Below are 288,358 nucleotides of genomic sequence, written 5' to 3'. Positions count from 1 at the left end.
TTTGAAGCCTTTAAACAAAGGTGGTGGCGCACGCCTTTAATCCCAGCACTTGGGAGGCAGAGGCAGGCGGATTTCTGAGTTCCAGCCAGCCTGGTCTACAAAGTGAGTTCCAGGACAGCCAGGGCTATACAGAGAAACCCTGTCTCGAAAAACCAAAAAAAAAAAAAAAAAAGGTTTTGTTTGTTTGTGTTTTGCTTTTGCTGGCCTCTGTGCTGTTAAGGATGGCCTTGAACTCCTGATCACCCCCTGCGCTGAGAGGACTCGAGATTTTATGTGGTACTGAGGCCCATACACAAAGCACAGTGCTTGCTAGGAAGGCAGTCTACCAAATGAACTATGTGCCCAGCCCCTGCTTACTTCTCTACAGGTGACGTTTATATAGTGACGTGTGTGTTCCAGCAATAGAGTCAATAGCACAAACAAGCACCTCCTCTTGTGAAGTTACGTACGAGCTTCTGGGAGCCTTTCAGAAAAAGTGAAACAACTTTGCCCAAGGTCACATATTTGACGAAGGGCAGCCAGTTTGGGACAGCTCACTGTATCTGGAAGGCCGTGTACTTTCCACCCTGCCGCGCTATCTCGGGTTTGTTCCCGATTCCTTCAGAGCCACCTGTTCCCATCCTCATGCCACCCACGAGAAGATAAAACAGAACTGACTCCCCAGGAACTCCAGAGAAAACAAGAACGCGGGGGGGGGGGCTGGGAAAAGCACGGGCTCCCTGGAGTACTGGGTCCCCCCGTGGGGGTGGGAGGGGGGGTGGGGAGAAGCCGTTGCTCCGCTGCACCTTCTTGGCTTCTCTGCACCCGGGCGCCGCCGGAGCCGGTGGCCAGAGCGATGCTAACCGCAGGCAGGTGCGCTCAGCCCCGCAGTGCGCGTGCGCACAGCCCGGCAGGACGCGCCCGCAGCCCCGCCCTTCGCTGCCGGGTGGAATCCCTCCCAGCTGGGCAGGAAAGCAGTTGTTTGCTTCCTGGTGGAGCGTTCCACTTGAAACGCTTCCACGAGGGCTGTTCTCGCCTCCGACTCCGGGAAGAACTGTAATTAACACAGCAACAAACGCCCACGACGCTAACTGGCAAAGGGAGTGTAACACGAGCCCCGCTGCTCCAACCGAATTGGGCCAATTGCTTGCCTTCCCTCCCTGCCTCCCGATTTGGTCTGTTTTGGTTCCGCACTCATCCAACTGGAGCGTTTCTTAAAACATGTCAGGGGCTGGTGTTTGTGTTTGGAGTCGAACAGTTTCGCAGCCGTCGCTGGAGACGGTGCTCGGCAGGCTGCTGGGCTGGGGACTCGCTTTCAGCTAGTAGCGCGAATGTCAGGTAGAAAAGTTCAGAGAGAGGCTAGAAGGATGCGAGGGAGGAGGGAGACAGCGGGGCCTCGCCCGCCTTCAGTTGTCTGTAGTCGGTCTGTTGTCTTCACCTTAGCAAGACAAGTAGAACCGGTCTGTCTGCTCTCCAACCGGAGAGGGTGGGGCATCCCAACGCACCTGGCGGCAGCTGCGTCCCTGAGATCAAGCTTGGGGCGACTGAAGAAGGGACGGGGCGGGCTCCCGGGGGTGGGGTGGGGGGAGTATGTGCACACAGTACTTGGGTCTGCAGGCGTGCCCAGCAGGCGTTGCGGTGGCCAGGGTTCAGGGATTGTTTTGGTTCTTTGATCTGTGTGTAAGTTGTGATGCTTTGGTTATATTTAACCTTGCATCTGCCGTGTACGGTCCACTGCCCAGCAGCTTCTTGAGAACTGGTTTTGGATAGAATCTCCAGGCTTGCTATAGAACTCTTTTCTGCCTTCAAACTCTTAACAAGACTCTTTGATCAGCGACCTCCCCTGTCGGCTCACTTGGTTCAACGGTTGCCCGGAAGGCATCTGGAGGTGGGGCGCAGTTGGTAGTGTGCCTAGCAGGCATGAAGTCCTGAACTGAGGATTCCCCACCACATCATAGACCTGGTGTAATAACCTAGCCACTTCCCTAATCCCAGCACACCAAACTTGGGGGGCTGGAGGACCCTGAATTCAAGGTGTTTGCCGACAAAATGAGTGAAACCAGTCTGGCTTTTGAAAGACCCCATCAAAAACAAAAGAACAAATAACATTGTACAAAGGGAGATTGCTTTGAGAAATACTGCAGCCTTGTTAAATGTCTGCATCTGTGTGATGTTTAGAAGTAGCTCTCTGGTAACAGACAATGGAGAGAGAGAGAGAGAGAGAGAGAGAGAGAGAGAGAGAGAGAGAGAAGCTTGCTATGCAATCTAGTAGTAAGCACTTGGAGGATAGATGTGGAGTCAAAGCCCAAACAAGAAAGATAAGCATGAGGTAATAGGACAAGTTACCCAAGGCCAAAATGAAGATCAGAAGAACAGCTTAAATGGCAGGTGTTACACATTTAGTGATGTGTTTATAAAGAGATAAAGAAAGGAGGGGGTATGTTTTATGGAGGTATTAGGGGAAGGGGGTGCCTGGGCAGGCCCATGATGAGGCATCCCTTCCCCCTGAGGGACCAGCCACAGGTCGGTGGTGTGGGGAGGGGAGTCAAGAGGGTAGTAGAGGCAGAGAAAGTCAGAGAGGGAGAGAGAGAGAGAGAGAGAGAGAGAGAGAGAGAGAGAGAGAGAGAGAGAGAGAAAGAAGAAGAAGAAGAAGAAGAAGAAGAAGAAGAAGAAGAAGAAGAAGAAGAAGGAGAAGGAGGAGGAGGAGGAGGAGGAAGAGGAGGAGGAAGAAGAGGAAGAGAAGTAGAAGCAGGCCTTGAGCACATGGAGAGAGAGGGGAGAAGGGGATGGGGAATGGGAAGAGAGTGAAGGGGAGCAGAAAGGCAGGAACAAGAGCAAGAGGAGAGTGCAAGCAGCCCCTTTTATAGTGAGTCAGGCATACCTGGCTGTTTCCAGGTAACTGTTGGGTGGAGCTTAGACAGACTACTAACATTTAGTATATCACTGTTCTGACTAGCTACTACCAAGTGTTTTTGTGTCTACAAAGTCACATGTACCTATATATACACATATGTATGTGTATGTATATATATATATATATATATATATATATATATAGTGTGTGTATATACACTTTATGTATATACTTTATATACTTTGTTTGAAATATATAGACATACATACTTTGTAGTAATAGTATATAGATAGTGCCTTACAAATAGTAGGTGACTACTATTTATTGAGTCAAAATCAGGGTCCTTTTATATAAGAGAGAAAAACTCTTAGCACTTTAGACCAAGTCACATGTATCTGTTTAAAAAAATAAACATTTTATCAATAACCAAGAGCCCATCTCATTTGTCATTTAAAACATTAATTATGTACATTAGTAATCACAGGTACATGCTCCCATTTGACCATGATGAATATTAGGGGCCCAGAGACCATCACAATACTTAAGGAATTCTGTTGGATCTGCCCAGGCAGAATAACCCCACGTAACTATCACAGGCTCCGAGACTCCTCCCACATCACAGACGGTTACTTTTTTTTTGGTTTTTCGAGACAGGGTTTCTCTGTAGCCCTGGCTGTCCTAGAACTCACTCTGTAGACCAGGCTGGCCTCGAACTCAGAAATCCGCCTGCCTCTGCCTCCTGAGTGCTGGGATTAAAGGCGTGCACCACCATGCCCGGCTTCAGACTGTAACTTTTATAAAGTCATTCTGTTCTTAAGAGTTATTGATCTGTAAGCCAAATATTTTCAGGCTAGGTTTCACTTGGTGGGCTGTAATAGCTTCAGTTTACTCTGTCAAGAGCTCTGAGTTCCTTAGCTAGACATTAATCACGTGAATCGTGTGGACTGAGTTCCAGGGAAAAGCAGGGTGGGGATGCCTCATCACTCGGTGACTAGGAAGATCATTACAATTTTAAAAATTCATTTACTTTCCCATCTGCTCGTTTCCACCTATTCATTTATTTTTTTCCCATTTATTTTGATGGCGAATGTCACTAGAACAGAGAGGTTCTCCCCCCCCCCCCCCCCCCATTGCTCTGTGACTGCTCTGCCCCTAAGGGCTTAGGATAGACCCCGGAAAACAGCAAGTGCTCACTAAGTATTTTTACTAGATCTGAATTGAATTGAGTTGGTGCTTACTTCAAAGATTATTATTATATAACCAGTGTGGACACTGATGCCCGTGCATGCCTGATGCCAAAAGTCTTTAGCAAGCAACCTGCTTGTGCTTTTTCCTCACCACTAAAGTCTTTACTTTCCGGATGATGCAGTGAGAGGCAACCCTTACTGTAAGGATAGGTGTGAAGAGCAGGAAAGACATCCAGTAGCAAATACAGAGGGAGACTAGACTGCAAAAAAGTAGCAAGACCAAACACACCAGAGAACAGCAGCCTAGAATGTCAGTTGCTAGCTATGAATTAAGCGTTTCTAAGTGGCAAGAAACCCCAGTTCTCGGTCCACTATAATAACCGCAGCTAATACTTTCCGGGTGCATACTATGAGCCAGGCACTATCCCAGCTGTTTACAGTGACCTAGTTCTCACACTGAGGTCAAGGGAGGCCTGACTGTTGCCTCCATCACAAAGGTCAAAAACCAAAGCCCACAGAGCTGATAGAGCCCAGGATCCAGAGATTCTGGTGCTAATATGTGGGGACTGAGTGATATCAAATTTCCAACGTGAATCTGAAAGAGAAAAATGTCTAACAGAGGAGCCTGCCAAGCTGTCTTTTGTTCCATTGGACATGCTCTTGGTTCACAGCCAGGGTCCCATTAGCTCGACCTGTGGATCACCAACAGCGTCAGGCTTAGGAAATCCTCCTCAGTAGGCAGCTATGTCAGGCCTCTCTTGAGTGCCTGCACAAGAGGGCCAGGACAGACGTGCTGGGGGGATAATGCTCCAAGCCCCGAGACAATGAAGAATGACAGCCAGTGAATGACGCCTTGCTTCCACCCATGCATCTTTGCGGAGACTCCTGGTTGTACCTGTGGTAACCCTTTTCCTGACCACCCTATTTCTTAGCTTTGCACTCCTCTTTGCCTCATCTGTTTTCTGGAATGTCCTTGTATTGCCCGAGCTTTTGTCCCCGCCGGCAAGAACACACTCAGGACAACCGGAATCTTCTGCGGCAAAGCTTTTAATGCTTACTTATCAGGAGGGAAGACCCCAAACCGGGAAAATGGCGCTCCTTATATAGCCCGCAGCGTGATGTTTCAGCACCTGATGTGGCGTGACAGCTCCTGATTCGTTGCTTGCCCATCACCCCATTACTACGCCACGAGATGGGCAGTGACTAGGCGTGAGTTCACTCTTGCATTTGCACATAAGGCTTGTTTACTAGTTAGGCGCAGTGGAACCCAGCGCCATCTTATAATGGCGATTGCTCGAGGCACGGCTCTCCACATCCTTGACTTAGGGTCTTTGTGGGGGGGTGGGGTGGGGGGGGCGAAGACACGGATCAAATGCTACATAACTGGGATTTAGCAACAAGGCCCCTTAAGCTAATGATGTTAATGATGTTTAAGAAGCACTAAAGACAACCAGAGGTGAGCAAGTTTACAGTGGTTATCGAGGGACAGAAGCATTTCTGCATACACATCACTCTAGTCTTCCTTTATTTCCTTCCCCCCCCCATCCATATTAGCAGACAATAAGCAGGAAGAGGTAGCATAGAAAGAAAGCTGAGTCGATTCCCTGAGTCCATTCTATAGCTTTTCCCTCCCTTCGCATGAGAGTTCTCTCTACTCAGGATGAGTGAAGCTGTGCTAACACAGGACATTCCAGTCATACTGTGTCTACTCTGTGGATCTGAAACACAAATGCATTCTCTCTCCAGACCACAAAGAGAGCCCTCTGGCCTCTGGCCACACAGTGGCTCCCAGCTTCCAACAGAACATCATAGTCATAGGCCCAGATTCCCACATATAATGTCCTTCCCTCTCTCAATCATCATCAGCAGGAGAAGTGGGCAGAGATTGTGCCCTGTGTCGTATTATCTCTTAGGTTAAAAGCATATCTCTGTGTTCTTCTTGAGATACAAGTAGATATAAGAGTGGGAGATTAGACCCAAAGGACAGCAGCTGGAGACAAGAAAATGGTAGCCAGCTAAACAGGAGTTTTCAGTTTTATAAGTTATTCCTGTTTCAAAAAGAGAGTTCAACAGAGCCTATCTGAACATTTTACCTGGCAAATATTACAAGTTGTCAGGTGCTAATAAAGAATAATCAAGAAGAAGCTGCAAGCTCTCTTTGCTGCCCACTTTTAGATAAATGCCAACCTTGCTTCCTTCTCAAATCTTCAAGAGGAGCTGGGCAGCAAATGCCCAAACTGGAGGAGCCAGTTCTTGTTGTATGTCACGTGACTACTTTCTCTGGTACATTTGTTCAGCACCAGGCATCTTCACATTGAAAGGATTCAGAATCTATTTCAAATGAGAGCTCAGTAAACCCAGATCTAATGAAATTCCCCAGTGGAATATTGTTGGTAAAGTTTATGAATAGCATCATTGGTTTGCAAAAGTGGCTGGTGTGTTGTCATGGTTGTGGTAGAGCTATACACTATAGTCAGGGAAAAAAAAGAAAGAAAAAGAAAAAGAAAGAGGAAAGAAGGAAAAAAGAAAGGAAAAGAAAAGAAAAAGCTCTCAGAGGCAGCAATATTGAGAGCCATAAAATTGATAATTAGATTTAGAGCAAACACCAGTGTGAGTTAGAAACCACTGTGATGCAATCAGCTAATCTGGAACTGGTTAAAATCTTGGCATAGTCTCAGCACCAAAGGCTACCTTCTGCTGAGTTCACTAAGGGATAAAAAGACCAGCAGGCTGCAATGGCAATGGGTAATAATAAAGGAATCTCTTGTTCTTCCCCTCTGGCTTCTCTGATAATTTGTTTTCCCAATCATGCAATGAAAAGCATTTAAATGCCATATTACATGGAAGTACACTATAGAAAATGTATATGGAAGATATTAGTACATTCATTAAAAATCATCAGTTGATGATGGACTTTGTTTCAAGCAGGAAAAAAAATAAATATACATTTTTTAAGACTGAACATACTAGATGATTACACCAGGAGACAATGTAGGTTATCTAATCCACAAACTTACAGGCTCTGCTTCTATTAATGTCATTATTGGATTTTCCTTCTGGTCTCCTAGTATCTCAACCTCTTTCCAAGGCTGGAGGAACATGCTCCACTAGCCCCACCACTCATTTTTAATCTGAAAATGCCTAGCCCTAAACTTCTCAGCCTCTGAGTGGGTGGACTCATATTCCAGTCGTCTCCATTACCAGACACATCTTGGAGATGGGTGGTCCTGGTGGTAGCAGTAATGCCGGCTGTGGTGGTAGCCGATGCATCGATGCCAGGCATCTCAGCAGGGCAAACCACAGCATCTGCTGTTCGGAGATAGCATCTCCAAAGCACACTGTGGGCACTGGTCTCAACTTGGAGCTTCCCCACAGATTCGAGAGCTGTCCAATATCTTACAAATAAAATTTCCAGCCTCTAAATTTCTCTAGGTTTCTTTGAATGATGTTACTCAATGATATTACTCAAGACATATTAAGAACTGTAAAATGATTTTTCGGCAATTATATCCATTATAATGAAATGAGAATGAAGTTTCATTTTTATCAAATCCCCTTTGGGATAAGGATGCTTGAAAGGCAGTCCATTTGCCATCAAGAAAATTAAGAGATGACACCAGGAGTCTACAACCTGTATTTTCTGCAAATCTAATTATGGGAAATGGAAGAGACAGCTTCCACTTATAAGCAATTCCTAACACTCCATAACATTTTAAAGGCTTCTTAAGATTTTTGTTTATTTATTTTGTAATTGGTGGGAAATGATCATGGTAGAGATAGAGGACTCTAAATTCTTCTTGAAGGGCAGAGCTTGTCTAAAAAATATGCCTCTCTCTGTCTACCTCTGTCTCTGTCAGTCTGTCTCTCTGTCCCGTGCCCCCCCCGCCCCCCGTGTGTGTGTGTGTGTGTGTGTGTGTGTGTGTGTGTGTGTGTGTGTGTGTGTTACAGAGGAAAGAAGAGGATGTCCGATTTCCTGAAGCTGACTTAGAGGTGATATTGAGCTCCCCAACACGGGTGCTAAGAACCAAACCTGCATCCTCTAGAAGAATAGAAAGCCCTCTTAGCCACTGAACCATCTAAGGATAGTATTTCAAGCATAATATATGAGAGGCCTGAGTGGAAACTTCAGGAAGGTGTGTAGGACAGCATGAAATGAGAGAAGTCCGGCTTTGTCAGATGTCTTTTTACAAAATATATTACACTGTGTAATTTATAAGATCCCTCTAGAGAAAGTTACCAACACTCTACCTGGAAGCGGTTTGGTAACACAATCGCCATCATTGTTACCATCATCACTATCATCACCATCATCATCGAGCAAATGTAGCCCCTAACCAGTGAGTTCCAGCACAAGGAACAGCAGGAGAGAGGCTTTTCATTAGAGGAGGGGGTGGGGGGTGGGGGTGGGGGTGTTCCCAGCACACCTTCCCTCAGTTACCTTGTCAACAGCAGTGGTGAATTATGACTCAGCACTTTGCAGATACCTCTCCGTGGTTTTAGAGTGTTTTGCCAACAGCAACCTTACAGTTCTCATCAACCATGTGAGATAGATCAGTACCATGCCCATGTTAAAGACGAACAAATTAGTGAAAAAATACAGAGTGAAGAGCACTAACCATACCCCTTGTGCAAATCATTTTCTATTTTTTTCTTCTATCATATTGAAAATATAAAATCCTTTTTTTCCTCCAAAACAAAATTTGCCTCATTTTAACATCCCTCAAAAAACAAATGGTGCAGAGTTGCTTCCACCTCACAGACAAAATCCTGAGACTCACACACAGACACAAACACGCTGCACATAACATCAGTGGTTGCCAGTTCTGTTGTCCCGGAAGTCCTACCTCAAGCATAGATTCAGGGTTCAAAAATAAGAGATCACAGCACTGGGAGGTAGTTAGGGGATAAAGGGCTCATCACACAAGCGTGAGGACAGACGGGTAGCGCCCCAGCACCCACACAAAGGTCAGCAGGAGTAGCATTCCTCTTGTAATCTTAGTGTTGAAAAAAAAAAAAAAACCACAGAGGGTCCCTGGGACAAGTTGATTGGTTAGATTAGCTGAGTTGGTAGTCTGTGAACTCACCCAGAGATCCTGCCTCAGTAAATAAGGTGGAAAGCAAAGCACATGCATCCGCATCCCACGCACACACACATGCATACATACACACATGCATACATACATGCACCACCCCCCCCCCCCATACCTGCAAAACTAAAGAAGAATCTGGCCAGACAACAGGCAGCCTCCTAGAGCAATCCCTTTCCAAAGGAAAAAGGTCCCTAGGCGTCGGGGGCCACACATTATGAGGAGCTTTGCAAAATCCATTTTAATCATGAATAGTTCTGAGCTTATTTTATTAGTAGCAGACCCATGGACCACCAATCCACTCACACAATTATGAAGACCATTTCGAGCAGAAAAATAGCATTGGGTACACATAAAAACAAGCAAAACTAAAAGATCCTCTGATGGCTTTAGGAGAACCTGTCTCCTTGAGAATAATATGAACTGATTGGCCTTTGAGAAGAGTAATTCAAAACTAGGCAATCACTTGAAGCAGCTTTGACCAAAACAGAATCAACTTAAACCCATTTACAAAGGTTTCTCTTATACAGGGTATTACTTCACAGAAAATGCAAAAAATTAACTGTACAAGTATGTCCTTTTTATTCTCTGTAATTGTACCAGACTTTATATTTTCTTTTCATGAGAAAAAATGTCAACAACTGTGTATTTTATTTGTAATTTAATTGAATCATTAGGTAAATGTTAGCAATTATAGTAAAATACGAATAATAAAAAAGAAAAAAGTTGTCAGATCATAGTCTGACCTCCTTTTCTTTCTTGCTGCATGAATTTTTGACTATATCAAAGTAAATTAAATTGGAATTAGTTGCATGCTATTTTCCATTCATCTAACTGACAATTAAGCTAAGTGAAGAAAATTTGGCCTTGAAGTATATAGAATTATTCAACACTAAACAAAAAAACAAGAAAAAGAGCTCAAGCTACCCAGTTTATCTTTAGTGACTAATTTGCAAATAATGGTTTACTACCTTGGAAAAGCTGCTTTAGAAATCTTATATTTAAACGGACACAGTTTTTAAAAAACGTGTCTTTCGTTGCAAGCATGTTTTAGCAACTGGTCAAATGTTTGCTTTCTTTAGTTATATCTTATTGACATTTTCATCAGGGGAAAGCACCAGTTGGAGAAGCCAAACATTAGTTATGACAAAATTCTGCAAGCAAAACATAACCTAAAAGCTTACACTGCAGTGATTTCAGCTGCAAGGGCATCCAAAAACCCAGTGCAGTACCATCGTGGAAACCTCCCCTCTGCTTTCTATGAGCGCTTGTCTGACTTCGTTTAAGAATTGAAGCCAGAGCCGGGCAGTGGTGGTGCATGCCTTTAATCCCAGCACTTGGGAGGCAGAGGCAGGCGGGTTTCTTAGTTCGAGGCCAGCCTGGTCTACAGAGTGAGTTCCAGGATAGCTAGAGCTACACAGAGAAACCCTGTCTCAAAATACAAAAAACAAACAAACAAACAAAAAAAACCAGAAAACACAAAACACAAAACAAAACAAAACAACAAAACAAACAAACAAACAAAAAACCCAAAAGATTCGAAGCCAGAGCCTTCCATGATTCCATTCTAAAGCAACCATATTCATCCTTGAACGGCTCCAACTTGGAGCAGAGAGAACTTGAGATCCCTGTCTTTGCAGGAATTCTAGAGCGGTGCTACTCTTGTCACCATGAAATTGTTTTAAGGGGTTAGCCCAGCCTACTGGGCACCATTTGTGGGGACCCCAAAAGAGCTTGTGGCTGGTACAAGCCCCACGAGTGGCAATCAGCAGAAATCACTGACAACTGTGCACTAGGGCTCCGGAGGGTATACAGTGCTGTCTTTCCCCTCGTAGCACCCACGTCAGTGCTCACGCCATTAACCTTGCCTTCCTTCTTATTAGGCTCTGCAAACCACGTTGGCTAGAAGTGGCTGTTAAGTCACAGGTGAAGGCCCGTGTACTTACGCCATGGGCTGATGAAGACTCACTGTGACATAATGCAAGGGAAAATGCTGCTGGAAGTATAGGACCACTGCCAGCATCTTGATATTCAGGGCTATTTACCCTGCACCAGCCTGGCAATAGTAACAGCAACTAACAGTTGATTGGATAGCATACCCCGATCTATTTAAATCTCAATACTTACAACAGCACCTTCAAGTAGACATTATTCCACGGTTCATGGGTTATATAAAACAAAGGCAGGAAGAGGTTAAGTAACTCACTAGGATGAAAACCTCATTTCTCTGACCTCAGAGCCTATTCATTTAACCATATCTTAATTAAATATGCAGTGTCTTAGCATAGGTTCATCAGAAAGCAGAGCCCGAGGCAGAGGTAATAATATTTAATGAGGAAGTGTAGCCCCAGGAAACAGCAGTGATGGGGTGGGACAGGGAAGCAAGGAGATCAGACACACAGACACAGCACCTTAGGAGCCACCGCTGACTGCTATCAAACACTCGATTTACAGCCTTCACCATCAGAAGTCTCTTCAACTGCATCTTCTCTTGGGCGTAAAAGAAGCAGGATTTACCTGATGACTCCTACCCTCTAACTCTCAGGGACTGACCCTGCTAGGCCACACATCTCCAAATTCTCCTTAGGTGGATATTAACCTCCTGGAATCCACTGGTGGAGTTGAGAGGTGTGTACTGGGGCAGAGGATAAACACATCTTATACTTGAAATGAGTGAGGTACAGGGTGGAGAGAGAGGGAGAGAGAGAACAGGAAGGGAAGAGAGGGAGAGAGGAGAGAGAGAGAGGCTCTGTATGAGGGATATCACACAAGTATCTCATGTTTTGTCTTCTAGGTGAAGTGAAAAGACATCTGGGAGGCAAAGGAGGAGAAGAGGGACTGAGTACTAGGGAAGGCTAAGGGGCAACTGGGAGGCATTAGGAGGGGAATGAGAAGGGGCAGGGAGGAGGGAGAGAGGGTGGGAATAGTCAAAATATGACATAAATACATGCATATGAAAATGTCACAAAGAAGTTCACTACTTTGCATAATTAATGCACATTAATACAATGTTTAAAGTCCCAGAGAAGAACACTGCTTGAACCACAGAGCAGCTCGGTTGGATCTCACTGAGCAGACAGCTGAAGCTTCTTTCAAATATATTGACTCTGGTGGGTCACAAGTGGCCTGCAACTTCCTATTCTCCAAGACAAGATGAGTAACTTCAGATCCTGAAGGGTCATGGTTAAGATTAACGTGGTAATCACATGAGTAACCGGATACTTCTATAACACCTGTAAATTCAGCTAACTTCTCAGTAAATACCTGTAGTTTAAGAACAGACATTGGGACTTCAGGGCTGGTAAAATGGTTTTGTGGGTAAAGGCCTTTGCTGCCCTGCTTCATGACCTAAGATATGAACCTACACTGTAGAAGTAGAGAACCTACTCCTACAAGTTATTCTCTGAGTTGCACACACATGTTCACACACACACCATACACACACAATCACGCACACACACTCATACATTCACACACACATTCATACACAATCATATACACACACCATACATTCATACACACACACTCATATACCACACACACCCTCATCCACATACACACATTCACACATAAACACACATTCACACACACATACACACACTCACCTACACACAACACACACACATTCACACACACTGAAAGAACCTAGTGGGGAAACCCACACTCAATTCCCGATTTGACGTGCACCCAAGAATCACGAACAGACTACCAACTTGATGTAAGAACACGAGGTAGTTTAATGGCGGAGCTCCGGGTCGAAGAGTATTCACGCAGGAGACAGTGGTTTTGACCACGAGGCTTGGAAGCTAGGGGTTTTTATAGAAAAGGGGTGGGGCTGGGGGAGGAATTGGCGCAGTTTCACATGATTGGTTCATGTAAACATCAGCAGGGAGGAATTGGTGCGGTTTCACATGATTGGTTCATTTAAACATCAGCAGACTGTCAGAAGGGCGGGAGAAAGGGAGGTACCAGGCCAGTCAGGACAGGTAACGATGGGCCTGCCCGGGCATGTCCCGGCCTGTTCTGCTATTTTCTCAGCCCCAGGTTTCAAAGCTCACAAATAACTCTTTGGGCTATTTGACATACATTACATGAATCACAGATCTCAATTTTTAAATTTTCTTTCAACACATACACACACTCACATACACAAAACACACACACATTCACACATACACACACAGAGTGACATGCACATGTTCCCTCCCCCAAATAAATGTAATTTAATTTTTAAAAAATAAACTAAAAGAGGGTCTCCCATTAACATACTCTGTCATGATGCTGGATTTTCCAAATGGAGCAAAAAAGTCATAAAGCACAGGAAAGCACAGAGCGGTGGATGGGGCTTGGAAAGCACTGATAACCCTGGGAAATCATCCCAAATCTTCCACAGGGGTTGGGGTAACACGGGTGGGTACACTCACACTAAAACGAAACCATCACATGGAGTGATAATGTGTTTATTATGACCTAACGATACTCATCTAGGAGAGCAACTCAGGACTACTCTGAGAATGGCTGGGCAGCGTTTCTCAGCTCTTCCCCTCAGTGTTCTAACAGTGTCCTGAGCACAGACTCACACTTCTTTCATACAGCATACAGTTACCTGTTACGTCAGTCCCCTGACCCCACACGTGAGATCCTGGAGTGGGCAGGACCGGTTCATAGACCTCTGGATCACTAGAACATTGTTTTGTGCACCCTAATGCTCAAGAATTGTGTCAAGAGGAAACGGGAGGTGTGGCGAGCAGAGGTCTGAAAACATCAAAAGTAGAGAGAGTAAGCCGACCAGGAGAGGGGGAGGGGGCACTTTCTGAGCGCCAGCTGAGGTTGTCAGTTGCAAAGCTGTTGGGGAGCTATCTGACCACTCTATGACTTTCTCCACTAGCACCTAGCTTGTGAAGGGGAGGCAGTTTTAAACTAAGTGTCGTAGATATTGATAGGTTCGAAAGATCAGGAATTGGAAATTTAATAGAAAATTAAGTGATCTTTTCTTTCTTCTGAGCCTCATCGACGATCCAAGTTTATTAATAATAGATTAGAAATATTTGCAGACTTTGGCCATGGTGGAGCACACCTTCAATCACAGCACCTGGGAGACGGAGGAAGGAAGATTGATGCTGTGAGAGTCTGTTTCAAAAATTAAAAAGTAAGTTGTCTCAGTTACTTTTCTGTTGCTGTGACAAAACACCACAATCAAGGCAATGTATAAAAGAGTTTAACTTGTGTGATGGTTTCTATATGCTTGGCCCAGGGAGTGGCACTATTAGAAGGTGTGGCCTTGTTGGAATAGGTGTGACACTGTAGGTATGGGCTATAAAACCCTCATCCTAGCTGCTTGGAAGCCAGTATTCTGTTAGCAGCCTTTAGATGAAGATGAAGAACTCTCAGCTCCTCCTGCACCATGCCTGCCTGGACGCTGCCATGCTCCCACCTTGATGATGCTGGACTGAATCTCTAACCTATAAGCCAGCCCCAATTAAATGTTGTTCATTATAAGACTAAATTGGTCATGGTGTCTGTTCACAGCAGTAAAACTCTAAGACAACTTGGCTTAGGGTTTCAAAGGATTAGAGTCTACTCTGTTGGAGCAATGGAACACTGAGAGCTTGCATCTTGATCCACAATGCAAGCCAGAAAGAACATTGGGAATAGCAAGAATCTTTTGAAACCTCAAAGCCAATGATACACCTCCTCCAACAGGGCCACACCTCCTAATCCTTTCCAAACAGTTCCACCAACTGGGGACTAAGTACTCAAATATATGGGCCTATGGGGACCCTATGGGGGCCCTATGTGGTCATTCTCATTTAAACCACCACATAAATAAGTAAATAAACATTTGCAGATTCAAAACAGAGAGTTGAATAGTGCCAGGGAGTAGCACCATTAGAAGGTGTGGCCTTGTTGGAGTAGGTGTGACACTGTAGGTATGAGCTATAAAACTCTCATCCTAGCTGTCTGGAAGCCAGTACTCTGTTAGCAGCCTTCAAATGAAGATCCTCTCTTCTCCTCCTACACCATGCCTGCCTGGACACTGCCATGCTCCCACCTTGATGATACTGGACTTGTCAAAAGATGGGCAAAATCTATTCTGGTAGCCCTTAGCCCACTGTCCATTTCTAGGCCCCAAAAGTAAAGATGCTTCCTTTAAAAAAAAAATTCCTAAAAAAAAAAAAAATGTTCTTCATGTCTTTGGAGATGGGATGGAAACTTCATTTCATAGCACTTTTCTAGGAGAGAAAGGAGATTGATAGTCACTACCTTCAAGCAGAATGGGGAACTTTCATTAGGGCTGTAATTGTCAGAATTCTAAGATGACCCTTCCAGGAACCCATACTCTTTCCTCCAAGACTCCTCTAAGTAGGTGAAACATACAGCTATGATGGCTGAGCCCATGATGACAAGAATATTGACAAGATATGACAAGAAGTATTCTTGCAGGTATGATTCAAGTCTCTGATCAGAGATATATTTAAAAGGGGAGGTAAGTAGATCTCACCCAGTCAAACACTTCAAACTATGTCTAATCTATGGGATCCACTCAAGCAGCCCTGGGAGAAAGCAAGAAGCCATGCTGTGGACTGTCTAAGAGGATCACACAGTAAGGAACTGTGGGTGACCTTTGGAAGTTGAAAATGGTCCCTATCTGAGGGTTAACAAGGAAGTTGGGGCATTAAATGGGAACTTCATACAATTGAAAGGAAATTAATTTTGCCAATGAGGAATAGGCATGAAGGAGGACCCCAAATCTTGGAATCTTAGTCTGAAACCTTTATTGGAGGCTTTCAAGAACTCCACTCAGAACCCTTGACCCACAAAACTGCAAATGAATGTTTGAGCTGCTAAGATTATGGCAGTCAGTTGCCTGGCAATAGATGGAAATGGAGCCTTAGTGAGGTGTGGTGAGAAATCCAGAAGGCATCAGAAGGCATACAATCCTTTCCAATAAGAGTGAAGAGTGACAAAGGTCAGTGCCTGACTCCAGCCCTGAGAAGTCTGATGGCAACTATTGTCTGAAACCATTATCCGCCATGGCATGGGGATGAGAGATGCTGGCAGGGTTTATTTAGGGCCAAGTTGTCCTGCAGAGGTAGCTGGGAATGAGATTTCTTCAATGGACTCCACCCAGAACTGCTTGCTGGGGTAAGGCTTGGCAGTGTCCATCAGAGGGGAGAGGAGGTCAGCAGAAAAGGATTCTGATGAGGGTCTGCTGAGTGGTGGGGGTGTCTCTGAGGACCCCGGAAAGTTCTTTATAGAGAAACAAGCATTGAGAGATGCACGCCTTGGACCGTGGACCCTGATGGCTAGTTGATACATGAACTGACCTTTTAATAATTGCCCATTCCCAGACACATTGGAAACATTCAGGCACTTTTGGACATTAAAAACAAGGTGGGTATGTGGGACTGCCACTGAAAAGTAGTAGGTAAAAGTTAAGGATACTATTAAATATCCTATAATGCACAGGACAGCCCCACAGTCAGAAAAATCTGCATCCCAGCAATTGGATAGTGCTGAGATGTCTTCACTTGAGAGAGAGGCAGAAGAGAGAGCTGGGGAGGAGGGAGAGGATAAGAAAGGACCTCGCTGTTTTCTAAACCATGGTCTATCTTCATCTCAGCGTGAGCAGCCAGCTTTGAACAGAATGGCACATGCAAATAGTCAGCTTTTTAAGACCCTGCAATGAAACATCTCTGCTAACCCCACATGACTAGAAAAGCTATGGGAAGCTATGTTATCAGAGAGCAGAGTAGGGCTTACAATGGAGTGCTTGAGCCTGCTGGAATAGAAAAACAATCAAGAGATGGCCTGATTCCTCTTCCTGCCAGATTCAACTGGTTTCATACCACTCTTGCAACTGCAACCAGCTCAGAAAGAAGATGGAATAGCTGAAAGGTACAGCACTCAGAGGAGTCAGCTGTTACAACCGACAGATGGTTCAGTGTGAAAGCAGGAAAATTTCTTCTGTCTCAGATTATGGTCCTTATGAGCAGAGCCTGAGGCAAGGCTCTTGTATGTGCAAGAGAATCAGTGAGGGAATGGGATGAGGCAAAAAACTTTCAATTCATTTCTCACAGCTGCCATAGAAAGTACCATAAACTGAGTGGCTTGGAACAGGAAAATATTCTCAGTTTCTTCTGCTAAGATGGAAGTCCGAAATCAAAAGTGTCTGTTGGGAGCCGCCCCCACATTCGCCGTCACAAGATGGCGCTGACATCCTGTGTTCTAAGTGGTAAACAAATAATCTGCGCATGTGCCAAGGGTATTTTACGACTACTTGTACTCTGCCTTTCCCGTGAACGTCAGCTCGGCCATGGGCTGCAGCCAATCAGGGAGTGATGCGTCCTAAGCGAAGGATCACTCCTCCTTAAAGGGGACGGGTTTTCCGCCATTCTCTCTCGCTGGCATCTCTCTGGCTCTGCGCGCCCTGCGCTCTCTCGCTGCCTAAAGATGTAAACAATAGAGCGCGCTCTGCGCTTTGGCGCGCCGGAGCTCTGGCTCCTAAAGATGTAAGAAGGGGTGGCTTTCGCTTTTGGGGCTGGGGGTTTGCGCTCCTAGCTCCTGAAGATGTAAGCAATAAAGTTTTGCCGCAGAAGATTCTGGTCTGTTGTGTTCTTCCTGGCCAGGCGTGAGAACGCGATTAAGAATTGGTGCTGAAATCCGGGACGAGAAATTCCGGGACGAGAAAAAATCCGGGAAGAAAAAACCCGGGAGGAAACTCGGGACGGGAGTTTCACCGGCGCAAGGAAGATCCCTCATTCCAGAACCAGAACTGCGGGTCGCGGTAATAAAGGTTCCCGTAAAGCAGACTGTTAAGAAAGATTCAACTGCATGAATTCAGAACTTTTCAGCTGGGGAACGAGAGTACCAGTGAGTATAGCTTTACGAGGTAAGCCTGGCCTTGAACTTTCTAAGGAAATTCAAGACAGTCTATCAGAAGTAAAGTGGAAAATAGCTTTATAAGGTATGTTTGGCCTTGAACTTTCTCTAGTGTTAGAAGCCCTTTTGTTCCTTTTCACATGTTATCAAGTGGTTAAGGCAGGGCGGATTCTGGATGAAGTTCAGGACAATCTATCAGAAGTAAAGCGGGGAGAGAGAATAGGAGCAAAGAGAAAATATGGTTCACAAAATAAGTATACAGGCCTTTCCAAGGGTCTTGAACCCGAGGAAAAGTTTAGGTCAGGTAAGAATACCTGGGGAGAGATTAGAAGGAAGGAAAAGGAAAAAGAAAAGAAAAAAGATCAATTAGAGAAGCCAGTTCTTAATAGTTCTGAATCAGATGAAAAGGCTATTAGGGCCTGGAAGGCGCTCTCCCGAGCAGGTGAAGCCACTGGACAATAATGACAGAGGCAGGCTCTTGCAGCCTACAAGGTCTTATTGTCCACCCTGGAGTTGTAGATCAGGATTGTAAAGGGGAACTTCAGGTTCTCTGTTCTTGTCCTCAAGTTGTCTTTTCTATATCACAAAGAGACAGAATAGCTCAACTAATAATTTTGCCAAGCCTACATGGCTGTTTTTTCTTCCTCTGGTATTCCTAGAGCTGCCAGAGAGATTGGTTCTACTGGAAATGATTCTGATTACTTAATAATGCCTTTAGATTGTTGTCAAATTTTATCTACTCACGTAGGGGTAAACCCTCGTGGCGTCAGGCCATTACAGGTCTGACAAATGGATGTCACGCATATTTCCTCCTTTGAGAGAAATCAATATTTACATGTTTAGATAAGAAGAGATCACCTCCATACCTTAAATGATTTTCAAAAGCTGTTGGGAGATATTAATTGGCTCAGACCTTTTTTAAAGATTCCTTCTGCTGAGTTAAGGCCTTTGTTTGGTATTTTAGAAGGAGATCCTCATATCTCCTCCCCTAGGACTCTTACTCTAGCTGCTAACCAGGCCTTACAAAAGGTGGAAAAAGCCTTACAGAATGCACAATTACAACGTATTGAGGATTCGCAGCCTTTCAGTTTGTGTGTCTTTAAGACAGCACAATTGCCAACCGCAGTTTTGTGGCAAAATGGGCCATTGTTGTGGATCCATCCAAACGTATCCCCAGCTAAAATAATAGATTGGTATCCTGATGCAATTGCACAGCTTGCCCTTAGAGGCCTAAAAGCAGCAATCACCCACTTTGGGCGAAGTCCATATCTTTTAATTGTACCTTATACCGCTGCACAGGTTCAAACCTTGGCAGCCACATCTAATGATTGGGCAGTTTTAGTTACCTCCTTTTCAGGACAAATAGATAACCATTATCCAAAACATCCAATTTTACAGTTTGCCCAAAATCAATCTGTTGTTTTTCCACAAATAACAGTAAGAAACCCACTTAAAAATGGGATTGTGGTATATACTGATGGATCAAAAACTGGCATAGGTGCCTATGTGGCTAATGGTAAAGTGGTATCCAAACAATATAATGAAAATTCACCTCAAGTGGTAGAATGTTTAGTGGTTTTAGAAGTTTTAAAAACCTTTTTAGAACCCCTTAATATTGTGTCAGATTCCTGTTATGTGGTTAATGCAGTAAATCTTTTAGAAGTGGCTGGAGTGATTAAGCCTTCCAGTAGAGTTGCCAATATTTTTCAGCAGATACAATTAGTTTTGTTATCTAGAAGATTTCCTGTTTATATTACTCATGTTAGAGCCCATTCAGGCCTACCTGGCCCCATGGCTCTGGGAAATGATTTGGCAGATAAGGCCACTAAAGTGGTGGCTGCTGCCCTATCATCCCCGGTAGAGGCTGCAAGAAATTTTCATAACAATTTTCATGTGACGGCTGAAACATTACGCAGTCGTTTCTCCTTGACAAGAAAAGAAGCCCGTGACATTGTTACTCAATGTCAAAGCTGCTGTGAGTTCTTGCCAGTTCCTCATGTGGGAATTAACCCACGCGGTATTCGACCTCTACAGGTCTGGCAAATGGATGTTACACATGTTTCTTCCTTTGGAAAACTTCAATATCTCCATGTGTCCATTGACACATGTTCTGGCATCATGTTTGCTTCTCCGTTAACCGGAGAAAAAGCCTCACATGTGATTCAACATTGCCTTGAGGCATGGAGTGCTTGGGGGAAACCCAAACTCCTTAAGACTGATAATGGACCAGCTTATACGTCTCAAAAATTTCAGCAGTTCTGCCGTCAGATGGACGTAACCCACCTGACTGGACTTCCATACAACCCTCAAGGACAGGGTATTGTTGAGCGTGCGCATCGCACCCTCAAAGCCTATCTTATAAAACAGAAGAGGGGAACTTTTGAAGAGATTTTACCCCGAGCACCAAGAGTGTCTGTGTCTATGGCACTCTTTACACTCAATTTTTTAAATATTGATGCTCATGGCCATACTGCGGCTGAACGTCATTGTTCAGAGCCAGATAGGCCCAATGAGATGGTTAAATGGAAAAATGTCCTTGATAATAAATGGTATGGCCCGGATCCTATTTTGATAAGATCCAGGGGAGCGGTCTGTGTTTTCCCACAGAATGAAGACAACCCATTTTGGATACCAGAAAGACTCACCCGAAAAATCCAGACTGACCAAGGGAATACTGATGTCCCTCGTCTTGGTGATGTCCAGGGCGTCAATAATAAAGAGAGAGCAGCGTTGGGGGATAATGTCGACATTTCCACTCCCAATGACGGTGATGTATAATGCTCAAGTATTCTCCTGCTTTTTTACCACTAACTAGGAACTGGGTTTAGCCTTGATTCAGACAGCCTTGGCTCTGTCTGGACAGGTCCAGACGACTGACACCATTAACACTTTGTCAGCCTCAGTGACTACAGTCATAGATAAACAGGCCTCAGCTAATGTCAAGATACAGAGAGGTCTCATGCTGGTTAATCAACTCATAGATCTTGTCCAGAAACAACTAGATGTATTATGGCAAATAGCTCAGCTGGGGTGTAAACAAAAGTTTCCGAGATTGTGTGTTACTTCCATTCAGTATGTTAAATTTACTAGGGCAGCTAATTTGTCAAAAAGTCTTTTTCAGTATATGTTACAGAATTGGACGGCTGAATTTGAACAGATCCTTCGGGAATTGAGACTTCAGGTCAACTCCACGCGCTTGGACCTGTCCCTGACCAAAGGATTACCCAATTGGATCTCCTCAGCATTTTCCTTCTTTAAAGTATGGGTGGGATTGATATTATTTGGAGATACACTTTGCTGTGGATTAGTGTTGCTTCTTTGATTGGTCTGTAAGCTTAAGGCCCAAACTAGGAGAGACAAGGTGGTTATTGCCCAGGCGCTTGCAGGACTAGAACATGGAGCTTCCCCTGATATATCTATGCTTAGGCAATAGGTCGCTGGCCACTCAGCTCTTATATCCCATGAGGCTAGTCTCATTGCACGGGATAGAGTGAGTGTGCTTCAGCAGCCCGAGAGAGTTGCACGGCTAAGCACTGCAGTAGAAAGGCTCTGCGGCATATATGAGCCTATTCTAGGGAGACATGTCATCTTTCAAGAAGGTTGAGTGTCCAAGTGTCCTTCTCTCCAGGCAAAACGACACGGGAGCAGGTCAGGGTTGCTCTGGGTAAAAGCCTGTGAGCCTAAGAGCTAATCCTGTACATGGCTCCTTTACCTACACACTGGGGATTTGACCTCTATCTCCACTCTCATTAATATGGGTGGCCTATTTGCTCTTATTAAAAGAAAAGGGGGAGATGTTGGGAGCCGCCCCCACATTCGCCGTCACAAGATGGCGCTGACATCCTGTGTTCTAAGTGGTAAACAAATAATCTGCGCATGTGCCAAGGGTATTTTACGACTACTTGTACTCTGCCTTTCCCGTGAACGTCAGCTCGGCCATGGGCTGCAGCCAATCAGGGAGTGATGCGTCCTAAGCGAAGGATCACTCCTCCTTAAAGGGGACGGGTTTTCCGCCATTCTCTCTCGCTGGCATCTCTCTGGCTCTGCGCGCCCTGCGCTCTCTCGCTGCCTAAAGATGTAAACAATAGAGCGCGCTCTGCGCTTTGGCGCGCCGGAGCTCTGGCTCCTAAAGATGTAAGAAGGGGTGGCTTTCGCTTTTGGGGCTGGGGGTTTGCGCTCCTAGCTCCTGAAGATGTAAGCAATAAAGTTTTGCCGCAGAAGATTCTGGTCTGTTGTGTTCTTCCTGGCCGGGCGTGAGAACGCTAGTAAGAAGTGTCTACATGTTGCTTCCTCCTGGGGGCACTGATGGGGAACCTGCCCTCTCCTGGCTTCTAGAATTAGCCAACAATCTTTGAGGTTCCGTAATTTGTTGATGTGTCCCTCTAATCTCTACTGCCATCACATGTGGCCCTTTCTTTGTGTCCCTCTATACCATACAAAGACACCTGTCATGCTGGAGTAGAGATCTACTCGACTCCAGTACTAATTATATATGCAAGAATCCTGTTGTTTCCCAATTCCATCACATTCCAGTTTCATAGCAACATATTTGGGGCAAGGGTGTCACTCAACCCATGACATCTCTTAAGCAGGGCAGAAAATTGGCCAAGATAAGAGGTGAATCTAGAACCCAAGCAGCATCACAGACTCATGCTCTACTAAAGGGAAGAGTGAGCAGATTTCCATAGCCATTAAGTGGAATGGCCATCGGACGTACCCTCCCAGGAGTCTAGGTTGGACCTCAGCGGTACAGATGGCTGGACTCTGATCCTAAGTTTCTGTCTCAGAAATCTACAGCAGTGCCCAAGAATTTGCATTTACAGCAGCTTCCTGGGTAGTTTGAATATCAAATGATCTGACAGAACTCACTTGATTGAACTTGGTCCCCAGTTGGTGGAGCCGTGTTGGAAGTTTGTGGACCTAGGAGACAGAGCCTTTCTTAGTCACTGGGGCAGAATTTAAAGTTTGACAGCTTTGCCGGGCAGTGGTGGAACATGCCTTTAATCCCAGCACTTGGATGGCAGAGGTAAGTGGATTTCTGAGTTCGAGGCCAGCCTGATCTACAGAGTGAGTTCCAGGACAGCCAGGAACGCACTACACAGAGAAACTCTGTCTCAAAAAAACAAAACAAAACAAAAGTTTGACAGCTTGTTGCCACCTCCTGTCTTCTCTCTGCTTCTTGTTCTTTCCGCTTGTGTTATGATGAGCCACCTCATGCTCTCTTCCTTTTTGTGGTAATTTGAATGAAAATAGCCCCTTGGGCTCATAGGAACTGGTACTATCAGGAGGTGTGGCCTTGTTGGAGTTGGAGTGGCTTTATTGGAGGAATGCGTCACAAGGGGCGGGGCTTTGAGTTGTTAAGTTTTCAAGCTACATCTAGAGTAACATTTCTCCTGCCTACGAATCCAGGTGTAGAAATCTCAGCTTCTTCCTGCATGCCACCATATCCTGCCATGATGACAATGGACTAAACTTCTTATCTGTAAGCCAGTCCCTAATTAAATGTCCTTTGTAAGAGTTGTCTTGGTTATGGTGTCTCTTCACAGCAACAGAACCCTAAGACATGTACGATGATGAACTGTATTCATAACTACAAGCCAAGATAAACTCATCCTCCCTTAAGTTGCATCGCATCACATGTTTGGTGAGAACGAACAGTAAGAAAAGTGCAGCAGATGCCCTGTAGCTGGCTTAGGGAACAGGATGCAGGGGAAATCTCAGAAGGGCATAGTGGTGTCAGAGACCAACACAGAGCAGTCTGCAGGTGGGGATGTGAGAGGAATCTGGACATGACAGCCCCACACAGTAACTATACTACCCTTCTTTATAAACCCAAGGAACAGAGAGGCAACGAGTTCTTTAGGAGAAAGAGTTGTAAGAGTTCTGTTGAGGCAACGAAGGGAGAAAAACACTAGGGAAAAAGGTTGTGGAAAGAGGAAACAGTAATAACTAGGTTGTCTGGATAAAAATGGGCTTCCTTTTTTTTTTTAATTTTTAACCACCAGTGAGATATGTGGTACATATAGGAATGACGAGGGTGATTTGAAAGCTTTCGAATCATTCTGGGGCCCTTCAGCTTACCTCACAACCAAATTGGATACTAATGTCCACTCACTTGTTTTTTAAAATGAGTCACACTGTGTGATCGTCAACTGCACTGCAGTGGCACTGCCACTCAGGGGTCTGAATAAGGGCACCCAGTATGCTGCAGTCTGGTTCTTAAACGAATGAGAACACAACTTGACAGCATCTTTAGCCATGGCTAGAGCTCAACTCTCTGGCTCTTCCAGTCAGAGAGTTATCTCAGAGTGTATAAAATTGCAGCAATTTTACTAAGCCTAAGAAATGTCCTGTAGTTAGAGAAATTATCTCAGCTGCATTTCACGAAAGACAAATAGGTAGTTGAAGAAAAGGAATAAAAAATAAGGGGAAGGGGGGTGTAGGCGAGGATTAGCCTGCATGTCCACACAGGTTGCTGGAAGCAAAATCCAGAAAGAAAAGTAAGTGTTAATCTAAGAGCATGAGCTTGGTGGTGATCGTCAATGCTTAGAGACTAGAAGCACACCAGCAGGCTAAGAGCAAAGGCAAGATTTACTGGGAGCCAACTGGAAAGTACAGAAGTCTGTGTGCAGCAGAAGAAAGGTTCCGATGAGAAAACATGCCCAGGAGGGGTCCACAGATATGAGACCCACGTTTTTACCTTCATTTTTACCTAAACATGAGATGAGATGCTGATATTGTGAGATATATATATATATATATATATATATATACACACACACATACATAAAACTACACACTAAGGAGAGATGTACATATGTATATGTGTATATGAACATGTATGTGTGTATATGAATATATGTATATGTATATGATGTACACATATATATGATATACATGCATGTGTATATATGTGTATGTGTATACGATATATATGTATATGATGTACACGTATATATATGATGTGCATGCAAATGTATATGATGTACATGTATATGTATATGGTGTATATGTATATGATATATGCGGATATGATGCATATGTATATGTTTATATGCATATGATGTGCATGTATATGCATAAGTATGTGTGCATATCATTTTTTTTTCACCTTAGACAGGATATCACTTAAACAAAGGCTAGCTGAGAACTTGATATGTAGCAGAGCAGGATCTTGAATTTCCAATCTCCTGTCTCCACCTCCAGAATATTAGGATTACTAGTGTGTGTACTGCCTGATTTTACACAGTGTGCGGTTGAACTTTGGGCTTCGTGATATTGTAGGCATGCACTTTACTGACTGAATTACACCCCCAGCCTGCTTTTAAAAATAATAAATAAACTTTAAAATAATTAAAAAAAATAAAATGCATCTCACTGCATAAATGTGAGAAAATTCTGCGTATATTTATTTCTGAAGTATGGACTAGTTGCCCTAAGACTTCTAAAAGTATGAAACAGAGGTGCATCATACTATGACCCACTATGGAAACAGAGCCACGGGATATATAATTTCTCTTCCTCATACTTGATATTATATTTGTTAACACGTGTGTCCCAGTTTCGCACTCAACATTAGATCATAAACTTCTCCTGTGGCAAATGGATCTTTCTGATGTACAAAAGTTAGCTTCGTTTATGAACCCTGGTACCGTATCCTACTATATTTGTGGTTATCGAGAAACTCCGGGGTCTTCACACTGATTTCAACAGCCAGAGACAAAGCAAGCCATTATCATGTGACAGGTGTGCCAGAAGAAACAAGTGTGAGAAACCAACATGCCCATATTGGTCCATGTCTGTTGTTTTACGTTTTATTTTTCTCAGGCAGGGGTTTGTGTATCTCAGGCTATCCTCACACTTGGCTATGTACTGAGGACAGCCTTCCACTCCTGATCATCCCCCCTTAAACTCATCAGTGCTGAGATGTGGCTGACATGACCACATCTACCTTATATGATGCTGGGGATCAAACTCAAGCTTTGTCTAAGCTTGGCAAGCACTCTACCAAAGGGCTACACCCAGGACCTCTGTATATTAGAAGAGCCTATGGATTCCACCCCCATTCTGCATATGGATGTTATCTTAAGTGAAACTTGTGAATGCATCTATGTGTGAATAGATATACCTAGCATAGCTATATCTTTTGAAAAGGACGGCATATTAATGAAAGCAATCTATGCTCTTTGCTGAAGTAACAATAAAGGCTAAAGCGAAATAACAGAATGAAGCAAAGTATTAGAAATGCAAAAGAACTGGTGGGAATCCAGCATCCAACAGCCATCAATGTTAATTTTTCACAAGGTGAAATACTGCCGACTTTTTTAACTACAAGAACGTGATGTGCTATTAAGAGTGGAGATTCTGGTGTCAGTGTACTAGCCTGCTTTCCATTACTACAACAAAAGGCCCGAGGCAGCTATCTACTAAAAGACCCTGCCCTTACCCGAACTGGGTCACCTCCTGTACTGGGTCACATTGGATGACAGGGATGGAATGTGTCTTAGAGCAAGTCACATCTTGAGCCATGAAGCAGAAACAGCTGGATGAGGGCAGGTTGCTCCTTATATAACCACGTCAGAAGTGAAGAACTGCTCTCTAAAGCACGCCCTCCCTCTGCCCCCAGGAGCTAAGAACCTTTCTCTAGACCTCGCCTCTATAGGGTTCTACAGCATATCCGTAGACCACCACCCTGAGAGCATGAGCCTTTGAGGTGACACATACCTACCATAGGAGGGGGCATGGATTTACACCCCAGCTTTGTCACTCTGTGACCACACCTAATGTCCCTGCACTTCATCAGATAGAGTTTAGCAAGTCTGTAAAGCAGGAAAGTGCCTGGGATGTGTTGAGTCTATGGGCCCACCAGCTGTTGTCCATCAGCACGGGTAGGTCCAGCTTTTCTGACTTGGGAAATGTGTTAAAAGGGCAATAGAACTCATACCAGCAATTTTGCATGCCTTTCCATTTCATGAGATGAAAGATACAGCTTTGTAATCCTCTCAATAGGACCAGTGTTCATGGGAATATCTAAAGTGGAAGCTAATGAGTAGAGCTAAGATTTTGCCCTACAAACTGGCCCATAAACACCAACTGACACCATCTTGCCACAAACTCGGTGGCTCGAAACCACAGGACATTTATTTTTTTCCCAGTTCTTGAGACTATAGGCCCCCAAAACAGTTTCACTGGAAGCAAGCAAGGTGGCAGCGAGACCACAGTCTCTTCAGAAACTGTTATGACTCTTCTAGTTTCAGGGAGCTCCGGACACTTCTTGGGGGAAGGGGAGAGAGGGAGGGGAGGGGGAGGGGGACAGGGGGAGGGGGAGGGAGAGGGAAATACATGAGGGCAAACTGGGATTAGCTTTGGATAGATACATCAAGTCATCTGGGCTATGCTCCTAGAAACAGCCTGAGGTCCACAGACAAGCAATTCTTCGCTTCTCCATGAGCTTCTAGAGGCTGCTTTGAGCACACCAGGTGGATCTCCAATTACAATATTTCCCTAGCTTCAGCTTAACAAAGAGAGTTCCAGTTCCCTGTCCCCTCCATGTGCTGTTGTCAGTAAATACACATTTGGTCTTGTGTGAATAAAGACGGATCCTCCAGCCCTGTTTCAGGATCCATCTATCTTGTCCCACTTGTCTGAGACTACTACCCCCACCCCACCCTTGATAGTCTTTCAAACACTTTAGCCAGCTCAGCTTTTGCTAAGAGAAGGAATTTCTGAATTTTCTTATAGGATGAAGTCAGTCCGTCCAAACTGGTTTTCTGGTGCTGCCGAGGAAAGAGGCCACTCTACCTCAGAAGACAAAAACCTGTGTCTCCAGAGATTATCAAATTGTCTCAGAAGGAAAAGGGAAATTTAGAAAACAAAGTCCTGTGCATATAATAATCAGCTCTTTTGTTTTGCTTATTTGCTTCCTTCTAACTGAACAGAACTGGATATTTGAAGGTCAGTAATGGCCGGCAGTGCACTTGGAAGACATTATCCAGGATCCGTGCACAGAAAAGAGCAGAGAGCACTAAAACTATCTAGACGAGCACAGATAGTTCTATATATTGTGAAAAGTGCAAGTCCTAGAATCGTTTGGGTTTTTGTTTTTGTTTTGTTTTGTTTGTTTTTTAAGATTTTTTGTTTATTTTATGTATATGACTACACCGTAGCTGTCTTCAGACACACCAGTAGAGGGCATCAGATCCCTTTACAGATAGTTGTGAGTCACTGTGTGGTTGCTGGGAATTGAACTCAGGACCTCTGGAAGAGCAGTCGGTGCTCTAAACTCCTGAGCCATCTTTCCAGCCTAAATCATTTGTTTTAATCAGCATGAATAATAACGAAAAGGTTTATTATAGACCTTGCAATTTTCCCTTTGAGACAGCGTCTCCTGTAGTATAGGCTACCCTCAACCTGCTGTGTAGCTCACCTTGAACTCCTTATCCTTATCCTACCAAGCCCACCTTTTTTTTTAATCATCATACTCAGACTTTGATATTGAGAAATCTCTGGTCAGTTCTCTTGGACGGTGCGGATGTGTTGCTTTAGATGCAGGCAGATGAAGATCAAGTGCACGTCGATAGAGGATAAAAAGACAGCTGGAGACAGGCAGCCCAAGTCTTACCCGAGAAGCCTAGCGCAACAAAGGCCGGGAAAGAAGTTGGAAAAATCTCAGAGTCCAAGCGGAGTACAAACGAGGCTGAGAAGCAGAAATGATGGGCTGTGGTTTTAGCTCTCCTGCCGGCAAGTCCTGTTGCCTCCGGGTGTAGGTTGCTTCACCTAATGTAGGTCTGCGCCAGGTTCATTGTGGTTCATGGAGGAAAATTCCAGAAGCACCCAACTTCAGATGACTGTGGAGAACTGTTTATTTCAAATCTTCTACCCTCGCCATCTCAGAAATAGAAACTTCCTGGGAAACAATGGTGGTATATTTTAGGTTACATCTCACCTCCCTTTGCAGAGAATGGATGACTTAAATTAGATAGGAATAATTCCTCATTTGACATTATAAGTCTCTCCTTATTGAAAGATGAGGGGAGCATCTGCCCCTCACCATTTAGTTATCGCCTGTTACATAACAAGCCACACGTTGAATCAAAGCAACAACTTTCTTGTTTCCCATGATTCTGTGAACTGAGAAGAAGTCCTTTTACTATATAGCCGGTATCATCCAGAGGACCTGCAGAGCTGGAAGAGTCACATCACTCAGGGGTCGGCAGGTACGGCTGATAGCTGCCCATTAAGATATGGACTACCAGCTAGGGAATTTAGTTCTCCGTGTGGTCGCCATATACAACTGTAGGGTCTCAAACAAAATCAGTACCTGCACACTGCTCTATTTGCCTCATACAATATATTTTGATCATGGTTTCCACTCCCTCAATACTCTCCCAACCTCCCTACCCACCCAATGTTATGACTCTCTTTCCTTTCCTCCCCACTCTCCCAAAAAGTAAGAACAAAAAGAATTCAAGAAACAACCCACCCTAATAAAATCACAAAACCAAAAACCAACACAAACAGGAAAAAAAAAAACACCAAAAACCCAATAAGACAAAAAGAAAAGTTAAAACAAAGCAAAACAGCCAGGCAGTGGTGGTGCACGCCTTTAATCCCAGCACTAGGGAGGCAGAGGCAGGCGGATCTCTGAGTTCGAGGCCAGCCTGGTCTACAGAGTGAGTTCCAGGACAGCCAGGGCTATACAGAGAAACCCTGACTCGGAAAACCAAAAAGAAAAAAACAAAAGACAAACAAACAAACAAACAAAACCAAAGCAAAGCAAAACAAAAATACCGTTGTTTCTTCTTGCTGATCAACTCCTGGGCACAGGCCCTGCCCTGGGTATGGTTGATATAGCCAGTGAGACTCCATTGGAGAACTGACTTCCCCTCTGCCAGACAGTATCAGAAACTGTGCATCTAAGGCCCAGCCCTGTGTTTTCCGTGTGGCCTCCATCATGTTCTTACCCAAACAAGTCTTCGGGAAGCTCAGATTCGGGAGAGCCAGGAAAATCCATGTTCCTTGATGAGAAAATTCCAAGGCTGATGAAGTGCTGACATGGGAAATGTCAAGTTCTTCTCAAGCCTACAGCAGCTATTTTCCCTCCAAACTTTCCAACAGATAAGAATGCCAAACACCTTCACAGCTGAAGATGCTAGTAGTCACATCACTGACAAGATGCTAGTAGTCACATCACTGACAAGATGCTAGTAGTCACATCACTGACAAGCCTATGTAACCTAAACAATAACAGCCAGCACTTGTTCACCAAAGAGAGGCCATGATAAGAGGACTCACTTCAGAGGCTAGAACGTGATGAAGTTTTCATTGTGTTTACTGTAGCATTTATTTGTGTGTGTGTGTGTGTGTGTGTGTGTGCACTCCAGCCGGTACACGGATGCCTGTGTGGGCCAGAGGACAACTACATGTCTTGTTCCTCTGGAGCTGTCCACTTTGTTTTTTGACACAGTCTTTCTCCGGGACCTGGGGCTCAGGGCTGGGCTAGCCAGCAAGCTTCAGGGATCCTCCTGTCTCTGCTCCCCCAGCTTTGGAACTATAGGCATAAGCTACCACGCTCAGCTTTTTAGGTGGATGTCTGGACTCAAACTCACACTTGCATGGAAAGCATTTAATTGGTTGAGCCATCTCCCTGGGTTAGGGGAAGAGGGAAGAGGGAGGGAGAGAGAGGGTGAGAAAGAAAGAGAACATTTTCTGAACAAATACAGGAATCATCAAGGGACTTTCAGATGTTGGCCAAATTCTCCTGTGGATAGCTTACGACATCATCATAATCTACATCCAATACAAACGGGGTTTTTTTCTTACTTTATTTCTTAACTTTTCATACAATATAGTTTGGTCATATTCACCTTCATTCCTCCAACTCCTTCCATATCCAACATAAATAATGTTTTTTTTTTAAGATTTATTTATGATTATAAATAAGTACACTGTAGTTGTCTTCAAACGCACCAGAAGAGGGCGTCAGATCTCATTATGGATGGTTATGAGCCACCATGTGGTTGCTGGGATTTGAACTCAGGACCTTCAGAAGAGCAGTCAGTGCTCTTAACCACTGAGCCATCTCACCAGCTCCATAGATAATGGTTTTAATTGAACTGACAGACAGTGGAAATGCAGAAGGAAAACCCTCATGTCAGGTGCCCCACACAGACTGGTGATAGCTAAGCAAGTTATCTGTCTTACTGTCAATCCACCATGACATAAGGAGACTATACCAGAATCTAAAACAACACACACACACACACACACACACACACTCAGAGAGAGAGAGACAAAGACAGAGACACAGAGAGAGACATAGAGAGAGACAGAGTGAGACAGAGAGAGACAGAGACTAAGAAAGTTAAAAAACTAAGCTGACCTACACTAACCAGTCTGAACAGTGCCATGGTTGATTTGCGTGCAGGAGCGAGTTTCTTATCTACTCTGTGATCACTAAGAACAGTTCACAAATCTGTAGCTAGCCCTCAGGCTACACAGACAAGCAGGATACAGAGGCTAGGCAACAGGCAGACATTAGATGACGTATCAAAGAAAGCCTATGGATTTCTGAATCTCACTGTTGACTCAGGAAGTGCTTCCTTCGCACCTAATTGTGCACGAATTAGACTAAGTTTTGATTCCTTTGAGACAGTCCCTGAACAATACTGATTATTTGTAGGTATGATTGTTTATGCTTTTAAAGGTAAGTATCTGTTTATTTTAACTATTAATTTGAAATCTGCTCCCAAGTGAAAAAGTAGTAACTCTAAGTAAAAGATGATACCAAGTAGAGTCATGTTCTGTCCCTCACCACCTGCAATTGGGTTATTCAAATATACCCAGTAATCCTCAGTCCTTTTTCAAGATATCGAGTAATAATAATTACTAAGTACCTAGGGTATTTTTAAGAAATGCATTCTATTAACAATAGAAACTCGAAGAGAGGAAGAAGGAAAGGAGAGTTTTAGTTTACTATGGCTACTGTAACAAATGATCATAGCCTAGACAGTTTAAACAATGGAAATGTATTTTCTCAGCTATCTAAATGCTAGATCTTGGACAATTCTTTTCCTTAAACATTATAATCTCCCTTGGATAAATTAAAGATAAATCCTTGATATTGTTGGTGATATCTAGCCTTTGGTTTTGGTTAGGTTATACATTGTATTAATTAAATGAACATTTTTTAAAAAAGCTCATTTGTAGTATTATTACCTCTGTCTTTAAAACTTCGAGGAAATGTTGCGTTTGGAGAAAAGTTGGAGAAATGTTTCATTAGGAAAATCTCTTTTCATATTTTACTTCATGGTTTTATGCCATAACTCCAGAGACATATCTACATATTACATCATTCAACCTTATGAAGCTTAAACCCAGCCACTTACAGGATATTGGGAGCTGTACATTCATTAGCATCAGCCAACTCGGGAATATGTACAACCCCTAAAAGAAACCTCATGGCCCTGAGCACAACTCCCTATTCTTGCCACCAACCTTCACAGCCATGAATCTACTTTCTCTCCTCTGGATTTTCTTATTCTGAGCATCTCATATACATAAAGACATATTTGTGTGATACACAGAGACCCTTTCACTTATTACCATTTCAAATTTCATCCATGTTGCCAAAGGCACCAGAGTCACCCCTGATAACTAAAACCATTCTGATACCTAGGTAATGTTTTATTGTATAATTCCTACTTTGATTTTAAGCAACTACTTTTGTTATTATCGAAGTTTATTATTATTATTATTATTATTCTATTTCCTATTAAGACAGAGAAAATCATCTTGAAATTCTGCTTCAAAGCTTTGTGGAGTCTTTATAAGATTTGGTTGTGCTACCTAAAAAATGAAATTTGTTTCCCTATATCCTGTAAGGTCCCAGCTTCTCAGTAGTTGCTATAGTTTGGGTGGTAAATGTCCCCAAAAAGGTTTGGTTGCTAGCCTGGGGTAAGTATTGGGAAATAATGGAACCTTTAAGCAATGGAGCCTGTGTGGAAAGCTAGTTTACAGACTGGCTGTGCTCTCTGTGAGCCATGGTCACTCATGGTTAGCTCACAACCAAAACATCTTTTTGCCTATTCGGCGAGAGCTGTGTTTTACACTAGCACTTTGAAAGGAATATTAGGACTTCAGCCCCCTCTTCTCTCTTACTCCCCAGCATCCTCGAAGTGAACAGGGTGTGCTCCCCCTGTGCTGCTCTGTGCTACCACAGACCCAAGGAACCCGGTCAAGTGGCCATGGACTGAAACTCTGGGATTTATGAGCTGGAATAAATCTTTGCTTCTCATCAATTCTGTCTTAGTTAGGGTTTGACTGCTGTGAACAGACACCATGACCAAGGCAACTCTTATAAAGGACAGCATTTAATTGGGGCTGGCTTACAGGTTCAGAGGTTCAGTCCATTATCATCAAGGCGGGAGGGAGCATGGCAGTGTCCAGGCAAGCCTGGGGCTGAAGGAGCTGAGAGTTCTACATCTTCATCCAGGGAGCTAGGATGAGGGTCTCAAAGCCCCGCCCACAGTGACACACTTACTTCAACAAGGCCACACCTCCAAATAGTGCCATTCCCTGGACCAAGCATATTCAAACCATCACAAATTCTTTCTCCCGGGTGATTTGTCCCAGTGATGGAAAGCTAACAGTCTCTAGTCCCAGGATTATTTCCTTTAATAAAGGATGATGTGCAGACACGTGCTTCAATTTTATCTAAACTGAACATATTTTCTTGCCAAATGTAGAAATTTTGAATGTCTTTTGTTCTTCAATCCTTTTCAAAGGGATCAAAATTCATACACGAACAAGATTGTAAACAATAAGGGTTATCGACAAACAACAAAGCCAGAGTGGCTGTGAAAATATCCAGCTCTTCTAAAAATTACATTTTGAGAGATAAGTACCCACATCACTTCGTCATACTTCGGAAATAAAGAAAGAAGTGTGTTCAGTCCTTGGCTTTTAATGAGGGAGGAACTTATTCATGCAAATGCGCACACAGTTAATGTGCGCCACTTGTATTTGTGAACACATCTGGCTCAAAAACAGAAGAACCCAGTAGGCTGACCCACCTGCAAATTCCCTAATCTCCACACAAGAAAAAGACAAGCCACACCCATTACCCTCAAAAACAAATTCTGTTTTGCATCTGGTATAGCCGAGCTTGGGAAGGCCTGCCAGTTATCAGCCCATTGTGGATTCTCACTCCAGAATGCCTCTTCATTCAATTCACAGAGGACTCTGAGTGTGGGAGTTGAGAATGTAGATGTCAGAGTTATTAATCCATCATTGTATATTTTATAGCTGGGGGTGGGGAGAAGATGAAGAACAGCTGGGTAAGAAGTAAATAAGCATAGCACATCTGTGTGTATATAAATGAAAAAAAAGGGGGGGGGGCTTGATGCATTAGACAACAATGGCCAACCGTAGTAGTAGGATGCCTTTGTGAGACACACATAGACGATAAAATCAGTGAAGTTTCTGGGCATCCTGAACATTGGAATATGCTAGAATATCGTCCCCCAAGGATGTTGCGCTTTTCCCCCTTCCCTAAAAAAATAAGACAAACCATAACATGCTTTTTAAGATTTAGCAGAAATTTTTAAATCATTTGATTCCTGCACATTACCTACATAGCGAGGAGAAGAGGTATTCCCTATCTGTTCTTAGTAGTGTAAGAGTATCAGACTGGCAAAGACTCAAAGGTAATGTCTGACCTGGGAAAATAGATATTCAAAAAATAGTAGATCAAGATCTTAGCATTTCATTTATACTATATTTGCCTCAAAAAATGATTATTTTCCTTCGAGGAAATAGTTCTTGGGTTACTATTGAGTCCTAGTAGAGCTTAACTGCCTAGCTGCTTTGGTTGTTCCTATAAACAAATCCCCATGGCTGTAGTAAGTGGAAGCATGACCACCCAGGAATATCAAGTCCCAAAGAATAAGCTGTAAGTTATAAGGAGAAGTGGCCTTTGCAGACACAATTAAGTTCAAGATCTTAACATGGGTTGGTTTTTCTGCATCCTTAAGTGAGAACTTTATGATAGATGGCAACTAGATAGATAAAGCAGCAAAAGGTGTATAAAACGAACCAGATAAACCTGAAGATCAAGGTAGAGATTGGAGTGACTCTGCCACAAGCTCAGGGAATGGCAGCAGACAGCAGAAGCTGGCAGAGGCAAGAGAGAGACTCTCCCAGTCTTCTCTACAAACGTTGGTTTCTAGCCTGGTCACAGAGCTGCAATTCTCTGGTCGCTAGAACAGTCATGGAGGACATAAATCTGCCTCCCCGAGCCTCTAAATCCCCAGTGACTTGTTATAGCAGCAACAGAAAACTGATACAAGGACTTAACACGATGTGGATTCTATTCCGGAAATCTGAAGTCAGTTTTCCTGGGTTAAAGCCAAAGTGTTGGAAGACCTGACTCTTTTGGGAAGCTCTGAGGTCGGTTGGCCCTTCTCAGGTCTTCAGTGACGATCCCTGGGCTTCTGGGCTCTTTCTTCCCCTTTGAAATGTATCAATTTAGTCTCTGTTCCAGTCTGCACCGATCACCTCCCGAGTTCATCCTCTCCTGTGCTTATCAAGAATGTTGACGTTGCATTTGGCCTGGTGTTTATCAGAGATTCCAAGGTAGCTCTCTGTCTTAAAGTACTTAACTTCATCAACATTTACAGGTTTGGGGATTCGGGATGGGTATATTTGAGAGCCATTATTCAGCCTACCATATACTCTTCAGTCATTAGACTCCAAATGTCTACAAAACTGATAATACCCACAGAGAGATAATGTGCTACCCAAACACCACCCTGAAGTTCTTTGCAGCTGGACTCCATCCTCAGAGAAAGTGACGACATTCAAGTCATGGTGAAGACACTGGGAATTTTCATGCACACGTGATTACAGCTGTCAACTTGACGTACACCTTTAGTCACCTGAGAAGAAGAAACCTTGCCTGAAGAATTGTTTCAATCAGATTAGCCTGTGGCCATGTCTGTGGGACATTTTCTTAATTGATAGCTGATGCAGAAGGGCTCAGCCCACTGTGGGTGTTACAATCCTTAGGCAGATAGGCCTAGGCTTCATAACATAGATAGTTGAATGTGAGTCTGATAGCACCCCATAAGCATCATTGTTCCAGGGCTACTTCTTGTTGTTTCTTTGGTTTTTTGTCTTTCTTTTCCCCTAAAACAGGGTTTCTCTGTATAGCTCTGGCTGTCCTAGAACTTACTCTGTATAGACCAGACTGACCTTGAACTCAGAGATCTACCTGCCTCTGTCTCCTGAGTGATGGAATTAAAGGCATGTGCCACCACACCTGGAGTAGCCAGGGTTTTTGCTTCCAGCTCCGGCCTCCAGGTTCCTGCCTAGAGTTCCTACCCTGGCTTTCCTGGCTGATGAACTGAATGACACCTGTGAGCTGAAATAGACCCTCTCCTCCCCAAGCTGCTTTTGGTCACAGTGTTTGTCACAGCAACAAAGACACTCTTTGTGTTTTATTCCCGAGACATCGCCATATAGTTCTCACTCCCCAAATAGTCGTCTGTCAGTGAAAAGTCTTCAAGTCATCTTTCAAACCCTGTATAGGCAGAGTGATCAACTCTACAGTTTGTATGTGCTATGAAGAACGATGAGGCAGATAAATTCAGTGAACAGAATTCTGAGCAATATATGGCCTTACCGTCTTTGTTTGGAAATAGAAATGCCTAAAAGACCACATGAACTTCAGTGCACAGGCAAGGCTAACAATCTGGCCAGATAGTCAAGGACTTGAAAGAAATAAGAAATGGAAAATTAGTAAAATCGGTTGTACTGCCTATATAATGATCACACAGGTTATATTTTCCAGAGTTAGCCACACCAACATAACCTTCACAATGTGACAATGACAATGGGTCAGATTTTCATTTTTCTCCTTCAGCCTGGGCAAGTCCATAATTATGGCAGGAATAATGTCATATGAATTTTAAGCTATAAAGGGTAATATAATTTTCTTCTGGTACTCATATGACACCCACCTGTGGTGTTCAGTATCCAGGCTACAAGGAAGCCAAGTAATATAAAAAAAGACAAACAGAGATGGTCTAGCCTCAAACTCAGCTGAAGACCTGGTATTTATCAGTATCAATCTCTGGGCATAAGTATACAAGCCTTCAGAAGAATCCAGCCTTCAGCTTTGCTTACCCCGAGCAGCAATGGAAGCGTACGGACCCTGAGTGATCTTCTTATGTAGAAGATTCATGATCAAAATAAATGTAGTCTTAAACCATTGAATTTGCCGGGTAGTGGTGGTGCATGCCTTTAATTCCAACACTTGGGAGGCAGTGGCAGGTGGATTTTTGAGTTCGAGGCCAGCCTGGCCTACAGAGTGAGTTCCAGGACAGCCAGGGCTACACAGAGAAACCCTGTCTCGAAAACCCAAAAAACAAAACAAAACAAAAAACCAATACATTGAATTTGGGGTTGTTATACAGCACTAGAAAAAAAAAAAAAGGATAACAAAAACTCTCAGAATTGTCTCAGAGGGTAAAGTTATTTATTTCCATTATCAGTACTAAGCAGAAGTCAGTAATTACAGACAAGGCTATTAGAAGTCTGCAGGATGAGTAAACTGTTCTAGGCTATCAATCCAACCTTTCTGCAGCCACCTTGTGTTTACTCAGCAGGCCTATGAGCAGACTGTTGTGGACAGAGGGTGGGCGTTCCTCTAGCAAGGCTGCTCTGGCTACTTCTGTGGATGAGTGCTCATCCTTCCAACAGCGTGCTCTGCGGATGATCTCCAGGCTGCAGTGCAGGGAGCAGAAACCCAGGAAGAGCCTCCTGAATAAAGGAGATAGAGCCAAGAGTCCAAAGTGATAACATTCATAAGACAGTGTGTGTGAAAGAAGAGATTCACATAGGAAACCCCCACAGACCTACAGAGGCTCTGTATGGCATCGTGTGTGTGTGTGTGTGTGTGTGTGTGTGTGTGTGTGTGTGTGTATCTGTGAAAGAAGAGATTCACATAGGAAACACCCCCACAGACCTACAGAGGCTCTGTATGGCATCGTGTGTGTGTGTGTGTGTGTGTGTGTGTGTGTGTGTGTCTGTGAAAGAAGAGATTCACATAGGAAACACCCACAGACCTACAGAGGCTCTGTATGGCATCGTGTGTGTGTGTGTGTGTGTGTGTGTGTGTGTGTGTGTGTGAAAGAAGAGATTCACATAGGAAACACCCACAGACCTACAGAGGCTCTGTATGGCATCGTGTGTGTGTGTGTGTGTGTGTGTGTGTGTGTGTGTGTGTGTGTGTGTGTGTGAAAATGCTTAGGTCAAGGATGGTTCTCCACCTGTGGATCTTGACCCCTCTGGCAAACTTCTGGCTCCAAAAGAATTTACATTATGATTTATAGTAGTAGCAAAATTACAGTTATAAAGTAGCAACAAAAAAAAAATTATGGTTACAGCATGAGGAACTGTATCAGAATGTCACAGCATTAGGAAAGCTAAGAACCACTGGTATAAAGGGATGCAACCAGCCTAGAAAGACTTAGAAAACAGACACAGGAGAGAATGCAGGGAATATTCTTCTCTCAACAGTGGGAAGGAACTAGCCTCATGCTAACTTCAATTTAACAAACACCCCAAGCAAGCCCCCAAAGGGTCATACTGTGTCTCACCGTGTTAAAGAAAAAGAGCATTTCTTAGGTTCCCTTCTAAATAAGGTCCTGAAGGCAAATTTCAATTTGCTTTGGTTTGGTTTTCTGCCAACCGAATGTATTTTAATGTGATCTGAAAGGTGGAAACGAAGAAGTGTTCTCCCCCGTGCTTTGCTTGATGCTGAAGAGTAAAGATTTCCTTCTCCGGGTTCTTTAGTGTTCCTAGAGAGGAACCCTGTGGTACAGCGTCAGGATTATAGTGGCAAGAGCTTCCTAATACACCTAACAATGTCTATGGAAATCAGCAGTTGTAGGGCAATCTCATTGTTTTTTCCTTCTGAAGAGCAGAGGTAGCTGCTGCCCTCCAGGCTAAATATGCTAGTATTATGCAAATGTGACCTAAATACCACTGTCCCAGTCCTGACAGCTCTCCAGATCAATTTCCCATGGAAACATTTGATAGCATTATCTCAACTTCTTGAGAATAAATACTGTTAAAGAAATTAGTATTAGTTCTCGCTGTGTAACAAACTATCCTCTCTAAAACTTGGTATTTTAAAATAATACTTATTATCTCCTTGTTTTGTCTAGGCCAGGAAATTGGGAACAGGTTAGCTTGATGATTGCAGACCAGAACTTCTTTTGTGGTTACAATTATCAGCTAGAGACACAATCGTGTAAAAGTCTTACTGGTCCTGGGGCTTCCATTCCTAGGAATGCTCACTGGCAAGGCCATTAGGAGGATGCGGCAGTTCCTTAGTTACTATTGTCAGTAAGCCTTGGTGTCTCATAGGGGTTGCTTGACTGTCCTAGCTGGATTCTCCCAGAACAGGCAATCTGAGGAAGAGATTGGACAAGAAGCTGCCATGCCTTGTACGACCTCCTATTTCATCTCTGCTCCACTGTGTTCATTAGAGGCAAATCACTAAGCCCAGCCAACTCTCAAGGAGAAGTAATTTAGGCTCAGTTTTTTTGATGGGGGTTATGTCAAAGAAGTAGTAGACATGCTTTAAACCACCACACAACTCTCAATGGTATGAAAACATATTACTTTGCATAGTTCCAGTGCATTTAGAGGGTAATATCTGAAGATCTCCCCGTCATTAGGAACAATTTCAAAACCTCAAATTAGGTTATCTCTTCTCTCTTGGAAACTGATTATGTTTCTTTAATCTTCCTTCTGTCAGCTCAATGTTTCTTCTTCAAAGGCAATGCTTCATGAAGGTTAATTTGCCTTTCCTAACACTATCTAGGGTAATGTTGAAATTTGTTTCCATGTTCAACAAATGCCATTATTTTTTTATGCTGAATAAATATCAGAACTACAGACCTGGGACAGGAAAGGATGGTTCAGTGGTTAAGAGTGCTGGTGGCTCTTCCAGAGGATCCAGGTTCAGTTCCCTGCAACCATAGGGCAGCTCTCGTCTGTCTGTCACTCCAGTCCCAGGGGATCTAACACCCTCTTCTGGTCTTGACAGGCACAAGACACACATGTAGTACACAGAGATACATGTAGGCAAAACACATAAACATAAAACATACTTTTTTTTTCTTACAGCCAGATCTGGTGATGCATACCTTTAAATTCCAGCATTCAGGAGGCAGAAGCAAGTGAATCTTGATGAGTTTGAGGCTGGCTTGGTCAACATAGAAAATTGCAGGATGGCTAGGGTTACATTGGGAGCTCTTATCTCAAAAAAACAAAATAATTGAAAATAAAATAAAACTATACACCTTTCTTTTCTATGATCAAAAATTAAAGATTCTATCATTGTTTAAAGGAGCAAAATCCACAAAGCAGTTAAAATGTAGATAGGTTGTTTTAAAGTGTCTCGATAAAGGAACAGAAGAGGCGTAACCTAATTGACAGGCCCTGAGGTGCTGCTGTAGCTGCCGGGCAGAGTGGGCGGGTCAAGGGAGGAGGGCAGCGACGGACCAGCGGCTAGCTGCACTGGATATAGAGCCTTTGCACTTTTCCCTCCCGAGTGTCCCCTCCATCCATCCCCCACACTCCACACATCCTGTTTGCCCATGAGCCTGGGGAACTTGCAGCTTAAAGCCAGCCACCCCCACGGCAGCATGTACCCCAGCAACAAGAAGAAAAAGGTGTGGAGAGCAAAGAAAGAATGTTTGCTGAAGATGACCTTAGAGGAGAGACGCAAAGAATACATAAGGGACTATGTTTCTCTGAGCACCATTCTATCATGGAAGGAAGAGATGAAGAGCAAAGGCCAAAATGGTGGATGCATCCCTAATGGTTGGAGAAATGGTGGAGAATGTCATGGGAGAGAGAACCGGCAGATCGTTGCCTGAGACCGTTATGGAAAGAAAATCTTACAGCTTGGGCAATAGGAAAAGAGGCCCTTTATCTGATCTTGTTTTCCAGTCCATTTTGAACCAAGAAAGACTCATTGAAGACTCCTTGAGAAGAGTCTGCTCTGAAGAAGAAAAACAGACAAAAAGGATGGGAGACACATGCAGTTTTGTTACATGTCCAACTAACACTGACCTTCCTGGAGTCAACATTGAGAACTGAGAAGGTATTAAACTTAAAAATGACTGAATTTTGTGAGTTTTAAATAAAAATGCAGGTCTTCTAGTGTAGACAGGCAACTGGACTTCAGATCTCTGACTGTGTCTCTCTACTGGCTGTAGCCATCAGTCTTGAACATCCAGCAGCAGCACTTTGCCTTTATGAATGGTGGCAGCTGGCTATCTTTTCAGCAGAGCTTCCAAGATGAAAAAAAATAGTGTCTGCCAAAACCTAAAACATACAGTCTGTGTGTTTATCACTAGACCTTTGAAATGTATTTCTCTTGCATTTAAAAAATTTATGGTGCTTAACCTTAATTGTGATTTTTTTGTCAATAACTTTTCAAAAGAAAATAAAAAGGAACAGAAGAATTTGAATTACCTTACTGAATTCATTGAAGAAGAAAATGAGAGCACTTAAAAATAATTTCAATTCATTTTAAATTTTAAGAAGAGCGATGAATTTGTTTTAAGGTGCTCCCGTCTTAAAAATCCATTAGCCACTTCCCTTGTCACTAGGATAAAGTCCAGTTTCTGGAGGATGCAGGTTAGGGGAGGAAGGACTTATTGTGGTTCACAAATTCCAAGACTCTCAGTCTACCATGGCAGAGACATGTGGCAGAAGAAACTTAGCCTATGGCAGCAGGAGCTGGCAACTGCTTGTTTATGGGGGGTGAGGGGAGGTAGAGGGGAGATGGAGACACTTGAGGCTCCAATCAGAACAGCGATAACCATTAAAGGCCTGTCTCTAGTGATCTACTTCAACCATCTAGGCTTCACCCCCTAAAGGCTCCATACCCTTCAGGATAATGTCGGAAGCTGGGACTAAGTGTTCAACACGTGAGCGTGGAGTAGCCGATATCATGGATTTCAGACAGAGCAAAATGAGACCATCCTTGTAAGGCAATAATATTTACCAAGGTATTTCAGATAATTTAAAGATAACAGACATTTCTGTCAATGCAAAAAGAGCGGCTAATGAATCTAGAGATATATTACAAAAATGAAGAGAATTTATTAACCTTAGAGCTATTAGCACGGTTACTGGTATAAAATGAAACTCCCTGTATTAACTAATAGATTAATACAGCTAATGAGATTTTATTGCTTGGACAAGAATGTTATCAACCTAGATGGCAATCACTTCAAAGTTAATCTAAAACTTGGTCATTCTGCTAGACCTAAATGACTGCCTTTTGTGCCCTTAGATATGAGAGCCCATAACAATTTTCTGGACCAATCTTTAAGATATGATAAAATACAACTTAGCCCCAACTTGCTTAATAAAGTGGAAAATGGTGGAACTTGAAAGGTAGAAGAGAAGAAAGTCACGATGCTGGATTTTAGCTATGTGTTCCCAATGCAACATCAACATGCACACTCTCAGTTATTCTCTTTCAAGTTCTCTTTGCTGGTCTCTCTGTGCCCAGGTGACTCCGTACTCAATTATATCAGCTTTTCTTAACTTCAAATATACTCATACATTTTCATTTTACAACCTGTCTGTGGGGCAGGCGGCATAGCCAAGCATGTATAAGTATTGTCTGTCCAAGCCAGGTGGCCTGAGTCTGAGCCCTGAAACCCACCTACACAAAGGAGGAGGAGGAGGAGGAGGAGGAGGAGGAGGAGGAGGAGGAGGAGGAGGAGGAGAAAAAGAAGAAGGATTAAAACTTTTAAACATTGAGACAAGTGATGCCATAATGAAAAATGAATATATTTAGTATATTTGGACTTGGAGGCTAGAAATGATCTCAACAGATCCATGGGGATACCAGGTGATAGTCACTGTGGAAAAATAAGAAAAGGAACAATGTCTGGGAAATGCAGGTGATTTTAGCACCAGACACTTTTCCCAAAGCAACAATGTTGCCTCCTGTGAGAGGAGGTTCATTACAGTACAATATCTGGCCTTACCATGCCTGTTAATTTTGGAGAATGCAATTGCCTTCCACCCACCAAAAACCAAACAAACAAACAAAAACAAAACAAAACAAAACAAAACAAAACAAAACAAAACAAAACAAAACAGGGAACAGCCAAGAGTATGTGAATCACGAGTTTCCCTGACTGATTAGCTGTGATGTCAGTCAAGTATGTGGCTTAGCACGTGTTCTCTATTTTTTAAAAGGAGGTTTGTTTGTTTGTTTTGTCTTTGTTGTTTTAACAGGAAAGAGGCTAATCCAGGGCTGGTGAGAAAGCTAAGGGGGTGCAGGCACTTGCTGTGCATGCAAGCCTGGTAACCTCACTTTGATCTGGGAAACTCGTGTAAAAGTGCAAAGAAAGAACCAATATCAGAGCTGTTTTCTGACTTACACACACACACAACACACAGCACACAAGAGCACAAACACAAGCCATGGCACATGAACCCCAACCCTACATCACGAACAACATACAACAATAATAAATGAATGAATAACAAATAATACAAAAAAACCCCACAGGAACTCTAATAATTGTATTACAAATACTATCACTACCTGGAAAAGAAATATCACCCATATTCACAAATATATCCTCCAAATGGCTCCTAGAAACTAGACTGCCAGAAGGATGCTGCAAAATGATACCTTCAGACCTGATGCTTAGAGAGCTTAGAAACAGTCTAGGTTTTTAAGAACAACTGCAACTATAGTTTCTCTGATGGCGTCAGGCAATGATGAATTCATTTCTGCACATGAGTAAAGGAAATGAAGAGTATTATTATTTTAGATTTGGCCAAATGAGTGTATTGGCAAAGCTCCCGCATTAAATCCCCATGCTGTTTCTTCAACTAGTATTTGCATACTTGAATATCCAGTGACTGCGCATGCGCTAGATGAGAGTCTGGCAAGGAGGGTGAATTACAACTCCTCCCTCCCGAGGAACTGACATCCATTGGGTGAGGGGAAACCAGGGATGGGGAAAGACCTGGGTGGGTGGAGGGGTTGCCGCAAATTATCTTCTCCTGTCTCTTTTAAGAAAAAATTAAGCCGTTCCAAAAACACACATTTGATTCTTTGAACAAGAGACTCTATAAGACTTGCTCTGTCGGTCTACTTTCCATTCAGTAGACACAACAGCGTCATTTTTTCATAAGGGTCAGGGAGGAGGCGGCACAAATGTCTAACTTGAGAGTAGTGTGGAAAAAGATATTCTGTTTATAGAATCTCCTGAATAGGGAGATTTGCATGGGAATCATTGTCCAGTCTAAATTTTACTAATCGAGGAGAGAGAGAAACCCACTAACATACACAGTCCCAAACAAGTTTTTTTCGTTTGCTTGCTTATTTCTTTTGTTTTGTTTTCCAAGTATGCTCTGGAAGACACTTATGATCAAACATTCAAGAAGTCACATGTATTACTTTCAATTTGCCTAAAAAGATCTTAATTTAGGTAATTATAATTTGTAAATCATTGATCTAAACATGATACATGCCTTGAATGTTCCATTTGATCGCATGTCTTTTGTTAGCAATAAAGGTATTTATTGAGCATCTGGTGAGATGGCTAAGCAGGTAAACATGTTTGCCGCCAAGCCTGCCCACCCAAACTTGATCTTCCAGACCCACGTGGTGGAAAGAATCAACTCCTGCAACTCATCCTCTGATCACCACATGGGCACACCCCCACCTCAACACACGCAATAATGAAATAAAGGATCATTTAAGGCTTTAACCTGTGTAAGCACTGAACTAGAAATATAGATGTATCTCTTTTTTTCCTTCTCACTCTGGCCCCACTCGCTCCTATAGATGTATCTTGAATGAGGTTGAAAATTACACTTTTTTTTTTTACTTTGCAGTATATATAAAGATACTTCTTTAGCTGTTCATTTCATTTAAATTAGGTATATTCCATCATTGGCCACCTTTTAGGGTACCCCACAAACATGAACTGTTTTTGAGGCAGGAGTTTGCTATAAAGCCCAGGCTAGCCTCAACCTTGTTATAATTTCTCTCTGCCTCCTAAGTGCTGGGCTTACCGACACACACCAACATGTCTAACAACATTAATCTTCGAGGTAGGTACAGTTAAGTTCGTTTTATTGTTCAAAAACTGAGGTTCACACTTCTGGGAGAAGAGGAGATTAAAATTTCTCCAAATAATTTCCATATCATCTAATAGAATTGTCCATAACATTTACTAGCAGCTGCCAAATGAGAAAAGATGTTGAAACGAATGCTTTGAATACATATTTTTAAAAATATGCCTAAAAAACAAAACAAAACAGTGGAGTCTGGGGTAGAATAAAGAAGCAACTGGGCAGCTCTCAAATGTCACCGTCCTCACCTCCTCATTACATTGGATCCTGAAAATTCTCATCCATTGCCTTACATCTGGAGAAAAGCAACTGACTGATCAACCTTGTCTTTACTTTCTTCGTATCTTTTTTTTCCCACTAAGAAGAAATGGAAGTAAAACATTAGAAGTAAGCAGCATTTGTTCTTCTTTAACAGAGTATAGACTTCAACGTTCTACCCACTATACCCCCTGCCCCGGGATGATGTAAGCTCACTAAACTAGGCAGAGTCAAACATGGAACTTAACTCAAGGACAAGGACATCGGCATACACACATCCAATTGGATAAGCAGGAAACGGAGCCCTCTGCTCCACGTTAGAACCCAGAGGAAGAGTGGTCTCAGATATTGCAGAAAGGAAATCAATTAATCCCTTCAACTGGACCAGGGTTAGTAGAACACATGACAAGACGACCTTGAGCATGAAAAACAATAGCAGAAATTAGGAGACGGAACCCAGAAAAGGAAAAGAATAAACATGAAAAGGAAAAGAGGGAACACGGAGGAAAGCAAGAACAGAGGGGAATTCTTCCAGCCATATCCAAAGGAATAAGAACAGCAGTCAACTAAAGCTAAGTTCAAATAAAAGACAGAAATAAAATAAAACAAAGACTTTGTGGCTGCCTGGAAAGCTGAAGTGAAGTGGATTACATCATAGAGAACAAGTAACTATAGAAGAAGCAAAGCAAGCCACTACTAAAATCTTGAGTTACTAACAGAGGGGGAAAAAATCCTTAGGTAGCAATAATAAACACTGAAGAGAAGACACAATACAGAGAACTTAAGATGGAAAATAAAGACAAATATATTTTGTCCTTAATTAGAAAAAAATAGAGACTATGAAAAGTGAGCCCCATTCAGATCACCAATGAAGAAAGTACCACTTTATTTTTACTCCACTATAAATATAGGCAATGAACTAGTTATTTATCGCCATATATAAGGTAATATTTACTTTACCTGTGAGTACATCACCAAAAGAAACATGACACTTTCATTTGGTGTCATAATTAAAGCAAATATCAAATATCACTTATGTCCCTTAGGACTTCACAAGTAAGCTGGCTCATCACTAAGTCTTATAAAAGCATGCATACATCTCTATGTCACAAATTTAAATTATTTTATAACTGACTTTACTATATAAGTTGTGCTCTCTGTAACTCTGCGTTTACTTAAACCTTTTGTCTTGAAACTATTCCCTAGACTAGTCTATAGATTTAACCAAACTGCCAAACGTTAAAAGAAAAACTCCACAGCCTGCAATCTGATTGCCATAAAGCCTGCAGCCTACTCAGGTGTACAACATGTATAAGGATGTAGAACTGAAGCCGTATTCCTTTTATAGTACATTGATCACCAGGAGCAGCTGTTTCATCCAAGGGGTAGAATATGAGTGTCATAGCATCAGAGCCACAGGATGGGGCTCCTGGCATCATTGAGAAGCATCCTTTTACCAGTACTAATCAATTATAGTAACCGAGAGTTTAGCCTACTCCTCAGGCTCATGTTGAGTAACAGAACTGCACAGGGTTACACATCCCCTGGTGGTATCTGTCCTTCATAGTATCTAGCCTATACACAGACATCCAATGGGAACTATTTTCATTTTAATAATGAAGAGAATGAAAAGTGCCCTTAAGTTGTTTTAAACATTTCCATTCAAAGGAAATTGAAGAGTCGCCAATCTACCTTTAGCCTGTAGCAAAAGTAATCTAAATGTGCCCTACTCATAACTCCTTAAAAATCTTCATATCAGGGCAAAAAAAAATGCATTAAGAGATGTTTTTCTTAATACTTTAATGATGTGTTTTCCTTCCTTTCCCTTTAGATGAAGGGTCAGACATGAACTTACACCTTGCCCAAACTTGCATGATAATTGCTTTTGAAATCCAAATGCTGGCCGTGTTCCCCCCACCACACACACACACACACACACACACACACACACACACACACACACACCCTTTGCTCAAAAAGCAGCGCACATGCCTACTAATTTTGTGTTTGTGCTTTGAGCCTCACTAACGTTTCCTGTGGGTAAGATTTCAAATTATGTAGCTCATCCACTGAAGTGCTAATTCATGAGAAATAAATGTCACTTTTGGAAGTTACCCATAAGCAATGTGTGCCAGCTGTTTCTTATGTCAACTTGACACAGGCTAGAGTCATTGGAGAGAACGGAGCCTCGACTAAGGAAATGTCTCCATAAGAGCAGGCTGCACGTAAACCTGTTGGGCATTTTAAAAATTAATGACGGGGAGGCCATTGTGGGAGGGGCCACCCCGTCTGGTGGTCCTGGGTTCTGTAAGAAAGCAGTCTAAGCAAGCCAGGAAGCAGCACCTCTCTATGGCCTCCTGCCTCCAGGTTCCTGCCCTGTTTGAGTTTCTGTCCTGACTTCCTTCACTGATGATCGGTGATGAAGTCTAAGACAAATCAGTCCTTCCTTTCCAAGCTGTTTTGGTCATGGTGTTTCATCACAGCAATGATAACCCTAGCCATGACACATCAAACATGACTTTAGCTTTTTTGGTTTTGTCGTGGGTTTTTGTTGTTGTTGTTATATGAGTTTTGTTTTGCCTCACTATATAGCTCTGGCCTTTCTAGAACTCACCATGTAGACAAGGCTGGCCTCAAACTCACAGAGATCCACCTGCCTTTGAGTTCCTCTTGAGTGCTGGGATTAAAGATGAGGATCACCGTATCTGGCTAACTTTGCTTTACTTGTTAAATCTTTAAAATCCATAATACTAACTTCCCTTTCCTCAATATCTGCCAAAGAAGTCAACTCCCGTCTTTTCACGTCTGGAAGCAGCCTAATAAGATTGACTTGCCTAAGAAGGAAGACAAGCAGAAGCCCAGCATGAGTGGACACAGCCCTTCCGTCTGAGATATTTCTCACTGCACCTCCTTGCTTGTACATCTGCTCATTTGTCAGGATGTTTTTGCTCTTCCATCTGCCGTGCTCCCTCCCAGAAAGAACCAGGTGCTCTGTCTGACTCCACAATGCTTGAGTTATTGTATGATGATTATGACTCCATTTGGATTCTCTATATTGATTGTGAGCACTTGGCTAGACTTGGGGATACAGGACTAACGGCTGCAGAAGCAAAGACAGGGAGACATTGTCATGGTAACTCCTCAAAACCAACTCTGGTGGGGGGACTTTTTTTCTCCCAATATAGAAATATGAGAAAAGAAATGTGGGCCTCGGGGCCAAAACATATCTTGTTGTTGTTATTGCTAAGTGAGAAGACTCATCTTTTCTCCTCCTCCTCTTCCTCTTTTTCTCCTTCCTCCTCCTCCTCTTCCTCTTTTTCTTCTTCCTCCTCCTCCTCTTCCTCCTCTTTTTCTTCTTCCTCATCCTCCTCTTCCTCTTCTTCTTCTTCCTCCTCCTCCTCTTCCTCTTTTTCTTCTTCCTCCTCCTCCTCTTCCTCTTCTTCTTCTTCCTCCTCCTCTTCCTCTTTTTCTTCTTCCTCCTCCTCTTCCTCTTTTTCTCCTTCCTCCTCCTCCTCTTCCTCCTCTTTTTCTCCTTCCTCCTCCTCCTCCTCTTCCTCTTTTTCTTCTTCCTCCTCCTCCTCTTCCTCCTCTTTTTCTTCTTCCTCCTCCTCCTCTTCCTCCTCTTTTTTCTTCTTTGATTTTTTTGAGACATGGTTTCTCTGTGAAGCCCTGGCTGTCCTGAACTCACTCTGCAGACCAAGCTGGCTTTGAACTAAAGAGATCCACCTGCCTCTCCCACTTGAGTACCGGGATTAAAGACACGCACCCAAAACACTGGGCTAAAAGAATCTTACCGACTACAGTGACAGAATTTTCTGATAAGGCAATCAAGGTAAAACTTCATTTTTTTTTTTGAGGTTAGCATACATAAGAATGGGTTTCATTATGACACTTACATTTAATTTTCTGTGGGGCTATGTGTATGCGGAGGCAGGTGCCTAAAGAGGCCAGAGGCCTCAGGTTCCCTGAAGCTGGAGTTCTAGGCAGCTGTGAGCCATCTGACTTGAGTGCTGAAAACCAAATTTGGGTCCTCTGCAAGAGCAGTATATGCTCAACTTCTGAGCCATGTACCCTCATCATGACATCATTATACACACATGCTACTGTGCTTTGCTCTGACTTATAAGTTAAGGCTCATCTCAAATGCTCCTTTGGCTTAGACTCGCCCATTGCACATAGAGAATCAGCACAAACACTCAACAAAAGGGAAAGCTTGGTCCCATTCTTCCTTGAGCAAGTCTCTTCAGCTCTTCTGCCTTGCTTTGTGCCACACTTGTTCTTTGCCTTCTTCCTCTATCCCGCACCCATTGCACTTTATCCATTAGGACAATGGAGGGTTGTTTTGTTTTTTTTCAGTTACAGAGAGAACATCTATGTCCATTTTTTGTCTTCAGAATGCAGCTCAGAAATTTCAGACCCTAGAAATTTGAAGGGAAGCTGAGAGATGTCCTTTGTGTGTATGTGATTATGGAGCTGACCAAACAAGCCCAAAGAGTGGTGAGAACACTACAGTCAGGAGGCCTTTCCTCCGATTAATGGCTTACACTGTCCCCCTGGCACACAGGAGACTGAGACTGGAAGCTCACAAGTTCTAGGATAACCTGGACCCTGTCCCAAAAGAAGGAGGGGGAGGAGGAAGAGGAAGAAGAGGAGGAAGAAGAGGAAGTGGAAGAGAGAGGGAAGAAAAGGAAAAGAGGAAGATGAAGAGGAAGAAGAAAGAGGAGGAAGAAAAAGACCTGTCTCTGTTCTGGTATAACTGAGAAGACATTGGAGCATTTGACTGTCACACTATGCCTGTGCTGTCACAGTGTGCCTGTGCTGTCACAGTGTGCCTGTACTGTCACAGTGTGCCTGTGCTGTCACAGTGTGCCTGTGCTGTCAGAGTGTGCCTGTGCTGTCACAGTGTGCCTGTGCTGTCACAGTGTGCCTGTGCTGTCAGAGTGTGCCTGTACTGTCACAGTGTGCCTGTGCTGTCAGAGTGTGCCTGTACTGTCATAGTGTGCCTGTGCTGTCACAGTGTGCCTGTGCTGTCACAGTGTGCCTGTGCTGTCAGAGTGTGCCTGTGCTGTCACAGTGTGCCTGTGCTGTCAGAGTGTGCCTGTGCTGTCACAGTGTGCCTGTACTGTCAGAGTGTGCCTGTGCTGTCACAGTGTGCCTGTGCTGTCAGAGTGTGCCTGTGCTGTCACAGTGTGCCTGTGCTGTCAGAGTGTGCCTGTGCTGTCAGAGTGTGCCTGTACTGTCAGAGTGTGCCTGTGCTGTCACAGTGTGCCTGTACTGTCAGAGTGTGCCTGTGCTGTCAGAGTGTGCCTGTGCTGTCAGAGTGTGCCTGTGCTGTCACAGTGTGCCTGTGCTGTCAGAGTGTGCCTGTGCTGTCACAGTGTGCCTGTGCTGTCAGAGTGTGCCTGTGCTGTCAGAGTGTGCCTGTACTGTCACAGTGTGCCTGTGCTGTCAGAGTGTGCCTGTACTGTCAGAGTGTGCCTGTGCTGTCACAGTGTGCCTGTACTGTCACAGTGTGCCTGTGCTGTCAGAGTGTGCCTGTGCTGTCAGAGTGTGCCTGTGCTGTCACAGTGTGCCTGTGCTGTCAGAGTGTGCCTGTACTGTCACAGTGTGCCTGTGCTGTCAGAGTGTGCCTGTACTGTCAGAGTGTGCCTGTGCTGTCACAGTGTGCCTGTACTGTCAGAGTGTGCCTGTACTGTCACAGTGTGCCTGTGCTGTCACAGTGTGCCTGTGCTGTCACAGTGTTCCTGTGCTGTCACAGTGTGCCTGTGCTGTCACAGTGTGCCTGTACTGTCACAGTGTGCCTGTGCTGTCAGAGTGTGCCTGTACTGTCACAGTGTGCCTGTGCTGTCACAGTATGCCTGTGCTGTCAGAGTGTGCCTGTACTGTCACAGTGTGCCTGTGCTGTCACAGTGTGCCTGTACTGTCACAGTGTGCCTGTACTGTCAGAGTGTGCCTGTGCTGTCACAGTGTGCCTGTACTGTCAGAGTGTGCCTGTACTGTCAGAGTTTGCCTGTGCTGTCACAGTGTGCCTGTACTGTCACAGTGTGCCTGTGCTGTCACAGTGTGCCTGTACTGTCATAGTGTGCCTGTGCTGTCACAGTGTGCCTGTGCTGTCGCAGTGTGCCTGTGCTGTCACAGTGTGCCTGTGCTGTCGCAGTGTGCCTGTGCTGTCACAGTGTGCCTGTACTGTCACAGTGTGCCTGTGCTGTCACAGTGTGCCTGTGCTGTCAGAGTGTGCCTGTACTGTCACAGTGTGCCTGTACTGTCACAGTGTGCCTGTGCTGTCACAGTGTGCCTGTGCTGTCAGAGTGTGCCTGTACTGTCACAGTGTGCCTGTACTGTCACAGTGTGCCTGTGCTGTCGCAGTGTGCCTGTGCTGTCACAGTGTGCCTGTGCTGTCACAGTGTGCCTGTACTGTCACAGTGTGCCTGTGCTGTCAGAGTGTGCCTGTGCTGTCACAGTGTGCCTGTGCTGTCACAGTGTGCCTGTACTGTCAGAGTGTGCCTGTGCTGTCACAGTGTGCCTGTACTGTCACAGTGTGCCTGTACTGTCACAGTGTGCCTGTGCTGTCGCAGTGTGCCTGTACTGTCGCAGTGTGCCTGTACTGTCACAGTGTGCCTGTACTGTCACAGTGTGCCTGTACTGTCACAGTATGCCTGTGCCTGTACTCAGTCCCAAATACCCTCCCTAATAACTGGAAACTGCAACATTCCTGCAGACAAAAATCTATAACTATATTTGACAGTATAACATAGCCAAAAAGCAGTGTGAAGTAATCTTCACTGTGTATCTCTATTTCAGACCCACGCAAATGCATGCCATGAATATCCCTTACTGAATATGGAGAACCCTAGTTGTGAATGAGAATATGAGTTTTTTTGTCTTTTGTTTTTTAAAGATTTATTTATTTATTTTATGAATATGAGTACAGTGTTGCTGTCTTCAGACACACCAGAAGAGGGCATCAGATCTCATTACAGATGGTTGTGAGCCACCATATGGTTGCTGGGAATTGAACTCAGGACCTCTGGAAGAGCAGTCAGTGCTCTTAACTGCTGAGCCATCTCTCCAGCCCCGAGAATATGAGTTTTTTAACTTTACAGCATCTATTGTGCCAGATATACCACATTAGGAAGAAGAGAAGCAGATCAAGTACTAATTAACCACACCCAACATACCCAGTTAGACATTCCCAACATTGTCTCTGTGACAACACTGAATTGGGCAGTGGTGGGACGCAGCTTTAGTCCCAGCACTCAGGAAGCAGAGACAGATCTCAGAGTTCAAGGCCAGGCTGGGCTACAGAGTAAGTTCCAGAACAACCAGGGTTACACAGAGAAACCCTATCTTGAAAAACAACAATAATGACATTGAATTTTAAAATATGTAAAACATCTGTTCACTTACAAAATATCTTGTATTAACTTTTAATGTGTTACCCAAACATCAATAGAAAGCTAAACTAGTTTGTCAGATTCTATAAAGCTTACGTCTATAAAATGATCTCTTCTCTAAAGTATGATTCTGTTTTAAAGACAGTGAAACAAATCTGGTTTCCCTCTAGTAATCATTATCGTTCTGGCATCATACAGGGATTCAGGCAATAATATTCTATACCTCAACTTGAATACTCAACCATTTCATAATAGCAACCAAGACTGTGAAACGTATTAATGATTACATGCCATTAATATCATTTAATAGGTAGAAAAAGGAGAAATTCTTGTGCTTTCACATATGGGCTGTACTTAAGATTAATACCAGCTTAGATTATATAGCAAAAGTTAAAATTATGTAGAGGAATTAAAAATGCAACTAATAACAAAAAACCTAGGATGGCAAAAACTATTCTCAACAATAAAAGAACCTCTGGTGGAATCACCATGCCTGACCTCAAGCTGTACTACAGAGCAATTGTGATACAAAACAAAACAAAACAAAACAAAACAAAACAAAACAAAACAAAACAAAACAAAACAAAACAAAACCAACAACAAACAGCGTGGTACTGGTACAGCAACAGACAGGTAAATGAATGGAATAGAATTGAAGACCCAGAAATGAATCCACACACCTATGGTCATTTGATCTTTGACAAGGAGGCTAAAATCATCCAGTGGAAAAAAGACAGCATTTTCAACGAATGGTGCCGGCACAACTGGCGGTTATCATGTAGAAGAATGCAAATTGATCCATTCTTACCTCCTTGTACAAAGTTCAAGTCTAAGTGGATCAAGGAATTCCACATAAAACTAGAAACACTGAAACTTATAGAGGAGAAAGTGGGGAAAAGCCTCGAAGATATGGGCACAGGGGAAAAATTCCTGAACAGAACAGCAATAGCTTGTGCTGTAAGATCGAGAATCGACAAATGGGACCTCATAAAATTGCAAAGCTTCTGTAAGGCAAAAGACACCGTCAATAAGACAAAAAGGCCACCAACAGATTAGGAAAGGATCTTTACCAATCCTAAATCTGATAGGGAACTAATATCCAATATATACAAAGAACTCAAGAAGATGGACTCCAGAAAATCAAATAAACCTATTAAAAAATGGGGTTCAGAGCTAAACAAAGAATTCTCAACTAAGAAATACCGAATAGCTGAGAAGCACTTGAAAAAAATGTTCAACATCCTTAATCATCAGGGAAATGCAAATCAAAACAACCCTGAGATTCCACCTCACACCAGTCAGAATGTCTAAGATCAAAAATTCAGGTGACAGCAGATGCTGGCGAGGATGTGGAGAAAAAGGAACACTCCTCCACTGCTGGTGGGATTGCAAATTGGTACAAACACTCTGGAAATCAGTGTGGCTGTTCCTCAGAAAATTGGACATAGTACTACCTGAGGATCCCGCAATACCTCTCCTGGGCATATATCCAGAAGATGTTCCAACTTGTAATAAGGACACACGTTCCACTATGTTCATAGCAGCCTTATTTATAATAGCCGGAAGCTGGAAAGAACCCAAATGTCCCTCAACAGAAGAATGAATACAGAAAATGTGGTAAATTTACAAATGGAATACTACTTAGCTATTAGAAACAATGAATTGATGAATTTATTTATCTGGAGGATATCATCCTGAGTGGGGTAACCCAATCACAAAATAACACACATGATATACACTCACTGATAAGGGGATATTAGCCCAGAAACTTAGAATACCCAAGATACAATTTGCAAACGTTGAACTGGAACCCCATAGGAGGAACATCAATATGAACTAACCAGTACTCCCAGAGCTCCTTGGAACTATACCAACAATCAAAGAAAACACATGGTGGAACTTGTGGCTCTAGCTATATATGTAGCAGAGGATGGCCTAGTCGGTCATCAATTGGAGGAGAGGCCCTTGGTCCTGTGAAGGTTCTATGCCCCAGTATAGGGGAATGCCAGGACCAGGAATGGGAGTGGGTGGATTGGGGAGCAGGGGTTGGGGTAGGAGATACGGGATTTTTGGAGGGGAATCTAGGAAAGGGGCTAACATTTGAAATGTAATTTAAGAAAATATCTAATAAAAATTTTAAATAAAAAACCCTCAAATCCTACTAAAAGAACAGCTTTAATAATCTGATAGTTTTAAAAAAATTAACCAACTTCTTATGTTTGTTTTTCAGAAGATGGTTAATTTTTTAAAACTATCAATGTAAAATTTAAAATGTTTGTGCTAACAACTGTATGAATTTTATTTCCTATAGTTTAATGCTCCCCTCTGTGTGTGTGTATGTGTGCATGTGTATGTGTGTATGCACATACACGCACATTAGGGGTAGTTGGCGCATGTGTGTTTTCAGATGGAAGTATGTTAAAATCTTAATAAAAAATAAAATTTTTTTCCTCTGGAATAAAAAAAAATGCAAGTTTGTAAAGATACATGCTGCCTGGCAACAAATGGGTGTGTGTAATCAGCCAAAAGTCCATATCATCCACAAATATTGTGTACAGATTTTTTCTTCCTAAAAAAAGAGCTTCCGGCTGGGCATAGTGGCGCACGCCTTTAATCCCAGCACTCTGGAGGCAGAGGCAGGCGGATTTCTGAGTTTGAGGCCAGCCTGGTCTACAGAGTGAGTTCCAGGACAGCCAGAGCTATACAGAGAAACCTTGTCTCGGAAAAACAAACAAACAATCAAACAAACAAACAAACAAACAGCTTCCGGGCCAGTGAGATGGCTCAGTGAGTAAAGGCACTGGCCACCAACCCTGACGACCTGTTTGATCCCCAGTACCCAATAGGTAGAAGAAAGCCGACTTCCAGATGCTGTCATCTGATCTCCACATGTGGGAGGTGGCACACGGGCTCCCCCCTCCCCAATCAAGCAATAAATATAATTTTAAAAAATTTAAAGAAACAACTTCAGAAAAATTGCAGGTATATAGGTGAGGGTGACCATCTTTTCAAACCTTGAAGCCAAACTTGTCTCTGTCAGCTCATTTCACACTTCAATCCAAGCCATTATGGCACATGAAAACTACAAAAAAGAATCCAGCTACTCCCAAATGTGGCTAGTTCATCAGCTCAGGAGTGGTGTTTTCTCAATGCTGAGAGTCTTCTGGGCAGAAAGCAAACGGCTGCAAACTAGCCAATTACAGGACAAACCAAAATGCATGCACATGCGCACACGCGCACACACACACACACACACACACACACCAGTCCTGTGGATGACAATCTGTTAGGTTCTATGAGTGAATTTTAAAAGCTCATCTTTAGAAAATTGCAAAGTTGGTTTTCAGAGAAGAGCCTTGTTTACTTTTTTTCCTGACGTGATTTTTAAACAACCCCAGGAGATGACCTTCCTTGAAGCCGAAGACATGCATTCGTTGTAGATCTGTTTTAAATGTATCTTAGTGTTATGGTCACCACTCTTCTGTTTTGAATATTATAATTAGGTTATTTTTAGAATGGGCTTCAGGTAACACCCACATTATTAGCCAACTACAGAAAGCAAAGGCTGTAATATTCCAGCTACGTTTAATTTTAAAAGAACTTTTGCCTGAGTATTTAATGGTTCTTCATACACTTTGGGTTGTTAAAACAAGCAAGGAGGCAGAGATATTCTAGAATATCATCTCTTGTCCATTAACTTTTGTTCTTGTTGTTCTTCCTGGATGTGATTCAACATAGCCCTCATTGCCAAGTCATAGGCTAAACGTTGTTAAGGGCAGCTCAAAGTCAGAGAGAGGGGAGGAGGGAGAGGGGAGAAAGAAAGAGAGAGACAGAGAGACAGACAGAGACAGACAGAGAGAGGGATACATACATGTGGTATTCTAATCAGGATTTAACAATACAGGTGCCCATCTAGTTAGCTTCAGTGAGGGGGCGTTTATGGATACCATGCAAAGAATTCCATGAGATCTGACGGGAGGAGTAGCAAGCTTTGTTCAAAACTAAAACTGAGAAGTAGATTAACTATCTGTAACCATGGCTACCTTTCCTACAAGCCACAGCCTGGTCCTTGAGCATCTCTCCGTCTCTCTGTCTCTCTCTCATCAGGATTCTTCTGCTCAGTAGCATTGCTTCCTACCCTGGTCTCTCAGTTCCATTGACCATCTCAGCTGAAATGATCCTTTGTGAGCCTCAGCGCACACTCTGAAGGCAGGGGCTGGGGGTGGGTGTTGCTGTGAGTGGGTCAGCGACATGACTGTGATGGATCCCTTTGAGTTCTCTGGCATGATCAATTAGACCGGAGTAGACAGACCACCAGCGTGTGCCCTTCTTGAACAAGAGAGGCAAAGACAGACATTTGCAGGCTGACATCTGTGAATGATTAGCCTGCTGCCACTACTTGAACGGCACATTATAGCATAGCTTCATGGTATATTATTTTAAGGGCCACTTCATTTTCTCACATTTTTGTTCAGTGTATGTACATGTGCCTCAATGAGTTTATATGTGTCACATGTATGCAGGTGTCCAAGGAGCACAAAGGTTATCAGATCTCCTGAAACTGAAGTTACAGGCCAGCTGCCCAACATAGGTGCTGGGAATATGGATTGGGGGACCGGCATCCTTTGCAAGAACAGTAAATGCTCTTGACTGCTGAGCCATCTCTCCAGCCTCTGCTTTCACCGTTTCTCAAAATGTACTCTAATCTCAGTCGAATTTCAAACAGGAAGCATCTGTTTATATCAAAGGGACTTTAATACGAAAGGATTGGTAACATAGGAGATGGAGATAAACAGCATCCAGTACCAGCAATGGCTATTGGTTCCCTGGGCTGCAAGGACAAGAAGATACTTACCTGTAGATACTAGAATCCCAGAGCCACACCTGCTACTGGAGGTGCTGCTGAGGCAGCCAGAAGGGAAGAACTACCCCTGCAATTCTATTCTTTTCCTGTCCCAGTGTCCTTGTGGCCACTATTGCCCACACAGGAACCCAGCACCTGTGTATGTTTAGGTTGCTGTAACAGAATAATGACCTGGCCAGTTTAAACAGCAGACATCTTCTACTTACAGTTTCAGGGGCTGTGAAGTTGAAGGTCAGTGTGCCGGCTCTTTCTAGCTTGGAGACAGCTGTCTTCTTGCTGTATCTTTGTGTGTTCAAAAGAGACCTATACACGTCTTTTTTTTTCTTTTTATAAAACCATGGCCCCGTCAGATTAGGGATCCATCAAAGTTTTAGTGTGAAAAGGCTCGAGCGTTTCATCCTTTGATTCTCAGCTGCTGTCACTATTTTAGGAGACTGTGGGATCTTTGGGAAGTGGAGACTAGAGAGAGGAAGTGGGTCACTGGGCGAGAGAGTCTAAGATTTTATAGAGTGGCCTCGTTTCCTGTTGCCTCAATTTCATGGCGATAAGCCCGGAAGTGAGTAAGCCGCCTCCTGCTCCTGAAGCCGCAGCTTGAAGCTGCTCCACAGCTTCCACAGCCTCCCACACCCCAACCCCACAAACCATGGTCCAAACAAACCCTTCCTCCTTTGAGTTGCTTCTGGTCAAGTATTTGTTCACAGCAATAACAAAAGTTGCTGAAACAGCCCCTACTTTTCTGACCTCATTAATCTTCCAAAAGACGCTGTTTCCAAATATTGTCACCAACAGGGGTTAGAATTTCAGCATATGAGTTGGGTGGAGAGCGAACAAATCAACAGAATCACAAAGAAATGAGACTTCTCCCCTAACTCCACCTCCACACTACCAACATACGCATTCTACTGTGAAACAGAGAGGGCAATAAATAGATCTGAGGGCAAACAGTGAGAGGTCTTTTCAGAATAAATGTGTTCAGGGCCAGAGCCATACCAGGTCCTAACCCAGGTCTTCTAATTCCAGATCCAGCTGACAGTGAGTTCCGTTGAGCCCTCAATATAAAGGGCAGCTCTCCTGGGCTCATCCTTTTCTGAATTTCCATGCTATTTTCTTTCTTTATCTTGTGATTCATCAATGGTTACTCTCTTACTTTCTTGTGAGCAATATTCTATCATTGATACATCCAAATGTATCAATATTATAAGATCAAGAATCGTGAAGATTTCAAGTGGCAGCCTTCTGATTGATTTCACATCCTGTACCTGCTAGATAACCACTTTTATTGAATAATTTCTTCCGCCAATTTAGCAAATGTTGTTAAGAATAGTTCTACCGGAACAAGGATTATACCAATAGATATGCTAATGTGTGTATAGGAGAAAGACTGAAGGGTGTGAACATCACATAAAGAAATACAGGCGGGGCTGGTGAGATGGCTCAGTGGGTAAGAGCACCCGACTGCTCTTCCAAAGGTCCAGAGTTCAAATCCCAGCAACCACATGGTGGCTCACAACCATCCGTAACGAGATCTGACTCCCTCTTCTGGAGTGTCTGAAGACAGCTACAATGTATTTCCATATAATAAATAAATAAATCTTTAAAAAAAAAAAAAGAAATACAGGCTACTAAGGAATACGGAGAACAGAAGAAATAGTCTTCCCCAGGGAAGAGCACACCAACAGGCTATCCAATACTGAGTGGTCAGCCCTGAATTATAGACACACAAGTAACATTATATAGACTGTGATGGCTCTATTTATGTGTTTAGGAATATATATTCATTTTTATATATAAATATATAAACAAAATAAAAAAGAGGTCAGGGCACGCCTTTAATCCCAGCACTTGGGAGGCAGAGGCAGGTGAATTTCTGAGTTCAAGGCCAGCCTGGTCTACAGAGTGAGTTCCAGGACAGCCAGGGCTACACAGAGAAACCCTGTCTCGGGAAAAAAAAAAAAAAAAAAAAAAAGAAAGAAAGAAAAAAAAGAGTCTAGAATGTGAGAGAGAACAAGGGGGTGTGTACATGGCGTGGCTGGGGGAGTAAGGAAGGGGGAAATAATGTAATTATATATCTTAATTTTAAAAACTATTTAAAAATAATAGTTCCATTATTTCTTTTTAAAAACTGCATTATTTTCTAAAATGCCATATTTCTCTAGCCATCAAGAAAGTTTTTTTTGATTCTAGGAAATTATCTGTGTAAATATTGTTTATTATTTTGGATGTAATCTCAATGAGGGATCTATTCGTATGAACCGGGAGCACTAGGTACTTTAAAGTTCTTAGCGTTGCCTTTATCGTGACCGTTATCTGTCCTTATTGAGAAACTGCAGTCCTCTTTTCTTATGAGTGCCCTGTGAGTATCTGGTATAGCTGCTATTGTTAATAATTTATCACACCATCCTTACTTACAATAAAAAATGTAGAAAAATCAGCAATTCTTGGCAAAAATCTTCTGGAAGTGAAATGATAAATATTTCTTCCTTCCTTCCTTTCTTCCTTCCTTTCCTTCTTTCTCTCTCTCTCTTTTTTTTTTTGTTCCCACTAATGTTCTGAAATACAGCCTGTATTTTACAATAACTTGAAACATTTTATTTATATATATATATACACACATACATATACATATATACACACACACACTTATACTGTAGCTGTCTTCAGACACACCATAAGAGGGCATCAGATCTCATTACAGATGGTTCTGAGCTACTATATGGTTGCTTGGAATTGAACTCAGGACCTCTGGAAGAGCAGTCAGTGCTCTTAACCACTGAGCCGTCTCTCCAGCCCCACTCAGAACATTTACCCCCAACTTGGCTGCCATCTGGGCCATGTTATGACTAGCAATTTCCATCTTCCAGTATCCCATAGGGTCACAAATAGTCTCCTGTATTCTATTATCTATGACTGCAAAGCTCTATACACACACACACACACACACACACACACACACACAATCAGTGAAATGATCCATTCACTCACTATCCAAGCTGCAGCCCTCCTGGCTTTGCTGTCTCCCTGCCCCAGTTTCTCTTTCTGCATCTTTTCTCAAGCTAAAGAACACCTCTGGAGGAAATAATGTTATCAGGCTCAAGACTTTCTGGGGCTTTGCCTTCTTATGGTGGGGAGGAGCTCTTTTATCAACTGTTTATTAAGATTTTCTAGTTTTTTCTTTTGTTTTTTGTGTGGTATCTGTGTGAGTGTGTATGTGTGTGTATATGTGAGTGTGTGTATGAGTTTGTGTGTATATGTGTGCATGTGTGTGTGTTTGTGTGTGTGAGTGTGTGAGTTTGTCTATATGTGAGTGTGTATGTGTGTGAGTGTGTATGTGTGTGAGTGTGTGTGTGAGTGTGTATGAGTTTGTGTGTGTGTGTGTGTTTGTGTGTGTGAGTATGTGAGTGTGTGAGTGTGTATGAGTTTGTGTGTGTGTGTGTGTGTGTGTGTGTCTGCCCCCTAGAGATCAGAGGAAGGCGCTGGATCCTCTGTAGCTGGAGTTACCTCCAAGGTTATGAGTGCTGTATTTTTCTCTAAGTTTTAGGAGAAACTAATAGTTCCTGTCAGACCCATACTGCTTTTAATTGTTTTTAAATTTTTACCCACTTACAGTTGAAACCGTCAAGTAACCCGAAAGAGACTAGAGAACAAACCAGGTCCCCCTATCTCTGCTCCTCAGCCCTTGTTTTCTCTTCCCAAGCACAATCCTGGTGTCTTACTTCTGCTGCTGCTGTTTTGTTTCTTTGGGGTTTTTGTTTTAAATTTATTTAATTTGCTTATTTTACGTATATGAGTGTTTTTGCCCGCCTGTATGTATGTGCACCACATAGGTGCCTTGTGCCCACAGAATTCAGAAGCTTGGTCATCAGATCCCCAGGGACTGGAGTTACAGACAAAATGTGGGCACAGGGAACTGAACCTGGGTCCTTTGCATGAACAACCACTGCTTTTAACAGCTGGGCCATCTCTCCAGCCCACTTGTTATTTATTTAAATTTATTTTTCTCTCACATCTTACATTCTAATGCTGTTTCCCCTCCCTCCTTCCTTACCAGTCCCTCCCTCCCCACCCTCACCCCCCACCCCCAATTCACTCCCCCTCCTTTTTAATTCAGAAAAGGGCAGGCCTCTCACCAAATATGTCAACCAAATATGGCATACAAATTGCAGTAAAACTAGGCACGTCCCCTCAGTATTAAGGCTGGACATAGAGACCAAGTAGGAAGAAAAGGGTCCCAAAAGCAGGCAAAAGAGTCAGACAGTCCCTGCTCCTGCTATTAGGAGACCCACATATAGAGCAAACTGCACAACCATAACATACATGCAGAGGGCCTAGTCAGACCCATGCAGGCTCCCTGGTTGTCAGTCCAGTTTCTCTGAGCCCCTGTGACTCCAGGTTAGTTGATTCTGTGGTTTTTCTTGTGGTCCTTGACCCCTCTAGTTTCTACAATCCTTCCTTCCCCCTCTTCTGCAAAATCCACCAAGCTCCACATAATGTTTGGCTGTGCGTCTCAGCATCTGTTTCCATCAGTTGCTGGATGAAGCCTTTCTAATGATGATCATGCTAAACTCCTCTCTCTCTGAGCATAGCAGAATATCATTAATAATCATTTCATTGATTTTTTTTTAAATTGACAGTTGTGTGTTCTATCTTGGATCTCTGGGTTATCCTGCCTCTGGTTCCTAGCCCTCCAGGGAGCTTCAGGGGTGGGGTCCCTCCTGTGACATGGGTCTCAAGCTGGACCAGTCATTGGTTGGCCACTCCCACAATTTCTGTACCTACTTTATCCTAGCACATCTTTCAGGCAGGACACATTGTAGGTCAAATTGTGGCTGTGTGAGTGTTCAGTTCCTCAACAGAAAGTCTGGCCTAGGTACAGAAAATGGCCAGTTCAGATACCATATCCCCCATTACTAGGGGGCTTAGCTAGGGTCACCCTTGTGTGCTTCTGGGAGTTTCCATTCTACTAGGTTTCTAGGTCACCCCAAGTTGTCCCCCAATTCCAGTTGTCTTTTTCACTACTCCCTCCATTCTCCCCCAACCTGATCCCTCTTGTTTTTATTTTTAATCTCTTCTCTAAAGCAGATTAGCCAAAATAGATTGGGTTATGATGCAGCAAATTTAATTCAAAATACCAGTAGCTGAATACATTAAAGATTGCTTCTGCATCAAAATACATCTCAATAAACCTGCTTTGATTTGTGAAGCAAGGCTTCCAGAGAGAGAGAGAGAGACAGAGAGAGACAGAGAGAGACAGAGAGAGACAGAGAGAGACAGAGAGAGAGACAGAGATAAGATGGACATATACCTCTCTTACCCAGATGGGATCACACTGAGTTGGAGTCAGTCACAGCTCTACTTGATAAAGTAGAGTGAGTCCAGGAGGAGAAACAGGAGAGTCACATACCATGAACCAGAGATCTCCATCACCCTTGCATTACATGTGCCCTTTACATAAATGGTATATACCAACACGGTTTCATTTTATACATTGTCTATTATGTTCCTTTATATAGCCATGTGTATAATTTACTCATTTAGAACGGATTGTTGGATATTTGGATTGTTTCTAGCTTTTAAAAAATGGTTAATTATGAACAATAGCTGTCATAAACATCCTTGTAAGACTAATACACATCATTGCCATGTATTCCCGATGGATTCAGACCTTACTCTATGCAAAATGCCTTTCAAATCATAGCACATGTTTGGACTCACCTAATACTCTTAGCAAGTGACATAACTTCCAAGTTTCTTATTTACAGTGGCCCTAAACCTAGACAGTGTCTCCAGGGCCAATCTTTGCATAGTATTATGCATGCATTCTAACGCGTACATTCCTCAACTTGGAATCACAGTTCTATTTGAAATCGGCCACCTCTGTGTTCACTGACTTCTAGAAAGGACCACACATACGATTCTCAATATCTTCGAAATCCATCTGAGTTCTGTGTGTCTCACTTCCCTTCTCCCCCAAGTCTGCAGATGCTCTAACCACTCATTCAAGCAGGAGTCCCAGCTGAAAATTCAAGTGTCACTCTTGCTAGTGTCCTTGTCCCCTACCTCATGCTCCCGTCTCAGCCCTATCTAAAATTCACATCCCAGCCAAGCCGTGTGTGCTTGGTGTACTCTTCACTACACCAAAACTCTAGACAGAAGCACCGTAAGGGGGAAGGGATGGGTTTCGCTCATAGTTTTGTTCCCTCGCGGCAATGAAGGTATAATAAGGTAGAACGTTATATTCTGGTGGCCAGAAAGCACACAGGGAGAATGCCTGAATGTTGGGGGTTCTCCTTCCCCTTTCCTAGTCCTCCTGTGCCCCCAGCCTATGGGATGATGCTAACCACAGTCAGAGCACCTTAGTTATTCCTCTCTGGAAAAAGACCTCACAGAGACACAAGTTTCTCTAATCTCCTCGGGCAGCCGTTCTCAACCTGTGGGTTGTGACCCCTTTAAGGAGGGGGTTGCATAGCGGCTATTCTGCATATCAAATATTTACATTTTGACTCATAACTGTAGAAAATTACAGTTATTAAGTAGCGATGAAGTAATTTTGTGATTGGGGATTACCACAACATGAGGAACAGTGTTAGTGGGTCGCAGTGTTAGGAAGGTTAAGAGCGACTGTACTGGGGACTTTTCAGCCCAACCCCCTGACACTGAGCTCAAGCCACTGCACCCCTTCCTAGTTCAAGCTTGCTCTTAAATCCATCCACTCTTTTCCGTTCCCACTTCTACCTTCTGACTGAAGCTTTTCATTGTCTCTGAGCTGAATTATTAAAATTATCTTCACAAGATGCTCTATGATTCAAAGCTTTTTTCTTGGTTGAGATGCTTAAAACAGAGATCATAATCATGTTCTTTCTGCCTGTGCCTCAAGCCTTCCCTTTGCTTTGAAAATCAAATTAGAATTTCTGAGAGGTCTTGCTCAGGTCTGTAAGACATGGCTCCAAATTGCCTTACCAAATGTGCACACTTCGTGCTATCCTCTGCCTCTATTTGGCTGTGGATTCATGAAGCTTGTCCGATTTGAAGGTTTGTTCTGCTGGCCCTCCTCCTCCCACTTTGGGTCCTCATTCTCTCAAGTCATTTCCTAAATCAGCCATTCATTGTCATCTTATCTAGAGTAGGTCTTGTCACTTCTTTGCTGCTATGTTTCCTTCAAAGCAAGGATCACAAAATCTGTCATTTTTACAGTTATTTGCTTGCTGATTTTTCTCTCCTCACAAAATGTAAGCTGCAGAAATTTCGGTGTCACTGGGAAAACTATTCCCAGTGCCTACAGTAGCACAGAATGCATATTGGTCTCAGAAATTTGCATATTGTGCTCAGAAATTTGCATATTGGTCTCAGAAATTTGCATATTGGTCTCAGACATTTAAATAATAAGAGAGATTTAGGAATGACTTAAAAAAAAAGATAGAAAAACTAGAATATGAAGCTACACCTGTCTGGCTCCAAAGCTCATGTCATACGAACCTCTCATACACTTGCCACCTATAATTCCCAGCTAATTCTTCTTTTAGAAAGTATCTTATTAGCACATATAAATTAAACAAAATAATGACACTCATTGGGACATTTTCATGTATGCAGATAATGTACTTTGATGCTATCCACCCCCCTCTTAGCCTTCTTATACCCTGCCCTCATGAGATGCGATGAAAATCCTGTTTTTCATCTCTAACAGCCCCCCTTTTAACTTTTACGCCCTTCTCTTTGAGTCCGTGTATTGAAGAAAATGCAGTAGTTACCTCTCTCAATCTGGTTTACTTTTCTCATTTCTATCTACCTTCCTGTAAATTAAAGGCTGTGGTGGTTTGAATATCCTTGGCCCAAGGAGTGGCACTATCAGGAGGTGTGGCCTTGTTGGAGTAAAAGTAGCCTTGTTGGAGGAAGTGTGTCACTGTGGGGTGGGCTTTGAGACCACCTCCTATCTGCCTGTGAGTTAGTTATTTTCTGTTTGCCTTCAGAACAAGATGTAGAGCTCTCAGCTCCTCCAATGACATGCCTGCCTGGATGCTGCCATGCTTTCTACCACAATGATAATGGACAGAACCTTTGAACCTGTAAGCCAGCACCAATTAAATATTGTCCTTATAAGAGTTGCCTTGGTCATGGTGTCTCTTCTCAGTAATGGAAACCCTAACTAAGACAATGACCAAGTAGTACTCCATTATGTAATACAATTTAGTGCTTGGTTGTTGTGTACTTGGATTTGATTTGTTTGTTTCCTTTACTATGAACAACGGCTTCCACGGGTCTCCTAGTAATAGAATTTGGTGTTAAACCCCCATTTGGATTTAACACAAAACTGGAAGTGCCACTATGAAAGTACTGGTAAAAATCCATCTCTGTGTTGAATTAATTCACTGCAGCACTTTTTCCCATCTGGAACTTTGGTTTCAGATGTATGCTTTCCTGTGAATACAGTGATATAAACATACGTTAGACTCTGAGTTACCAGATTTCACACTAGGATTGAGAAATTATCACTGAGCTACTTTGCTATTCCAAAACCATCCAAGTTATGGGTTGGTTGCCAGAAGACACCAAGCAGGAAGCTTAGCTAGAAGAATGTGGCTTCTGAGGACAGCACTTCTGTACAAGCCTAGAGGCTTCCAACAAAACACAAAACTCAAAAAAAAAGAAAAGAAAAGAAAAGAAAATCTGTCCTGTTATGTAACAATTTGAGATGTTCAGGGTAGATATATAGTTTATCTCTGTTTTGATTAAGTAGTGATTTGCTGGAGCACTGATTTTATTAAGAGTACTGGATGCTCTGGGCATTGGTAGCACTCACTTTTAATTCTAGCACTCTGGAGAAAGAGGCAGACAGATCTCAGTGAGTTCAAGGCCAGCTTGGTCTATAAAATGAATGCCAGGATATCTAGGCTACAAAACCTGTCTTGAAACCCATCTCGAAAAACTACAAAAACAAACAAAAAAAGGAACAAAAAACACTGGATGCATTCCAATGGACCAATGTTTGATTCCCAGCACCAAAGCCATCTTTAACTCCCGTTTCAGGAGCTCCATTGCCCTCTGCTGGCCTCCAAAGAACCAGAAAAACACAGACATATATACAGGCCAAACATGCACACACAATAATTAATTCCATCCTCCCTTCCCTTCCCCCCTTGCTCTGGCCATCTCGCTCTGGGGCCCACAGGTTTTTTTGTTTGTTTTGTTTTTTGGGTTTTTTTGGGGGGGGTTGTTGTTGTTGTTGTTATTGGTTTTTTGTTTGTTTGTTTCTCATTATGGATGGTTGTGAGCTACCTTATGGTTGCTGGGATTTGAACTCGTGACCTCTGGAAGAGCAGTAAGTGCTCTTAACCACTGAGCCATCTCTCCAGCCGAATAGCTAACTTTTAAAGTAGTGTTTTGAGAGCTGGAGAAATGATTCATGGAGAAAGTACTTGCAAGGTGAGCATGAAGAACTGGTTCAGATCCACAGAATCCATATAAACGATAGACATGACAGCCTGCCCCAGTGTTGGAGAATGGAGACAGACAGGTCCCTGGAGCTCAGTAGCCAGCCAGTCTAGCCAAATTAAGTTCCAGGTTCAGGGAGTGACCCTGTATCAGAAAAAATAAGGTAGAGAGAGCAACAGAGGAAGACACTCAAGAATGTCAACCTTTGGCTTCTACATATGCATGCAAGGAAATTGTACTCATACACACGTGTGTGTGTGCACACACACAATGATCTCACACTTTCATAGAATAAATAGAACAAGACATTTTATCTCCCGATTTACATAACTGACTTCATGTATTGTCATTTATGTTTACCATGTTATTGAAAACTGTTTCTTCTCATTAACTGAATGGTATAATGTTATACCGTCTTGATACAATGTATGGAAGGTTTCTGGGTAAACTAAAGGACCCAGCAGAATTTCTTACACTGTGTTCCATGGGCCATTGAATTCAGAGTCACAAAGAATTCTTGTCACAAAATCAAATGCTTGGCAGCTTCCCAGACATTCCACTCCATCTCTGAAGACTGAGGCATGGAACCTTCTTGTTAGCTCTCTGGGCACTTGACTCTTACACACACTAAAATTATATACCCAACACATAATGTGTTCCCGCCTATGCCTTGCTTGGTTCTGAGGTTTTCTTCTAGACTTTGAAACACCTAAAGCAAGACTCACATGGTTGATAGCTAAGCAGAGGTCTGTCAAGATAAATACTCTGTCAACACTGGAACTCCAAAGACTGCCAGATCTGCATTCCATTATCATTATTACCCCACTGCCTTTCTACACTGCTTGTTAGTTGGAAAAGGGAAAACAGCTATACAAAAGACAATTATGCACATATTATGTCCTCCTTTACCTGCATACATCACCCTCTGAGAACAGACTATATTCTCACAAATCATGTTAACTCTTTCAGTTCCATATCTATCATCATCTTCATGACTTCTTCAGTGTATCAGTGCTCCTTGTCCAGAAGAGTTACTTGTATGATTTCTAAAATTATATATATTTTAATCTTATGGGGACATTCTACAAGGATATTTTCACACGTGGAATAATTTATCACATACTTGATGTTAGTTTTTGGTTCACTCTTCATGATACTAAGACATCTGGGCCAAAAGTAGTATATATGGGTACTGTGAAAAATGCAAAGACAATTCTCAGAATAGGAGAAAATACCTGGAATCCATACCATATGAAGGGATTGGTGCTTAGACTGTATAAAGACCTGTAACTTAGCAACAACAAAGAACAACCCAACTGAAAAATGAACAAACGACTTAAATATTCCACCAAAGAATAGATGTAAATGTAGACAGTGTGCAAACACATTAAAATACTCACAGTTGTTAGCTACTGAGGAATTCCAAGTAAGTCAGTGCCACAGTGAAATACCACTTTACACTCATTAGGATGGCTAGCATTCACAAAATGGAAACTACTAAGATTGGCAAGGACATGGAGAAACAGAGAAGCCTGTGGTTTGCTAGTTGGAATGTAAAATGGTGTTGGTACGTGTGTGTGTGTGTGTGTGTGTGTGTGTGTGTGTGTGTGTGTGTGTGTGTAATGTTTCTGCAAAACATTAAACACAAAATTTACCATAGGTTCCAAAATTCGATTCCTCCGAGGAACTAAAAAGAGATATTTGCCCACTGAAGTTCATTGTTGCAATATTTATAATAGCTGAGAGCCAAAAACAACCTACTAGGTGAATGGATAAACAGAATGTGGCTCAGACACATACAAGGGAATCTGCCTTTAAATGCAGGCTGTCTGCTATTATAACATGGGTGAACCTAGAAGGCATGTTGCTAAAGGAAATGAGCCGGGCACAAAAAGAAAAATATCCTATGATTCTACTTATATGAAATACAAAAAAAACCATATGATTCTATTTATATGAAATATCTACAGCAGGCAAATCGATAGAGATAGAAAATAATATAGAGGTTTCCAGGTGTCAGTAACACGAGGAAATGGGAAGTTTTTGTTTTCATAGAGTTTCTGTTTAGAGTGATAAAAAGTTGTGGAAATTGATAATTGTGCGACATTCACAGTGACTGTAGCAGGAAACCTAGCCTTTGAGTATATGCCAACGAATGGTATCACTGTGCTTTTAGCATTGTAAGAATGGTCCACACTGATTTCCATAGAGGCTGCGACAATTCGCACCCTGACCAACCGTCCCTGAGGCTTCCACTTTCCGCACATCACTGCTAAGGGTGGTTGCCAGTTGTTTCCTTGATCTCAGCCACTCTGACCAGAGTAATATGAAATCTCAAAATAGCTTTAATTGACATTTCCCTAATTGCTAGGGATGTCAAACACTTTGAGATATTCTTCATCTCATTTCTTCTTTCAAGAACTCCATGTTCAGATCAGTAGCCACATTTTTGGTTGGTTCCTTTGTTTTTCTTGACTCTTTGTTTTTTAAGTTGGTTTTTTTCTGGATATCTATCTTCAATTGGATAAATAGATGGCAAAAATTCTCTCTCCTTTTCTGTAAGCCATCCCTTCACTACATTGCTTCTTTGCTATACGAATACAAAGGCCATTTGTTTGCCTTAATTACTGAGAAAGTGGAAGCCTATTCAGAAAGCACCTTCCCGAACCCCTATCTTGTAGGGCACTGCCTATGTTTTCAGAGTTTCGGGTTTCACACTGAGGTCTTTGAGCCAATGTAATTGATTTCCTTTCTTTCTTCCTTCCTTTCCTTTCTTTTCTTTTCTTTCTTTCTTTCTTTCTTTCTTTCTTTCTTTCTTTCTTTACGTCTTTCTCTCTCTTTCTTTTTGTTGTACAGGGTCATAGATCTTGATCTAATTTCACTCTTTTACATGTGGACATTCAGTTTTCCCAAAAGCATTTGTTGGAGATTTGTTGGAGATGCTGCCTTTCCTGGAGTGCATGTTTTTTCTGCCTTTGTTGAATTTCAGGTGGCTGTAATTATGTGCACTTAAGACAGGCTCTTTTGTTTTGTTCCACTGATCTACAAGTCCATTTTTGTTGTTGTTCCAGAACCATGCTTTAAAAAAAAATTCTATGGTTCTGTAATATAACTTGAAATCTGGTATGATAATCCAGCCAACATTTTCTTTTTGCTCAGAATTGCTTTGATTATTCAGGGTCTTTTGTGGTTCCACATGAATTTTGGGGTTTTAAATTTACTACTGTAAAGAATGTTGTGAGGATTTTAACTGAGATTGCACTGACTCTGTAGATTGCTTTTCATATGATGGTCATTTTCACAACATCAATTCTACTATTCCATGGGCATGGAAGTTCTTCACATCTTCTAATGACTTCCACAATCTTCCTTTTTCTAAGATTTAAAGTTTTTATTGTAGCTGTTCGCTGTTGCTCTGTTCATAATACCTAGGAGATGGAAATAGCCAAGATGTACATTAACTAATGAACAGATCATGGGAATATGATATGTTTATACACAGCAGAATTCTATTCAAATGCAAAGAAAAATGAAATTGTGAAATACACAGGTAAGTGGTTAGAAGTTGAAAATATTACACTGGGTGAAGTAACCCAGTCCCATATAGATAATATGCCACGTGATCTCTCTAATTTGTGAATCTTATATAGAAAGGATCTCTTATAAGCATCACCTGTCAAAAAAAAAAAAAAAAAAGCTGATGGCCAATGAACCGAGGCAGGAAATAGAAGGTGGAACACTGACAGGAAGAGAGAGGATTCTGGGAATAGTAAGAGATAAAAGAGAGATGTGGGAGCGACCTAGAGATGAACAGAGGAAACCGACATAAACCAGCAGGTAGATGAACTCAAGGAGAGGCAGAGAAGATGAGAAGGAAGAAGCGGGCTGTGACTGAAAGAGACATAACGGACCGCATAGTAGACATAGAATAATTTAAATGGGTTAAATAAGTTATGAGCTAGCCAGGGATTGAGCCAAAACATATGGCCTTGGCATTTAATAATAAAAAATTAGTCTCAGAGTTGTCATCCTGGGAACTGGGTCTGGGAAAGGAAAAATGGATTGTTATAATATAGTTACAACCCTAGATTCTAATCTTTAGGTTTAAGGTATCAACTGGAGTGGCTAGAAAAGCCAGGAAGTTAGAATGGGTCTGGAGAGGCCAGGGAGGAGCGCCACAAAGGAGATGGGCAGGGCAGTGTTCTGAAGGGAAGGCAGAAAATGAAGAAAATCTAATTGAAGAGGAGGGATAATGCAGAGGAAAAAGAATGTTTAGAAAGAGCTAGAGGAAGTTTGTAATTTTATGAGCTTATTTAAACACACACACTAGCACTTGTAAACATGCAAGCAGGTGCGTGCAAATGCACAAACATACACACACACAGAGTTTTAATGATGTCAACCCATATGATGGGAAACTGTGCTCCCATCCCACCAGGAACCATAGACAAATTAAAAAAACAAAAAACAAAAAAACATAATACTAGGCAGTGGTACTTCTGTTTGAGACTTTGATCAGGAGTATCAAAACAATCCTAAACCAATATATTGCCATTGCTCTTGATTACTGCCTGATGAAAAATCACCCCTAGATGAAGATCAAGGTAAGATCCTGTTGCTAAAGACACCACACATGTGAGACACAAGATGGAGAAATGAAGCTGGCATTGACCTGGTAGCCTCCTCTATAAGGACTAGCTCTCGTGCTGTCAGAAGATTTATGTAAACCTCCAAGGAAGAAAAGTTACCACAGACATAGCCAGCTGTATATCCTGAGAGCCAAATTAAAATGGAGCAATAAGACAGCCCCCAGTGTTGCAATCATGGCACCTGTATCTGGGGGACAATCAGAAGCTGTCTAACAGAACCTAAAACCTGGTCAATTAGATGAAATCCATGCCTCATACTGGAATCCTAGCACAGAATCCGTGGCTGAAGAGGCCATAGATTCTAGAGGAGCATCTAAATATAACTACTAAATATAGCTTCCAACTGCCCTCTAAATACTAGTCCTTATACTGTAGATAGGTGAAGCTCTCACATTCCTCAAAGAAGCTTCTTTTTGCAGCCAATGGAGTCTAGTAGAGATACATTACTCATCAAAATGCAGAGAATAATGACTGTGGAGCCCCAGGCCACAGTTGGGACATCTACCACACAGCCCCTATACCTACATCATGGAAACAGGGAGGTGTAGAGGGATGCTAAGAGCCTGAGGACCGGGATGACTTCTGTGGGACAGTGTCTTCTGCATGGAACAATGGAACAGGGATGTTGCTCCATACCCCCCCTCCCCCAGCAATATGGCTGCCTGCACAAGACGAACAAAGAGCACATCAGTCACCAGGTCAACAAAGATGACAGATGTCCCCACCACTAGATGAAGAGATACAGCTAATGGTTGCTGAGGGAAGGAGGAGTTGCTGTTTTGATTTTGGTTGGTTTTGTTTTTGTTTTTGCTTTTGTTTTTTCAGGGACAAGACCCCCAATCCAAAATTGGTCAGCATACCACATAAAACAAGGGCAATACTAATGGGTCTCAGTAGATTATGTACAGCCCACACACACATACACACACTCACAAAGGATAAATATAGGAGGTCATGAGTTTAAACTCTCAGGGATGCAGGAGTTGCAGGAAAGAGAGGGTGGCAAGGATGCAAATATAGTTATTCACATTTTTTCAAACTAAAATAAAGAGGAAAAATACTCTATTACTTATAGCATCCACTAGTCACATTTGGAATGTGGCTAGTCAAATCTGAGATATGCTTATAAAGTTTAGAAACACATGGACCTGGAGAAATGGCTCAGCAGTTAAGAGCACTGGCTGCTCTTCCAGAGGACTTGGACTCAATTCCCAGCACCTACATGGTGGCTCACACCCATCTGCCACTCCAGTTTGGGGAAGCCAACACCCTCCCACAGACATAGACACATGTCTGCAGGCAAAACACCAATACACATAAAAATTTAATCAAAAATAAAATACAACTCAGTTTCCAAGAAGAAAGGCATCTTAATAATTTCTTATATTGAGCACACTCTGAATTAGTTACACTGTGAATATATGATTAAATAAGAACCCATCAATATTAAGTTAGTTTATTTTCTCAAAAGTTTAAACATGACTATACAATTTTAAATTAATATGCAGGTGTGAAGGTGCCATAGTGACACCCATTACTTTGTGCATTCAATTAAAATAGGTTTAAAAATCACTCAAGCCGGGCGGTGGTGGCACACGCCTTTAATTCCAGCACTTGGGAGGCAGAGGCAGGTGAATTTCTGAGTTCGAGGCCAGCCTGGTCTACAGAGTGAGTTCTAGGACAGCCAGAGCTACACAGAAAAACCCTGTCTCAAAAAAACAAAAAACAAAACAAAACAAAAAATCTCTTAAAAATATAAAAAACATTTTAAAGTAAGCATCTTCTTTATTTTTTATTATAGTTTATTTCTGTTTGTTTAATTTAATTTAGCTTTGTTTTTGAGGCAGGATCTCAAACTGTAGCCCAGGCTGGCCTCAAACTCACAGCAGTGTCCTTGCTACAGCCTCCCAAGTGCTGAGAACACAGGCTCAGGATAGGATGTCTGAGGAAGTCATGCTTGCAGAGTGCGAAATTCTACTCTGCCAGTAGTGTTTTATCCAGTTGCCAAAGGAGCACAATTAGAAAGTTAAATAAAACAAAAAGAAATTTCACAAGTTTTCCACTTTCCTTAGAATTCTAAGCAGCATAGCCTTTTGAAACATCAGTTAGATTACTAAATGAATTAATTTACCTTGTTTTATAAGCTCTTGTAAACACATTTCATGCTATTGAAATATGAAGTTGTAGAACTGAGTTGTAGAAAGAAAACAATGTTATTCACAGAGACAATGTACATTTTATTACTTATAAACTCATTTGTGGAAATTATATACCAAGTAAACACATATTTTATCAGTGTTTTACCTCTTAGGAGACAATTTACCAAGAAATTTCTGAGTTTGGTCCCATCTCTGTTCCTATGCAATATAATATCTGTTAGTATAAATGTATCTTTATGTTTCCTGGAAATCCCTTCAGACATTGATGAAAATGATAAATTACCTATTGTTGCAAGAGTTTTTCTCTTTCTTTTTCATAACTCAAAAATTTTCAAAGCTAAAACTGTCATATACCACATAATAATAAAACATATCAAAAGGCATTCATAGATCAGTACATAAGATCAATAACTAGATAAACTGAGAGAATTGATAAACAATATAAATGAATGTTTTTATTATCTGAAATATTCAGTAACAGAATTATTAATTCTGTAATGTATGAAAAATTACTAGCTGGGAGTAGTGGCACACGCCTTTAATCCCAGCACTAGGGAGACAGGCAGGCAGATTTCTGAGTTCGAGGCCAACCTGGTCTACAAAGTGAGTTCCAGGACAGCCAGGGGCTATACAGAGAAACCCTGTCTCGAAAAACCAAAAAAAAGAAAAAAGAAAAAAGAAAAATTACTGTTTTTGTATTAAGTCAAAACTGCTACTATAAGAGCTTCATTATTGATTATTATTTCCCCTGGGCTCACATGAAACATTTTAATATGCTTATACAGTTAATATTTCACTGAGTTAATTCTATTTGCTTGCAAAATTATAACTCAAATCAATCTATTTAGCATGCTGCTTTGTTTTAATATTATGAACAATTTTACTCTAAATTAACTGCCAGACTTCATTTCTTTGTAATTACATTACCTTTGATTTTGAGTTTACTTTTCTTTTTGTTACACAAAAATACAAAGTATAAAGTTAAAATGTTTCAAATTGACTCTCTGAACAACAGCTTGAGAAGAAAACATATTGACTGTGGCTGCAAGAAGTTGCTAGTATTCAAAAACTGAACCTAGGACTTCTGCTCCTATATTTGACATTTATGCTAATAAAGAGTTAGTTAGGTATTCTCAAATCTATTGGCACAATTTGTACTGGTTGTACTATTACACTTTGATTGTAGAAGAAATTTTAAAATGCTTCAAAATGCTTAAACGTTTAGTTGTTGAAAATCATCCTTACATTGCATGTAGATGAAGCAACTATAGCTGAGAACCCAGGAAAGACTCTATACTTACAATGCTCTGTACCATCAAACATGCCACGTACACGCTTAAAATGGGAACCAGGAATTCAGAGGGAGATTATAGTGTATGGAGGAGAGTGCAGAACATCACAGAGAACCAAATTCAGAGGAAGAATCTCTGCTCCACTGAAAACTCCGTGAATCAGGTCATGAAATACAAACTTCAGGCAGGTGGTGGCATGCATGCCTTTAGTCCCAGCACTCAGGAGGCAGAAGAGGCCAGTCTGGTCTACAGAGATAGTTCCAGGACAGCCAGGGCTACACAGAGAAACCCTGTCTCGAAAAAGAAGATGAAAAAGGAGGAGGAGGAGGAGGAGGAGGAGGAGGAGGAGGAGGAGGAGGAGGAGGAGGAGGAGGAGGAGGAGGATGAGAAGGAGAAGAAGAAGAAGAAGAAGAAGAAGAAGAAGAAGAAGAAGAAGAAGAAGAAGAAGAAGAAGAAGAAGAAGAAGAAGAAGAAGAAGAAGAAGAAGAAGAAGAAGAAGGGGAAGGGGAAGGGGAAGGGGAAGGGGAAGGGGAAGGGGAAGGGGAAGGGGAAGGGGAAGGGGAAGGGGAAGGGGAAGGGGAAGGGGAAGGGGAAGGGGAAGAAGAAGGGGAAGAAGAAGGGGAAGAAGAAGGGGAAGGGGAAGGGGAAGGGGAAAGAAAAGAAAAGAAAAGAAAAGAAAAGAAAAGAAAAGAAAAGAAAAGAAAAGAAAAGAAAAGAAAAGAAAAGAAAAATACAAAGGATTAAGTAACCAATAGCATTAACAGTATCAGTGATGTTCACTGTCTCAATTACTGTCTGGAAGGGCTCATCTAATAGGTGTGTTAACACTCCAATACATGTCATAAAATTTTTAATAATGCAAGATTTATGTTATTTGGTGTGTACAACACAGGCAAATTTGGCTAAGTGTAGAGTAACAATTCCTAATACCTTAAAATGTTGCACTTAAAGTAAGGTTTGCTAATGCCTACCTGTGGATCCTGTTGCCCTAACTGGGTTGCCTTGTCTGGCCTCGGTGGGAGAGGATGCGCCTAGTCTAGCAAGTGACTTGAGGTGCCAGGGTGCGTTGGTACCCAGTGGGGACCTCCCAATGCTCAGAAGTAAAGGGGAAGGGGGTTGAGGGAGGGGCTGTGTGAGAGTGGGACTGGGAGGAGGTGGGAACTGCAATTAGGATGTAAAGTGAATACATAAATTAACGGCAGAAAAAAAAGTAAGTGATGATTGTACACATTGATAGAATTTATTAAACAAATCATTGTCCTTATCACCTAATTTTTAAATAGTAAAGCAGAATGAATTAATGCTGTTTTCATTTTTTAAAGCTTTATTCTTAGCTGTGCTCATATATGTGTTTCTGTGTGGAAGTATGTGCACATGAATTTGTGTACATGAAATATGTGTCCCAGGAGGTCAGAGAAGAATGTAGGATCTCTGGAGCTGAGTTACAGGCAATTGTGAGCATCTACTATGGGTGCTGATGACTAAACTCTGATCCTCTGGAAGAGATGTACACACTCTTTTTTTTTTTTTTTTTTTTTTGAGACGTACACACTCTTAACTACCAAGACACCTCTCCAGCCCCTTCGTTTTCTTGTATTTTTTTCTAGTTGTAGGGTGGTGCTGTTATTGCTTTTACAAAATATGGAGGAGGAGAAAGAAGAGGAGGAGAGGAGAGAAATACAGTGTTTTTCAGGTATTCTAAGAATATAAAGTATAGAAAAAGAATCTTTTAGAAGCATATTTTACAGCTTTACTGAGGTATAATGGGCACATAAAAAACATCTTTCAGGAATTTTAAAGTAAAATTATCTTTTCACTTTTACATCAGGGTCTCTTAAACAGAAAAGTATTTAAAGTATACAGCCTTATAGACCTAAGAAGTCATCGAGAAGCTGGCAGCTAGTACTTGGGAGGCTGAGACCTGCAGATCATGAATTTGAAACCAGCCTGGAGCCAGGTGGTGGTGGTGGCGGCGGTGGCGCATGCCTTTAATCCCAGCACTTGGGAGGCAGAGGCAGGTGGATTTCTGAGTTCAAGGCCAGCCTGGTCTACAAAGTGAGTTCCAGGACAGCCTGGGCTACACAGAGAAACCCTGTCTCGAAAAAAAAACAAAAACAAAAAACAAAAACAAAACAAAACAAAAAATAAAGAGAAAAACCAGCCTGGGCTACATAGAGAGTTCCAGGCAAGTTTTAGCTATATAGCAACACCCTGTCTTAAGAGTAAAATAAAATAAAATAGAACAGACCTACCAGGCGTCCTAAGTTGTTGAACATTTTATTTCCCTTCACACTGCCAGATGCTCTGCCCTCTTGCTAACAGCCCGCACAGTCTGCTCTTTCAAACTTCAAACTGAGCCTCCTAATAAGTAGTAATGTCGAGCCTACCATGTGCCGGTTTGTTATTAACAATTCCTGGTGAAAGCTCTTCAAATCTTTTAGGCATTTTTCAATCGATTTATTAGTATTTTATTACAAGGTAAGCACTCTTTGTGGGGTATATATTTGACAAATGATTTCCCCCAGACTGCGGCTTGCAGTTTGAACTTTGTAACTATGCCATTTAAGCAGGAATGGGTTTTTCAATTTTTTTCTTTTATATTTGTTAGTTTTCTATACTTTTAAGAAAGCCTGTACCAAATCTAATATTTTACACTATGTTTACTTCTAAAACTTTTATGGCTTTCATGGTTATATTTATGATGGTGCTGTATTTAAAGTAAACTTGTACATATGTGTGAGCAAGGTAAAGAGTAGGCAGTTTTGTGTTTTGTGTTTGTTTTTCAACATTTTTCTGTCTGTTCTGTTCTGTCACCATTTGTTGACAACTTTGTCTGGAGGAAGAGATGCTAATAGGGTGGTGGGTGTGATCAAAGTACATTATATTGATCTGTAGTAGCATATGACAGAGGAATTTTATACAATTATTATGTTACCATAAACCCTAAATGCCTACCCTGCCCTATGCCTCACCATCTTTGTTAACATCAAATACATACATATGTCATAATCAACGTCTTTGTTCAGTTCCATTGATGCTTTCTGTTTTCCAAGCAGCTCATTGTCAACTTTGTTACTAATAATCGATAATGAATTTCTCTTGATAGATAGATAGATACATAGATACATAGATAGATACATAGATAGAAACATAGATAGATAGATATAGGTAGATAGATAGATAATTTTTTGGTTTTTTGAGACAGGGTCTCTCTGTGTAGCCCTGGCTGTCCTGGAACTCACTCTGTAAACCAGGCTGGCCTTGAACTCAGAAATCTGCCTGCCTCTGCCTCCCAAGTGCTGGGATTAAAGGCATGCACCACCATGCCCGGCAAATTCTTATTTCTTTTTTAAAAATCTTTCTTTCTTTCTTTCTTTCTTTCTTTCTTTATTTATTTATTTATTTATTTATTTATTTATTTATTTATTATATGTAAGTACACTGTAGCTGTCTTCAGATACTCCAGAAGAGGGCATCAGATTTCATTATGGATGGTTGTGAGCCACCATGTGGTTGCTGGGATTTGAACTCAGGACCTTCGAAAGAGCAGTCGGCGCTCTTAACCACTGAACCATCTCGCCAGCCCCAAATTCTTATTTCTTAAGCTACTTATTTGTGGCTCTTTATCATGTTTGCACTAGAAAGCTAATGTATCAATCAGCATCTTTAGAAATATAGCACAGTGTGACAAATTTGGTAACATGACTAAAATTAATGGCCAGATCTCTTTGTGAGCTTGCATTTCTTAAGATTTTTCTCAGAAAGTCCATCTCATTTGCAAAATTAATGGCCAATTATAACGACTACCACACTCTTCATCACATTACATTTTCCTTCATGCCATATCTTTCCTTCATGCCATATCTTCATCACATTACATTTTCCTTCATGCCATATCTTTCCTTCATGCCATATCCTCATCACATTACATTTTCCTTCATGCCATATCTTTGGTGACTCTTTCTGGAATCTTCTACTGTTCCTCCTCTGGTCTTTCCCATTAGGAGATTTATAGTAGCGACCATAAAGCAACCCAAGCATCACTGAGGCACTGAAAGAACTCCCACGGAAGACCAGGACTGAAACACTTTGATAAGTGGCTGAGAGTAAGCAGCATGCTTTTATGAGAGCAGAAAGTTGCTGAGTTCCAAGGAAGAGGGGATCTAGCAGTTGCTAATTTTTTGCTATTGAATGGGCATATAAGTTTCAGCAAAGAACTGTTCTGGACAAAAAGGACAGGTGTTGCATGACCATATCACACTTTTATCACACTGCCCTGAAGAACTTTTAAACAAGATGGGTTTGGGGAGGCACTTAGTTTTACCACGTGCATGGCACCCACATGCCACAGGCATGACTAACTCCATTTCTATTTCTCAACTAGTCCCTGTGCCACTGGTTAAAAGTTAATTATGCACTAACTTTCTGAGTTATTAATCTTTCTACCCATGTATCCTGTCTTTCTAACTAGACTATGAGTTCCTTGAGGGCAGAGACTTATTCATAGTCTTCTTTGTAACTCTGTTTCATGCAACTTTACAGTGGTTATGATGATACAGATAAAAAGAAAAATGAATTAAAAATTAAATACAGCCACAGCACATTTTCAGTGTGATTAGATATTCAGAGTATAAATTAGACATGGTCCTCAATCTTGAGTTCCAGAGCAAGAGAACACACTCTGGAGTAGTATTCAAGCAGATTTTAAATTTCAAAAGAAAATGGCTGGACACATCATTTTTTATTGTTACTCACAGTAACACAACATTGTAATCATTTGCATCTAGCTAAATTGCATGACTGATAGTCACAGATATACCTTTCATCAAAGATACATGGATGGTTAATCCATGGCTTTCAAACCTTGAATATCATAGACTAACAAAATGTCATAACCACTCTTAGACCTTACATAAAGTTGTCAGTCTCTCAACTGGTAAGAAAGGATGTGAGGAAATGTGGCTACCTTTATGGTTGTAATAAAAGGCCATTTAATACCAAAGTAATATAAAGGACATCTATTCCAGAACAAGAAACATTCCTTTAGACAGATTATATATAACCTCATTTAGTAAAACCCAGATTGGCAGCTAATGAGGCGTCTTTAAATGGGGATACTACATACCTGTGACTTTAAGGAAGGGTTACACAAATGTAAGTGTTGGCTCTCTGGAAGGAACAAACAGAACAGCAGTACGCAGGGTCTGGGCTTTAGTACTGGATATGAGCAGTGAGCACCAGGCATTCAGATGACTCAAATGACCTCATTCATTCAAACAGATGAGAATCCTAAGTGTTCTCTACTACCTGTTCCAGCTTGGCTATGAAATTCCCCAACAGACGCAGCGTATACTCCGTTCCCAGCCAATGGGACTATTTGGAGGTGGTGGAAACTTGAGGAAGTGAGGCCCAGTTGAAGGAAATAGGTCACTGGGGACACAAACTTGAAGATTATTCCTGGTTCCCAGTCCATTCTCAGCTTTCTGTTTCTTGGTGGTCAGGATATAGGCTGCTGTGCTCTGCTGTGCCCTCGTTGACATAATGACTAAAAACAGTGGAGCCCTACAGCCAAATAAATCCTTCCTGACTTAACCTGTTCGTGTCAGATACTTTGTTAGAGTAATGCAGAAGTGGCACCATAGCCAGGCTCACTCCATGAACTAGAACTTTAGAACAGTTGCCACAGTAGTAGGGGCTGGAGTCACAAGTCCAGGGACCAGGCCAAAGGAATTCTGAGAGACAGTGTGTTTTAGTTGTTCCTAAGATGACCAATTTACAAATAGAAAACTGTGTTCTAAATTGGAATGCTCATGGGGAAGGGGCAGATGTTATCAACTCCAAATGTGTTAGAAAAGGTTAACTCAAAGAAACTGGAGGAGGAAATAAGATTCCCAGTGAAGATGAGCCAATAATAATAATTATTATTATTATTATAATAACAACAACAACATCAAAACGTATCAGAAACTTACTGTAGAAGAACAAGAATGAAACTCAACCAGTAGACGATTTGCTCCCCAAGAAATGGGAGGATCAGTCAGGAAGGTGCTTGGGAAGACGTTCATTGTATATCTTCAAAAGTAAAATATGAAAACACGAGAAGTTAATTATGAACAGGTGGATTTTTAAATTAAAAACAATAAGCAATTCTAGGAATAAGTTTAAAAACAACAACCTGTCATTGCTGGGTTTAGCGGCACATGCCAGCATCCCAACCCTGCGGAAGGTAAGGCAGGAGAATTGGAAGGTCAAAGCCAGCCTGGGCTACAGGGCCCTCGTCTCAAAAAACAAAGTCACTATGATTTCTATTACACGGGGGAAAAAATCAACTGTGCTTTAGAATCAGCACTTAACACAGCATAGGAAAATATATGGGAAGTTAAGCTTTGTATTGAATAGACTGAGAATTTACTTCATGCATTAATATGAACTCCAGAAACAAAGTCTGGAGAAAGTGACCAGAATGTTCTATAATTTAAATACATAAATTGAAAATATGTATCTTGATATTGTAATGTTAAACTTTCTCTCTCTCTCTCTCTCTCTCTCTCTCTCTCTCTCTCTCTATATATATATATATATATATATATATATATACACACACACACACACACATAATTTTTTTTCTTTTCTTTTCTTTTCTTTCTTTCTTTTCTTTTCTTTTCTTTCTTTCTTTCTTTCTTTCTTTCTTTTTTTTTTTTTTTTTTCGAGACAGGGTTTCTCTGTGTGGCCCTGGCTGTCCTGAAACTCACTCTGTAGACCAGGCTGGCCTCGAACACAGAAATCCTCCTGTCTCTGCCTCCCGAGTGCTGGGATTAAAGGCATGTGCCACCACGCCCCGCATGCATATATATATATATATATATATTTATATAAAATTATTTATTTTGTAGTTTGTGTTTGTGCACGCACACATGTGTATGCATACAGAGGCCAGCAGCACACTTGGAGGAATTTGTTCTCTCCTTTCACTGTCTGAGTCTTGGGGATCAAACTTATCATCAGGCTTCGTGACAAGCAGCTTTACCTACTGAACTGTTTCGCCAGACTCTGACATTGTTTTTTTTTTTGCTTTTGTTTTGAAATGGCTGATAATTTTTGTTGTTTTATATAGCCCTTTTCTTTGCAATCCCAACAAGTGTGATCTTTCCCCTTGAGACTCTTTGGGCCTTTATAACTTGGTAGAAGCAGGGGTTAGGTGACTTCTGAGACAAGGTCATAAGTGTCAAATCATATGCCTGCCCTTAGACATGGATGTCACAGGAGTTGGCCAGGAGAGGACATTATGAAGAGGAATCTAGCCCTCCAGACTGCAGCCCTATCTATGTGCCCAGCTGACAGCCAACACCAGCTCACCAGCTGCAAGAGAGAATCATGTTGGGCTCAGTTCCTTCTTTCCTCAGTTAAGCCACCCTGTGCATCACAGAGAGAGAAGAGACACAGCATCCCAACCAAGCTGGGAACAAATCACACACATACTGTGTGCAAATAATGACTGTTGTGTCAAGCCACTAAGTGTTGCAGTTTATTATCCAACACTAGATAACTGAACCACACATCAGCACAATGCTACTCACAGGCCTTCACAGGTCACATTGAGAAAGAAGAGAAATTAGTCTACAAGAAGTATTGATACAAAAAGAAACTGTGAGCAAAAAAGTTGGCTTCATTCTGGGCAATCTAAGTAGTTATTAACTAAAAGATGTGAAGCCACCTATTGACTTGGGAAGTAAACTTGTAATGCTGGAATGGTTACAATGTAAAAGACAGATCTGGAGACCGAATATTAAGCTTCTTATTTTGTTAAATACCTTAGGTAGTTCTAGAAAGGAAAAAAAATAAGCCTATAGAATGATATGTAAGTCAATAGAACGTCTCTTTCATGGCTGAGTATAGTCACTAATAAAACAATTTAGCATTAATTTATGTTAAGAATATAAATCTACAAAACAATTTAACATACTCTTGCAGAGTTGGCCGTACTTGTCTTAACAAAACAACACTTCAGCAATGTTTCTCTCTGTGCTTGAGGAAATAGCTATTAGAACTTCCAGAACATCAGCAAACAGGGGGAACAACTCAGATGTCCCTGGATAAGCAAATTAGTGTTTGTACTCACAGCAGTGAAGACAATGATCCTTGGCACCTTGTATAGCATGAATTGATATTAATAGCTACTGCTGAATAGAGGAAAAGCAAGTCCCTTTCAACAGCTTCTTTGTTTTTGTTTTTGTTTTGTTTTTTTGAAACAGGGTTTCTCTGTGTAGCCCTGGCTGTCCTAGAACTCACTCTGTAGACCAGGCTGGCCTCGAACTCAGAAATCCGCCTGCCTCTGCCTCCCAAGTGCTGGGATTAAAGGTGTGTGCCACCACTGCCCGGCGAGCTTCTTTGTTTTAATCTGTTGTTGTACGTGATTTTCTTTCAACAAAGCACTCTTTCTGTAAGGCTCACCAGTACACAGACTTGAACATCCAATTACATACATTCATAATAAAATTATTTCTAATGTATAATTATAAAATATGCTCTTAGGGGCTACGGAGATGGCTCAGCAGTTGAGTACTTCTGCAGATGACCTAGGTTTGGTTCCTAGATCCCACACGGCGGTACATAGCCACCAGTTCCAGGGATCCAACAGCTACCTACCTCTTGTGGTCTCTGCAGCTACCACACACACACACACACACATGGTTCCCATGGGAGCATGCACTCTTTCACATAAATCAACAATTAATAATATGATTTTATACCTTCAAAAGGCAAAGGGTGGTAAGCATAGACTGTGGGATGGCAGCCATATACAAGACACGGTGAAAGGAGTGGTAGTCAAAGACTAAGGAAGGAAGAATACACTAAACATAAATTGTCAGTATTCGTTAAGATCCTGGGTTTGGGTGTATATTTATAATAATTTTTTGAAGGAAGTATAAGTAAAAGTCAAATTTTAAAATAAAGTAGAAACCAGGGCTCTGAGTACAGCTCAGGAGCAGACAGCTTGCCTGGCATACTCAAAGCCCATGTTCAAACTCCAGTACCTAAATAAAATACAATGCAAAACTAGCGTTAAGAAAACAACTAAAGGTCATCCATGAGCCAAGAATGACAATGTGTTATGATTAATTCAGTCCCTTTGCCTATGATCCAAATAAACCGTAGTATGTAGATTTAAAATCAATGAGAAGAACTAAGACTCCCAAGGGGGAGTAAAAATGAACAGGGACAAGATCACCCTCTCCACCTGTGTCATTCCTTTACTTTATATATGCATCCCCAGATTTTATTACAGATGATAGAAAATCCCTTTATGCCCCAGTTACTAGAGAACAATCACCTAGACTGACCCTCTCCCCTCCAAGTCCCAGGAGGAGACTTGGTGAGACTCATGACTCAACGTCACACTCTTTGTTGGGAACTAGGGAGAAAGGCATCGCATTTGCTGTATTTGAATTTGTATCCTTAAAATGAAAAACCCAGTGACTGTAGTATTAACACAATTGCACCTCAGAAACACGCAGCGGCGTAGGATGCACATGAGCAGAAAGCAGCCTGAGGAGATCCCTCAGCCAAACACTTCCAGAAGCTTAGTGCTTAATTGGCCTTATTTGCACCATCTGCTCATCTGTCTTGCTTGTGGAAAAGTCTTTTCATCAGATATCAACAAGTGGGAAACAAGGCAGACCACCCACACTTTCCTTTGGATTTGACACCACATTTTGTCTGCCTCTTATCACAGTTTTAAATAATCACATCACATAAGTGAGTTGGATTACAGCAGTTTCGTCACACATTTTTACCCGGGTTTTCTATATGATCCCTGGGGCATGTATGGTATATGTACAGAAGCGCTCTCCTCCTCAGACCTGTTACTCTCAAATTACTTAGTCAAACATGGGGAGAAATCCTCTCTCAGTGGCTTTGTGGCTATATTCAAACAAATCTTATTTACACATGCCTTTCCCCCAGCTACCAAATCTGGTTACACTATTGGATGTAGAAAAGTTATTCACACAAATACACAGAAATTATAATCTTATACTGGTTGATAATTTGAAGTAAGAATTACTTCTAATGTTTATAAACTCATTTCATGATAGCCTTTGTACAACTATAGGCTTACTACATAGATTTCCTGTCTGAAACAGCTACTTTAGTCTTATGAGTTGTCTTAATTTCTGTGCCGTGAAGAGACACCATGGCCAAGGCATCTCTTATAAAAGCAACCATTTAATTGTGGTTTGCTCACAATTTCAGAGGTTTAGACCATTATCATCAATGGTGGGGAGCATGATGTCCTCTAGGCAGGCATGATGCTGAAGAAATCATTGAAAGCTGCATCTTGATCTGGAGGAAGGCAGAGAAAGAAAAACTGGACATGGCATAGGCTTTTTTGAACCCTCAAAGCCCACCCTCAGTGACACAGTTCCACCAGCAAAGCCACACATCCTAAATCCTTCTAATCCTTTCAAACAATTCCATTCCCTGATGACTAAGCATTCAGATATATGAGCCTATGGGTACCATTTTCATTCATACCACCACATGAGTTTGGTCATGCTTTATTCAAATAGATTCATGTTGTGATTAATTGTTATAACATTTATTCCAGAGTTTGATTTAAAATTCAGAGAAAATTAAAATAAAGTTTTTACTTCTTTGAATCTATGCATATATATATATATATATATTGTTTTACATGGAAAAAAGTATGGCAAAAAATAATAGCTTGTCAAGGTGATAATTCATCCAAAGCAAACATAACACTTATTAAGTATGAGATTACTAACACCTTTGTATTTTAACCATTTTGGTTTTTGGCATAATTGTTTACATTATAACAGATTAATATTATCGTTTACTGAAAATTAAATGACAATAAAATATGTAACAAAAAAATAACTATTTTCAGAGTTATTATCCTGTACTAGGGAACAACAAAAAATTGTTTACAAGGATGTAAGTTTAAGCTCGTTCTATTTTTTTCATGGAAAAGCATGTGTACTTGCACATACATGTACACGGATACCACTTGGAATTTTGAATATACTCTAGTAGCTATCATAACAAGAAAATATAACATTTTGTAGACTGAATAACTGAAGGGTTTTAGCATAATGGTTTAAATCTTTTTTTTTAATTTTTTTCTTTTTTTATTATTAGGTATTTATTTCATTTACATTTCCAATGCTATCCCAAAAGTCCCCCACACCCTCCCACACCCACTCCCCTACCCACCCACTCACATCTCTTGGCCCTGGCATTCCCCTATACTGAGGCATATAAGATCTGCATGATCAATGGGCCTCTCTTTCCACTGATGGCCGACCAGGCCATCTTCTGATACATATGCAGCTAGAGACACGAGCTCTGGGGGGTTACTGGTTAGTTCATATTGTTATTCCACCTATAGGGTTGCAGATCCCCCCAGCTCCCTGGGTACTTCTTCCAGCTCCTCCTTTGGGGGCCCTGTGATCCATCCAATAGCTGACTGTGAGCATCCACTTCTGTGTTTGCCAGGCCCTGGCATAGTCTCACAAGAGACAGCTATATCAGGGTCCTTTCAGCAAAATCTTGCTAGTGTATGCAATGGTGTGGTTTAAATCTTTTGTTTCCAGTCTGTAAATTGTAGTAATTATAGTTCCCTCCTAAGTTATTGTACTAATTATAGGAGATACATATAAAAGACTTGGCATGTACTCAATAAACAGCAGCTATGATTATTGTAAAACATGCATTAAAAAATTGTGGATATGTTAAGCCTGTTTCAGGAGGTTCCCTCTGATTGTCATTCCATTGCTAACAGCTTTAGCAATTCTGCCCAAACAACCTATTAACTTACTCTACTTTCCAGCAATATTTACTAAAAAAATTCTCATGGTATTAGAACTTCATCACCATTCAGAAAGAAATAAATAAAAGTGAATTAATTGTTTTACACATAGTAACTGTGTAAATAATTTAAACTGGTTACATTAATATTTTGAAGCCACATTATTCTATTCTTAAAAGTTGTGTATTAGGCCGGGCAGTGGTGGCGCATGCCTTTAATACCAGCACTTGAGAGGCAGAGGCAGAGGCAGGCAGATTTCTGAGTTTGAGACCAGCCTAGTCTACAAAGTGAGTTCCACAACAGCCAGGGCTACACAGAGAGACCCTGTCTCAAAAAAAAAAAAAAAGTGTTGGAGAGATGACTCAGTGGTTTAAAGTACTTGTCTCTAAACCACTGAGAAGACCCAGGTTTCTCAGAAGACCCAGGTTCAATTCCCAGCACCCATATGAAGACTCAGGACCATCTGAAACTCCAGTTCCATGGAGATCTGACATGCTCTTCTGGTCTCTATGGGCCCAAGGCACACTTGTTCTACCCATACATGCATGCATACATACATATATCATACACACACACACACCTACATACATACATAATATTGATGCACATAAAAATAAATAAATATGTATTCAGATGTGTGTATTAATCCCTTTCTAATATGCAAAGGATTTCTTACTCGAGATATTTATATAGCAAACATTTTTAACTCTATTTAGCAGTTTTGAGTAAAGTTTCACTTAAAAAATATTTTATTACATTTATTTTATGTGTGTGTGTGTATGCGTGCATAACAATGCATCTGTGAGTGTCAGAGGACAACTTATGGAAATTGATTTTCTTTTCATACTATGTGTCCTGGGATTGAACTCAGGTCATCAGGTTTGGTGGCAAGCATTGTGCTGTCTTGTTGGCCCTCAAAATAAATACTTTAAGATACATTTTTAAGAGTCAGAAAGCCAAATAAAGTAACCAATTCAGAGATCTGCTGGATAACATAAGAGAACCAGGAGAAACATATTTGTTAGATCTCCTGGCAAAAATGAAAATCCGAGGCTCACCTGTCCACCCTGAGACCTATGTTCGTAAACATCAGCCATTGCTATAGTTTAAAATGTACAGCTCCAAAGTTTATGTGTTGGAAACATGACTCCCAAATTCGGTGTAGTTGGTGTTGAGCATGAAGCTTTCAGAGAGTAATTAGGACTAGATGACATCATAAAGTTGAGTTAACCCTTATGACACAAGTGACTTTGTAAGAGGAGGAAGATGCCTGAGGGCAAGCTGCATTCTGCTGCATGACTGCCTCGCCTGTGTAATCCTGCAGCATGGAATGCCCTCCTCACTGGGGGCGCAACACTCTCATGCCCCAAGCCCCTAGAAGAGTGAGTCAAATAAACATCTTTTATAAATATAAATAAATAAATAAAACTATATTAAATTCTGAATGGAAAATATTTATGTTAGTTATTAAATAAGTCTAATATCTAGGACAGACTCATCTCAATGTCAACTATTTGGTCTTCCTGCTAAAATGCTTAGTGTAAATCTAATCATGAGAAAAAGCATAGCATTAATCCAAACAGAGGAACAGCCTGAAAAATGACTGACTTGGGTTCTTCCGTGAGACTAGCGTTATGAAAGACAAGAAAGGCTGGGAGGTGTTCTAGATTAATGAGTACGAACTCAACCAAAAGCTGTGAGGGAGCTGTGACAGGATTCTGAATAAGATGGAAAATAAAATGGTATGTATAAGATGCTATTGTGACCATTGGAATAGTGTGAATATAGACTATATAGACGATAATAAAAATAATAATTTCATGTTCAGCATAAGCATGAAAAATTTTATTATGAATAATGCTCTTGTCCTTGAGAAATATGTGCTAAAGTATAGAGTTGTGTCTGTGTGTGTGTGTGTGTGTGTCTGTGTGTGTGTGTCTGTGTATGTGTGTGTGTGTGTCTGTGTGTGTGTGTGTGTCTGTGTCTGTGTGTGTGTGTGTGTGTCTGTGTGTGTCTGTGTGTGTCTGTGTGTGTCTGTGTGTGTCTGTGTGTGTCTGTGTGTGTGTGTGTGTGTGTGTGTGTGTGTGTGTGTGTGTGTATAGAACAGAACTAAAGGTCCCACATGTTGAGCATTTGCTCGATCACTGAGCTACATCCTCAGTACCAGCAACTACTTTTTAAAATGAATCAAATAAATACATAGAGAAAACCAGGTGTATAAAAACTTTAAGTGTTTTCAAATCTATGCAAACAGTATCTTCACTGCTTCCTAATGAGGTTAAAAATACACAACTGGAAATGAAAAGCAAAGAGCTGCATCATCTCACGCCCACCATGCAGAAGTCCTGAGTCCAAGCTCCAGCAAGCGGCAGGTACGGTGATAGGTGCCTGTTATCCCAGCATGTGATTCGGGAAGGAGACACAGAAGGATCTGGAATTGAGGTTCATCCTCAGCTACATGAAAAGTATGAAGCCAGCCTACTGGTGTACATGACACTATCTCAAAGACCCAAACACACACACACACACACTCATACATGACAAGTATGAAGCCAGCCTGCTGGTGTACATGACACTATCTCAAAGACCCAAACACACACACACACACACACACTCATACATGACAAGTATGAAGCCAGCCTGCTGGTGTACATGACACTATCTCAAAGACCCAAACACACACACACACACACACACACACTCATACATGACAAGTATGAAGCCAGCCTGCTGGTGTACATGACACTATCTCAAAGACCCAAACACACACACACACACACACACACACACACACACACACACACAGTATCTTAACAGTAACTGGGAGCCCCTTCCTTCTTTCACATCCCTGCCCTTATATCCCTCTAGCTATTTGTTGGCTAAATTGGTCTGTCATTGGTCTGATTCTGGTACAATACAGAAGCCATTGGCAAGTAACTCCACTGACGCCATTAGCACATTCTCTTTCTTAAGAAGACATTCATTTGCAAGTGCATATGACTTATTTTAGTTCAGAGCATCTGCATGCATACTGTTTTTTCTTTGACTACTCAAACTAGAATTTGTATGCTTTTCTACTCAAAATTAAAATTTTATAAAGCTCCTGGAGAAAAACTTTATTAAAAACAAAAAATTATATTTCAAAGTTATCTACCTGTCAATTATGGAAACATTACCCATTGCTATGAGGATTAAACAAAGAAACTGTGGGAAAACTCTGAGCCCAGTGTCTGTATTCAGTATATTTATTAGCATTCAAAAACCTCATAACAATGATTATTACCCCAACTTCAATTTATAACTAAGACTACTTTTTTCTCTGTAAGGAAAATTGTGAGAAGCTGTGTATGAGATTCAAAGGTAAGCTCAGAGCTCTCACGTCTAGTGACAGAAACTGTGATATAGCCTCATAACGTGCTTTACTCTGAGCAAAATGACCTCCATAGGCATCATCGCCTAGTCAATAAAAAGTGAGAATTATGGAAATTTGCAGATAGCATTAAAGTACTATATTTCATTATGCTATCATCTTTAACCCTAAGTATTTCTTACAGAATCTCTCCTCTGGCCTATGGGGGATACTATGCTATGATCTTTTTTTCTTTTTCACATTTTCAACACTCTCATAAATGTAAATAATAGATAATCAATAAATGTTTCCAAATTAAAGATTAGAGAACAATATAGAATCTGTGTTAATGGGAATAAGAGTTAAGAGAGGGAAATTTTTGATAATGTGTCTTAATTCATTATACATACTCTAACAGAGCACCTGAGACTAAGAAATTTCTAATAAAGAGAATTTATAGGCTTGCCATTCTGGAGGCTACCACATCCATATAAATGTTCAGTCATGTATCAAGGGCCCTCTTTCTGGTATCTTATGGTACGAGGGGGCAAATGGAGTCTAAATTCACCTTTTTATAACAACATCAATCTGACCCATCAACACAATGCCCTCATGACCTAACTACCCCCTTGATAATTCCATGTCTTGAGATTGTTATAATAGCAACTAAATGTGAACATGAATTTTAGAGGGAACAAGAGTTCACAGACTCCAAGAGTAGGGAAGAGAGGGAAATCTCACCGGAAATTTACAAAGATGAGATTGGGTTTTAGAAGGAACCAGACTGTGCACCTACAGACAATGCTTCCCTTGAGTGAACGTACTCACTCGCAAGGAGACGATGGACGCTTGGGAAGAGAAAAAGCAGCTATGACACTGTCATCTGAAAGAGCAGGAAACCGTAGAACAACTCTCAGAAATCACAAAGGGTCCCCCTGAGGTTAACTGCTTTAAAGGGTGACCAGGAAGCACGTCTCTTTAGCTGTGTGGTTGTGTGGCAGACAATAGATGAGTTAACCAGGCTCACGATTTCGCCGCGTTGACCTCATGAGATAAGGGAGGTAAAAGGATTTGAGATTGAATCACAGTGAGAGATAATCATACTTGACGATGGAATTTCAACTAGGTGAGGAGGGGGAAGTGATTGGCAGGAGTAGGCATGACAGCTACAAAGTAGTCAGATCAATGGACTAAGTTCCAGGCCAAAGCTTGTTGGTAGTGATATAGAAGAGCAAGCTAAGGAAGTAACTGTCAGGGAGTATTACACACACAATTGATACGATGGAGCTCTTGTGATTATTGGGATAAGAAGGCATTGGATATAATTTTAGGATGAAGTGTTATGGGTATATTATAGATTTGGTGGGAATCAGATCTCAAGATTTTTTGAGGAGAGCAAAGATTATTGGAGAAAATGTGTTCAAGGAACTAAGTGTCCAGGATATTAGGAAGTACCATCCACAGATTTACTAACAAAATCAAGAATCAAGGCAGAAATAGTGAATGGTAGGTCAGAAGATGAAAATCAACAAATGAAGAATCAGTGTGGGGAAAATGGGGAGATGTTGGCCAAAGGCACAATCTTGAAGTTATAAGATGAGTAAATTCTGAAGATATAATGGTGTTGTATACTTGAAATTTACTGAGCAGATATTAAATATTATTACTATAAATAAAATTATTAATGTGTTATTAATATGTTAATTGGCTTATGTGACAACTGTTTCATGACATGAGTATACTAAAACATCATGGCATAGTGGCCATGAAAAGCTTAGGTCCAAGCAAGGTAGTACATGCCATTAATCCCAGGAGACTGAGGCAAGCAAATCTCTGAGTTCAAGGTCAGCCTGGGACACAACAAGTTCCAAATCCAGACATGGAGGTACACACCTTTAATCTGGGCCTATATAAGGTCATTGGAAGGAGGAAGGCTCTCTTTTCTTCACATAAATGCACTTAGTTGCCAGCACATCTGTTGGAACCTACTTCTACAGAAGACCAGCTGAAACAACTAGCCTCATGGGACTGAGCAACTACTAGATTCTTGGACATTCCAATCACAGCTGCCCATCGCTGGGTTAGTTGAACTGCAGACTGTAAGTCCTCTTAATATACAGAGATAACCCATAATATCCCTTAATATATAGAGATATTCTGTAAGTTCTGTGACTCTAGAGAACCCTGACTAATACATCCTCAAAGGTAAAATAAAAAAGTTAAAAAGCTGTTTATGTTCCCAAGGTAGCCAGGAAGGAGAGGATGAGGTGACTTTTGAAAATTATCCCTGAGCTTTCTCTCTCTGCCCTCTCTTCCTGAATGCATGTCATTGTCTCCAGTCCACTTAAAACAATGAATGAAGCATTAGCTTGTGGCAAGGTTATTAACTTACAACTAAAAACTAAAGACAGAAACCAAGATAATATTCAAAAATGGTTTTTTTCTGTGTACTCTGGCAGCAAGTACTGTTGTGTTTAAATAAAAAAAAAAGGAAGGAAAGAATAAGTTTGGATGTGTAGTCAGGTATGGGGGAAGGGGGTGCCTCCTTGGGTCCATGCTGAGGCATCCTTTCCCCTTGAGGGATCAGCCAACGACAAAGGTATAGTATAGAACAGAGTTTATTCAGGGTATGGGGAGGGGAGTTGAGAGGATAGTAGAGACAGAGAAAGGCAGAGAGGCAGGGGCTGGGGTGGGGGTGGAGGGGGAGAGGGAGATGGGGAGAAAGGGAGGGAGGGAGGAAGAGAGAGAGAGAGAGAGGGAGAGAGAGAGAGAGAGAGAGAGAGAAGTAGAGAGAGTAGAGGCCGGTCATGAGCACGTGGAGAGGGGAGAGGAGAATGGGAGAGAAGGGGGAAGGGGCTAGAGCAGGAGCAAGAAGGCAAGAGCAAGAGAGAGCAGAGAGGGCTAGTAGCCCCTTTTATAGTGAGTCAGGCACACCTGGCTGTTGCCAGGTAACTGTGGGTGGAGCTTAGACAAAATGCTAACCAAATAGCCAGGAGTGGATGTAATAACTAGACAAGTCTTACTTTCTAAACAGCTGTTTCCCACATGTAGATTTCAATGTGCTGTGGAGAATTCAGGATCTTCTTCCACTTCATGATTCTTTTCTATAAAGTGGAATTCTCTTCGAATGCAGGGACATCTAAATAATCACTGGGTGTCAGTCACACCAAATATGCAACACCAGGACAGTGTTCAGCAGGGAACAAATGGGGTTGAGAGCGCCAGAAGCATCCGTTTCTGGAATCAGCAACTCAGAAGTTACAGGTTTGAAAGTGTCAAGAATCAAGAAGTCATGGCAGAGCCAATACAAGGTGCTGACACAGTACAGTCACTACAGAGCAAAACAGTTTCACTCTCCAGCTCTAAAAGTCAACAGAAATAAGATCTGCAATTACACAGTTGACTCTGTCAACCTGTGTGAATGAGGCGTGGTTATAATTGTAAGACGAACATTGAAATCTAAAGACATTATAACATACTGTAAATATCACGCTAATGCTGTGTTAAATTTTTAACACATATTGAGATAATATTTTAGATATTCGTTTTCCAGTTAGTTTTTGTCATCTTGACACAAACTGGGTCACCAGGGTAGAGGGATCCTCAATTGAGGAATTGAGACCATCAGACTGGTCTGTGAGGATGCTTTCTCAATGGCTGATGTGGAAGCCAGATGTTGGTAATGCCATTCCTAGGAAGATAGATAGTCCTGGGTTATATAAGAAAGCAAGACACTGAGTGTCTTCCATGGTCTCAGCTTCAGTTCTTGCCTCTGGGTTTTTGCCTTGAGTTCTTGGCTTGAGTTGGCTTGAGTTCCATTATGAGCTTTGCCAATTTTGGGCAAGTGGTCCTGGGTTGTATATGAGAGCAAGCAGAAAACGTCATGCAAAGCAATCCAGTGAGCAGTGTCCTCCATGGTTTCTGCTTCAGTTCCTACCTACAGCTTCTGCTCAGACTTCCCTCAGTGATGGATGTGAACAACCTAGGTTGTTTTCCATCAGTATTTTATTGCCAAAAAGCAATGCAGAACAATTACCAAGTTACTGAAAACCATATCATTAAGTGTTAAGGAAAGAGGAATATCAGGACCTCAGAGATGTCCTGATGACAGGGCATGCAGTTCACATTTTTGTCTACCCCCATATGAAGTAAAAAGGTTTCTGGGGTGTGGGGGTTGCACCTAGGGAAAAATGTTAGAAAAATAGGGTATTTGTATAACTACACCTGATTAGGGTTACCAAAAACGAGAAGGAGAACAGAGATAATAGGATGTTCTTAATTTTTTTTTTAAACTTAAGCAAGATCAAAAGAAATGCAAACATGAGAATGTAACTAGGTAACAATTTGCCAGCCTTCTAGGCTCCCACATTATTAATACTTTTTTTTTTGAGACCTTCAATGGCTATTTCAGTGTATCCTTGGCTCCAATCTCTCTCTCTCTCTCTCTCTCTCTCTCTCTATCTATCTATCTATCTATCTATCTATCCATCCATTCTCTCCCCCCCTCTCTCTCATCTATTTATCTATCCATTCTCTCCCTACCCTCTCCCTCTCTCCCTCTCTCCCTCTCTCCCTCTCTCCCCCTCCCCCTCCCCCTCTCTCTGTCAAGACAGGCGTTTCCTGTGTAACCCTGACTGTCCTTGACTTGCTTTGTAAAGCAGGCTGGCCTTGAAATCAGGTTGCCTTAGCTTCCCAAGCACTCAGACTAAAGGCGCACCTGCCACCACCACCCAGCCCGCTCCAAAATTTCTAACCAGGCTCCTTCAACATCAAAACCCTGATATTCTTTTGCTAGAGTTTGTGCTTGCTCAAATTTTTACTCCAACAAGAAGCCCAACTCTGGCTACATGCTATTAAATATGAAGTTTGTTTTAGAAGGAAATACAAGCGATTAAATGCAGTTGCTGCTTCTAGGACCTCATTGTCCCACCACTTCCTGTGACCCACTGACAAGTTGAAATGGACGGCACACTTGTCCCCAAAGAAGCTTCCCCCTACTCATCTTGGAAGTCTTTGTGTGGCTGGTGCTTTTTTTAAAGAAAAGTTCCAAAGCATTCTTTGTGACACCATTCCCGCATCATTCTTGCCTCGTTATGTCACTGTCAAAGGGCCATATTGGCTTACTTACCCACTACTGGTCTCCTCATGTTTTCTTCTAGTGCAAGCTGCATGAGTGGGAACCTACTCACTAGCATAGCTTTATTGCAAAATCATTACAGTTGTATAGATTGCGTGCTACACAATTGCATTATAGTCTGTATGCATGCATACATACATGGTGCTGTGCTCTCTAGGTGCCTGCCATAAATAATGTTCACTAAACATGCAACAAATAAATACATGCGTCTTGTTATATCATGAGAAACTTCATGTTGTCCTTCCTCGGTGATACGGGCTTAACTCACACACTTATCGCCATTATCACTTGTTTGGGAATGTTTTAACCAGATGCCAAATGGAATTTCTTCCACATTTATATTTATTACTGTCTACTGCTTGAATTTGCATCATCCTTTTCATAGTAGATACATGTTCTCCCTTGTTTTAGGTGACCAAGGGGGCAGACTATGTATTTTAATTCTCTAGGCAACTGGTCAATTGGCTTGGCCATTATTAGTCTCTAATATAAATATGCTCAGTTGAGATAATCAGTTTTCTTTAAAAGCTGTTTTGGAAAAAAAAATCTTCAGAAGGAACCAGACTTCCTTCCTCAAGTTATGTCTATGTGTGTATACACCCAACTGTTAACAAACATTACCTTTTTTTATTGTATAGTGGAGAGATTTTTTATTATTCTTTTCAAAGGGTTTAGATTACTAATTTATCTTATTGAATTTTTAATAGAATTCCCACAACATAATGGAAGTAACCTTGTGTTTTTAAAGGCAAAACAATATTTAAGTGTGACATAACTTGACTTTGAAAACAAATCCTGTCAAGAGATCAGACATCTCTTTTCTCACAGTCAGGATTTCTTCTATCTTGCCTGAGAGAAGTACTTGAGCTTGCCAGAGAGAAAAGAAAACATTAGGATTTCCTCCAGTGTAGGACCATGAGCAGTATTCTGGCTCAGAGTACAAAGAATTAAGAAGAGAAGCAGTGGGAAATTTGAAGGTATGGGCAAGGAGTCAGTGTTATACCATTTAATCCATTTTTCTCATTTGATTTATATTCCTGAGCATTTACCATAGGCCTGGCCCTTTCAAACCCATGATCTCACTTTTTAAAATATATTATTTTTAGAATTCCACACACAAGTACAGTATTTACATCATTCCCATGCATTCCCCTGCCCATTCTGGTTCTTCCTGGGTACCCTGCCCACGCTCTCACTTGATGTCAGGCAGTTACAGCCCACAGGAGGTGGCTGTACAATTGGCCTTCAGACAAGGTGTGATGGTTTGTATATTCTTGGGCCAGGGAGTGGCACCATTTGGAGGTGTGGCCTTATTCGAATAGGTTTGACCTGGTTGGAGTAGATGTGTCACTGTGGGTGTGGGCCTAAGATCCTCACCCTAGTTGCCTGGAAGTCAGTCTTCCACTAGCAGCCTTTGGATGAAGACATAGAACCCTCAGCTCCTCCTGCACCATGCCTGCCTGGATACTGCCATGCTCCCACCTTGATGATAACGGACTGAACCTCTGAACCTGTAAACCAGCCCCAAGTAAATGTTGTTTTTTATAAGACTTGCCTTGGTCATAGTGTCTGTTCACAGCAGTAAAACCCTAACTAAGACACAGGGCAAATAATTTTCTCAGAAAGTGAAAGAGTAATTCTAGGCCCTTAGGCCCAGGCTTGGGATGTGGCTTTTGTGATAAAACAGATATCCCTCCACCCACCCACTTCCTGGGTTCAAGGAGTATTCATTCAAAGAAAGTCACCCTGACCATTGCTGGAACCCGCTATGCAAAGGTGCTATTGTTAGGGGCTCTTAGAAACTGTCTTGAGAAATAACCCTCACAATTACCAGGTATTCCTCGTGACTCTTGTGACTTTGCACTTCCTTGTGACTCTTAACTGGTATTTTTGGTATTTTCCAATAACGCCCTTTCCACCTCCTTGAGTTGTGGTTTCTTCCTTTAAATACCCCCTTATCCAGCTACTCGGGGCGCCACGGTCCTCTACCCCTGCGTGGTGTATGACCATGGGCCCGAGAGCGCTCTTGAATAAAAATCCTCTTGCAGTTTGCAGCAAGACTGTTTCTTGTGGGTGATTTTGGGGTGTCGCCTCTCCTGAGTCAGAACGTGGGGGAGTCCTCACATTGTGGGTCTTTCAAAAGGATCCTGGACACACTGGACTGTGTCTGGCTGGATTCAAGTGTGTGTGTGTGTGTGTGTGTGTGTGTGTGTGTGTGTGTGTGTGTGTGTGTGTGTATTTTCATTCTGTACAGTTATGGGCTTCATAAAGATATTTTTACACATTCATACAAGTATATCATATACTTTAACCATAGTCATCCTTTGTCTTAGTATATTTCTTATGATAAAACGTGACTAAAAGCAACTTGGGGAGAAAGGGTTTAGACCAGCTTACAGTTCTACATCACAGTCTGCCGCAGAGGGTGTCAGGGCAGGAACTCAAGAAGGGCAGAAGGCTGGAGGTGGGACTGATGTAGAGGTTATGCTGTGTGCCATCCTCACACATCCGGGAAGTAGTGTCTCTTGAAGCAATCATACATTTCCAAGGCTCCAGCGTTTAAGGGGTCTCCTTCTGTCACCCATACCCACAGCCTTTATCATTTCCACCTCCTCTAGCTTCCGTTTGTGCAATTATACCTGTTTCTTTTCCTCTTCCATCTTCTTTTCTTTTCTGTTTTCTGGCCCATTTCCCTGGCTACCTCTTTGTGTGATTTAGGAAATAAAGCTCTCAAGATGGCTTTTATGGATCATAAGTAATGAAGACACTTCTATCTTGAGGTGATCAACCCGACGACCCCAATGCAGAGGGCTTGAATTTGGGTTTGACTTGCTTCTCCACAATGTTTATTCTAATTATGGGATCAGGGTGGTTCTTGAATTACTCTAGAAATTCAGATTTATAAAGATGGATGCTGGGTAGGCAGAACTATGCACCAGTGCACCATCTCACTGGGGATAACCCTGAACACATGGAAGCTTCAAGCACTACTCTGCCGCCAGCGTCCTCCTAGTTAGCTCTTCTCCAGTCTCTTTGCTTTTTTTTCTCTACCTATCTCTGGGCCTTTGCATACCCTGTTCTGGCTAAGACAATTGTCACCTGACTGGGCATGGTTTTATCCTTTATTCAAAGTCCTGTTTAAAATTATTTTCTTTAAGGAGCCTTCTTCTACCATGTTATGTAAAATAGCAAACATGCCTCCATCTCTCTTTCTCCAGACCCCCCACCCCCAGCATTTATCATGACCAGGTATAGCTTAATGTGATGGTTTTAAGTCCCAGCAAAGCAGAGATTGATTGGTTGCTCATTCTTCTGGGAAAAAAAACAACAACCTTCTTGCTGACCCCTTTAACACATAAAGTTATGCCTATGTACCTTGGCTTTTATCCTATTTTCTCTCTGTATGGAAAATGACACCCTAATATCACATTATACACCTCTCGTTGCTCTCTCCTCCACCAGTGATGGGTATATTTTGTGGTGAGTTTCTGATCCCTGAGCAGAAATTGACTCCCACTGGTCATTCTCTTCACATGGAGTCATTGAACTACTTTTACTGGAAGCAGCCTGGGCTCATTAAAAGTTTTATTTTTAAATTCACTTCTTAAGGAGAAACATATTACTGCGACCTACTTAGAGTATAGTACAGATAAACTAACAACATCAAAATAGCACAGAGGTAAGGCAGGATTTTACACCTACAAGCGGCTTTACTGTGAAGCTAAGCTTCAGGACCTCTTGTTTATACAAGACAGTCACATTTTTCTACCATCTTTCTTAAAGTGTCCCCTGGATTATTACCATTGTGTATTGCCATGGATTTATTGTACATGTTAATAGGGCACAACATATTTCAACACATGCAAACACATGTGACCGGATCAGGATAATCAATCAACATTTCCTTTTCTTATCTGTGTGTGTGTTCCTTTAGAGCCTTTGTACATCGCTTTTCTAACTCTTCATAATGCACAACAGTTTACTAACAACCCTTGGCATCGCTCTCTGCCGCAGAACACCAGGACTGATCCTCTCTACCTTCTCCCGATCCTGTCTCCCGTGTTTGGTGTCTATTAGCCAACTCACTTGACAGACTTTTCTCTGCACACCTACATCAAACTACAAAATGCCTTAAGATTTGCCTAAAGAATGATCTATTGGGGTAAATTTTGTGCAAGACAGACAGACAAAAAAAAAAACACAAAAAAACTTTTAGATAGAAAAATGCAGTATTGAAGTAATAAAGACAACAGAGTTCCTGAACTAAGAGAGCAATAGCATAAGACTGGTGCTCTCCCTGGAGTAGCAGAGAAATGTCAGATTACAGAAGATCTGAAAAGCAGTGAAAAAAGTGTTAAAGTATCCTTCAAAGATCGTTCTAGCAGCAACATGGAAAATAAGTATATTTTAGACACAATTCTAAATTCGATCTCAAATGTGAAGTTCCTGTAAAGATGAAAGGGGAGGGAATCTGAGAATTATGATACAAGGTTATGTTTTGTATTTTTATTTTTATGCTCTAAGTGAACATTTCCTTCATGTCATAGGGTTTAATGTTGTGAAGAGATACCATGGCCAAGGCAACTCTTATGAGGACAACATTTAATTGGGGCTGGCTTACAGGTTCAGAGGTTTAGTCCATTATCACCAAGGTGGGAACATAGCAGCATCCAGACAGGCATGGTGCAGGCAGAGCTGAGAGTTCTACTTCTTCATCTGAAGGCTGCTATTACTGACTTCCAGGCAGCCAGGGTAAAGGTCTTGAAGCCCACACCCACAGTGACACACCTACTCCAACATGGCCACACCTCCAAATAGTCCACTCCCTGGGTCTATTCAAACCATGACACTTCACTATAAAAGAATAAGCTTATTCTAGTTCTTCCAAGTAAATACATTCTCTAAAATACAAAGAAAAAATTTATCACGATTAATTTTCTTCCTTGTAAGTTCTTCTCTAGGAGCCAAAATTTATTGTTACTCATTTTAAAAATTTAATTCAAAATACACAGGAAAAAAAAAACAGCATCCTGAGATGGGATAAATAATTTTTTTTTTTTTTCGAGACAGGGTTTCCTCTGTGTAGCCCTGGCTGTCCTGGAACTCACTTTGTAGACCAGGCTGGCCTTGAACTCAGAAACTGCCTCTTCCTCCGGAGTGCTGGGATTAAAGGTGTGCGCCACCACACCCAGCTGGGACAAATAATTTCAAATGAGAATAAGCTTCTCTTTTATGTTTGTTAAGCTAATAAAATACAGCCTTACTTTTCCTATCGTCCTGACCAAACCACTTAAGGGAGAGGTGGGGCTTCTTTTGACTCACAGCTCAAAGCTACAGCCCAGCATTGTGGCCTCTTCATGCCAGCAGGAGTGTGGGGCGGCTCCTCACACTGTAGTCAGGAAGCAGAAAGCACTGAATGCAGGAGCTAGGCAAGTACAGAGAATAGTGTATGTTAGTTAGGTGAATCCACCCAACTCAGTTAATGTAATCTCAACAACCCCTCAGGAGCAGGCAGAGCAGGCACAAAGGCTCGTCTCCTTGGCGACTATGAATTCTGTGAAGCTGACAAGCAATATTAACAGCTACAAAGTCCAAACTGATAAGGTTGGGACAGGGTGAATGCACAAGATTAATGGTGTTCTCCACTTGGAGAATAATACAGCACTAAGCAATAAAAGTTGCATAACTCCTTTTTGCTCCAATAGTACCCCTTTTAAAAAAAATTCAAAATAAACTTTCAAAAAAAGGAAAATATTCTAATAAAACAGTAGCCATGGTGGTATTATCTAAAACAGTAACAATTGCTAATCGCTGTTCAAGTCCCAGTGCAAGGTGGGACAGACCTGCTCATGATTATTATACTGCAATTTTGTGGGAAGTGTTCTAAATCCTGGTGTAGTTTTCTAGGGTTGGAGGCTTCAGAGTTGGGGTGCCTTCTTTGAGCATCTAGAATTTGCATAGGTTCTGAAAAGCACGATGGGAAAATCTCTTGCTGTGTGTGAGCCAACTCTTAGACTAGGGTTGAACTGCAGTTGCGTTCCAGTTAGAACATTGTTAGATTGTAACTTAAGAGAAATCTTAAACTACTTACAGGAGGGCAGATAATAAGTAAACCAAATTACCTCTAAATGATCCAGTGAGCCTCTGAAGTTGCTAGAGCTACAATTTAGGAAAGGAAATCTGTTTTACCATTCACTGTATTCTTTTTTTTGAGGTGTTGGTATTTGTTTAAGACAGGGTCTCACAATGTAGACTAGGCTGGCCTGGAACTTGCTCAGTATGCAAAGTTGGTCTCAAACTCACAGAGATCTGTCTACCTTTGTCTCCTAAGTTCTGGGATGGAAGGTATGCAACCCAAGCCTGGCTATTCACTGTAATCCTACATTTAAAAATATAATTCTGGGGCTGGCAAAATGGCTTAGAGGATAAACTCCCAAGGTTAGTGATCCAAGTCTGATCCTTGGGAGTCATGTGGTGGAAGGAGAGAGCGCACTCCTGCAAGTTGTCCTCTGACCTTAGCACGTGACTCATGGTACCCCTGTTCAGTCAGGCCTCTGCATGCTCCCAATCCATGAATAAACCACTGAAAAATTTAAAAGCATAATTTCTCAGTTAAATAGTAAGGCTTATAAAAAGAAACACATTTTAAAATTTTAAATGAGTATTTAAAATACTCAATAAAAGATAAAGTAGAAATAAATTAAGAAAGATAACTATATTTGCAAATATAAACATAAATATAATGTTCACAATATAGAGTCCTTGCCATTTGGGGGCAGAAATATGACACCATAAAATATGTTAGTGATAAAAGCAATATCAGAAGATGAATGAAAAGTAGAAAATAAATATAACAAAAGATTTTCAACTTAATAGTAAAGGAAAAAGAATGAAGAATCAAAGAGGGGGAGGGACGGGGGAGAGAGAAAGGAAGAGAGGAAGGAAGGGGAAGGAAGGGAGGAAGAAAGGAGAGGAGGAAGGAAGGGAGGGAGGGAGAGGAAAAAATCGAGGAAAGGAAGGAGAAGGTAGGAAGAGAGCTCTAGGAGGGGAGGAAGGAGAGGAAGGAGGAAGAGAGGAAAGGAGGGAGGGAGAAAAAAGAGGAAGAGGGAAAAGGAAGGAAGGAAGGAGGGAAGGAAGGAGGAAGGAAGAAGGTCCTTTTGATTTATCAAAAATGAATAAGACTTTCTAGTATGTGTTAAGATTGGACATTTAGGGCTGGAGAGATGGCTCAGTGGGTAAGAGCACACCAACTGCTCTTCAGAAGGTTCTGAGTTCAAATCCCAGCAACCACATGGTGGCTCACAACCACCCATAATGAGATATGACGCCCTCTTCTGGCGCTTCTGAAGACAGCTACAGTGTTCTTATGTATAATAATAAATAAATCTTTGGGTTGCAGCAAGCAGGGACTGAAGCAAGCAGTTTTGACTGGAGCAAGCGGGGCAGACTGGAGCAAGCAGAGGTCCTAAAAATTCAATTCCCAGCAACCACATGAAGACTCACAATCATCTGTACAGCTACAGTGTACTCAAATGCATAAAATAAATCTTAAAAAAAAATAATGGACATTTAGGGCCGGGCAGTGGTGGCACACGCCTTTAATCCCAGCCCTCAGGAGGCAGAGGCAGGCGGATTTCTGAGTTGGAGGCCAGCCTGGTCTACAGAGTGAGTTCCAGGACAGCCAGAGCTATACAGAGAAACCCTGTCTCGAAAAACCAAAAAAATAAAATAAAATAAAATAAAATAAAAACAAAACAAACAAACAAACAAAAAAACCTTTACCAAAAAAAAAAGGCAGGACACTTAGGGGAGAGAAGGCTGAGCTTAAGAGCATTGGTTGCTCTTCTAGAGGACCTGGGTTTAGTTCCTAGCAACTACATGGCAGCTAACAGTTGTCTGTAAGTCCAGGGTATCTAACATTTTCTTCTATCCTCTGTTGGTACTACACACATGAGCCACAGAGTTACATGCAGATAAATTATCAATTTATCTTTCTGAGGGGAGACAGTTTAAAAAATAGGTACCAAGTTTTAAGAAGATAACCTATTTTTGGTCCAGCAAGCTCTCTTCTAGGGTTCTATTCTGAGGCTATAACTGTATAAGAAATCACTTGAGGATGGCTACACAAGGCGATTCTCTAGAATACTACTTCCTGTTGGCGAAAGTTCAGAAAACCATCTGTCCTTTAACAGTGACTTGTTTAATAATGTATGGCTCAATTATATACAACCACACAAAATAACAGACCTATCCTGAAAGACATTAGACAAAGACAATGTATTGTTTCTCTAAAAGTGGTGTATAAAATATCATGCATCTGGCTTGATCCAGTTATACAAAACCGTATGTATATGTGAATGTGTAATAAGAAATCTAAAAAAAAAATGGCGTCATTTTAGAAGTGGCTATCTTTGAACTACAAGATTTCATGTGATTTTTATTTTCTCTTTTATGAATTGTTTTGTTGTTAAAAGCAATGACAATGCTTATAGATTAAAATCAGGAGGAGAAGTGAGAAACTGTAGTTCCCATGTTATTTTGTTGTTGTTGTTTTGAAATATTTTATATCAAACACATGGTAGCATGTTATGCATGTGCATCTTTAATACCATCTACTAGATGAGCGCTCACTGGGTTCTTTTTTTACACTCAGTGCTTCCTAATGAGAAAAATACTCTTGAAACACCTCCATAATTGATGTCAGTTAGGTAAAATGTAAGAGCTGGTCCGTTGGAATTTGAGTATACAATTTCTTCCTTCCTTCCTTCCTTCCTTCCTTCCTTCCTTCCTTCCTTCCTTCCTTCCTTCCTTCCTTCCTTCCTTCCTTCCTCTTTTGTTCTTTTCATTGATTATATTTAAGAAACCTCTATTAAGGCAAATCAATTTTTTACACAAGAGAGTAGTTTTGGTTTTACTCTAATTTGAAACCCCATGCCCTCCTCGACATAAATCAGGAAGCTGGTCTGTGACTGCATTGACCACACCTGGACTGTTGCCTCCCCACCCCACCCAACCCAACCCCCCACCCCACCCAACCCAACCCCCCACCCATTGCTGGACTGTTCCACTTTCCTGGGGAGGGAGGTTATTCTTAGAAATCTAACTTTTGCTGGGCGGTGGTGGTGCACGCCTTTAATCCCAGCATTTGGGAGGCAGAGGCAGGCGGATTTCTGAGTTGGAGGCCAGCCTGGTCTACAGAGTGAGTTCCAGGACAGCCAGGGCTACACAGAGAAACCCTGTCTCAAAAAAACTAAAAAAAGAAAGGAAAAAGAAAAAAGAAATCTAACTTTTTTACCCCCCACCCAACCTCGCAAAGCGACGTCATCATCACTAGATTACTAGTGTGACCAACAGAACACTTCACAGTAAGCAAACACATGCAATAATATAAGTGAAACAAAAACATTTAATTTGGTACCGTCTTCCTCGCTCAACCAGACAGAACTCCGCGTGAAGAGCGGTTTGAATGTAAGCTCAGGTATGAGGCAGCGCGACTTTCCCCACGCTTAACCGCTCAGGTAACTCTAATGTTACCAAGTCTCTCTTAGTGTTTTCTTCCAGACGCGCCAGCCCTCATCCCGGAGTCCCTGTCTTCGTGAGTTCTGTAAAACTGTTTAAATTAATAGAGCCTTTAGTTTGGGACCTCGTCCCTGATCAGGAGTTCAGAAGGTCGGGACTGGGCGGGCTGCGATACTATAAATGGGATATTCAAGCTTCAAATGCCAGGAGTTGTGGACACTAGAAGGGTACCCTGGCAGCCCAATTGTTTCAAAAGAACATCATCACTGTCTTTCATACACTGACAAAGATTTGACCAGATTCCTGAAAGAATTAGGAGCAACATTATAGTCATACTTTATATTATTTGTACTTTGTTTATCTATAGATACACAGATTCACTTTTATGATAGTTTATTACATAGTCATGTTCAACTAAATCAATTGTAAAAGTAGAAGTTAAAAATAATATCCCCCGGGCTGGTGAGATGGCTCAGTAGGTAAGAGCACCTGACTGCTCTTCCGAAGGTCAGGAGTTCAAATCCCAGCAACCACATGGTGGCTCACAACCGTCCATAACGAGATCTGACTCCCTCTTCTGGAGTGTCTGAAGACAGCTACAGTGTACTTACATATAATAAATAAATAAATAAATAAATAAATAAATAAATCTCCCACAGGCATACAGATACAGTGTAAATCTAAAGGCTAGGGAGAGCCATGGTGCACAGACAACAAATATTATGAATAACATAATTTGTTTTGTAAATTACTTTGTCATTCTCTTATGGAATGAAAACACATCAAGCAGAGAGAAGCTTTTGTTTAACTGAAGCAGAGTCCAAGAAGAACCTCTGCTGAGTCTTGACAAGAAAAGAAAAAGTATGTTTAATGGGAAAAATGAATTCTCCATAATTTCCTGCATGCTTGGACTATACATGGTTTATCTCATGCTTTCCACCAAAAAGCCAAATGAGATTTTATTTCAAGAAATTTTCTCGGTTATAAAAAGGTAGAAGTTACAGAGTTAAGGATGTGAGCATTTATCCTCAAGAATAAATGTTATTCTTAAATTAATGCCCTTTCCAGTTGCTCCCTCCAAGTAAAGGACTTTAGCACCTACTTTTCTTGTCTCATTTTCAATTTAAACAAATTAGCCAGGAAGATTAACTTCAACGTAGTCAGGTTATTAGTGGTAGGATGGAAATGAAAATATAGACATTAGGATTCAGACTATTTTGTTACTTTAATGACTAAATTTTGTCTTTTTCTTTTAAACCGATGTAGATTTGAAGATGTGAAAATTATTTGTAGTTGTTTCATTTCATCTAGGTCTTAATATTAGTAATTTTTAGTACAAATAAGGACTAGCATTACAGTGTACATACTATGCCTGTGATCACTTGTATGTAAGTAGCTATATATAGCCTAGAGAATTTTGTGTGATAATGATTTATTAAGACTCAGCCAACCAATTTTTCCCTTTCTTACAAACTCTTTGTGACTTGGGCCAATCAGTTTCAGCTTATTCATCAGGGAAAGAGACACAGTTGTGTAACACTTTAGTCATGGCATATTCATTTCTTAGTAAAGCCAAGGCGATTTCTTGGTTTCTAATTTCAGTAAAGTGGAAAGTTTCAGAAAAACCTGGGAAAGGTTGACTAGTAACTTTTTTGTTGTTTAGAAGAAAAGCAATATTAAAAAAAATTCTTGGGTGTTACTTAGTGACTTAAAAATATACTTTTCAAAACACCTATGTCCTTTCTATAAGGAAGACTATATATTTGAAATGTTTCAAAATTAAATGATAACATACATTTGAGTTGATTTTTATGCTAGGCATTGCACTAACATCTAACAATTCTCCCTTCCTTTCCCTCCCCTCAGCCATGTACACCAGCCACCATTATAATTTCTAACTGCTAAGGAGAGAATGGGTTGAGAGAGTTCCATCTCAGGATAGGAAGAGTTACATACAAATGTCTGAGTCACGATGATGTCAATCTAAGTATCACTTCAGCCTTGTGTGTGTGTGTGTGAGAGAGAGAGAGAGAGAGAGAGACAGAGACAGAGACAGAGACAGAGACAGAGACAGAGACAGAGAGATTGGTGTCACAATGTATCTGCACTGGCATAGCACAGGCAAGTGCTTGTAATGTTCCGACTCCAGCCTCCTGAGGGGTGGAATTTTAGGCATGTGTCACTGTGCCCTGCACAGTTGTGTATTTCTTGTGTCAGAGTAGCAATAAGAAGGCAGTTTAGTTCTACTTGTAAGATAGCGGAAGAGGAAGTAACAGAGTGTAGAAGGAGGTACTAATGTTTTACTCTTGCGGAGCCACACTGAACTGTGCTAATATGAGTTGGGTCGTCTTTGTTGGATAAAGCTATGAGAACATAGCTCAGACTCACTGAGTAGTCAAGGCTAGCCTTGAACTCCTGATCCTTCTGCCTTTTGAGTGCTGAGATTCCAAGTGTATCTCACCATGCCTGGCTTCAGAGAAAGTGTTTTTAAATCTCTACTTATTGTGTAAGTGACACTTACTTATGTAAGCATGTATGTATTTATAAAAATGGAGTGTGCGAGTGGTGGTCTGTGTGGGGTGTGGCTGCATGATGCATGCATGCCAAGTATGTATGCAGAGGCCACAGCAGAGCATGCGTGTCCTCACCTGTCACTCTCCACTTTATTCGCTGGAGCGAGGGTCTCTCACTGTACCGGGAGCTAGCTCACTGCTTCAGCCAGGCTGGCTAAGGGAGCTCTTTAGGAAATGCTTCTTTTCACCCCTCCCCCAGATGCTGGGGCTACAGGTAGGTCCATGCAATGCCTAGCTCTTCACATGGGTGCTGACGATTCAGACCCCGGTTTTAATCCTTGTACGGCAAGTGCTCTTGTCCACTAAGTCATCCCTGACCGCTCTGCAGTCCACAGTTAACCAAAACTGCTTTTGTGAAGTGTGTAAGTGTGTGCATGTCTGAGTATAAACTCTAACACAGCTAGCAAGGGGCCGATGAAAGATCCCAGTAACCTTATCATAAACATACTTGCTGATATCGCTAAAGCTAATTTTCACTTAGGATTTAGATTACATTTGACCTTTAATCCAGGGATGCTGGATTCCTTGAACTATAATTTTTAGATTATAACCCAGTTTATCCTCACTTTATAAAAAAATAATTCATAGTTTAAAAACTTTAAGACTCTCATCCATTCACATTTTTGGTTCAAATTTACGTTCTAGATCCGAACCATTCTATTTTTAACTATAATTCTCTATATGAATTAGAATTTTTCTGAGACACCAAAGTGGTCTTGCCAGATGTCCACAGTTTTTACCACAACATTTACCGGAAACTTCATTCTTCTTTCCAAGAGAATCTAGACACACTAGAAAGGGGCTGTGTGGCATCCGATGAGATTAACCTGCAGCTTTTGACTTAACTGATGTAATTCTATTAATGGAGTCACATCTTTGCGATGTTTGTGGAAACACATTTATTATGGTAGATTCTTAATTCTATTGAATTCAGATTTTTAACTATTTGAGGATGTCCTTTAATTTCTAATTTAAGATTTGCCGGCGGGAGTGCTGGAGAAATGGCTCAGTGGGTAAGAAAGCTTATTCTGCAAGTGAGCAGGAAAACCTGAATTCAGACCCTTGCACCTATTTTTTTTTTTAAAGCTGGGAATGATCCCACGTGGGTCTGTGGTAATATCAATTTGCCCAAAATAACACAGTTTCAAGTGAGTTGTTGTGTTTTCCATTTGAAAACTTTGGACTTCCTAATTTACTTTGAATGCAATGTGAGAATTGAGATTCTTTTATGTTCTTTAATTGGGGTAGTCATTCTGAATTTATCAAACATACTCTGTTAGGTGATGACAAGCTAGATATGGTCCCTTCGTAGTGGAATTCATGGTTTGGAGCGTAAGACATAAATAAAATAATCGCATCACAGTATCTAAATACAAATTGAGGTAAGCAGGCTAAAGGAAAAAAAAAAAAACTTATGAGCACACCGGCTTGGTGGAAAATAATGTTGTTCCAAGCATTGGGAAAGATGGCTAAGCAGGTGGAACAGAGCACTAAGGCAGAGGGGGATGGAGACAAGGCTGGGGCAGTTAGAAACACACCCAAGACTTATTTAAGGCTCTTATCTCTTATCTTTAAAGTAACACGAGCCATTGAAGACTTTTAAGCAGCCAAATTACATTATCAAATTTATGTTTTGAAAAGATCACTGTGGCAGCAGGAGAAAGTTGGGGGCAAGGGATGTATCACTGTGGATGCCAGAAGCCCAGACTGTAAGCAATTCCTGTAATGGTAGGTGAGATTGATGGCAGCCATTTTGCTCATATCCTGAGTTCTGTTATCTATCCAAATCTATAACTGTAAATAATTCAGCATTTTCACATTTAAAAATGTAGGACTTCAACTGTAATTACTTACCAAGGAATTATAACTACATTCCACTAAATTGGTGTTTCTGGAAATAAATACACAAAATCAACAGATACTTAGAAGATAAAATGAAGAGCTAAGGCCATAGCTCAGTGGTAGAGCATTGGTTTAGCATGCTGGACACTCTGGGCTGAATTCTCAGTAAACAAGGCCGTCTCTCTCCCTCTCCCCATCCCTCTCCTCTCACACACAAACCTACAAATTGGATAGCAAGAAGGGAGGCTATATATTTTAAGGTTTCTGAGTATTTTCCAATATTATATATTAAATACTCTATAACTCCTTTTGGCTTATATAATGAAGTTTCTTCCCACTGTAAATCCCTAAGGATTTAAAATAATACTGTGATTATTATAGTTCTACAAGGTTAATATTTAGAGAAAGTAATTCTCACCATCTACACTTCCTCTTTTGAGAAGCATCTTTGTCTTTTATGGTTTACAATTTTAGAATCACTTTTCAACTTCTATGGGAACGGAGCTGTAAATTAATCCCTGAACATTTCTTCAAGGCTTCTCTAGCAAAGTGCTCTCTGTATAGTTCACAGACTTCTTGTTGTGACTAGAGTTCTAACTAATAGGTCTTGTGCTAAAAATAATGCATTAGTTACTTCATTTTCCTGCGGTAAGACAACTAGGTTGTGAAATCTTGTTGGAGGAGTTACACTAATGCTGCTTACTTCAGAGCTAAAATTTATGGTTATTAAAGAATAACACTGTTTTAGGTTGAAACAGTCTCTTGTAGTTCTGCCTGACCTTGAACTTGGTATGTAGAGGAGGTAGGCTTTGAACTCCCAATCCTCCTGCCTCCAACTCCTGAGTCTAAGATTCTGAGACTATAAATGTCTGCTACCATACCAGCTATGTTTTTGTTGCTTCTCAGTAGAGGGTAAACCCTACTGTTTCATGTGCTCATATATTGAGAGAGCTCTCTTTTTACATTTTATTGGAGACAAGATCTCATCAAATTTCTCAGGCTGCTTCTGATCTTGTCTATATCACAGGCAGGTTGAGAACTTGATCACAGGACACCTCCTGTCTCAGCATCATAGTAGCTGGGATTACAAGCCTGGCCTAAGAAATCCTAAGAATCAAACTTTGTCTGAGCCCAGGTACCTACTGCAATTGTGTTCTGTTGGCTGCTGCAAGGAAGGTATTGGCAATCACTGAACTTGAGCCTGTAAAGAAAAAATTTCAAGAGCTGATGGATTTATGAAGGAATGGTTATTAATATTCCAATCAGAACATGGGAGATGGGAAGACATTACTAGGCATGTGAATTTTTGTCCCATTCCAGAACTGCCCTGTATGTAATAGGATCACAGGATGGAAGAACTGATGAGCCATTTGCTAGAAATAAAATCTGAATTTCAAAATAACTTCACAACTGTTCATTAGGTTGAATTACGTGCTGCGTTCCTGCAGCTGACTCCCGTGTTGGGGTTTTCTAGGGATCTACGCTGTCAACCTGCTTCTGCTTCAGGAGCAACTGACTGTTGAAAGCAAACAGTGCTCACCAACAACACAGTGCTCCTAGGATTCTGAAGACGAATATATACAGCACATCGGGCTCTGTGGCTTTTCTCTTGCAATTGTTTGAGTCTTCCAAACATGGTCATACATAGTCCTTTTCTTAACCCATGGAAGACAAACCCAAGAGTCACGCTCAAGAGTGTGAACCTGGATCAGCTGGAATTCAGATCGGCTCTGTGTGTATGAAGTCCTTGTTTGGCGCTAACCACTTTTACTGAGATAGAATTAACATAGTGTACAACTCAACCTCTTAAACCTCACTGGTTTGTTTTCCATGTCCACACAGATTGGTGTAAGCATCACTGCAATTTTAGAACATCATAATCTCAAAAAGGATACCTGTAGCTTATGCCCCGACCCCTCACCCCGCCTTGGCAACAGCACCTTTAAACTGCCACGAATACACTTTCTCTCTGTATAGACCCTCTCTACAGAGGTCTCTCTCTTGCCAGTTCACGGGGATGAAAAGAATCATACAGTGTATAAAGTTCTGTGAGTAGCTCCTTGTGCTTAATGGTGTTCTGTGAGGATTCGGCAGCGTTGCAGCGTGTGTCTTATGCCATGGTGGAGCGATATCCCACATGTCCTTTATGGTTATGGTGTGTCTTGTGCCATGGTGGAGCGATATCCCACATGCCGTTTATGCACATTTGTTGATTCATAGTCACTCCCCTTCACTTCTGGTTCCTGGGAATAACGCTGCATTGCTCGTGCACACATCTCTATGTAGATGCACATTTTCATTTCTCTAAAATCACTAGGTCACATGGAACTAAGTGCTAGTCATTCAAAGGCATGCCATTCTGTTCTGCAAACTGGCTACACTATTTACACTCCTAAGGTAGTGCCGAGGCTTTCAGTTTCTCCGCAGCTTTGACAATACCTTTAATCTGGAATGCTGTTCCACTTCTTGAGTGACTAACTAATGAAATCAAATGTCTTCTCATGCTCTTATTGGATATAGGTACCCAATTTTTACCATCTTTGGACAGTATCTGATAGTCAGATTCTTTGCCTATTTTAAAATCAAATTATTTTTGAGTTTAGTTCTTTACAGATTACACACACAGATCCCTTATTTGATGGCAGGTGCTTTCCTTCCCTGTTCTGAAGATAGTTGTTCTTGCTCTCAACTTTCACTCGCGTGGGCGCCCCTTAGATAGAAGACTTTGATGGCGCCAGTGTGAACTGGAGCAACTGATGCTTCGTTTTCATAGTTAACAATCCTTTGCCAAATCCAAAGTCATACAACTTTACCTGTCCTCATAGTTTCATAGATTTTGATTTTCCTATGTCATTGATTTTTGAGCTAATTTTTGCAAATGGTGTGAGGGAAGGGTCCTAGTCTTTGCATATTGCTACTGAGTTGTGCTAGGCCGCTTGTTGAACAGCACCTTGGTTCTTTAGCAAAACCTTATCTTTTGTAATGTCAGCATTGCCTTCAAAATTAACTAACTAGTATATGACCCTAATTTGCATATATGCAAATTTATGTGCAGATTATGGCGATATGTATATATATATATATATATATATATATATATATATATATATATAATAATACCCTAAATTGCTGATTTAGATATTTGGGCCATGCTTTAGAATACTACAAAACTCAATAATTTTGAATAGATAATCGACTATAATTCAAGTTTTGTATGATTTAAAACATATGTGGCCATCCATGAGCTTAAAATAGTATATGTGTGGGGGTGTACATGTCATGGTGTGTGGATGGAGGTCAAATTTCAAGTTTCTCCATCTACCTTCCATTGGTTTCCAGACTAGAGCTCAGGCCTGCAGAGCATGTGTAATTACCACTGAAACATCTCGCTAGCCAAGCTAGCTTCGTGACTTTTGATTGTCAAGCTTTACTACTAAGAACGGAATGCTCTACAATACGGCACAATCCTCACTTCCACTCTTGTTCTAATCCCTTTTACCACTAGGTGACAGGAACAATCAGGACCAAGTTTATCTTTGACTTGAAAGAGCCAAAATGTGTGGAGAGGGTAGAAGCTAACAATGACTGGGTAGCTGTCAAGTGAGGGCCGGCAGATTGGATGGTAAATAAACTCTGACTAACTGGAAAGTTAGGAAGGTGTAGCTAAGGAGTCTACATAGAGATTCAAAGTTTCATTTCATGTTAATAATTAGCTGCTACAAAGTAGTGTTAATCTCTTGCTTTCTTAGGAAATCCACTTGTTTTCCTGATCTTTTGTTTTCAGGCAAAATGTAAAAGACAGGGCAACTGAGTAACTCCCAGGGCTAGGTGATGTAAGGTTTGCAGGTTCTTGAGGAGAGCCCAGCATCTGAAATATTTGAATGAATACAATAAATAAAAAAGTTCATTCAGAATTTTTTTTGAGAGAAAATAGTGGGTTAATAAGCCATAGCAAGTATCCCTTAAAGTTCTTGCCTCTTATTTTTATAAACTGCGTCCAACCCTGTCGGTTCAATTAGCACATGGATAAAGATGTCTCCTGTCTCCGTATCTAGCTATTTCCTGGATATCTACATGCATTCCCAATTACCTAGCCAGTGAACACCTCAAGTTTTAACTTTTCTTTCTTCTTTTTCCTTTTCTTTCTTTCCTTCTTTCTTTTTCTTTCTTTCTTTCTTTCTTTCTTTTTCTTTCTTTCTTTCTTTCCTCCCTCCCCTCCCCTCCCCTCCCCTCCCCTCCCCTCCCCTCCCTCCCTCCCTCCTTTCTTTCTTTCTTTCTTTCTTTCTTTCTTTCTTTCTTTCTTTCCCCTTCCTTTCCTTTTTGGTTTTTCGAGACAGGGTTTCTCTGTGTAACAGTCCTGGCTGTCCTGTAACTCATTCTGTAGACCAGGCTGACCTTTGCACTCACAGAATCTGCCTGGATTTGCCTCCTGAGTGCTGGGATTAAAGGCATTCACCACCACACACAGCTAAATTTAACTTTTCTAACATCAAATTTCTTCTTCCTGCTCTAAGCCTGTTACACTTAATCCTATACGTCAAGTACACTCTGATCATCTCAAGCAGTGGTTCTCAACCTCCCTAATGCTGGGACCCTTTAGTACAGTTCATGTTGTGATGACCCCCAATCACAAAATCATTTCACTGCTACTTCATAACTGTAATTTTGTTACTACTATGAATCATAATGTAAATATCTAATCTATAGGGTATCTGATATGTAATGCTCTGGAGTCAGTAGCAACCCACAGGTTGAGAACGCAAAGGTTGCAAGATCAGTTACCCTTGACTTCCTCATCCTTTCTCTTACATATCCATTGATTTGTCCTTGATTCTATTTTATCTTTTAATTCCTCCTGCTTCCCCCTCAGATTTTATAGCCGGGCCTTTATAAGTGATTTCAACATATAATTACATTAATTTCTTATTGAGTCTCCTTTCTCCACCCTCTTTCACCTTCTATTTTTCTCCCCACTGCTTAAGCAGTTGTTGTTTGGTTGGTTTGGTTGCTTTAATTGAAATTACAAAAGCAATATCTTCGTAACAACAACAACAACAACAAAAAAAGCAGTATGTCAAAGACTGTAACAATTTAAACAAGTGGGCTCCTATTGTGCAATTGTATGTAACTCCTAGGCTAGCCACACTTTCCTTATCCTGTCTGGATAATGTAACTGCAGTTTGTGGTTACTGTGCAGCTACTCCAAAATGCAAAGTTTTCAAACTTAACCTGGGGGAGTAAAAGCAATTCTTTTAGACTCGATAAGAGCACCACATCCCAGCCTCTTTAATTTCTTATATCTAAACTAGGTTTCAGGTTATAATTTTCTAATCCACATATATTTTTGTTTTGTCTCTTCATTAAGAATAACTGATTTAGTCTCTATTTCCCTGTCAACTATTTGGAAATTACTTCACTGACATTAACAATTTACCATCATTGCAAAGTTTTAATAAAACCTACATTAACATCAGTAATTTCATAGTACTTCTGATGCAACCTATTGCATGTTTTAAATGTATTGGATAATAATTTGTCAGCTATATGAGAAAAGAAACAATTTCTCATTTCTCATGTACTGTTTCCAGTACATCAGTGGTTCTCAACCTTCTGATGCTGTGACCCTTTAATATAGTTCTTCATGTTGTGGTGACCCCTAACCATAAAATTATCTTGGGGCTACTTCATAATTGTGATCTTGCTACGGTTACAAATTGTACACTGGGCGTTGTGGCGCACGCCTTTAATCCCAGCACTCGGGAGGCAGAGGCAGGCGGATTTCTGAGTTTGAGGTCAGCCTAGTCTACAGAGTGAGTCTCAGGACAGCCAGGGCTACACAAAGAAACCCTGTCTCGAAAAACCAAAAAAAACAAAAAACCCCAAATTGTAACGTATACATCTGATATGTGATCTCAAAGGGATTGCAACTGACAGGCTGAGAACCACTATGCTACATAGATGTTCCACATGTACTTAGTGACTGCAAGGCCTAGAACTTTGTAATATTGTTTTATTACATATTCTTTATTGTTGTCATTTGAGACAGGGTCTTTCTCTGTAGGCAGGCTGGCCTTGAACTTCTTCTGCTTCAAGTGCTGTGATTACAGATGTGCACCTCCACACCAATCTTGTACATTCACACAAAACCCTGCATCTTCCTAGTCGGGATCTACAAGTCCACATATTTTTACAGTATGTTTTCATTAAGACACTAGTCCTCAAAAAAGAGAATTATGTTAGTCAGACGCATGCTTAACTCTTTCCATACTGAGGAGTAATATAATGATGTGTTTATATACTGGTTTTCAAACGAGTTTTTCAGTGAGCACCCCTTTTTTTGGGGGGGGTTGTGGTTTTTTTTTTTTTTTTTGAGACAGGGTTTCTCTGTGTAGCTCTGACTGTCCTGGAACTCACTCTGTAGACCAGGCTGACCTCGAACTCAGAAATCCGCCTGCCTCTGCCTCCCGAGTGCTGGGATTAAAGGCATGTGCCACCACGTCTGGCCCAGTGAGCACCCCTTAAAGAGCTAGCATTTGTAACTATGATGTTCTTACAGCAATGCTACTGCTAGATTTAATGTAAATACAAATTAAACATGGGGCTTTACCAATTCTGAATTCCTTACTATAGTCAACATTCAAAAGTTTTAAAGAAAGCTGACCAATTTTATAAAAATACTTTTCCAATCCATCATTTATACCTCTGCAAAGATAAGTTTTAAATTATCTTTGCATGACACGGTTTCTCTGTATAGCCCAGGCTGTCCTGGAACTCACTCTGTAGACCAGGCTGGCCTCAAACTCAGAAATCCGTCTGCCTCTGCCTCCCAAGTGCTGGGATCAAAGGCGTGCGCCACCACTGCCCGGCTACTTTTTTCTTTTTTTAAAAGATTTATTACTATACATAAGTACACTGTAGCTGTCTTCAGACACATGAGAAGAGGGCATCAGATCTCATTATGGTTGTGAGCCATCATGTGGTTGTGGGATTTGAACTAATGACCTTCGAAAGAGCAGTCAGTGCTCTTATCCGCTGCGCCATCTCACCAACCCCCCCCCCCTTACTTATTTCTCTCCTTACATCCTGGGGAAGTTTTGAAGGATGTCTGAATGTATAGGAGAAATCTAATGCATGTTGGTGTCAGGATTAAAGCAAGGTATTACAGACCATACACTGAGCAGATGACTTTAGAAGCAGTGAAGGAAAACAGGGAAGCAGCCAGTAAAACCAATGTTAATGTTTTCTCAGGTGGGTGCCAGGTACTGATCTCAGGTGCACCCACAGTTAACTTCTCAGCCCCAGGTCTTTCATAGGGAAATATTTAAAATATCTGGAGAAGCAATACTTAAAACAGCATTTCTGTTTTGGGTACATATTTTCGACTAAACTTTGTATTTGATTTTGTTTTAGGGATAAATAAGTTCTATATTCCCACCAGAAGGCACTCTATTGATATTCCAATGTCATCTTTAGTTTGTCCAGAATAAGACAAGGTATGAACTATTTCCTTTCCTTCATTTTTTTGTTTTTTTCTTGTAAGTTTAGTTATAGTCTGTATTAAATTATTAAGCAAAAATTAGATAAAATATTTGTATACTATGTGTTCCGTAACTGACTGAAGTGCTAAGAATTTTTTTCGACTTTGATGATTAAGTTTAGAATAAATATGGTTCGTAATATGGTTCTTGCCACTTTATTAATGTACTTATTCAAAGACTATTCTAGTGACTTTTTTCACGTGAGGAAGCATTAGAAAAACTTTAAATATGATTTTAAAAGGGTTAGAATATTTACACAATTCTTTAGGTCAGACCCATCACAATCTGTATGTGCTTAACTAGGAATATCTGGGTTTTTTTTGATTTGTTTGTTTGGTTGGTTTTGGTACCACATTCCTGTAGGAAGGGACATGAGTTTTGTTTCAGACTCATTGTCATAATTAAAACAGACTTAATACCAACTACATATATAACAGTATATTATAACAAAGCAGTACAAGAGAACTGACATCAAAACACTATACCAATACTATCTCTAGCTCCAATGCAAATGATCTCCCTCAAAGGATCATTTCCTCAGAATTAGTGGCACATACTGATGTACAAATTTCCCAATTTTCTTTTCTTTTTTTTTTTTTTCTTTTTTTTGGTTTTTTGAGACAGAGTTTCTCTGTATAGCCCTGGCTGTCCTGCCAATTTTCAATGCCATTAAGTCTCACTGAATTTAAGTTTTTGTTTAGTTTATAATGAAGATGTTTTGTATGATAGTAGTTAAGAGTTGAAGGAATACATTTTCTAAATGAATAAATGCAAGTTAACATACCTTTGGCTAAAACTTGCCTGGATTCATTATCTGAAAGTTCAGATAGCATTTCTGCAATTGTATATTGGGTAAGTGGCTAGGCTACCACAATTCAGTTCATTATTCAATCGTATAACAGTGTCTGGGTCTTTAAGTCTATTTTGATGCAGTTAGTTCTACTTGAAATAATAACAAATAGATCATACCTGTTCATTCAACATATAACTAACTACTCATTAGGCATTTTGAGGCTCCTGCAAGAGACCTTCAAAGCTTTCCCTTATCATTGTAACTCCTGCAGTCTTATAAAACTTATCATTGTAACTCCTGCAGTCTTATAAAACTAGTATTGTATTATTTGTTGTGTTTATAATGGATACTGAAGTCTATTTTCAAACTTCATTGTGGAAAATCACTTCAATGTAATAATACTCTAACAAAAATGTATTTTGCTTTAAGTGTATATAAAATTCAACAAGTTTTTGATCTAGTTATTTGCATTTTAAAATGTGTCTACTTAGAAATCAATTTCGACTTTAAACACAAAATACTAAGAACTGTTGACTCTGACACCTGGGTAGCAGTTTGCCATGGCTCCAAGTTACTGTTTTCTCTCTGTTCACCATAGCCTGGAATACTGTGACATTTCCACTTCTTCTGCGCTGTATTCCGATTTAAGTTTCCTCTGCCTCATGGTTGGTCCTCTCTGCTTTGTTCTGATTCACATTTCACCTTCCCCCACTCACCCAGGGCAAAAAGAAACTCAGTATCTTGATGTTAGCACATTTTGTAGCCTGAGTTTTTAACATCTTGGTTTTTTTTTGTTTTTTTGTTTTGGTTTTTCAAGACAGGGTTTCTCTGTATAGCCCTGGCTGTCCTGGAACTCACTCTGTAGACCAGGCTGGCCTCAAACTCAGAAATCCACCTGCCTCTGCCTTCCGAGTGCTGGGATTAAAGGCGTATGCCACCATGTCTGGCTTAACATCTTGTTTTAAAGAGATGTCTTTTGTGCCATTCTCCCAAGAGCTGTTTCTAATTTAATCAGAAATGTAAAATCGCTTAACATAAAAATTTTTGGGTTCACATGTATTCTTTTTTCCCAATTTGCTCCCTATAAAGTAATTTTGAAGGTTAACTATGTCACCATAGCCACATCTGATACAGTAGTAGCCTTTGTCTCTCTCTGATTGCTTTTTGCTACACTAAACAGGAGAACAGCTGCCACAACAGTTAAATTCAAAACAGGAAGTCATGTGGTCTTCCTAACGCTTGCCTTTCAAGGGCGACTCACTCCCCCTGCTGGTTAGTAGTAGTAGTATTCAGAGTACACAGGTTTGGTCCAACTGGATCATTTTATCTCTTATAAAACTTATGCTTAGCCACTTTAAAAAAATGTAAGATTTAATGTATCTGTCACTGGAAGGAATCCAGTATTAGCAGCTTTAAAAAACACTTCTGGTTTGGTTTGGTTTTGAAGCAGGTTCTTGATATGTACACACAAACTGGTCTCTAAGATGTGGTGAAAACCAACACCTTTTAAGGCTCTTAAGTAGACCACAACAATAAAATACTGTAATCTAATAGAGTAAATAAGATGAAAAAAAAAGATGTTTAAATATTATTAAAAATCTCAGCATGATATAATCCTTATTTTCTTTGGGTTATTTTTTTTTTCATTGTATACTTCTTTTGATTCTGTTCACAGTTCTTGTATATTTTCCTTTTTAACATTCTGTATGCAATTTTAATCACATGTATGTAAATAGACAATAAATTGGGTAGCAAATCAAAGTTAATTAAGAAATAATATACTTAAGCTATACAGAAAACCCTCATTGAATAGTTTTTTTGAATGGAAATGCATTTTTATCATTTAAAACATAACTTATAATATTCTGTAAAAGATGGCAATTCCTGTACTGACAATATGGGTATAAAAGTTAAGAGAAATTGGGAGGGAATGGAACAGAAACCTAACATTTGTCCCATGTTTATTATTTTAATGTTAGCTTACAAAATGCACCAAAATAGATGTTGATCCATGAGAAAAATGCTTTTTCTGTGAAGCTTGAATCATAATTCACACTTTATATCAACATTTTCATTACCTTGAAGGTGCCTTCCTGAAAAGAGTATCAAGTCTTCTTTAAAATATCTATTGTTCTGCTAAAATTCACTATTTTATAGGCAACATTATAACATTTCTTTTTTTATATTTTCTAGGGCAAATAGTAACTAAACTTTGTTTTGTTTTAAAGCTACACAATGGAAAAAAAATCCCCCTTTTGCTTATAACTCACAGTAAGAAATACAGTTTAAAAAACAACCCAGTAAAGCACACACATATAAACAAGATACATATTTATTTTAACATATGAGCTGTGTGGTGGTAGTGCAAGTCTTTAATCCCAGTACTTGGGAGGCAGAGGTAGGTGGATCTGTCTCGGATTTCAAGGCCAGCCTGGTCTACAAGTTCCATGACAGTCAGTTTAAGAGAAATGCTGTCTTGAAAAACCAAAACTAAACAACAACAAAATACGCCTTTACCATGTCCAATGCACTTAGATTCCTATTTTCAATAAATATACTGTCATATTTTTTGTCATAATAATTTTATGACTTTATGATAATGCATTTAAATTTAAGATAATCCTGCAAGCGCTCTGATAACAAGCTAACCCAGCCCAAAGAACATTGAAAACAACTCTTAGAAGCCTCCCTCTTATCTACTGTAGATGGGACAGATTTTAAACACATCTTGCACTCTTCCTTCAAAGATAAAAATCCCCTCTAAACCAGAGGTAGTCTAGATTAGATCAGTACTAAGAAGGACAACTATAGTTCAACTCTCTGGTTCAAATCCAGCATGTAGATTGAACTTTCATAAAGATTTATGACCTTAAAATAACTTTATATTGAAACTTAGTATAGGATATAGCTGTCTACCTAGTTTAGAAAAAAAGGGTAGCTATACATATAAAGAAAAGTAATCTGATTAGGACACATGATTATAAATGGATGATATAGCTAAGATCTAGAGTTAGTGAAAATTCTTAATTATAAGTGAGTAGGATTAATGAGAGGCCAAAGTTTATTCTTATACTATGATAAGTAAAAACAAATAAAGATAGTCACAGGAGAAAGTTTCACTTCTATAATTTTAGCAAAAAAAAAAAAAAGGATAAAGCACACCAAACTTGTTCCATAAATATTACCATAAATTTAACTAAGACAGTTACTGCAAAACCCTGAAATGAGGCGAGGCGAGGTGAGGCGTAAGCCTTTTTTTAATCCCAGCACTCCAGAGGCAGAGGCAGAGGCAGGTAGATCTCTGGGTGTTTAAGGCTACACTAGTCTACTTAGAGAGTTTCTGGCCAGATCTACACAATAAGACCCTGCCTCAAAAAGACAACAACAAAAAGAAAGCCATACAAAACCACACTGAGAGGAGGCTAGAAAGAAGGGCTAGCAGTTAAGGGTGCTTCCTGCTCTTCCAGAGGTTTGGTTCCCAGCACCCAGGGCACACAACCACCTGTACTCCAACTTGAGGGTCACAAGTCTCATCTGGCTTCAGAGGGCACCTGCCCCCTCTCCCCAAGTCCACAAAAGCTAAAATAGTAGCACGTTTTAGTGATAGTAACATTCAGCAAACATGTGAAGCCTTCTAACAGTTTTAAGTTCTACCCTCAAAATCCCCATCCTTGACTCTTCACCAAAGTTTAAGTCATCCGAAAGCTAAATTAGTTGTCCTAAATACAAGATAATTTTGAATCTATTGTAAAATAATCTACAAGACACACATACACTATTTGCTTTTTATTTGCTGTTTTCTCCCTTTTAAAAATGTGTTCTTTGCTGGGCAGTGGTGGGGCACGCCTTTAATCCCAGCACTTGGGAAGCAGAGGCAGGTGGATTTCTGAGATCAAGGCCTGGTCTAAAAGAGTGAGTTCTAGGACAACCAAGGCTACACTGAGAAACCCTGTCTCAAAAAACCAAAAAAAAAAAAAAAAAAAAAAAAAAAGAAGAAAAGTAGAAGTGTTTCTATTAAAGATAAATAAATAAATAAGACTTACTGCCAGGTATAGTGAAAAGATAATTTAAAAAACCCTTTATTTTTATCACTTTAAGATAAGTTGCAACTATATTCATTAAAATATATATTTATAAAATTCATCAGCTTTACCAATATTTTGGCAATGATATGAATTTAAAAATCCATTTAAAATGTTGTATTCCTTCTGTAATTCATTGATTAAAAACACAAATGGGTATACATGAACATTTTCAGCAAATAACCAAGTCAAGAAACTCATTCCCTTAACCCAAGGTGTAGAAGCAAACTGATTTTAGAGAGTAAAAATGTGGAAGCAAAACAAAGTAGTAGTGTTGAGGAAGACAGGTGTTAGGCAAACAGACAACAAAATCAGGAAAACATCACTCTCAGAGCAACTGAGTCTATGGAAGGTCTCAGTTTGGATCCACTGTGTGGTGGTCCATACCAGAAATTTCAGCAATAGACAGGCTGAGACAGGAGGATGGGAATAGTAAGACCGGCCTGCACTATATAGTGAGGGGCTGTCTCAAAACAACAGGGATCTGAAATTTAGGCGAGCAAAATACAAATTGATTCTGTGAAGAAATACTCATAAACCCTGAAATTATTTAATTCTGTTGTCGGAAGACCCTTCAAAGAAAGCGAGCCCTTGTCTTCTTTCATTCCTTATTTTATATGAGGTGGCTAGAAAAGAGCTAATTAGCACCTAATAAATCTTCAGTAGGTTTTGAGGGAATAAATTAAAGTTATTAATTTTAGGTGTTGGGGAGATGGCTCAGTTGGTAAAATACAAACATAAGGACCCGATTTGAGTCCCCAGCAAGCTGGATATAGTAGTGGGCATAGTAGTGCCCATGTGTAATTGCAGCACTGGGGAAGCCAAAAGAAGTAGCTCCCTGAGAATTTTAAACTGGCTAGTTCACTTTAAGCACAGGTCCTCAAGTCCCTGGAAGAAACCTCTTAAAAAGTAAGGTGGACAGCTCCTGTCACACACGTGTACACTCTCACACATAAGAACACACACGCAAAATTGTATTAGTTTAGATGAAATGCCGAAACCATGCCAAGATTTTGTACCCAACAGCATATCAACTGTCTCTACTGAAGCATGCACAATCACTAGGTCACCAGTAACATTCAAGGAAGTTTGCAGGAGGGTAAATAAATCTGCTTCCGTGGGAAACGGAACGCATGAGGAAGATTCTAAGCCACTTGGAAGTTACTTAAAATCTGTTTTCAAAACTAATTAATACGGTGCAGATTGACTCTACCAAATAATATTTAATTATTTGGGTATAAAATAGCTACTAAAACAGTATCCTTGTCTAAAAATTCTGTACATGTAAAGAAAAGAAACAGAACTAAATAAAGTCTTTACTGTACAGCTTCCAGCCCACTGCTATATTAAATTCTAAGATCTACTCTCCAGCTACTGGGAAATAAAATTTCTTACATTTGTACTTTTCCAAAATGCCTTTCAGTAAGCTAAGTAAATCTAAAGAGACGTCAACCCCAACGGTGAGCAAAATACCAACACGAGGCTTCCCTCATGTTTCACAGAACCTGTATTTCAGAAAATCTAAAAATCCCTGTAGCTTTTGCTTTGACAGCATAATTAAGTAGTAACCGAAGTCCTTTCCACACCCTCTCTGAATCCCAGTGCCCGGCATGCATTAGGTCACCAATAAATACTTGCTGAATGAACTTTTCCAGTAATGCTGCTGTATCTGAGCCGAGCCAATCAAATTCTTAGACTTCGGTTCAGTCAGTCAGTCAGTCTTGCATGTATTTGCAAGAAAGGGGGGGGGGGGGGGCAGACAGGATTAAGAATGCATTTTTGTGAGTCACTAGAGTAATATGAATTAGCCCACTAGGGGCAAGGCCACGTGATCAACAAATGTCCAGGCCTCTGCCATGCCATCTAGAGAAACCTAAAAGCAATCATCTTTATGAGCTTTCGAATGTCTAGAAGAGAGCTTTCTCCTGACCTCTAATAACCTTATCTCGGTTCCATCTAAACATTTTTCCAGTTTTCACCGTCTTTCATAAAAGTTCTGTTAGGTATTGATAAACTCATAGTAAAGGGTAGAGTTCAGAAGTGAGGGAGGGGAGTGACTGAGCCATCCACAGCGCGCTATGCAGAACACCTGCGAAGGAAAGTTAAACTTCATTTCCTGAAGCCCTGAAGGCTACTGGGGAAAAAGAGCCAGACGAGATAGAAAGCCCGGAGGAAAAAATGAGAACGACGCCGCCAACATGGAAGGTAAACAGAAGTGCTGGAGGCACCAGGGTGACATGGGGCAAAACCCTGATGACGAGGGCGCCGCCAAGTCCCAGGGGCACTCTGGGGAAGGGGACGGCAGAAGCATGGCGAGGCTTAGTTCTATTTGCACGGATATCAAGCCCGGACCTTTTCCCCCACTTGCAGGACTCCTTGGGCCGAAGTCACCGCCCTGACTTACTCCCTCTGGTCGCGATAGTCATCTAGTGTCAGGAGTGCAGAAATGACAAAATCTTTAACACCTCACCCCCAGTGACTTCTAAAGCAAAAGAATAACCTGTAGGCGAGCTGTCCTATACATCAGTGCATAGACAAGCAAACGATTAACGCTGACAACTTATTTTATTTAAAAAAATATAATATGGTTCCTCCTGAGTAAAATGTGCTTACCTACTGGCACTTTTTACCTGAAGAATTAGCCCCCTTACAATTTATACAAAAACAAACAAACAAACAAGCAAGCAAACAGAAAACTGTGTGGCGATGAAATGCCCTCCGGTTTTACAGTAAGACACTACCATCGGGTACGGTACTGTATTCGTATTCACATTTTGTACTCCAGCCTTGTCCAGAGCCTCTGAGTTTTCAACATACAGAGGAAAACGATGTTTTGAAGTGCGCCGGTGCCGGGGCTCCGGTGCCCGGCGTCAGGATGGCCTGGGCTCCACCCACACCTAGATCGCAGCGCCAGAGCGACCGGCTCCTTGCTTGCACAGCGTCGCCTACAGGCCTTATCCCGACTACCAGGGAGGCAATCAAAACCACCGCCAAAAAGGAAAAAAAAAAAAAAAAAAAAAAAAAAAAGAGGCAAGTCCAGCAGCCCTCTCGTATTTCCAGAAATTAATGCACCACCACCACCACGATCACGATTCCAACTCAGCCAGGCTGGGAGTCTTCACCTCCGAGGACTGTGTTCTTCGCAGAAAATAACCCAGACAGACATAGGATCCGGCCGCTCCCGGGACGATCCATCCATCACGGCTGCGGGAACAGCGTTTGAAAGGTCGGCATCCAACCCGCCGGCAGCGGGAGCTCGGCTTCCCCCCGGGGCCCGGGGCCGGCCAGTCAGGGAGAGCAGCGCGGCCTCGGCTGGCCGCCTTCTCCGGGATTGAGGGTGGGGGGCTATGAGGCCCGGAGCGCCTGAGAAGAGGGAGATCCCGGCCTCACGCCACCACAGCGGACCAGCGCCCGGCTGCTGTCGCCTCGAGGGGGACCAAAAGGAAAAAAAAAAAAAAAAAATCAAGCCGGTCACCCGAGCAACGGCGTAGACGCCGTCTTGCAGAAGCGACCCCACGGGCAGCATCCACGGCCGTCCGTTGCACAGGACAAGGGCACGGAGCAGAACCGCCGCTGCTGCTCCCGCTGCCTCCGCCGCTGTCGCCGCCGCCGCCGCGCCTCCGGAGCCCGCGGGAGCCGGCGCGCTGAGGCAGAGCTGCGAGCCCGAGTGGCGGCGGCGGCGGTGGCGGCGGCGGAAGTGGAGTAGGGAAGAGGGGGTGGTTGTTAGTGTTTGGCGCCGGCGGAGGGAGTCATTCCTGCAGCTGCACTTCCGGTCGGCATTTTGTTCTGAGAGGGAGAGACGGAACGAGAGAGAGAGACACACACACACATACACACACACATACACACACACACACACACATACACACACACACACACACACACTGGGCTCCTTCCCCCCCGCCCGCCCTCCCGTCCCTCCCTCCCTCCGTCGGTACCGACTCACCCGACACCAGCAAAGCCGCCAGGGAGGGACGCCCCCGCCGCCAGGAGGATTGGTTCCCGGGCCCGCGGCGATGCCCCCCCGGTAGCTCGGGGCCCCCGGCCGGGTGTTTGTGTGAGTGTTTCTATGTGGGAGAAGGAGGAGGAGGACGAAGAAGAAGCCGCGATTTGTCTTCTCGGCTGCTCTCCCCCCGGCTCTACATGTTCCCCGCACTGAGGAGACGGAAGAGGAGCCGTAGCCACCCCCCCTCCCGGCCCGGATTATAGTCTCGCTCTCTCGCTCTCTCTCTCTTGCCACCGCGGCCTCGGCCTCCGCTTCGGATTCAGACGCCGATTCGCCCAGGTAAATTCCTGCTCTTTTATTTCGGCGGCGGCGGTGGCGGCGGTGGCGCCGGCGCCAGGTCCCTCAGCGTTTCTCCTCCTCGCTCCCCTCCCCGCCGTTTCCTCAGCGGCCCCGGGTCTCTTCCACGGGGCGAGTCGAGAGAGTGAGTTCGCTCGCTCGCTCCTCTCCGGCGGCAGCCACCCTGGGTGGCGGCGGCGGCGGCGGTGGCGGCGGGGTTCGTAGCCTCTCCCGGCCGGCTTCGGTGACGGGGAACCGGGCTCCCTGCCGGGCGGCCGGGGAGGCGTAGGCCCGGCGGAGAGTGCAGGCCGCGGGCCAGCGGAATCTACTTGAGCTCGGGGATTAGGAGAGCTCCGGGCTGAGCGGAGCGACTGCTGGTCGGTGACAGGCCTCGCCCGGGAGAGGAGCCGTAGCTAGTGAGGAGGCGGAAACAATACAACTATCAGCAAATGTGCCCCGATCGTCCCCCATATTTACAACTTTCCCGGTCCGGGAGTGGGGAACGTCCCAGTGAAACAAACAACCCCCCTTCTTCCCCCTGTGACCCCATGAAGGGAGGAAGTAGTTTCAGTTAGTGAAACAAATGTAAATACTCAGACACGGCTACAGTGGTAATTCTCTGCCAAACTTGTTTGGACGTTTTGGAAAGTTAATAAAGACTGGTTTCCTTTGTAAAAGGATCAAACCGTCCACATGTATATTTAATCTAGAAAACCCTAGCGTTGTGCACACTGCACATCCCCGCCCAGGAGCTTTTATGTTGTTTGACAGAGTGTGTTGCACATGGACTTTTTATTCAAAGACCAAGTAGAAAGAACTTGACAGGTTTACTCCGACACTTTGTATTTGTATCTGTTATGTAAGGATAATTTTAAATGACTACATAAAACTCTCTGGATACTTTTTAGCCTAAACGGGTGCAAGAATACAAAGAATTCTAAGTGTTTTTGAGCGTACATGGAGATAAGGATGAAACCTATTTTCTTTCAAAGGATAGAAGTTAAGTTGCACTTAGAATCTTTGGGAGGTTTAAAACACACATACATATACACACATAGAAGGTGCCATCCTTTCTTGTCAGGGCAGATCTTAGTGAGTCCCAGGATTGTCATTGGCTGTTTGTACCATGATGTTTGACTGTGTAATGAGCGAGGTGTCATTTTAATAGGTCAAATGTATCTGTAGATGCTGGAGAAAAATACCAGTTCTGTATCTTACCAAGTTCTAGTTCACGAGTAAGTTAGATGTTGGGAGCTTGTTTCTCGCGGCTTTGGCAATGGAAGTTGGTGTAAGACGGAAATACCTTTTTAAAAGTCCTCAGACTTTAAAAATTGCACAGAAAAAGAAATGTCCCGTTTGATACTTTGTTTCATATTCGCTGAGGGAGAACTCATTTGTTAAAAGGTAGCAACACTACTCAAGGCGGCCCCTCGTAATGGTAGTGGTTAAAATAGCCCTTTAAATATTCTGGGTCTTAAGTTTTTGTCACTGTAGAATAACTTTTTTGCGGGTTATTTTTGAGTTTAGCATGCTGCTTACAAAAAATTGCTCCACCTTTCCTGAAAACGTATGGATAAATGTTAAAAAGAGTGAAGTTAATATAGCTGTCACGTACTAGGCATGTTTTTAATGCTATAAATCCGTGTAGTAGTCAGTAGCGTGTCCGTGATTTGTATTGGTCGGGGAGCAGTTTGAATTTTAAAAAGCCTGAAGGTCCTGCTGAGCCCCAATCCCGGCCTCCCTCCCTCCCACTAATCTCCCATTCCTGTCTTTGTGCTGCCTGCTCCTGTTAGACTCTGTTTGCTACGGGGCCTCAGGCCTACGGGGGTGAAGGCGGTGTGTGTGTGTGGGGGGGGGAGTATGCCAGGAGGGAATGCTGAAGTGAGGAAGACTTCCCGTCTTGAGAAAGCAGTTTGGGGGAGGGGGGGCGTGTAAAAGGTTGGGTAAAGGTGTCATTAAAAAAATGTTTTAAAGGCTCTGTGATTATCGTTTCAACTTTTATCTGAACTGTATGTCAAGAGATGAATTTATTTCCATGAAAGATAATGGGAAAAGAGTTCTTGCTTAGTTTTCATAAACAGAAGCAACTTTTATAAGTTACAAGGAGTCTTATGCAAACCTGTGAATCAGCCTAGTAGATATTAGTATATGTGATCAACGCATTTTTTTAAGTCTTTGGAATTAGGTTACAGTTAGCCCTTTCCTCTCTTTATTATCTGAGTTCTACATATTTTGTAATTTGTAAATAATGTTCAGTTAGTGATGCTTTTCATAAGATAGTGTAAACAGTTCTTTAAAGTAACTTGAAAATGTTTCTGTTTGGCTCAGTTTAATTTAAATAGCTTGTTTTTAAAAGAGAAAACTCAGTCCTTGAACTTTCTGGGCAATTTAGTTGAGAGAACAATTTATGTTTCATGAAGGATTATGGGTAGTCTATTGCATGTCACCTCTATTGGTTGAGATACTCACCAGTGAAAATCTTGTGCTGCAGACCTCACTTTAATCCAGGAAAAGGTACAGCCACTGAACATTCCAGTAATTTAGTAATTCTAGTTAGTATTGGAAATTTTGGAGAAATATTCTTAATATGGCTAATGTGTCCCTAGTGTGTCTGACTTCAACTCTATGGCTTAGTGTTTTTCTTGAGTGTGGAGTTACCAATAACTTGTATAACTTGGAAAGAAAAATAATCTTAATGTAAATAATGAGACTCTAGTAAATCAAAGTTAAAATACAGAATAACTTCAGCATTTTTAAGAAGTGTAGTGGGATACTTTCTAAAGCCATTCACCCATCTGTTTACTAAAGATATTTGAATGTAGTTTGAACCTGTGCTAGAAATTATTTTACTGCTGCCTACATTAGGAAGAAAAGGAGTGGTGTATTTGAAAAAAAGATTCAGGTTTTTCATTAGAGATGAAAAGTGAAGATTTTTACTATGGTAGTAAATAACTTGGGTTTTGCGTAGTGATTCTTATTAAAAATTTAAAATATGAGCAGAACTATGCCAGTTGATGAGTGAAAGTTTCTTTATTTCAACCAGACTCCTGAACTGAAAAATGCACTTTAAAGCCTTCCTATTAATTTCTTATTTAATTGTCTATACTAATCTATCATCAGACTATCATAAAAACATCTGCATGTCTGTATTAGATTTTGACATGGCCTATTCTATTTTTACTTTCTCAGGATAAGACATAACAAAATTAGCAACTAACTTTGTGTTTTAGTCTTAATTTAACTCTATTGCTTATTAAGAAAAGCATCATTTGAGAGTATTAGTACAATTTTAAATTAATATTTCACTTTTATATTGACTCACTGGGAGATCTAGGGTAAATTCCTTTGAGAGAAAAGTAGTTTAATTCTGTTTATCAAGGTACTGACTAGGTACTTTTATAGAATCCTTCAAATATATTTTTAACCTTGAAGATGCTTATTTTAATGTTCTAATCATACTCTTTGCTTTGATGGTAAATTTACGCTCTTCAAAACTTTAGAGATCATTTTAAAATTTATTATTTTCAATAATTGTCTTTTATAATAACATTTTATGGTTTTAGAATTTTCAATCTGCCTGAATCCATTTATAAATAGTATTATGTTTATATGAGAGAAATAACTAGGATGATTTTTTTTAAATAGAAAACTTCACACTCAGAGATCAAGTGATATATGTATGTGTGTGTGTGTGTGTGTATGTATGTGTGTGTGTATATATATATATATATATATATATATATATATATATATATATAGTGAGTGAGTTAAAGGGATTTCTTGATAGTACTTTTCTTTGTATCAGATTATGTTTCTCTAAGAAATGTCTGCCCTTTGCTCTTCAAACCATGTACCTAGTGGTAATACTATACCTTACTTTTTTTTTTTAACTCTTAAAAGAGATGATATCTGCCACCACCCCCCCACACACAATGTTATATTTTTCTGGTGAGAGCTTTGTAGTTTGATATGCATTGGTGTGTGTTCAAACTACTGATTTTATTTTCCTGTGTACCTATTAAGAATTATAAGTGACTATATTTGTTGTAAATGATATGTAATATTTTCTGAGTTGTTTACTTTTTGTTTTTAAAAATAACTTTAGTGGAGTCTTAGTGTTTCTATTTGATTTTTTTACAGCAACTTAAAAAAAAAAACCCATTTCTGTCCAATTAAGGCCATCATTCTAATTTTAAAGGGTATTTTGTATGGTTAGAATATTTTTCCCAAGTAAGTTAATAAAAGTGATTTTTAGATATTTGTAATGTATGCAATTTTGTTTTTGTAGAAATCTAGAGTTGATTTTAATGAATTATCATTTTTAGGGCCAAAGTGGTATTTAATAATAAGAAAGGTTATTTAAAAATAAGAGTATTGCCAACTAAGATTTTCCCCATTTAAGATTTTGATTGCCTATTATTTGACAGGAGTTGTGTTCAGTATGTTCCCCATAATATTATTTAATTCTAGAAAGTACATGAAGTAGAAACAGTTATCCACAATTTACAGATAAAAAAACTGAGGCTAGGAATATGTAGAAAATTCATCATGGTTATATAGTACATGAATAATTAATTAGCCTGGTACACATTTGTTTTTAAAAACTCAAGGTTCTATATCTTTAGTTTTGTCAAACTTGTGCAGTCCATTTATTTCTCAATTGGTGCAACATTCAAAGCTATATTGTCAAAGTAATTATGTATGTCATACTGGGAAGATAGAATTTATGTCCTATACATATGCTATTTTTGAAATCAAATTTTAACTAGCTTTTTAATTTTGTTAAGTGTTCTGCATTTTTTTACTTCTCTTAAGTGTGTGTGTGTGTGTAATTGTCATAGTATCTGTTTTCAGAAAGGAAAAAATAACCAGTTATTTCATTCTAAAAATGAAAATGGCCAACTAATTATAGTATGAAAGATAAATGTATAAATTAGTGGCTAAATTTTTTTTAATACCAGAATTTATGTAGTTGTCAAATGTTGATCCTTTCAGAATCATCCACTTGATTGAGTACTTGTTCAAGAGCTGTTGCCATTACATAACTTTGTGGGAATTTTGTCACGTTTTGTTTTGTTTTGTTTTGTTTTAGGCAGGGTCTCATTATTTAGCTGGGTACTCATGGTGATCTCTGTCTCTAAATGCTGGGACTGCATTACCATGACCTGCAGGATGGATGCAGCAAAGCATTTGAAATAGCAACTTTTCTCCTTCCCCCTTTATTCTTTACCCTGTTTTCTTTTTCAAGAATGTTTCACTGTGTTGGTCTGCCTGAAACTCCCTGTTTTGACCAAGCTGATCCTCCTGCCTCTGCCTCCCCAGGGCTGGAATAAAGGCATGCACCACCACACCCAGCCTTGAAATAGTCCATTTAAAATAAAGCCTATTATGGTGAATTTTTATTTTCAAAAGGTGGATTTGAACTAAATATAGGAATAACACTAAAATTTAATCTTTTTCAATGAGGTGTTACATCTTTTGATTTGTAATACTTGGTTGTTTTGTTCTGGGTTTTTGTTGTTGAGTGGGTGTGTGTGTTGACAGGAGACATGGTACTGTGTACTCTTGGCAGGCCCAGAATGTACTATGTAGACCAGGCTGGCCTGCATCCTCTTAGTCTTTCCCCTGAGTGCTGGATTCATAGGTTTGCTCCACCACACCTAGTAGGATGTAGTAGTATTGAATGGATTTCTTGTGCCAGAAACACTTCTGGAGTCTTTACAATTAATTTTCTCAATTCCTTGAGGTTGACATATTGTAACTTATAGGAGGTTAAGTAACTAGGTCAAGGTCCCACAGCAAAGTATGAAAAGTAGAAAAAGTACCACAGTGTTGGTCCTTTGTTCTCAGTGCTCCATCACCTATGCTGTGGGCCGTGATTTCCATGATTTTACACCTGTCCAGTTACTCAGTGAAGCTGCAGTATTCTTGTTTTACAGACATGGAAATAGAAGCTTATGTTTAAAAACTTGTTCTGGGTAGTAAATCTAGTTAGTGTTAAGAGAATTGCAACTCAATAGGTCTAATCCTAAAATACCTCAACTCTTTGCATTCTTCCATCTTGCCTCTTCAGAGTTTATAATTTTTTTCATGTGTATGGGTGTTTTGCCTGCATGTGTATATGTGCATCATGAGCATTCCTGGTTCCCACAGAAGGTTTTGGATTCCCTGGAACTGAAAACAGCCTTTTGTGGGCTGCTATGTGGGTGCTGGGAAACAAACATAGGTTCTGTAGAAGAGCAGAGGGTGTGCTCTTAATCATTGAGCCATCTCTCCAGCCTGAAATTTTATACTGGAATTTTTCATGGAAAGTGTAGGCTTGGTTATAAAGTAGAGTATTTTTTTCTTGTAAAGTTTGTCAAGAGAGCCTTAAAATAATTTGTGTATAGTGTTTGGGATCTGATCCAGGGCCCCATCAGTATCACTGAGCTATATCTCCAGCCTCCTCAAAAGAGAAGAGTTATGTTTTGATAAGGTATAACTTACTTATACTAGATTATAGTCTTAGATAATGCTTTGTTACTATATATCATGCATATTTGTATATATACATACATACGTATTTAAATAGGATAACGATTTTAAATATATATATAAAATAGTTCTTAAAAATGTCAGAGCTATTTTATTTTCATGACTTTATCGCAGTGTTTAATTACTGTATGAAAATACTAAGCATTAGGATTTTACCCTGGATGCACTACATTTTTAAAAATAGTTATGTAGATAAATTGACTTGGCCATCTAACTTGTGTCAAACATACCACTTAACATAGATACATTAAACTCTAAAGTTATCTTTTATTTATATTTGCCTTTTATCAGAAAGGAAACACCTGGGACATGCAGAAATTAATTTATTAGAACTTTTATTTAGTTTTACTTAACTGAGGTAATCCAAAGCCATGACAAAATTCGAAATAGTAGATTCATTTTTGATATTTAGCTTATTTGTCTTCTCTAGTCCAGAGAATCATGCTGTCTTAAATAGCTGAAATGCATACTTGTTGATATGTGATGATTTTTTTGTTTTGTTTTGTTTTGTTTTGTTTTTTCGAGACAGGGTTTCTCTGTATGGTCCTGGCTGTCCTGGAACTCACTTTGTAGACCAGGCTGGCCTTGAACTCAGAGATCCGCCTGCCTCTGCCTCCCAAGTGCTGGGATTAAAGGTGGGAGCCACCACTGCCCATCGATGATTTTTAAGAATACATATTGTTCTAGCTACTTTAGCAATTTCTAAATTAGTATTAAAAGTAAGAACATGGTTTACATTAAAACTTAAGCTTTACGGTTGGTATTTATGGTATTTGTTATTTTCATAACAAAGAATGCCCTTGAAATTAATCCTAACAAAGAAATATATCAGTGTGTTAGCCAACACTGCTCCTTGAAAACCCTTTAAGAATTATAAAGCAAGGCTCCTTAAACTTTTTCCACTCATGATCCTTTTTTTTTTTTTTTTTTTTTTGCCCAAGAAATTATTGTGTGGCCCTGGGGTATGTAGGTATATAAATCAGGCATATTGGTAATAAATTGTAAACATTGGGGCTGGAGAGATGTATCAGAGGTTAAGAGCTTTGGCTGCTCCTCTAGAGACCCTGAATTGGATTCCCAGCACCCACATGGCAGCCAACAGTCATCTATAACTCTGGTCCCAGGAGATCCAATGTCCTTTGTTAACCTATGTGGGCATAGCAAGCATGTGTACACAGACGTAAATGCAACAAATGCCTTCATATGTAAAATATAAATAATTAAGAATAAATTACAAACAAGTTTTATTTTAAAACAATTCTTTGGCATACATACTATTTTTCCACTCATTAAAGACTAAAGCAAATTTGTATGCTAATGTGATAACTATGCTTGATGTTTGTTTGTTTGTTTGTTACAGAAAAGATTAAATCTTGGCTGCATATTTGATACTACAAGATATAGTATCTTCAGGCTTGTATTTTTTGTTTTGTTTTTGTTTTAAAGACAAGGTCTCACTATGTAACCCTGGTTGACCCAGAATTCTCTATATTAACCATACTGGCCTCAAACTCAAATAGCTCTCCTTGCCTCTGCCTCCTTAGTAGTGGTATATCACCACTTTTTTAGAGTGGATCACTATAATCGTGCATAGCAAGAGCACCACTTCACATAAATATGTGGTACAGAATGGCAGAGATATGTTAGGGTCAGTCATTGGAAATTTGTTCCCAGTCCCAAGCCAAAATGCATACAGTGACTTGTTAACAGAACAGGTGACAATTTAAATAGTAATTTTAAAAATCTAACATTCTAATTATGTTAGACTGAAATCAAAGATAAACTAATTTAATACTTACAAACTGAGGAGTGTGTCATGAAAATATTAGAAGTCTTTGTTTTCCATGAACAAGCTATTATGCTTCTATACCACAGAAAACTTTAATGTGTACTCCCAACTTTGCAGTTTATAGAGTATGTTACTCTGGAACTGTGGGAGAGGCGTGTTGAGTTGAGAATCAAGGCTGCAGTGAAGTGGAGTGCAGCAGCACGGGTGAGACCTGGAGGAAGTGCCTCTGATGTCATATACGTGTGGCTTCAAATTCATTCTTGGTTATTATATGTACAGAAATCTTTTATTATTGCTAAATTTTCACAGCACCCACATAACTCCTAGAATCCCAAAAGAGCCACAGTTAAAGGAGCTACTTAAAACATTCTTTTAAGCTGGACAGTGGTGGTGTACGCCTTTAATCCCAGCACTCTGGAGGCAGAGCCAGGCGGATTTCTGAGTTGGAGGCCAGCCTGGTCTACAAAGTGAGTTCCAGGACAGCCAGGGCTACACAGAGAAACCCTGTCTCAAAAAACCAAAAAAAAAAAGAGTTTTCTTTGCTAACCTCAACTATTATACATACAGGAAATTAGGTTTTAATGAGAAATGTATCACTACATATTGTGATATATATATATTGTGTGTGAATGGTGTTCAACTGAAGTTGTGACTTGATGGATTAAAAAATTAAATTAGACTTACGGAGATCATTTTTGTCATAAAAGTCACTCTTGGAATCAGTTCTGTTTTGACAACATTAAATCTTGTTACCACTACTGTAGACAGAATAGTACCATTTTTCTGAAAAGTATTCTAGTGTCCCTTTGTAAACAGTTTCCTAACTCTATCCCAGCCCTTAGCAATAGAGTCTGATTTTGTTTGTTTTTATAGTGTTGACCTTTTCTAGAATATCATATAAATGGAATCATATGGTGTATAAGACATTTGCATGTCTGGGTTGGTTTTGGTTTTTCAAGACAGGGTTTCTCTGTATAGTCCTGGCTGTCCTGGAACTCACTTTGTAGACCAGGCTGGCCTCCAACTCAGAAATCCGCCTGCCTCTGCCTCCCAAGTGCTGGGATTAAAGGTGTGTGCTACCACCACCTGGCTTATTTGCATGTCTTATTTCTTTCACTTAGAAAGCTTTTGAGATACATTCATGTCATTTATGTGTATCAATAGTTTGTTGTGACTAAATGTTGAAGTTACATTGAATGTACTCTTTGATGGTTTACTTATGAAAATGTATTATCAAAAAAATAACTTTAAACAGTGTGGATATTGTTCTCAGAGCTTAGCAGTAGCTTTATTATTGAATATTGTACTTGTCCATTACCTCCTCAAATCCAGTATAATTGGCATTATTAAATGCCTTTTATTTATATTAGTGCATGCTGTTAGATTAAATGCCTTACCAAGTACGTGAAGTAGACATTACTCTTTCTCATATAGGGAAAATAATTATCATCATGTATTTTAAACCTTTAGCATGTAGACTCTAAGGGATGGCCTAGTAATTAAGTAAAACTCAATTTACTTTTTTGTTTGTTTGTTTTTATTGATTTTTTTTGTTTGATTTTATTTTATGTATTTATTTTGTGTTGGCTTGCATGCATCTGTAACACGTGGAATCCAGAAGTGGGATTCCTTGGAACTGAAGTTACAGAAAGTTGTGACCTAGCATCTAGGTGCTGGAAATTGAAACCAGGTCCTTTATAAGAGCAGCACTGGCTCTTAATCCCTGAGCCATCTCTCCAGCTATTTGGTTGGTTTTGAGACAGGGTTGTTTCTGGCTGACACAGTATCTGACCTATGCCAACCTCAAACTTGAAGCAGTCCTCCTTCCTCATCTCCCAAGTTCTAGGATTGCAGGCATCACAGCCTGCACCTGATCGTTTAGATTTTAAGTTGAACATTTATAAATGTATACTAAAAATAAAGTATATGTTACAGTGAGAACATTTATAGTCTCTTGTAAAGATTAAAGTTGGAGAAACAGTGCTGTTAACTTTTTAAAAAATGGAGGCAGATAATGATACAAGCTGTTCTCTGCTTATTTCATTTGACCTCCCCACCCCAACTTGGTTTTGAAATAGCTTCCTCTTTGGGGTTTGGGAATCATCTTGTTACTTCTCTGTGTCTTTCCCCGCTTATAAAAAAAGAAAGAAAGAAAGAAAGAAAGAAAGAAAGAAAGAAAGAAAGAAAGAAAGAAAGGAAGGAAGGAAGGAAGGAAGGAAGGAAGGAAGGAAGGAAGGAAGGAAGAAAGAAAGAAAGAAAGAAAAAAGGAAAAGATCTATTTTTATATATGTGTGGATCTGTACATGTGCATGCAGTTTTTACAGAGTCCAGAAGAGGAGCTGGAGGCACAGGCAGTTGTGAGTCATCAGGCCTGGATGCTGGGAACCAAACTCAGGTTCTCTACAGAAAGAGCAGTTGCTCTTAACTGCATATAGTTTCTGACACTCCACCCCACCCCCACCCTCACCAATCTCTCTCTCTCTGTGTGTGTGTGTGAGAGAGAGAGAGAGAGAGAGAGAGAACAACATACTGACTTGTAGTTGAGACTTGCTCACAGACCCACCTGTCCACACCCCCAGTAGATGGACTTGCAGGGTTATGCCTCTGTTCAGAGTGTTTTTAGAATCTGCCTAAAGAGTTGTTAGGACTGAGAAGATGGCTCGGTCACACTATCTACATACTGATTACTCACAAATTTATTTCTTGATTCTGGCCATTCTGACTGGGGTGAGATGTAACCTCAAAATAAGTTTTAACTTCTATTTCTCTAATGGCTAATGATGTAGAATAATTTAAAGTGCTTATTAGCAATTCATATTTCTTTTCTGGAGTCTCTTTTCAGATCTATAGTCCATTTTTTATTATTTTGTTCCAATATGCTTTTTTAAAAGACATATTGGTAGACTCCAGGCTAAAATGATCTACATAATCTGTCTGTGCATATTAAGAATTAGAAGGTATTGGTAGGGGAAAAAAGGAAGTATTTCTTATAGCTTTAAATCTTATCTGACTACTCATGGTTCCTAGTGTATGTCAGTGTTCATTGTACTGCCTTCTGTCTTCAAATGTAAGAGTCTCAATACGGGAATTTAAAATGGCTCAATTATAAGCTCATGGCTGTGCTAGGATGAAATTCAGTGCCTGGATTTCTAATATGCTGACTAGAAGTTGAGTTATGTTGTTGCCTGTAGTAATTATATGCTTTAAAATAATCTTTTTTTTTTTTTTTTTTTTTTTTTTTTGGTTTTTCGAGACAGGGTTTCTCTGTAGTCCTGGCTATCCTGGAACTCACTTTGTAGGCCAGGTTAGCCTTGAACTCGGAAATCTGCCTGCCTCTGCCTCCCAAGTGCTGGGATTAAAGGCATGCACCACCACGCCCGGCTAGTCTAAATATTTTTATTTAAAGATATTTACATATTTTTAGTAGAATAGTAGTTCAGCAACTCTCCATTCCCTTAGCTTGCTTGCTTTCTTTCTTTCTTTCTTTCTTTCTTTCTAGATTTATTTATTATTATCTGTAAGTACACTGTAGCTGTCTTCAGACATACCAGAAGAGGGTGTCAGAGCTCATTTTGGATGGTTGTGAGCCACCATGTGGTTGCTGGGATTTGAACTCAGGACCTTCTGGAGAGCAGTCAGTGCTCTTAACTGCTGAGCCAACTCTCCAGCCCCTTCATTAGTTTCTTACAAGCCAGAACTGCTTATAGAATTCTGGTATGTTAGATAAGGCTAAATCATAAGTTTGGTGCCTAAACCTTTTTAAGAATATTAAAGTTGAAGATTTAGCAAGGTCCTTGTTTTTCATTTTAGAAGAAACTTGAGAATTCCTTATGATATTTGGAAAATGTGGAATTTTATAGATTAAAATTTTATTTTTCTTAATTATTCAATAACAATAGTTACATAAGTACATATAACTATATTATATGTTCACTATAAATATAAATACATATTGTTTTAAGAGTATATTATAAAGACTTTCCTAGTTTTTTATGTTATTAGTATTTCAGGTGCTATCTGTTAATTTGTTGGTAGATGAGACATATGTTTTCATTCCACTATTGAATATTCTAATTGCCTCTATTTTTTTCTTCATAAATGTTATCAGTACAATTTGGAGTGTGTGTGTGGGTCCACCTTTTCAAGGCTTTATTCATTAGAGTAGAATCCAGAAAACACAAAGCCAAAGATTGTTATGGCTCTTAATATGTAGTTCCAATAATAGTTTGCCCTGCCATAGTTGATTTTCCTTGATGTTGTGATTCATAAAGAAAACTAATTTTGTTTTTCATGTAGAATGCCCTGATTCTATTAAGATTACTTTTAGGTCATTTAAGCGCCCCCACCCCCCCACCCCCCACCGTGCCCTCACTTGTGGCTGTTTTCAGTACTTAAATTTTGATGGTAAAAATCATGGTTTTTTTTTTTTCAAACTATACATATCATTTGGAGATGTGCAGTGACATATTTGTGTAGCATCTAATCTAGTTCCTATCCAAGGAGCATATAGGCCAGTTATTAATCCAAACTCCTTTCTTCTATAAGCCATTTTAGGTTTATAGAGTCTATGGAGTCTAGTCAAGACAAAGTGAAAAAAATTAGGTTAAAAAATAAAAGTGCTGATTGTTAAAGAATATTTTTGAATTTTTAAAAGGGGAAATCAATCTTTTATCTGCTTAAAATAGTAAAAAAAAAAGCCAGAACTGTAATATAGTGGACACAAAAGTAGTTTCTAGGTAAGACCTATTACTTAGCCTTTTATTTTTAATTTTTAAATTGTATTTTTATTTACTGAATCCATGTGCATGTGTGTCTGGGCACACCTGTGCTAAGGCATGTGTACGTGATCAATTTGGAGACTTCATTCTCTGTTTTAGTGTGGGGGTCCCAGGTTGTCAGGCCTAATGATCTTACCAGCCCATGCTACCTAGTCTTCATTTTTTAAATACAGTGTTTGGTGTGGCATGTACATGGCTTTGATCTAGTTTCCATTTTTCTGATCATCATACATTGTGTTCTGTTTCAACTCAGAAACAACAGGCTATGGGGAGTAGTTTCTACTACCCTGCTTTAAGCTCAGTGCTGCTAGGCACCACCCAGGAACCACCCCAGATCCATGGATGAAATACACACATACACACACACACACACACACACACACACACACACACACACACACCAACTTTTTTAAATATGCTTCTTAGCTCAATGGCCAGGCGCATGTGGCTAACATGTTCATACCTTCATTCCCAGCTCAACACCTCTAAATCTGACCTCAATTCCTTCTCCTTGCTCAGCACTCTAAATCTGCCCTCAGCTTAGTTGCCTTTCTGATCTCCTGCCTGCTACCCCGGGCTCCATTGGAAGGAGCCAGTGGAGATCTCACTCCATCCAAGATCTCACATGGCTGGTGGTTCTCTCTCCCTGTGAAGAATGGCCAATCCTCTTTCCCTTCTTGAATCTACTAGCCTGCCTGTGGGAACCTGGAAGTCCTGCCTCTTCCGCTCAGCCATTGGCCATTAGCTTCTTTATTTGATTGATCAAGAACCAAATTGGGGAAAAGGACCTTCAGTGTTCACATGCAAATTCCCTATCAAGAGCATCAGAACCATTCCCTACAACAGGCATTGGGAATGGCAAAATAAAAGCCTTCAGCCTGCCTACCTACCAAGACATTACAGTCTAATGAAGCTTGTAGATGGGTAAACAATCATTTTGTAGGTGCTGGAGTGTTGTGGTCAAGATGAGCAGGGAGAGTATGGGTTCAGGGGAGGAGAGTGTTAAAAACCTAATTTACATGAGTGTGGTAGGAAAAAGCCAGGAAAGCCTTTCTAGGAGATAGTATGTAAACCATAGGCTTTAGTTAGACTTGTGAGCCTGGAGCAATAGTTGGATTTTGGAAACTGTGGATGGCACCGGCTTAAAAATGTGCCAAAAATATTTAACCAGAGAAAGGGCAAGATGGTGAAAATGTACATACCTGGGGCCAGAGGAATAACTCATGGAGTAAAGTGCTTGCTGTGCTAGCATGAGGACCTAAGTCCACATTTCCGACATATACTTTAACGCCAGCAGCAATGGAATGTACTTATTACCTCATCACTGACAGGGCAGAAACGGGTGGATCCTGACCTGGAAGTTCACTGACCAACCGGTTTAGCTGAATCAACAAGCTCCAGGTACTTGAGAAACCCTGCCTTAAAACCTAAGGTGGATGATGATAAAGGAACCTCAGGCCTCTATGTTTGTATGCATGGGTGAAGTGCCCTGCATACACCACATGTACACATATGTTTCTATGATTAGTATATTTTGTTTGCATTAAAGGTAACAGGGTATTGGGAAGTTATTTGGTCACCATTTATAGTTATTACTCTTTAAATCTTGGTTAACAGTGAGTAGGATGTCATGGAGGCCTGTAAGTTAATGAGGTGTTTAGTTAAGGTACTGACGATGTACAAGCATGAAGGTATGCAGTGATTATATCTTCAGTGGGTAATGGAGAATAAAAGCAGTTAACGTCTTCTCAGCTTCCACGTTTCATATACATGGACATTGGAGTTTGAGATACAAGTTCAATCAGTTTTGGCTGTTTGAATAAAAACTATAGTTTATCAAAGGGTGCATTACTTTATACATTTTGGAGGGAATGGATTTTGAAAAATTTAGTGCTTGGCCAAATGTGGGTACAGATGATTATTTGAAAATTATTTTGAAGGGTGACCTAGAAGATCTTAGCCAGTCTTCATATAATGTTAAAAGTGTTATGTTAGGCTGTGTGTGTGTGTGTATTCACAATCTAGTATGGTTTAAATTATAAAAAGATAATGGTACTATATTTTTATAATGCTTAATTTCCCAATATATTGACTATATTGCCATGCACTTAGCATAGAACACACTTTTAGGCATTCTTAGTATATTTATCTACCTAGCATAGTTTCAAAACTGGACCTTCCATTTTTACTAAATCATACATTATAATGAGAACTGTTACTTACTTCATAAGGGGTGTCTTAATCACTGTTCTATTGCTGTGAAGAGACTGTGACCAAGGCAACTCTTAAGAAAGAAAGCATTTAATTGGGGGCTTGCTTACAGTTTCAGAGGCTAGTCCATTATCATCGTGGTGGGGAGCATGGCAGCAGGCAGGTGCATTAGCTGAGAGCTACCTCCTGATTCATAGGCAGAGAGGGGGGCGAGGGAGAGAGAATGGGTCTGGCATGGCTTTTGAATCCTCAACAAAAATCCCCCCACTCCCACACCCATCTCTCCAAGGACACTTCCATCAGCAAGGCTACACCTCCTAATCCTTCCTCAAATAGTGCTACTCCTCGAAGACTAAGCATTCAAATATGTGAGCCCATAGAGGCCATTCTTATTCAAACTACCACAAGGGGATTTTCTTTATAATTATAATTAAAATGCCTGTAGATTTTCAAAAGTGTGAAATATAGAAATAATTGAACCAATAGAAATAAAGCAACCAAACTGATTTATCAGAAGTAATGGACCAGTTGATTTTAATTTTTTAAAATTTCATTTTTTATGCATATGTGTGGGTACCTGCTTGTCTGAATATGTAACACACACACACACACACACACACACACATGTACAGAGGCCAGAAGAGAGTCAGATCCCCTGGAATTGTTGTGAGACCCCTGATACAGGTGCTGGGAACTGAAGGCAGGATTCTGCAAGAGTAGCAAGTGGTCTTTCTTAACAACTGAACCGTCTCTGCAGCCCCACATGATACCTTATTTGATTTTATTTTTAAAACAAACAAACAACAAAAACAACCCACCTATGAAGTGTAGAAGGGTAAGGAATTATGTGAATGGCTAATGATAGAAGGGAAAGATGTATTTACTTTTGAAAAGTAAAGAGAATTGTTTGATATTCTTAGGCCATGGAATTGATGGAGGAGTTAAGGTAACAGGTACTTTAAGTGCAACTGGGGAGAAACTTGTGGAAAACATGTAACAAATCATGAAAACAGGCGCTTGCAGAATAAATTTTTATTGGAACCGATGTGTTCCTAAGAGTATTGTATATTTTAAAAGAATATTCTAAATACTCAAGTATTTTTCACCGATTAGATATACACTACTTAAAAGTCCTCTGGCTGCATAGAAGCATGCTGTATACATGCTTAGACTAATTCCTTAGCAAATATTTGTTCTTTTGATCAGGTGTCAGCAAACTTTCTGGATGATAAAACGTTGCATATGTTTTCAAACAAAAATGTGCTAATTTGTGACACTTTAATAGAATATTAGAAAGGAAAGTATTTGATGAGAATTGATTAAATCCCCCAGGCATAGTACCATGTGTCTTTCTTTAATCCTGGTACTCTGGAGGCAGAGGCAGGTGAAGCTGAGAGTCACCTAGTCAGTAAAATGAGGTAAAGGCTAACTGAAGATACACATTGAGGCTCTGTCTTAAAACAGAATAAAGCGAAAGTAATTAAATGAACTTAAATTACTCTAGGACTGGGTAAATACTCCTTTGCAACACAGTTTAGATGCTATGCCTTAGATTGAGTATCCTAAGTCATAACTACTTACTTATATGAGGTTTGGTTGAACTCATGCCTCTCTCTCTCTCTCTCCCTCTCTCTCTCTCTGTACCTTTCAGTAATCTCAAAAATGGATAACTGTGTCTACTACACTTGATAACTCATTTTGTAAATTTGTGGCTTACAATTTTTAATTAAAACATTATATCCTGGTTTTCCCATCTATCCAAGTCCTTCCTTTTATTATGACATTGTAGGTTTTTGTTTGTTTGGTTGGTTGGTTTTGTTTGTTTGTTTTTTCGAGACAGGGTTTCTCTGTATAGCTCTGGCTGTCCTGGAACTCACTCTAGACCAGGCTGGCCTCGAACTCAGAAATCCGCCTGCCTCTGCCTCCCTAGTGCTGGGATTAAAGGCGTGCACCACCACTGCCTGGCAAAAGAGCTGTTTCTTAAAGGAAGCATTAATGTAGTGTCTCTTCTGTGTACTTGAATTGTTAATATCTTTAGTTTTGTGTTTTGGGGCCATTAAGAAAAATATTGTTAATTTGAACACAAACACTGAGTTAACTCACAGTTGATCTGGTAAGCAAATGTAGTATATACCATATGGGATAAAAGAAAGGTTTATCTTCCTCATGGGACAGCGATACAGATTAGAATAGTATACTTAGATTAGTAACAGAGCATGTATGAATTATTTGTACAATGATCCAGTTAATCACTTCAGATTGCAATTGACTGCATGTAATCAAAACTGAGGGAAGTGAAACCACAGATAAAGGGAGATGAATGTATTCACAAAATGGGCACCCATGGGGACCCTAGCTCCAGGGCATTTTCAGCACCCCAGAAGAAGTTTGACACTTGTTAGCAGTCATCCTGATTTCCTCTTGTGCCAAGCTTCCACAGCCTCCAGTTTACCTCTATTGCTTACAGTTTGGAAGATTTCTTCCATTTTATCGTCTGTATTAGAGAATATATCAGGGCTGCATTCCTTTCTCATTTTTTATTTGCATGTCTGTGTGTGCTATATGCACATGAGTGTGGGTGCCTATGCCCATACACGCATGTATAGGCCAGAGAAGAATATTGAATGTCCTGCTCTATCACTCTGACTTATTCTCTTGAGACAGCATCTCTCAGTGAACCTTGAGCTAGGCTGTCTGGCAGTCAGCAGTCCTCCTGTTTTTACCCCATCAGAACTTAAGTTACAGGCTATGGAACTTGTGGCCATTTGTATCCAGATTCTCACATGAGTGCTAGGGATTTGAACTCGAGTTCATGCTTGTTCAGCAAGTACTCTTTCCACCAAGCCATCTCCCCAGCCTCAAGATTGCATTCCTTTTGATGGCTAAATAGTACTGTATAGTATGGATATGCCACATTTTACTAGAGATTGTAAGTCTCTACTTAGACAAAAATGAACATTTGAGTCATTTTTGCTTTCCAGAAAGCAATGTATATAATGCTGATATAAAATGTATGTGCACATTTATAAATGTACGTATATATCTACACCTCAGTTTTCCTGGGTTCATATATAAAAGTGGAAGTTTTAGTTGTAAAATAGCAATGTTCAGTTCTCTGAGAAACTCTCAGACTGTTCTTCCAGTATAGTTGCACCATTCAACATTTTTGTTGGATTCTAATTTGCTTACACTTTTGCCAGTACTTACTTTTTAAAAAAATATTTTTACATTTAGTCATTTTGTATGTGTGTGGCAGGGGATGGGTGCCACAACACACATGGGAAAACAGCTTGCAAAAGTTGATGCTCTCTCTCATCCACCACAGGATTACAGAGACTGAACTCGAGTCATCAGGCTTGGGCACAAGTGCCTTTACCTACCAGCCCTCTCCTGGTACTTGTTATCTAACGCTGCCCGTTCTAGATACGTCTCCTCACGTCTGTGAAGGATTCCTCACACTCTATTGGCTGCTGTTATTAGCCCTTTGGTTGCTTGTGATTTGGATGCCGTGCCTAAAAAAGCATTGGTAATCCTAGACCATGAAGAGTTACTACTCCTCTTCAGGCTCTTACATTTAAGTCTCTGATTCATTGTATTTTATTCATATTCATTCTCCCCCCCCTACCCCCAATATAGTGTGAGTTAGACCGAACTTCACCTTTCTATATGTCCTGTGGAATGCCCATCATTATTTGTAAAAAGATTCTTTATAGCTATTGAATGAAAGACAACCTTGTCACTCTTGTCAAATATATTTTGAAGCCAGGCATGGTAGTGCATATCTTTAATCCCAATACTTGGGAGTCTGAGATCAAAAGACTACAAGTTTTAGGCCATACTGAGCCATTGTGAGACCTTATTTCATAAAAATATAACAAAAATGAATAAATGCCATGCTAGCAAGAGGGCCTGGTAGGCAAAGTTGGTGAAAGAGAGCCAAATAATCTGAGTTTGATTCCTGAGACCCACAGAGTAGAAAGAGAGAGCCAAATCCTGTAAGGTTTTTCTGATCCCTAGACATATGTTATGGCACGCATAAGCTCGAACATAAGCAAAATAAAAATAAAAATGCAGTTGAATTTTTTAAAGTTAGTAAAAGGTAGTCAGGGCTGGGGCATGACCTATGGTGGAGTCATCTCCTAACACTCCTAAGTATCCAATTGAACATATATCTGAGAATTTATTTTGGACTTAGTTTTATTACTTTGACCTAAGTGTCTTTCATTATGGATGTCTTTTATATTTCTAGGAATTATACGGTCAAGACAGTTTTTATAAAACATGCAGCTGTGATTTGGCTTCGGATATTATGTGTGGATCTGTTGTAGGGCGAGTGCCATCATTACAGTAGGACATCTCCCATCCGCGAGCACAGGAGAACAGTGCTCTCTTTTTTAAGCCATAATTTCTTCGAACTTTTTTCAGTTTTCTATTGGAAATGTATTGTACTTCTTTGCCTACCCACAGTAGTTATGAGACAGTTTTCTTGTTTGCCCAATCCTGCTTCTTTGTGATCTGAACAAACTTGTGCACATATGAAGTAAGATTAGGTGGTGTGGGGAAGGAATATACCCACTCAAGTTGTGTCAGTATGTTCCTTCACTGCTATTGAAGACATCAGGATTCTAGTATTTTTTTAAAAAGCCATGTTTGTTGCCTTTAATAAGCCACCTAGGTGTTTACTGCAGGAATAGGTAAGTAACTAAATGACATACAAAAAAGATATCTAATTGACTAGCAGTTAGGGTAATAAAGAGTAAAATTCTAGCTAGCCTATAATATATTCTGTTGATCAAGGACTAAATAAGATGAAAAATCCTTACTCAGAGTCTATGAGCAACTTGATGTTTCCATCTCAATGATATTGTTACTCCATGACTGACCTTTAGCTTTGTAATAGAGACAGATCAGATCAGTGAGGTAACTTCTGCCTTTTCAACTTTTAAACACATTTCAAATATATTTTACATGTTAATTATTCCCTTATTTAATACTCTTGAAAAAAAAAAATCAGGAATAGACTTTTTACTGGTTTAAAAAAAAAAAAAAAAAAAAAAAAGCCAGGCGCTTAGGATATTAGTAGTTGGCTAAAGGTATGGCTTGAAACAGGAGGAGAAATTTGAAGCTAATTTTTTTTAAGATTCTATAATCTAGCCTAGCATGGGAGCGAAATGGCCAGGGTTATGTTACAGAGGAAGGGTCAAGGAGAGCTTCACCTCCCAATACCCCAGATGAGGACTACAGGACTTGACTCCCTGCCCCTTCCCAACCCGGCACCATGAAGCCAACGGTCCTACCATCAACCCTACTGAGAATTTATTACCCTGCCGGTTGGTTATCAGGCTTCACTCTTTGTTTGATCTTATAAGGCACACACACACATCCTCACAGCCTACCCTAAAGCCTCTGAGTATGCGGGCGAGGCGCCTTCCAACACCCTGTCCCGGCCAGTTGTACACAGCCATACAAACCTTGTCCCAAGACCCTGACCCCTCCCCAAGGGCACAAGTAGCCTTTCTTCTCACCTCGTTATACTGAACCAGTTCTCTGTAGCTGTCTCCCGTGTGTGTACTTTTGCCCTCATACTCATCCCCAATTGCACAGCTAAACTTCTGTCCCTCCAGCTTAGCCGGGTTGACCAATGGGCCTTGCTACTCCAAGGGGGGCAAGCCTACAAGGGCTGGTGTCCTAGAACTTGTAGTTTCTATACACTCACTGCTTCTCCATGACCTTTAAGAAGCTAATGCCAAAGTTGATGATATTAAACGTAATGTTTGGATTCTCAAGCCATATTTTAAGTAAAATTTAATGGAGAGTTTAAAGTCAAAGTTTGATTTTATTTAGAAAACGTTCATGTCAATGTATTTGAAATATGAGATACAGGATTTGCCCATTATTTTAATGCTGTTGAACTAGTCATGATTTTAAGTGTTCTTAATCTTCTCTTTTAGAAGTGGGCATTTGAGTCAAGATTTGCAACCAGAACTAAATAACTTGTTAAAAGAAGTTCTAGGAGATCTCTTTTATAGTTTTAGGAAATTAAGACAGGAATAGCTAAAAGTTAAAAGAGTTAAGCTCTAGTTGTTTTCTCTGTGTTGAACATTTCTGTATACTTTAAATCCTTCTTGCATAAAAATGTAATATAATTGTCTTAAATATAACATTAATAATTATTGGGGTTTTTAAAATTGAATCTTAATGAAAAATTTATACTTTACCATACCTATCTTTGAGGGTCTCATATTTGGTATAAACTATTGTTACTTACTGAATTTGATTTGTTGAATATTTGAATGGTAGAATTTCATAGAAGAAAATTTAGCTAAAAGAAGTTCCTAAAACTTTGGGAGACATGGTCTGATAAAAATAAAATTTTAGGGGGCTAACAAGGTGGCTAAGCATGTGATTGAGTTTCTGAGTGAGCCTGCTGACCTAGAACCATTTGAAGGTAGAAGAACAAACTCCCAACAGTTGTCCTCTGACCTTCACATGCATACCATGATATGTATATGCCTGCCAGCACATAATACACATACCAAAAACTCCATAATAATGATGGTAAATAAATCAAAGCAATTTTTTAAAAATAAATTTTAAGTAGGTTTAAAATAACTGATAATGGACTACCTCCAAAGCATTGCTTCTACATCTTGTAATAGAGGCTTTCCTGACCTTTTTTTTTTTTCAGTTTTAAACATAAATCATCTTTCTGTAATTACACACACTTAATCATTTCAGGCAACCTGTTTTTTCTTCTTTTTTCCATTAACAACTACATATTCCATTGTTTGTATCATTTGAAATACCTCTTCTACTCTAAATCACCTTCTTAGTTATCATTTTTATATTTAGGCCGAAAGTGAGATAATTAATCCTTTCCCTCTGTTACTGAATATTACTTCTTTTTTAAAGTATATTTTTTATTTTATTTTGTATTTATTAATGTTTTACCTGCCTATGTGTGTGAGATATGAGGTACCACATGTTTGCCTGGTGCCCTCAGGTAAAAAGATGTCTGATTCGCCTCTGGAACTGGAGTTTACTGATGGTTATGAGCTACCATTTGGGTATTGAGAACTCAGGGCGTCTGCAAAAGTACCAAGTTTCTTAACTCCAAGCCAACTCTCCAGCCCCATTTATAAATAGTACTTTTAAAGCATACATATATGCGGAGTTGAGAAATCTGCTAGCACTCAGACTATCTTAGATTGTATTATTAGGTGGATGAATTAGAACTTGTTTCAGTACTCTTCTCTTTATAAAATAATGTGATAAGAGTAGGGGTACTTTGGGCTGGTGAGATGGCTCAGTGGGTTAGAGCACCTGACTGCTCTTCCAAAGGTCCAGAGTTCAAATCCCAGCAACCACATGGTGGCTCACAACCATCCGTAACAAGATCTGACCCCCTCTTCTGGAGTGTCTGAAGACAGCTACAATGTACTTACATATAATAAATAAATAAATCTTAAAAAAAAAAAGAGTAGGGGTACTTCATGCCTACCTACGATGATAATTACATTAGGAATACTTGTATTTTGTTTATAGAATACATAATGACCTAAATCAAAGTCTTTCTGTTTCTTTCTGATTTAGAAAGTAGAAAATGTATTTCCTAAAAGTCTTACTTCCGTTTTACTACTAATGGTGGTCCATGCTGGCTCAGTGGTGGCTGGTGGTGGTTGGCTTAGGCTAGGAGTGAGAGCACAGTGCCTGGGGGCGGGGCGGGGCGGGGCGGGGCGGCCTTGCAGCTGGGCCAGCACAGCTGGAGCACTCAGCCTTTCTTTGCTGCTGAGGAGTTTTAAGGCTGTAGTGTTCTACAAGCCATAGCATGTGGAGCTTGGGGAAAGCAAGTTTTTCAAAGTGCCTTCAGTGGTGGGGTTGCACCCAAAATGCCAAGACAGGAGGCAACATCAACGTTAGTTTTAAGCCCTATTTAAGGGCAAACCAGAACTAGAGGAAAAGGTCCATCCAGTAGTGGTGATTCAACAGTAAATGTCATAGCAAAGAAAAGACGGGGTGTTTATTTTGAAGATAATGCAGGGGTCATAGTAAACAATAAAAGTGGGATGAAAAGTTCTGCAGTCACAGGTCTGGTTGCAAAGGAGTGTGCAGATTTGTGGCCCAGGATGGTATCCAGTGCAGGCAGCATTGCATGATTCTCCAGTGTATTTGAAAATATATTCATTAAAAAGATGTTCAAATAACTTGTCTTCTTGACACACCTTCACCAATATCAGCTTTGCAGGAGAAAGTTACTAAATGTCAGCTCTGGGCATGACCTTGCAAAACTTCACTTTCCAGATTAAGTAACAGTTATTGTTAGGGGCTGAAGAGATGGATCAGCTATAAAGACCATTGGCTGTTCTTTCAGAGGACAGAAGGTTCATGTCTCAGTGCCCACATAGTGGTGTAACAACAACAACAACATCCTCTTTCAGACCCCTTCTTGAACCAGGCACACATGGTATAGATAAACATTGCAAGCAAAAACATGCATGTACAATAAATTAGCTTTGTGTTTTGAAAAAAAATTAAGTAAATGTATGATAAATTAGTCTATTTATGAGTGAGTACCAGTTTTTGTAATAAATACCTTAGAGCTATGAAAAAAGAATGATAGTCATAGCAATAGTGTTAATTTTATCAAGTTTCACTACAGTTTTGAGTTATAGATTTAGGATTATCTCTACACATCAGAAACTAATGATTACAAAGAATGTTCCTCTCAAGTGATAAGAGAAATTTCAAAGGCAGTTCAGAGTCACTGTAATTAAAATGATGCATGCTTCTTAGTTCTGTAAGACTATTAAGTTTCCTGAGGCTAGGGGTGTAATATATTTCTGCTTTAATATTAGTACCTAGCACAGTATCCGCCATATAGTACTTGCTAATTGTGTGTATATTGTTTTATTTGTTTGTGATCAAAGTTCTAAAAAGTAGATCAGTCCTAGCTGTCTTTTGACACAAGAATGTATATGAATTTTCTTTGTATCTCAGCATGATTTTCCCCCTACTTTGCTTTGGAATACTGATTTTTCTGTTTGGCAGGAAACCTAACAAATTTCAACTAGTTCCTTTATGTAGTGCCTTCCTTATCTTTTTAAAATAGGACTTGTCATTCTCCTTTTCATCCTTTTCTTCCCTTCTCTTCCCTTCATTATACTGTCTATTCTGTTATGACTCAGTCACCTTCTTTGAGCGAGCAGGAAAGGCTTCAGTTAAGACTGCTTCTTCCCATCTCAATCAGCATCAAGTATGGCTTCTAGAACTTAGTAGATGCTCAGTAAATATTTGAGGTGAATAATTTTAAAAGACCAGCTTAAAATAGACTTTAGGTGAGTAGTGAAGCAATTATTTAAATATTGTCTTTAAATGACTCTCACTTGCTTTTGGTTTTATGTTTCTCCTACCTTTATGATAGTTCTCTAGACTGCTGTTTTTTGGGAGTCTGAATACTTGAGGAGATTCTACAACACTCCAGTATGCTGTTCAAATTGTCCTTATTTTTATTTTTTGACAGTTTCTTTGTATACAGTATATTGTGGTCATAATTCCTTCTCTCATTACTGTTCTTATTCCCATTCGCTGACCTGTCTAAACTCTACTTCCCAGCTCCTACTCCGGCTTTCATGGCTCCTCTCTGTGCACACATGTGTGTACTCAACTTCTAAAAAGGAAGGAAACTTTAAAAGGGAGGGGATATAAATAATAAACTAAATAGCCAGATATATGAGAGAATGAACAACTTTTTAAGAATTTCAGTATAAAAAGTATATTCAGTTAAACCACACAATCCTTAAATGGAGGATATGAGTCTAAATTGTATCAGCATAGAACATGGACAGTTGTATATAAGATTCAGTTGAAATACTGTAAATAGAAGTGCTCCTAAATATAATAATTATAACACAAGGATAATGATAATGTAAGGGTTGGTTATTTTTATATTGCTATGGTAAAATACCATGCTCACAACCACTTATCAAAGTTTATTTGGGCTTATGTTCCAGAGGGATAAGAGTCCGTTATAGTTGGGAGGTATGGCAGCAAACAACAGAAGCTCCATTTGAACCATAAGCAGAGAGAACAAGCTAAAAATGGTTCAATTCTTTAAACTCTCTAAGTCCACACCCATTGACATACTTCCTCTAGTAAGACCACACCTCTTAAACCCATCCAAATAGCACCACTAACTGGGGACTAAATAGTCAGATACCCAGGACCATGGAGGGTATTTATTATTCAAATCATTACAGATGCTATAGATAAAGGGTTTTGGTGTTGATGTTGTCCCCAACACTGCCAAACAAAGAGGGGGAAAACCCCTTAAGAATAGTATATGGGTGATCTTGAACGGTGATCTTTAGCCTGTATAGTTCTATTCTCCAGCAACCCTGCACTCAGAGTGCGGGGTAGTTCCAGTCATGAGTTCAGAGGCAACCTGAGCTGCTTATTGAGACCCTATCACTAAATCGAAGTATCTTAAAACCTCTGTTATTTATTAGTTGTTGTCTGCCAAATTACACCAATATTAACAGCTTAAAACAATATTTGTTATCTCACCGTTCGTGTAGACCAGGAAATCTGAACTTGTTGTATTCTTTCTTTGTATTAAATTAATATTAAAAATGACTGTTTGGAGGCTGGGAAGACATCTCAGCCAGTAAAGAGCTCATCCTGAGAGTCTGAAGACTTGGATTCCAGTCCCCACATCTCCACAGAAGCGCAGTGTGGCCATAGCTGTGTTATCAGTCCTGCAAAGGAAGCAGATATACACAGGCCCTTGGAGCTCATTGGTCAGCTGGACCAGCCAAATCAATAAACTTCGGGTTCAGTCAGAAAATAAGATGGCAAGTAATTGAGGAAGATAATCTACCATTGACCCCCGTCCTGTCTCCACATGCTTAATGTGCATACATGTATGAATGTGTATGTATGCATGTGTGTGTGTATGCATACAGAGAGAAATGAAAGGAAGGGAGGGAGGGTATAGTCAGTGGTAGAGTGTTGTCAATCCTGCCTTTATATCTAGGCTCAACATTTAGTATTATAAAAATGTTATTCTTGCCAGAATGCATTTTGTGTTACTATTAGTACCTTAAGATTATTGACTTAGAGAATGAAATGAGGTGAAATTTTGGTCAAATAGACTAGTCTATCTCCCACCAATAGTTTTCTTTTAACTGTTTACCTTGATTAAGTAAACCAACTGACTTGCCTATAACTCAACAATGTGTTTTATTGAAGTTTCTTCCTAAGTCTTCAGTAGATACTAGGTCAAAGAGTTATTTCTAACTATAGCTGCTGAAGAAAAAGGGCATTGGATTGGGGATTGGTACGCTTTTAGTATTTCCTAGAATGTTGGTTCTTGGAGAAGTGATTGATTTTAAGATATCTTGATGTGAGAAAATAAGCCTGTGAAAAATATGAATGAAATTTCTTCTTTCCAGCCCCAAAGACTTTACATTTGGCTTTATTTTTTTCTTTTCCATCCCTCTCTTCCTCCCTCCTTCCCTTCCTTCCTTCCACTTTGTCTGTGTACATACTCACATGGGTGTGTGTAGAGGTGTGGGTATTGAGACTAGAAGACAACCTTGAATGTTGTTTCTCAGACACCTTTGAGAATAAGGCCTCAAAGGAACTTTCCACGAACTTTAGGCTGGCTGGTCAGCAAGGCCCAGGGATCTCTGCTCTGCAGCTCTGAGATTATGTGAAAGTTCACCATGCAAGAACGTTTTAGACATTGGGTTTTAGGCATTGAGCTCTGGCACTCATGCTTACAAAGGAGCTCTGTAGCAACTGAGCTATCTCCCCAGCACCTTGGCTGTGTTTTTTAGGATATTGCTAAAAATGACATGGAATGGCTTTTGCACAAGTGGTGACTGCTAGATATGGATTCCCTTAGGATTCTATTTTTCTTGTTTAGTTTTTCCAGGCCATTCATGTAGGTAGCAAAAATTTAAAAAGCACTACTTTGAGCTTATTCCCAAACTTGCTAAATGTAGCTTATGAATCATATCTAGAGTAGGGTCTGACAGTTTGCATTTCTAGCAAGCTCAAAGGCAATGTGATAGTCCTGGCAAGGTTCTAAACTGCACAGTGACTTAGATTTAAGTGTAATGGTACCTTTATTACAGAAGAAGTATTCCAGAGACTAGCAGATGGCTCTTAAGTAATTGTTCTAAGGGCGACAGAAATGACTCAGTGGTTAAAAGCTCGTACTACTCTTGCTGAGGACAGTTCCAGCACCCATGTCTGGTAACCTCTAACTTCAGCTCTAGGGGGATCTGAAATTTTGCCCTTCACACACGCCTGGGTACACACACACACACACACACACACAGTAGAAATAGATTTTTAACAATTTATTAAAGAGAATTAGGCTTTTTATGGTTTTATAACCCTAGCCTGTAAGTTTACATTTATTTAATTTCTCGTTTTATCTTTACAGTGTCTTTGCAAGATTATTTTACATGTTCATTATAAGGATATACATCATAGGCAAAGGGCAATATTATTTATGTAGCTTCCAGCGATTAAAATAGTATTTGTACTTAGAATTCCAACTGAAAGTTAAAAAATTAAGAAGTATTATATCATAAGTCATTTCCTATCTTAAGAAAACAATTCCTGCAGATGCAGAATATGACTAAAACTGAAATGCATTTGCTCAGAACCCCCCCCCCATGTAAAAACATAGTAATTAGAGTGGGGTGATGGAATCACAGGCACAATCTCCTTTTAACTATTGCTCCAGTATTTATAATATAAATATATATTACATTTACAATAAGGAATAAAAAAAACCTTAATTGTCTCAAAAAAGCTACCAAAGATCAGTTGTTGAAAACAATACATAAACTAAATAAAAACTTGACAGTACATCTGAAAATCATAGCAATTTCGATAGAAAACTGGGCACTGTGGTACAGGTATAGCAGTTTGAATAAGAATAACCCCATAAGCCCATATATTTGTATGCTCAATCTGTAGTTTGTACAATGATTTGGGAACGATTGGGGATGTGTGGCCTTGTTGGAGGAGGTGTGTCTCTGGGGGTAGGCTCTGAGGTTACATAAGCCCATGCCCCTCCCAGTTAGTCCTCTTTCCTCTCTCTCCCACTCCCTGCCTCTCTATCCTGCCTCAACTCTATAAACAATGCCCCAATAAACACTTCTATAAGTGGCCTTGGTCATAGTGTCTCTTTTCATAGCAATAGAAAAGTAAGACATGTAGTTATTTGCAAAAGGAGATTATTATTTTAAAAATAGTAGAGATAGCTTTCACATATTACTGAAGGACTTTAGGCATTGAAAACTGATCTGTAAACTCTAATTTAGTTTCCTTATTTTTTCATGTAAGTTGCATCTAGCAGTGTGGTTTAATGGGCCATTCAGTATGGCTAGTTGGAACCCACAGATACTAAGTGCCAAAATACCCTGGAGGCTTTCTTGAAGTTGCTGAACCACCTTCTAATGAGGATTGGTTTGGTATCTTGGAAAAATACTGGTTAGTGTTTGCTTGCCCTGCTGCCTGCCCCAATCCCAGCCCACTGGGTGAATTTCATGTCATATGTCAGCAGATTGGAGAAACAGATATCAGGACTTTGCTGCTTTCTCTGTTTCCCACCCCTCTCCAAGGTTGATAATTTAGAAATGCAGAAGAGTATGAGTTTCAATCTATTTGGAGGATAATTTGTCTTGTACCTTAAGAGAATCTGAGGGGCTGGTGAGATGGCTCAGTGGGTAAGAGCACCCGACTGCTCTTCTGAAGGTCCAGAGTTCAAATCCCAGCAACCACATGGTGGCTCACAACCATCTGTAACAAGATCTGACTCCTTCTTCTGGAGTGTCTGAAGACAGCTACAGTGTACTTACATATAATAAATAAATAAATCTTTAAAAAAAAAAAAAAGAGAGAATCTGAGGAGCATCAAAATGCCTTTGCTAGAATATTCATTTACAGTATTGTTGGTAAATAATTGGCTAAAATGGTCATGAATCTAAAAGAAAACCAACAACAAAAATGTCATCTACTTAGGTAATAGAGAATTAGTTAAATACCATCTGCCGATTAAAAAATAATTGCTTTAGTAGGTTGTACCTCTCCTCTCTACAAGGAAACAATTTTAAATTTTTCAGTGCAGATCATCAAACTCATGGACTCCTGCGCAAGCCAAAGCTCTACCACTGAACTGTATCTGAATTACTGTGTCTGTTTATGCACATACACACATATTACATAAGTCAGTCTAACTGTCCCACAAATGTTCAGGGATTCTAGTTTCCTTTTCCCGCCTCATAGTAGGAATGCTGGAACTACTACTACTGTGTCTAGCTTTATATAAGTTCTAGGAACCAAGCTTAGGTTCTCCTGTTGGCACTGCAAACTTAGCCACATGGCCAACTTCCCATCTCTTGTTCTGTGTGTTGGTTTGTTGTTGTTGTTTTTCTTGGAGTGATGGAGAAAGCAAGTAAAGGAAAAGAGGTATGGGAGCTGATATTACTACACTTAGGCACTAGTAATCTGTCTCTAACTACAGTAATTATTATATAGGGTAGAACACTGAACTAGTTCTTGAGGAAGAGAGAATATTAAACTTTCAGAAGGAGTTGAAGCCAAGAGTTAAAAATAGATACATTTATGCTAGAAGCCTACGTAGTAAACTGTATTTGAGATAGAGAATTCTATAATGTCTTTTAAAAATATCTTTTAAGTATTGGTTTACTTTATTCACTTGTTATTTTCCTGCATGTGTGTTTGTATTTATGTATGTGTGTGTGTGTGAGTTTGGTTGTTTGTTCACATCTGCACACATTTGTGTAGAGGTTCGAAGTTGATAGCATGTTCACCTCTTAGTTCTTCACCTTACCTTTTGAGACAGTCTCTCATTAAACCTTGAACTTCCAGCTTTGGCTGGACTAGTTAGTTGGTGAGCAAGCCCAGGGATCTTCCTTGCCTCTGCTGTCCCCGTGCTGGGATTACAAGCAAACATACTGTGCCTGTTTTTTCTAAAAAGTGCGTTTTGATGGACGAAAGTCAGAACTCAAGCTTTCATGGCAAATACTTTGCCAACTTAGCCATCTCTCTGGCTGTTTCTTTTCCTGTTGCTGTGATAAAAATACTCTGGCAAAAGCAACCCAGAAGAAATGGAGTTCATTTGAGCTCACAGTTCCAGGGTATAGTCTATCACAGCAAGAAAGCTAACGAGGTAGGAGCTTGGAAAAGATGGCATATTGTGCAATCAGGAAGCAGGGAGCAATGTTATTGCTTTTTTTCTCCAGTTACCCAATCCAGAATCCCAACCAAAGACTTGCAAGGTAGGAAGGGACTCAGACCTTAATCAAGGCACTGGAGATAATCTCCGCTAGGCATGTCCAGATGCCTGTCTCCCAGGCAGCTCTAGACGCTTGACAAGTTGACAGTTAACACTGACCACTATACCAGTTTCCCCTTCTGTTTTCTCTTTGTGAAATTCTTGGCTCAACTAACAAGAAAAAAATCAATATATTCACAAATCTAGAAACATTCTATGAAGACTTCAGAATCTGGAAAATATGCTAGGAACTGGTTAGTTCAGTGGTTTTCAACTTCCTAATACTGTATGGCCTGTTAATACAGTTAGTTCCTTAAAATTATTTTTTGTTGCTACTTCATAATTAATTTTATTGTTATGGGTTTCATTGTTAAATCTGTTAAGCAAGAAGGAGTTGTTGGACCCCCCCAAAGGGGTTGTGACCTACAGCTTGAGAACCACTGGGTGAGAAAATGTTCCATTTGGAAGACATGTAGAGAGGACGTAACACCTGAAGAACGTTATCAAAAAAAGATATTCATTAGATTCTAAGTTTGTATCCACTTAATACCTTCCATCTTTTCAGTTTCTGTTTTAATAGAGTATATTTAATAAAGGTTTCTTATGTGTAGGAACATTGTTTAGTATAGTTGGCTTAAATTGAATTGGGAGCAAGTATGATTGTTTTCTTCACACTCATGCCCAAACCTCCTTTCTCTTTTAAAAACAGCTTTTATTATTTAACAGTTTCATGCATGCAAGTTGCTCTCAAATGTGGATGGCTCTCTCTTACGTAGGTCTCATGCAGTAACTGCACCAATAGCCATGTCGTGTATAGAAGGCAGTGTATCACAGCATTGCTCCCCATTCTCTGGTTCTTAACTTCTCTCTGTTCCTTCTTCAGTGTTCCTTGAAGACTTGTGGAGTTGTGGGTGGGAGATGTTGATATAAATGTACCAGTTAGGGCTGAGTACTCCATGTCATTTATTCTCAGAGCTCTGACCAGTTAATAGTCTCTGAATTAACCACTGCTTATGACAAAAAGAATCTTCTCTGACCATGGTTGAGAGCATCTCTAATCTAAGGTATAAACAAAAATATTTAGAAGACAATCTGTCTACATGTCCATTTAGCAAAACAACAGTAGTAGGTACCTCCTAGGACCTTGATCTCCCCAGCCATGAATTCCCTCCTGTGGAGTAGGCTTCAAATCCAATCTGAAAGCAGTTGGTGTCCTTCAACAGTTCTGCCACTATTGGATTAATGGGCACATCTTTACTGGCAGGTCACTGTTAGCATGCACAGACCATTCCTGGATAAGTCCATTGATAGCTTTTCTCTCATAGCAGCCTTACACGAAAAGCTAGCCAACAAGGAGGAAGCTACTAGCTCAGGTCCAGCTTGATGTCTCTATGTTCTGCAGCCAGGGTATGTGGTGTCTTTAGCAATAATCTTGCCATTTAGTTTGGCAATGGCTTGTATTGTTTTGAGGGCTTCTGTTACCTCCTTGGCCATAATAGCTCATGCAGAGGTATCCTAGCCCTGGTACTAGGATTTTTGTTAATAACATGGCTTCTGGGAGCAGTTTTATCTGTGTACTCATGAAGACTCTGTTTATAAAGACTGCCAACACCACCTCCTCTAGGAAATTTTGTCTGGTTTCTTTCTAACCTTTCTCAGAAATAATTTTTCCTTCCTCTGATTTTATCTGAATCTTTATGAGTATTGTAAATTTCTACTTTGTTATGTAATTGCATGTGCCCCTTAAAAAAAAATAAGTTTATAGTCTATTCTAGAAATTCTCCAAGACTTTCCTAGGGTATATAACTTCTTTTGTGTCTTTCACATTACTTAATACCAACACCTTTCACATGGTGTAGAGAGTTTCATTATATATTTTCTGATCAAATTATTTTGATTATTACCCAGGAAAAAGATAATGAACTTCAAATGTAATTATTCTGTCTATGAAATAAACAGGCATAAAAGTGATGGCTAATAACTAAAGTTAGCAGAATAGTGTACTGAAGACAGCATTATCAATGCTTGTCAGTTACTGGAGATATAGATAAGAAATGCAGTTTCGCTTTATCCTGTGCTTTAAGGGGAAGCCATTGAGGGATTTTAAGAGGAAGTCATTTGATCAAGCTTGTTTGTAGATAAGTTACTCTTACATGGTGAGGAAGCTCTCCTCTCTAAATGATAAGAGTAAGGAGACAGAAAACCAGCTAGACTATTGAAAAGGAGAGAAGCAGCTCTAAGATCCCAGAACAAAGGCAGTGCAGTAGGATGGAAGAGAATATGCTTAAGATGTAGTAAAACTTAACAGGCTTCCTGGTGTCTTAGTTCATGCAGAGGCAAGTGTCTTGACTCTGCTTTACATACGGGATGAAGTACTGACATTTGAGTTAGACATGATTGGAGTTGGAGGAGCAATAGTAACTTGTGGCTAAAAGTAGGTTTTAAACATAGTCAGTTTGAGTTGTGTATAAAACAGTCAAAGATGACGGTTAGTCACAGGTTGCATTTCTTTGGCCAGAGTAGAATTAGCTAGTGGTCGTGGTAGAAAGCACGAAAAGATCCTACCCAGTGTGGGTGGGGTCTCCCGCTACCATTACCCCCATCCTCTCTTTCTCTTCTCCCCACTGCCCAGAAGATGAGTTATCATTTACTTTTTTTCTCTAATTATCTTTATATAACTTGACCTGAGTCTAACCATGAGAAGAAAAGAAACCAGAGCAGTGTAAAGTTGTTAAACACTGTAAAATAATGATACTAATGTTTCACAATTGTCAGCATCTTGAAAGATTAAAGATAAGGGTAGAAAAACTGATCCAGATTCAAGGAGACTAAAAGAGGCATAACAACTAAATGCAACTTGATCCTTTATTGGTTGATCCTAGATTATCCTTTTAAAATAAATCATTGGTACAGATGGGGAAATTTGAATGTGAACTGTATATTCGAAAACAGTGTCAGTCTTAAATGTAGTGATCATTTATTGTTATATAGGAGAATGACTGCTTTTTTAGGATAGAATGCCTTCATATAACTAACTACTCCAGGGGGTATGTCTATATTGTCCATACTGGCTTGAAACTATGTCATCTTTCCAAGTGCTGGGACTACAGGCACCTGGAACTGCATCCAGCCTAGTTTTCTTAATATATGTGGTTGAGTATTGGAGATTAAATAAGATTATATTTACTCCATGTTAGGCCCTTCTGAATTAATTACAGAAAGGCATACCATAGGGCATCAACTATAAAAGCCATGGTCACATCGTGGGGATTGTTATCTAGTATTGATAAACCCTGTTTTAGTCAGACTAAGATAAATTAACCCTACAGTGTCAGTGGCTTAAATTACTTATTCAACAGTCAGCTAAGGAATAGATGCTCTCCACACCATATCTCAAAAAGCCACACCAATAGAGTTTCTGCCAGCATGCTCAGCTGGGCATCTGGAGCACTAGGACACACAAGGGAAATAAACAGATGAGGGTCTTCCTTTGACTTTTAAATATTTTAGCTGTGAAATGACAGTCACTTTCACCCACAATCTATTAATCAAAATATGTTATTTCATGGATCTTTTGGTAGGAATTTGAGCCATGTTGAGATCACACATGGCAAATATCTCTATTATCTACTGTAGTTCATCTAAAAATTTGTTTAGATTCTTTAAATCTGTTGATAATAGGCATCACTGCTATAGTTTTTTACACTATAGTAAAGTTTTATGACAGAAGTTTTAGAACATGGCACAGTTTGCTACATATGTATTGACTTTTCCCAAACCCATTTTCATTCATGATCTTAAAAAAGCATATAATACATGTACATTGAATTTGAGGGAAAATATATTTATTAAATACAGAATAAAGGAAAGCATATGGTTTCTGTCTTAGTCAGGGTTTCTATTCCTGCACAAACATCATGACCAAGAAACAAGTTGGGGAGGAAAGGGTTTATTCAGCTTACACTTCCACACTGCTGTTCATCACCAAGGAAGTCAGGACTGGAACTCAAACAGGTCAGGGAGCAGGAGCTGATGCAGAGGCCATGGAGGAATGTTCTTTACTGGCTTGCTTCCCTGGCTTGCTCAGCCTGCTCTTTTATAGAACCCAAGACTACCAGCCCAGAGATGGCACCCACAAGGGGACCTCCCTCCTTGATCACTAATTGAGAAAATACCCCACAGCTGGATCTCATGGAGGCATTTCCCCAACTGAAGCTCCTTTCTCTGTGATAACTCAAGTTGACACAAAACTAGCTAGTACAGTTTCCAATTCATTATTCTTATCTCTAGAATAAAAATATGTTGAAAACAACTATACTTAGCTGTTTGTTTGTGATAGCTATCACTTTTTTTGGAGATGAGTTTTAACTTCATACTCTAGCTGCTGGCCTGAAATTCACTGTGTAGCCTAGGCAAAGCTGGAACTCACCAGAGATTCCCCTGCCTCTGCCTCTTGGGTACTGAGATTAAAGGTGTGTGCCACCATGCCCTTGTCTTTTTTTCAAAATTTACTTTATATAAATTCAAAGTTCCTAATAAAAGTAGCTCATAGCCACGTAGCACAGTTTCTCTTTTTACAAGTTTATTTAATTGTTTTATTTGTTTTTTTAAGCAGAAGATACTCTAAATTTACTAAATATCTGCTTTAGTTGGAAAGATACAGGTTCTCTGAACCTTTTTTTAAAAAAACAGATTTAATTATTCTTGCTGAGACAAAACCAAGGCTTGAGAGCTTATTGAATTAAGTCTGTATTGTCACTATTTCTTCTTTTTTGTAACTCTTAAAAAGTAGCCAAAAGTTTTGTTTCAGTTAGGTAAAGGAGAATTAATGCATCAAAAACTTAAAATTCTATAGTTTACAAGATTATTTAATGAAAATCCTTCCTTTCCAAGGTGAATGTGGATAACAAAGGACATAGAATTGACTAGTGCTTTAAAACTTCAGTGATAATTAGATAAATTATAATTCACTAATGAAGTAAAGTAAGTGTTCTGTCATTTATTTTCCAAGAACCTTTTCTCTATACGGCTCTTAAGGTAGCTGCCAGTTTCTATTACTCCCCATATTCCGCATTAATCTTTTATTATAACGTATTTGGATCTTGTGTGTGTGTGTGTGTGTGTGTGTGTGTGTGTTACATGCATGTGTACTTTGCATGCTCATTTTATGTGTACATGTAATGAAGCCTGAGGCCAGTGTTGAGTGCCTTCTGTCATTCCCCACCTACTCTTTTTTAGCCCCCTCTCTCCTTCCCTCTCTTCCTTCCTCCCTCCCTCCCTTTTTGTTTTTGTTTTTGTTTTTGTTTTTTTTTAAACAGTATCTGTCCCTGAACCTGATTGGATAAGACTAACAGAGCATCGAGCTGCAGGAATCTTGTTTCTGGCTTCTCAGATCTAGGGTTACAGGTGTACACCACCACCCTGACCCAGATCTTCATGCTTGTGTGGCAAGCACTTACAAACCAAACCATCTCCTCAACCTTGAGATTTTGACCTTTTTTTTTTTTAATGAGGATTTTTAGTCGTTTCTTGACTCTTGTCTCCTGTTTTAGAAAAATCATGCTATTCATAGTGTAGGAAAGATTCATGAGAAATGAACCAATTTTGGAATATATTCTTAGAAGTAATGTTTGGTCTCTTAAGAGCTGTATATAAAACAAAACTGGGTTGTTTTCTTTGACAATTATCAAGTATGATACTTCTCACCTATTATAAAAATATCGACCACAGTAGAGAGTAACATCTGTAATATCACCGCCATTATGGTTGGTAGTTGGCATTACCATACAACACACAGATTTTAGCTTTTCATCTTAGTCATTTTTCCAGATTAGGTGAGTAACAGGCATTTTGAGGCTCTCTAATCTTAGTCATGTCTCGCCTTATTTATTAAATAGAGTTATTACATTAAGATTTAATTGCTGTGACAATTTTGTTGGTACTGGTAAATGCCAAATTCAAACCCCTGTTAAACTGATTGCCTTTCTCTATCTTGCCTTTGATAGTGCAAATTGTAAAGTATGGCTAATGATAGGACAGTGCAGCTTTAGATGATTTGAGGATTAATTTTCACCCACCTTTAATTACTCTAGGTACTTTCCATTAATATCCATTGACAAAGCTAAAGAGAAGTACATTTTAAGGACAAGGTTTGTTGTAAACAATTTTAGAACCCAGTTCTGTATGACAGTGATGTTATCTTTATGAGGCAAGGATTTTACTTCCTTTGTTTTCATGAGTAACCTGCACGTGTTATCTCTTTCTTGGTCATTATTTCTAGTAACCAGAATAATCTTTAAATGTTCATAATTGCTAACAATTCATATCAAGATTTTTTTTTCATGAGAATTATCCACCTTCTTACGTTTTCTGTTATTCTTCTCTTTGTGGCCTGAAAACAGATGAAATTTAGTTATTTTTGCCTTGTACTTTAGGTGTTCTGATACTCTTAAAATTCTTATAAAAAGAAGAGCTTTTTCTGCTGTTGTAGAAGTTAGATAATTCAAAGAATTAAGTGTGTGTATATATGTATGTGTGTATGTCAGAGAGAGAGAGAGAGAGAGAGAGGGAGGGAGAGAGAAAGGAAGGTCAGTTAGTTAAGATGTGCCTGCCACAATGCACATATATCTGGGGGTTAGAGACAGCTTTGTGGAATTGATTCTCTCAGTCCACCTTTACATGGGTTCCAGGTTTATCCACCTCTATGTGGGCTCTCTATCCTTACCTACCCAACTATCTCACTGGCCTTAGAAGCCACTTTGTATCTACTTGACTTTCCATGTAGGGTTTGTAGTCTTAGACCTCAACTGATTGGCCTGAATACATTTCTTAAAGATATTATGTATTATTAAATGGTGAGACCCAATTAACACTGTCAGACTAGATTCACTTGTGTAGGAAGTCCATATGTTCTACATGTATTGAAAATCAAGTTCTGGACAGCCTTAAAATGGGTAGGACAAGACCCAGTGTGAATATTTTATTGGTGAATAATTTTATTCTGAATTAATTCCTAATAAAGGAGGTTAAGAATTGTTTCTAAGTTCTAAATTAGTTGTCTGTATTCTGTTAATTGTCCTGTAGGTGGCATCTTTATAATTTGCCCACTCATTTTGCTTTGCACAAAGATCTAGTTTTGTTCCGTCTTTAAATCTTTTTTGTTGTCCTTAATTATTGCTTTTCTCTGCTCACATCACTCTCAACATTCATTCTTGTCTGGCAATATTATTGCTTAAGTGATGAGTTAAATGTATCAGGTAGTAGAAAACTGTATTCGGGGTAACCACCATTTTTCATTCAGTTTCTTTAGTGCTCAGGAATTGTGGAATTTTTTATTTTAAAATACCGTTTTTGAGGCATTGAGAATAGAAGTTAAGAATGTAGATCTAGAGTAACATTTGAGTTCATATGTCTCCTTTTGGCAGTGTTACTCTTGAGAAAATGACTTCACCTCTTTGAAAAGGCTTCTATTCTGCAACAGCCTGCAAGTTGATTAGGCCAGGGAAACCATCTTGTCTTTGGCATAATTGAGTTCACAATGTTAAACACCTAGTAGGTATTCAGTAACGTTTTGTTTTTTAATGAGTATGTATTTTGCATGATTTGAATGAAAATTATGAATGTATAAGAGGTAGTAATATACATCAGAGTTGTTAGCTATTTTTCCTATCAATGATAGAGAAAATTCTATCTTTCTAATATAGAAATTTTCTGTATACTCATATCTCCCACAGTTTACAGTGCTGTTAAACAATTAGTTTGATTATTTATCCAGGCATTTTCTAAATGTGTGAAGGATAATCTCTGCCCATCAAGAATGTAGTGAAAATTAACATTTATATAATACAGTTAACAAAGTGTCTGCCATATAGAGGTACTCTGCAGCTTATCCATAGCAGTAATAGTAATAGTAGTTTAAAAATAGCTTTATCCATGTCACATTTATCCCACAAGTGTTAATATTTATTCAAAAACTTTCTCTTATATTGATTTCATGTATATTGTCTAGTATTTTAAAAATATGTGCACTCAATACTATTTGTCCTCACTTTATATTTAAGGATACCATCAAAGAAACTAATAGCTTAAAGCTGCTCAACTACTAGTGACTGAATTATAATTTTAAAGCCTATGTTCTTACCATTCTACATTGCTTGACCAATATTTCTTCTTGAGACTGAATTAAGAGAAAGTGTATAATCTCTTGAATCCTTGTCTGTTTAATTTTCCTACTCCAGTTACATCTTTTGCTTTTGCTTTTTTCTGTACATCAAGAACACAATATTTCATGTCCTGTTGCCCAGGTTTTTATGTTATAGATACATGTTAATCTCTCACTCTGCTGCTGTTGCTAGGATTATGAGTATTTTCTTCTGCCCATATGCTCTCATTCCTTAATGATCAGTTATGTCAAGTTGCTTCCCCAAGCCTCAGACCCACAGTGAATATGAAAAACAGCAACAGCTTTATTTCCTGACTTTATAAACTCACTTCAAGTACCCCTTGCCATGCTTGTTAAATGCATCTTTGAAAACTACTTGCTGCCAATGTCTGTTGCTATGTAACAAACTAACCCTAGAACTTAGTATGACTTAAAATAGTAACCATTTTTTATATCTTGTAATTCTGTTGATCAGAAATTCAGTTGGTGCTTAGCTTTGGTCATGTGATTTTGCTGGTGGTTACTTGAAGGTATTGGCTGGCGGATCCAAGCTAGTTTCAGACAGATAAATAAAGGCTACCTTGATAGAGATATCCAGAAGAAAGCTGGGTACAGCAGCAGCAACACCTGTGTACAGAGCCACTTACATGGCTCCTTCATAATCCTCCAACATTTCTGGTATCCCAGAGGATGTTTTTACTGTATTTTACTTGCCATGCAAGTTACAAAGGTCAGCCCAGAATCAAAGAGGAACATTAAACAACTTCAATGAGGACCAGCAAAAATGTGTAGCTGTTTTTAATCTGCCACCATGAATCGCACCAATTTTAGATTGTGTAAATTCAAGTGAAAACTGGATTGGTTGTAAGGAGTGCAAATGATTTCTTAGTTTTTTGGTTTTTTTTTTTTCCCCTGCCCCTGACAGATTTCAGCGCTTACTTGTTAGACTCAGAACAGCTCTAACTGGAGCTCAACGCAAACACTCCTTGGCTTGACTTGTAAGATGAAGTCAGTTTTGTTATCATTAAAGCTAGAATCCTTGTTCTTCTAAATATATAAAGTTTCCTTAGGATGTCTGCTTCTTAGTTAATACTGTAATACTTCATCTCATCCTAAGCTTATTAATTTGTAGATATGGGGGATTGAAGAGATATCTCAGTGGTTAAGAGTATGATGTAGTATTTTTCCAGTGAGCCTAAGTTCAGATCCCAGCACCCACTATGGATAGCTCAGCAATCAGCCACCTATAACTCCAACTCCAACAAACCCTGTTGTCCCTTCTGGCCTGCCTGGGCACTTTTGTGTGCGTGCACACGCACACATCTTAAAAAAGAAATCACTGTAAAACAAACCAAAAGAATATGTAGAGATCAGATTCAAAGAAAGACAAGAGTCTTCTACTCTTAACCCTTAATTTCTGAGTTATTTTCTTATTCACCAACGTGTATAATTTTTGTATACTATAAATAATATTTTTATGGACTAAGATAAAGACTTGTATTTTACTGAGAGGGAGAAAACAATATCAAGATATAATTTTGGTGAAGAAATGTTAAAATTTATATGCAAGCTTGTTAGATATTAAAGATTGTACCCTTTTCTGAATGAAAAAAGGACGTTCTTGAGAGGTTTTTCATCAAAGAGAAACAGTAGTATATTTTAGCAAAATTGCTGGCTGCTGTGTGAAACCTCCTAGGAGTGTCAAGGACAGAAAAGACTAGTAACTAAGGAACCGTGCTTACATGAGAAGACGGGGGTGGGGGTGGTGGCTAAGAAACAGTCAGATTTGACAGTAGGGGCTTTTCTTGCTTAATACCCATTCTTATATTCGCTTGTTTTAAGTAACTTCATCACCACAGTGGGTACTTGAGTTAGCAACACTTTCCTCTGTGTGTGTGTGTGTGTGTGTGTGTGAGAGAGAGAGAGAGAATATACCTCAAGCATTATAAACTTTAAGTTCAGATAACTCAAGAAAAAGAGTTCTTGATCAGATAATCCTACTAAGTGTCTGTGTGTTGCTTTGCATGTTTCATATGTGTATACATGTTCATGTGCATGTGGAGAAGAGGGGTTAATGTTGGACACCTCCCTGTATCTATCTCTATCTTTTATTGTAAGACAGGGTCCCTGGAGTTAGTCAATTCAGCAAGATTAGCTGGTCAGTGAGTTTCAGGGATCCTCTTGTCTCTGCCTCACCATGGCACCACACCTGCCTTTTCCATGTCTTACGTGGGTGCTAGGAATTTAATGCATGGTGGATTTAATACTAGAATAGAGTAAGACAACCAATTTAAAGACCACTGTTAGATTTAAAGTTACCTATGAAAATCTGATTAGAGATGTATGATAAGTAATTACATATAGGTAATCGTCCCAAGTTAGAGTAATCTGAAATGGCTAACACTATTTTGTTAACAATGCTGTTTACTGTTGCACAGGCAGAAGTTACATTGTTATAGGCAAATGGTTACACCATCTAGGGAGAGGCAGTCTGAAAATGGTTTTGGCTTGAAAAGCCACCTGATTGACCACTTACTTTCTCTTCCTCCCTTTCATGAAGTGTGGTTGGCTTTATAGTTTTCTGTGTCTTCAACCACATGAAGTTTTCCAAGCGGAAAATATTGTAGTTCCAAATTTTATCACAGTCTCTAAGTCATTTGCAGTTTCTAGTCCTCATTTATATGCCAGGCTCAACCCATCCCTGGTTTTTCCAGCATTTCTTTATTTTTATTTCATGTTTTCAAATTGTTCAGAAAGGTGGACTTCTGAAAGTTCGTCAAGAGTAAAAATAAGCTTAAACAAAAGGTTTAAGTTCATCCCATTTTTAAAAGAGTTTTTAAACATTATGTATGCATGCCTGAATATACATGTATACAATATATATATATATATATATATATATATGTACCACATGCATGCCAGCCAGAAGAGAGGATTGGAACCCTGCAACCGAAGTTACTTTTTAGCTATGTGCACATTCACATGTGCTCAACACACACACACACACACACACAAATAACAAAATACATTTTAAATTGTTTTAAAATATGCTATGTTATTTTCCTAAATTAAAAAAAAAAAGATAATTGAGTACATATATTCCCTAAAGGAACAGTACCACCCCAACTGGGTAAAAAATTGTAGGTGGAAAGTATATTCTTTTATTTTTTTTAACTTACTCATTGTGCATCCTGTTCACTGCCCCCTCTAAGTCACCCTCTCTACTCTTCTGAGTGGGTGGGAGCCCCCTGGGTGTCACCCCACCCTCCCAGATCAAGTCTCTGTAAGGCTTGGCACTTGATCTCCCACTGGGGCCAAGTAAGTCAGCCCAGCTAGAAGAACATACCCAACAGACAAGCAACAGCTTTTGGAATAGCCCCCCAGCCCGAGTTGTTCGGGACCCACATGAAGACATCTGCTACATATGTGCCAAGAGGCCTAGGCCCAGCCCATGTATGTTCTTTGGTTGGTGGTTCAGTCCCTGAGAGCCTCCAAGGGTCCAGGTTAGTTGACTCTGTTGGTCTTTCTGTGAAGTTCCTATCCCCTTTGGACCGCAATCCTTCCTTTTCTTACATAAGAGTCCCCAAGCTCCATCCACTGTTTGGCTGGCTGAGTGTCTGCATCTGTCTGGGTCAGCTGCTGGGTGGGGCATCTCAGAGGACAGCCATGCTAGACTCCTGTCTGTAAGCCTAACAGAGTATCCTTAATAGTGTCAGGGATTGATAATTGCTCATGAGATGGGTCTCAAGATTTGTGCCGGTTATTGATTGGCCATTCCCTCAGACTCTGCTCTGTCCTCCTGTCCCTGCATTTTTAATTTTTTTTTTAGACTAGATAAATTTTGGGTTGAAACTTTTGTGGTTAGGTTGTTATCCCTATCGCTCCATTGGAGTTCCTGCCTGGCTACAAGAAGTATAGCCTCTTCAGGTTCCATATCCCCAATCTGTGAGTCACAGCTAAAGACACCCCCATTGATTCTTGGTGCCTCCCTTCTCTCAGATCTCTGTCCTTTCCTCAAGATGCCCCCATACCTCCCTAACCCTGTCAGTTGCAGATTTCCATTCATTTTCATGCCATCTGGCTATCCCTCTGTCCCTCCCCACTCCTGATCCTGACCCCTGCCCACAGTCCCCTCCCCAGCCTCTCTGAAGAGGAGAGTCTTAATTGTAAAATGTTTCTTTAAGGAGATTGGTAATCAGTGAGCAACCTGTGGCTCTAATAATCTGAGAAACATCAGCATAGAATACTACATGGCTAAGGGAACAAACAAGTTTGATAGGTAAACACATCTGGAAAACTTGGACAGCAAAATCTTAAGTTTAGCAAGCAGAATTTTACTTTACATTGTCGTGCACCTCATATTGGTTAATAAGTAAATACAAAGCCAGGCACATCTAAACTAGATAAACTTCTGCTTAAGCTCAATACAGATTTGTTGAATTCTAATGATGCATATAATACAAACTGATTACTACTTCCTGATTTCATACTAGTCAGTAACTGTATCATGTATTTTTATTTTACTCATGAAGAAAAAGTTTTACTTTTGTGAAATATCATAATCTACTCCCTCTAATGTTAAAAAGCAGACTCTTGCTGGAATCAGTGGCATGTGCCTTCAGTCCCAGCACTCAGGAGGCAGATACAGGCAGATCAGATCTCTGGGAGTTTGAGGCCAGTCTGGTCTCCAGGGATACATGGTTAAGTCTGTCTCTAACAAAACAACAAAACAAAACAGGTTTCAGTATTGTGAAAGATACCTTCTTTCTTCTGCCTAAGTTCATTTGCCTACCCAAACAATATAAACTTTTGTTAGAAAGCTACTATATCAGAGCTGATTAAAGATCTTTCTAATTTAAAGAGCCTAGGAATACAAGATAATAAGAAATAGCAGAATTCAAACTATATGTGTGTATCTATGTAAATGCAATTAGAAACAAGAATTAAAGCTTTTAAATGAGGATAAACTTCAATTTTGTAATAACAGTAATAGTTATAGCCATGGTTTCCAAAGTGATATGTGTACCAGAGAAGGTGGAACTGTGTGGTCCTGGGGCTGTGGAAGATAAGCAGGCCATCATGGATAAGATATTAGGATGCTCATCTTCATTTTGCTTAATGTATGAGTATTTTATCTGAATATTTGTGCACCACATGCATACCTGGTACTTCTGGTGGATACAGGAGGGCATTGAATTCCCAAATGGTTATGAGCCACCATGTAGGTTGTGGGAATTGAACCCTAGTCCTCTGGAAGATCAGCCAGAGGAGCTCTTAACTACTAAACTGTCCCTATCACAGCACTACCTCCCCTTAAGCTTGTATTCTGAAATGCCTATTTTGTAATTTGCAGCATATCTTCTACTTAACTACTTTGTGTTTCTAGAAATTTTTCTAAACATTTTACGTAAGAAAGATAATATAGAACTAAATGGTTTGGAGACTACTTTAAAGAAGTACATAAAAGCATCATTGGCTTTCAGGTTTGTGTGTGTGTGTGTGTGTGTGTGTGTGTGTGTGTGTGTAAAGAGAGAGGGGCACAATAATTTATAAGCTGTCAAGAAAGTTACCTTATTATCAAATAAAGTGAGTCTTCCCTCTAAATGTTCTTTCTCTTTTTATAGAACATGAAAGATACAACATTCTGAAGTTACAGCAGATTTTCTTTTTTAATTTTATTTTAGGCATAAAAATTTAATTTTATGTTCATCCATTGTTTGGAAGTTTTTCTTGGGATCATTTTTTGTAAACCTGTACATGTTTGATTTTTCTTAGAATTATATTAATTTTGCAGGAAAATCGGGAGACTGAAACTTGGCACCCACCCTTTAACGTGTGTTTTGAGCCTGTCATTCTACCTCTGCTTCCTCTCCTTCCTAGAACAGGGAGCTGGGTGAGGGTGTTTGTATGACGACGCCTTGCTCCGCATATCCTGGTGGTCTCGTCACAGGTCGGGACCTAGAGGAGTTTACGGCTTTTGTTCCTGAGGCCTGGAATACATTTTGTATGAATTTTTTCTCCTTTAGTTAAAACACAAAGACCCTGTAGTGGTCTAGATTGTAACCAACACAGTAGTCAGTGGGATAATATATTGAAGCTGTGTTTATTGCAGTTGACTGAGCTTGATGGGCTAGGCATTACAATTTTCCTATTCCTCTTGAGAAAGTTTAGTCAGGTACAGGTAGAAGGAAGTCATAGAACCAATTATCAGCATGTGTTTTTAGTTTCTCAGAAAATTTGTTTTGTTTTTAAAGAAACAACACTGAATAACAACAAAAAATTAGACGACTTTTATGTTTGATTTCATGAGGGCTATTGGCTTGAAGTTTTGTTATGTTTTTGCCTGGCTTTGCTGTCTTCATGAAAGTTAGTGTTGCCTTATATTTCTGAAAGAGATATTTAAAAACTTGCTGTTTGTTTTATAACCTTCATTGGTGAAACTAGGTCTGTCTGGCCTACTCTTGATGTGAATGAGCAATTCAGCTCCCTTATTTGCTATATTCAGATCAATTCGATTTTCTTTCTTATTGAGTCAGATTTTGTAATTTGTCATTTTAAAAATTCTTTATAAATTGTCTAATTTGTTTAAAGTTGTTTATAGTATTCTGTTTTAATTTCAAAAGGTCAGTAGTTGTCTTCATTCCTGCTTTTTGTAATTTGTGTCTCTTTTTGTTTTCTTGGCCATTCTGTAGAAGGAACTGTCAGGTTTTAGGGGTTGTTTTAAAATCACCAACTTTTAAATTCACTGTTTCTGTTCTGTTTTCCATGTATTTTAATTTTTTTCTTCTCACTTTAGACTTATTTGCTCTTTTGCTAGCTTCTTAGAGTTTGGAAGCTGATAAGGATTTGTGACTTAACAGGTTGGTGGCCGAGGATGGGATGCATAATCTGTATGGCGTTTACAGCCATGGCTTTCCCTGTGAACACTGCCTTGGCATCTCATGAAGCTTGATATGTTTTGTTTTTACTCAGTTCAAAATATTTAAATTCTATTGTAATTTCTTCTTTGGTGGGTTTTCCTAGATTTCTATTTCCCTCCCTCCCTCCCTCCCTCCCTCCCTCTCTCTCTCTTTCTTTCTTTTTTTCTTTCTTTCTTTCTTTCTTTTTGAAATGGATTTGATTTCATTCTTTTGTTGTCACGCTTTTTTAAACGTCTCACTTATAAATATATTGATATTTAGTTTGTGACTTAAACATGTGGAATGTATTATTGTGTACTTTTGTTCTCTTAGAAGGAAAGTGTATTCTGAATGTTCAGAATTCTTTTTCTTCATTTAGGCTTATCTTTTTTCTTTTTTTTTCTTTTTTTTCTTTTTTTGCTCCTGTTTTGATAGTTTTATTTTTAATCTATTTATAAATGCTATATCTTCCCGATACATTGATTCTTTTATTATCACAAAATATCCCCTTTGTCTTTGATTTAAATTCTTTATCTTGAAGTCCATTTTGTGTTCTGTTACTATAACCACTCCTGCTTTCGTATTGTTACCTTGTGTATGGAATAACTTCTGTTCTTTTACTTTCAACTTACTTGTGCCTTAGAATACAAGATGTATCTTTTGTAGAAGTATGCAAATGACTTGTCATTGCATCTCTGCTTTTTGGATGCTTACTCTGTTTCTATTTGGTATGAGTATTGATACTTTATGATTGTATTTACTTTTTCTATTTTTTTCTTTTCTGGCATCTTTTGTGTTAAATATTTTTTTAGGGTGCCAAGTTCCTGTGTAGATTTAAAAGAAAAAACATAAAACAAAAAAACCTACTTTATAGAGTTTATTTAGAGCTCCTGTCTTAACTTAATACAACTGCTTTCATAGTTTTTATTAATATTTTATAACTTATAAACAAATTCCTTTAATGAAAGTTCAACTATATCTCAAATGAGAGCTAATTTTAAAGATTATTTTTTCCAAATAATCACAAAGATTTTATTTATGCCTTGATAATTGTGACTATTTTGCATCATTGAATTTATGGTGTTGTCAGTTCTAGGGTTTTGCCTTTGGAGTTGGCTATCCATGTTTTCCAGAGAGGTTTATATATGCCCAAGTGTAGTATCATAACCTTTACTAATTTCTGTTATGTTTGTTTCAGAGTTACTTATAAATTCCTAGTTTACCTAAGTAGTTCATAGTGTATTGCTTTTTTAAAAATTATTGGCATGTATAAGCCAGGTTGAGCTTGACCTCCTCATCCTCCTACCTTAGCCCTCAAGTGTTGGGATTAAGATTTTTACTGCTGAACTGGTGAGATGACTCAGCGGTTAAGAGCACCGACTGCTCTTCTGAAGGTCCTGAGTTCAAATCCCAGCAACCACATGGTGGCTCACAACCACCCGTAATGAGATCTGATGCCCTCTTCTGGTGCGTCTGATGACAGCAATAGTGTATTTATAATAGTAAATAAATCTTTTTTTAAAAAAAAAAGATATTTACTGCCACACTCAAATATATACAATTTTTACTTCTAATGCCAAATAAGGTGAGTTGGACTAGTAAAACTATGAATTAGTTTGGTCAAACATGTCTGTATAATTGTAATATTTAACTTGTTATGTGTAAAAAGTAGTTTTTAAAACTTATTTACACATTATCTGCTGATTTAGATAATATAATAATAGAGTAATTTGGTTTTGTTCTTTTATGTTGTTTTTGTTCTCCTCTGGGTCTTTGATTTTGACATAAAAATTTGGCCCTAGGCTAGAGAGAATGCTTGGGCACTTGCCTAACACACTCAAGTATCTTGATTTAAAAAAAAAAACACAAACACACACACACACACACACACACACACACACACACACACACACACTCTTTTGTCTTAACCGTACTTCTTACTGCAGTATTGAATGTCAGCTGTGAATTACAGTTGTCTGAATTGACTTAGTCTCTACTCCTGTTCTTTCTTAAACATACTCGTAACTGTTCTTATAGCCTGACATTTTCAAAATAAGTCTTTTCATAGCCACCTAGACTATATTCCATCCTGTTAATTCTAGCCACCAGGTCTCAGTTTTGACTGTTTTCCTGGCTTCTAAGACACAATGTTATATTAGAATTACTATATCAGCAACACTGCCAGTACAAAGCTGTCTAGGTAAGCTTCTAATTTTCTTTTCACTTATTTGTCCCTAAAATATATTCTAGCTGAATGTCTTCCTAGGGCTGCCATAACAAATTCTTAGAAATCTGGTTAACTAAGCACAACAGCCATGTGCCCTCCCAGTTTTAGGGCAAGAGGCCCCAAACCAAGTTTCTAGACCTATTTTTCCCTCCAGAGGCTCTAGGAAAGAAACGTTTCTTCCTTCTTTTAGTTTCTGATGGCTCCAGATCTTTATTCTCTTGGGACTGTGTAACTCCTGTCTTCCTCTGTCTTTATCTTGCTTTCTTTGTCTATCTGTATATGTACCATTAGATAAAGGCTCTATCCTAAACCCAAGATAGTTTCATCTGGATAGCCTTCCTTATAATAAATTCACATTTATATATTTTCACTAGAGTGTTTTGGAAGAAAAGGAATCTTTTTATTTCATCTTACTGAACCCTGAAAATTTACAATTAGAGTACTGTTTTCAAAGTTTCTAGAAGTAATTTTTTCTTTGTGTAGAAATAATAATATAGTTAAGTTCATTTGTTGCTATTTGTGTTTGGTTGTATAGGATTTACTTATTCTCTATTAATGTTACCTTTGAGTATATCTAGCAGTTCAAAAAGTCGAAGTTATACTAAGGTCTATTCAGCTACACTCTGAATCTCACTGACCTCTTTTTCCTCCCTTAATTATGAATATCTATCTTACTAGTTTCAAGGTTTATTTTTAATCAAGCAGTTGACTATCTTCTTAATTCTTCATTAGAGAAAAAGTGACATATTGTATATACTTTGTAATATGTTGCTTTTCTTATTTATTATATCCTAGAAATTATTCTATATTGGTAGAGGTCTTTTCAGGGGTGCGTGTGTGTGTGTGTGTGTGTGTGTGTGTGTGTGTGTGTGTGTGTAAGGGAGAGTGTGTGTGTACTTAATTGTTTTATAATATTTCATAGTACTTAGTTCAGATTCTTATGTACTAGGCTATTTAGATCTGGTACCACACACCCATAACCCTGACATTCTAGAGACTGAGGTGTGTGGATCACAGATTCAAGTCAGCCTCAGCTACTTAAGACTATCTAAACGGGAAGGTGAGGGTAAGGGAGAATGGGAATATGCTGCCCAGGTTGTGCTTGAGTGCACAGTCCTTTTGTCTGCTCCTCCTCTAGCAATGATCCACTTAGCTTAAAGAAATATAATTTGGTTAAGTATTGATACATTAAGCTCCATTTTGCTTTATAATCAAAGATGATAGTACCACTTTTGCCACAGTCTTCAACAAGAGCTGTTTGTCACTAATATGGTCGGCAAGATTTAAAACCTTGTTGTATAGTTTAGTTTTGGTTTATATGTCTGGTACTAAATATGAGATTGTCTTTTTAATGTATAAGCTGTTTCAAACTGATATTACTGTTGAGTTCTAAGTCTTGATAGTTTTATAATTTGGGTAGTTTGCTTAAATTTAATTGTTTTACACATTTAAAATGAGGATGAAACTTACTTGTTGAGCTGTTGTGAACAGTAAATGAAAGGAAATAATATAAGTAACTAGCAAGGCACATGGTTCCCAGTAGATAAGATTCTTTCTCCCCATGTACACCTCAGAATATGGGCTATGGGTTGCCTTTGGCTAAGCAGCCTGGTAAATTTGTTTAGCTATAATATTTCTTTCTGCAAAGGTCAATTTGCAGGGTATTGAACAAAAGGGGCATTATGAAATATTGCCTAATATGAGTTGTTTCATCAGATCTTCAAAATTGTATATATTACATACAACATTTATCTATAATTAGTAACACTGGTTTTATAAATACGAATCACAGTCTTCTCATTCATTATCATCATGCAATATCAGTCTTGTTTTGAAGAATATTGTATTTTGCCCAAGGTAGTCATATAAAAGTGGAATAGTTAGATGGTTAGCTTTTTTCCCCCCTTTCTATCTTGCTTTGTGTTTTTGCTATGGTTTTATGTAGGTGAGGCTGACTTGCAACTTACTGAATAGCCAAGGATGACCTACCTCCCAAGGACTCAGGTGCTAGACCTACAGGGTTACGCCACCGCAGCTGATCTGAATAAAGTTCTTAAAATTATGATAGCAGAGAATGGGAAGAAAGTTCAGCCCTGGCTGAGGAACCAGGTTCAGTTCTCAGCACCCACATGTTGGCTCACAACCTTTGTAACTAATTAATGCCATTTTAATGTGATTAATTATATATACTTCTTCCCTAAATAATACCAAATGTTTTCAAATGTTATCCATCCAAATTTTTCAAAAGCACATATTATGAAAATGTATTATTGTTAGAGTACTGATTATATTGGCATTCTGTCCATTCCTCTGAATTCTTTATACTTTAATCTTAGATAAATCTTGTCATTAGATGTATTATATGTGTGTATTATATTATTTGGGCTCCTTATAGCTTTATATATATTTTAGGATATAAAATGTTTGCTGTTTTTAGGATTTATTTATTAATTTAATGTATACAAGTGCTCTATCTGCATGTACACCTGCATTCCAGAAGAGAATATCAGAATTCATTATAGATGGTTGTAAGCCACCATGTGATTTCTGGGAATTTAACTCGAGACCTCTGGAAGAATAGCTGGTGTTCTTAACTGCTGAGCCATTTCTCCAGCGCCCCTTTTTGGTTTTTTTGTCTTTTAACAGAAAACACAAAACAAAAACAGAACAACAGATCAAAAACAGATTTTGGGAAGTTTGGGGATGCTATCAAGGACTTTCTCATGATATCATTCATCTAGTCACAATAAACGTAATTAACTGATGGGTTAGTTTTGTTTTTATGTGTATTTGTGTTTTGCCTAGATGTATGTCTTTGCACTTCATGCATGCAGTACCCATCGAGGCCATAAGAGGTTGGCTGATCCTCTGGAACTGGGGTTACAGATAGTTGTGAGCCTTCATATAGGTGCTGGAACTGGGAAATGTATTCTCTATGATCATCCGGTGCTTCTAACCACTAAGCTATTTCTCTAGACCCACCCAAGTCCCAGTTCTTTATGAGAACTTACTGGAAAGAGATCTCTCAGCTTTGAACAATTGCTGCTATATAACTTTATGAACAGGATTTTTTCTTTGTCTTGCTAAGTAGGAGAATTCATTTTCATTTGAGTGTTAATACTTGGATCCTTGTAGGAGAATATAATGTGCTTTTTGTGTACCATTTTTATTTTTATTTTTTTCAGATGTACCTTTGCCCCGAATTTTCTATCATATGTATTCTATAATGAAGTTAGATATGATGTTTATTATGTATTTGTTTGTATGTGTTATGGCTTCAGTTGCCCAAGCCAGCTCTTTAAAGTTCTGAGATGCTCATTCTCCATATCCAGGTGGCCACCACATTTGGTTTTTATATGTCCCGCTCTTCCTTGGTATCATCCTGGCCTGTCTTTACAGGTCTCATTGCTTCATCCTGGCCTGTCTTTACAGGTCTCATTGCTTCATCAATATATTTCCTACGTACTCTTCCTGCCTACAATTTGTTGCTTTCCACGTCTTCTATAATGTGACCAAAGAGTAGGTACTAACTCCAGGTCTGTTCATATTATTATTATTATTATTATTATTATTATTATTAAATCCTGTAGTTTTCACTTACATTTGGACTACATTAATGTAACATGTAGACTTTTCTGCGATATTTCCTGCCTGTTTTTATTTTAACCTATATGTGGTTCTGTCCATCTGGGTCTTAAACCTGCTAAGCAGTTTTCCATCTATTTGCCTTTCCACTTTCTTTTCCTCCTTTTCTATCAAACTTTAAAATATTGTTACAAATGACATTTCACCAGAATTTTTTTCTTCTCTTTCCCAATAATATGGTCCATGTATCAACTGCATTGTTATCATTTGAGGAAATTTTTAGAAATATATGTTTTGGGATGTTACATGAGACCTTTTAAGTAAGAAACTTTAGTGCTAAGGCCCAGCAGTCTACGGAACCTAGTGACTTTGAGATTGTATCATGTATCAAAATCCCATAAAGACTGATGGTAAGTAAGTACTGGTTCTCATTCCAGAAAGCTTTGGGTGCTAAGCATCCAGATAGGACACATTGCATGACAAGTTCCAGTTCTTTGTTCCTAGCAGTAGCCAGGTCCTTGGCATGCTCCTGTCTAGGTGCATGTCTCCTACCTGCACAAAATCAGGAGCGTTTTCCCTCCCTTTCTTTTCAGTCTGGCCACATGTCTACTACTGCACTGTGTGGGGATGGCTTATCTGAACGCTTGAAAACATTTGCAGGGTTGGGTGTGTTCATTTGTGCCTATGCTGTTTCTAGGGGACCAGCATGTCTGGCCTGCCTGTGGTTCCAGCTTGGAGATTGTTGGTCTAAGCTGGTACATACAAAGTATTTAGAGAAGTGGAGTTTCATGTCTCCAGTTCACTTTCAAATTGTTCAGTAGATACATAAACATGTGTATGCTTTTGGACACGCAGAAAATGAGGTAAAAGATTGTGAGTATTAAAATAGATGAGGCAAAATATAAACAATTGGCAGTTCCTAATAAAGATTGTGGTAGTTTCTCACATGTTTAAATTCATATCAAAATTATCTCCTTAACCTGAAATATGTTAAAACACTTTTTAAACTAGAAATGTTCTACCTGTTAGTTATACTATTAAGTTCTAAATTTGTTAGTCTAAACTTTTGATTTTGCTTAGTTCAAAAAGCTTGTAGAAACAGTCTACAGTTCTTGATAATGCAGTTAAAGGACTTTTGATTTAGATATGTAGGATATGTAGGTTCTATGATACTCTATGCTAAGGCAGGCAGCAGTGAGCCTCAGGTCTCAGTCAGCAATGACATCCTGAGAGTAAACAACAGACACTGTAATGTACTTTGTTGCCAGGCTACCAGATTCGATAGAGTAGGTGTCATATTAATGCATTTGGAAACTGTAACAATTTCCATTTCAGAGCTTGCTTGGATTTAGCCAGGTATATATATGCACTATTTTGGGGGGGGTGTGTGTGTGATGTATATACATACACACACATGTGTATATACTTGTATACTATGACACTTGAGATTTCTAAGTTACTTTGTATGCCTATAATTTGTTGCTTTTTATTCTTTTTTTTTTTAAGATTTATTTATTTATTATATGTAAGTACACAGTCGCTATCTTCAGACACTCCAGAAGAGGGCATCAGATTTTGTTACGGATGGTTGTGAGCCACCATGTGGTTGCTGGGATTTGAACTCAGGACCTTTGGAAGAGCAGTCGGTGCTCTTAACTGCTGAGCCATCTCTCCAGCCCTGCTTTTTATTCTTGAGTAACATCATTCATTCCCTGTTATAGATACACCACAGTTTAACTGCATTGAAGGATATATTCTAGCTTCGAGATACCACAGCTAAAGCTATTATAACTGTTCATGTCCAGATTTCATTTCATAAATATCCAAAGGTATATACTTAACACTTGGGGCTGTCCTTTAAAGTTTATTTTGAAAGCAGTTGATTTCAAACTTCTAGAAAAGCATTTTACTTTCAAGGGCTTAAAGCTCTTTCTAATTCAATAGATACATCGTAATTCAAATTAATTTATTTCTTAAGGCAGGGTCCCATTATGTAGTGCAGGCTGATCTTGAACTCTTCCTGCCTCAGTTTCCTGAGTGCTAGGATTACAATCATGTGTCGCCCATACCTGGCTTTTAAGTTAAAGGTCCAAGTAGCTTCTGAGACTCAAGGTAATCTATTAACTGTAACCTCCCCCCCCCACACACACACACACCCCGTTCAGCAGTTATACACTTGCAACACACAGGGCCACAGAATGTATTTTACCATTCCAAAAAGGAATAAGAGCATAGTGAGAAGTACTGGACCAACGCAACTCTGAAATCCAGCAGGGTTCCTGTAGTTCCATGCCTGATGGCTTCAGCCTTCTAGCTTCCCTGCCTGCATCACACTTCTCTCTCTTAGGCTGTTCCTATTGCCTGGTGCAGCTCTCCTTGGGGGAGATCCTATAGCTCTGGCACCCCTAATGTCTTGGAGGTCTCCAACACAATCCGAGCTTCAGTTTCACAGTTGAATACAAATGTTTCAGTGGCTTTCCTTAACTGTAGAAGATTTCACAATCTTTTTATTCTTCATGACTCTAACGTCAGACCACATGGACAACACTGCCAAGTTTGACTGCTTCAGATGTAGCTTGGCCTCCTTGAATCACATATGCAACGGCTTTCCTTCATTGCCTTTTTAGAACAGAAATTTTTTTAGACCATTGATTTTTACAAGGTGAAAGCTTTGTTATGTCCAAAATGTGTGATGTCTTCAGGAATAGAGTCTAACCTTCAATTTATGGAAGGCAATGAAGGGCAATGGTAGTAACCTACTCCGGAGTCTTTTTGGACTCCTGACCATGGAGTTTTGTGTTAGTTTGTGGCTTTTGGAAGGAGGAGCATTGTCACCCACATGGTATAACGTCATACATATGTATATCATATCCTTTTCCAGGATCTAGCTGGATGAATGTAGTTCTCGTTCCTCCTTAATGAACTTCTCTTTGTAACAGAGATCATTATAAAAAACCCCAACTAATCAAAATGCCAAGTTGTAGAACTCAGTCCCAACCAATACATCTGCAATACAACTCCTACATCTAATGTTCACAGATCATTTTAGAAGGGATGGAAAGATTGTAAGAGCTGTAGGGACAAGGATTTTTGTTGGGATATTTTTGTCTCCTAGAAATGTCAGAATCTATATCCATATAGTCTGTATGGCTGCCTAAATGTGATGACCAGTAGAGCATACTAATATGGAAGGAAGGAAGCTTACAAGTCCTCAACCCAAGAGAAAGAATTGAAGGCAACAGAATGCTAAGTGGGAGAAGTAGTCTTTCCCAAGGAAGAGCACACAATTGGTTATCCAGTGTCAAGTAATCAACCCTGAAAACATTCCTACAAGTACAATTATATAGACTAACCAGGATGTATGTATTTAGGTACACACACATTTCTGTCTGTCTCTCTGTCTGACTCTCTCTATCTGACACACACTCTCTCTCTCTCTCTCTCTCGTGTGTGTGTGTGTGCGCGCGTGTAAAAACTATTAAAGAATAAGGCCATAAATTTGAAAGAGAAGGATATATATATATATAGGATAGTTTGGTGATGGAAAGGGAAGAAGGAAATGTAACTATATTATAGTCTCAAACTTAGGATATACAAGATATAAGATACAATTTGCTAAACGCATGAAACTCAAGAAGAATGAAGACCAAAGTGTGGACACTTTGCCCCTTCCTAGAAATGGGAACAAAACACCCATGGAAGGAGTTACTGAGACAAAATTTGGAGCTGTGTCGAAAGGATGGACCATCTAGTGATTGCCATATCCAGGGATCCATCCCATAATCAGCTTCCAAACGCTGACACCATTGCATACACTAGCAAGATTTTGCTGTAAGGACCCAGATATAGCTGTCTCTTGTGAGACTATGCCGGGGCCTAGCAAACACAGAAGTGAATGCTCACAGTCAGCTATTGGATGGGTCACACGGCCCCCAATGGAGGAGCTAGAGAAAGTACCCAAGGAGCTAAAGGGAACTGCAACCCTATATGTGGAACAACAATATGAACTAACCAGTACCCCGGAGCTCTTGTCTCTAGCTGCATATGTGTCAAAAGATGGCCTAGTCGGCCATCACTGGAAAGAGAGGCCCTTTGGACTTGCAAACTTTATCTGCCCCAATACAGGGCAACGCCAGGGCCAAAGAGGGGGAGTGGGTGGGTAGGGGATTGGGGGGGTGGATATGGGGGGGCTTTTGGGATAGCATTGGAAATGTAAACGAGGAAAATACCTAATTAAAAAAAAGAAGAAAAAATATGCATGTATGTAGTATATTTCATATATTTATATATTACTATATTATATGTGTATATCATACATACATGATAAACATTTATATATTAATAAATATGTCTATGATTTCAACTAATCATAAGATAATATGATTCTCTTTGCCTTTTTCAACCATCCTTTGGTGTTTTTTCCCCTCTCTCTGTGTTGCCATTTTCCTCCTTACCCAATCTTTCCCATTTCCCTGTCATTGCTTCTGTGTCTTTGCTGCCCTCACTGTGGTCCTTTTTTCCTTTACTTATATCTCAGGTTATTCTGGGCTATATACTCATGTCTATGAATTCAGAGCTAGGGTGGATCCACAAATAAGAAAGAAAATTCAGCTAGGTGTGGTGGCACACTTCTTTAATCTCAATACTCAGGAAGCAGAGCCAATTGATCTCTGTGAGTTCAAGACCAACCTGGTTCACATAGGGAGTTGACTACATAATGGAACCTGTCTTGGAAGGAGGAGGTGTGAAGTAGGAGTGGGGGGAGAGAGGGAGGGAGGGAGGGAGGGAGGGCTGAACTATCTGTGGAGTAGAATGTCAGGAGGAGTGGTACAGCCGGGGCATATGATAGAACCAGTAATGCTTTCTCCACCAATTTCAGTCTTAACAACAGTGAATAATTGGTCCTCTTTCCTCACATCCTTGCCAGCATTTGTTTCCAGATGTTTTCTTGATCTTAGCCATCCTGAATGGGATAAGATGAAATCTCAAAGTAGTCTTAATTTGCATTTCCCTAATAGCTGAGAGTATTCCAACACTTTTATAGGTATTTCATAGCTATTTTTCTTTTGAGAACTTTTTTTTTTCACACACACACAGAGCCCCCTTTTTAATTTGGTTGCTGTTTTTGTTTTATTTTTGTTTTGTTTTGTTGGTTGGGTTTAGTTTTGTTTGGTGACACAGGGTCTCACTGTGTAGTTCTAGCTGTTCAGGAACTCATAAAGATGCCTCTGCCTCCTGAATGCTGCTTACTTATTTTCTTAACTTTTTTTTTTGAGTACTTTATGGTTCTGAATATTAATCCTCAGTCAGATACATAGCTGGCACAATTCTCCTCCACTCTGTGGCCTTCCTCCTTCCTTGGTCCTTCCCTTTGCTCACAGAAGCTCTTTACTTTATGAGGCCCTGTGTGTCGATTGCAGGCCTTCATTTTTATGTGCTGATTCCTTCTCTGCCATGGCCACTCGCTTGCTTCTAAGTACTATGAAAGCCAGTTCTCGAGCTCCCAATGTCTTCTAGCAGTCTGAGTGTTTTTTTTTTTTTTTTTTTACATGTGGACCTTAAGTTTCCCCATAGGTGCTAAATATTCACATTCAGAAAATTAACAAAAAGAAGGAAACTTGTAAGTTAATTGTCCAGAATTAAGTATACTTAATATAATCTGATAGTGGTAAAGAGAAATTAAACTACTGCATTGAGTCCAAATAATTTAATATTACAGTTTAAATGGAAAGTGCTTTATTCAGTTTGTTTTTCTGTTCCTTGTAATAGCGAATTGTGTTAAAATGCAATTTGGAAGCTAGGTGGTGAACACCTGTAGCTGCCACGCTGGCGAGGCTCAGGCAGAAGGACAGGAGAGTCTACTTCAAAAACACCATAGAAGAAATGTTTTTTTAAAACACTTATTTATTTTATGTATGTGAGTACATTGTTGTTCAGATCCTATTACAGATGGTTGTGAGCCCCCATGTGGTTGCTGGGAATTGAACTCAGAACCTCTGGAAGAACAGCCAGTGTTCTTAACTGCTGAGCCATCTCTCCAGCCCAAAAGAAAGAAATGTTTTAAAATTAATTTGAGAACCCTTTCTGCGTCCCTCTTTTCTGTACTTCTAATTTTTGCTTAGATTTCTTAAACAACAAAAATCCTCTGTTGATGTGACAAGGTTGCTTGATCATTTCACCAATAAAAAAATTAACCCTCTATCATTTATTGTGGACTAAGGAAATTACTAACAACCAAGAACATTTAAAATAATACATACATACATATTCACATACTCACTCAAGTCATCAGGTTTGCACCACAAGCACTTGTGTTTGTTGAGACATCCTGAGGATCTTGTTTGTTTTCTGAAACAGGGCCTTGGTATGTAGTCAGGTTATCCTTGAGCTTTTGTTCTTCTGCCACTCCTCTGCCTTCCAAATAACCACTCCACAAAAAAACAAAAAAAAAAAAAACAGTTAAAACTTGAATGTAGAAAACGTGGGTAACAACAAGAGCCTACTGACAGGAGCCTGATACAGCTGTCTCCTGCAAGGCTCTGCCAGTGCCTGGCAAATACAGAAGTGGATGCTCACAGTCATCCATTGGAAGGAGCACAAGGTCCCCAATGAAGGAGCCAGAGAAATACCCAGGGAGCTGAAGGGGTTTAAAGCCCCAAAGGAGGAACATCAATATGAACTAACCAGTACCCCCAGAGCTCCTTGGAACTATACCACCAATCAAAGAAAACACATGGTGGAACTTGTGGCTCTAGCTATATATGTAGCAGAGGATGGCCTAGTGGCCATCGGTGGGAGGAGAGGCCCTTGGTCCTGTGAAGGCTCTATGCCCCAGTATAGGGGAATGGGAGTGGGTGTGTTGGGGAGGAGGGGAGGAGATAGGGGATTTTCAGAGGGGAAACTAGGAAAGGGGATAACATTTGAAATGTAAATAAAGAAAATATCTAATAAAAAAAGAAAGAAAACATGGGTAAGAGCAATTAAAGAAAAATGGAGATTAGTCAAGATCTACATACATTATAGATCACAAGAATCAGTATTATAAACATATCATTTGTATTCTAATTAGTAGGTATACAGTTTATATAGATCAGTAGTTCAGTAAACCTTTCAGAAATTGTCAAAATGGGCCTGGCGTGGTGGTGCATGCCTTTAATCCCAGCACTTGGGAGGCAGAGGCAGGCGAATTTCTGAGTTTAAGGTCAGCCTGATCTACAGAGTGAGTTCCAGGACAGCCAGGGCTACACAGAGAAACCCTGTCTCGAAAAACCCCCAAAAAAGAAAAGAAAGAAATTGTCAAAATGATTATAATTTATTTGTAGATAAAACAGAAAAACTGAAATTAATTTTATACCTCACATTATGTAAAATACAAAAACAGTGGGAGATATTAAATTAAAGTTCATATTAACTAGAGAATATGAACTTAAATATGAAGTTCATATTAACTAGAAAGTTCTTATAACACCAAGAAGTACTACTTATAAAACAATAGATTGATGAATTAGACTTCATCAAATTAATATTCAGTTCTTCAAAGACATTAGTTGAGAGAATGAAAAGCTGAACAAAAAGCACAGAGAAAAGATCTGCAAATATTTATATTTGAAGTTTAATACAGGGCTGGCGAGATGGCTCAGTGAGTAAAAGCACTCACTGACTGCTCTTCTGAAGGTCCTGAGTTCAAATCCCAGAAACCACATGGGCTCACAACCATCTGTACAACTACAGTGCTCATATACATAAATAAATCTTTTTTAAAAAGTTTTATACAAACTGTTCTCAAAGTCTGTATCTAGCCTCCACTCTAGATTTACACTTAAACACACACACACACACACACACACACACACGAAAAATAGGCAGTTGAAGTGTGTAGAAATCAGAGTTGTACGTACTAACTGGAGTTAGCAGCATAGAAGTGCTGATTTGTTTGTTTTTTAAACTGTAGCCTGAAGGAGATCTCTAGGGGAATGAGGGCAGGAAGATGCAGAGGAGCAAAGTAGGAATCCAGGAGGAGGGAGGGAGCATGCACAGTCTGTACTGTTGTTTTGGGAGACGAGGAAGAGAATGGTCAGTTGTAAATGTTGGGACAAGTGATGAGGGCCTGCGGCTTGCTTGTTCATTGAGTTAACAATGTCGTTTTGATGACTGACTGTTGTGAGGCATTTGGAGAAATGGTGTGAGTGAATATAGAAATGTTCAAGAAAAGTTGAGATGAGGATAGACAGCTGAAGAACCTTGTGAAAATAAATAGGACTACTAAGTAGTAATTGGGGGAATCAGGTTTTTGTTTTGTTTCATTGGGAATATGGAACATTAATACCAGGTACATATGTCTTGCTGATTAGAATGATTCAGTAATAAGAAAAATTGTACAAAAGGCTTGCTTGAATGGTATCTTTAGATCAGAGAGAGAGAGATTATGTGCATGCAATATATGATGGTTTTGTGCATAGTCTGTAGTCTTTCAAAGTTTTTTGGGGGGTGAGGGGTAATTTTCTTAATGATGTTAAATGTATATGGATGTTTTGCCTACATGCATGTCTGTACACCTTGTATTTGGCTGGTGCCCATGGAAACTAGAAGAGGGAATTAGGTCCCTTGGAACTGGAATTAAAGATCGTTTTAAGCGTCAATGTGAATACTGGGAATCAAACATGGGATCTTTTGGAAGAACAACCAATGTTTTTAACTGCTAAGCCATTTCTTCAGGCTTTGATCTTATTTCTTTTTTTTTTTTTTAAGATTTATTTATTATTATATGTAAGTACACTGTAGCTGTCTTCAGACACTCCAGAAGAGGGGGTCAGATCTTGTTATGGATGGCTGTGAGCCACCATGTGGTTGCTGGGATTTGAACTCTGGATCTTCGGAAGAGCAGTCAGGTGCTCTTACCCACTGAGCCATCTCACCAGCCCCTGATCTTATTTCTTTAACTAAAATTTACTAAAATATCTGAATCTGATCCCATTTGTTGTCCCAGTAAGATGTATTAATTAATGAACTGTGTACAAATCTGTGCCATATTATGATCAAAAATCAAAGTAGCCAGTTTCTTGTAAAGGTTTGTAAGTCAAAGGTGGGCATGACAGTGCTTTCTTGAGTTAAAAGTTAGCTAGGGCAGATATTGAGAATCTGCCTCCAAAATATAAGAGGGAGGGGGAGGTGAGAAAGGAGGATCTTTTTTTTTTTTATTGATTATTTTACTTATTTACATTTTAAATGTTATTCCTGCTTCCTGGTTTCCCCTCCACAAGTCCCCTATCTCACCCCTCTCCCGGCTTCTATGAGGGTGCTCCCCTACCCACCCACCCACCCACTCACTCCCGCCTCACCGCCCTAGCATTTTCCTCATTGGGGGATCAAGCCTTCACAGAACCAAGGGCCTCTCCTCCCATTGATGATAAGGCCATCCTCTGCTACATATGGGACTAGAGCCATGGATCCCTCCATGTGTACTCTTTGGTTGGTGGTTTAGTCCCTGGGAGCTCTGGGGGGTCTAGTTGGTTGATATTGTTGTTCTTCCTATGGGGTTGCAAACCCCTTCAGCTCCTTCAGTCCTCCCCCTAACTCCTCCATTGGGGACCGTGTGCTCAGTCCAGTGGTTGGGTGCAAGCATCCGAGTCTGTATTAGGCTCTGGCAGGGCATCTCAGGAGACGGCCATATCAGGCTCCTGTCTGCAAGCACTTCTTGGCATTGGCAATGATGACTGGGTTTGGTGGCTGCATATGAGTTGGATCCCCAGGTGAGGCAGTCTCTGGATGGCCTTTCCTTCAGTCTCTGCTCCATTCTTTGTCCCTATATTTCCTTTAGACAGGAGCAATTCTGGGTTAGAATTTTTGAGAAGGGTGGATGGCTCCCAGGATCCAACAGGGATGAGATTAGCTGAAACAACAAAGGGGAGAGTGAACCTGTAAAGACCATATCCAGAGGTTAGGCATGAAAAGGGAATGACTCTTAAGACAGCTAGATGCCACCACAAGGCTAAGACTACTTGTAATTTAATATTAATACAGAAGTTACTGTATATCTAAGTTTTTCTTAATTTTGCATGCATCAAAAAAAGTTTCGCTGTGTGAGTGCTTAAACAAAACATTACACACTTCATCACTTCTTGCTTTCTAATGATGTTGAGTCATCAGTTTGGAAAAAATTGGCCAACTTTCCTCACAGTAGTTTATTAAGTTTTTTACTTTCCCACTTACAATAGTTGAAAGTGTGCCCTCTTGTGGCGTTCTTAGATTGCAGATTATCATTCAAGCAGGTTTTGCTTCAAACCTGAGAGTTAAGTCTTTACTGTTATACTTTTAAAACTGGAACTTAATTCGAAAGAAATAAAATAGTGGCTTTATTTTATACTTCTAATACCATCTCTGTTTAAGAAACCTTTTACAGTAGTCTTAATTAGGGGGTGCAGAGCACATATTTCTTTTGCAGTATTAAAAGGACAAATTATTTTTATGTTGGGGGGAAGATAGACTACCAAACTAAACTGTAGTAGCACTTTGACACATCTTCTATGAAATCTTTGTAATTTAATTTAATTTCTTATCATTTTGAGACAGGGTCTCATGTAGCTCTGTGTAGCAGAGGGCTTCTTTGATTTCCCAGTTTTAGTATGTGCTTACTATACCCTATTTTTGAGGTGCTAGGGACGGAATCCTGGGCTTCATGCATGCTCATCAATGGTTCTACCAACTGAGCTACATCCCAAAACTCCACTCTATAAATTTCAAAGTTACTCTGGGATTCAAGACTAGTTTTTCCTGATGTAGTTTGTATGTTTATATATTGAGATGGCCAGGCTTTTGTCTAGCTACTTGATCCTAACTATATTCAGCTATAACTATTTAAAGTCAGTTCACATGAAATAATTGGGGGGGGGGGTGTCAGGAAAGCAAGTGTTTATTATTTTGTTCCTTAGCAAGCACAACTTCTTTTTAAACTGCTCTTGGAAAACTGACAATCCCAACCTGACTTGCTTAGTGGTAACTTTTCCCTCTATAATAAGTTCAGTAGCGTAAGTGTACGCTTCTGCGTTGTGTCTGTACAGTTCATTATACATAGTAACATAAAGCTACATGGTTTAGGCATATATACATAAACATTCTCAGTATGTAGTGTGGTGATTGCAGGGAGCTACTAAAGGTAAAGCAGGTGTCCCAAATAGCTCTGTCCCATTTTATACTGTTGTTACTTCATGATGGTAATTGGGAATTCTAGAAAAGCAAAATGTTGGAAAGGAAATAGATTTTCACAGGAGGTGCTGATTGATAACTTTGATGTTGAGCTAGGATTTGAGAAAGATCTGTTCATCTGCGATGAGTAAAATGCGAAAAAGAATCCGGTCTTGAGTAGTAGATGGGAAGGAGAATCTGAAGGGAGACTCTTGTGACTCGTGTGAAATGATCACACAGTGCAGGGTAGATTTACTTACTTACCTCTGCACCTTGTTTTCAAATGGACTTGAGGCCATTTATAAAATTAAACATAATATTAACTAGAGTAATCAAATATATGAGGGTGTATGTGTGTGCCTGTGTGAGTCCTGCCCATACAGATGTGTGTGAAGACCAGTGGTTGATAAAGGGATGTCTTCTTCAAAACTTGTCCCCACATTTTGAAGCAGGATCTCTTAGTGACCTTTGAGCTTGCCATTTAGACTTTGCTTCCTCTTCCCTCCAGGATCTGCTCACCTGTGCCTGTCCCAGTGCTCGGCTTCCATGCAGACAGACAGCTTTCCAATTCAGCCCTCTCCCTCGCCCTAACTATGCTAGCTTTCCTACACCCCCCCCCAAATTTACATTAACAAAGAAAAACATCAATTACTTAAATAGTCCATATTTATGAATTTTGGATCAAAGATGAAAATAATGTTATATAATGACATAGCAGTGACGATTTTGAAGTACAGCGTCAGACATGTGTCTATTCTTCAGCGAGGCTCTAGCAGTGTAGTGTATTGTCGTATCCTTGCATCCTTGCTTTATAGCCTTTTTCATGCCCAAGAATATAAAATTGGCTTAGAAATGCCTTTATTCAGGCTAATTGTGGCACCAGAGGTCTGTAATCCTAGCACTTGCTGAAGCAGAAAGCTTGTTGAATTCAAGGCAAGCCTGGGCTGTATAAGGAGATCCTATCTTCAAAATACATAAATAGGTAGGTAGGTAGGTAGGTAGGTAGATAGATAGATAGATAGATAGATAGATAGATAGATAGATAGATAGATAGATAGATATCTTAAGCATGAAAGAAAAGGAATACTCAAGTTCAGATCCTAACTCTTGTAGCCATAACTATTCAGGTCCTAAGACTTAAGTTTTCATCTGGAGAATAAAGATAATCATTATGATAACCTTCTTATGTTATAATTGGGAAAGATACATATATGTGCCTGGCAGGTAAGAAGTGCTTAAAAACAGACGTCCTTCTACACTGTTCCTTCACTTCCTCTAGTTTCTGCTTTTGCAGATTTATCAGCCTTTATCCAAAATGCTTGGTGTCAAAGCTGTTGTGTATTTCAATGTTTGAGTGTGGTGTTTTGTTTTGTTTTGTTTTAGTTTGGGAATATTTGTATATACGTAGTGAAGTACTTTGAGGATGAAACCCAAGTCTGGTCATAAAATTCATTATGTTTCATACACCATATGCACAAAGCCTGAAGGTAATTTAAGGAGTATATTTTTATCTTCCTGTGCTTTACCTATTTAGTCTGTGTGTCTATGTATGCCATGCATATGTGCCATAGCACATGTGTGGAGGTCAGAGAAAGCTCTGTAGAGTCAGTTCTTTTTTTTTTTTTTTCTACTGTTACACAGGATCAAACTCAGGTTGCCACAGGCTCAGAAAGTTATTAGCCCAGATACATCTGTGCTGTCATTGTCACTCACATGATGTCAGGGATGGAATTGTAGCATCATGTCAATGCTGAAAAAGCTCCAGTTTTTTGGAACATTCTGTATTTTTATCCTCTGTTATGTATAGATTACTTACTGAACTAACCCTTATGGGGGTGAGTTAGTTATTTTTGTGGTGCTGGCATTGGTTGTACTAAGGCCTTGGGCGGGCTAGTCAATAACTCTGCCATTGAGCTAGCATAGTGATAATTCTCACTAACTTGTCCATTTCTTAATTACCAGCTTCGTACTTTAGAAATCTCCAGTTAAATATCATGTTGATATTTTAATCTAGATTATTTAAGTCCAAAATTGGACCACTATTGCATACTAACACTGTAGTTCTCTCACAGAACCTTTTGTTTTCATTCTCTCTCATTATTACCCACTCTTCCTTTTATTATTATGTTATTCTTAAGTGAAATTTTGAGATAGTTTATAGTAAGGGTATGGACAGGAGAGAGTCAACATTGTATGATATATTCTTGGGGGCTTTTCTTTCTGACCATATGCTGTGGTCAGCATGTTTGTTGCATCCTTCATATTCTAGCTAGGATTCTTTAACATGTAGTACAGTTCCTTTTGTTTGCCTAGCATAAGACACAAAATTGATATTGAATACTTTATCATGAAGGACCAAATAGTATAGACATGTCTGTTGTGCTGGATGCCATGTGCAACTCAGGAAGTACTTGGATAGGTTTGTGGGAACTATTGATCAAATCTAACTTTTCTTTAAAAAAAAGATTTATTAATATATTTGTCCATTTCTTAATCACCAGCTTTGTACTTTAGAAATTTCCAGTTAAATATCACATTGATATTTTAATCTAGATTATTTAAGTCCAAAATTGGACTTTATGTGACTGTAGTTGTTTTCAGACACACTAGAAGAGGCCATCAGGTTCTATTACAGATGGTTGTGAGCCACCATGTGGTTGCTGGGAATTGAACTCAGGACCTCTGGAAGAACAGTCAGTGCTCTTAACCTCTGAACCATCTCTCTCTCCAGCCCCCAAATCTAACTTTTAACTGCCCATTCAACAACATTAGAAAAAGAATGTACCATATTTGTATGTGTGTATGTATGTATATAAATATTGATAGTTTGAGATAACATAACAAGCAAGGTATAGAAAATTTATAGTAAATAGCAATACACTTTTATTGAAACTTACTGCATGCCAAGGACAAACATGAGTATTTACATCTTTATATGTATTAATTCATCTCATTTCTCACAACAAAATTAAAACAATTACCTGTCTTTTATAGAGATAAGGAGTTGAGGCACAGAAATATTAAATAATGTATCTGTGGCTGTCCAGCAGAAGGGTTTAAATAGCCCAGTTTTTTTCTTCTTTGACTATGTTGTGACAATGTTAATTATACATTTCAGTTATGTAAAATGTTCATGTGTTTGATAGCCTGGATTTGGCTTCTGCTATATTAACTCAAGCAAATTCTTATCTTCTCTGTATATCAGGTTACTCATCAAAGATTACATGAAAGTACACCGAAGTAAGCAATTTTATAAGATAGTAGCTGCTTAATAAACATCAGTTATCTTTTCTGCCCATTTTTCAGTACAAAAATGTCTTACAACATTGTGTTGATAGATGTGTACGTATGTCTTAATGTGTACATATATGTTTTGAGCTGTGTATATAATTAGTTCTTCAGGATTTTTTTTTTTTTGGTTTTTCGAGACAGGGTTTCTCTCTGTAGCCCTGGCTGTCCTGGAACTCACTCTGTAGACCAGGCTGACCTCGAACTCAGAAATCTGCCTGCCTCTGCCTCCCGAGTGCTGGGATTAAAGGCGTGCGCCACCACGTTCAGGGGTATGCATATGAGTGTGGGTCTGTGTACATGTTGCACATATGGAAGTTAGAAGACAGCCTCTGGTCTCCCTCCCTCTCTCTTTTCTTTCATGTAAATCAGGCTGTCCTCAAACTCACTGGCATCCATCTGCCTCTGCCTTCTGAGTGCTGGGATGGTGTTCCACCTCACTCAGGCCACTTTTTTTTTCTTTTTTTTTTTTTTAAACATAGATTTTTCGTGTTGCCCACATAGGCTATGATAACTGTCTAGTTGGCTCCAGGAATCCATCTATCTCTACCTCCTCAGCACTGGAATATAAGTGTACTCTACTACACCAGACTTTAAAGAATAGGGGGGAGGGAGGGAGATATGTGCGTGTGTCTGAAAGCCAGAAGAGAGGCGCTGTAGAGTTAAGAGTCACGGGTGGCTATGAGCCACCCAGTGTGGGTGCTTGAAACCCACCTCAGGTCTTGTGGAAGAGCAGCAAATGCTCTTAACAGTGGAGTGTGTTTCTAGCCCCCATACAAGACTGGTTTTTCGGTTTTGTTTCCTTTTCTACACAAGTGCTGAGGTTAAATTCAGGTCCTTATGCTTGTGCTGCAAGCATTGCACAGACAACATCTCTCCAGTTGATGTTAAGGATATTTTCTAAAAGGGAAATTCTTGAGACAAGATAACACACATATTTTATAGGCTTTGCTAAAAGATACAAAGTCTGTCTAGCCGGGCAGTGGTGGTGCACGCCTTTAATTCCAGCACTTGGGAGGCGGAGGCAGGCGGATTTCTGAGTTCAAGGCCAGCCTGATGTACAGAGTGAGTTCCATTTGTTGACAGTGTACTTAATGCTTTGCTGCCTGTATATATACTATTGTGTACACTTGAACTGATGTCAGAGTGTGCAAATGAATGCATACTTCTAAGAAAAACTACAGTCTTATGGTTGGTTTTATTATTGTTCTAATGTATATGTAGTCATTTCTAGGCTAAAATCATTAGCTCAAAGTTGGGTCTGTTGTACATTACTTAGCAAAATAGAATAAAGTCAGGCCCTCTTCCAGCAGAACCGTCTCCTTACTGTTTGTAAGTTCCCATCTGATTTAAGTCTGCTTAAATATGGCAATTTACATGTACAACAAGACACTATAAATGAGTAATAACGTATTTTTGTGGTGTTCTAGAATTAATTTGCGCTCAATGATTTCTTTCCAGTAATTAAAGATACATTGTAATTTTTCTATTGGTATAAAGTTAAACACATTGCTCTTTAGTGACCTGTACCGGGTTTTAATTTCTAGTTTGTATTTTAAAGTGTTTGATGTTGATGCTAAATGTGTAGTGTTGCTTAAATTTTTTTACTGACTCTTAGAGTATCAAATTGATTAACAAGGGAGTCCATATTGGAGCAGAAAGGTTAAATATAGGCAGTTGTCATTTTATTTTGACTGTTTCTTGGGCTATTTCTTCCAGTAGGTTTCTACTCAAAAATTTTGTTAGTAGACCATCAAGGAAAGGTGTGTGAGTGTGTGTGTGTGTGTTGTTACTTAGCTGCCCACTAGTAAGTATATACATAAAAAACCTATTGAAGAAGATAAGAAAAGATTACAAGACAGAGTAGCTATTACCTTTAGAAAAAATTAGATGCTATCCTTCTGCTGGATGGTCCTATGGATGTTCACTCTGGAACTGCCAAGACATACATCTATATTTTATGTAACTTGTTTGCCTATATTTATAATTTAAAACCTGGGGAAAGATTCTTAGTACTACATACCTACTTTAAAAAATGTTTTTGTTTGGAGCGTCTGTGTGTGCACATGTCAGGAATGACATGGAATCAGATCTCTCTCCTCCTACTGTGTGAGTTCCAGGGACCTCCCTGGGACTCAGATTCTCCTCAAGCTTCCTGCCTTTACCTGTTGAACCAAAAATTGAGTTAAGATGTATGAAGAAAGGACACCACTTACATCAAGTAACTGTTTTGAAATTTACAACTTTTAGAGGTTCTCTTAAAAGTAGCCAGAAAATACAGTATTGAAAATGGAAACATTTGAACTAGAAACAGTTTCTGTACTGTATAGCTCAGTGATGGAAGCTTTCTGGAGGCCCAGGGTTTCAGTTCCCAGCACTGAAAAAACAAACCAGCAAACCCAAAACCAATATTAATAATACAATATACCAGAGACGAAACAACTTATTTCTAGTTTAGCACCATACTGCAATTGATGTAGTATATACAGAGTAATTTAATAAAAGTATGTTTTAATTAATGCACAGATTATTGAAATGTTATATTATCTTCAGTATAAAAACGTTACTGAAGCCATAAATTGAAACTGAGATAAAATCTGGGGATGTCAAAAGGGAAAAAACGTTCAGTTTTGCAAGTTATCTTTTGTGTATATGTACGTACATTATTTTTTTTAGAGAAAGAGGATGAATTTTATTATAAATACTAAATCCTTGAGCCAATTAAGTTATTTGAAAAACAATAAAAATTGATAGCTTAGCTGAAAGAGCATTTGCTGTTCTTGAAGAGGACTCAGGTTCAATTCCCACTACTCAAATGATGGTGCTCCAACACCCTCTTCTGACCTTAGAAAGCAGACACTTCATGGTAAACATAAATACACATACATTCATACATAAAAATATTTTTTAAAAAGGAGTGGGAGAGAACACTAATGTGTGCTTTTCCCTGTGTATTTATGTTGTTGCATACTGATTGTATGATTTTTTTTTTATTAGTAACATGCAGTTAGTTAGAAAGACTAAGAGGGATGAAAATCAAGTCATCTTGCAAGAATGATATGAAACAAGCTACACATGACTTGGCATCTGACTGTAATTCAAGAACTTGAGAGAATGGGCAGAAGAATCAGAGTTTGAGGCTATCCTGGTTAAATAGTATGACCAAGCTTTAAGAAACAGGGGAAGATGGACAGGCGAGATAGCTCAGCAAGGAAAAGCACCAACCACAAGCCTGAGCTGCTGAGTACAGTCCTCCAGACTCTTGTGCTGAGGGAAAGATCCTAGTTCCGCAGATTATCTTCTGATCTGCACACACATCAGTCATAGCAGGCACACAACAATACACGTGGACACTAAGTGAACAAATAGTAACAAATTACAAATGGGGCAGGGGAGGAGGAGGGACATATCAAGTGTGTCACAAAGGAATATACAGCAATTTACTGAGAAAATATTGGGCAATAAATGTCATAAATTCAGTTATCCTAAGGTAAAATGGCTGTGGAATGAAAGTGTTCTTGAATTGTAGGATTTAGAAGAGAGGAGAATAAAAGTCTCACACTGCAAACCACAAGGATCCAAAAGAATCTGAAGAGATACTCTTGGTAGGAGGGGCAAGTCCATTTAGAGAGTAAAAAGGGAACTAGACAAGAAATTGAAGCCAGATTATTAAGTAAAAATTTTATTGTATTTAGAGTTTAGAAAGAGTACCCTGCCCTAGCAGTATATACACCAGAAGTTAAGAAACAAGATTCTGGAGCTAGATTGTGTCATTAGAATTACAGCTCCAGTAGTTACTTTAAACTCACTGTAATTTTCTCATTAGTAAAATGCAGAAAAGAGTAATACTCTGCTGTACCTGGGTTGTTGTGAGACCTAAATCTTAATGTATACAAAGCATTTTGCAGTGTTTAATGTATGGCACATGCTTGTTAAACACATTGAACAAATAGAAGCTAAGAGTTTTGTTTCTAAATGAATAAGTATCTCTCTGCTACTCATATATTTGACAAAGTTCTACAAATAATTATATGGTTTTCTTTGTGTGTGTTGCAGAGTTTGGGAAATGGAAAGTAATGACAGCTGGCACCTGAACTAAATACTTTCATAGACAACACCATTCCAGAACTTCAGGATGAATGGGGATATGCCCCATGTCCCCATAACTACGCTTGCGGGGATTGCTAGTCTTACGGACCGTAAGTTTGCATAATTTTCCTAAGTTCTTTACTTTGCTAATACTCATTTTTAGAGACAAAAAATTACCTTTAATGTCACATATAACAGAAAATATGTATTTGATTAGTGTGGGGGGAGTAGCAAAATTAATGTTTCCACCTAATACATAAATTTAATTTCTTCATCCTTCTGTGAACTCCTAAAGAAATGATAGTGTGATAATTTTTATAAAGACCTTAAAAATCAATAAGGACTTTAGAAAAATGACACAAAGCTTTAAGAGATGTTAAAACTTAAATAAACATGGGTTAATAAACAAAACTATGGTCTTTTTTTTAAGAAAGCGTTTACAAAAACAGTACCTGAAAGTGTCCTCCAAGAATGAGAAATTGATCGCCCACATTACCTAAACTGTAGTGGTCCTGATTTTTTTAATATCAGGTTGAATTGTTAGTTAGAATTTGTTAACAGGTATGAGATATGTCATCACTATGAGAGCCCACTTTACTCTGAACACTAAGGTATTAAAAATTATTGTCAATACTTAGAAATTTAGTTAATAGAAGTTTTAAGGTTCATATTTTGGTAGACACATAACTATTCTTTTCCTTGGGTAATGGCACAGAGTCTGCCCAAGTGTTTGTCCCTATGTCATCCTCCTTTTAGTATAGGAATAGAGATAAAGGAAAGGCCAGAAAAGAAAAAACAAAATGAAAACATAAATACCTTTTTCTTATAGCAGTATGTAAGATATGGAACTTTGCAATAATCTATGAAAAAATAACTTCCAGAACTGTTTTCAACTGTGCTCAGAATCCCTCCCTGGGTTTTGTTTTTGTGTATTTTCAGTCGAGTGTAAGACACTTGTATCACTAGAAAGTAGGTGGTTGGATTATCCTAAATCTGCAGGGAAACTTTGAAACATGTTTGTTTTTGTTACTCGTTTTAAGGCAAAAACACAACCTGTATGGATGGAAAATTATATATGCTGCTAGACTTCCCTTTATCTTTTCTGCCTTTTATCTCTGATATACCTCACATTTTTGATGCTTATCTTCCTGGTAAACTCTGTGAAGTATGGTAATTATACTATGGGGTCGACTAGAAATTAACCCCAAAACATGATACCTATATTTTAGTTGGGTTTCTTAACCTTTTGGCAAGTAAACAATTCCTATTAAGTCTACTTACATTAAATAGTGGGATTGAAGCCACAAAATACTCATTTGTTTGTTTGTTTGTTTGTTTGCTGCTTAGAGTAGAATGGGAGAAAAAAGAGAACTATTTAGGAATTTATGACAAGAATTTTGTATTGTTCTTCAGGAATGTTGTACTCTGAGTATTCCACTACTGTGAGCTATTTGTTTCTATATTCTTAAGCTTTTAAAATTGTATTGCATATCAGTATAATGTGAGTCAGGTATTGTTTTTGACTTATATGTCTAAGAGTGCTACTGATCTTATAGATAAGCTACTTTCTCACCTTATGTGTCAAAGTCATGATAATAATAATAAAGTTTTATTTAGTTAATTAAAACAATTTTTAAGCATGAATATAAATCAGCTAAGTAATTACTAGTAATAGAGTCTGTACTGGCCTCTGGTGTTTTGGAAGGAGTGGTTTTTTTGTTGATTCAGATTTTTTTTTCAGAGTAAAAGTAATGTTTTTCCGTCATGAAACTTACAACTTATTTTTAGTCTTATAATTTACATAAACACAGACATGTATATAAAGGCTTCTCGCGGTCACCTAATTTCTAATATTCTGCTTTATTCTAAACAGTCCTGAACCAGCTGCCTCTCCCATCTCCTTTACCTGCTACAACTACAAAGAGCCTCCTCTTTAATTCACGAATAGCAGAAGAGGTGAACTGCCTTTTGGCCTGTAGGGATGACAATTTGGTTTCACAGCTTGTCCATAGTCTCAACCAGGTATCAACAGATCACATGTAAGTACAATCAACTTTACATCTAACAGTAAAATATTTGGTCTTACAACGAAAGATCAGTGTTTCCTTTTAAGTTATTTCCAAAATTTTCAGAATCATACTTTTAGGGCTTCTGTTTGTCTTGTTTTCTTGCTGTTGTGACAGGTATCCCAGGCTGGCTTTGACCTTGCTCTGCAGCTGATGAGGTTCTGGAACTCCTCTTCTGCTACCAGTTATTGAGTGCTGGTATTACATGTGTGCCACCGTACTGCTTATGTGGTGATGCAGATTTCATGTATGCTTGGTAGACACTCTGCTAGTAAAACTAGAGCCTCACCTTATTACCCAGCCTGGCCTAAGACCCACTGTCCTTCTCCTGCCTCAACCACCCAAGGACTAGGATTACATAGAAGCCATCATTCTAGTTCATACTATCCAGACAGTAGTTCCTGACATATGCATGCCATTAATCCTAGCACTCAGGAAGCAGAGGCAGGCAGATTTCTCTGAATCCTAGGCCAACCTGGTCTACCTAATGAGCTACAGCTCAGCCAAGGCTACTTAGTGAAACTCTGTCTCAAAAAAGAAAGACAAGAAAATGTTCCTAACCAGGTGAGATAGAGTATAGCCAGTTTAAATGTGCATTGAGGAGATTTAGGGAGGCCATAGTCACCTGTGACACAAGTATTGACTCGTGTGTGTCTTTGCAGATTGTTTCCACTTGATGTCATCTGCACAGAGATTTAAATTTGCTCACAAAACTTACCTTTCCTTTTCTAATATTGATAGAGTAATTAAAATTTCTAGACATTGGAACATGCTGAGTATAACAAGAACTCAAAATTTAACTCCATGGAAAGGAAGATTTGTTTTTATTTGAGAATAGGTGTGTTTTTTTCATATAGACTTCTAAAAATAGAATTGAGCTAAACAATAAGATTGCACTTGATATGTTTGTCACTACAGAAGCAATGCATACTTTACAGGTTTAACGACACAAAAATGTATTTGAAAGTAAAATCTGGGTCCGGGGAGATGGCTCGGTGGATAAAGTGCATGCTACTCAAGTGTGATGACCTAAGTTCAGTCTCCAGACTCCAGAGAAAGCTGCAAGCAGAGAACTAACACAGAGCTGTCCTCTGATCTCCACATCTGTGTCACGACAGTCAGCACATGTGCATACCTGTATATGCACACGTGCACATCACATACATAGATAATAATAATTTTTCTCAAGTTAGATCTATCACTTTTCTCCCAATATAACCTATCATTAAATAGTTATTTATACACCCTTCTATCCTTTATTCATTTTTCAAATTTAAAGATTCATTACTTAGAGAAAAGAACCATACTAGGTACAGTATATTTTCTTGGGGCAATTTTCAAGTTGACTCAGTTGAACTACTTATTAAATGTAGCTTTTCTGATGGAGAAACTAAGAATTGGTTGTTTACAACAACAAGGAAGTACAGTGTTCATATTTTAATCCCTCTAGAAATTTCACTGTCTACATATTATACAGTTGCTTTTGTTCATACATACTCTGTAGTTTTTTTCTAAATATTTAAAGAGGTAGGAAAAAGGCACATAAAAATTAGAATTTATTTCATAGGAAGTTCCTTTAAGACCACCCCTGGAATCTACTGCACTTCACTGTTTGGACGTTATATTTTAGGTCTTTACTGTTGGATCCAATTAGGTTCTGTGCATACATTGCATTTTTACTCATGTACCTGCCAGGGTCAGTGAGTGTGGATATTAGAAGAAAACTTACAGACATCACTTCTCAACTTCCACCATGTTGAAGCAGCACAGAGAAAAGTGATATTTAGAAAGTAGAGCCTGCTACTATGCTACTATGAACACTCTCAATGCCTTCTGATCTCAGAAGCTAAGCAGGGTTGGGCATAGTGTTTGGATTGAGAATGTAAAGTCAAAGACAGTATTTCCAAATAGGCATGTCTAATTTAATTTGCTAATTATTTAGATGATTACCTGTATAAGACAGAAAAATCACATAACCTGTATGTTTCCTTAGTATGGCAACATTGCATATTTCATTGGAAGAACAATTCTGTAACAGTCACCCTCATTCATTTTTTCGACATGAGGGAAAATCAGTATATTCCAAGTCAAGAGCAGCTCAGCTTACTGTCACTCGTGTGGCTTTCATTAGTGAGTAGTAGGTAATGGACTCCGCTAGTTTGCATTCCTAAAATTAACATGAACAATTTTAAATAAACTCACAGTTCCATAAAATTATGGTTCCAGCATCCCTTTCCCCACCCCCTAGAAAAATAAAGTGTGGGGTATTGTGAAGGTATTCCTTGGTAATTTCATTTCTTCTGGGGGTTGCATCTTTGAAAGTGTACCTCAGGCCTACTGAAGTCGCACGTTTTTATTCTGTGAATCTTATTAAGAAGTCAAGCATGGTTATGATTATTTTTTCTTCAATCCCAGAGAACTGAAAGATAACCTTGGCAGTGATGATCCCGAAGGCGATATACCCGTCTTGTTGCAGGCCGTCCTGGCAAGGAGTCCGAACGTTTTCAGGGAGAAAAGCATGCAGAACAGATATGTACAGAGTGGTGAGGTTCCTTTTTATAGTGCTTGTTTGTGAACCCTGTATCAGAACTTGTTTGACACATGATTAAATTTAGTTTAACTATCTGGTTTCTCACTTACAAATGTGTCTTCATATTTTAAATCAAGCCACGAGTGAGAAGAAAACAATAATATTCTTGTGGTTTAATATGAAATTAAACAAAACTTTAAAAGGTTTTTTTTTTTTTTTAAGGAATCTTAAAATGTATTAAGTGAACTTTACAAATTTTGCTGTTAGAAAATCATCGAGAGTTTGGAAGCAAATTTTTTTTAAATTTATTTTTATTTCATGTGCATTGGTGTTTTGCTTCCATGTATGCCTATGTGAGAGTGTCAGATCCCCTGGAACTGGAGTTGGGGACAGTTGTATGCTGCCATGTGGGTGCTGGGAATTGAACCTAGGACCAATAAAGTAGAGTACAGTAGAAGACAATAGCAGTAGTGAAAGGAGATAAAGCTGTGCACTCTGAGAACGCCGGAGTTAAAAAAAAAAGAATACCACGTGACCGGTTACAGAAGGGGCAAGCTGGAGACACGGCTCATTAGTTAGTTAAAAGCATATACTATTCTTCATTTCCTACCTTAGATGTTTATGACTCCACATAAGAAAAGGCTTAAATCCTTAAAGGTTAATTTGTGTGGATGTGTGTTGTATTGTGGGTATGTGCATATGTGGGCATGCATGTGTGCGTATCACAATGATCACTCTTCATTGTTCACATTTTGAGACAGAATCTCTAACTGATCTTGAAGCTCATTAGCCAGCCTAGACCAGCTGGCTACCAAATTTCAGGAACTCACCTGTCTCCACCCCCTTTTACTGTACTCCTAAGTGTGTGTGGCCACAGCCAGCATCTTATGGATTTTGTGGATTCTGGGATTCCAAACTCAAGTCCTCATGTTTGTGCAGCAGAACAAGTACCTCCCAACGGAGCCATCTCCCATCCTTAGCTATCTTCTGTAGCTAAATGTAAATGAGATTACACATGAAGACACCTCACTAGATAGAAGTCACTAAACTCATAGCTTTGGAGCTTTGAGGTAACCAGAGAGGGTTGTTCTGGTTTTATTTGACTCATTTAAATAGCCAATGCTTCAGCTTTGCCCTAGTGGTGACTGTTAATTAAAGAGGAGAAAATTTTTAATTCCCATCTTACAGTATTGCCTTCCCCATTCAACCAAAAAGAAAGGACAATTGGGAACAGCAATTATAGTTATTAAATTATTAAGTTATGGAATAAAACTACTTTGTTTTGAATTTTTTTTTATTCACATTTTTAGAGATAGTCTTTGAGGTAGTCTTGAGCCCTAATCTCATTCTGCTACTGACTGTAGAACTGTAGTCTCTTCTGTAGTATTATTGGCAGATAAACAGATGCCTTCTGTTTGAATATTTCTGATAAAAGGTACTTTTCATATCAACAGCAAGAAATGAAATTTAGGAATATTAACTTATTGATTGCAGCTCCCAGAAAGTCATATAAGAAAATTCAGGATGAGTTACAAATTTTCTCTCTGATTTAATTAACTGAGTTTTTCTGCTGCTTCTTTATTACAAAATGTCATTTTATGAATCAGTCAAGCTGGAGAGGTGGCCCTGTGATTATCAACACTTGCTGCTTTTACAGATAATCCATGTGTGGTTCCCAGCACCCATGTGGTTGCTGACAACTGTTTAACTTATGTTCCAGTGAATCCAGTATCCTGGTCCAAAAGGGGACCTGGCACATGTGCAAACATATGAACATACAGGCAAATATTCATACACATAAAGATATATATTAAATATTAAAAAGTGAAAGCTAATCTCATGTTTTAATTTACTGTTGAAATATTCTTATAATCCACACTAAAGAGCAAAAAAGTTATTTTGGAAGAAGAAATAGGAACATCATGCTTTGTTAATAGAATTTTGGATAATTTGCAGGAACTCAATTTTGGTACATAGATAAATTAATTTAAAAACTTAGGTATGAAACAATGTTGTGAAATTAAGTTCCTAAGCATAGGGGAAGTATATGTTAAAATATATTTCTGGCCTAGCAGTGGTGACGCACGCCTTTAATCCCAGCACTTGGGAGGCAGAAGCAGGTGAATTTTTAAGTTCGAGGCCAACCTGGTCTACAGAGTGAGTTCCAGGACAGCCAGGGCTACACAGGGAAACCCTGTCTTAAAAAAAAAAAAAAAAAAAAAAAAATGAATGAATGAATGAATGAATGTGCGTGTGCACGCGCACACACACACACACACACACAAGAGTATATTTGAGAGAGACAGATTTATGTATACTAACAACAATAATAAAACAGAGGCATATATCAAAAGAAAGCATATAGTATTTTGACAATAGCTAGGTGAAGTGATTTAAAATTTCGTTCTAGTTCCAAGTCTAAATGATACCAGAATATGAATGTGAGTTTGGGGATATTAACTCAATGTTAGAGCATCTGCCTAGTGTATATGATGTCCTGTGTCAATTCCTAGTTCTACAAATATCACTGACATCATTTCTTATTTCAGTATTAGACTAGTGGTATTAAAGTTGTGTTTTTATAAAATTGTGCTTGAAATTTAGTTTTGCTAGTAGCTATATATTGCTTCCCCCCAAACAAAATCATTCTGGTAGAACAGAACTTTTAAACATTTTTAAAAGAACGAGTTGAGTCTTTATAGTAAAAAGAAAATAATATTTAATGTTTTTTATCTTTTGAGCAGGAATGATGATGTCTCAGTATAAACTTTCTCAGAATTCCATGCACAGTAGTCCTGCATCTTCCAATTACCAACAAACCACTATCTCACATAGCCCCTCCAGGTAAATAAATACTTATATATATGTTATTTATTAACTAATCTGTGGTAAATGAATATGCTTCTGTGAATAGCATTCACACATTTAAATATTCATGAATTATATATAAATAAGTAGTTCTATGCTTACTAGTTCTTATGAACATTCACTTTAAAATGTTGCATGTGGAATTACTATGATTACTAACTAAAGGAGCTACCATATATTAATTGAATTTTACATAGAAAAAGTTTGCTAAAATAAATGATGTGTTTGGGTTGGTAATATAGCTCCCTGGCAGAATGCTTGCCTAATATGTACAAAGCCCTGGGTTTAATGGGTTAATTCACAGCAGCACTACCACCACACACACACACACACACACACACACACACACACACACACAGAGTACCATATTTGATGTAATTCTGTTGTAAATAACACAATTTGGAAGACAGTTTATTTGAAGAGAAATGGATTGGTATCCTGAAATAGAATGGTGGTTTTTATATAGTTAAGTAAATTTTTAATTATTTGATGTGACTCTTATGAATGTTAATAATTTATATGTTATTTTGCTGTTTTTCTGTTTGTATAGATTTTATTATATTTAAATTGGAGTTCAAAGAATTTTGTCTCATTTAAATTTTAAAAAGTAGCATGTTGATTTTTTATTTTCCTGATATACTTCATTGTGTTTTGTATTTTAGCCGGTTTGTGCCACCACAGACAAGCTCTGGGAACAGATTTATGCCACAACAAAATAGCCCAGTGCCTAGTCCATATGCCCCACAGAGTCCTGCAGGATACATGCCATATTCCCATCCTTCAAGTTACACAACACATCCGCAGATGCAGCAAGGTAAGACAGTTACTAATTACCTAAATTAGTATATAAACTATTGAATATGCCTAAAAACTATAATTCCAAACATGTGAATTTTAAAAATATTTTTAAGCATAAACTAAAATAATATATTGTGCACATTGTCAAATTAACTGTGGCTTATATCATTTCAAACACATTCGATTTATTTTTTGTTGACTTATCAATGGGGCAAATAGGGCATTGTTTTTGGAACTTTGATTAGGGTTAGGGTTACTATGTAGTAATATTTTGTTATGAAATTAAGGACTCTTAATTTTCTTACAGTAGCATTTTCATTAAGTATATATTATGAAAACATTTTACTTAGGTAGTCATTTTATAGTTAAAAAAAGAAGTTTTGATACAAAATATTCTGAATTGGATTACTATTTTATCAATTTGATTTCAGTTTATTGCCAGTGCTCAATATTATATATTTATATTTCTTATCTTTTATCATTTTATTGTATGTTTTGCCCAGATTTTTACTTATATGTATATCTGTGCAGAGACCACAGAACCCAGAAGGGGGCATCAGATTTCCATGGGACTGGAATTACAGATAGTTATGAGTTGCCATGTAGGTGCTGGGAATTGAACCCTGGTCCTCGGCAAGAAGAGCAGCCAGTGATCTTAACTATGGAGCCATCTTTAGCCCAGAGGGATATTCTTGCTTCAGGGATCTTTTATATTTTTAGAGATTATTACTGTCTCATGACTGCTAAACTTATTAGCAGTAAAAATTCTCATACATCTATTTCAAAAACATAAATTTTCAAGAAAAGATAAAGGACAAACATCTTTGGTTTTGTGTCCCATAAAAGTAATAAGTCAGAGGACAAAAACCCAAAGAGAACTTTTAACTTATAAAGAGCCATGTGCGTAGGAGTGTATATAGGAAAGCACACTGTTTTGTGCCCATAAGCACTCAGATGATGCTGGCTGTGCTGGGTGCTAGAAACTCCCCCATGTTGAGCAAAACATTCATTTTTCAAAATGAATTAAAAGAAAATGAGTTATTCCTGAGAATGTTCAGGCACCAGAGAAACTAAAAACATCACCGAGGGGTTAGCACTCCCTAGACAATACTCAACACAAAATACATGGTAAGTCAGAAGACCAGGAAAGAATTGGAGATAGGGAAATTTAGAGTATGAGAAACATAACATTGAAAACATTCTTCTTCAACTTAATATTAAAATTTTAACAATTCAGAAAAAATTCACCAGGCCCAATGAGCCCCTTCACCAGAATTTTCCTAGAACGATATCTCTCTCTCTCCCTCTCTCTTTCTTTCTTTCTTTCTTTCTTTCTTTCTTTCTTTCTTTCTTTCTTTCTTTCTTTCTTTCTTTCTTTCTTTCTTTCTTTCTTTCTTTCTTTGTTGTTTGGTTGTTGTTGTTTTATCAAGACAGGATTTCTCTACATAGCCTTGGCTGTCCTAGAACTCATTCTGTAGACCAGCCTAACGTCAAACTCACAGGGATCACCTGCCTCCACCTCCCAAGTAAAGGTTTGCGTCAGCACTGCCCATCATTGTTTTTTCCCTTTAAATCAGTGTTCACTAGATTATTTTACTTCTAGGAAATTAATTTCTAACATCATCTAATACACAATATATTTCAGCTTCACCAGCTTTATTTGTCATAAATATGTCTCTTAACATAAGTAATTTTTTTTTCAAGATATAATTCTTGAATGCTTGTACTTTTGGGTTTGTTTTGGTTTTTTTTTTTGTTTGTTTGTTTTTGTTTGATTGGTTTTTTTTTTTTTTTTTTTTTTTGGTTTGGTTTGGTTGTTTTTTTTGTTTTTCTATCTCTTGAATTTCCCCTCTTTGAGATGACTTATTAAAGTGTAGGTGAGGCTGGCCTCAAATCCCTGACCTTTTTACCATAGTGTACGGGTGCAGGCATTGACAGTCTACAGGACACACCCAGATCTTTCCGCTCTCAGTCTAAAGCAGGTGTGGTGCCCTTTTTCCTTCAATATACTAATTTTGCTTTGTTTTCTGTGATGCTGGTGGTTCAATGTATGGTCTCATATGTGCTAGGCAAACACTTTACCACTAAGTTCCAGACTTTTGTTGTTATTTTGAGTCAGAATTTAAGCTACCCAAACTGTCAGCAAACTTGCTCTGTTTCCCAAGCAAGCCTTGAACTTGCCTTCCTCCTGAGTAGGAGGATTATAAGACTGTGCGACGAGGCTTGCATCTTATTTATGTGTGGTGGGACATAGCAGGCTCTACTGACTATGTGAAATAAATCTCATTGTCTAGACGTCACTGTTTTCTTACAACATGGCTCAATTTGTTCTCATAGTCCTTTTATTTTTCTATCGGCTGGAAATATGTTTAAAGGATTTGTTATATGTATTTTTGCAAGAACGTCCCATAAGTAATGTATACTTTTTCATGTATCACATCTGGAACTACACTGGGCCCAGTAGTCCACTTATCTGTAGCTTTTTGGTGGCACCATCTCATGTTCATTGATCTAAGCATAGTATGTATTTTTAACTTTGTCATTACTAAGTATTCGGGGTTGATACTACTAATATTCTGTTTTCATTGTATTATAAAGAGATCATCTGCTTTTAAGATTTTTAATACTGATTATCAGAATACTGTAATGGTTTTAATTTTCACTCAAAAGATGACACCTTAAAAGAAGTTTGTAAGAATGTCTTATTTAGTCATCTTGGTCATTGTCTATTAGTGCATGTCCTGTTTTGGGTGTTTTATTCTGTTTTGTTTTCTGTGGGGTTTTTTTGTTGTTGTTGTTGTTTTTTTGAGGTTTGGGTAAAGGAAGGAGTGCATACAGGATCTCTCTCAGTAGCCATAGCTGTCCTGGAACTCATTATGTACACCAGATTAGCCTCTAATTCACAAAGATCTGCCTGCCTCTGCCTCTCTGCCTCTTCAAGTTCTGGAATTAAAGGCATACATTACCACATTCAGCTGGCCTCTGTTTTTGTATAGAATAATTTTTAAAGTAGAATTGTATAGCTCAATCTAACTAGAAACAAAGTTGTACTTTACAGACACAGAAAAGCATATGGATACTTCATACATATCTTAATAGGAATAATATATTATTATATACTACATAGTATATAATAGTGTATTATAATAGGGGAATTTATTTAACTGTGCTATGACAGTTGGAAATCTAACCATTTGCACATAAACAATTAATAAATACATTGTGTACATTATACAGCAGAATATATATAATTGTTTATTTAAAACAAATGATCTTAAGACTTCATATGTAAGAAATGGAAAAACCATCCATGCCTAATTAGAAAGGAAGTCTTATGCCTAGAAATCATGAAGCCCTGGATTTTGTCCTTACACTGCATAAAACTAGATGGCACAAGCTTGGAATCCCAGCATTCAGGGTGTAAAGGAATGAATAACAGAAGCTCAAGAAAACGCTCAGCTACATAGCAAGTTTGAGGCACATGAGGCCCTGTTTGAAAGAAATAACAGTTAGAAAGGGATTTATAAACAGACAATTTAGAACACTATATTCAAAATAGTACTTATGTATAACTTAGATTATATTTATCTACAGTAAAAGTATAAAGATATGAATGCAGAAATAGAGTGGTCTGAAGATAAACTATTCTCTCCTATAAAATAAAGAGAGAGGAAAAACAAATGGATCTGCAGTGACATCCATCACAGTATCGGGATTTGTAGTCCGTGTTTGTGATTGGTTTGGTTTTGGTTTGTTGAGGTGGGCTCTTAAGTAGCCCATGCTGGCTTCATATTTGCTATATAGTCAAGGATCAATATATAAGTGTTCATTATATTCTTTATAACTTTTGTATGTTTAAAATATTCTTGTAATTCATTTCTGAGACTTTCTCTAGTTAATTTTCATATTTTTTAAAATTTTTATTCCAGCATCGGTATCAAGTCCTATTGTTGCCGGTGGCTTGAGAAACATCCATGATAACAAAGTTTCTGGTCCATTATCTGGCAACTCAGCTAACCATCATGCTGATAACCCTAGACATGGCTCAAGTGACGACTACCTACACATGGTGCACAGGCTAAGTAGTGATGTATGTAACGTGCTAGTTCTAAATGCGGTAATGGCTGAGATCTGTCTTGTAGCCCAGGATTTTCATATCACAGGTGAAGGATATCTATTCTACCTTGAGAATTAAACTAGATTCAGAGAATCTAGGTATGAACACCACATCTCCTGTTTCCCACAAAGCTTAATCCATAGAGCAGGGTTGAATTTCAGTTTTAAGTTAATAGTGCTTACACCAAAAAAATTACCTCAAGCAGCAAACTTTTATTTGCTAGTGTTTGGCTTTTTTACCCTATGTTCAACTTTCCCCTTCCTCATATTTAATGTTTTCTCACTAAATATTGGAAATTTTCTTATTGTGGATGTCACGGCACTTTTATTGAAATTGCCTATATCTAAAGATAACAGATGACTGTACGCTGCCCTCAGACATTTATGGCCTCCTAGGGTAGTCTTCACATCTCCTTTTATAGAAAGCAAACCCAAATGGAGCATGCTCATAATACCAGTTTCCTTTATTCATTGCCATGCATAGGCTGTTGATTCTTTTGGATACAATTTCAATTCTTCTAAGATATACCATGAAGAAAACAGGAAAGTGCAGAAGAATTAGACTATTGAATTTCAACACTTTACCTGTCAGTAATTTATGTCTCTTATTAGTTATCTTTAAGATTTTAGTAAAGCTTCTCGTAGCATTCAAGATAGAAAATTTATGTTTTATTCTTAGGATGGCGATTCTTCAACAATGAGGAATGCTGCATCTTTCCCCTTAAGATCTCCTCAACCAGTGTGTTCTCCTGCTGGAAGTGACGGAACACCTAAAGGTATTAGAGCAGGAATTTCCTTCTGTGTTTCAAGTTTCAAGCAGATCTAGACCAAAAATAGGGGTATTTAAATCAGTTCCACTTTAAGTTTTTCATATTTATATTTGTTAAATCCCAGTAAAGTCTTATAGTATTCTTATACAGTTTCATTCTCACTAATAAATCCAATAGCCCTTCAGAATCATAACTGTCTTAACCTCTCTTAAATGTTTGAACTGTTTAATCAGACTCAACTGTGCACCTCCTGAAAAGGGATTTACTTCATGTTGACCTGGCCAGCTTTTCTCCTGCTCTTTTTATTGACATTTGGTTTCAATTTTAACGGGTTTCTGTGGGCTCTTTTTTCTTTACTCCCTTGTCAAGATTTTTGTCATTAGAAATCAGTGTCCCTACTGTACTCTTTTAACCTTTTGACCTTTAATCACAACACTTTTAGGAGCAGAGACATGTGGATCTCTGTGAGCTCCAGGCTAGCCCACGTTCTATAAGAGCCTGTCTATAGAAAAACAGCAGTAACTTGTAAGACAGTTAATAATGTATCATTCCTTGTGAATTTCTAATAAGGGCTATTCTGCCCCATATGGTAAAGCTGAACTTTCCTCATGATTTTTTTGCTAGATTCCCTACAAAGAAAACAAAGGAAAAAAGAAAGAAAAAAAATGAAATTAGTCAAGAGTGATTAAAAAAAAAAAAACGGAGTGAGAAAGCTGAAGTATATGGTATTTTAGTTCAGTTTATGTATACATTTTGAATGGTTTAAAAATGCAGCTTCTAGAACAGAAAACAACTTGCAAGTTAGATAGCTCTCTTTAGCCATCCCAATTAGTTATCATTGAAGTCTTATCAATGTGAGAAGTTACTATGACTCCAGGAAGGGCTAGCAGAGCAACAGTTTACATAAATAGCGAGCCTCTTTCCCTCTGACACTGACGGGAAGCTAGATGTAGATAGATAGATAGATAGATAGATAGATAGATAGATAGATAGATAGATAGATAGATAGATAGAAAACAAACACTTAAATGGGAATAGCATAAATAATATCATAAATACAGTATATATCTGAAGCCTAAATTTCACCTTATCGGGTTACTTTCCAACTAGTCATAAAATATTAGTTTGTTGTCAGTCACATTAATTTGATTTTAAGGTAAATGGTTACAATCTAAGGTATGTATAATTTACTATATAAATTTTATGTATAAAAGCATAGTACTATGTAAAAATTCAGACAAAAAATCTGATGCTTATCTTTTCTTGCTTGCTAGCTATTTAACTTTGTAAAATTTTCTGAACTTCTGTAAACATGTTCCTTTTTAGCAAATTTTGACAGTAATGCTTAAGAATTAAAGAATTAGTCAAGTATGGTGGTGCATACAGGCAACTGCAGCAGTAGAGAGCTGATGGCAATATCAGGAGTTGTAAGTCAATGTTGGTTTCCTAGCAAGTTCAGGGCCAGCCAGGATAGTACGAGTCTTTCTTGAAAATTAAACGAAGTGGTGGGATATGAAGTATCTTGTGTAGTTCAAGCTACAGTTCCAAAGTACCTTGGACTAGATGATTTCTTAATATTTGATTCAGTTTAACTGTGTTAGCACTTAATATGTGAGGTGGCACAACCATTTATTTCTGATGAATTGTTTTTGTAGGCTCAAGACCACCTTTAATTCTACAGTCTCAGTCTTTACCTTGTTCATCACCTCGAGATGTTCCTCCAGATATCTTACTAGATTCTCCAGAAAGAAAACAAAAAAAGCAAAAGAAAATTAAATTAGGCAAGGATGAAAAAGACCAGAACGAGAAAGCTGCAATGTATGATATAATTAGCTCTCCAACCAAGGACTCCACTAAACTTACATTAAGACTTTCTCGTGTAAGATCTTCAGATATGGACCAGCAAGACGATATGCTATCTGGTATGGAAAATAGCAATGTTTCAGAAAATGATATTCCTTTTAATGTGCAGTATCCAGGACAGACTTCAAAAACACCCATTACTCCACAGGACGTAAACCGCCCACTTAATGCTGCTCAGTGTTTGTCGCAGCAAGAACAAACAGCATTCCTTCCAGCAAATCAAGTGCCTGTTTTACAACAGAACACTTCAGTTGCTACAAAACAACCACAGACTTCTGTAGTACAGAATCAGCAGCAGGTATCACAACAGGGGCCGATATATGATGAAGTCGAATTGGACGCGTTGGCAGAAATTGAACGGATAGAGCGAGAATCAGCCATTGAAAGGGAGCGCTTCTCAAAGGAAGTTCAAGATAAGGGTAAGGGACCTCTCTCTCTACTACTTCAGCATCTGGCCACATGTGTATTAATCCCTACGTCTCTTCTCAGGTATGAGTTCCATTCGCTAGCTGAAGCATCTATATCAGATTTGATAATTCAGTACCACAGATTATCAAATTTGAATTACATAACTTTATTTGAACTTTTATACTAAAATAAGCATTGTTTCAATATTACACACACTCATTTTCTCCAAGTTATGCTAACAGAATTACATACCATCAATTTTTTTTTTCTGCCAAAACAAGGTTCATTACCAATTGAATTGATGTTTTAAGGCAGGTACACGCAAGGGTTGATGGTTGATAGCTGTAATTTCTCTATTGGGAGGCAGAAGGCAGAGGATTGCTGCAAGTTGAAAGCTAAGCTGTGCTTTATGAGTTTGCTGCCAGCCTGGGCTACAGAGTGAAGCCCCATCTCGAAAGATTATAACTCATAAAATAAAATAAAAATACAGAGTGACTATATCTGAGAACTTACGTATATGCTTATTAAACAATCGCATAATTCATTTTGTTTACATTTCTCCTGTTTTGATAATACAAAATTTTTATAGTAAATTTTGGAAAGTTTTAAGCTAATATTAAATAACAAACCCTAAGAATCAAAGATAGTGAATGAATACAATTAAGTGTTCCCTTTTATCAGACGAGTGAATAGTAGGGCACAGTTTGAAGGTAAACTACCTGTATTATTAGCTTGTATGCAGGCTTACTTCATCCTTCATAACGAAACGCAAGTCAGTCTCTAGTACCTTTGGTAAATGCTAGGGGCAAAATCCCTTAAAGGTTTTAAGCAAGATACACGAGTTGCTAAAATTACAAGTGCAGTTTACAAATTTAAGAATTTGATGTCTTTACAAATGTGTGTGCACATTTGATTATCCAAACTTAAAGCGTGCTTTGTGGTTTCATTTTATTTCTTGATACTGAATGGAGGTCATTTTTACCAATCTGCTATATGACAGTTCCCTGACTATTCTATGAAATATGCTGAAGATTCATGTTATCTTTCCTGTCATGATGAATTTTTAACATTGTTGAGAACATATATATATTTATAAATTATATTTATATATTTATATGTTTATATTTATAAATTATCATATGATAACGTTTGCAGTATAAATCTTAAATAGAAGCTGTAAGTTCTTTTTCCTAGTTAGAGAATTAGAGTCTGGCTTTGCTCTTTTTTTTTTACCCTTTGAAAACCTTGGTCATAAACCTTTGATAAAGAGAAAGTTGCTGATTCTTTTTTACTTTAGTTTGTAATATGGGTTTCAATATCAGTTGTAATGTACATTATACTCTGACTTTATAAAAATGTGTACATGTAACGTTATTAAGCGTTTCTTGATAATATTGATCTACACAAAATCTGTGATTACTGCAACAATCTTGCAACAAAAAGTTGTGATTGGCTGACCAAAAATAGTAATAGTGTAGAGAACTTAATTTCTGTGTGACATTTAGTCTTTGTTATGGCAGATTCTGTTTTGGGGGATTGTATAAACGATTTTTAGTAATTGTTGACAGGATCAAAAACAGAAAAAAAATGGCAAACACTTTTGTTACATTTTCTGTATTTTTATAGTACCACATTTGTTGAAAACAGAGATTGTATTTTTCAAAGTGAAATGAGGGGCTGAATGAGACCGTGGATAAGAGCAAATTCTGCTGTGTCAGAGGTCTGGGGCTTGCTTGTTAGCAGCACAAATGCCTGTAACTGCAGCTCTAGGGGGTCCAGTGCCCTCTTCTCTCTGCTGCAGGCACCTGTACCCATGTGAACACACACACACAAGAATAGAAGGAGCTGGAGAAGGACTCAGCAGTTAAGCTCACTTGTTCTTGCAGAGCCCAGTACCCAAATGTAGCTCACAACCTCCACAACTCTAGTGCCAGGGGATCTGTTGCCCGCTTCTGACTTTGGCAGACTTGTGGTACACAGACATACCATGCAAGCAAAACATCCAAACACATATTTTTTTAAAAGTTGAGTGAAAATAAAGTTAATTATACTAGGTGGGATTCACCTATTAATACACTTACTTTATATTCTTAACTTCTTTGGGAGAATAAAACAAATAAAACAAATTTATTATTCTTCCAGAAAATTATAATATGTATTTTGAGTTCTCTAAATAGTTTTCTCCATAATCTGTGATTTTGTGGCTAAAACAAATGTAACTGAAACTCAAGAGGATAAAGCTAGTATACCGTTTTAATGATGGTTCATGCGCATCCTGTGACTAAGGACCAAGTAGGTCTGACTAACTTCATGTCGCAGTTGCCATTAAGTTGTTTTCTGATACCAATTCTACCTAAAATTATTGTGGTACTCCAGGGTTGTAGGTAAGAATATAAATAAAAGTGCTATTCTCTGAAGTGATAATTTTGTCAAGTGAGCCCTGAAAAGACCCAATATTCACTTAAAATTAATTCATCATTTCTTGCCATTATTTTGATTTTAAGACTAAATCCTAAACTTTGAATGTATTCTAGAATATGGCTCTGAGAACTTTTGTTATATCACTGGAAACAAGGAACACAGAACTACTTGTCTGGTCTAATTTTGTGTGCCCTTTCTAATATCTGCGCTGTTGGCCGTGACATTTATTTGTTATGGAGCAAATTTCTGTTAAAAAAAAAAAAAAAAAAAAAAAAAAAACCAGACTAAGTTATCTTATAAGTGAGAATAAAGCTGATAACTGTAAATTAAAAAACAAAATAAATTAGTCTTAGACATTTTACCTAGATTATACTTTTACATTATTACCTGGTTCTTCTACACATAGGCAAAAACCTTTTTCTGCCTGCTGAGTATTTATGTTCTTTCTTTGGATATTCATAAAAATATACACTAAAAGACTAATTGCAACCTAATGTTATATATATACACCATCCCCAAAGTGTTTCTTTCAATCTGTCTTGCTCGTACTTGTATCATCTGTAATTGTATACATTGATTTTAAAGATTTTATTTTGCTTTTAGGACGACATACCAGATTTGAATCAGTTTTTCATGTGCTGAATCCCTGCTTTCTTTTTGTCCCTTGGTTTATCTTTCTGTATTTTATCTTTTGCCTAGGTCTGTTTCCATATCAGCAAATGTAAGAACTAGCCAAGCTTCCTACCATGTTGCATATAGTTAAGATACTTAGACTGTAGCCCTGTAGTAAAGTATAGGTTATCTTTATTTCCACCCAAAAAAATCTAGAATGTTCCCGCATATAAGACTTATTAAGCATCAAATTTACAGCTTCCAGAGCATTGTGAGTTTTATATTTTGAGACTCAGGATGTTCAGCTAGTAAAGTGCATGAGACTCTTTCAAAGCCTGACAGATTCAAAATCAGAAGTGCTCCAGTCCCAAGCAGTACAGATAAGGGAGAGTCGGCTATGTTACCTGCTGTTTTTTTGAAGTAGTGATACTGATTTCTGCGAAGAGAGTAAACAGTGAGCTGCCTGGCTTGTGCCGTTGTTTAGGTGTGAGCATTGTCATTTGTCCCAGAGGCAACTGTGTACTCTGATGTAAGTGGTTTTAGGTTTTACTTCAAATATTTTTAGTAACTGTTACAATTTGTTTTTCAAAAGCCTGAGAAGCTGGAGTTTTTAAAAGAGTTGGTCTTATTTTCAAAATATTCACAATTAGGTAACAAATGGTTTCGAAATTACCCTTTGTATATATTTTCTTCAGAAGTATGGTGGATTCTGATAGCTACTGTTAAGATACCTGATTCTGAAGAGCAATTAAAGGTACTCAGTTTTCTGAGACCTGAAGGTCATGATATAGTGAAGACACAACAGAAGTGGACAGAGGTGAGCTGTCCACGTTCAGAGACTCTTTACAGGGATAAACCTTCAAGAGAAGGAATCAGACTCTGAAACCAGAAAATTAGTGCTCTTCCTGTATCCTAACTCCCTGAAACAATGATATATTTTTGCTAGCTTTATTTAAAAAGTGTAGTATTTTTCAAAAGATGAAAAATTCAGACCTGGTTTGATTCAGATATGGATTCAGATCCATAACTATAATCTCAACAGGTCAGGCAGGAAAATGAAAAGTATGAGGCCAGTGTCAGGGAAAAGAGGGGTGGACAGAAAAGGGAGAGAGGGTTAACTTAAAACCTGACAGGACCCTGATAAAACTGTCTCCTGAGAAGCTCTGCCAGTGCCTAGCAAATACAAAAGTGAATGCTCACAAGTATCCATTGGACTGAGCACAGGGTCCCCAATAAAGGAGCTAGAGAAAATACCCAAGGAGCTGAAGGGGTCTGCAGCCCCATAGGAGGAACAACAATATGACCAGCCAGACTCCCCAGAGCTCCCTGGAACTAAACCTCCAACCAAAGAAAACACATGGTGGGACTCATGGCTCTAGCTGCATATGTAGCAGGGGATGGCCTAGTCGGTCATTAATAGAAGGAGAGGCCCTCGGTCCAGAGACGGCTCTATGCCCCAGTATTGGGGAATGCCAGGGCCAGGAAGCAGGAGTGGGTGAGTTGGGGAGCAGGGGAGGGGGGAGGGGACAAGGGACAGGGGATTTTCAGAGAGGAAACTAGGAAAGGGGATAGCATTTAAAATATAAATGAAGAAAATATCTAATTTAAAAAATGTAAAAAAAAATTAAAAAAGAAAAGATGAAGGGAGGAAGAAATGGAAGGGAAAATGAAATACAGGAGAGACCGTGCATGGGAAGATAAGTATGTTATGAATACCAGAAACTCACTTGACAATTAAAATGGTTTTTATTATTGGTGTTGTTGTTATTATTAAAAAAAAAAAAAACTCTACTCGCAGGATTTTTTTATGCTAGAAAAAGTAAGATCTTGCTGTATTGCTTATATACAGTTTATCTTTTTTGTTACAGTTCATAGATTCTGTAGTTTTAAAAAATTTCTTTGAAATAACCTATTTTCCAAAATTTTGTTTTTATAACAAAAGGTAAATTAGAATGACGTTACTTACCCATAAAACTTTTACGTGTTCTTTTTACTTCCTTAAAGATCTACCTGCTAAGCTAATGTTTATTTCCAAAATATGTGTTGGGTTGTTTTGTTTGGTTGGTTGTGTGTGTGCGTGTGTGTAAGAATGAGCCACAGATTGAACATATCCTAGAAGTATGTGTAAGTTACTATTTTAATGACGTTTACAAAGTCTGTTGCCTTGAAAATATAGAAGTCTTACACTTCTGGTGTTGTCATAAAGGTTTAAAGGTTAAGCTTAATAAGAGATTCTGTTGGTTAATGTAATAATTGTCTCGTATGCTCTGTGGCAGGATTAAAAATTTCGTGGCAATGTTTTAAACAGATTCTAGAAACATATTCTGAGAGTTTTTTCCGTTGGTGTTGATGCAAAAGGCTTCATACATACTATTATCTGAAAGGGTATTTGGAACTTGGGAAAACAATGTAGTGATAACTATGGGTTTGACTTCTCTGCTTTAGGGATCCTGAAGATCAAGCACATGGTCTCGTACATTCTAGGCAAGCATTCTTCCTCCTGAGACATTTTCAGCCCCAAAGTATATTTTCATTATATTTGATTAACTTTAAATTGGAATGAGTTGCTCCTTGTGTCTTTGGGAATAAAACTGTGGTATATAAAATAAGTATATAAAATAAGCGTTACAAACTTAAACAATATTTTCATGATTTATTCCATTACAGTGATTTTTTTCACTGATCACCTTGTAGTTTTAACCTTGTGATACTGTTCTCCTTAAGTGTTATACCCCATTGGTGGATATTATCCGAGAATGTAGAAATTCTCCTTTTTGAGTAACCAATAGCGACCTTTAAAGCACAATCAATAAGTCTGGCAAATGAACTGAGTATACAGAATCCACGACATACTATCAATCTAACTGTTCCTAAGAACATAGGCAGTGAACCAGAAACCTTCTGAGTTAAAAATAGAATCAGACAGACATAGAAATGCACTGCGTCACAATCTATCAAACAGTAGATTTGTGTTAGTATACATGCATCATTATATTTCAGAAGACTGTAGTTCTTTTTCCCCCGTGGTTGGTGACATAAGTCACTAGAATGAAAAGCCTGAAGACAGTTTTGTTAACTGAAGTTGCAAAAAGCAAGATTTATCTTTAAAAAGTAAAGTAAAACACATGCTTGTAATTCCCCATGCAGGTTCAGGCCACCCTGGGCTACACTGTAAGTCCTAGCCCAGGTTACTATATACCTGTTCCCTGCTTCTGAGTATGCCCATGATAGAGCTTCCCCATCCTGTCTTACTTCACTGTTTAAAGTATGATGGCAAAATGAGAGTGTTTGGTTAGTCTCCTATCATTTACCTTTTCTTAGTGATATAACTTATATATACTTTTTAGTTTTATTCTTTTCTATTTCATATGTTTTGCATGTAGTAAAAGATGTGTTTCCAGTTGTATTTGGCAGATTTAGGACTTGTAATTGTTTTAACAATTAAAATGATCTTAAGTGAAAATATATGGCTAATAGCTAGTCTTATAAAACAACTTAGGTCTTATATAAACATAAATTCATATGTATGTGTTAAAAGTTCTATTCATTTGTATTCTTGTACTTAGACTCTCCAAAATGCTGTTTAATTATTTTTAATATTCTGTTAATTATTGAAGCTCAGTAAATATACATATATTATCTTCTCAAAACTTAAGTTTTAAAAATAGTACTCCATGCTATTTTATATCTGCATACTTATAGTGTATTCAATACATTAGAAAAAAGTTACTATTAAAAACTGGCTTTTGTCAGATAAGAAGGAATTTGTCTGTTACTGATATTGAATATTTATCTTTAAATTTCAGATAAGCCTTTGAAAAAAAGAAAACAAGATTCTTACCCACAGGAGGCTGGGGGTGCTACAGGAGGTAATAGACCAGCTTCTCAGGAGACGGGTTCTACGGGAAATGGGTCAAGGCCAGCATTAATGGTTAGCATTGATCTTCATCAGGCAGGAAGAGTGGACTCTCAGGCTTCTATAACTCAGGATTCAGACTCCATAAAAAAGCCTGAAGAAACCAAACAGTGTAATGATGCGCCCATTTCTGTTCTTCAGGAAGATATTGTTGGAAGTCTTAAGTCTATACCAGAAAACCATCCTGAGACTCCTAAAAAAAAGTCTGATCCTGAGCTTTCAAAAAGCGAAATGAAACAAAATGAAAGTAGGTTGTCAGAATCTAAACCAAATGAAAATCAGCTGGGGGAGTCAAAATCAAATGAAAGTAAGTTAGAAACTAAAACTGAGACCCCAACAGAAGAACTTAAGCAGAACGAGAACAAAACGACAGAGTCCAAACAGAGCGAGAGCGCTGTAGTTGAGCCTAAACAGAATGAAAATAGACCGTGTGACACAAAACCAAATGACAACAAACAGAACAACACCAGGTCAGAAAACACAAAAGCAAGACCTGAAACCCCAAAGCAAAAAGCTGAAAGCCGGCCTGAAACCCCAAAGCAAAAGAGTGAAGGCCGGCCTGAAACCCCAAAACAGAAGGGTGATGGACGACCTGAGACTCCAAAGCAAAAGAGTGAAGGCCGGCCTGAAACTCCAAAGCAAAAAGGTGAAGGCCGGCCTGAAACTCCAAAACATAGGCATGAAAATAGGAGGGATTCTGGAAAGCCATCAACAGAGAAGAAACCCGATGTGTCTAAGCATAAACAGGATATCAAATCTGACTCACCTCGATTAAAATCAGAAAGAGCTGAAGCCTTAAAGCAGAGACCTGATGGGCGATGGGAGTCACTAAGACGTGACCATGATAGTAAACAGAAATCAGATGACAGGGGTGAGTCAGAGCGACATCGGGGTGATCAGTCAAGGGTTCGAAGACCAGAAACATTGAGATCTTCTAGTAGAAATGACCATAGCACTAAATCAGATGGTTCAAAAACTGAAAAGCTAGAAAGAAAACACAGGCATGAATCAGGGGACTCACGGGACAGACCTTCTGGGGAACAAAAATCAAGACCAGACAGTCCTCGTGTAAAACAAGGAGATACTAATAAATCAAGACCTGGTTTTAAGTCACCAAATAGTAAAGATGACAAAAGGACAGAGGGTAACAGAAGTAAAGTAGACAGTAATAAAGCGCACACTGATAATAAGGCCGAATTTCCAAGCTATTTGTTGGGGGGGAGGTCTGGTGCATTGAAAAATTTCGTCATTCCAAAAATCAAGAGGGATAAAGATGGCAACATAACTCAGGAAACTAAGAAAATGGACATGAAAGGAGAGCAGAAAGACAAAGTAGAAAAAATGGGATTAGTTGAAGATCTAAACAAAGGAGCTAAGCCTGTAGTTGTTCTGCAAAAACTATCGCTGGATGATGTCCAGAAGCTAATTAAAGATAGAGAGGAGAAATCAAGAAGTTCCCTTAAGTCTATCAAGAATAAGCCATCAAAGTCAAATAAAGGTAAGAATACTTCCACTGTCATTGTATTCTTTAAGTTTGCTAAATACAAGCAGTGCACATCTATAAAATCAAAAAAACTGATACATGAAAATGCAACAGTTAAATAAAACAACAGTGAATTTTTTCAGGAATATATAATTTTTTTTTTTTAGTAAATTGTTTTTTCTCACCTATACTTGAATGAGTCATGATAGTCATGAATTTTACTTCTTTATGGGTTATAGAAAAACATTCTCTCTGTGTTCTTTCAGGGATTTCTGAAAATTACTTGTTAATCAAATGAATGATGTATGTGGTAGACATATTTAGCTTTAAAAAAGTACCTTGACACTCTACAATGAAGTACTTAATTTTCATTGTCTCAGTAAAGTTACACATGGTATGAAAGACCCAAGTTTATAATTTTTAATTGTCTTATACTGTTTCCTTACTTACAGACTTTATGACTTCATTATTGATGAATCATTTGAATTTTGTTATTTATAAAATAATGTAAAAGGTTATTTTCTGGAGAGGCAGTTGGTGAAAAAGGTTTTATAACTTAAATATAAAAAGGTTGGGAATAGTGTTCACTTCTTAAATTGGTTGAAATTGTTACTTTGTGGAGTTGAAGTTAGTGTTCTTTTTGCATGGTTGCTGAATTAAATTCTTGAGTTATCCACTTAAATTAAGTGCTGAAAATTTAATTGCAGTTTATGAAGAAAATAGATCTTTGTATACCTGTATTTACAATATAGTTTTTTAGTGGTGCCGTGTGCATAAACCTCCTTAGCCTGCGCTTAAATTATAATTTGAAGGCTGTAGAGCCAAAGTTTGATTTTTAGGTTTCCATTTTGTGACCTTCACTTAAAACTTAACTTTATATATACTTATAAGCAAGTATATGAAATCCATAATTACTGTCCAGTATAGTAGTCAGTAGCCTTTTGGTTGTTTTAGTTCAAATTAATATAAATTAAATATTGAAATCTGTTTTTTGTTAGTCACATGTGTCTATTGACTGCTATACTGTTCAACAGGGATAGACAAAATTTGTATCATTACAAAAAGTTCACCTCTGTAGCATTGCAGTATAATGGAAACAAGTTATTTTGTAACACACTGTGGTAGCTTATCTAGAGGATGAGTATTACAAAACTCTCTTCATTCAAAGTGATTTGTGGCTAATCTATGACTGGCACAGATAGATATGTGATTTGTTTCTTTTAAATGAAGCTTATTGGTTTGTTTGATAGGATCTCTTGTTGGTTTAGAGTTTTTTTTTTTTTTTACAAGGTTTCTACATGTACCCTGGTTGTCCAGGAACTCACTCTGTATACCACGCTACCCTTGAACTCAGAGATCCACTTGCCTCCAGTTGCTGGGATTAAAGGCATGCTCTACCATGCTCAGCTAAATGAAGATTTTCTTTAAATGTTTCGCAGTGAAAGTTTGGGGACAACTTCTATTTATAAAGAATATAGTTTGGTGTCTAAATGGTGGTATGTGCCTTTAATTCCAGCACTAAGGAGGCAGAGACGCAGGTCTCTGTGACTTCTGGTATACATAGTGAGTTCTAGGACAACCATGAGTATTTAGTGAGAACCTGTTTCATTAAAAACAAAATGAACAAAAGCCAGTGAAAAGGTACAGGATAAAGGCACTTGATGCCAAAGCCTGGCAGCCTGCATTTGAGTCCCAATCTCCATGAATGTAGGAGAGAGTCAAGTCCACAAATCTTTCCGACCTTTACACAAATACTATGGCAAGCATACCAGCATACACTCAATACAGGTACATGCACGTTCACATTCACACAAAATAATATGGTATTGTAGTTTTACTAGAAGTAGAAAGCTGGAGCCAGGCGTGGTGGCGCACACCTTTAATCCCAGCACTTGGGAGGCAGAGGGAGGCAGGATTTCTGAGTTCGAGGCCAGCCTGGTCTACAAAGTGAGTTCCAGGATAGCCTGTGTTACACAGTGAAATCTTGTCTGCAAAAAACAAAAACAACAAAAAAGTATATGTTGATCTTTTATGTTGTTACAAACTCTATAACAAGAGCTACTTAATTTCCAAATTCTTATTTCCTCAACTTTGTAAAACCTTTTTTGTCCTGTCAGCTTTCTGACTTTTGTTACATTACAAAAGAAACCTGCTCATATTCCTCTATGTTCACTTCTCCTGACCCTTGTTTTGATTTGCAGTCATTTTACAATAAATTCTATGCCATCCTGTTTCATTTTAACATTATCTTTGTCCCCATGATACTGAGGAGAAACTTTTAAAGTCTTATATTTATATCAGCATATAAAATATCAAAAATTCTTTTTTAAGTTTTATCTAATTATGTACAGGATATCTACAAATAAAGTAGTAATAATAAAACATGATCATTTAAGAGCGGCACGATGAACTAACATGCTTTCCATAGTCCTTAACAGTTTAATATCAGTAATTACCAGCATAAGTGTTGGTATGGACAATAGGCTCAGTTTTAGTACTGCATGGACATGTACTAAAGGTGCTCTCTCTTACTTTGTAACCAGTTTATTTCAAGGCACCTCATAGCATAGTTGCTATATTTTCTCAAACATGTAGTCATATGTCTTAATTACTCTTCTATTGCTGTGATAAAATACTCCAACCAACCTATGTAAGAGGTCCAAGTCCATCATGATAGAGATGTCAACATAGCATAAAGTTAAAGCGGCCAGCCAATCACATTGCAGCCTTCGGGGGGGGGGGGGGGAAGCTAGTAATGAATGCTGGTGCCCACCTAGCCTTTACCTTTTTATGTAATCCAGGACCCAAGTCCTGGGAATTTCCCCACCAGTCAAGTTATTCACATACATATATATATATATATATACACACACACACACAGACACACACAACCACACAAGACACACCCATCCCTGACCTAAGCTAACCTAAACCCTCACTGATATGCTCAGAGGCTTGTCTCATAGCTGATTCTAGAGCCTGTCAAGTTGATAATCAATATTAGCCATTGCATATTTGATGACAGAGTAAGGGTCAGCAAGTGACTCATTAAAAACTTTATTTTAGAAAGATCTTTAACATACTAAATTCCCTTATTCTAAATAAAATTAAGGTAATCTTGCTAAAGAGAATCTATGCAAACATTAAAATAATAAATAATATTGTAGTAAAAATAATTGGGTATTTTAAATATGGTACCTTTTTTTTTACCTTTCCCACCAAAATTTTCTGGCTTCTAATGTTTCAGTTTTTTTAGATTCTCATTTAAATTTATATAAATTATAGTACTAGAAATTATGGAATTCATACTTTGAATAATAATTACCTTTCAAAGCTTAATACATTCATCTTTGAAAACTGAAAATCCAGTTTTCTTCTACTTTGTACAGTTGAGCAGAGCAAATGAATGTTGTAATAAGAGCTATACTCTATATAAGACTACAGCCACTCCAATTTTATTGACTTTATCTAATCCAGTTTTAAACTGTCTTTATGTGTGTATTATTTGTAAGCATTGTATATTTAGAATGTCCCTGCTGCATGTCATTCCTATCATTATATGAACACAGCAGAAATGGGGTCATATGTCTTGTTATTTACGTAATTACCTACTAGAAAGCATGTTCTATTAATAGTCTTTCATGTAGTAATTTGGCAACTGAAAGTTGAATTTTTTTCAATGCTGGTATCAAAACTAAAACTAGTATAATACTAGTACTGGGTTGGGGTTTTTTTGGGGGGTGGGGGGGGAAGGGTTGTTTTTGTTTGCCCGTATCACTTATACTAGTCATCTTTCAGTATACTAATTCCATTGTCTGTGTCTTTATTAAGTAAGCCATTTAACACTAAGACCTCCCTGACAGGCTCAGGGTGCTTAATGCTCAGTAATCCCCCTCCCCAATGACAGGTGATCTGTAATGACCCTGACTTTGTAGATACACAGTGATTACACCCACACAATGGCCAGCACCTCGTTTCATTTTATGGAGTGTTTGTTATACAACAAGGCCGAGAGGCCAGCAAGCCTTTTCTGTAGATATTGCTGTTTCGGTACTGACCATCTTTGTAATTATTTTTCAGTGTGATCTACTTTCTTTCTATTCCCCTATTTGGGGATATTTTAAGATTATAGTGGCTAAAACTAAAAATCTTCAGTGTGGCTCTTTTATTTTATTGAATAAATATTCAACTGTGGCATTGCTAGAGTTTGAACATTATTTGCTGGTTTTGTATTTTTACATTTTTAATGGAGTCTGAATGAGCAGGGGTCAGAAGATGATATATATATATGCATAAGGAACATGGCAGCAGAGCCTGAATCATTAAAAATAATCTCAAAACCATAAAACTTTCCAGTGAGATGGTGCATGCCATCCTAGAACTTGAGACAGGTAGATGAATGACTGTGAATTGGAGACCAGCCTGAAATACATAGCAAGCAAGCTGCAGGCCAGTCAGAGCTACATAGTTACATGAATGAGTGAATGAGTGAGCAACTATAAACCTAATTTTCCAACTCGCTTATTAGTCAGTGCTTGAAATTACTGGGTAAGATGGCTCTCCATTAAAGGTAGTTGACACCAAGCCTGGCAACCTAAGTTCAGTTCCCGAGAACCAAACAGCGGAGAAAGAAAAGAAACCCTGTAAAGTTTTCCTCTAACTTCCACACGTGCATGATGGCAAGTGTAATCCTGCTTACATGTACACTCCACATAGTGAATACATAATAATTTTTTAAAAGAAGAAAACAAGGAAATTACAAAGGAGACTCACCAGTTCATAAATTGCAGAGTTGTGTTTCTTTCAAGAGTGCTGCTTAGATGCTATCAGAAGAAAACACTTGCACAGCTTAGCCTAATAACTCTTCTGACGGCCACAGAGAAATGGCTGTTAGCTATCCTTCCCGCCTTTTGTGGGGCAGGTGATCAATTCACCACAGTTAGGCTTCCAGGAAGCATTCAAGACCTACATGTTTTTAAGCAAAACTAAGGCAACTTTGCACACTGCTGCTGTGCCCCTCTCTACGCCCTTAAATTAAGACCTTGCTCTGTGACCTGAATTATAAACATATACTCTATCCAATATATTACACTGATGACCACTAACATTTTACTCAGTTACTTAGTTTTGACTCAATATATGAGCCTCCATGCCAAAACTAGAGGTTTTTTTTTTTTTTTTCAGTTTTCTATTGTTTTTATTTTTCTCAAGTTAGTGCTGGAACATATTCTAACAGTTCTTTCTCTGAAGCCAGCCGTTTGTGACCTCGAGAGCTTGTGTTATAAGCTGTCCGTCCAATGTACTCACTGGAAATTTGAGTCCCTAGTTGAGTCTTCTGCTAATCCAACAGTCACTAAGCACCATGCGTTTACATCAACTCCCTGCTGTCTGTCTGTCTTGGTAGGAAAAGCAGAAGACTTCGAGGCCTTGTGGTACTGAGTTAAAACTTTCAGAACAGCAATGGGTATATTCTCCAAATTGGTGTTGTATTATTGTCTTAACTAATGTTATAGATTCTTGAGACTTGGAAATATAGCATGATGCCCATCTCCTTTTCTGGCGTGATTTCTCTCTTTTATATAAGCACTATTACTTGAATATTACAAGAGATAATGTTGGCTATCTAATGTTTCCTGCTCTAAACCAGTAAAGAACTATTTGATTTCATTTTATAAAATATTTCATATAAGATAATCAATTCTGATCTTCTACACCAAGATTTACATAGGTAAGTAAAGTTAGGTAAAATTGTCTGTTGCCTTTAGTCATCAAAGATGAATTGTCTTGAAAAAATTATTTGCTACTTCTACTTTATTTTTAAACTGCCAAAATCATACTAACTTTTTCTTCCTAGAAACTGTATGAATGCTTATGTCTCTAGGTTTACATGGTAAAGTGTAATGACTCTTAATATAGTTTTTTGGTAGATTTTTTTGTCATTACTCTCTTATTGGAAAATGTAAAACTATTTCATAGCATACTTGAATTTATTTACTATTTTCAATTGTAAACATTTTTAAATATTTTGGTGTATTGATCATACTTTATAGACTTCTATTATATTTAATTAAGTGTTCATTGTTTTGTCCTTACAAGGAAATTTTTTATGATGCTAAAAGGTACTAAATTGCTTCTCAAATAGACAATGACAAGTAAAGATGTACAAAGCTCTTACCTAACCACCGTTAGGCAACTGTCAGAATTATCAAGGAAGATGGAGGTGGTGTGTACTCCATCTTACCACGTGTACTGAAGGTTGCATTAATTTCAGGCTATGGGGGGCCTGCTGTAGTCCTAGAGAGACACAACATAGAGATGACGGTGTAACTTAGTGGGACAGTGCTTACCTAACATGGACAAGATGCCTGTATCATTAATCTCGGTTATTACAATAATAAAGTCAATTTTTAAAATTGTTATATAATTATATGTACATATAAATTTATTACGTTTAGGGTTGCTATTTAAGTTATAATTATAAAAAGATTTATTTTTATTCTGCTACTTTGGTTAAAGTTTTTATCTTCAGATTTAAATTTCTTTCTTGCCTTTTATTAATAGGTAGTATAGATCAATCAGTGTTAAAAGAATTGCCCCCTGAGCTCCTGGCAGAAATTGAATCTACCATGCCACTTTGTGAACGTGTGAAAATGAACAAACGCAAGCGTAGCACAGTTAATGAAAAGCCAAAATATGCTGAAATCAGTTCAGATGAAGATAATGATAGTGATGAAGCGTTTGAATGTAAGTATCATTTAACTGTCTTTAGGAGTTAAAGGCAGATTAATATGTGTAACATAATTTGGGGGTTAACAAGAGCACAGTTACCTTAATTCTTAATAACTTAGTATAGCAAGATTTTTTTCTTTATACTTTAAAACTGTATGAAAGATGAGTTCACTTGGCACCAAGAAAAAGTCTAGCTGAGCTGTAATAGTGATAGAAAACACCCGTTCTGTGTCTATTTGTATTTTACCTGTACTGGACTCCGGATAGAGAGTAGGCGTTGGAAATTAAACTACACATTAAAAATGTGACCCCTATCTCACAGTCTCAGTCTGTTGGGGGGATCTGTAATGATTGTACTACAAGTGGTAATCGTAGATGCAGGGTGCTGTGCGAGCACATTGCCATCAATGTCAGTGGGGGTTCAGAGAGTGCTTACTGGAAGAGGTGACACTTGAGTCTGGAAGGACACGTAGGAGATAGCCAGATAAAGAAATATTTAAAACCATACTATCACTAAATTATGAATGGCTTAGCCACATTGTGATTTATCTGTGTGGTTTGGACCTGGCTTCTCCTTTTGCCCAGCTGTGTCCTGGAATTCCTCCCTTGTTTCACTGTTTTCCAGAGCTGGCTTCTTCACTACACAGCTACCTCTCTACAACACTGTGATCACCTGTCTTTGCACTAGACTTGCTATACCTCGCCTGTCTTCCTACTGGTCCACTGAAAAAGTTCTTCTCTTTTATCCCTATCTTCCTTCTTCTGGAGCAAGAGAATTGAGCCTAGCCAAGAGGGGTCAGCAACCTTGTTTGACTTAAACGGCATTCAGTGGAAACAGACTATGGGAGATCTTCACTTGTGTGCCAACTGACTTAGTCATAATGACCAAAAGAAGTGGGAAGACCACCAGTGTGTTCTACCTTTTCCACCTAGTGTCTGTAGATTGAGGTGTGACAAGCAAGGGCAGGAAGGACAGATGCATGCTGCCATTTTTAAGTGTATATTGCCGATGGAAGCTCTTCACCTCCTCCAAAGCTTTTAATCAATGTTCATTTACTCATCCTTTCAAAATTGTGAGCTCTTCAGCTAGAGCAGTACACTATGATACTGAACAGATTTTACGTTTTAAAACTGAAATATACAACCAAGATAATCTACCATGTGTGATTGTTATAATTTGTGTTATTATGAGATGTATTAACAATACAGTATATTAAAATGGCTAAAGTTTTTTTTTAATTATAATCAAACATTTTGGTGAAATAAGGACATGGTTAGCTCTGGAAAGTAAGAAGACAAAGGAAGCGTGTTGGCCCTAAAATTTAGTTCCTTTTATTTGCATGTCTGTCTACTCCTTCCCCTATCCTTTCACCGTTCTAAAGTCCTTACTTGCAGCTTCATTATAAACTTCACTTCTTCTCTGGCTGCTTGAGTGGCTACCTGCATTGCTAAGTTGGTGCGGATTATGAAATTCCTGAATAATAAAAGCAAAGGATAACAATCAGAAATGTCCACTACAAAGTAGGGAAAAGTTGAGCCACACCTTTGTCATCAATGTAGACACAATTTTTTTTTTTCTGTTGTGAAAGATACTGTCTCATTTCATGGAAGTGTAAAGCCTCACCCTAAGACTATGGGTGCCATATAACTGTACCCAGGAGTACTGAAAGCTCATGTTAATATTGTTAAGAGTATTTAGGCTTCAACTTCTGCTATGAGAAAAGGAATTTTCTCTAGATTTTAAAAAAGATACCCAAATGGTTTACTGTTTTGCTTCGTTTATTTCAATCTAGTTAAGTATAAAAATCAAGGGTCTACTGATTCGACTGTTGAAAATGTTCAATTGGTAGTTGACATAAAGAACCAAATTGTCATTTTGCTATAAGAGTAACCAAAATTTTGTACTACTGTACAAAATTTAAAAAGTATCATGTGAACAGTAATTGGAAAAATTATGTTGTTTTGAGATAGACTTTGTGAAATTTAGGACTTCCCTGAAGTTTAAACAAATTGGTTTACTAAAATCTAAGGATTAAGGAAATAGTATTGTAATTTGTAAATAAATAAATAACCAAAGAATCTCTTTGAAAGTTGAACTTAACAGATGAACTTAACCAAAATACAAATATAAAGTTACCGGTACCAGGAAAAGGTGGAGAGGGAGGATGAAGGAAATGGGGGTGGGGAGCACTAAAATTCCGAAAGGGGAGGTAGAGAACTCTGAATTCATACTTCCTGTGTCTCGTTTGTGCTCCTATCCGTCCTCTGCGTTTTCTAGAGCAGTGAGAGAAATAGAGAAATTAACAAGCTAGCCTACTAATTGGGATGGTGCTGACCTCATGGAACACACTGTGGCATAAACATTGTGGGGTTATTCACTCTGTTTTAATCCAAACTGCCCAAACTTTAATGAATGGGACAGAAAGATGCCCTAAGGCCTCTAAAGAATGATGAGTGCAGCATACTGTATAATTCCTAATAACCACAAGATTTATCAAGGATTTATAGTGATAGAATTGAAGGCCGAATATAGATTTTTTTTAATTAATTAAAATATAGAGTAAAATAGTTTGTAGTTTTGATTTGTAAGCATAAGGTCTCATACTTGACATTATAGCATGCCTCATTCTAAGCAACTTTGTTAGTTCCTTATTTGGTAGACAAGTCAGTAACTGTTGAAGTGTTGCAAAATGTTTAGTGAATATTATATAAACACATGATCCATCTAAGTGAGTCTCTCTTCCCCTTTTTCTCTAATAATGAAACAAGTTGTTTAGATAGTGGGTGTTCTTGAACATACCCTAACCATAAACGTGAGGAGGTCCTGCCGCTTCTCACATAGTTTATAGCTTAACGAGACTCATACCTTCAATAGTTATGAAGTAAACTATTGAAGATTTGAATATATTCACTCCCATAGAGCTGTTTTCAATAACAACTCTTTTAAGACCAAGTTACCCTTTTCTGTTCATACTAGAGTTTAGTACCAGGAAACAAACCAGATCATGAACAGGAATAATTATGGCATTTAGACATTTATTGTTCACACATAGTGATACCAACACAAATATAAATAGGGCGTTTGAGCCAGATTGACATTCTTAAATCTAAGCCTCGTAGTGGGTTCAAGAGGTTTCTTTTAATATTTCTGTATATTGATCATAGTTAGGAATTCATAGAAGCCAGTCAGAGGAAGGAAGGTGTTAAAAAAAATCAACAGACTAGTCACCAGCAATTTGTTACTATAGTAACTGGTATAGGGACCAGCTAGATGGTTCATCAGTGAAAAGGCACTTGTCACACAAGCCTGGCAACCTGCATTCAACCCTGGGACCCACATAAAAGGTGGGGTGGGAGAACTGACTATGCAGAGCTGCCCCGAGCTACATGCACACACACATACAAAATAACAACAAATAAATATTTTTAAATACTGTTGTAATAATCTCAAGGTAGGACAGACACATCAGTCCTATCTTGTTTTTAACTAGTGGTGCCTACACCAGACACCAGGTGTAGAGTGTATTTTTCACTTGCACTGCCTCTAAGTTTCACTGCAGAACTGTTGCTTTTTAATACTGAACTGTAACCCTTTCTTAAAGCTCAGATTCATTTTCAACTTAATACATGAGTTGATATGTCAGATGAAATTCTTTGCACAGACGCTCCTCCTGTCAGTATTGTTGATCTTAGCAGAATAAACTTTGGAAAGATGGGGGGACCTTTGAAGGTAACATATATAAACATGCTTCTGGAGGTAACATATATGAACATGCTTCTGGAGCATGCGTAAGCCTAGAAGCTTGCCTTGAGTCTAGCATGCCAATTGTCGGGGAACTATCTATCTCAGTGTGTTAGTGTTTGCAGTTCTGATATATACTATCTCTGTAGGTTTGTGGTGTTAGGTCATCAGAGTCTCTGGAATTTATTGCTAAGTTGTAAGTATAACTTAGCCGTTAATTGATGGAGTATTTGGTCACATATATTCTGTAACACTATCTCAAAAGTTGACTATTTTACCCCCAAACCCTTCTCCCGACAAAAATTATAAATGGTGGTTGTTTTTGAACCAAAAAAAATCTAAATAAAGGTTGTTTTATAAGTCGTAATTAATCTGAATTTTACATTTACTTCTTACTGATGTGCTGAAACCTCTCACTGAAATGTACACTGTGCTTTAACGTCTCAGAACCTTCCTATCGGGTTATTAGCAAGCTAACTTCGTGTACAAACCTTTAGCTTTAGATTACATAATGCTCAAATTCATGGTATCTATACTATCATTTAATCTTCTGGGTAGATGAATGGCTCAGACTTTCATAGACCAACAGAATGAAGATGTAGTTCATTGTAAAGTACAAGTTTTAACAGTCTTTTAAAGTGAGGTAAATTATTTGTCATGGGGATTTGCTTCTAGCCTCTAGGAAACGGCATAAAAAAGATGACGATAAAGCTTGGGAATACGAAGAGCGCGACAGAAGAAGCTCTGGGGATCATAGGAGAAGTGGCCACTCCCATGACGGAAGGAGGAGCTCGGGTGGTGGTCGTTACCGAAACCGAAGTCCGTCCGATTCTGACATGGAAGATTACTCCCCTCCTCCCAGCCTTAGTGAGGGTAATGCATCAGTTCCAGTGGGTCGAAAACCAATTTCTGTTTCCTCTTCTCACTTTGAAGAACATTTTCCTGTGGTATCATTCTTGAGTTTCAATGTTTCTTTTTGGTTTTTTTTTTTTTAGTTGCTAGAAAAATGAAGAAAAAAGAAAAACAAAAGAAAAGGAAAGCTTACGAGCCAAAGCTAACGCCCGAAGGTAACATCTCCGCTGTGCTGTATGTGCTTCAGCTTTACTTACTGCTGAGAATGGGAGCATCATTTTTTTCTCTCTCTTGCAGAAATGATGGATTCTTCAACTTTTAAGAGATTTACAGCCTCAATAGAGAATATTTTGGATAATTTAGAAGATATGGATTTTACTGCATTTGGTAAAACCATTTTACAGGATTTTTTTACTTATTCCTTTATGTCTAGTTTTTTTCCAAGATTCTATAGAAAATACAGTCATAATGTATACTATCAAGAAACTTGAAGTCTAGTGTGAGTTCATGTTATCCAACTGAAACTTTTGCAAACACAAGCTCCAAGTTGGTAGCTGTCTTAGGTTCTGAGAACACTGCCACCACAGCAGGGCAACACCAGGAAATACTTCTCCATGTAGTTCTTGCATATCCCCCAAATAGTGAGAAACTTGCAGACATCGGAATCAGTTCATCAGTTCATTCATACACTATTCAACTATATAAGGATATCAGGTGCAAACATACATACAACCTGAGCCCCTGATAGAAGAACAAATAGTACAGTATATAAAATAAAATAGACCACCAGCTAAAATGCAGGATACTGAATGATATATTTGTATAGTTTGATATGATGTAATTATATCTGAGTATAGCAGCATGTGTTAAAAAAAATTGTTTAGAATGTTTGATTGAGCCAGGTGTGGTGGCACATGCCTTTAATCTCAGCACTCTGAGGCAGGCAGATCTCTGAGGTGGTGGCCAACCTAGTCTACAAAGCAAGTTCCAAGAGTGCTAGGGCTACACAGAGAAACTCTGTCTAGAAAAAAACTAAAGAAAGAAAGAAAAAAAAAAGAATATATTGCTGCACCTACTCTAAGGCACCATATACCACCTTCATTAGTGTGTATATGAAAGCTGTACAGATTATCAGTCACCTTATATGAAGTCACCTTCAAAAGTGTATTGACTGTTTTTAAAGTACTTTTTGAGAAGTATAATCAAAGTATTATTCTATTTGGAATATCTGTTTCATCTTTTCAAAAAAAAATCTATGCTAAGAAATTATCTTCTATATAATACAAACTTCCAAAAATAAAAACAGGCTCTCTCAAATTAGGACATTGTGAGGAAGAATTATTTACCAAAGAAATTATTATTTATAAAAACAATGTAACTATAAATATTGAGAAAGATGGTGCCAGAAAGTAGGGTTAACAGCCAGGAAGCTGTTTATTGCCCCTTTACCCAAAAGACTTAAAGAAAGAGAATTATGCAAAGCTCACTCAATCGGGAAATCAGTATCTTGAGAGAAGCAGTCCTTTTCAGATGAGCATAGTGGAGGAGACCTTGAAGGAAGGAATGGGGTATGAGTAGCCTGGCGTCACTCTCCTCTCTGATCTAGCAGGGCAGCCTACTAGCTGAACCCACACAGAAGCCAGAGGGCATGAGATTACTGATTTAGATCATCCAGGTCAGCTTCCCGCTGCAGAGAGGTGACTGACAAGTGTCCACACTGTATGTGCAGTAGTAAGGACAGGATAGCTACCTGTCTTCCCTTTCTAGGACTTGTGTCATCCCTGCTGTCTTTGGGTGTGGCTTACGTGTGGTTTACAGAACTCTGAAACAATTAGGGTTCTTTATATATGCAATCAGATTTTTATTTTAAAAGCGTATTAATTTCCCGGTCTCGGCTGTCTCTTTAACTCCCTGTGTTTGCTGGGCTTGATCTTTCAGGTGATGACGATGAGATTCCTCAGGAACTGCTTTTAGGAAAACATCAGCTTAATGAACTTGGGAGTGAATCTGCTAAAATTAAAGCCATGGGTATAATGGACAAGGTATCTCAGCAAAGTCAAACTTTACATTTGTCTTAATGTATGGCATGTGAAATTAATTAATAGTTTTCAGAGTAAATTACAAAGTTAAGAAAACTCACATCTCAGAGTCTAAATGAATTTTGTCTTAGAAAAATCTATTAGTAAAAGAGGAGTACAAATTATTCTAACCAAAATTATGTGTGCATTGACAGAAGAATGGATTGTGACTTCACTCTGTCAAATATTTACATTATTCAGTATAGAAATATACTAAACTTTTCTTTGTGGTTACTTTAGTCCTTTGTGGTTGTAAAGGTAACCTTGCTTGGGGGTGCTAATGGAATATGGCAGTGTTTGGTTAATTACTGTTAATATTTATAGCCTCACTGCTGTAGGCTTTCGTCAGTCCTCTCCCGGCAGCATCTCATTCTTCTGATGGAATAGCAGACACCCTCTAAAGTACTGCCTGACTAGTATGTAGATACAGTTCCCCTCCCCTTCTAACTAGTCTCTAGGACAGAATTAGTACTCTGAGTCTTTACGTTTCCTGGTCTTAGTTGCTTACTTATCCTTCAAGGCTGATAACAATTATTGAATGATAATCAATATCTTCACTTTGAAATTGATTCTGAACACCTTAAGGATGTTTACTTACTTTTCAATTTCATAATTTTTAACATGGCCTGTAAAATATTCTGGTGTTTGTTTGTTTGTTTTAATTTTTAAATCACATTTCTTTATTTGGTTGTTTTGTGTGTGGTCAGGGAAAGTCCATATACTCTGTGGCATTAGTGTGGAGATCAAAGGCAACTTGCAGATGCTCTCTCCTTCCATGTGTGGGGCTGGTAATGATCAGTTATGTTCAAACATTACGTTCATTCCAAATAATCAGCGTTCCATAAAGTGTTTGATCTGTTTGGCTTTTCTGGCTAGTTTGTGTGCTACCAGCATGGTAGAAACCTTAAAGAAATACTATTCAGTGAGTATTACTTCACATTCCTAACCGTTTTGGTTTTTCAAGACAAGGTTTGTCTGTATAACCCTGGCCCTTACTGTGTAGACCAGGAGGCTGGCCTTGAACTCATATAGATCTGACTGCCTCTACCTCCTGAGTGCTGGTATTAAAGGTGCCCACCCTTCCCAGCAACCCTCCTAACTTTATCACTCACAATTTCATGCTTGGTATTCAAAATAGTGAGACTTTTTCCACCACCACCCCAGCCACCCACCCCCGTCTTGAATTTTTAAAAACCTTCTGGATAGCGTGGTGCTGTTAAATCTTTCATTTGTATGTTTGTTTTCATGTGCATGTTGAATGTCACTGCCAAAGACCAGAGGGCAGAGCCATCTTGCCTGGATGTATGGTATGAGTTGAGCTAGGAGCCATGAGCACTCAGTGTTCAGCTATCTGTCTCTTCAAACAATGGTTCCTCTTCTAACTCAGAACTGAGTAGAGCTCTAAAGAGGAAACTTTGTGTTCTACTATTGTTTAAAAGAATGGTAATGTTATATCTTCCATAGCCAAAGAAAAATATTTAGATTGTTTCTTGAGTAATTTGAAACTTTTATCAATGAGTGATAAAACAACTTGTATTTCCTTTTAGCTTTCAACTGACAAAACTGTGAAAGTCCTAAATATATTGGAGAAGAATATTCAGGATGGATCAAAGCTTTCCACTTTGTTAAATCATGTAAGTTTAAGACCTGTGTTAATAATTTTACACCTGGTATTGTAAACCTGTGTATATATATATATTTTATTCCTACTTTATTAACAATGATCTGTTTTATAGAATAATGATACTGAAGAAGAAGAAAGATTGTGGAGAGACCTAATTATGGAAAGAGTTACAAAGTCAGCAGATGCCTGTCTTACAACTATCAACATTATGACATCTCCTAACATGCCAAAAGCTGTATACATTGAAGATGTAATTGAAAGGGTTATACAGTACACTAAGTTTCATTTACAGAACACACTCTATCCCCAGTATGACCCTGTTTACAGAGTAGATCCACATGGAGGTTAGTTTACCCTTTTGTACTGGTAGATATTTTTTTTTTTGGACTGGGTTGGGTTCGTTTGTTTGTTTGTTTGTTTGTTTGTTTGTTTCAGCAAACTATCAGAATTATTCATTGTAAATTTTTAATGCTAAATGAATCAAAATACTAAGATTTAGTTGGCTCAAATTAATAGATTATGTATAACATACATTGGTTTTGATTTTTATATTTAACTGGAATATAAACATCTTTACTAGTTCATTACTTTAACATTTGTAGGTTGAACACCCATTAATCTGAAAATCCAAAATGCTTTGAACTCTGAAAAGTCTTTGAGGAGCTAGAGAAATGTGTCAGCAGTTAAGATTGTTGTCTGTTCCTCTAGAGAATTAAATTTGGTTCCCTGAAACTATACACAACCACCTGTCACGTCAGCTCAGTGGGAGCCAGCATGTGGCATAGACACACATACACATATACTTGAAGGGAATCTTTAAACACTATTTAAGGACTAGCATGGTACACAGAAAGCTTTGTATTATGACATTCATGACTTGTAGATTAAAGATATTCAAGTGGCAGAATCTATGCAAGTTTTACAAAATCTGAAAAATTTTGAACAAGAGATACTCAACCAGTATTTATATTGAAGTATTTTTTTTCAGTTAGAGAAAATTCCACATTATAATAGTTTTGAGTAATGTTTATCTTCCTTCTAATCTAGCTCAAAATAATACTAATCAGCAAAATGAGTTGATTCAAGATATTACTCTTATCTCCATAGCTTGCATTATGTGATCACTAAAATGGTTGAATGTGTATACAGTTTATTTGATTTCTTACTGTGTAATATAATGCCAAGAAATTTAAAGGAGAAATATAATCTTACTGTCCTATTTGAATAAGGGAAAAAAAGAAACTTCAATATAGTAGACACTTATTATAAGACCACTCCAGTACAGTGCTACTAAGGAATTATTTCCTCTTTTAATTAACAGTCGTCTTTAGTTGCGGCACTACTTTTATGTAGCACCCTGAATTGTTTGTTTTCCCTTAATTTAGAAGATCATACTAGTAATCTTCATGGAGAATGTTAAACGTTAATGTTTTTCTTACCTTGAATTCTCTTTTATTTTAGGAGGGTTATTAAGTTCAAAGGCCAAACGGGCTAAATGTTCTACTCATAAGCAGAGAGTAATTGTAATGCTTTACAACAAAGTTTGTGACATTGTTAGCAGTTTATCAGAATTGCTAGAGATACAGCTTCTTACAGACACAACAATTCTTCAGGTAAGGTTTTTTCGAAGCATTTTGTAAATTCTTAGGCACAAGAAATCTTGTGTAATCGTGTTCACTCAGTAGTAGTGCCAGCACAGTGTGCCCACTCAGAGTGTGTTATGGTGAAGAAACAGAGATTCCATTATATTTGAAAGGAAGCCTACTGAGCTGAAAGGGCGAGAATAGATCAATTCCAAATTCTAATTTCTATGAAAAATGAGTTTTAAGATGTTGGAATAGTTTCATCCATGAAAACAAAGTTGTTTTTCTTTCTTTAATTTCCAGGATGTTCAGTTTAAAATGTAGAGACTAGAGAAATGGCAGCTCAGAAGCAAATTATTTAATATGAATGAGAGGCTATAGAAGAAATATATGCTAATTAGGCCACAGAAAAGAAACTGCTCTCTGGGTATTTTGAAGTATGAGTGTTAGGCTATAGTAAGGTTCAGTGTCACTGAAGTCATCTAGAGATAATACACTAAATAATTAATCTTGAATTTTCAGGTTTCATCAATGGGAATAACACCCTTTTTTGTGGAAAATGTCAGTGAACTACAATTGTGTGCCATTAAGTTAGTCACTGCAGTAAGTATAATCAGTACGTAATTTCTGTTACCCACAAATGAAATAAGATTGTCATCACTTGGTCCAGATTTCCAGAAATGATGACAGATTCCTGTTTTCCGTTAGATTTGCTTCACAATGAGGATTACTTTAGCCCTATTAGATTTCATCAGCTAAGGGTTTGGTTTCATTGATTATGTTTTTCTTGAATTTGAAAAACTTTCTTTTTAATGTAACAAACTTTATTGTAAAAACCAGAATGTTTTAATGTCTTCTAAATCTTGTCATACTTCACTATCCAAAGTATCATGTCTCTCTAAACAAAACTTCAGACTCTCTCACTTTGAAAAATAAATAACAACATTTGAATATATTTCTTTTTATCATTATTACTCAACATGTTGAAAACATTTTAATTCTAGATAGCATGTATACTCTGGTTTCTCTTCAAATAATAGAAATCCTTATTTCATGAGACTATTTTTATTGTGTTTTCTGCCATAATAAGTTTAATTTGTAATTTTATAATTACTAAACAGGTATTTTCAAGATATGAAAAGCATAGGCAGTTAATATTGGAAGAAATTTTTACTTCACTTGCAAGATTACCAACTAGCAAGAGAAGTTTAAGGAATTTCAGGTAACTATGGTAGAATGTGACTACTGTGAAGAACATTTGAACTGTCATATACTTACTTTCCATTCCTCTCTGGTTTATCTTTGGATATTTATACAAAAGAAGTACTCCATAGATAGCTTGGATGTGTGAAGTAATACAGCATATTTAGGGTCTTAATGAGGTTCATTGGTCCTGAAATAAAAGCATCTGTACCACCTGGAGCACTGTTAACACTTGGACCAGTTAATGTCTTCGTGTGCAGGACTTTCCTATGCTTTCCATGTGCTTAGAAGCGTTCCTAACCCAGTAGAAACCTCTCCTTTCATTTGCAACAACAAAAACATTTCTAAGCACTAGAGATCAAAATGAACTACAAGAAAAGCATGAGGCATGTGGATCAAAGGACTTAAGACAGTTTTAAATTTGTTTTATGAGCTGTGATAAGAAAGGTGGACTTAATCTTTAGACAGTGTTAAGCTATTCAGTAATATTTTAGAGAGCTGAAAAATGGCTTTAAGAATAATGTAGAAGGACTTGTGTAATGGCTTAGAAGTTAATAGCAGTGGCTACTCTTCCAGAGAAGGATTCCACATTTGATTCCCACATGGTAGCTCATAAGTGTCTGTAAGTCTGGTTTTAGGAGATATGACACCCTTATCTGGCTTCTGCAAGGCATCACCCAGGCCCATGAAATGCAGATGCACACCAATGCATATAAAGGAAAGTCTCTATGGGCACTAGGCGTGCACATGGTACACGGACAAAACACAAATACCAATACACATGAAAATAAATCTTTTTTTACGGAAAGAATAACAGAGAATAGACACAGAATTAAATACTATTTAATCACTAAGCACATTCATAAATGAGTTATTCACTGCTGTAATCAACTTTATTGTCTGTTATCATAGGTAATCATCATTATTCCTGATGATCAAATGCATTGGCCTGGTATATAGGGTTATTTTTTTGTTTGTTTGATTTTATAAAATTATATTTTGAACTCACTGTGCACTGATAAACATCTGTTCAAGTGAAGAAAAGTGTTCAGTATACAAATGAATTCTTACACTTCTATAGTGTATGTAAACTAAAACACTTGGAGATTAAGTTTAATATAATCTCATCCTCTAGCACAGATAATTAAGAATTGATAAAAAAAAAAAAACAAGATTCTTCAGTGGGTAAGAACCCTTGTCACCAAGTGTGATGATCTAAGTTCAAACCTTGGAACTCACATGTTGGAAGGAGAGAACTGATTCCCTGAAAGTTCTCTGAATGCCACATTCCACGGCAGCAGGTGCACACATGCACAAACAGTGAATGAATGAATGAATGAATGAATGAATGAATGAATGAAATGAATTAAATAGATTTATTTTGTTTTAAGTTAACTAGGGCCATGCATGGTAGTACATGCCTATAATCCCAGCATCTGGGAGGCAGAGCAGGGAGGATTGCTACAATTTAATGGCTAGTAAGTTGTACATAGCAAGTTCTACACTAGCCTTTACTCTAAAGCAAGACATTGTCATTATATACATACACATCCATGTAGGTGGTTTTCATCCCAGATCACGATCCTACTCATTAGAGGTGGACCAAAATACATGGGTATTTGGAAAACCTCAGACTTTAGTTGTTATAATTTATTCAATAATTCATTAAGGTTTTATCTGCAGTGCCTAAAAATATAAAATTTTTATATTAAATACTATAGTTTTTCCTCTTATGAATAGGCATTATTTGGTGTTTTTTCAAACCGGTTTTAAAAATATACTTGAGGCTGGAGAGATGGCTCAGTGATTAAGAGCACCGGCTACTCTTCCAGAAGACCTGGGTTCAATTCCCAGCACCCATGTTGCAGTTCACGACTATTACTCCAGTTCCAGGGAATCTGATGCCCCACACTTGACATGCATGCAGGCAAAACACAAATGTATAAAAATAAATAAAAGTTATGCTTATTAACTCTGTCAGAGTACTAAATAAATGGTAAGGAAAGCATATTGGAAATTTCAGATGGTAATGGATCATATATGTGATTCTTTTTATACTCTGTGACTTAAATTGTTTCTTCTTCATTAAAGGTTAAATAGTAGTGATGTGGATGGAGAACCTATGTATATTCAGATGGTTACAGCTCTAGTTTTACAACTTATTCAGTGCGTAGTTCACTTACCATCATCGGAGAAGGATCCTAATTCAGAAGAAGACTCAAACAAAAAAGTAAGGAAATATTTAGGTTTTATAACTGTACTTTAATGACTATAAACATCTTTATTTTCTGCAATTCTAAAACTGAAATTCCTAATTAGGGATTTATGGCTTGGGGGGGGGGGGGTTAGGTTTCTTGTAGAGCATGACACAGAAAATGAGTTGTGGTTCTGACTCTTTTGTACACTATGAAACACATAAGTCATAACAACACCCAAACAGGCACGTTAGGGCAGCTGTCAGCCTCAACTGAGAAGTGGATGTCAGAGGAAAGATCAGAGCTAGGTGTACCTGCATGCAAGTACGTAATTCCTATGGAATTGACATGGGAAGTGACTGGTGTTCTCTGAGGAGGAACCACAGCTAAGGTTGCTTGTGGTTTTACACATTCTATCAATACTTATTTTTGGATCCTATAGGGCATTTTATTTCTTTTGGGTTTTTTTGTTTTGTTTTGTTTTTCTGTAACCCCCAACCAGGTAATTCAAAATCCACCTACCTCTAATCCCTCCAGTAATTAGATGTAGCCATTTTTATTAAACCAACAGTTTTAAATTAAGGGAAAAGTTTGCACAGCTAAAGCTGGTAAACGTGAGAATTCACTCCTAGGCAGCTAGACCTTCGGGTACAGAATTTAGCACTGACATGTGCAGCAACAAACCAAACATCAAAAGCTAATTTTTACTCAACATTTTTTGTCAGATTCTTTTTGCCTTGAGTTTGACACATAACAATTCCATTATAACTTAAAGCTAAGAGTTTCTTTAAAATTGTTCTGGGATACATACCTTTACTTTACTGGAGGCCATCCACATTTCCATCTCCGTGATAGTTCTATTGCATGTTACTGTAAAAGTCTGCCATGCTCTTTTTGTATTTATCACAGTTTCTTCAGCTGTGGCTCTCTTAATCTTTAAATTTCTACTAAAAGTTTCACATTTCTGTTTATACTATATTGGTTTCATAAACTTTGAAGTTAGAATATTCTTTGGTAGTTGAATTACATATATCTCTTTTAGCTAGGATACTGACTAATATTCTAACACTAAACTATCTATAATTCTAAAAAAATAGTTTTTGTACTTTGACTCCATTGCTTCTTGTTCTGATACGAATCATGATTTTTAAAAAAAAAACTACTGGTAGTATTTAATTACATTTCTCATTTTTAATAAACTTAAATGAACTCTACCATTATTTATAAGTATTTGTAATGTTTTAGCATGTGTTTAATACACCATCTGTGGCTTCTCCCATTTTGTATAAAAGAATATCTTAAATACTTGAATGTTTTACCTCTATTCGATAATTCATGGCAGTAGCTGCTGGCCTCAGTTCTCCATTATTTCTTTTATCTTTAGGTCTTAGTTAGGGTTTTACTGCTGTGAGCAGTCACCGTGACCAAGGCAAGTCTTATAAAGGACAACATTTAATTGGGGTGGCTAACAGGTTCAGTTTCAGTCCATTATTGTCAAGGTGGGAGCTTGGCAGCATCTAGTCAGGCATGCATGGTGAGAAGGAGCTGAGAGTTCTCCATCTTCATCTGAAGGCTGCTAGCAGAATACTGACTTCCAGGCAGCTAGGATGAGGGTTTTATAGCCCACACCCACAGTGACACACCTACTCCAAGAGGGCCACACCTTCTAATAGTGCCAGTCCCTGGGCAGAGCATGTACAAACCATCACTCTTTACAAACTTTTTTTTCTCATTCTAGGTTGATCAGGATGTTGTCATTACGAACTCTTACGAAACAGCTATGAGAACAGCCCAAAACTTTCTCTCCATCTTTCTTAAAAAGTGAGTAAGATCAGCAGTGTGCTTTTATTTTCCACAGTGTGAAGTGGTCTCTGTAGAAGAAGATTAATCAAGTTTTCTGCCAGTACCAGAACCTCAAATACACCTGACCTTTAAAATGAGGAAGAGATTTTAAAAAAACAAGTGAATATGCTTCTCTTAAACCCCCCACATTTAAGTATTTCACTGTTGTACTTCTAGAATTTCTGTCTACAAAATTTTGAGGCATTCTGCTTGTAAAGTCAGGAGTTCAAGGCTCAGGAGAATTAATGAGAATTGTCCACAAAATCCTGCTTAAGACTTGTTATAACTTCCAGAGGGTAATGACACTATCAGCTAATATTCTTTACAATTCATGGAAAATGCAATTGCAGAAATTGATTTTTTTTTTAGACCTCATTTAATTTAACGTACTCTTACATATCTTGTTACTAAACACAGGAGCAGGGGAATCTACTCTAACAACATTCACACATTATGAAAATGAACATGTTTTTCCTTGTTTCTCTTTGACTAGATGTGGTAGTAAACAAGGAGAAGAAGATTACAGACCGCTTTTTGAAAACTTTGTTCAAGACCTTCTCTCAACAGTCAATAAGCCCGAGTGGCCGGCTGCTGAACTACTCCTTAGCTTGTTAGGGAGGCTGTTGGTAAGAGAATAGCATTTAAAGATTATTAATTACTACAAGACAACATAATGAGGATATACTCTGATTCACAGATGATGAATTCTTTAAAAATGTGTAAGAACATGAACATTGCATCTATTTTTGCATGTGTATAACTGTACATTATATCATCAGTACCTGTAGAAAGCAAAAATGTGAATTTTAGCACTTTGATTTCATTACATATAATAGCATTGCTTTTTAAGATGGTTTTATGGGATGGGGGTTTGTATTTGTTACATTGTTGGTTTAAAACATCTCAACTATGAGTCCTGAGTTATTGCAGTTATCCATTTGAAAGCATGAAACTGACTAGTAAGAACATTCTTTCATTTTTAGATTATTTTTAAAATCATGGCACTTTTAAGTTCTCATAGTGCAATATAAGTAATGGAAAGAAATATTGTTATTTCTCTTAATTTTAAAGTATATTTGGAATGATATAAATTGTTTCAAAATTTTAGTAACCTAACTTTTTATAAACTAGAAAATGTAATAGTACTATCCTGAAACTATGAGAATGATAGAATTGTAGTCAGTCTTTAGACGTCCTTAGTCAGCAGTACCCCATGTTTGCTGTTCAGGTTCATCAGTTCAGTAACAAGTCAACAGAAATGGCTTTAAGAGTGGCATCTCTTGATTACCTTGGGACTGTTGCTGCGCGACTGAGAAAAGATGCTGTCACCAGCAAGATGGATCAAGGGTCTATAGAACGAATTTTAAAACAGGTATTGAAAAAAAGGATTTAAATTAATTATATAAATAGTTGCTTGTTTGTTTGCATTTGGTGTGGGAAAAAGAGACGGGGTCTAATTTAGTCCAGGTTGGGTTCATAATGTCCCATAACACATGCATGTTTTTTCTTTCTGGACTAATTTTAATTATTTACAAGCATCATGTCCCATTATCTCCATCCCCCACCACACACACACACACTTCTCTAGAGCTAAAATTTTCAAATGTGATTGCCTACAAAAGCAGCACCAACACTAACAGTCCTCAAGAAATTATCCTAAAGGTCAAGTTTTAGGTCCTTCTCTGGATCTGCTGGGTGCCAGAGGTCAGGTCAGGGGATTTTCTGCAGTCATTCTCTACCTTACTATCATTTATTAGTTAAAGGACTAGGACTCCTTGAAAAAATAAATGATCCCACAGATGAGAGGCTGAAAGTAAGTAAAGTTTATGTATAATTTGAAATCAAGTCTTCAAAGAACAGTTGGAATAGTGCTGGGGAGATAGCTCAATTAAAGTCCCACACAAGTGTGGGGACCCGATTCAGATCCCCAGGATCCACATTAAACAAGCTCAATTAAATTCCCAGAGCCCACAAATACACTCTCTTCCTTCCCCTTAATTTTTATTTCTATAGTAATTATATAGCCACCTGAAATATATAGTGCATATCAGTATAGCTGTTAATATTTTTCACTTACTAGATTAAAATTTTGGTGTATATTCATAAGGTATAAAATATACAATGAGTTCAAAATGGTGCTTGGATATGTGAGTCCTGTCTCTAGGGGAAAAAGTAGCGTTTTGTTTTGGTTTTTTTGTCAAATGTAAATTCTGTACCAGGTCCAGGAAAGGACATTTTGGGATAATATTTACATCAACCACTTAATAAACTTTTTTAAAGATAGAATATAGTTCATAAAGCCAAGCTCAAGTAGCAGTTTGTTTTTCAGAAATCATACTTTCTAATTCTTAAAATAACTATATTTGTGTGTTTCTCATTTTTCCCCGTCAGATATGTATTTACATCTACACAACCTATTAAAGCATGCCAGTAGCTTAGTGCTTATGTATCTGTAATTCCACCTTTTGGAAGACTAGGGCAGAAGCTCACAAATTGGAAGCCAGACATGCTGGAACACTGGTTCAGAAATGGGTGGGGAATCAGTAATAAACAAGCCAGCCCCTGATAACTTTATGGTTGCTGTTATTGTGGTTTAGGTTTCTGGAGGAGAAGATGAGATCCAACAATTGCAAAAAGCATTGCTTGATTATCTGGATGAGAACACTGAAACTGACCCTTCGCTAGTGGTGAGATATGTGTTGCCTTTAAATTGTGCTCTAAAAGTAAATTGGGGTAGAGAAAGAGGAAAGAAGATATTTGGAAATGTTTTTATAGACTTTTGTCTTGGTTTGCTTTTGGATTTTTGAGACAGGGTTTCTCTGTGTAACAACCGTGACTGTCCTGCAACTCACTTTGTAGACCAGGCTGGCCTTGAACTCAGAGTTCTGCCTGCCTCTGCCTCTGCCTCTGCCTCTGCCTCCTCAAACTGGGATTAAAGGCGTGTACCACCACCACTTGGTTTACAGATTATCTCTAAATCTAGGCTAATCCTAAAAATGAGTATAGGTCACTCAGTGTTGAAGATGTTCCATTAGCATGTACAAAGATATATGTGTGTATACACTTCTTTGAAAATTAAGTTACATTTCCAGAATATAATAGGCCCTGTATACAATTTGTACACTTTGTAGGCTTGGTGTAAAGTTCATAAACAACACTGCACATAAACGCATGGGTGTTTTCAATTTATTTTTTAACTGGTCCGATAAAAAGAGTTGCAGTAACCTCTGTATTGTTTTAGCTACCTAAGACAGATTTCTAATCTATAGGCTTAGAATAGATACACAGAAGTGCTTCTGTGCTGACCTGTTTTATTGTATTTAATTTGTGTATTTATTACACAGATAAGAGTTGAAAACAGTTGGTGGTATTTTATCTTCACTACTTTATGCATTTATCCTAAACTTTCCCAGTGGTCTTACTACCAAATCTTACTGAGTCATGTGAATGTCTACCTCAAGTAGCTGATAGTACTAGTCTATCTATATGTAATACAATCATTTTTATTAAGTTAGCTTTTTACATTAACAAATTTATAATTAAATGTGAAAAAAGAAAATTCTGTAATACAGGATATTTCAGAATTTTATCAGTCTTTTAAATCTGCTTCTTTCTGATAGAGGCTATTTTAAAGAAAGCTACAGTACTATTCCTGACTAATTAGAAATATTATTAATTGTATCAACTCAAATTTATCTAATGTCTTTCCAGTTTTCTCGTAAATTCTATATAGCCCAGTGGTTCCGTGACACAACTCTGGAAACAGAAAAAGCAATGAAATCACAAAAAGATGAAGAATCATCTGACGCAACACATCATGCAAAAGAACTTGAGACAACTGGGCAGATCATGCATCGCGCTGAGAACCGGAAAAAGTTTCTTCGAAGCATTATCAAAACCACACCTTCTCAGTTCAGCACATTAAAGTAAGATGCAGGGGAAAATGGGCTAGAGATATATGAAGTGTAGATATCTATTTAAAAGAACATATCACGTCACACACAGTGCTTTTTGTTGTAGGATGAACTCTGACACTGTGGACTATGATGATGCGTGCTTGATTGTTCGATATTTGGCCTCTATGAGGCCGTTTGCCCAGAGCTTTGATATTTATTTGACACAGGTAAATTGATTGATTATTTTTTTCTTCTGGTTACTTTTGGAGATAGTGGACAGTGTGTGATCTTTGTTGAGGGTAGTGTTGATGGATTATGGCAGCAGCATTTGTCTCTGTTCCTTGTTTTTCATTAGCTAGGCCTGCCCTCTACATATTGATCTTGTATAAACAAATGGACATGTGTTTGTATGGCCCTATAAAAATAAATTTTCATTTATCAAGTCATAGCAAATAATACTATCTTCGATAAAAGTTACACATAAGATTTTAGTGAAGCTCAATGTTATTAAATATATAAACATAAATGTATATGTATGTTTAATTGAGAATACTGAAGTAAAGGAAAATACTGAAATATAGAATACCTTTCTATGTATACTGGTCTAACTCAAGATTTTGGACTAGTAAGATGATAGCTTACACATACACACACACAACATGTATTTTCATGCTGTATTGTGTTAAGTATTTTAAAATTTATGAGAATGTTGTTTGCCTGGCAGATACTACGAGTTCTTGGTGAAAATGCAATTGCCGTTCGAACAAAAGCCATGAAGTGTTTGTCTGAGGTTGTTGCTGTAGACCCCAGTATTCTAGCAAGGGTAAGAGCAAAAAGTCTTTGTTTTACTTTTCTTCTCAAATTTGAAGATCCTCTCTGTGGCTGTAAATGACATTTTGTTTCTCTCCCTCTTCTTTAGCTTGACATGCAGCGCGGAGTTCATGGGCGACTAATGGATAACTCCACTAGTGTTCGAGAGGCAGCAGTGGAATTGCTAGGTCGCTTTGTCCTGTGTCGCCCTCAGCTTGCTGAGCAGTATTATGACATGCTGATTGAAAGAATATTGGTATTGGTCTTCTGTCTTATAGTAACTTATGAATACATACCTTAAACATCACACCTTATTTTAATTTTAGTATAAAATTTATAATTAATCTAAAAAGAATAAATGTGAATTACATTTTTTCTGTTGCTTAATCTGAACTGTATCACCATTCTAAAGGTTATGCTTTGAAGAGGCAAGTATTATAAAGCCCATTGTTGGTAAAACTTAGATCCATTTTTCAATTATTCTTAGGCCAGTTTATAATCACTAATTAGTAGTAATTATGTATGATAATTAACTGTTTTTGGATAGGACTCTGGAGTAATTATATTGTCTTTGCAGTGTGTGTTTGTCTGTCTGTCTATGTACGAATTACTTCCATAGCAGGCAGACCCCCCCCACTTCAAGCATATTGATTCCTTATAGAGCTGTACATTGATGCATTAGCACACAGTGTTATACATTGCTGCAATGGCAAGGTTTTGACATTACCATTAGTGTAGTACAAAAATAGTTAATTCAAAACGTTTTACTTGATTTAGCGTAAACACTTTGTTTGCTATGTCATAGATGGTATTCTGAAATTTTATCACCTTAGTTAAATCCAGCAAATTTATTCTCTGGTCTTGTGTTCATTACTAAGTATAGATAGATTTTATGTCATATTATTTAAATATATGAAAAATATTTTTCAGTTAACAAATAGGGACTGTAATGATTATGAGAAATCTTTAGTTTTATTTTGTCAAATTTCACACACCTAAAACATCTGAAATTTCCTAACATTTGAAAATACGTTTTGTTCTTAGGATACTGGGATCAGTGTCAGGAAAAGAGTAATAAAGATTTTAAGAGACATCTGTATTGAACAACCAACATTTCCAAAAATTACAGAAATGTGTGTAAAAATGATTCGTAGAGTCAATGATGAAGAGGGCATTAAGGTAAGATGAAAATCTGATCATATGGAATTTCTTTTTTATTAATGTTACAATTTTTTAGGTGCTTATTGAATCTAATTTTTTTATTTTGTTTCTAGACTTTATATTATTAAAATGTGATCTTTTCCAACCTATTCAACCATTACAGTATTTATTTAACTGTAATGACTGTATTATATCCAAAATTATTACTAGATTGAAGTTAAAGTGATTTTCAAATAGTATGTTAATGATTTTCAGTTACAGACCTGCCAATAGCCTGTAAGGCATTTTCTTAATTGACGTTCCCTTCTCTCAGGCGACGTTAGCTAGTGTCTGGTTGACATAAAACTATCCTGTATAATTGACCCCTTGTCAGCTTGACACACAAACGCTGGAAAGTCACAACCTTTCTTTTCTTGTTTATCCTCAAGATCTAACATTAATATAAACACCATAATTTGAAACATTTTACAAACTTAAAAAGTCCCACAGTCTTACAAATTCAAACACTTTCAAGTCTCTTAAAGTAGAAACTCTCCCAAGTGTGGACTACTATAAAATCAAAATTAAGTTAAAACACTTCTATTTCATGAGGGAAAAAATGAGGGCACAGATAAATGCAAAACCAAATTCCAACAGTGTAAGTCACTCGATGTCCAGTATCTAGGACTCACTAATGTCTTCCAGGCTCCTCCAAAAGGCCTGGGTCACTTCTCAGGTTCCACAGTCTGGGAAACACACAGCTTGTCCTCTGAACTCAGGCTGGTTCCACTCCACACACAGCTGCTGCTGTTTCTGACAGTCCTGCTGTGGTATTGGCATCTTCCAAATGCTGGCATCTCCCATTGCAACTGGGCTCGCTTTCACCAATAGGCTCTTTTCATGATGCAAAGCCTCAGCTGTTGTGCGTGACCCACTCAGTTCAGTCCTGGGGCTTCCACTGCTACTCTAGCTGCACCTTCCCAAGTAGCCAAACCTCAGCTGCGTGCGCTCCAAAACAAGTACCAGCACAAGGTACTATCTTGGCTACCTCTGAATACAGCTTCTTTATGCTGACTCTGAGCAAACACTTGTCAAAAGATTTTACCTGAGTGATGCTGGTCTCTGCTTGATAATCACCAGTTTGTCAGCTCCAGCTGGCCAACATCAATTGTCACAGTAAAACAAAGTTTTTTAGTTTTTCTAGTGTTTTGTTAACCACAACTTATTCTTCAGCCCTAGCTTACCAGAACCACAAATTCTTAACTTAAAATATCAAGCAGCTCTGATAGTCATTAAGGAACTCTCAAGCTGCCTCCCCCTTCTGCATTGCTGTCAACATTCTACCAAGCTCCCCAGGACAGCTCACCGAGCTTTAATACCTAATGGGTTTGCGTTGGGGTTGGGCTTTTTGGGTTTTTTTGTCCAAAGATCTAAAGACCTTCCACCATCTTCCCAAAAATAACATGGTCAGATCTATGACAACAGTGGCCCACTCTCCTGGTACCAATTTCTGTCCTAGTTAGGGTTGCTATTGCTATGATAAAATAACATGAACAAAGGAACTTTGGGGTGAAGAGGTTTGTTTAGCTTACTGTTCGCCTCACTCTTCAGCATTGGAAGAAGTCAGGACAGGACCTCAAGCAGGGCAGGAACCTGGAGGCAGAAGCTAATGCTTACTGGTGCTGCTTACTGGCTTGCTCCATCTGGCTGGCCCAGCCTGCTTTAGTATTGAACCCAGGACCAATCTTAAGGAGGCATTTTCTTTTTTTTTTTTAATTATTATTATTATTAGATATTTTCTTTATGTACATTTCAAATGCTATCCTGAACGTTCCCCATACCCTCCCTCCACCCTGCTCCCCTACCTACCCACTCCCGCTTCTTGGCCCCGGCGTTCCCCTGTATTTGGGGCATATAAGGTTTGCAATACCAAGGGACCTCTCTTCCCAGTGATGGCCGACTAGGCCATCTTCTGCTACATATGCAGCTAGAGGCACGAGCTCTGGGGTACTGGGTAGTTCATATTGTTGTTCCACCTATAGGGTTGCAGACCCCTTCAACAAGGAGGCGTTTTCTTAATTGAGATTCCCTCCTCTCAGTTAACTTGAGCTTGTGTTAAGTTGATATAAGACTATCCCACACACGTTTCTTCCTTTAAAGCAATACAATGGAGCTATGTAGATACTGGGTAAGAGCAACTTTTTACAAACATGAGGAACCTGAGTTCAGGTCTCCAGCATCCACATAAAAAGCTGGACATGACTGCATGTGCCTTAACTCTAGCATTGGGCAGGTGGAGACAGGCAGGTTTCAAAGGCTTTTTAGCTAGCCAACTTGACCAAAACAGCAAGCTTCTAGTTCAGTGATAGATCATGTCTCAAGGCAGCTAGGTAAAAAGGTGATAGATGTAGACACCTGGATGTCCTATCGCTCTTTTATGTGCATTCATGGCAGGGATGCACACACACACACACAGAGACATAAAAGAGGTTTTAGTCTGATCAAAAACAATTCAGGGGTTGAAAAGATGGCTCATCATTGTGCTTGCTGGCCTTGCAGAGAACCCAGGTTCAGTTCCAGCACCCATACCAGGTAGCTCACAGCCACCTGCACCCCAGTTCTAGAGGACCCAACACCACCTCTGGCTCCTGCAGGCACTTGCACACAGGTGATGCATATACACACAGGCACACAACACATACTTTTTTTTTATTTTAAAAGTATTTTTATGCAGAAGCCGAAAGTTAAACATAGTTTTACCCATCCACTATTTGAAATCTTAACCCATTAGACAAAGTTCATAATTAGCAAAATCTGTTGTTTTAATCCCAAGAAAACTTTTAATTAATGCAAACACTTCTTTTAATAACTAGCTATAGCTTTGTGTTGGGCTTTAATGGGAATTCACAATTAATTATAAGGTTGCAGTCTTTGTTAGTAATTGATTGGGTTTCTTTTTCTCCTTCTAGAAATTAGTAAATGAAACATTCCAAAAGCTCTGGTTTACTCCAACTCCACATAATGACAAAGAAGCAATGACAAGGAAGATTTTAAACATCACTGATGTGGTAAGAAGCATGGACCAGGGTGTGGTCACTGAGCACAAGGCCAGCTGATGCATTGCCATGGTGACATGCTGTGCCTGCCACTCAGTACTGCTTCCCTTTCTGGGACATCTGGGGCCTAAGAAAAAGAGAAAGGGTTTGCACGCGGCTTTCTCAATACTCACGTGTGTAAGCGTTGTTATTGGTGTGTTCCCATTCTTCCATCGTGGAAAACAGAAAAAACCAAGAGAATATGTTTTTTAGTTAATACATAAATAAGCTATAAGCCAGGCATGGTGGCGCACTCCTTTAATCCCAGCACTTGGGAGGCAGAGGCAGGCGGATTTCTGAGTTCGAGGCCAGCCTGGTCTACAGAGTGAGTTCCAGGACAGCCAGGGCTACACAGAGAAACCCTGTCTCAGAAATAAATAAATAAATAAATAAATAAATAAATAAATAAATAAATAAATAAATAAGCAAGCTATAATTTGCTTATCCACAATGCTTTCTCTATGTTGAATATTAGAAATTTTTATATATACTCAGTTACATGGTCATCTCTATTTCACAGTTAGCAATAAATCTTAGAGAGTGAAGAAACAAAACACTTTTTTCCATTGTTTGAAACCTTATAGATTTTTCTGATAGAATATATCAAGCTATTTTTTAATAATTTGGTATCATATCAGTTTTAATATTAACTGATTTCTTTGTTTTTCATAAGTGTTTGAGTTACTGAAAAAATAATTTTAAGAATAACTTTTCAAATTAAAAAAGTATGCATATACTTCATGCTACAGCATAACTATAATACTGTTGTAAAATAGATGTCTTTTGTTTTAGTTTTTGAGATATAATACAATTTCAACATTTCTCCCTTCTCTTTCCTTCCTCTAAACCCCTCCTTGCTCTCTCTGAGGTTCATGGTCTCTCTTCCTTGTGGCTATGACTACTTACTTGTAGATACAACTATACATTTATACTCCACAATGTAACTGGCACAAGTCTTTATAACGTTATTATAAATGCCTTATTTTAAGAATTTTATTACCTTTTCACCGTAGGTTGCAGCATGTAGAGATACTGGATATGACTGGTTTGAGCAACTCCTTCAAAATGTGAGTATAATTTTGATAGCATGAAATTTAATAAAGGGTCTTTATCATTTTAAAAAGGAATTTTTCAGTTCCTAAATATTTATGTTTTAGTAGGTGAAACTTATTTCACTATGTTAAGCTGTGTCTTTTAAGTTGGTTATTGAATCAGTTATCCAGTTGACTGCTAAGTTTTCCGAATTACTAGTTGAAATTTTAGCTATGCTTTCAGGTAATTTTTTTTCTTATCCCTTTAATCTAGAACAGTAGTTCTTATTCTTCACAATGCTGCAATCCTTTAATATAGTTCCTCATACTGTGATATAATATAATATAGTTCCTCATACTGTGATAGATGGTGACACCAAACCATAACGTTATTTCATGTTTACTTTATAACTGTGATTGGGCTTCGATTTTGAATAGTAATGTAAATTCTGACATACAGGATATGTGATATGTGACCCCAAAGTGGCCTTGACCCACAAGTTGAGAAGCACTAATCTTACTAAGGCCTACTCATGAAATCTATAAATGAATATAAAAGTAACATTAAGTTAAATAAACAAATAATTATTTGGCCTATTACAAAATATGTGGCATTTCTTTTAGTGTTGTAAAATTAAACCACAGTTAGTGCTTTCAGAAGTTTTCAATTAAGAGTGTTCGTCTCCAGTCTTTAAAAGTTAACAGCATGTTTCCTTCCCGTCTGTGTAGGAGGTAGGAAGTGTGTGTGCATGTGTGGAATCTAGAAGAGAATGTAGGTGTTCTTTCAGTCTGTCTTGTTCTCTTAAGACTCTCAACCCTCTGTCTGAAACTCACCCATTTGCCTAGGCTCGTGAGGCAGTAAGCTCCCCATAGCCTCCTGTTTCCACCCCCAGTGCTGGGGATACAGACACATACAGCCATGCCCAGCTTGTCCATGCCTGTTCAGGACGTGAAGTATGCTCCTTACCCTTGCACAGCAAGAGCTCTTACTCACTGACTTAGTTCTCTAACACTTTGCCCTACTTTTTACTTTTTTGGAGGCAATATCTCACAACAGGGTTTCTCTATGCAGCCTTGGCTGTCCTGGAATTTACTTTGTAGACCAGGCTGGCCTCGAACTCAAGATCTTCCTGTCTCGGCCTCCTGAGTGCTAGTTGAAGAGAGAGAATTAAAAGTAATAATCATTGCCCTTGCAGAAGACCTGAGTTCAGTTCCCAGTATCCAAATGGCAGCGCACACCTATTTGTAATTCCAGTCCCAGACAATCTGACAGACTGTTGTAACCGCTAAGGTCATTAGACATGCAGGTAGTCCATATCCATCCATGCAGGTAAGATAGTCAGTCATACACATAAAACAGTAACTAGATATAAATAAAAAAGACATCGTGTCTGTAGGCACTACTACTCAGTTAGGGCTGTGCCTTTCTACCCTAGAAATGTAAAATCTGAAATACTCCCCAATTCAACATCTTTGAGCACTGAGCTGATTCCACAGATTGAAAATCCCCCACATTTGGCAGTGGTGGCACACACCTTTAATCCTCACATTTGGGAGTTCAAGGCCAGCCTGCTCTACAGAGCGAATTCCAAGACAGGTAAAACTACACAGAAACCCTGTCTTGAAAACCCAAGATTTAAAAAAAAAAGAAAGAAAATTCCACACCTAATCTTTTGATAGCCAGAACTCAGACATACTAAAATTACTTCTAGCAGTTTATTTGAGGAATATATGAAACTTAAGTGAGTATTATATTTAGGTCTGTGTCCCTTACTGAAGCTTCTCCTTGTGCTGTATGCGTATACTCTAAAATCCTGAAGACTTAAACATGCCACGTAAAGAGTTCTATCCTATATAATCACTCTGGGAAAGAGTATTTGATAGTATTTACTCAAAAAGGTGAATATTCATATGTGTTGATAGTATTTACTCAAAAAGGTGAATATTCATATGTGTTATACCCAGTATTTCTGCTATGAGATGTATATTCAAGAAAACATTGTACATGTGAATTAGAACACATATACAAGTGTACTTCACAAAGATCTGACTTAATCTTTACCCAGAAGAGGAAGACTGCTGGAGAGCAGTGAAATAATGAGTTAAATCATAATGTTTTGTAAGAACACAAGCCCCAAAACATTAATACTTTTGTTGAAGTTGGAAATTAAAACAAAACAAAACAAAAAGCAGAACCAGGAATGGTAATATAGGCCATTAATCCCAGCACTCAAGAGTCAAGGGCATGAGATCTCTGTGAGTTCAAGGCCAGCCTGGTCTATACTTTCGGCTCCCGGTCAGTCAGGGCTACATAATGAGATCCTGTGTCAGATTATTATTTATAATTAATACATTAAAATACATACCCAATCAACAGTGGTAGTGTCATGAACCAAAATTTATAATAAATTTATAATATATATAATATATATAATATATATAATATAATAAATTTATAATAAATTATTTTGCACTTTTGGTTTTGGTTTTGGTTTTTGTTGTTTTTTTTTTCCCACATTTTTTATTAGATATTTTCTTCATTTACATTTCAAATGCTATCCCAAAAGTCCCCTATACCCTCCTCCCCTCCACCACCACCCCCCCCCTGCCCGTCCTGCTCCCCTACTCACTCACTCCCACTTCTTGGCCCTGGCAATCTCCTGTACTGAGGCATATAAAGTTTGCTAGACCAAGGGGCCTCTCTTCCCAGTGATGGCCGACTAGGCCATCTTCTGCTACATATGCAGCTAGAGACATGAGCTCTGGTGGTACTGATTAGTTCATATTGTTGTTCCTCCGATAGGGTTGCAGACCCCTTCAGCTCTTGGGTACTTTCTCTAGCTCCTCCATTGGGGGCCCTGTGTTCCATCCTATAGACGACTATGAGCATCCACTTCTGTATTTGCCAGGCACTGGCAAAGCCTCATAGGAGACAGCTATAACAGGGTCCCTTCAGCAAAATCTTGCTGGCGTATGCAATAGTGTCTGTTTGGTGGCTGATTATGGGATGGACCCCCGGGTGGGGCAGTCTCTGGATAGTCCATCCTTTCGTCTTAGCTCCAAACTTTGTCTCTGCAACTCCTTCCATGGATATTTTATTCCCTATTCTAGGGAGGAATCAAGTATCTATGCGTTAGTCTTCCTTCTTGATTTTCTTGTGTTTTGGAAGTTGTATCTTGGGTATTCTAGGTTTCTGGGCTAATATCTATTTATCAGTGAGTGCATATCAAGTGACTTCTTTTGTGATTGGGTTACCTCACTCAGGATGATGCCCTCCAGGTCCATCCATTTGCCTAGGAATTTCATAAATTCATTGTTTTTAATAGCGGAGTAGTTCTCCATTGTGTAAATGTACCACATTTTCTGTATCCATTCCTCTTTTGAGGGACATCTGGGTTCTTTCCAGCTTCTGGCTATTATAAATAGGGTTGCTATGAACATAGTGGAGCATGTGTCCTTATTACAAGTTGGAACATCTTCTGGGTATATGCCCAGGAGAGGTATTGCTGGATCTAGCGGTAGTACTATGTCCAATTTTCTGAGGAACCTCCAGACTGATTTCCAGAGTGGTTATACCAGCTTGCAATCCCACCAGCAATGGAGAAGTGTTCCTCTTTCTCCACATCCTTGCCAGCTTCTGCTGTCACCTGAATTTTTGATCCTAGCCATTCTGACTGGTATGAGGTGGAATCTCAGGGTTGTTTTGATTTGCATTTCCTTGATGATTAAGGCTGTTGAACATGTTTTTAAGTGCTCTCAGCCCTTAGGTATTCCTCAGTTAAGAATTCTTTGTTTAGCTCTGTACACCATTTTTTAATGGGGTTATTTGAATTTCTGGAGTCCAGCTTCTTGAGCTTTTTGTATATATTAGATATTCGTCCCCTATCAGATTTAGGATTGGTAAAAATTCTTTCCCAATTCGTTGGTGGCCTTTTTGTCTTATTGACGGTGTCTTTTGCCTTACAGAAGCTTTGTAATTTTTCAATTCTTGATCTTACAGCACAAGCCATTGCTATTCTCTTACATGATATCTTAAGGGGGAAAAAAAGAACAAAAACAGTTTTTGGTGATCACCCCAAGTAAACCAATCTAGAGTGCTATGTTCGTAACTGCACATAAGAGTGGATCAACACAGCAACCACATGGTGGCTTACAACTATGTGTAATGGGATCCAATGCCCTCTTCTGGTGTGTCTAAAGACAGCTATAGTATCCTCATATACATACAATAAATAAATGCTTTCTTTAAAAAGAAAAAAGTTGTTTAAAAAAAAAGAGTGGATCAATGAAAACTTGTACTTCACAATTGAATTTGGGTAAATCAAGATTGTCTTTCTTTTTTTTTTTTTTTTCAAAGATATATTTATTTTTATCTATAATGAGTACTCTGTAGCTGTCTTCAGACACAAACCAGAAGAGTGTATCAGATCCCATTACAGATGGTTGTGAGCCACCATGTGGCTGCTGGGAATTGAACTTAGGACCTCTGGAAGAGCAGTCAGTGCTCTTAACCGCTGAGCCATCTCTCCAGCCCTCATTTATTATTTTTTTAATCGAATAGTGATGCTGTGTATATTCCATACTGTTATGGTTGCTGTCACTCATTTTTAATTATCCAGGCTTTTTTTTTTTTAACTTGAGGACAGTTTTATTAAAATTTGAAAAACAAAAACAGCAGGACAGAGGCAGAAGAATCTTGTTCGAGAACAAGCAGAACTGCATAGACAGACCCTGTCCCCAAGGGGGAAGAAAACGGAAAGGAAGAAAACCATGTTTTTTAGTTAGGATACATAAGAGCCTTGCAGGTTCAGCAGTGGGTTTAATAAGTAGCTGCATGGCTTGGCTGAAAGGGATAGTTTCCAAAAAGATTTTCAAAAGAATGTATGTCCAGGAAAGAATGCTCAAGCATTGGCCAGTGTCCAAGAGGACCTGTGTTTGATTCCCACCACCCCCAGGGCTACTTACAACTACCCAAAACTCCAGTTCCTAGAGATCAACACACTCTTTTGACCTCCATGGGCACCAAACATGCACTTGATGCACAGATATAGTTGCAAGCAAAGCACTCACATACATAAAATAAAAGATAGATAGATAGATAGATAGATAGATAGATAGATAGATAGATAGATTAAAAAAAGGAAACTTAAGTTTTCTGTACTCAGAAAACAGGCAGCCCAGACTATAGTGCTTTGTAAATGCTTGCCTAAAAGTAGCATTGTGCATTTTTAAATTTGAATTTTGTATTTTTGTTTTGCTTCATGTTAGTTCCACTCATGAGCCACTCATGACTTTTTGCAATTCTTTCAGACAATGCAGAGATAGAATGTTTATATTTTTGCAGAAAGTTATGTCTGATAGCTTCCAAGGAAATAAAATGCAATTTTCTTTTAATATCCTTAGAAATATTTGGTTAATCATTATTGGCAAAACAGATATAGCTTAAGTCATTTTTCTCCAGTGACTATAAGAGTGGGTTGGTTTTTTTTACTATAGGTAGGCCTCCCTCTTTCTCTTCATTGTTCTTCATAGTATTTGTAAGCACAGTTTCTTAATGGTTTGGCAAAGAATGAAGCAGAAGAAATCTGCCAAAGAATATGCCATTATGCTCTATAATTGAGAAGGTAGAATTCAGATACAGTTACTAATTATTTAAAATCAATCATCTAGCAATGGGTAGAGTTCTGTGGCTGTGGCTGGCATGAGAGAGAAAAGTTATCTTTCCTGTGTTTCTGCAGTATCTGACCCTGTACACAGCAGTTTACATACTAAAATTGTTGGCCTTATAAATTACTGATTTAAAGAATATTTTTAAATATGTCATATATTTTGGCTTTATTTGTATTTTAATATTAAGAACTGAAAATGCTTGTTGACATTTAATGCATGTACATTATTGTTATTATTGTCTGATGAATAATTTTACTGGAATTTTTTTCTATGTATACATATATAGTTGTTGAAGTCTGAAGAGGATTCCTCATATAAACCTGTGAAGAAAGCTTGTACTCAACTTGTTGATAACCTAGTTGAACATATTCTTAAATATGAGGAATCTCTAGCTGGTAAGCTATTTTATATATTAGTCTGTAAGTTAATGTTATGTTATTTTTAAGTATTTTGGCTCTTTTCTCAAGTTTTACCTCTAGATTTGCTTGCCTAATAACTAGTTACATCACTTTTAAGGGTAATTTGGTTTTCATGATATAAATTTGTTGGACAGTTCATTTTAGATTATATTCTAAGATTACCTAAATACAACAGTATAATAAAAGCATAAATCTCATCTCCCTTATACATCTTTCAATATGTACTTTTAGATATCATATTAAATAAGAATGAAGTCTAGGGCCCAGAATTTTTCTAAAATGGTATCACAAAACTGTTTGGAATTATTTTAATTATAGAAAACTTTCAAAGAAATTGCATTAACTATTGTAATATTTTAAAATATAATACTATATTTCTAATACTGTTTATAGTTGTATAAAATTCTCTTAATACTTAATGTTTAATCTTAAATATTTCTTAATCTTAATTTTTAATCTATTGAAACTTTCTATGTAAATTAAGTATTTAATATTTTATATTATCAGTTATATGAGTCACATATCTGAAACCTGTTATCAATAATTACATACGTCATATTTGGTACTACTGCATAACAGCACAGACTTTTAGCATCACGCTCCCCGTTTCTTGATGTACACAATGAGGAGCTGCAGTAGGCCTCAGTTTCTCCATTGGGCCTGACTGCCTAGCTGAGGTGGCATTTGCACCTAAGGGAAATGCAGATATCCGTTCTTTTCTTACACAGGGCCTGTTGTTGTTTTTCTTTAATTTTCCCTTCCCCCATATATACCTCTTTTTTTCTTTCTCTATTTCTCTAATCATAGACTTCATTGGTGACATTAATATCCTATCGATGTTACTAATCATCTCTAAAAATAAGTATTTTCTAAGAGCCAAAATACCTCCTAAGTAGCTTCCTTTGACTGTGTTTTGTGTAACTGCATATGGAGTATTGATCCTAATTCTCTTTTTGTCACTTCCATTATTTAACATTCTCATTGGTACTCTAAATACAAATGTCTTACTTCTCTTTTTTTTTTTCTAGACTCAGACAATAAAGGTGTAAATTCTGGAAGATTGGTAGCTTGTATAACCACTTTGTTCTTATTCAGCAAAATAAGACCCCAACTCATGGTTAAACATGCCATGACTATGCAGCCGTACCTCACCACTAAGTGTAGTGTGAGTATAAGTGCTTTCTGTTGGTTGGCTGGTTTTCTGAGACAGGGTTTCTCTGTGCAGCGGCCCTGACTGTCCTGGACCTCACTCTGTAGACATTGGGCTGCTTCTGCCTCCCAAGTGCCGGGATTAAAGGCCTGCATGCACCACCACACCCCGCTTGTGCTGTCTTGTTTTTTTCTTTTCTTGCATGCAACAGGCAGTAAGTGCCTTACATTTAGAATTCACACGTGGTAGCCACATTCTCACTGACCAGCAATCTGTATCATTGACTCAAATACATACTCTAATGCTGAGTACAAGCTATCTAAACACATCAACTTTCTGATACATTATAATTAAAATGTAGGTTGTATTTCCTTGTTAGTTCTTACTGTATAACTGTTTAAGAAATATTGTAACTTTTGTTAAGACCTCCGCTGTGAATAAAGCAGAAATTATAACTTAAAGAAACTTACTATATTTAGGATTCTTAATTTACAATTCATTTGCTTCTATAATAGATTTGTTTTACTTTTATTATAGAGCCATATATTGAATATGGAATATTAGAGACATTGATATATAAGCATATGCTAGGTTCTCCTAAAATAAAATGAAAATTCACAAAACACTGCTTAAATAAAAATAAAAAATAATAATGTAAATTGTGAGATTTTTTTATACCAGATGTATAGCAATTGTGAATTTTTACATGTGCTAAATTTTAAAATACTCTAGAAATTTATACAGTTTTTAATTGTTTATATGCTGTGTCCCCATTGTTTCTAAAAAAAATTTTTTTTAATTTAGTTATTATTATATTTAAGTACACTGTAGCTTTCTTCAGACACACCAGAAGAGGGTGTCAGATATCATTACGGGTGGTTGAGCCAACATGTCGTTGCTGGGACTTGAACTCAGGGCCTTCAGAAGAGCAGTCATTACTCTTAACCACTAAGCCATCTCTCCAGCCCTGTTTCTAAAGATTTAATAGTTTTCTCTACTAAATTTAATGTTTTGGGTTTTTTTTTCTGTTATCTATTGTGAGGCAATTTCTCCTTGATTTATAAGTTCTCTATGAAAACTTCATGACTACTTGAGAAATTTTTAAGAATCAAGGAAAGTTGTATAGAATAAGAAACAAATTTTTAAAAAAATCATATTCTACATCTAAGGCACTAATCCTATCTTCGGATCCAGAAATAACTGAGCTTCATAGCCACTGTGTGGCTCACAGTTGACTCGCAGCTGTTGAACACTGTGACACAGTTTACCCTGTGTCACCTGGCGCTGAGCTCCCCAGCCCAGCACTGTACTTGAGTGCGTGCTGTCCCCCTCAGAGTCTGGCTTACAGTGTGAGCCTTCATCCTTTTGGCAGGCACTCGGAAACACTGTTGCGCTCGCTCATCCCATTGTCCAATTCTGAGGAATGGACTTAGCAGGGCATTGGGGAAACTTGGGGGTTGGTTTGCTTTTCCATAGGCTTTGTTTGATTTGGGGGGGATTATTGGATATGATCTTTAGCTCTTTTGAAATGTGGTGCATGACTACGGGAATCATCTTTTTTTTACCCTTTGCTAATAATAATCTATCAGGTATTTGAAAAATGATTTCCTTTTATTCCATTTCCAAGAAAATTAACTGTTTTTTGGGATACTGACCATTTAGACTTCATTTTTATAAATTTTTATAAATATACTGACCATTTGGACTTCATTTTTATTCATGGTTTTCCTATTTCCTTTGAATTATATGCCTTTTAAGTTTTGGAGATTTTGTGAATAACTTAAACATTTTAGTTGTTTAACCAGCCGTGGTGGTGGGCGCCTTTGATCCCAGCTCACTGGAGGCAGAGGCAGGCAGATCTCTGAATTCAAGGCCACCCTAGTCTACACAGAAAGTGCTAGCACAGCCAAGCCTCAGGGAAGAGGCCTTGTCTCCAGGGAGGGGAAAAGTGTTCATCAAACCTTTGTTTTCCTTTCTCCTCCTCCTCCTCCACCTTCTCATTCTTCATTTTTAATTTTTATGTGGAAATCATTCTATCCATCTCCTGGAAGGAAAAATAGATATGATATAGGAACGTTTTAGTCAGTAAAAAAACAGTAATGTTGCTTTAAGAGAGAAAAATAAGGTGAGCATAGGACAAGGGGAAAAAGACTGTTGTAGGGCAGCAGAGATGGCTGAGTGGCTAAGAACACTTGCCACTCTTTTAGAAGACCCAGGTTCAGCTCCTAGCATCCACATACTGGCTTACAACCATCTGTAACTGTAGTTCCAGAGTATCCAATGCCCTCTTCTGACCCTCGTGGGTACTAAGCATGCATATAGTACATACATAAAAATAGGCAAAATTCTGATACACATATACATTAAAATAAATAACATCAAAATTTTTTCATGTGCTTAGTTACCTTTTTTAATCAAAGAAAATCTAAAACTATAAAATTAAAAAGCTTCTACCTAGTTCTGAGATAATAAATATATTTATTAAGTAAAATACACTTGCCACAGTATTTCTCAGCTCCAGCACTATTCACTGTTGGTAAGATCTATTGTTTGTATTCAACAGCATCTTTTGGTCTCTATCTGATGGATGTCTCTCATTGTGACAACTACAAATTCTCCTGACATTGCAAAATACTTGTAGGTAGAAAATAGCATTGTCAACCACAGGTGAGAACTGTTAGGTTAATAGCCTTCATTAAGAAGGTATATTATCACTTAAATATGACAATGTTTGTAAAATAGTCCTCTAATATCTACATATTTGTTTAGACTTGATTTGCATTTTTAGGGAAAAATAGTTAAGAGCACTGGCTGCAAGCAACATACATTCAGGCAAACAATCATAGTCATAAATGAAACCCCCAGATTATTTTAAATGTAATAACTTTGACGTTAAGTTCCCCAAGGTGACTGGTAAATTAGCGTATAGAGTTAGACTGCAGACATCTGATGGTCTGTCACACACTGCTCCTTCTATATTCTGATGGGATAATGCTCCTTTCTAATACCTTTAAAGGTTTTTACATAAATATGTATGTACGTACATACATACATACATACATACATACATACATACATACTGCTGTATTCTTATACTCTAGACATAAAGCTGTGTGTAGTTTCTTTTTAAAACTTGGTTAGACATCCATAAAGCATTAATTTTATTCTTACAGACGCAAAATGATTTCATGGTTATCTGCAATGTTGCAAAAATCCTTGAGTTAGTTGTACCACTGATGGAACACCCAAGTGAAACTTTCCTTGCCACTATTGAGGAAGATCTGATGAAGCTGATCATCAAATACGGCATGACTGTGAGTAGTTTACCGTCTCTGTATTGGAGTGTGTAATACACAAGTGATGATTTATAAAATATCACTATATAATATGTCAGTTAAGTCCCAAGATCTCTTAAGACAAATATATAAAGGAAAAAACAGTCATATATTTCAACTGTGTTTCAGTTTTTTCTTAAAGAGTAACATTTTCTCTATCTTTTAGGTAGTACAACATTGTGTGAGCTGTCTTGGGGCTGTTGTAAATAAAGTGACCCAGAATTTTAAATTTGTGTGGGCCTGTTTCAATAGATACTATGGTAAGTTCAGTGCCTGGGTTTTCCCATTGTTATGACATTGTGCAATTGTGTCCAGTTGTGACTGGGTCTGGTCCAGAAGAGCAGTGAGGACACAAGTGTGCTTGTTTCTCAGCCCACACTCACACTTGGTCTTTGATCGTTCACATTCTCCTTGGTTCAAAAGTTTCTGTCTTTAAAAGTGGTACATTTCCTGGCCCACACCAAAAGTAACAGTTAATATCTTTTTCTTACATGATTTTAGCTCTAGAGAAAATGTACAAGCCAAGTAGTAGTGGCACATGCTTTTAATCCCAGCATTTAGGAAGGCAGAAGCAGTCGGATCTCTGAGTTCGAAGCCAGCGTGGTCTATAGTGCTAGTTCCAGGGTAGCCAGAACTACATGGAGAAAACCTGTCTCAAACAAAACAAACAAACAAAACCACACATATTATAAATGTATTTAATACTTAAAATCATTAGTAAAAGTTCATTGTATTTCATTAGTAATTATTTAAGCATGATTCAAGGATTACTGTAAATAACGAGTATTTATCTTTACTAGGTGCCATTTCAAAATTAAAAAGTCAGCACCAAGAAGACCCAAATAACACTTCACTTTTAACAAATAAACCAGCGCTTCTTAGGTCCCTCTTCACTGTTGGAGCACTTTGCCGCCATTTTGATTTTGATCTGGAAGATTTTAAAGGCAACAGTAAGGTAAAGATCATAGCATTACCTAGTGTGCTGTAAAACACGGTCCTATGGCCCTGAGCTAAGAATCACTATAATGATCTTGGAAGAAGGCAGCTTTAGAATAATTGAATGAGCATTTTGGAATGAGTTCTAGTAAAAGCATAATGTCTAGACTTCCTCCTGATGTATGAGTAGTTTCTTACTGATCTAAGACAGATTCCGAGCTTTCACACCCAATTCTACCAGTTCATTAACAGACATACTGTTTAGAACAGCCACTTGTCACAGACATCGGATGTCACTGTTGTAAAATAAATGGAGGGACTGGAAAGATGCTTCAGTTAAAACCACTGTCTGTTCCTGTAGAGAACGGTGGGTTCAGTTCCCACCACCCACATGGCAGCTCACAACCTTATGGAATTTGAGTCCCAAGGGACCTGACAGCCACATCTGTCCTCCACAGGTACCACGCGCATACATGTTGCACAGTCATACAGACAGACAGATATCTATATATAAGTTTGAATAAATTAATCAGAGTGATTGTTTTGTCTCCCAGTGTTGTCAGTATTTGCCAGGCCACTGCAATGCAGCTGACTACGAGCACAGCAGAGTTCACGTGAAAACTCTCATTGTTTGCTTTTAGGCTCCCTCCTTAGAGTTGAGAATTAGGGCTGATGAGATGGCTTAACAGTTTTATATACTTGCACATAAAACTGATTACCTGAGGTCCGTCCCTAGATCCTACTGGCTTGCAGAAGATAGCCAAGTCCTAAAAATTAATTGTGGCTTGCATACCTTCACACGGCACGATGGGGCCAGTACATTTTTCTTCTTCCTCCCTCTCTCCCTCCCTCCCTCCCCTCTACCCCCACCTCCTCTTTTTTACACATACTTGAAAACTTACTCTTGCATTAAATATTTTTCTTGAATACCTTTAATATGCCCCCTCAGGTTAACATAAAGGATAAAGTACTTGAACTGTTGATGTATTTTACAAAACACTCAGATGAAGAAGTACAAACAAAAGCCATCATTGGTCTAGGTAAGTTAAGTCTAAATTTCTTAGTAGTTTCTAGCTCTTTGAGGGGTAGAGTAAGCTTTCTGACTATTGTGAGTCCAAGTTGTTGGTGTACTTGGACATGGTTCTGTCAGTGATCTGATATGGAGAGCTCAATATTGGGATTCAAAACAACAGCTGGATTCTGTTGATGCTTCACTCCGTGGCCTTTCTGGGTGTCTCCTCTCTTCACCAGTTTGTCAGTAATGTGGAGATAACAATACTGTCTCCCACCCTACTTCCTAGAGTTAGCTTAAAAATGCTCTCTGAAGCACCATAATACTAAGGACATGATGAAAGTTTTGTCCAATTTGCATTTCTTAAAATTGTTCTTTTTCAGAGCAAATAGTGTTGTTACATATATCTGTCACTTGTTAATGGGCAATCCATGTAGACTTACTTATAGAAACAGTTGGGATACATACCTCATCCATGTTCAGTTTCTGGAAGCATTAGTGTAATAAAATGTGTTTTGAAAGCAGCTCTATACAGCTTTCCTGGAAATACATTAGAGTATAGAGAATTAGGTACAGGAAACTAATACAGTACCTGAATTAAATGCTCTTTTTAAAAGAAATCTAAAACTCTCATGCCTGAGGCTGGTAATAAATTTTTTTCTTATTTATAAGAGAACAGTATGTACTGTACTTTTGGTTTTATTGTTAGAGTGTTTTGTTCAAATACATATAAAAATAATAACTTAGTTGGATATGTTTTGATATCACTGTCAGGTTGTAATTTAATTGGTATGTATGGGTAGCTACTGACATTAGTCTCTGAAAGAATGATGAAGAGTCTGAGTTACCCAAGCCCTATTAATCATGTTGGTAATATTAATAAATACTTAAAGATAATTGCCTTATTACACCCCATTCCTTTCATAAATTGCTTACAAGCCAGGTATGGTTGTGTATGCTTTTAATCCCAGCACTCAGAAGGCAGAGGCAAAAGCAGGCAGATCTCTGAATTCCACCCAGCCTGATCCACATAGCTGGTCACAGGCCAGCCAGGGCTGCATACTGAAGTCTTTCTCAAACCTAGAGAGAAAACAAAAGTACTTACAGTTAAATACAGCCATCATTTCCCAGAGTTTGCCTTTATATACCTTCATGCCAGTGTATAACCTTAAATATTAAGTGTAGATAATAAGTTCAATGGCATGACATAGCCAATTACATTGCAGATAATTCGGAGAACAATAAGTGAACTTTTAATTTAAGAAAGCAGCACTGGGGCTGGAGAGATGGCTCAGTGGTTAGGAGCACTGACTGCTCTTACAGAGGTCCTGAGTTCATATCCCAGCAACCACATGGTGGCTCACAACCATCTGTAAAGGGATCTGGTGTTTCTGAAGACAGCTACAGTGTACTCATATAAATAAAATAAATTAATTTAAAAAAAAGAGAAAGAAAAAAGAAAGCAGCACTGTAGAACAGTTTTTTAAAGTTACATGAGACATGACTCTTCTGTGTGACCTTGGACTAGCTGTCTGATCACTGCTGTGTGACCTTGGACTAGCTGTCTGATCACTGCTGTGTCTGGTGGTTTGGCTTTGGTATTAATAATGCTTGTTCTCATCAATAGTCTTAAATATTTTCTTATTAAACATTTATCTATATGTACATTGATAATAACTTCATTTTGCTGCTTATTAATTTGTGATTATAAGTTAGCATTGTGACCTCAATTTAGGGCCATTTGAGAAAGAATTAGGAAGGTGATTTTAGCTCTACTTTAAATTCTGTTTCATCAGTGGACTTAGTTCAGTAGTTTTTACATTGTCACTGTAGTACCTTCTATTACGGGTCTGAGAAATGTTTGCAGACATTACATCTTAAGTCCTGACAGCATCCCTCTGAGGTAGGCGGGCGGTAAATATTATTGTCCCCATTTTACAGATGGAGAATTGAGGCAAAGAGAGATTGTGTGACTCACCCAAGGTCACACTACAAGTCAGTGGTGGAGCCAGGAATAGAACCCGAGACTCCTGACTCCTAATCCACTCCCCTAGCCACTAGGCCCTGCTCCCTCCTCAAGGTTTCCTCTTGTGTGAAATTCTCCTTTGAAATGCAATTTCTTGTTTTTAATTCATGGGGAAAGAAGTACCTGCTGTGTTGCTTCTCTAGGTAAGGCCACCCGCATATTCTTCCAGTCATTTTAAGTTTTAAAGTTTTGAAATAAGGAGATCTTTGTATAATTTGACATTTTCATTGTGTTACATTTGCCTTTAGTAGGAATATATAACGACATATTTTCCTTTCTCTTAGGATTTGCCTTTATACAGCATCCGAGTCTAATGTTTGAGCAAGAAGTGAAGAATCTGTATAATAGTATTTTATCTGATAAGAACTCCTCAGTGAATTTAAAAATACAAGTGTTAAAAAACCTCCAGACTTACCTACAAGAAGAAGACACGCGAATGCAACAAGCAGACAGAGACTGTAAGTGAAAGTGCGGCGTGTAGCTGACAGCATAGGTACATGCTCTTCTCGACTCCAGAGCAGAAACATTCCTCGTGTCCTAGGAAGAATGGCAGCGTTGGGTCAAGTGCACGTTCCTGAGCTAACTCTCTAAGGCAGTTGTAAAGTTTTAGGTATCTACAGCTATAGCAGGAGGGAGCGGAGCGCATTCTTACTAAGTTTTCAAAGAGCCTCTGACACAGTGGTGGGAAGAAGATTGGCAAGCACTTGAACGTGGGCATGAGCTGAACCATTCTGTGGGTTTGAATTGTAGGTTCAGTCAGAGAAGTGAGCAGTGTTAATATGATGTTAAATTAACGTGTGTCTCTCTTCTGCTCTCTTTGGTAGGGAAGAAAGTTGCAAAACAGGAAGACCTGAAGGAAATGGGGGACGTCTCCTCGGGGATGAGCAGCTCCATCATGCAGCTGTACCTCAAGCAGGTGCTGGAGGCGTTCTTTCATACCCAGTCAAGTGTGCGCCACTTCGCCCTGAATGTCATTGCTCTGACTCTGAACCAAGGCCTCATCCATCCGGTTCAGGTAAGCAAGGCTTATGGCAACGGCACTCACTCTATCCCACTTAATAAAGTCCTTGTCTAAACTACCACCACTGCCTGTCTTGTCCGTCCTTTCTCTTTTCTTCTTCCTCAACTCATGAGTTTATGTGTCCTCCCACCTCGGCACCCTGAGCGGTCCTGAATGAACTCTTAAGTGTCTAAACACTGGATAATCTGTTATATTGCTATTGCAAAATACCTATATATTTATATTGTTGTCTCTGTTAAACTTCAAGTCTCTAACAATAGAAAATGTACTTTTTCCTCACTAGTATTGGTAAAATTCCATTTTAATCCAATTTTACTCTGATTCCCCAACAACCAACAATGTGTAATGTCAACAGAATTAAGTAGGTTTAAGAGTGTAATAAGCTAAACAGGATAAAGCTTTGTTCTACCACAAAAAAGTAAATTCTGTCATCTTAGTTGGCATTGTTCTTTTCAAATGGGAGGTGACAGTAGTTGTACAGCATGTTCAAACTTTGCAGTGCGGTTGAGATAACAGGATAAAGGTTTGTACCTCAGTGGTAGATTGCTTACCTAGGATATTCGTATATTCAAGTCATGTGTTTGATCCCAGAATCACAAAAAGAAAACTGAAAGATAAATAATGTCATAAACTGCTATGTACCCATGAGCACTGTTCTCCTGATACATTAACTACTGTCAGATGGTCAAGGGACTATGAAACTGCCAGAGACTGTTGGTTCCTCTCTTCAGCGGAGTCTATTCTAGTGTACACTAATACATGAGAAAATGTTTTTTTCTGATAGTTTTTAATACATATCTAAATGGATACTTTCATAAAACATAAAACAACACCGAGACAAATGTTTAGTCTGGATTTTTGTTGTTGTTGTTGTTGTTTGGGTTTTTTTTTTTTTTTTTGGTCACTTAGAACTGCTAAAATCACTTTACAACATACAGTAGTGTATTGAAACTTTCACCCTTTAAAAAAAAAATTACTCAGAGATAGGGCCCATGAGATGGTTCAGTTAAGGAAGTGTGGGTGCGGAGAGGGCGAGGACACAAATGTGTCAGGGGACAGCTGCAGAATTTGAGATCCTTAACCCACCATGTGAGGTCTGGTTAACCTGGGCTCTCAGAGTTGCCAGCAGAGCGCGCCTCCCTGGCCCCTGTATCAGTCTTCTATGGAGAGTCTGAACTAGGGACATTTAAAGAGATGTCATACATTTGCTAATTTGTGTTGACATTGTTTGATCCGCAGTGTGGAACATTATTACTATTGCTAGTGTTTCCTTGCTTGAAGTTGAAAAAAGGTTAGCACTTTTAAAAGAACCCCAATCTAGCAGTTATAAGAAAGTCTACTGCTCCATCTTAAATCTCTGACATACTGTCTGGACACCTGTTGAAATGCGTTATCCATGTATGTCTTATAAAGCCCTTTTCCTTTCTTTCAGTGTGTTCCATACTTAATTGCCATGGGAACAGATCCAGAACCTGCTATGCGAAACAAGGCTGATCAGCAGCTTGTGGAGATAGACAAAAAATATGCTGGGTTCATCCATGTAAGTACTTTTGATAGATTACCTGAATTATTGCTCTGATAAACCACTACTCCTACAGGTCTTTACTTTAGAATGACTTCCTTAATATCTGAATTTACAACATAGTTTGCCCCGCAGGGTATTTATTCTAGCTTACAGTTAGTTATAAGGTGGTGCCAGGGTGACAGTTCAGGAGGCATGGGCTACAGACACTACTGTAACCTTGGTTAGCAGTAACTTGTAGATATTGGTTATTTGTGTGTGTAAAATGGTGGGGTTGCAATAGATGCTCTTACTATTGCAGAACTTTGTTGTGTGATTTTTATTATTTTGAATAAGGAAACCAAATAATGAAGCTAGCCTTGGATGTATAGTCCATTATCCCTAATGCAAAGGCGGCCTTTATTAATTTCAGATGAAAGCCGTGGCTGGTATGAAGATGTCTTACCAGGTCCAACAGGCGATCAACACGTGCCTAAAAGACCCTGTAAGGGGTTTCCGACAAGATGAATCCTCCAGTGCTCTGTGCTCACATCTATACTCCATGATCCGCGGGAACCGCCAACACAGACGCGCCTTTCTTATTTCTTTACTCAACCTCTTTGATGACACAGCAGTAAGCATAAACTTTATTATTGTCAAAAATAAATGTCTAGAAACTGTATGGCTAAAGGAGTCATGACTTTTAAAGATTACCATTTTGATAAATGTCATTGACTATATTAATGTGTTTCCTTAACTTCTACTAAGTTCCTTATAAAGTTTATGATCACAGTCAAAGGGGGGGCATTTTACATGAGCAAATGTATTGAGGAATAAAGTATGGTTATATATACTGTAAATCTTGGAAATGTTATCACTGTTATTTACCTTTTCTTACATTTTATGTTTTTTACATTTAATTATATATTTTATGGTGGTTGGTGGAAAAGGCAGGTTCCCACATTGTGGGTGGGAATCAGAGGGCAACTCTCCTTCCACCATGTGGCTCCCAGAAGAGGCAACAAGCTTCTCCACCCACCAAGCCATCTCACCACCTCGGTGACAGTTTCTATAAGCAAAAGTAGGCTGCATCGTTTAAACTATCACTTTGGAAATAGATTCCATATGTACATGCATTCATACAGATATAAGTAAGATTATTTCTTCCATTCTATAGGAACTCAAATATTGTTGGAAAATAATGCAGGTTTTTGTGTGTTGGTTTGGTTTAGTTTTTGGAGACAGGGTTTCTCAAGTAGTCTGGCCTCAAACCGGGAGATCCGCCTGCTCTGCCTCTCAAATGCTAGGATTAAAGGCATGTACCACCACTGTCTGGCTTAATAATATAGACTTTCAGTGATAAGGTTTTTATGTTGATTATCTTTATGAAGGAAATTACATTTTTATGTAATTACAAGCTGACACAAACTGCGCTGGCCAGGACCTCTAGCTAAGAAAGCAGAAAATCCTATTCCTTAGATTTTTTTTTTCTTTTATTTATTCATTTATTTAAATAACACCTTCATTAGTGCCTGTTATGATACTGGTCTTTGTATAAGACATTAGCAGATGAAGTAGTAATAATAGCTATAACACCTACCTACCTACCCACATAGAGCACATAGTCTAGCCTATCTTTAGAGCAGTTTGTAAATGAGCAGTGTAAACTTTTTTCTCATTTCAACCACTTGACAGAGTTTTTATAGTAAATCAAAATTATAATTACCGAAGCATAGATACCTCACTACATCCATTCTCTTTAAAATACTCCATGAAAATTTTTATATGTGACATAGCAAATAAACGTGCCAAGTCTGCATTTGAGAAACGCCTGACCTTTCCCTCATCACCCTCTCTGTGTCGTCATTAGTGCTGAGCTTTTACTGTGCAAGACTCTGCTAAGGCTGAGGATGCTAGGATGTGTGCTGTGGCCTCCAAGGGTTTATTTCCGCTGTGGTTTCTATTGGTATTTCTCCAGGCCTAGTCTCTGCTGGGTTCATTCCTGTGATTTCAATACATAATCTCTGTTCATTGGCTAGGTGTTCTATTATCACAGCCTTAAAAACTGGAAATCCAGCTCTCGTAATAAGCAACTGCCTCCAACACAGGATGTCGGAAAAGGAACGAGTCACCATAGACCTAAAGAGATGACATTTGTTAAATCTGTGACATAAAGTGGAGGAGGGTGGGACACTGGGTAGATTGCCATTTGTCTGAACCAGAGATCTTACTGAGCACAGTACCTAGACCATAGAAACAGCTCTAAGCACCGGAGGACTGGGGAAATGTTTAAATAAAATGTGGCCAGCAAGTGCAGAGAGTATTTTAGGAACAAAGGTTTTTCACATGGTGTTCACAATACAGGCTATAAGGAAGTGATCTGTTAGGGCTACAGTAGAGAATGTAAGAACAGTAGCAGGAAAACCAAGAAGCAATGTTGAAGGGAAGGAGTACACTGAGTCTGTGAGAATAAGCAGTGACTGGCTGGGGTACTTTTTGTCCTGAGGATCCAAGTAAACAATGTGACCGCTGCTGAAGTCAGACAGAGAATCCAGGTTGTTATTTAAGGAGTTTGATTTTGAGAAGAGGGACCAATTAGGACTAGATTTCCTAGTTCTGAACATTCTCACTCTTAGGAAAAAAATAGTATATGAGTTACAGTGCTAAAACTGATAGGTAAGCTGGGCATAGTAGCTCGAACCTGGAATCTCAGGCTTCAGAGGCAGGGCAGGGTCACAGCATAAGTTCAAGGCTAGCCTGGTCCACATACTGACTTTTTTTTAGGCCAATCAAAGAGAGAAGAGAAGGGAGAGAGGATGAATATTGACAGGTAGAGTGGAGTTCTATATTCTGCATCTCCTCACTGTAATGTTTAGACAGTGATGTTTAGTGACTATAGTTGAGGAGCTGGAGAGATGGCTCAGTGGTTAAGAGCACTTTATGCTCTCTTAAGGAGGATCTGGGTTCAGTTCCCACAGCCCATGTGGCTGCTGACAGCCACCCTTAACTCCAGTTCTGGGGAATCAGAAGGATGCCCTTTTCTGATACACTTCAGGCATGCACACAGTGGACCTACATATGAGCAGGCAAAACAGTCTCACACATAAAAAAGATCTTTTTAAAAAGAAAGTAAGCCGGGCAGTGGTGGCGCATGCCTTTAATCCCAGCACTCGGGAGGCAGAGGCAGGCAGATTTCTGAGTTCCAGGACAGCCAGGGCTACACAGAAAAACCCTGTTGGGGGGGTGGGGGGAAGAAAAGAGCAAAAGTGGGCTAGCTAGCCGGACAACTCAGAGTAAAGCTTTTGCCATGCAAGCCTGGTAGGTAGCCTGAGTCAAATTTCTAGAACCACTCTACAAGCAGAAAGAGGCTCTCTGTCACATGCTGCCCCTGACACACATTGCGTATGCACAGGTAATGATGATGGCTTTTAACAAGAGAAAGAGAAACGTTAATGAGCTCCAGGTTACAATTCATAGAGTAGATAAGCTTAGTGGTGAAGATCTGCAAGTTATTGCTGCCTTGGTTACTACTTTTATGATTGTTTTTCTTTAAAATCAATTTAAATAGTAACATGTCTTCCTTTTTATTTACTTATGAATTTATTTCCGGCCTGTGTCTCACTGTGTTGCCTAAGCTGATCTTGAACCCCTTAACTAACTTAGGTGGTCTTCCTGCCCCAGGCTCCCTAGTGCTAGCTAGAGTCACAGGCATGTCTCCATGTTTCCCCGACTGAAAACATACAATCAGTGTCAACCATAATCTCTCTTGCTTTTTGTATATTTCATAGTTTTGGGGCTGGATTTTGTTTTTTGAGACAGGACCATACTATGTAGCTCTAGGTGCCCCAGAATTCACTACATACACCAGGCTGGCCTCGAAGTCACAGAGATCTCCCGCTTCTGCTACACCCCAGTGCTGGCCTTAAAGGTGTTCACCACCAGGCCTAGCCCTGGAAATTATTTTTATCAGTCCATGATTAGGGCTGGGTAAATCCACATATTAGTAGTGTGTTACATATATTTTTTTGGAAGCTAAAAATTAACTGTGTGACTGATTGCGCCATATATGTTAATCTTTTACAAGGCAATGGCTAATTATGTTTTCGTATGTGTACTTTCTGATACAGTATGTATCTATCTTAAAGGTCTCACATAATCTATAAGAAAAAGAAGGAGTTTTACTTAAATGCACTTAAGCTTCACCTCTTCTTTCTTAAGGTAGCATGGTGTAAGTCATTATAAATCTTCTAAAGTAACGGTTGCAAGCTCACTTCATCTCTGCCTCTGCTTGTTTCCTTCTCTCTCACTCCTTTGTCTTTCTCCTTTGTACTTGTCTTTCTCTCTCTCCAATATTAATGAAGTGTAATGCCCTGTAGTAATTTTCTAGAAGCTCTTTAGGTGGGTTTCTATCTTACCACTAAGCATGTGTACCTTCTTTTAAAATTTGCAGAAAACAGAAGTGACTATGCTCTTGTACATAGCAGACAATCTAGCCTGTTTTCCATACCAGACTCAGGAAGAGCCGCTGTTTATAATGCACCACATAGACATTACGCTCTCTGTTTCCGGTAGTAACCTATTGCAGTCATTCAAGGAGGTAAGTTACAGGTGGTGCTAAGCACTTTGGTTTGCTTTTGGTTTTGTTTTTTCTTTCAAGACAAGGTTTCTCTGTGTAGCCCTGGCTGTCCAGGAACTCTTTATAGACTGAGTTGGCCTCAAAATCAGAGATCCACCTGCCCTGCCTACAAGTGCTGGATTAAAGGCATGTGTGGGTTGCTGTTTCATTCTATTCAGATCTAAAGGCACCCCATTTCTAGGTAGTTGAGGTGTCCTTTCTACATATGTGTGGACAGTGCTATTGATGGGTCAACCCACTGTTCTCACTCTCGCTTGAAGCACTAAGTGTTGTCATTTGCCTGTGTATCCACTTGAACCCCATTAGAGTTCCTCCATTAAGAAACTGGAGAGACCTTACACTAGCAGCTTAGCAGCACATTTGAAAGCTCTAGAACAAAAAGAAGCAAAGAAACCCAAGAGGAGTAGACGGCAGAAAGTAATCAAACTCAGGGCTGAAGTCAACCAAGTAGAAAGAAAAATAGAGATCAACAAAACCAGGAGATGGTTCTTTGAGAAAATCAACAAGATAGACAAATCCTTAGCCAGACTGACCAGAGGGCACAGAGACGGTATTCAATCAACAAAATCAGAAATGAAAAGGGAGACATAACAACAGAAACTGAGGAAATCCAAAACATCATAAGCATTGTTCTTATTCCACAGTGGCTCATTTACATATTTTGTAACTAAGCCATCTGCCTCATTGCCGACCTTAGGAGAAAGTCATCTCCCTTTCAGTGGTGTAGACACTTTTTTGGGTGGGGAGGTGGGTGGGTGCTGTGCATGATTTAGTCCTAGGACTAAGTCCGCCCTAAGGCTTACTTCTCCACTTGCTTATGAACTCTCTGCTGAAGGAAGCTTTGTGCAGCTGTTAGTGGCATTTTGGTTTTATTGTTTTGTTTTTTACAATTTCCTTTTTCTTTCAGTCTATGGTAAAAGACAAAAGGAAAGAGAGGAAAACGTCCCCTGCTAAAGAGAACGAGTCCAGTGAGAGTGAAGAAGAAGTGTCCAGACCTCGGAAGTCTCGAAAGCGGGTAGATTCGGAGTCAGACTCAGACTCTGAAGATGATATAAATTCAGTGATGAAGTGTTTGCCGGAAAATTCAGCCCCTTTGATTGAATTCGCAAATGTTTCCCAGGGTATTTTATTACTTCTTATGTTAAAGCAGCACCTGAAGAATCTCTGTGGATTTTCTGATAGGTAAGTTTACATAAGAGTGAGAGAAAAGCATGCCCTGGTAGAGGATCCACAGGCGCCATAGAACAATATTAGAAGAAAGGAAAGGATACTTCTTCACTCCATGCATTCCAGATTTAAATGAACTACTAATTTATTGATTTACATAAAAAATGCTTTATTAGAGAGTTAGTCTAATTTTAAAATATATCCCAGTTTTAACAAGAAATGCCGTGCAGTAAGAGTATAGACATAGCCTGACTATAGAGGAAGTAAAGATAGAGAACTATCAGAAGCCACTGGAGACATTCTGAGCATCTCAGTCATTGGGAGCTTAGATTCTTTTCTTTTTCTTTTTTTAAATCACCAAGTGGGGCTGAGAAGGTGGGGTTAAGAGCACCTATTCCTCCTACAGAAGATTCCGCTTCAGTTCCAAGCAGCCATAGGAGATCTGTCAGCTTTCTCTGGCCTGTGCAAGCACCACACACACATAACATACAAACTTTTTAAATCTTTTGTAAAAATATCACCTAGTCAAGCTGGGCGTGGTGGCGCACGCCTTTAATCCCAGCACTTGGGAGGCAGAGGCAGGCGGATTTCTGAGTTCGAGGCCAGCCTGGGCTACAGAGTGAGTTCCAGGACAGCCAGGGCTATACAGAGAAACCCTGTCTCGGGGAAAGAAAAAAAGAAGAAAAAAAAAAAAGTCACCAAGTCAAATAATATCAGTAGCCAAGTGTAAAGAGTATGTGTCGTAATTAAGGTCACTATTGCTGGATGGAATACCGTGACCAGAGCAACTTGGGCAAGGAAAAAGTGTATTTGGCTTGTACGTCCACATTGAAGAAGTCAGAAGGGTGCTGCTTACTGGCTTGCTGATCGTGACTTGCTCGGGCTGCTTTCTTAGAGAACCCAGGACCCCCAGCGCAGGGGTGGTTCCGCTTGCAGTGCTGGGTCTCCCACGTCAGTCACTCAGAAGATGCCTAACAGCCTTGCCTACAAGCCAGACTCATGTCGGCGTTTTCTCAGTTAGGCTCCTTCTTCTTTCCAGTGACTCTAGCTTACCAAGCTGACACAAAACCAGTCAGTACAGTTTATTTCATGTAAAGGGCCATTTAATGCTATAACTGTTGAGCATAGCATCCTGATGTAGCATGTGGTTACCCTGGGTTCTGTCCCTAACACCAGAAAGGGGAAGAGAGAGAAGCATAGTTAACAGCTTTTATCACTGAGAGCTTATGTGGTAGTGAGAGCTCCTCCCACTGTTTTCAACAAGTGCTAAAACTCCAGCCACCGTTTTAATGTAGCGCTGAAGATGGGGCCAGAGCCTTGTGTTTGCTATGCGTGCACTGTGCTGGGTTCTTACGCTCTGCTGCAAGCCTTACAAGTGCAGGGTTTTAAGAGAAATATTTGGATGTGAAATGTTGGTAACTGATTTAGAGTAATTTAAAACAGTGTAAAGTATTATTGTATCGGTAAGGAGTTGGAAAAAATTTTAAGAGTCACTAAAAATCTGAAACAGGTTTACAAGCAGTTTTTCTGGCCATTATATAGACAATGAAAAATCCAAAGAGTCAAAATGAGGGGTTGATAAGTTAGCTCAGTAGATAAAGTGGATCTTACCTCTGAACCTGACACTGTGAGACTCATCCCCAGACCCAACATGATGGAAGGGAGAACTGACAGCCACATGTGCACATACATAAACAAAATTGTAGTAAATAAATGAACGTGAAACCAAGGAAGTAAGACCAGTAAGGTGACGAGGTGCATAAAGGTGCTTGCAACCAAGCCATGGTCAATCTCCAGGCCTCCACAGTGAGAGGAGAGAGCTAATTCCTGTGAACTGTCATCTGGCCTCCATGCACGTGCAGAGGTGACACACACACCTGCAGACACGCCCCAATAAATGTTCAGAGTTCTTCCCACAGAAAAGAACCAAAAGTTAGCCGGCACACCAGTTAATTGGACTCAGTTGTAAGAAAGATCGTTGTAGTCTATAAAAAGACGGAAGACACTGATTTCAAGACGACAGCATTTACTGTAACCTGGACTCTCAGTCTGTCCCTCCTCAGAGCCAGGTGCCTTGTTCTCGTCCCCATCAGTACAGACATCGCTGAGAGCAAAGGGGCACTCAGTTGATGTTGACTTCTTTCTTCTCACTGGGTGAGATCTGTAGGATTTAAAACTTGAGTCATTATTAAGAAAGAAAGAGTTAGAATCGGTTTAAGTATGTGCATGAACTTTTTTGAAATTCTGATTTTATATTTCCAAAACAGTAAAATTCAAAAATATTCTCCATCTGAATCTGCAAAAGTGTATGATAAAGCCATTAATCGGAAAACAGGGGTTCATTTTCATCCCAAACAAACACTGGACTTCCTGCGAAGTGACATGGCTAATTCCAAACTGACGGAGGATGTGAAGAGGAGCATCGTAAGGCAGTACTTAGACGTGAGTACCGAACTCAGGAGCATCCCGGGCTGGCTGTTGGGCTAACTTTCCCACTGTTCCCACCACGGTGCACAGCCAAAGACGGAGGATTGCTTAACAGAGTGAATGGCTTATGTCCTTAAAAGTTAAAGCCATGGGTCCCTTACCCTCCTGGCCATTTTCCTCTCCTTTCTGGCAACTAATTGGTTTTCCTTGTATTCACCCGCCCCCAATCCCACCGCCTCTCTCAGTAGTATCCCTCTGTCTAGCCCTGGCTGTCCTTGAACTCACAGAGATTCCACTGCACACTGGGTGCTTGGGTGAAATGTGTGCACCTAGCTTTTCTTGCATATATGCTTGGATGGTGGATGGGTGGGTGTGGTAGTACATGCCTTTAACTCCAGTACTGAGTCCAAGGCCTGTCAATTAATAGTCAATATTTATTTCCTGAATGTTTGTTGACTTGGACACACCTCCAAGCAAACTATGGGTCTTGATCCAAATCGAGCCTCTGTTGTAAAGTTGTAATGACATGGCCATGATCAGTCTATATGCTTTCCTACAGCAGTGGGGAGCTGTAATTGCAGCAGGAACCATATGCCCACCAGCCCCAAACGCAGTGCCTGTCATTCTGCCTCTGTACAGAAAAGACTTGTCAGTCCCTGATTTGCACAGTTAGCCATGGTCTCTTTCACCCACTCTAAACCACCACCATAGAAAACATCTAAATCTGGCAGTGTTGTTTAAATATTTACAGAAAACTCTCAATCTTGTTTTAGTTTAAACTTCTCATGGAACATCTAGACCCTGATGAAGAAGAAGAGGAAGGAGAGGTGTCAGCTAGCACCAATGCTCGGAACAAAGCAATTACCTCGCTGCTTGGAGGAGGCAGCCCTAAAAATAACACAGCAGCAGACACAGAAGATGAGGAGAGTGATGGGGAGGATAGAGGAGGAGGCACTTCAGGGGTGAGGCGGAGGAGGAGTCAACGTATTTCCCAGCGTATTACGTAAAATGATTTTTATGTGCTTATGTGTGTCAGTCTATTAAATGTACTCCAAGTAATGTAATGCTTATAAAACAAAGCAGTTTGTAGATAGATTCTCTACTTAACCATTTATACAGCCTTTTGTAGAAAGTTTAACATAAAAGATAATAAAAAACCAGAAATGAGATTTATTCAGCATAAAGGATTAATAATTTTTTGGATTGTATTAATGTGTGCTATCCTTTTTATTGTTGCTAAGTTTTATGTAGCTTTATGGTTTATATGTACATATAATAATTTTATATATCAAGAGTAAAGACACGGGTACAAATTAAAAGCTATATGGTTTTACAAGTATACGTTAACCCCTTGGCGCTGGCGGTCACGGTGCGTCTCATTGCCGGCAATGGAATGTGCCGGGGAATCCCAGCTCCCGGCGTCAAGGGATTACAAGCAATAAAAACGATAATTTCACTAAAATTCTTTTGTGTAACACTTGGTCTTTTTTCCCCTCCCAATGTTTTAGTCATTGAGAAGGTCAAAACGAAATTCAGACTCTACGGAGTTGGCAGCACAGATGAATGAAAGTGTTGACGTCATGGATGTCATCGCTATTTGCTGTCCAAAGTACAAAGACCGACCACAGATTGCAAGAGTAGTACAGAGAACCAGCAGTGGCGTCAGTGTCCAGTGGATGGCAGGCTCCTACAGCGGCTCCTGGACGGAGGCCAAGCGCCGCGATGGCCGCAAACTGGTGCCTTGGGTAGACACTATTAAAGAGTCAGACATTATTTACAAAAAAATTGCTCTAACGAGTGCTAATAAGCTGACTAATAAAGTTGTTCAGACTTTACGATCCCTGTATGCCGCCAAGGATGGGACTTCCAGCTAATGAATTTGTACATGCAGCCAAATTTACAGGAATTTTTTTAAAAAGGCAAAAAAAAAAACTTGAATTATCAACATTCTGGCAAAAAAAAATCAGTTTTTTGAAGAGTGGAACCTGGGATGCAGGAACAAAGGAAGGAATGTTGGGCAGACATTTTTGTGGGAGCTCCCTTCGCTGTTGTGCAGCAGAAACGTCTCTCGGTTCGTTTTTACTCCCACTGTATTATAGTTTAACAAAATTGTTTATATCTTGGAAAAAAAAACTTTCTGTTTAAAAAATAAACAAGTGAATGTTGGAAATTAGTCTGTTAATGTTCTTAATAAAGTGTTCTTGGAGTTGAACCTAGCAGCGGATGGCTTTCTTTAGCTTAGCCCAGTTTCCAGGGAAGCGTTGTTTCTCCAGGCTGTAAAATGGCAGACTCTCCTGGATATATAATTTATTCTGTTGAGAAAAAAAAAAGCATGCAGTATCTATGACCTATCTGCAGAAGGAGTTTTTGTAAATGTAGATTTTGTTGTATTAGGTCACCCTGAAAACAGTACAAGAAAAGGGGTCCCCAGGCACTCTGGTGGAGCGAATACTGCAATAAATTTTTTTACTTCTCTTTGTTACTTGTCTGTTTCCATTTGAATTTCTTATTGTAAAGATCTGTTTAAATCCATTTATATTATTTTGCAGTCTTTTATGTAAAATTTATTATATCATTGGTTTTCAAAGCAAAACATAAAATATTGTTTATACAGTTTGTACAGGCTGACTTCTGAATAATTGGTATCTATTATTTTCATTCCCATAAGAGGGTGTAAACAACTCCAGGGTTTTATTGTATCCTGCAATATTTAGTATTAACTATATATGATTTAGCACTGTGCCAAACACATTTTCAAGAGTACATTTTGATATAAAAAGAAACTATAGTTTATTCCTTGTATGCTTCCATTTCTTTCTAGTGATGTCATGATGGTAATACTTATTTTTTAAACCATGGGGAAAGATAACAATTCTGCTATTTTGGAAAAACAGCATTTCTCTTAAAGTGACGCCATGTTATTTTAAAACTAGAGTTGAAATAAGTGTGACACTTTCTAGTTAAACACACTACATTTTGACACACTATTTTTAATGCCGAGAGTGCTTTTACTAGTTGGGATGTTCATTTTGTAGCCTACAAGTTTTATATGCATTTTCAGAGCAATTGTCATATAGATTAGCTACAAATACCTCAGCTAAATTGGGAGGCTATTATATGTACTGATTTTTAAATCACTTTGGAAAAAAAAATGACCTCTAAAATGTTAAATTTTATGAAATCAGCAAGTAAATGGCCATCCTCAGTGTGTGAGGACCAGTGGCGCCCAGCGGCGACCTCCTCTTTGTGAACGCCTATTAAACACGATGAAAACACCTCCGAGCTCTACTTCCTATGTGGGATCTTTCAGAACGTCTCCTTGAAGGCCGTGGTGGCTCTCTTCCCCTGACTGCGTGGGCTTTCCTCTTTACTGTGCATTCATTCTCTACGAGGAAAATAGGGTGGATTTACTCTGGAGTTTGGTTAGGTCAAAAATAAGCTTGAGATCGCTTATAATGTAGCAATCTATCCATAAGGGTAAAACATCATCTAGTTAACAAAGTCCAGCCTAGAGAGTATTAAATATGAGGCAAGTGTAAAAGCCAACTCTTCCTGCTATGTGTCTGCTGGTGCTGTCACTCACTTCTTGAAAGATGCTACAATGTTTCCTTCGCAATCTGTAGATGAGGATGTTTAGGCACAGAGCATCAGTGTGGAGGTTCAGTATTGAAATCTGGAATGGGCACACCTGTGCCGCGTGTGCTACTGCTTTGCTTGGGTGGCAAGCATTAAGTTGAATATCCTTCCCCAAAAGTATTTTGTCTCCCTGGGTATACATACAAGGTGGTCCACACCTTTAATCCTAGCACTTGGGAGGCAGAGGCAGGTGGATTTCTGAGTTGGAGGCCAGTCTGGTCTACAGAGTGAGTTCCAGGTCAGCCAGGGCTATACAGAGAAACCCTGTCTCAAAAAAAAAAAAAAAGACACAGTATCACTATGTAGCCTGTGTGGGCCGGGACCTATCTGCAGCCCAGGGTGACCTAAATTTATTCCCCCACCTCATCCTCCCATGTGCCATAACTATAGGCATCCACCACACACCTGGCTGGGGATCCTTTTAAAGTCAGCATTAGAGCAAACATCCTGAATAAATCTGCTGCCTTGGTCAGAGGCAGATTACTTACTGTTGACTATTTATTGCAATTTCAGGAATTTTTTTTTCATAGTTTCAAAGCTGTTAGTAATGCTATCACAAATCTGAGAGAATGATGATTCTACATATGTGACCAGAGCGTTCAAAAAGTTGGCAGTCTCTCAGAGGTGACCATTAAGTGTTAACAGCACTGAAGGTCGCAGCTGTGGCTGTCAAGCATAGAAAATTCACGTCATGTATAGGGGGAGGTGGGCTACAAAGTTCAGTCTTATCTGCTTTCTTGATTAACTACTATAGTGTAGGGATTTGTAGTGAAGATAGTATAGAAACGCTCAGGCCTGAGGACATTAGGCCAGCCAAGGCTGCACAGTGAGACCCCGGTGGAAAAAAAAAATTTTTTTCAACTACACTTTTTGTTCTATATTTATAACATTTATCTATATTTTAACACTCAAATTATCTTACTACTTTAACAAAGAATGTCTAATTTTTAAAAGATACCCATATGGAAATATACATGGCAGAAAAGTCCATACAATGTTCTAGAGCTTAATAATCTAGAATCTTAATAATCTGACAGCCTTTAGGAAAAAAATTTAACAGTTTACTGCTCGCTGTGGCTGAGTGACTTCTTTGCCTGTAACATTGCAGCAGTTTTTGAATGGTTTGTCTGATGAACACAGGTAAGTCAGGCTGCCATTTCTTTCCTTTTGTTTATTACACGTGGTGGCTAAGGATGCCAGGCTGGGATCTTAGATGAGTACTGGGGATCCGAACTCAGGACCTCATGCTTGCATGACAAGTACTTGGTGAATGAGCCATCATCTCCTCAGTCTCCGAAGCCGAGTTTCTAGTGATCTTCTCAGAGTTTAGGAAGTAAACGAAGGGACTGGTGTTTCCCGGCCCCGCGCTTTTGGCTTCACAGAGGAATCCTGGTCATTACTGTGAGGTCCAGCTGGTTTTGTATCTTCAAAACTGGTCAAGACAAACGAATAAGCTTTGCCCACTTGTCAGACGAGGGTCAGGATGTGCAGTACCACCTCCCTGGTGCTGGGATTAAGTGTGACTCAACATTTAAACTCCATCTAACTCCTGTGCAAAAATAACAATATGTGAACGTTTGATAGTCATGCTCTATAGCAATCTTTGTTAATGCCGTGATGCAGAGTCTGCCTAGTATGGATAAAGGAAACACAAAACTAAAAAACTTACCTGTTCGAATTTTTGCTGTTTGCTTCACTCAATTTTGGCTAATTCCTTTAATGCTATGTATAATTTTCATCTGTAGAAGTATATTTATTGCACATTGATTTTTTTTTTTTTTACTAAATTTAAATTTCCTTTCCTAAACATACGCTGGCTCTTTATGAGAAATGGCCTTAAAATAACTGAGTGACAGTTTGATATGATAGTTCTAACCAATTGTATTGACTAAATGGTCATTAAAACCTAGTGAGTAGTTCACAATAACCCTGTCTTCTCTGAACACTGAGGCAGAAGGATCTCATTTGAAGACAGCTGAGCCAGGCCGGGCCAGGCCAGGCCTCAGAAATCAGGCCAGAAGTGTAAGCGCACGGGGCAGCGTGAGCACTTGCCTAGGTTTAACTCCTGCTGTGGGGGAGACATTCTAACAGTGGGGCAGTACCATCAGACAACCTTTTCTTTTGAAAATATCAATACTGTGTGGCTTGGCTGCTGACAATGGGGCATTGTGCCTTTTTTTTTTCTTATTTGAATTTTTTTTAATTAAAAAAATTGCTAGGTAACTCCATGTAGCTAGTGTTCCATAGGCATGCTATGCATTCCTCCTTCACACAGGCATTTGAGACAATCCTAGGCATGTAGTTTATAACTATGTTATCTTTCAATCTAGTACTCCTTTGATAGCAAGTGGCCACTAAGTGCCCAGTCTCCAGTTCCCTAGCTATGATGACAAGACCTAAATTCCCAACTCTCAGAAGGCTGAGGCAAGAGGATCCTTTGAGCCCAGCTCAAGACAAGTAAAACCTCATCCACAAGAAAATCCAACTTCCTCACACACTGGGGTCTCTTCATCGGCTTTTATTGTTTTGCTTGCAAACTGCTCATAAAGTAACGGGTGTTTTCCTTGGGTTCTTAAGGAAATAGTTCATTTTAAATGGAGGACTATAGATATCTTTTGGTTTTTATCTGTTTTGGTTTCTACTGAATTGTAGGTCCGAGAGATCTCCAAGTCCACTAATGCTTGACCTTATGTCACTAAGAAAGAGATGCTGTAGAAATCGTGTGAACACGGTCCAGTTTTCAGGAAATAGTCATGTCATTTGTCCCTTTGCATTGGAGCTCCAAATACCAAGCATACAACTGGATACCAGCTCTTGCAGACAGAGGCAGGTGGATGTCTGGGTTGTTAATTGCTGCAGAGAGTAAGTGGATTTGGGGCTGTGGTTTACAAATATTGTCCACTCGTGCTCTGCTTCCTGAGGAATGGCACTTTGAGACTTTCAATTGGGACTTTTCTCAGTCATGGTTGAATCTATCACAACCATGGAAGCAGTCATTTTCTGTTTATTCAACTGGAATTTCATACTTTCTTCCTCTAAGAAATGGGCAGCATGAGTTTATCAATTTTAGTTTAACTTTCTCAGAGATCTTGAAATACCACGGAGAAGAGCATTATCATAAAACCTAAATCCACACTGAGTCTCTTTATTTCATAGTTTTAAAATATATATGGATATGTGAGAGGGGGATCCAAAAAAGTCACTTGCTCTTGGTTAGCTTAAGCAGTCCGTTCACAGTGTACTTTTGGGGAATTCGGTGCATTAGAGAAGCCCTTTAGTAAGAAGATAATTCTCATTATGGTGCACATAACTTCAAGTTCAGTCAGCCGGCCCCGTTCCAAATGTACTGTTTTAGAGATCTTAAGCAAAGCCTTTCTTTTGATGACAGTGAGGTGATGTGACACCCACACGATGAGCATCAGCCCAGGCACCTCCTGGATCAGATAAAGCAGTAAACGTAAGCTACTTAATGACTAAACTTCAATTTTGCTTTTTTTCCCAAAAGATCTCTTTTCCAAGATTTTTTTGTAGTATCTACCATACTGTTAGTTAATTGGAGAATGTGAAATGTATTTTTACTGTATTCTATTTTTTTAAACTTTGATAACAGAGGACTAAAACTTGGATTGTTTTTTTCTTTTTAAGTGTTATATTTGAGGTCAGAAGACACGGGTTGAAGCCACGTGTTTCTGAAACAGTGTACAACAAAGCTTCATTAATAAAAATCTCTTAGCATATTACATGAAAGCTTAAATCCCTAACTTTCTTGTGTGGTTTATGCAGGTGTTTGCTGTACATGGGGATGGAGGAGTGAATTCTGCCTTTGAATGGAATCAGCGTATTAGTAGAGAAATGGTGTGTATGGAGCTCAATATCAAAAGATGAGGCTAAGAGAAGAAGGCAAGCCAGGGCAGAGCATCACACTCTGCCATCCTAGCCCCAGGGAAAGAGGCCTTCAAGACTACAGACTCTTAACAAACAGGATGTGCATCATAATGATGTAGACAACCTCCTTTTAAAAAAAAAGATTTATTTATTATTATAGATAAGTACACTGTTTCTGTCTTCAGACACACCAGAAGAAGGCATCAGATCTTATGGGTGGCTGTGAGCCACCATGTGGTTGCTGGGATTTTAACTCAGGACCTTCCCGGAAGAGCAGTCAGTGCTCTTACCCTCTGAGCTATCTTGCCAGCTCCGTAGACAACCTCCTTAATAATACACCTTGACCATTTATGTGTCAAAGTAATTAAAGGGATAGAGCCCCTGCCTGGAATTGGGGGGAATCAAAGCTCACTTTGCTGCATGCAGATGGAAGGGTGCCAGGATAAGAACATTTAAGTCTCAAAGGTAGCCACTGACCCTGTGTGTTGTGCTGTCAGATGAAGATTGCCAGAGTTACATATACATTTAGAAAGTAAAAATAACTAGACAGTTGTCTGAATGGGATAAATTAAAACAAGGATAGCAAGTTCCTCTAATTCAAATGACAATGTTCAACTTTCCACGTGTTCTGAGTTTGTACCCATGGACATTTGGGTGATATCAAAAGGGAGGATACACGTATGGATGGCCCTTTGAGATGGGAAGCCTGGGCCAAGCGGTGTTTCCAAGTCACTGGCACGTGCTATAGAGGAAGAGCAGCGTGGAGCCAAGGAGGGACCTCGGCGGCTGCCGGTGGTTAAGGTATGGTGGGAGAGAATGAGCTTTGTGAGGAAAAGAAAACGTCAGTGTTGAAGAAACCAAGGTGGGAAACTAATTGGTCTCTATATGGTAACTTAAGGATAGTGGTTTTAAAGAGGAGAAAAGCAAAAAGCAGGATTGTGTGTGCGATGGAAATTGAGTCAGGGATGGAAATCCTTCAGAAAGTGGCAGAGGCGAGCTGGCATTTTGAGAAGCTGAGGAGGGTGCACAGAAGGGCCTGGCATGCCACCATCAAGACCAGGAGTCTGAATGCTGGGATGCGCAGAGTCTCAGGCCAACACTGGCTGCCACGTATACTGCATGGCTATGTTTAGTTTCTCCAATAGTTTTCAGCTGCCCGCCACACCTCCCCAAAGTGTGCTTCGTCATGGAGACAGGACCTGATGGAGAGCTAACGTGAGAGGAAGCTGGAGGATGGAGGTTCACAGGTCTCCATGAATAGGAGAAATGACATGTAATGAGAATAGAGTGGAGTGGAGCCGAGGGATGCTGTATAAGAGAAACAGAGTTCTAAGAGTGTGCAGTGCAAGGCACAGACTGGCAACAGCACGGGGTGCAGAGGAGCCTTGGCGTTGAAGAGGTCAGGGAGAGACTACAACAGCACTGTCCTAAGCTGAGACCTGAGCGGTACCCTTCCTTATGCGCCAACGGTTTGTCCTGAACACAACTTGGTACTGATGCTAAGTTTGTTCTTTTCTAAATTCCACACATTCCACTTTAGCAAGGATTTGCTGAATGACTTCTATGAGTTATGAAAACACTGGTAAATAAAGTTGCATGTTTGTAGTAATTGGCTGTGTAAACAAAGTAGATTCTAGGAGTGTATGTATTGCTAAAGTAGTTTGATGGGTTAGTGGAAGTCAGAAAGGCCTTCTACTCCACATCAACTTATACCCAGATAAAGCCTGAGAAGCAACAGGTATAACAGTTACCAAATGATGCTGAGAAATGGGAAGGTGTGGACACACACACACACACACACACACACACACACACTTTTCCCCTCAGCAGTCACTTCATTCCTTAGACTCAGGATGAGGCTTCAAGATTTGAGGAAGAAAATGGATCTGTCATAGTGTGGATTTTTGTTTTTGTTTTTGTTTTTTTAACACATGTGAGTGTTTTGCCTGCATGTATGTATGAACCACATGTATGCCTGGTGCCCTTGGAAGTCAGAAGAGGACAACAGATCTGGAACTGGAGTCATGAGTAGTCGTGAGCCACAAGTCCTCTGCAACAAGGGCACCTGCACACTGAAACAGCCCTCTAACCCTTGGGCCTGTTTACGTTTTTTTCAATTCTACTTATGCAAGTGTGGGTTGTATGTGTAGGTGTATGCACTTGATTGTCATGGACAAGTGAGAGTATTAGATCCCCTGGAGCCGGAACTACAGGCGACTGAGCCATCACTTCAGCCTCGGGATTTCTTGTGGGGTTTGTTTGTTTGTCTTTTGTTTTTTCCCATAATTTACTTTTTTTTTATTCACTTTACATCCCAATCCGATCACAGCCCCCACCACCCTTTTCTCCTCCCAGTCCCACCTTAGAAATCCGCCCCATGATTTCTATCTTAAATTCCCTCCAAAGTTTATGTGTTGAAGGCGTGGCCCTCAGTTTGCAGTAGTTGGCAGATGGTAATGTGAGTTTTACTGGTAAGATTAACTTCCTGGATGTGGCTCCACACAGGAGAAGAGAGGAGGTTTGCCTAGAGAATAGCTGTGGATGATTGTATTTAGAGAAAACAAAAGAATCAAAAGATGGCTTTACCCAAAAGGAGAAAAGCCTAGGTGATGCCTGCATGCCTAAAAGCAGTCAACTGCAGCCTTAACTCCCCACTCTCTAATATTCAATGATCTCAAGATGGTAACTCTAAAGACATGCTTCTAATTCACCCCTAAGCCTTATACTATTAATACTTTTTTTTTTACTGTTAATACTTTTAATTTTCCATTAAAAGCAACACAGTGCCTCGCCATGCCTCCCCTCCTCATCTGAATTTTTCTCTACAGAGGTGACCGCTTTGGACTTTACTCCGAATTAGAATCCTTATGTCCCCAGGCAGTGGTGGCACATGTCCTTCATCTCAGTACTTGGGAGGCAGAGGCAGGTGGATCTCTGAGTTCAAGGCTAGCCTGGTCTACAGAGCAAGTTCTAGGACAGCCAAGGCTACACAGAGAGCCCTTGTCACAAAAACAAAAAAAGAAAATACCACCATTGTCTATCCCATTTTTTAGTCTTTACTCTTTACTTCTGTGTGTGTGTATGTGTGTGTGTGCACTTATGTGTTCATGCATGTATGTGAGAGTGCACACATGTGGGATAGCACATGTGAATATCAGAGGAAAATTTGGGGAAGTCAGTTCCTCCCTCCACAGTGTTTAATTCAGTCACCAGGCTCGGTGCCAGGTATCTACTGTTATCTACTAAATTATCTTTATTTCTTAGAAATAAACTTACAGTGTATAAATCCTGGACTTTATATAGTGAATTAATCATATAATCTTTTGATTTAAATTTCAGCAATATTTTAAATTTTGAAGTATCTTTTCTCTTTCTCTGGTTGCTCCTCATATATAGTAATATATGAAAGAAACACTTCATCGTCAACAGAAGGAATTCTCACTTGTCACTTGGCTTGAGCCCAAGTCACAACCAACACCCATCATGTGTTCAGGTTTAACTATCAGAGCAATCTGAGTATTTCTTGGTATTCTGATTAGAAATGTTAAACTGTAGTCAAACAGCTTTATTGCTAAGAAAGCAGGCGTGGGTAACATATTGTAGCCTAGATCTGTGTTCATCAAACTTGCTGCCAAC

The 288,358-nt window shown here is 39.0% G+C and overlaps 2 protein-coding genes and 2 long non-coding RNA genes across 10 annotated transcripts; 1 reads left to right on the top strand and 3 right to left on the bottom strand.

Annotated features, from left to right (window-relative positions):
- Positions 1-37,510: 37,510 nt before the first annotated feature.
- On the bottom strand, positions 37,511-59,071 carry Gm49249. Its single transcript, XR_003951627.1, has 3 exons — positions 57,908-59,071; positions 39,960-40,099; positions 37,511-37,811 (listed from the first exon to the last, which is right to left on the bottom strand). It is a non-coding gene; the product is annotated as a predicted gene, 49249 (long non-coding RNA).
- Positions 59,072-67,447: 8,376 nt separating this feature from the next.
- On the bottom strand, positions 67,448-102,463 carry Gm31282 (predicted gene, 31282). The gene is made up of 4 exons (NR_168064.1): positions 100,866-102,463; positions 85,474-85,571; positions 81,203-81,302; positions 67,448-70,558 (listed from the first exon to the last, which is right to left on the bottom strand). It is a non-coding gene; the product is annotated as a predicted gene, 31282 (long non-coding RNA).
- Positions 102,464-104,984: 2,521 nt separating this feature from the next.
- Nipbl (NIPBL cohesin loading factor) lies at positions 104,985-280,476 on the top strand. 7 transcript variants are annotated; one of them, XM_006519994.4, is made up of 48 exons: positions 104,985-105,061; positions 116,888-116,970; positions 196,198-196,340; positions 198,104-198,269; positions 200,712-200,839; positions 203,571-203,670; positions 204,357-204,508; positions 208,422-208,582; positions 209,288-209,384; positions 211,034-211,660; positions 218,489-220,096; positions 226,643-226,825; positions 231,228-231,425; positions 231,548-231,619; positions 231,702-231,791; positions 233,343-233,446; positions 235,030-235,116; positions 235,219-235,450; positions 236,568-236,719; positions 237,212-237,292; positions 237,811-237,911; positions 239,984-240,122; positions 241,826-241,908; positions 242,423-242,555; positions 243,158-243,301; positions 244,527-244,616; positions 245,641-245,855; positions 245,950-246,052; positions 246,550-246,648; positions 246,745-246,891; positions 247,680-247,814; positions 250,745-250,843; positions 251,884-251,937; positions 257,858-257,966; positions 259,019-259,155; positions 262,314-262,454; positions 262,642-262,735; positions 263,276-263,430; positions 264,361-264,451; positions 266,734-266,907; positions 267,274-267,464; positions 268,903-269,010; positions 269,405-269,605; positions 273,422-273,568; positions 274,515-274,789; positions 277,042-277,216; positions 277,975-278,163; positions 278,710-279,994. In XM_006519994.4, the coding sequence occupies exons 3-48, from the start codon at positions 196,277-196,279 to the stop codon at positions 279,073-279,075; spliced, it is 8,397 nt and encodes a 2,798-aa protein (XP_006520057.1). In that variant the 5' UTR covers positions 104,985-105,061; positions 116,888-116,970; positions 196,198-196,276; the 3' UTR covers positions 279,076-279,994. The 7 variants fall into 7 exon arrangements, with proteins under 7 accessions (XP_006520057.1, XP_006520058.1, XP_017172235.1 ...); XM_006519995.2 differs by having other exon boundaries at positions 104,990-105,021; XM_017316746.2 differs by lacking the exons at positions 104,985-105,061; positions 116,888-116,970 and adding an exon at positions 125,679-126,175 and having other exon boundaries at positions 218,489-219,189; positions 219,256-220,096.
- LOC102634078 lies at positions 124,437-135,188 on the bottom strand. Its single transcript, XM_017316813.1, has 3 exons — positions 135,180-135,188; positions 126,336-126,585; positions 124,437-126,237 (listed from the first exon to the last, which is right to left on the bottom strand). The coding sequence occupies exons 1-3, from the start codon at positions 135,186-135,188 to the stop codon at positions 125,009-125,011; spliced, it is 1,488 nt and encodes a 495-aa protein (XP_017172302.1). The 3' UTR covers positions 124,437-125,008.
- Positions 280,477-288,358: the final 7,882 nt, after the last annotated feature.

The sequence above is a fragment of the Mus musculus genome, chromosome 15 (assembly GCF_000001635.26).
Source record: "Mus musculus strain C57BL/6J chromosome 15, GRCm38.p6 C57BL/6J".
Taxonomy (NCBI): domain Eukaryota; kingdom Metazoa; phylum Chordata; class Mammalia; order Rodentia; family Muridae; genus Mus; species Mus musculus.
This window is presented reverse-complemented; position numbering and strand designations above follow the sequence as displayed.

Coding starts and splice junctions, on each gene's coding strand:
- LOC102634078 (XM_017316813.1), bottom strand. Junction 126,238..126,335: donor GTGGCTGCCGCCGGAGAGGA/GCGAGCGAGCGA, acceptor AGAAACGCTGAG/GGACCTGGCGCCGGCGCCAC.
- Nipbl (NM_027707.3), top strand. CDS start 196,277: ATGAATGGGGATATGCCCCATGTCCCCATAACTACGCTTGCGGGGATT. Junction 208,583..209,287: donor TGCACAGGCTAAGTAGTGAT/GTATGTAACGTG, acceptor TTTTATTCTTAG/GATGGCGATTCTTCAACAAT. Junction 277,217..277,974: donor TCGTAAGGCAGTACTTAGAC/GTGAGTACCGAA, acceptor ATCTTGTTTTAG/TTTAAACTTCTCATGGAACA.